This window comes from Eumetopias jubatus, unplaced genomic scaffold, assembly GCF_037043125.1.
Source record: "Eumetopias jubatus isolate StellerSeaLion01/CBP00866 unplaced genomic scaffold, mEumJub1_p1.0 scaffold_14, whole genome shotgun sequence".
NCBI classification, from domain to species: Eukaryota; Metazoa; Chordata; class Mammalia; order Carnivora; family Otariidae; genus Eumetopias; species Eumetopias jubatus.
In genome coordinates this window covers 17,552,960-17,841,317 of record NW_028274820.1, presented here as the reverse complement: position 1 = coordinate 17,841,317, position 288,358 = coordinate 17,552,960, and the positions used below count along the sequence as shown (strand labels likewise).

At 38.2% G+C, this 288,358-nt stretch overlaps 1 protein-coding gene, 2 long non-coding RNA genes and 1 gene segment (V, D, J or C); 1 reads left to right on the top strand and 3 right to left on the bottom strand.

Annotated features, from left to right (window-relative positions):
- Window positions 1-85,293: 85,293 nt before the first annotated feature.
- On the bottom strand, window positions 85,294-202,304 carry LOC148162491 (uncharacterized). The gene is made up of 3 exons (XR_015766744.1): window positions 202,143-202,304; window positions 199,842-199,965; window positions 85,294-85,464 (listed from the first exon to the last, which is right to left on the bottom strand). It is a non-coding gene; the product is annotated as an uncharacterized LOC148162491 (long non-coding RNA).
- Window positions 202,305-202,388: 84 nt separating this feature from the next.
- Window positions 202,389-260,942, top strand: STARD3NL (STARD3 N-terminal like). Of its 3 annotated transcripts, XM_028095326.2 has the most exons (11): window positions 202,389-202,470; window positions 203,166-203,220; window positions 238,913-239,180; window positions 242,956-243,009; window positions 243,841-243,918; window positions 246,725-246,802; window positions 249,145-249,198; window positions 249,312-249,429; window positions 249,637-249,732; window positions 258,943-259,018; window positions 260,186-260,942. In XM_028095326.2, the coding sequence occupies exons 3-10, from the start codon at window positions 238,956-238,958 to the stop codon at window positions 258,999-259,001; spliced, it is 762 nt and encodes a 253-aa protein (XP_027951127.1). In that variant the 5' UTR covers window positions 202,389-202,470; window positions 203,166-203,220; window positions 238,913-238,955; the 3' UTR covers window positions 259,002-259,018; window positions 260,186-260,942. The 3 variants fall into 3 exon arrangements, with proteins under 3 accessions (XP_027951127.1, XP_027951126.1, XP_027951129.1); XM_028095325.2 differs by lacking the exon at window positions 203,166-203,220; XM_028095328.2 differs by lacking the exons at window positions 203,166-203,220; window positions 242,956-243,009.
- A 3,026-nt stretch (window positions 260,943-263,968) lies between these two features.
- LOC114202229 (T-cell receptor gamma chain C region C10.5-like) lies at window positions 263,969-281,331 on the bottom strand. The segment is given in 5 exon segments: window positions 263,969-264,578; window positions 266,811-266,846; window positions 270,603-270,932; window positions 278,703-278,987; window positions 281,226-281,331. Coding segments are annotated over 5 exon segments (900 nt in total).
- Window positions 281,332-282,481: 1,150 nt separating this feature from the next.
- On the bottom strand, window positions 282,482-283,018 carry LOC148162490 (uncharacterized). Its single transcript, XR_015766743.1, has 2 exons — window positions 282,905-283,018; window positions 282,482-282,795 (listed from the first exon to the last, which is right to left on the bottom strand). It is a non-coding gene; the product is annotated as an uncharacterized LOC148162490 (long non-coding RNA).
- Window positions 283,019-288,358: the final 5,340 nt, after the last annotated feature.

Genomic DNA, 288,358 nt, shown 5'->3' with positions numbered 1-288,358 from the left:
TACAGTTTTCTCTTTTCCAGAATGTCATATAATTGGATCATACAGTCTTCCTTTGTGTGGTTTGCTTTGTTTTATTGCTGAATAATATTCCATTGTACAGATGTACCACAGTTTATTCATCCACTCACCTATTGAAGGACATCTTTCACTTTGGGGCAATTATATATAAGTATATATATATAACATATATATATATATTTATAGCAAGAGACTGCTATAAACATAAGCATGTGGGTTTTGTGTAGGCATAAGTTTTCAAATATCTAGGCGTGTGATTGCTGGACTGGATTGTAATGAAACTGCCACACTGTCTTCCAAACTGTCTTCCCATTTCCAATAGTAAAGAATGAGAATTCTTTGTGACCTGCATTCTCACCAGTATTGTCAGTGTTTGCTATTGTCCGTTTTTAAAAATTTTAGCTTCTAATGGGGTGTAGTGTTATTTCATTGTTGCCTTAATTTGCAATTCTCTCATCACATATAATGTTGAATATCTTTTCATAAGTATTTGCCATCTGTATGTCTTCTTTGGTGAGGTGTTAATTCAGATACTTTGCCCATTTCTTAATTGGGTTGTCTGTTTTTTTATTGTAGAATTTTAAGAGTTCTTTGTATATTTTGGAAACAAGTCCTTTATCAGATATGTGTTTTACAAATATTTTCTTCCAGTTTGTGGCTTGTCTTTTGATTCTCTCTTAAAAGTATCTTTCACAGAGCGGAAGTTTTAAATAAAAAAAAGACTTTTATTTATTTATTTATTTGTCAGAGAGAGAGAGAGAGAGAGAGAGCACAAGCAGGGGGAGTGGCAGGCAGAGGGAGAACCAGGCTCCTCGCTGCACAAGGAGCCAAATGTGGGACTCGATCCCAGGACCCTGGGTTAATGACCTGAACCAAAGACAGATGCTTAACCTGCTGAGCCACCCAGGCATCCCAGAAGTTTTAAATTTTAATAAAGACAACATTTTATTTCATGGATTGTGGTTTTTGTATTGTATATAAAAACTCATCATGAAACTCAAGGTCTCTGAGGTTTTCTTCTAAAATTATATAGTATTGTGCTTTATATTTAGATCTACATTTTTAGTTAATATTTTGTGAAAGGTCTGTGTCTAGATTATTTACATTTGCATATAATTATTCATTGTTTCAGCATTTTGTTGAAAACATTATCCTTTCTCCATTGAATTATTTTTGCTCTTTTGTGAAGGATCAGTTGACTTTATCCATGTAAGTCTACTCTGAGTTCTTTACATTCTACCACTGATTTATGTGTCTATTCTTTTATCGGTACAATCTGACCTAAGTAAGCTTTGTAATAAGTCTTGATATTGGGTAGTATCAGTTTTCTGACTTTGTTCATCAGTATTATCCTGGCTATTCTGGGTCTTTTAACTTTTCTATATAAACTTTAGAATCAGTTTGTCAAAATACACAAAATAGCTTGATGAGATTTTAATTGTGATTAAAATGAATATATAGACTGAGTTGGGAAGAACTGACATCTGAATAATATTGAGTCTTCTAACCCATGACTATCTTTACATTATTTAGATCTTTGATTTCTTTCAGTAGAGTTTTATAATTTTCAGCATAGAGATCTTATACATATTTTGTTAGATTTATAGCTAAGTGCTTCATTTTAGGGTGCTATTATAAATGGTATTGTTTTTAATTTCAAATTCCAATTGTTCAGTGCTGATATATAAGAAAACAATTGACTTTTGCATATTAACTTGGTACCCGGCAAACTTGCTATAACCAGCTCTTAGTTCTAGGACTTTACTTTCTTTCTTCTTCTTTTTTTTTTTTGGATTTTCTACAGAGACAATCATGTCATCTGTGAACAAAGACAGTTTTATTTCTTCCTTCTCAATAGATATACTTTTCTTTCTTTCTTTGTGTTATTGAGCTAACTAGGACTTCTAGTACTACATTGAAGTGGTGAGAGAAATTTTTTACCTCATTCCTGATTAGGGGGAAAACATCTAATTTCTCACTATTAAGTATGATATTAGCTGTAGGTGTTTTTTTTTTTTTTTTGGTAAATTGTTTTTAATTTTATTATGTTAGTCACCATACAATACATCATTAGTTTTTGATGTGGTGATCCACGATCTTGGTAAATGTTTTTTAACAAGTTGGGGATGTTCCTGTCTATTCCTACTTTGCTGACAGGTTTTATTGTTTTTGTTTTGTTTTGTTTTGTTTTACTGAATGAATGCATGTTGAATTTGGTCAAATGCTTTTTCTTCATCTATGAATATATTATATGATTCTTCTTGTCAAATCTTCATTGTGCAAAATTTGGGGAGATCCTGGAGTTAAAACTCCTGAAAGTGTGGGGGAAGCCACTAAGACTGGACTGCCAGGATTTTTTATTTTTTTTAACTCTCAAGCTAGTTCATACTCAGCCTCCAGCAATCATTAAAATTAACATTTTGATCTTGTTACTAGCATACAGCTGTAGCAGCTTCTGTTCTTAGAGAGTTGGTTTCAGCTATGATTCTTTATGTTCACCTGTCTCTCAAGATTTCTGTCTTAGAGTGGCAGTCTGCTCTGTGACCTTAGTTCTCTTGTGAGTCTAATAAAAGTCACTTTAGGGATGCCTGGGTGGCTCAGTCGGTTAAGCGTCTGCCTTCAGCTCAGGTCATGATCCTGGGGTCCTGGGATCGAGTCCCACATCAGGCTCCCTGCTCAGCAGGAGATCTGCTTCTCCCTCTGCCTGCTACTCCCCCTGCTTGTGCTCTCACTCTCTCTCTCTCTCTCTCTGGCAAATAAATAATTAAATCTTTAAAAAAAATTCACTTTGGTTTGTTTGGATTTTTTTGAATAATGTTATCACTGGTAAATCCTATCAAACATTTAAAGATTAATTCCAGTCCTTCTCAAACTCTTCCAAAAAATAGAAGAGGATGGTTCAATATTCATAAGTCAATTTGATATACCACATTAACAAAATGAAGTATAACTATCATATGATCATCTCAATAGATGCAAAAAAAGCACTTGACAAAATTCAACAGCCATTTATAATAAAAACTCTCAACAAACTGGGTATAGAGGGCACATACCTCAACATAATAAAAGCCATTTATGACAAGGCCACAGCTAATATCATACTCAACAGGGAAAAGCTGAAAACTTTTCTTCTAAAATCCAGAACAAGACAAGGATGTTCACTCTCACCACTTTTATTCAACAGAGTCCTGGAAATCCTAGCTGGAATGATTAGGTAAGAAAAAGAAATAAAAGACATCCAAATTGGAAAGGAAGAGGTAAAACTCTATTTGCAGATGACATGGTTTTATATATAGAAAACCTAAAGACTCCACAAAAGAACTGTTAGAACTAATAAATTCAGTAAAGTTGCAGGATACAAAATCAATATACAAAAATCAGTCACATGTCTATACACCAGTAACTATTAGAAAGATAAATTAAGAAAACAATCCCATTTACAATTACATTAAAAAGAATAAAATCCCTAGGAATGAATTAAACCAAGGAAATGAAAGGTCTGTACACTGAGAACAATAAGACATTGATGAAAGAAGTTAAAGAAGACACAAATAGATGGAAAGATATTCTGTGTTCATGGATTGGAGGAATTAATATTGTTAAAATGTCCATATTACCCAAAGCAATCTATAGAGTCAGTGCATTCCTATCAAAATTCCCATGGCATTTTTCATGGAAATAAAAAAACATAATCCTAAAATTTGTATGAAACCATAAAAGACCCCAAATAGCTAAAGCTATCTTGAGAAAGAACAAAGCTAGAGACATCACATGTCCTGATTTAAAACTATACTACAAAGCTGTAGTAATCACAACAGTATGATTTTGGCATAAAAATAGACACAGAGATCAATAGAACAGAATAGAGTCCAGAAATAAATGTATACAGATAGGGTCAATTAATTTATGGCAAAGGAGCCAGGAATATACAATGGGGAAAGGATAATCTCTTCCACCAGTGTTGAGAAAAGTGGACAGCCACATGCAAAAGAGTGAAATTGAGCCATGATCTTACACCTACACAAAAATCAACTCAAAATGGATTAAATACTTGAACATAAGACCTAAGCCCATAAAACTCCTAGAAGGAAACATAGGAAACTCCTTGACATTAGTCTTGGCAATGATTTTTTGTACTTAACACCAAAAGCAATAATAAACAAATGAAGCTACATCAAACTAAAAAGCTTTTGCACAGCAAAAGAAACCATCAACAAGATGAAAATGCATACTACCAAATGGGAGAAAATATTTGTAGACCACATATCTGATAAGAAGTTAATATCCAATATATGTAAGAACGCATATAACACAATAGGAAAACAAACAATCCAATTAAGAAATGGGCAGAGGAACTGAATAGACATTTTTTCCAGAGAAGATGTACAAATGGCCAACAGGTACATAAAAAGGTGCTCAACATCACTAATCATCAGGGAAATGCAAATCAAAACAATGAGACATCACCTCACTCCTGGTTGAATGGCTATCATCAAAAAAAAAAAAAAAAAAGACAAGAGGTAACAAGTGTTGGCAAGGATAGAGAGAAAAGGGAACTCTTGTACACTGTTGATGGGAATGTAAATTGATATAGCCTCTTTGGAAAGCAGTGTGGAGGTTCTTCAAAAAATTAAAAATGGAACTACCATATAATTTTGTAAGTCCGCTTCTGGATATACCTTCAAAGGAAGTAAAAACAAATTATTGAAAATATATACCATATTTATTGCAGCATTATTCACAGTAGCTAAGATGTGGAAACAACCTTAGTGTCTGTCAACAGATGAGTGGCTAAAAAAGATGTGGTATATATAATGGAATATTATTCAGCCATGATAAGAAGGAAATCTTGTCATATGTGACAACATGGTTGGACCTTGAGGGCATTATTCCAAGTGAAATAAGCCCGACATAGAAAGACAAATACTGCATGATATCAATTATATGTGGAGTCTTTTTTTAAAAGATTTTATGTATGTATGTACATATGTATGTACGTATGTATTTATTTAGAGTGTGCAAGCTGGGGGAGGACCTGAATGAGAGGGAGAGAGAAATCTCAAGAGACTCCAGACTGTGTGCAGAGCCTGACAGAGGGTTTGATCTCAGGAGCCTGAGATCATGACCTGAGCTGAAATCAAAGAGTCAGCTGCTTAACTGACTGAGCCAACCAGGTGTCCCACATGCGGAGTCTTAAAAAAAATAAAAAGATAAGTGTATGAGGTGATGGATGTATTAATTAACTAGATGGGGGAATTCTTTCCATAATGTATACATACATCACCATGATGTACACTTTAAATATCTCATAATTTTATATACAATTATACCCCAATAAAGCTGAAATTTAAAAAAGAAAGAAGAGGGGCACCTGGGTGGCTCAGGTGTTAAGTGTCTGCCTTCGGCTCAGGTCATGATCCCAGGGTCCTGGGATCGAGCCCCACATCTGGCTCCATGCTCGGTGGGAGGCCTGCTTCTCCCTCTCTCACTCCCCCTGCTTGTGTTCCCTCTCTCGCTGTGTCTCTCTCTGTCAAATAAATAAATAAAATCTTAAAAATAAATAAATAAATAAATAAATAAATAAATAAAAAAAGAAAAAAGAAAGAAGAGAAAATTAGAGAATCTGCAGTGATAATGCTTTTTAGAAGTATTTAGGAAGAGGTCCAAAAACTAGCATAAAGGATTCGTTAGATACTCAGTGTCATAAAGGAATTCTTTTAGTAGACACAATAGGGTGGTGTATCAGTTCTTTGTCTTCATTTCTAAGACCCTACTATGAATAGAGAAGGACTTCACAGTCTCTATGGGTGGCCATGATTTTTCCCATCTGGAGCTGACCAGAGCTGATCATCATGATCTAGAGATATAATTGTGATGTTTCCTGGGCTGTAGAGCAGTGAAAATTACACTGTTGTTAATGAGCAGTCAGGAAAACACCAGAGAACCAAGAAACATGTGTTTTCTCAGGCTCAAACCTCTGGAGAATCCTCCTAGATCTATAATGTAGTGATCATTCTAAACACCCCAATATGCTGAAACCTCTGCAAAAGTGGGTAGGGGCACATAATTCACATTTCTTGATAAGGCTCCTGGAAATCTAAAGTCATGATAATCTTATTTAGCTCATTCAGATGTTAAGCTTTTGTCCTGCCATACCTCTTTTATCTAAAATACTGCTGTATTGCTGCTCACTTCCTTCTTTACCTTTGTGTTACCTGGTGTGGTATCTTTTTTTCCTTAGTGTTAATCATGTAAGGAAAGTTTAAAAAGCTAAAGTAAATCTGTAGACATTGCTGCTTCCCCCAAATAAAAATCCCATACAACCCTAGACACCTCCATTATCTGGTGTCCCATCTATTCTTCCCAAGATCTTAATATATGTCATATATTGATCTCTGAAGATCTGCGTAAAGGCTCTTCCATGTGAGGTAACATTTGCAATTTGCTTGCTCATTTTACAGCTTCTACATCTTCTTGCAAAAAACTAACTCTGGAAGTTTGATGAGATAAAATTTAAGAATCCCAAATCCAATCCTGTCACATTCTTTTTTTATCATATCTAGGTAAATGCCCATTTTGGCCTATCTATAATAGAGAAGGTAGAATATTTTTCAACAAAGGTGACATTATTTCAAACCCTTTATCTTCTGTGCTGTCTTCCAAAACACCACTAAATCACCTGTTCACACACATCTCTTCTTATGGAAAGAAAGTTATGATACAGGGCAGCATTTTAAGTGACTATTGAATTATTTCCTCAGTGTTTGATATTTCAATAGTAGTTGGCTTCAATATTCACAATGCTTTATCAGTGTCTCAAGTTATGTTTGAAAAAGAACTTGTCCAAATTCTCCACTCGCCTCCACATCATGCAGCTGGTGGTGTCATGGAAATTCTCTTCCAGGTAAACATGAATAAACACTAAGGGGATAATACTTGCCCTTCAGTTGGAGTAATTACCTGGCCTTTACCAATTGTAGACCTTTGGGTGTTGAGAGGAATCATTCGACAGGTTCTTTTTAAAATAGGCAATGATCTTTAAAGGATGAAACCCCATTTCATAACATGCAATTTTGTAAACCACTCTGTTTAGAAAACCGGGCTCCCTCTGATTTCCCAGCGCCGGTAGCTTCGCTTGACGCATGAGGCTGGGGCTGCGTCGGTCATGCCACTTTAGATTACTGGATCTCACAGGATGCTACAAGGCAGACACACCCCAGGCTGACTCACTGAGTGGGAAGTTTAAAAAGATGGTTTTCCTCAGCCATCAATTAGATAAACCACATTTTCCAGGAGAAAAACAGCATCTTGAGAAGTTCTTTACAAACAAAGCTCTCTTGCTCATAATCCTTTTGGTCATGTTTTCTTGTGAAGGGAAGTATGACTTTAACCTTAATTGCACTTAAAAATTAGCAAGTAAGATATAATGCCACCCTTTCCCCTTTCCTTCCTTCCTTTTTTTTTTTTTTTTTCCCGCAGCAGGAGACACTTTCATGATTTTAGCCCTGGTAAAATTAGAGCATTCTTCCTCTTTGCCTTTCTCCTCAAAGCTGTGGTTTTGACCAACCACGTGGTGAATAAGTTATAGATGCAGGCCCGGGTTCTGTTTCTTCTGTCCTGGTTACTCTTCTTTATATGTTTTCTTTCTACACTTTATTGCAATATTCTTGAAAAGGCATGCGGAGAAGGCATTTATAGACTGTGCCTTTTTGAAAATGGTGATTTGGATTTAAGATGTATGTCAGGTAGAATCAAGAAGCAAATAGTGATTTGAATCTTCTTGTCTCCTGTTTTTCCAGTGCTGGCTGCATGTGTGGAAAGTACTGGGTAAGACTCTTCAGGTATACTATACGATTCTCAAGGATATAGGACAGACATATTTGTGGTTTCTATCTCCTGGTGTACAATGTACCTAATGCACATTGAGTGACATATTCAAAAGCAGACCTTCTTTGTCATGTAAAAGAATAAGAGAAAAACCACGCACTCAAATATTTTGCACAAAATAGGACATAGGAAGCATTGTCCTCTTGGACAATAAATGGGCAATATAGTCACCTTGCAGTGGGTGCTTACCTGAAGGGAAGGATGACCCGTGGACATCCTTAGGTCAGCTCACAAAGGACTCCATGGTGCTATATGGTGCTGATAGAGCAAAGGCTGAGCAGACTTTAGATACTGATTTTGCTCCTTTCCTCCAAGTTTTGAAGGTCCGTCATAGGCATCCATCCTACCTGCCTCCATCTTTTTCTCTCTCCCAGCTAAGATATTCTACCAAATACTTACGATTAACTGATATGCTCTTCCAGGCAGCTGTAGGAGTCTGTTTTAGAAGTCAGTGCTGAACACTGTTTTTGATGAATGTTTCATCACAACCATCCTAATATTCTCCAAGGTAATAGATGGATTGGGGAAATTCATGAACAAGGAAAAGCAAAGGAAAAAAAGAAAGTCACATTAATAGGTTCTAAAATATCACAATGTACCCACGACTTCAGAGAATCTAACATAAGCTTTTTTCCACAATACATTTGATTTTGAGTAACATGATGTTAATCTCATGTTTTCAAAAATTGTTAGCTTCCCTTAGACTCTCTCCTGACTTTTGGGCCAGCATCCATAATTGGTTAAGACATCCACTAAGAGGTAACAGGTAGGTTTTTAAAAAGTAACTAAGGTGGTTTAGCAATAAATGGCAGCATTATTGGGTCCTGGACCCCAAAACAAAGACCTATTATTTAATGTTATGTCAAAGAAACAGGTGACCTTGATGAGGGACCTAGCTAAGACCTTAAATAGCTAAGACCTCTGACTGGGTAACTTCTCTTGCTAGTCAGTTAATGGTTACCTTTTCTTCCTAAAATGTTACCACTCTGGGTCATAACCTATTTTGAGTTGTCTATAGACTAAGTTTTCATTTTTCTTCACAATAGAATTTTGAAGTGTCCTTGAAAAGCACTACTGGATAATAAAGTGGGAAGAATGAAACAACTGACTGCCCATTCCCTTCCTGGGAGTTCCCTATACAGACCCTCAACACTGCTCACTCTACCATCCCAAATCTCAGATCCATCCAGTTGTGTGCTCCTGGAAATCTACATAATCAAGACAACTTGGCCCATTTAAAGCTTGTTGTCCAACTGCAACTTGATCCTGAATACTTTTGGAAACGATGTTCTACTCCGAACTTAGCATTCCTCCTTAGCCATCCTACTTGCCTGTCATCACTGTCATTTTGTTTGTCTTTCAGAATGAAGTTATAATATGACTTCCTTATTTGTTCTGGGTAAATTGATATAGATAAGATATATTAAGCACTTACTATGTTCTAGTAGCTATCATCAAAATGATGCTTGAGATAGGAACCATTATTATCCATATTTTACAGATGTGGAAGCTAGTTTCTGAAGGTCACTAGTAAGTGGCAGCTGGAAGTGGCAGAGTTGGCTTACTAACCATGGTTGTCCCTCTCTAGGATCCCAAGCTCTAAAGCACCTATTAACTATATGTATCCTTCTTTATTCTCTTCTAATAAAAAATAGATGTATCTTGAGGGCACATGTGGTGGTGAGCACTGGGTGTTATATGCAACTAATGAATCGTTGAACACTGCACCAAAAACTAATGATGTAATATATGGTGATTAACATAACAATAAATAAAAAAAGAAGATTCAAAAAAATAAAATAAAAAAAACAAAAAAAAAACCTAATGATGTATTATATGTTGGCTAACTGAACATAATAAAAAAATAGATATATCTTCTCTGAGCCCTGTATGTTACTTATATTTTTATTATATATTTGTTATCAGAATCCTGTTCCCTGAAATTCTTAGTAATTACATTTGTCTTTCGTTATGAAGTGATTTTTTTTTTTTTAAGTAGGCTCCATGCCCAGCATATAGCCCAATGCAAGGCTTGAACTCACCATCCTGAGATCAAGACCTTAGCTGAGATTAAGAGTCGGACACTTAGTGGGCTGAGCCACCCAGGTGTCCCCTGTCAAGTAATTTCTAATAAGATGCTAGGAATTCTGCTATAGAAGCAGAAATATTCGGTAATCTCTAACCACTGTTGGTGGAAATTCAGTAAGTATATTCTCCCCCATAGATAATGATGTTGGTATAATTTGGTAAAGTAAAAGTACTATGATTCACCTGTCAGTGAATTAGTGTCTCAGAAAATACCAATTTTCCTTGAGTAAAGATGATTCAGAGTCAATAAAAATTTTTTCACAAAGAAAACATCAGACCCAGACAACTTTACAGAATAGTTCTACCACACATTCAAGGGAAAAATAATTTCAGTCTTTCACAAAACTCTTCCAAGAGAATAGAGAAAGAGAAAATACATCCCATCTCATTTTATGATGAGCATTTTGATGTTCAAGCCTGACCAGGACAGTCAAATTATACAAATGACATAAGAACTACACTTTTGAACAAAAATGCAAAATATTAGTAATTAAATAAAATATTAGCAATCTGTGTATAGTAAGATAAAGAAGTTAAAACAGGGGGGGCGGAGCAAGATGGCAGAGGAATAGGAGACCTAGATTTCGTCTGGTCTCAGGAATTCAGCTGAATAGGGATCAAACCATTCTGAACACCTACGAACTCAACAGGAGATCAAAGAGGAGAGTAGCAACAACTCTCTGAACAGAGAAGCGACCACTTACTGGAAGGTAGGACGTGCGGAGAAGTGGATCCGAGGCGATATTCGGGAGGATAGACGGCAGGGGAGGGGCCTCCGCCGGCCGCTTCTGGCAAGTGCTAGAGCCGCGGAGCACAAAATTGGACCTTTTAGAAGTCGGCTCCGCTGAGGGACGTCGCTCCAGTGGCTAAGCGGGGGTGGAACCCTCGCGGGACAGTGGGGTCTCAGGACCCTTGGGGTCACAGAAAGACCGGGGGAGCCTGAGTGCGCCAGAGCTCCCAGGTATCAGAGTGGGGAAGCCGGCTGCAGAGACGGAGCCAAGGCGCGGGCTCTCAGCTCGGGGTGGCCATAAACTGTGATCCGCGGCCCAGTCGGGCCACTGCTCCTGCAGCAGGGACCCAACAAGTGGCAGAGCCGGGGAGACTCCCCTTCCTTCCCGGGGAGGAGCGGCGCGGGAACGCACCGCAGGGATCTGCTGGGTTTGGAAACTCCACACAGGGTCGGGTGCCAGAGATAGCAACGCTCGGTCACAGGCCGGGTGAGCACGGAGTGCGGCTGGAGACCGGGGACAAGGGACTGACTGCTTTTCTCTGGGGGCGCACTGAGGAGCGGGGCCCCGAGTTCTCAGCTCCTCCGGGTGGAGATTGGGAGGCCACCATTTTTGCCCTGGTCCTCCAAGGCTGTACGGAGAGCTTGCAGGGAAAAAAAGCTCCTGAGAGCAAACCCCAGCAGCTTCCTTAGCCCGGACCAACAAGGGCGGGGCAATTCCGCCTCCGGCAAAGACATTTGGAAACCAGAGCAACAGGCCCCTCCCCCAGAAGATCAGCAAGAACAGCCAGCAAGCCAAGACCAAGTTTACCGATCAAGGAGAAAGGGAGAACTCCAGCGCTAGGGGAATACTGCACATAGAATTCATGGCTTTTTTTTACCATGATTCATTAGTTCATCAAAGTTAATTTTTGTTAACTGTTTTTTTTCTTTTTCTTTTTCCCTTTTTCAACCAACATCGTATCATCTCTTTTTTAAAAAAAAATTTTTTTATTTTTCATTTTTAGAGTCATATTTTATCCCTTCAGAGTAGTTACCCTTATTTTTGGCATATATATATAAGTTGTTCTCTCTTTAAAATTTTGAGATACAGTTTCTTCTAACAGATCAAAATATACCCTAAAACACTAGTGTATGGTTCTGTTCTAGTCTCCTGCCTGATCACATTCTCTCCCTTTTTTCTTTTTTTTTTTTAAATCTTCTTTCTTTTTTCAAACAACTTCTTATCTTATCAAGTCCTTTTATAAAATCTTTTATAATTTTCATCTTTACAGTCATCTTCTATTCCTTCATTGTATCAACCCTCATTTTGTACATATATGTCTTTCTTCCTTTAAAATTTTAGGAGGCACGTTTTTCTAACAGACCAAAATACGCCCAAAATCTAGTGTGTGGCATTGATCTATGCACTAGCCTGATCATATTTGATCACATTCTGCTTTTTTTGTATTGTTCTGTTTTTGTTTTTACCTTTTTTTTTCTTTTTTTTTGTCTTTCTTTTTTCTTTCTTTCCCTTTCTTTTCCCCTGGTTTCAGGTCTTTTTGGATTTGTATACAGTATATTTGCTGGGGACGTTGTAAACCTGTTAGCATTTTGTTCTCTCATTCATCTATTCTCCTCTGGACAAAATGACAAGACGAAAAAAATCACCTCAGCAAAAAGAACAAGAGGTAGTACCGTCAGCCAGGGACCTACTCAATACGGACATTAGTATGATGTCGGACCTAGAGTTCAGAATCATGACTTTAAAGATACTAGCTGGGCTTGAAAAAAACGTGGAAGTTATTAGAGAAACCCTTTCTGGAGAAATAAAAGAACTAAAATCTAACCAAGTGGAAATCAAAAAGGCTATTGATGAGGTGCAATCAAAAATGGGGGCACTAACGGCTAGGATAAATGAGGCAGAAGAGAGAATCAGTGATATAGAAGACCAAAGGATGGAAAGTAAAGAGGCTGAGGAAAAGAGGGAGAAACAACTACAGGATCACGAGGGCAGAATTCGAGAGATAAGTGATTCGATAAGACGAAACAACATTAGAATAATTGGGATCCCAGAAGAAGAAGAAAGAGAGAGAGGGGCAGAAGGTATATTGGAGCAAATAATAGCAGAGAACTTCCCTAATGTAAGGAAGAAAACAGGCATCAAAATCCAGGAGGCAGAGAGAACCCCTCTCAAAATCAATAAAAATAGGTCAACACTCCGACATCTAATAGTAAAACTTACGAGTCTCACAGACAAAGAGAAAATCCTGAAAGCAGCTCGGGAGAAGAGATATGTAACCTACAATGGTAAAAATATTAGATTGGCAACAGACCTATCCACAGAGACCTGGCAGGCCAGAAAGGACTGACATGATATCTTCAGAGCACTAAACGAGAAAAATATGCAGCCAAGAATACTATATCCAGCTAGGCTGTCATTGAAAATAGAAGGAGAGATAAAAAGCTTCCAGAACAAACAAAAACTAAAGGAATTTGCAAACACGAAACCAGCCCTCCAAGAAATATTGAAAGGGGTCCTCTAAGCAAAGAGAGAGCCTAAAAGCAGCAAAGATCAGAAAGGAACACAGACAACATACAGTAACAGTCACCTTACAGGCAATACAATGGCACTAAATTCATACCTTTCAATAGTTACCCTGAATGTAAATGGGCTAAGTGCCCCAATCAAAAGACACAGGCTATCAGATTGGATTAAAAAACAAGACCCATCCATATGCTGTCTGCAAGAGACTCATTTTAGACCCAAAGACACCCCCAGATTGAAAGTGAGGGGGTGGAAAACCATTTACCATGCTAATGGACACCAAAAGAAAGCTGGGGTGGCAATCCTTATATCAGACAAACTAGATTTTAAAAGCAAAGACTGTAATAAGAGATGAGGAAGGACACTATATCCTACTTAAAGGGTCTATCCAACAAGAAGATCTAACAATTGTAAATATCTATGCCCCGAACATGGGAGCAGCCAATTATATAAGGCAATTAATAACAAAAGCAAAGAAACACATTTACAACAATACAATAATAGTGGGGGACGTTAACACCCCCCTGACTGAAATGGACAGATCATCAAAGCAAAAGATCAACAAGGAAATAAAGACTTTAAATGACACACTGGACCAAATGGACTTCACAGACATATTCAGAACGTTCCATCCCAAAGCAACGGAACACACATTCTTCTCTAGTGCCCATGGAACATTCTCCAGAATTGATCACATCCTAGGTCACAAATCAGGTCTCAACCGGTACCAAAAGATTGGGATCATTCCCTGCATATTTTCAGACCACAATGCTTTGAAACTAGAACTCAATCACAAGAGGAAAGTCGGAAAGAACTCAAATACATGGAGGCTAAAGAGCATCCTACTAAAGAATGAATGGGTCAACCAGGAAATTAAAGAAGAATTAAAAAAATTCATGGAAACCAATGAAAATGAAAACACAACTGTCCAAAATCTTTGGGATACAGGAAAGGCAGTCCTGAGAGGAAAGTATATAGCAATACAAGCCTTTCTCAAGAAACAAGAAAGGTCTCTAATACACAATCTAACCGTACACCTAAAGGAGCTGGAGAAAGAACAGCAAATAAAGCCTAAACCCAGCAGGAGAAGAGAAATAATCAAGATCAGAGCAGAAATCAATGAACTAGAAACCAAAAGAACAATAGAACAGATCAACGAAACTAGGAGCTTGTTCTTTGAAAGAATTAACAAGATTGATAAACCCCTGGCCAGACTGATCAAAAAGAAAAGAGAAAGGACCCAAATCAACAAAATCATGAATGAAAGAGGAGAGATCACAACCAACACCAAAGAAATACAAACAATTATAAGAACATATTATGAGCAACTCTATGCCAGCAAATTAGATAACCTGGAAGAAATGGGTGCATTCCTAGAGATGTATCAACTACCAAAACTGAACCAGGAAGAAATAGAAAACCTGAACAGACCTATAACCACTAAGGAAATTGAAGCAGTCATCAACAATCTCCCAACAAACAAAAGCCCAGGGCCAGATGGCTTCCCAGGGGAATTCTATCAGACATTTAAAGAAGAATTAATACCTATTCTCCTGAAACTGTTCCAAAAAATAGAAATGGAAGGGAAACTTCCAAATTCATTTTATGAGGCCACCATTACCTTGATCCCAAAACCAGACAAAGGAGAATTACAGACCAATATCCTTGATGAACATGGATGCAAAAATTCTCAACAAAATACTAGCCAATAGGATCCAAGAGTATATTAAAAGGATTATTCACCACGACTAAGTGGGATTTATCCCTGGGCTGCAAGGCTGGTTCAACATCCGCAAATCAATCAACGTGATACAATACATTAACAAAAGAAAGAACAAGAATCATATGATCCTCTCAATAGATGCAGAAAAAGCATTTGACAAAGTACAGCATCCTTTCTTGATCAAAACTCTTCAGAGTATAGGGATAGAGGGTACATACCTCAATATCATAAAAGCCATCTACGAAAAACCTACAGCGAATATCATTCTCAATGGGGAAAAGCTGAGAGCTTTTCCCCTAAGGTCAGGAACGTGGCAGGGATGTCCACTATCACCACTGCTATTCAACATAGTATTAGAAGTCCTAGCCACAGCAATCAGACAACAAAAAGAAATCAAAGGCATCCAAATTGGCAAAGAGGAAGTCAAACTCTCACTCTTTGCAGATGATATGATACTGTATGTGGAAAACCCAAAAGACTCCACCCCAAAACTGCTAGAACTCATACAGGAATTCAGTCAAGTAGCAGGCTATAAAATCAATGCACAGAAATCAGTGGCATTCTTATACACCAACAACAAGACAGAAGAGAGACAAATCAAGGAGTCGATCCCATTCACAATTGCACCCAAAATCATTAGATACCTAGGAATCAATTTAACCAAAGAGGCAAAGGATCTGTACTCAGAAAACTATAAAATACTCAGGAAAGAAATTGAAGAAGACATAAAGAAATGGAAAAACATTCCATGCTCATGGATTGGAAGAACCAACATTGTGAAGATGTCAATGCTACCTAGAGCAATCTACACATTCAATGCAATCCCCATCAAAATACCATCCACTTTTTTCAAAGAAATGGAACAAATAATCCTAAAATTTGTATGGAACCAGAAGAGACCCCAAATAGCCAGAGGAATCTTGAAAAAGAAAAGCAAAGCTGGCGGCATCACAATTCCGGACTTCCAGCTCTATTACAAAGCTGTCATCATCAAGACAGTATGGTACTGGCACAAAAAAAGACACATAGATCAATGGAACAGAATCGAGAGCCCAGAAATGGACCCTGAACTCTATGGTCAACTTATCTTTGACAAAGCAGGAAAGAATGTCCAGTGGCAAAAAGACAGTCTCTTCAACAAATGGTGTTGGGAAAATTGGACAGCCACATGCAGAAGAATGAAACTGGACCATTTCCTTACACCACACACAAAAGTAGACTCCAAATCATTGAAAGACCTAAACGTGAGACAGGAGTCCATCCAATCCTAAAGGAGAACACAGGCAGCAACCTCTTCGACCTCAGCCGCAGCAACTTCTTCCTAGAAACATCACCAAAGGCACAGGAAGCCAGGGCAAAAATGAACTATTGGGATTTCATCAAGATCAAAAGCTTTTGCACAGCAAAAGAAACAGTCCACAAAACCAAAAGACAACCGACAGAATGGGAGAAAATATTTGCAAATGACATATCAGATAAAGGGCTAGTATCCAAAATCTATAAAGAACTTATCAGACTCAACACCAAAGGACAAATAATCCAATCAAGAAATGGGCAGAAGACATGAACAGACATTTTTCCAAAGAAGACATCCAAATGGCCAACAGGCACATGAAAAAGTGCTCAACATCGCTCGGCATCAGGGAAATCCAAATCAAAACCTCAACGAGATACCACCTCACACCCGTCAGAATGGCTAAAATTAACATGTCAGGGAACGACAGATGTTGGCGGGGATGTGGAGAAAGGGGAACCCTCCTACACTGTTGCTGGGAATGCAAGCTGGTGCAACCCCTCTGGAAAACAGTATGGAGGTTCCTCAAACAGTTGAAATTAGAACTACCATTCGATCCAGCAATTGCACTACTGGGTATTTACCCCAATGATACAAATGTAGGGACCCGAAGGGGTACGTGCACCCCAATGTTTATAGCAGCAATGTCCACAATAGCCAAACTGTGGAAAGAGCCAAGATGTCCATCGACAGATGAATGGGTAAAGAAGAAGTGGTATATATACACAAGGGAATATTATGCAGCCATCAAAAGGAATGAGATCTTGCCATTTGCAACGACGTGGATGGAACTGGAGGGTGTTATGCTGAGTGAAATAAGTCAATCAGAGAAAGACATGTATCATATGACCTCACTGATATGAGGAATTCTTAATCCCAGGAACAAACTGAGGGTTGCTGGAGTGGTTGGGGGTGGGAGGGATGGGGTGGCTGGGTGATGGACATTGGGGAAGATATGTGCTACGGTGAGCGCTGTGAATTGTGTAAGACTGTTGAATCACAGATCTGTACTTCTGAAACAAATAACGCAACATATGTTAAGAAAAAAGAAAAAGAAGAAGATAGCAGGAGAGGAAGAATGAAGGGGAGTAAGTCAGAGGGGGAGACGAACCAGGAGAGATGATGGACTCTGAAAAACAAACAGGTTTCTGGAGGGGAGGAGGGTGGGGGGATGGGTTAGCCTGGTGATGGGTATTGAGGAGGGCACGTTCTGCATGGAGCACTGGGTGAATGAAGCACAATGAATCATGGAACAGTACACCAAAACAAATTATGTAATATATGGTGATTAACATAACAATAAAAAAATTAAAAAAAAAGAAGTTAAAACATCATCAGTAAGGAAAGTTAATCTTTGGGTTGCAATGTTGGTTTAATAATAAATCAATTAGTATAATTTATCAAACTGTTCAAGGGAGAAAGACAGATAATTACCTTAATAGATACAGAAAAAGCATTTAAGAATTCAATATCCATAAAGACCTAAATGTGAGTGCTGATATCACAAAATTTATATAATGTAATATTAATCTGCTATAAAAAATGAGATTTTGTCATTTGTGACCAGGTGGATGGAAATAGAGGGTATTCCGTTAAGTGAAATAAGTCATACAGAGAAAGATAAATGCCGTATGATTTCACTTATATGTGGAATCCAGAAAACAAAACAAATGAACAAACAAACAAAATCCAAAAATGTTCCTAAATACAGAGAATAAACTGGTGGTTTCCAGAGGGGAGGTGGGTGGGAAGCTGAGCAAAATAGATAAAGGGGATTAAGAGGTACACACTTCCAGTCATAAAATAAATAAGTAACAGAGATGAAAATACAGCATTGGGAAAGTAGTCAATAATACTCTAATAATGTTGTATTGTGACAGATGACTACATTTATCGTGGTGAGCACTAAGTAATGTATAGAATTGTTGAATTGATATGTTGTACATCTGAAACTACTATAACATTGTATGTTAATTATACTTTGATAAAAATGTTTATTATGCATACACAATTTAAAAAATATTTTGTAGCTATAAAATAGCTATAGATGCAGTGAACTTCCAATAAATATCACAAAAATAATTGTAGACAGCACTGTGGGGCTGCAGCGCCTAGTCAGCATGTATCAGCAGGAGGTGGCAGAAGACCCATGGAACTAGACTCTGCAGGTGCTGGATCAAGTGAGTCAGATTACAAAATTTGATAAGAGAGTTTTTTTATTTGGGAACACATTTCTACCTTACACAACCTAATCCCTTAACAAGGACTCTAGGAGACAATGTTAATACACAGCTAGGATAATTCTTGGATGCCTAGAAAAACCAACAGCACCTACCAAGTGAGGTAGACGTGCCAGAATTGCCATAGCAAGAAGTGGAGAAAGTGGTCAAAAGTTCATAGAAGTAGACACTCAAAAGTGGATATAGTATAAAGACCAAAAATCCTATCAGCTGACTATTTTACAGGACGGCCTATAGGACACTCCATTTATTAGAACAATAAAGAATGTGCTAATGAGATAGACACCAGCATCACTGAGAAGCTCTTTCTCTTTAAGTTTAAAGTTGTCATTACAGACCTGGGCTCACAGATAACAATGGGGATGATCCCAAAATACTAGAGGCCAGGAGGTGCGGCTTAACCATCAGAATGGAGGTGGGCACAGTTGTCACAAACAATGGCAGTTTACAGTGACAGCCAGGAGCAGCCGCGGAGATATTTAATAGAATCCAGTCTTCCTAGGTGCCCAAGAGATGGACACTACTCTGACCCAGACATAGTGGGCTTAAGTAGAGGCTGGGTGACTAGAAGATAGGATCCTACATCACCACAGCACTCAGTAGTCATTTTTCTAGTCTTGCCTCAAAAGATGTAAAAGCCATTTACCAGTGGGGTAAGGAGAAAACCGAAACATATAGAGGAATGTTGGGCACAGGGACTGAGTTGATATGAAGTGGTAAATAGTTCTCCTCTTGGGATGAGGACATATAAAAGTTAAGTAATAAAAGGAATCCTGACCCAGGTCCAGCTCACAGAATGTCCACTGAGTCTATGGATTCAGTCAGTACCCATTTCTCTCAGTCCTGAATTTAAAATGGAAACAGTGTACTTAGTAGTTGGCATAACCTTCACTTTGTTTTTTGATCTGTAGAAGGCCAAGGTGAAACCTTTGAATGTTCTCTCCTTTCTCCCACCAAAATAGCAAGTTACAAACAATATTGTGTCTTAGAGTTGAGGGCGGATGCCAGACATGAGTGCTGCCCTTAAAGTCCTAAAGTGTGCAGAGTTGCTGGTCTCTGCCATACACTAATTTTTTAAAGATTTATTTATTTATTTTATGGGGGGAGGGTGAGAGGGAGAGAGAGAGAATCCCAAGCAGACTCCCTGCTGAGAGTGGACTCCCATACGGGGCTCAATCTCACAACCCTGAGATCATGACCTGAGCAGAAATTAAGAGTTGGACACTTAACTGGCTGAGCCTGCCAGGCATCCCTGCCATACACTCATTTAATTCACTTTTGTGGTCCTTACAAAAACTAGATCGATCCTGGTGGATGACAGTAGTCCACTGCAAACTCAACCAAGGGGTACTCCCAGTCACAGATGCTATGTCAGATGAGGCATCTTTGCCTTAGGTACATGGTATTTTTTTAAAAAAATTTATTTTATTTATCTTTTAAAGATTTTATTTATTTATCTGAGAGTGAGAGAGAGAGCACAAGCAGGGGGAGCATCAGAGAGAGAGGGAGAAGCAGACTCTCCACTGAGCAGGGAGCCCAACTTGGGGCTTGATCCCAGGACCCTGGGATCATGACCTGAGCCAAAGGCAGCCGTTTAACTGACTGAACCACCCAGGCACCCCTGTATGGTATTTTAAATTCACATGATAACACCTATCAGTGAGCATTTCCAATATAAGAAATGCTAATGGCCAACAGATGAATGGTGTAAACAACAGACCCAGCCAGACTCTGCTATTGGTCACCTCAGTGTTAGCACAATGGGCTCAAGAATGAAGTAGTTTGTGGTGGTAGGGATAGAGGCTGTGCATGGGTCCAACACCAAGTGCTCTTACTCACCAAGGCTGGGCAAGCTACTGATGCTACCAGATGTTCAACCTTCTAGCAACAGAGAGCTATCCTAAACCCCCCAATTCATGGAGAACATATCATGGAGAACAAGCAGCCACTTGGAGGCAAATTGATTACAGTGGATCTGTTGTGGCTTGAATTGTGGTTCCCAAATATATATGTTGAGGTTCTAACATGTGGTATCTGTATATGTGTCCTTGTTTGGAAATATGGTCTTTGAGGGTGTAATTAAGATGTAAGTTAAGACGAGGTGGAGTAGAGTGGGTCCTTAACCCAATACGACTGATATCCTTATAAGAAGAAACGAAGAGATACAGAGGCAGACACAGAGAGGAGAACACATGCGAAGACATAGACACATGGGGGTAAGATGGCCATGTGATGACAGAGGCAAAGATTAGGAGTTATATAGCTGTAAACTAAAGAACATGAAGGACTGCCGACAATCACAAGAAGATAGGAGAGAGACTTGCCACTGTTGTTCAACATAGTACTAGAAGTCCTAGCAACAGCAATCAGACAACAAAAAGAAATAAAAGGTATTCAAATCGGCAAAGAAGAAGTCAAACTCTCTCTTTTTGCAGATAACATGATACTTTATGTGGAAAACCCAAAACACTCTACCCCCAAATTACTAGATCTCATACAGCAATTCAGTAATGTGGCAGGATACAAAATCAATGCACAGAAATCAGTTGCTTTCTTATACATTAACAATGCAACTATAGAAAGAGAAATTGGAGAAACGATTCCATTTACAATAGCACCAAAACCCATAAGATACCTCGGAATAAACCTAACCAAAGAGGTAAAGGATCTATACTCTAGGAACTACAGAACACTCATGAAAGAAATTGAAGACACAAAAAGATGGAAAAACATTCCATGCTCATGGATTGGAAGAATAAACATTGTTAAAAATGTCTATGCTACCCAGAGCAATCTATACCTTCAATGACATCCCAATCAAAATTCCAAAGACATTTTTCAAAGTGCTGGAACAAACAATCCTAAAATTTGTATGGAATCAGAAAAGACCCCGAATCACCAAGGAAAAGTTGGAAAAAAAAAACAACATACAAACAAAGCTGGGGGCATCACGTGGCCTGATTTCAAGCTATATTACAAAGCAGTGATCACCAAGACAGCGTGGTACTGGCACAAAAACAGACATATAGACCAATGGAACAGAATAGAGAGCCCAGATATGGACCCTCAACTCTATGGTCAAATAATCTTCGACAAAGCAGGAAAAATATGCAATGGAAAAAAGACAGTCTCTTCAATAAATGGTGCTGGGAAAATTGGACAGCCACATGCAGAAGAATGAAACTCGACCATTCTCTAACACTATACACAAAGATAAACTCAAAATGGATGAAAGACCTCAATGTGAGACAGGAATCCATCAAAATCCTAGAGGAGAACATAGGCAATAACCTCTTTGACAGTGGCCACAGCAACATCTTTCAAGATACATCTCCAAAAGCTAGTGAAACAAAATCAAAAATGAACTTTTGGGACTTCCTCAAGATAAAAAGCTTCTGTACAGCAAAAGAAATGGTCAACAAAACAAGGAGGCAACCCACAGAATGGGAGAAGACATTTGCAAATGACACTACAGATAAAGGGCTGGTATCCAAGATCTATAAAGAACTTCTCAAACTCAACACCCAAAAAACAAATAATCAAGTCAAAAAATGGGCAGAAGACATGAACAGACACTTCTCTGAAGAAGACATACAAATGGCTAACAGACACATGAAAAAATGTTCATCATCATTAGCCATCAGGGAAATTCAAATTAAAACCACATTGATATACCACCTTACACCAGTTAGGATGGCAAAAATTGACAGGGCAAGAAACAATAAATGTTGGACAGGTTGTGGAGAAAGGGGAACCCTCTTACACTGTTGTTGGGAATGCAAGTTGGTACAGCCACTTTGGAGAACAGTGTGGAGGTTCCTCAAAAAATTAAAGCGAGAGCTGCTCTATGACCCAGAGGTTGCACTTCTGGGTATTTACCCCAAAGACACGGATGTAGTGAAAAGAAGGGCCATATGCACCCCAATGTTCATAGCAGCAATGTCTGCAATAGCCAAACTGTGGAAAGAGCCGAGATGCCCTTCAACAGATGAATGGATAAAGAAGATGTGGTCCATATATACAATGGAATATTACTCAGCCATCAGAAAGGATGAATACCCAACTTTTACATCAACATGGATGGGACTGGAGGAGATGATGCTAAGTGAAATAAGTCAAGCAGAGAAAGTCAATTATCATATGGTTTCACTTATTTGTGGAACATAAGGAACAGCATGGAGGACATTAGAAGGAAGGGAAAAATGAAGCAGGGGAAATCGGAGGGAGAGATGAACCATGAGAAACTATGGACTCTGAGAAACAAACTGAGGGTTTTAGAGGGGAGGGGGATGGGCTATGGGTTAGCCCGGTGATGGGTATTAAGGAGGGCACGTACTGCACGGAGCACTGGGTGTTATATGAAAACAATGAATTGCGGATCACCACATCAAAAACTAATGATGTATTGTATGGTAACTAACACAATAAAATAAAATTTAAAAAAAAAGAAGATAGGAGAGAGAGCCATGGCCCTGAAATACCTCGATTATAGACTTGTAGCCTGCAGAATTGTGAGAGAATAATTTTCTGTTGTTTTAAGCCATCCAGTTTGTGATAATTTGTTACTGTAGCCCTAGAAAACTAACACAGGATCACTTTCACCCTTGGCAGGGGCAGCAGTTTATCTCATCTAGAATTGGTATATATTATGGGTATAGTTTACCTTTCCTGCCTGCAGGACTTTCGCCAGCACAGCTGAAGGCTCATAGCGACTGACCAACACAGAACAGAGAATACTACCTAATACTGTCTTGGATCAAGGGCTTGACTTTACAGCAGTAGACACATGTCCATGGGATCCATGGGTCCTATCACAAAATACACTCTCCAGAATAGACTTGTCTAGTAGAGCAACTGAATGGCCTTTTGAAGGTGCAGCTGAGGCATGAGCTTGAAGTTGATATCTACAAATGATCGAATGCCATCTTCCATAATATATCTCTGCAACTCGTAGGTCTAGAGTTTCTGTTTCCCGGAGGAGGAGTTTCCATTACAAAACAAACAGCTAGAGTTCAATTCAACTTTAAACTATGGCTACTGCCCAGTTCCTGAAGACTTCTTGTGTCAAGACAAGAGCGGACAAGAAAAAAGCATAATCAACTTTAATCATATTCAGAAGGAGGTAGGGCTGCTGTTATACATTCAAGAAAGAACAAGTTTGCACTTAGGTAAAACACTTTTGCAACCCCCTTACCCAGTTTTGACAGTAAATGGACAAGCATAGGAGCCACGTCCTACAAAGGCCTTGATAATCACAGTCTCAAATATTTATGGATAAGGGTCTGAGTGATGCTTTCTGTAAGTCACCTAGACTAGCAGAGGTGCTAGCAGAGGAGGAGAGGAATCTAGAAAAGATGGTGGAGAAAGGGAATTATTAAGTTACATCTTCAAGTAACTTAAGTAGTTGAGTAATTAGCACAGTCTCTAGTCAATTTCATTAGTCTTCCTTTTGGGAATTCCCTCAGAAAAGGGGACAAGCAGAATCCTGAAAGGGCTCAGCTATAGTGGATGTTGAAGTATACTACCTAAAACCACAAAGGCACTCATTCTCCACGCTGCTGGAGTATTGACAGCTGACAGTTTATAACTGGATCTCTCTGTAAGAATTGCTTTTGGCTTAAGGGAACTGCCTTACCCAATGTTATATTCCCTTTGCATAAGTAGTCTACATGTAACATTTGGTAATGTGGGCATTAAAAGGCTTGATTCCTTTACCTCAATTGGGATAACTCTGAAGGACACCCTAGCTCCAGGGCTCCCCATGAGATCCACTGAGGCCTCTAACAAGCTGAACCACAATTAAACTTCTTCCTCTGCCCCATCCTGCTTGTCTTGCACCTTCTCAGGTATAGACAGCAAGGCATAAGCTCCTGCACATGAATTCCCATCTCAGAGCCTATTTCCCAAGAAAACCCAGGCAGGCCAAGATAAGATTTATTGTGTAGGAAAGATATTCCATGCTGATAGATTGGGAGAACAAATATTGTTAAAATGTCTATACTACCCAAAGCAAACTATAGATTTAATGCAATCCTTATCAAAATACCAATAACATTTTTCACAGAACTAGAAAACATAATCTTGAAATTTGTATGGAAGCACAGAAGACCCTGAATAGCCAAAATAATCTTAGAACAAAACTGGAGGTATCACAATCCCAGATTTTAAGATATATTACAAAGCTGTAGTAATCAAAATAGTATGGTACTGGCACAAAAATAGACACATAGATCAATAGAACAGAATAGAGAGTCTATAAATAAACCCATATTTATATGGTCAATCTATGACAATGGAGGCAAGAATAAGCATTGAGAAAAAGACAGTCTCTTCAATAAATGGTGCTGGGAAAACTGGACAGCTACATGTAAAGGAATGAAACTGGACCACTTTCAGGAGGAGCAAGATGGTGGAGGAGTAGGAGACCTAAATTTCGACTGGTTCCAGGAATTCAGCTAGATAGGGATCAAACCATTCTGAACACCTACGAACTCAACAGCAGATCGAAGAAAAGAAGAGCAGCAACTCTCTGAACAGAAAAGCGACCACTTTCTGGAAGGTAGGATGTAAGAAGTGAATCCAAGGCGATATTCAGGAGGAGAGACGGCGGGGGAAGGGGCCTCCTTTGGCTGCTTCTGGCAAGTGATAGAGCAGTGGAGCACAAAATCGGAACTTTTAGAAGTCGGCTCCGCTGAGGGACGTCGCGCCAGTGGCAAAGCGGGGGGTGGAACCCTCGTGGGACAGTATGGTCTCAGGACCCTCGGGGTCACAGAAAGACCGGGGGTGCCTGAGTGCGGCAGAGCTCCCAGGTATCGGAGCAGGGAAGCCGGCTGCAGAGACGGAGCCAAGGCGCTCACAGCTCGGGGTTGCCATAAACTGATCAGCGACACAGTCGGGCCACTGCTCCTCCAGCAGGGACCCAACAAGCAGGAGATCCGGGGAGACTCCCCTTCCTGCCCCAGGAGGAGCGGCGCGGGAGCGCACCGCAGGGATCTGCTGGGTTTGGAGACTCCACACGGGAGCCAGAGATAGAAATGCTTGGTCATAGGCCGGGTGAGCATGGCATGCGGCCAAAGACTGGGGAGACGGGAGTGATTGACTGCTTTTCTCTGGGGGCTCACTGAGGAGTGGGGCCTCCCAGTTCTCTGCTCCTCCGGGGCGGAGATTGGGAGGCCACCATTTTCACTCTCGTCCTCCAAACCTGTACGGAAAGCTTTCAGGGAAAAAAAGCTCCTGAGAGCCAATGCAAGGGCGGGGCAATTCCGCCTCTAGCAAAGACATTTGGGAACCACTGCAACAGGCCCCTCCCCCAGAAGGTCAGCAAGAACAGCCAGCCAAGACCAAGTTTGCTGATGATCAGTGAGAACGGGAGAACTCCAGCGGTAGGGGAATACTGCACATAGAAGCCATGGCTTTTTTCCCCCTGATTCTTTAGTCTTTCAAAGTTAATTTTTTAAATTTTCTTTTTAATTTTTCTTTTTCCGTTTTTCAACCAAAATCTGCTCAAATGCTTTTTTAAAACAATCTTTTTTACTTTTCATTTTCAGAGTCATATTCTATCCCTTCACAGTAGTTAACCTTATTTTTGGTATATATATATAAGTTGTTCTCTCCTTAAAATTTTAGGATACAGTTTTTTCTAACAGACCAGAATATACCCTAAATCTCTAGTGTATGGCTTTGTTCTAGTCTCTTGTGTGATCACATTCTCTCCCCCCCTTTTTTTAAAATCCTCTTCTTTCTTTTTCAACCAACTTCTTATCAATTCTTTCTATAAAATCTTTTATAATTTTCACCTTTATATTCATATTCCATCCCTTCATTGTATTTACCCTTATTTTTGTACATATATAAGTTTTTCTTTCTTTAAAATTTTGGGAGGCAGTTTCTTCTAAGAGACCAAAATACGCCAAAATCTAGTGCATGGCACTGATCTATTCACCAGACTGATCATATTTGATCATAATCATTTTTTAATATTTTTCTTTTTTCTTTCTTTCCCTCTCTTTCCCCCGGTTTCAGGTCTGATTTCTTTAGTGTATATTTTTCTGGGGTCGTTGTTACCCTGTTAGCATTTAGTTCTCTCATTCATCTATTCTCCTCTGGACAAAATGACAAGATGGAAAAAATCACCTCAAAACAAAGAACAAGAGGCAGTACTGTCTGCCAGGGACCTAATCAATATGGACATTAGTAAGATGTCGGAACTGAGTTCAGAATGACGATTTTAAAGATACTAGCTGGGCTTGAGAAAAGCATGAAAAGATATTAGAGAAACCCTTTCTGGAGAAATAAAAGAACTAAAATCTAACCAAGTCAAAATCTAAAAGGATATTAATCAAGTGCAATAAAAAATGGAGGCTCTAACTGTTGGATAAATGAGGCAGAAGAGAGAATTAGTAATATAGAAGACAAAATGATGGAAAATAAAGAAGCTGAGAAAAAGAGAGATAAACAACTACTGGATCACGGGGGCAGAATTTGAGAGATAAGTGATACCATAAGACAAAACAATATGAGAATAATTGGGATCCCAGAAGAAGAAGAAAGAGAGAGAAGGGCAGAAGGTATATTGGAGCAAATTATAGCAGAGAATTTCCCTAATTTGGGGAAGGAAACAGGTATCAAAATCCAGGAGGCACAGAGAACCCCCCCTCAAAAGCAATAAAAATAGGTCCACACCCCGATATCTAACAGTAAAACTTATGAGTCTCAGAGACAAATTGAAAATCCTGAAAGCAGCTCGGGACAAGAGATCTGTAACCTACAATGGTAGAAACATTAGATTGGCAACAGACCTATCCACAAGGACCTGGCAGGCCAGAAAGGACTGGCATGACATATTCAGGGCACTAAATGAGAAAAATATGCAGCCAAGAATACTATACCCAGCTAGGTTGTCATTGAAAATAGAAGGAGAGATAAAAAGGTTCCAGGAGAAACAAAAACTAAAGGAATTTGCAAACACGAAACCAGCCCTCCAAGAAATATTTAAAGAGGTCCTCTAAGCAAAGAGAGAGCTTAAAAGTAACGTAGACCAGAAAGGAACACAGACAATATACAGTCACAGTCACCTTACAGGCAATACAATGGCACTAAATTCATACCTTTCAATAGTTACCAGGAATGTAAATGGGCTAAATGCCCCAATCAAAAGACACAGGCTATCAGATTGGATAAAAAACAAGACCCATAGATATGCTGTCTTCAGAATACTCATTTTAGACCTAAATACACCCCCAGATTGAAAGTGAAGGGGTGGAAAACAATTTACCATGCTAACGGACACCAATAGAAAGCTGGGGGAGCAATCCTTATATGAGGCAAATTAGATTTTAAGCCAAAGACTGTAATAAGAGATGAGGAAGGACACTATATCCTACTTAAACAGTCTATCCAACAGGAAGATCTCACAATTGTAAATATCTATGCCCCTAACATGAGGCGAGCAGCTAATTATATAAGGCAATTAATAACAAAAGCAAAGAAACATATCGACAACAATTACAATAATTGTGGGGGAATTTAACACCCTCCTGACTGAAATGGACAGATCACCTAAGCAAATATCAACAAGGAAATAAAGACTTTAAATGGACCAAATGGACTTCACAGATATATTCAGAACATTCCATCCCAAAGCAACAGAATACACATTCTCCTCCAGTGCCCATGGAACATTCTCCAGAATAGATCACATCCTGGGTCACAAATCAGGTCTCAACTGGTACCAAAAGACTGGGATCATTCCCTGCATTTTTTCAGACCACAATGCTTTGAAACTAGAACTCAATCACAAGAGGAAATTTGGAGAGAACTCAAATACATAGAGGCTAAAGAGCATCCTACTAAAGAATGAATGGGTCAACCAGGAAATTAAAGAAGAATTAAAAAAACTCATGGAAACTAATGAAAATGAGAATACAACTGTTCAAAATATTTGGGATTCAGCAAAGGCAGTCCCTAAGAGGAAAGTGTATAGCAATACAAGCCTTTCTCAAGAAACAAGAAAGGACTCAAATACACAACCTAACCCTACACCTAAAGGAGCTGGCGAAAGAACAGCTAATAAAGCCTAAACCTAGCAGGAGAAGAAAAATAATAAAGATCACAGCAGAAATCTATGAAATAGAAACCAAAAGAACAGTAGAACAGATCAACGAAACTAGGAGCTGGTTCTTTGAAAGAATTAACAAGATTGATAAACCCCTGGCCAGACTTATCAAAAAGAAAAGAGAAATGACCTAAATCAATAAAATCATGAATGAAAGAGGAGAGATCACAACCAACACCAAAGAAATACAAACAATTATGAGAACATATTATGAGCAACTCTATGCCAGCACATTACACAATCTGGAAGAAATGGATGCATTCTTAGAGATGTATCAACTGCCAAAACTGAACCAGGAAGAAATAGAAAACCTGAACAGACCTATAACCACTAAGGAAATTGAAGCAGTCATCAAAAATCTCCCAACAAACAAAAGCCCAGGGCTAGATGGCTTCCCAAGGGAATTCTACCAAACATTTCAAGAAGAATTAATACCTCTTCTTCTGAAACTGTTCCAAAAAATAGAAATGGAAGGTAAATTTTCAAACTGGTTTTATGAGGCCACCATTACATTGATCCCCAAACCAGACAAAAACCCCATCAAGGGGCGCCTGGGTGGCTCAGTCGTTAAGCGTCTGCCTTCGGCTCAGGTCATGATCCCAGGGTCCTGGGATCGAGCCCCGCATCGGGCTCTCTGCTCCGCGGGAAGCCTGCTTCTCCCTCTCTCACTCTCCCTGCTTGTGTTCCCTCTCTCGCTGTGTCTCTCTCTGTCAAATAAATAAATAAAATCTTTAAAAAAAACATCAAAAAGGAGAATTACAGACCAATATCCTTGATGAACATGGATGCAAAAATTCTCACCAAAATACTAGCCAATAGGATCCAACAGTACATTAAAAGGAATATTCACTATGACCAAGTGGGATTTATCCCTGGGCTGCAAGGTTGGTTCAACATCCACAAATCAATCAATGTGATACAATACATTAATAAAAGAAAGAACAAGAATCATATGATCCTCTAAATAGATGCAGAAGAAGCATTTCACAAAGTACAGCATCATTTTTTGGTCAAAACTCTTCAGAGCATAGGGATAGAGGGTACATACCTCAATATCATAAAAGCCATCTATGAAAAACCCACAGCGAATATCATTCTCAATGGGGAAAAACTGAGAGCTTTCCCCCTAAGGTCAGGAACATGGCAGGATGTCCACTATCACCACTGCTATTCAACATAGTACTAGACGTCCTAGCCACAGCAATCAGAAAACAAAAAGAAATAAAAGGCTTCTGATTCGGCAAAGAAGAAGTCAAACTCTCACTCTTTGCAGATGATATGATACCTTATGTGGAAAACCCAGAAGACTCCATGCCAAAACTGCTGGAACTCACACAGGAATTCAGTAAAGTGGCAGGATATAAAATCAATGCACAGAAATCGGTGGCATTCCTATACCTCAAAAACAAGACAGAAGAAAGAGAAATGAAGGAGTCGATCCCATTTACAATTGCACCCAAAACCATAAGATACCTAGGAATAAATCTAACCAAAGAGGGAAATGATCTGTACTCAGAAAACTATAAAATACTCATGAAAGAAATTAAGGAAGACACAAAGAAATGGAAAAGCTTTCCATGCTCATGGATTGGAGGAACAAATATTGTGAAGATGTCAATGCTACCTAGAGCAATCTACACATTCAATTCAATCCCTATCCAAATACCATCCACTTTTTTCAACGAAATGGAACAAATAATCCTAAAATTTGTATGGAACCAGAAAAGACCTCGAATAGCCAGAGGAATGTTGAAAAGAAAGGAAAGGCATCACAATTCCAGACTTCAAGCTCTATTAGAAAGCTGTAATCATCAGATAGTATGGTACTGGCACAGAAATAGACATGTAGATCAATGGAACAGAATAGAGAGCCCAGAAATCGACCCTCAACACAAGGGTCAACTAATCTCCGACAAAGCAGGAAAGAATGTCCAATGGAAAAAAGACAGTCTCTTCAACAAATGGTGCTGGGAAAATTGGACAGCCACATGCAAAAGAATGAAACTCTACCATTTCCTTATATCACACACAAAAATAGACTCCAAATGAATGACAGACCTAAATGTGAAACAGGAGTCCATCAACGTCTTAAAGGAGAACACAGGCAGCAACCTCTTCGACCTCAGCCGCAGCAACTTCTTCCTAGAAACATCACTAAATGCAGAGGAAGCAAAGGCAAAAATGAACTATTGGGACTTCATCAGGATAAAAAGCTTTTGCACAAAAAAAGAAACAGTCAACTAATGCAAAAGACAACCGACAGAATGGGAGAAAATATTTGCAAATGACATATCAGATAAAGGGCTAGTATCCAAAATCTATAAGAACTTATCAAAGTCAACCCCCAAAGAACAAATAATCCAATCAAGAAATGGGCAGAAGACATGAACAGACATTTTTCCAAAGAAGACATCCAAATGGCCAACAGACACATGAAAAACTGCTCAACATCACTTGTCATCAGGGCAAGCCAAATCAAAACCTCAATGAGATACCACCTCACACCCGTCAGAATGGCTAAAATTAACAAGTCAGGAAACGACAGATGTTGGCGGGGATGTGGAGAAAGGGGACCCTTCCTACACTGTTGGTGGGAATGCAAGCTGGTGCAGCCACCCTGGAAAACAGTATGGAGGTTCCTCAAAAAGTTGAAAATATTGTTACCCTACGACCCATCAATTGCACTACGGGGTATTTACCACAAAGATACAAATGTAGGGATCCGAAGGGGTACGTGCACCCCGATGTTTACAACAGCAATGTCCATAATAGCCAAACTATGGAAAGAGCCAAGATGTCCAATGACAGATGAATGGATAAAGAAGAATTGTTATATATATATATATATATATATATATATATATACAATGGAATATTATGCAGCCTTCAACAGGGATGAAATCTTGCCATTTGCAATGACGTGGATGGGACTGGAGGGTATTATGCTAAGCGAAATAAGTCAATCAGAGAAAGACATGTATCATATGATCTCACTGACATGAGGAATTCTTAATGTCAGGGAACAAACTGAGGGTTGCTGGAGTGGTGGGGGTGGGAGGGATGAGGTGGCTGAGTGATGGACATTGGGGAGGGTATGTGCTATGGTGAGCACTGTGAATTGTGTGAGACTGTTGAATCACAGACCTGTACCTCTGAAACAAATAATACATTATATGTTAAAAAGAAAAAAGAAGAAGATAGCAGGAAGGGAAAAATGATGGGGGGAAATCAGAGGAGGAGACAACCCATGAGTGACTATGGACTCTGAGAAACAAACTGAAGGTTGTAGAGGGGAAGTGGGGTGGGGGGATGGGTTACCTGGTGATGGGTATTAAAGAGGGCACATACAGAATGGAGCACTGGGTGATATATGCACACAATGAATCATGGAAGACTACATCAAAAATTAATGATGTAATATATGGTGATTAACATAACGTAATAAAAAATAATAAAACCTTAAAAAAAAAAAAAGAAACAGGACCACTTTCTTACACCACACCAAAAATAAATTCAAAATGGATTAAGGACCTAAATGTGAGACCTGAAACCATAAAAATCCTAGAAGAGAGCACAGACAGTAATTCTCTGACAATGGCCATCGTAACATTCTTCTAGACATATATCTAGAGGTAAGGGAAACAAAAGTAAAAACAAACAAACAAAACCTCTTGGGACTACAACAAAATAAAAAGCTTCTGAACAGCAAAGAAAGCAATCAACAAAACAAAAAGACAAACTACTGAATGGGAGAATATAGTTGGAAATGACATATCGGTTAATGGGTTAGTATCCAAAATATATAAAGAACTGATACAACTCAGTACCAAAAAACCCAAACAATCCAATCGAAAAATGGACAGAAGACATGAACAGACATTTCTCCAAACAAGACATACAGATCACCAACAGACACATAAAAAGATGCTCCACATCACTAATCATCAGGAAAATGCAAATCAAAACTACAATGAGTTATCACCTCGCACCTGTCAGAATGACTAAAATCAAAAACACAAGAAACAAGTGTTGATGAGGATGTGGAGAAAAAAGAACCCTCGTGACTGTTGGTGGGAATGCAAACTGGTACAGTTCTGTGGAAAACAGTATGGAGGTTCCACAAAAAATTAAAAATAAAATTACCATATGATTCAGTAATTCCACTACTGGATATTAAGTAAAGAATATGAAAACACTAACTTAAAAAGATATATGCACCCCTATGTTTCCTGCAGCATTATTTTCAATAGCCAAATTATGAAAGGAACCCAAGTATCCATTGATAGATGGATACAGAAGATGTTGTATGTACGTTTGTATGTATATATTGAGTTTTATATATTTACATACACACACACACACACGCACGCACGCACACACTGGAATATTACTCTGCCATAAAAAAGAATGAAATCTTGCCATTTGCAACAACATGGATGAATCTAAAGGGTATAATGCTAAGGGAAATAAGTCAGTTAGGGAAAGACAAATACCATGTGATCTCACTTATATGTGGTATTTAAAAAACAAAACAGACAGACATAAAAGAGACAAACCAAAAAATGGACTTTTAATATTGAGAACAAACTGGTGGCTACCAGAGGGGGGTGGTTGGGTGCATAGGTGAAATAGGTGATTGGTATTAAAAATTACTTTATTGTGGTGAGCACTGAGAAATGTACAGAATTGTTGAATCATTATATTGTACACTTGAAACTAATGCTACTGTACATTAATTATATTGGAATTAAGTAAAAAAAGAAGAAAATATGGGACAATACATATGAATAAAAAGATTTACTGTGGAACTTGAGAAACTGATCCTAAAATTTATATTAAAGTGCAAAATCCAAGAATAATCAAGAAATTCTTAAACATAAACAAAATTGGGAAATGGGTGGTGGTGTTGAGGGGGACTGCACTATCAGATATCAAAACTTACTATAAAAATGTAGGAAATAAGACAGCTAATTTTGCTACAAATAAAATCCAAGTGGATTAATGATTTAAATGTGGAAGACAAAGCTATAAAACTTTCAGATGACAACATGGAGAATATCTTTATGAATCAGGGTATGGAAGAATTTCCTAAATAAGACACAGAAAAGCACAAACCATAAGGAAAAGATTAATAAGTTTTACTATATTAAAATTAAGAACTTCTTATCTACAAAATTCACATAAAGAAAATGAGAAATTAATTCACAAACTAGAAAAACATAGTTGAATTCATACAACCTCAAAAGATTAGTATCCAGGATATATATACATAAATAAGTGTATAAATATATAATATTATATATAATATATAGATATATTTATACCTATAAATATATATTTATATCTCTCCAGATTATATATATCTATATATAATCGTATATATAGATATATTTATATCTATATTATATATACAAGTATATAATTATATTTGTATAAATATATCTATTCATATAAATATATTATATATTACATATAAAATATTTATAAATTTATATATAAAAGCTCTACATATATACATATATACATACATATAAACTCTACATAAATATATATTATATGTAATATATATTTATACATTTAGAAATTTATATATATAAACTCTACATATATATGTATATATAACATACATATATAACTACATATATATAAACTCTACTCTCTAGAGATACATAGAGACATATAGAGATATATCTATATAGAGATAATATAGATATATCTGTCTATATTATGTATATAATATATATATATTTAGAAATTTATACATATAAACTTTATATATAAGCTTATAGACCAATAAGAAAAATGAAAACCTCTATTTTGGAAACAAAAGACACGAGGAGGTATCATTTACAGCATGAATACAAATCTTTTAAAGATAATTTACAATAGATTGATAAGCATCTAAAACTTCTTATACCACCAAGATACATACAAGTTTAGCAAGAAAAGGTGTTTGTTGGTTTTCATACTCTGAATATAGACCACCACTTACATATTTTGTTTATCTATGTACCTTTCTTTACACTTTTCCCATGATTTCAATCCTCATTAAAATAGCCATCAGGGAAATTCAAATCAAAACCACACTGAGATACCACCTTACACCAGTTAGAATGGCAAAAATGTTGGAGAGGTTGTGGAGAAAGGGGAACCCACTTACAATGTTGGTGGGAATGCAAGTTGGTACAGCCACTTTGGAAAACAGTGTGGAGGTGCCTCAGAAAATTAAAAATAGATCTACCCTATGACCCAGCATTTGCATTCCTGGGTATTTACCCCAAAGACACAGATGTAGTGAAAAGAAGGGCCATATGCACCCCAATGTTCATAGCAGCAATGTCCGCAAGGTGTGGAAAGAGCCGAGATGCCCTTCAACAGATGAATGGATAAAGAAGATGTGGTCCATATATACAATGGAATATTACTCAGCCATCAGGAAGGATGAATACCCAACTTTTACATCAACATGGATGGGACTAGAGGAGATGATGCTAAGTGAAATAAGTCAAGCAGAGAAAGTCAATTATCATATGGTTTCACTTATTTGTGGAACATAAGGAATAGCGTGGAGGACATTAGGAGAAGGGGGAGAATCAGAGGGAGAGATGAACCATGAGAGGGAGAAATTGGAGGGAGAGATGAACCATGACAGACTATGGACTCTGAAAAACAAACTGAGGGTTTTAGAGGGGAGGGGGGTGGGGGGATGGGTTAGCCTGGTGATGGGTATTAAAGAGGGCACGTACTGAATGGAGCACTGGGTGTTATATGAAAACAATGAATTGTGGATCAGTACATCAAAAACTAATGATGTATGGTGACTAACATAACAACAAAATAAAATTAAAAAATCATCTTAAAAATATTTGTAATATATTATTTAACTATTAAGCAAAATGTGGCTCCATTTCAACTAGATTTCAAGCACCATTCTTAAAAAATTAAAATGAATCAAAATTAATTTAATTACAATTCTTAGTCTTTATTGTGCTTAAGAATCATACACACACATGTGTGTGCATATAATGCGTGTATAATAGCTGTGAAAATCTATTTTATATGTTTATAGATTATAAATATTGGAATGGTTTTTAAAAATCAGCCCACAAAGAATCCTTCATTCAGTGGATTTCATGTATGGTATAAACTACCCAGAAATATCAACTAGATATGAGGTATCTGGCCATACCCCTCTCACTTCCCATTAGTCTAGAAATATCAAACATGTCACATATGTTCTGACTCTCCTCTCACACTCAGTCTGGGGCAGTTATCACGAATATTTAGCATCTTTTCTAGCAGGGTACCAACTCTCTGTCACAATTCTTTTCCACAGAGTGCTCCAGGCAGCCACTGTTAATTCCTCAGACCTGGCAAGACAAATGAAACTTGTCATCTCTACTCTAGACCAAGCAGCATGAAAAAACAGACATTTTTCATTTTGTTTTTTAGAAACTGTTCTTGCAAATAACAGAGACAAAGTATTTTTCTCTCATCCATGTGCACCCCTCTTTGTAATCTTAAGCATCAAACCTGGAATCGGAAGGACTCCGGATGAACACTGGCACACACTGCCATCTTCGAATACTAGAAGAGTCTGTTTTTGTAAAAGCCAGTCTTATTTTAGTCCTAGTCACTTTAGTCACTGTAACCAAAATTATGTAAGCTTTCTAAATAGGCTAAATATTCTAAAAATACAGTGAAACACCAGCCTCCACACCAACCAAGTCACAATATGGGTGTCCGACCTAAACCCACAAAATGAGGATGATGGGAAGGTCATTTATCAAACTGCAGTGACCATCACATGCTCCCACCACTGTGTTAAAAACAAAGGCAACCAAATGGCTGTTACTCAAAGTTATCCCATTATCTTTGGGAAAGTATTTCATCCCTGCATACCCTCAAGGCTTATCATATTAGACCTACTACTTAAGTTCCATAATTATATCAACATGTGTTTTGAACATCTCCCCATAGTTTGAAAAATGGTAGAACTATTTCTAACTTTGTTACTATGTTTTCAGACTCTCCCTTGAAGAAATATGAGTGTGTTCCATGGAACAAGAATTTGTCCAAGATATTTGTTACCACTTATAGTGCAGCCTTGAGTATTCTGAACCCTAAATGAACTGCTTTGACCATTAGGAGTTGTGAAGATAAATACGTCAAACATTACGATGCAGGCACAGTTTGTCCACATTTGCTGCCCACCTGCAAATATAGGTTTCCCAAGGCCTTTTCTCTAAGCATTAATGCTATACACACATGAGCTTATGAACATATCCACTCAGCTGCCATATTCTGGCTGCTGTCTTTCTTTCTCCTCTCCTCCTATAGTCTTGGCTAATGGAGGCCCCATGACTGACGCCTTGAAATTACTGAAGCATATTCAGGAAAATAGAAAAATGTGTTTTGCTTTTTGTTGTCACTTGCTATTGGAAAAGCAGCAACATCAAGCCGCTGCCTTATACCTGCTATACTGTATTTACTTGACAATATTCCAGTTTGGATAATATGATGTATGTGTTAAAGTTATATGTAATCTACAATCTGGAGAAGCTGGTTAACATTTGAACTTCCCTACTCCTGAATTCACACTTTATGGTGGTCAGTTAGCCTTTGAGAAACCCTATCAAGTGTCCACTCTCCAGAAGACAATAAATAAAATACTTTAAATTGTAGTCTAAATCTCCATTATTGCATTTGCTGACTAGATATGAGTTTTCATTGGTGAAATGAGTGATGATCAAGATGTGTGATCAGCAAGGAAATTAATGTGGGCTCCTTTGCCCTTTCACAAATAGGGTATAAGAATCTGGTGAGCCCAACATACTAACACTTCCACAGCAAACAGAACTTTAGGGCTATAACTATATTTCCCACCACAGCCCCACCCTTCCACCACAACCACTTAACGGAGGATTTTGTCATCTTTACTGATTGAAAAAGAACTGATCTTGTTGCCAAAGTTTTTCCTGCATCTCCCTTGAGAAAACCTGTAAAGCAAGGTGCTCTCAGAGTGTGGTAAGGACAGAGAGTAGAAATTTTAGACTGTCTAGAGGAAGAACTAAACTGTTTTGGTGACTGTTAATAAAGGCACATGTGAAAAATTCAGTTTAAGATGTTTTCATTGTAACAGATCATTGTGAGGTTTGGAGGAAGGAGTCTTAGTTCACTCCCATCTCTAGCTGTTAAAGGCCACTCATAGTTATCAAAGATTAAGAAATTGTGACAGTTCTCAACAGCTCCTATATGACTATAAAAATAGAAAATGAGTGATATCTATTATTGATGCCATGGACGTGGTGGAAATATAAACAGTTACTATTTTTTTGGAAAACAACTAAAAATATCTATTAAAATTAAAAATTTGCATACACTTCAGCCCAATAGTCTGACTTTTGGGACTCTATCTTATGGGTCTGAATGTCAGAATATAGAAAGGAAAATGTATAAAAAATTATTGCAGCATTGTTTAAAGTGGCCAGAAAAAAGGTAAAATGTAAGCCAGATGAATGCCAACCAAATGGAAAACACTTAAATAAATAATGCATGGAATGGTTATGCAACATTAGCAACTATTATTAAGGAATAATCAAGCTATGTGAACTGACCTGGGACTTAGAGGTATTCCAAAATGAGCTGAATGAGGAAAATGACCTGTAGGGAAGAGTATTTAATATTCCACTTTTGTAAAGTAAACAGGTGTATGGAATGTGCAGCTACATTAAATTACAAAAGGATACAGAATGTGAGTGTGGGAAGGGCCATGAGAGCAAAGGATAGGGTAGGGAAGTGAGGTAAGCAGAAAATCAAAGTCGATGTAGTGTTCCATGACATCAAAAACTAATGATGTAGTGTATGGTGATTAACATAACATAATAAAAAAAAATGGAAGAAAAAGTAAGAAGTTCTACCAAACATATCATTTGCTAAATGAGGGAAGAGAAGGAAAGGAGGGAAAGAATACAGCAGAGGTAATGTCTGAAGAAACAAGTCTGATATTTTTTTTAGAACTGGTGAAAGATGAATTCAGATTCAGAAAGCCTAAAGTAAGACAAAAAAAAAAAATGAAATCCAAGTTTATCCACACCATAGTGAAATTGCAGAACATCAAAGACAAATTCAAAATCATAAATGAACCCAGAAAGAAAAGAGTGATTACTTTCAAGAGGGGAACAATAAGGCTGGCAACTAACTTCTGTCAAAATGTATTAAGGAAACAACCCAAACCTGATTCAGAAAGCCATGAAGGGAGGGATGCCAAGCATGCACCACTCATCATGTCTTACACAGTCCAGCAGGAAGAAGGAAGATTTCCTCTAGGCCAGGCAAGAGCAAGCTGCCCTCACAAGCAGCCAATGAGAGGCCACCACCACTTTGATCACCTGCAGCCAATGAGAAACCACCAATACTTCAAACTCTCATTTTCCTCTAATGAACTTTTGTTCAAAATAACTCCCCAAATCTCCCCCTTTTCTCTATAAAAGGATGCTCCCCTTCTTTGTTCTCCAGACTTTCCTATCCTCATTTCTCTGCTATTGTTGAATAAATTTGATTTTACTGGCAAAAAAAAAAAAAAAGAAAATCAAAGTTGAGGAAAGACTACTAATGAAGAGTCCATAATAGGATATGATGTGTATGAAATTATATGTGTATATATATGCTTACAAAAATTAGAACAAGATGGGTCTTTACCTACTGACTTATGAGGATGTCCATTATGTATTAAACAGAAAAAAGAAAGAAGTAATGGGTACTTTCTGGTTCTGCTTCAGGATAAAGGAAATAAACCGTACCTCTATACAGATATATCTATGGCTATATGGGTTTGCCTGAGAAGAAATAAGGGTGTGGAAAGATATGCAATAAGATCTTCAGGGGCTGACCTTAGGATGGGGTGGGTTAATAGGATTTGGCTGCTCGGGTGAGTGATTGCAGCTTTGCCCACTTTTGAACTGCATTATGTTATTTCACTATTACACAAAAGTATTACTTTTGCAGTTTGAAAAGAAAACAGCCAAATGGTGGAAAGAGCCAAGATGCCCTTCAACAGATGAATGGATAATGAAGATGGGGTCCGTATATACAATGGAATATTACTCAGCCATCAGAAAGGATGAATACCCAACTTTTGCATCAACATGGTTGGGACTGGAGGAGATTATGCTAATAAGTGAAATAAGTCAAGCAGAGAAAGTCAATTATCATATGGTTTCACTTATTTGTGGAACATAAGGAACAGCATGGAGGACATTAGGAGAAGGGGGGAAATCAGAGGGAGAGATGAACCATGAGAGGGAGAAATCGGAGGGAGAGATGAACCATGACAGACTATGGACTCTGAGAAACAAACAGGGTTTTAGAGGGGAGAGGGGTGGGGGGATGGGTTAGCCTGGTGATGGGTATTAAGGAGGGCACGTGGGTGTTATACGAAAACAATGAATCATGGATCAGTACATCAAAAACTAATGATGTATTGTATGGTGACTAACATAATAAAATAAAATTAAAAAAAAGAAAATATGCAAATAATAGATTCTGGATATTTGAACAATTTTCTAACTAATTCTTGGGGAAAATAGTTCTTAAATATTTTTGAATAAATTTTTACTTAAATAATTTATTTTGAACCATTAGAGCTTCATTAAATTCACCCATGTGCTGAATCCTTATTGGAAACCCCTAAGTTCCTTATTTTGGTCAAAAGAGTTAAAGTGAATTCAAATATCGCAATGAAATTCTTAAACAATGACTTAAGCTCTCAAAGTAAATCATGTTCATTGTCATTTAATCTTATTCACTGTCATTTTTGCATAGGAGTAATAGTTCTGGCTTTTGAGAGCTATCAAAAATAGCATTTTATGGAGCTGTTAATATACGGCAGGCACTATGCTTTTTTTTGAGCTATAATTCACATACTATAAAATTCACCGGCTACTCCCCAAGAAACAGATGCCAAGATGGGAATAAGTATGCATTATATTAGCAAATGTTGTTGTTGTTTTTAATTTTAGCTCTTGTAATAGAAGTTTAGTTGCTTCCCATTGGTATCTTTTACATTCAGCTACATGAACAGCCCTATTCAGCAGGTGGGATCTGTACAGCAGATTTATGTTAAATAGCTTGCCAATGGCAACTCAAAGCTGGTTTGATCTTTCAAATGCTGCCTGTAACCACATGTGACCTATTGTCTCCAGGATCCTGAGTCTTCCTTCACTGATGGTTGGTTGTGCATGTGGTTTACTTAAAGGCTATGAGGCATGAAATATATTTCCTGGTTATTTCCTCAATTTAAGGAGGTGATCAATATCACCAAACCTTTTGAAGGCTTTTGCAGGCTTATCTTCGGGTAGTGGGATGACAGAAAATGTAGAGAAATAGAAAATAGAAGTGAAAAGTCATTCAAATCCTATTTAGTAAGCATGTAAGTTTAAACTGAGTTTGATGGAGGTTGAGGGAAAAAAATTACTGAAAAATAACATCAATAGTAAGCTGAGTGAGACTACTATAAAATGAGTTAAGTTTATCGAAATTTTCTCTTATGTGCTTCGTATGTAGTGATGACACATTAGCAAACATCCGTTTTTGTGTTTTAGGAGTATAGCATAAAATGCAGAAGAAACAAAGATGCATGAATGATGTTCAATCCTCTATCTTTATAATTCTGATTTTTGTTAAATTAGAAAAGTTCTACTGAAAACTAGCATTATTAATCATGATGTGACTTCTAAGGAATTTGTTTGATGGAAAGTGGGGTGGAAAGGAAGTTAAAACCTCTGTGGAGGTTTTCTTTGATGTCATTTCTTTTTTTGGTCTTTTGTTTTTGGCAGGGGTTAGAGTGCAGTTAGGGAAAATAAGTGGTAGAGAAATGGGACTGTGTGATTTAGGAATGAATAACCGAGTAATGTGGCCCCAGTGAGACCCAGAGGTTAGGGTTGGAGGGTGGGTGTGAAGGGATGTGAACTGAAAGCGAGTCCATTTTTACTTTGCGTATTTTTGCTTTTTTAATCTAGGGTTACATTTGAGGCTGTATTTATCTCTCTAGAAGATTATCAGTAGAATACAGAAACAAAGAATACAGAAACTAGGCTTTATTTCAGCCCTCTTGTGTGTGTGTATGTGTAAACTGGCAAGCTATAAGCTCTAATGAGCTTAGAAATGGCATACCAGCTTCTATCTCACCATAGCATCAATGTTTATCTACCTCTCCCACAATTAAAATCAGATGTCTGACCACAAGCAACGAGTGAGGCTTTGCTTACCTTAATAATGACTGCTTGTAACCTCGCTATGTGGCCACTTAAGTGCTACTGGCCCTGTGAATCAAATAAGCAGGGAGGAAGAAAAGTGTCAGTGTCAGAATCCACTTCAGCCATTTAAGCTGACTCCACAATTTACAAAAACATTCATATAAACAAATTCCAACCTCAAATATTTTTCTCCTACTTCAAGTCCATCAGATTGCAAGTTAATTACTAATTCTAGTTGACTGCATAACTCAACAGACCAAACACGTGTAATCATTTGCTTAAAGGGCAAATGATTTGGGAAATTTCACCTAGATGTTTTTATTCATGTCATGCAAAATTATGTATTATTCAGCATGTAATCATAGCCATTTTCTAAATAGTTTGAAATATCAAGTCAAATCTAAATTCTCTGTATTTTAAAGTGTTTAATTCCACTAGGAATAACAAAACAGGAAGAAATTATTCAGAGCTAATTTTGTAGACCATTGCAAGGAGAATGTAAACCGTATTTCCAATAGGTTTAAAATCAGAAGTTAATTTTATTTCTCAAGTGAACAAAACTTTTTATTAAAATGCCAATCTGTTCACAGAATCACAAACTTACTGTATGCTAGAAAAAGGCTTAAGGAATTAACACAAACAGTTAAAAGTAAATAGTTGACAAAATACAAAATGATGCATTCTAGATAAGTGATTCCATTCAATCACACATTTAAAATTTAGACACTTTGGATTCCCAAACATAAGCTTAATTTTTCCCTCCGATGTTTGGTCAACTTTGATTTAATAAGTACTGCATGCCTTATTCTACCTTTTCACCCTACTCGGATAGATATCATATTAATGTAAACTTAGTATTTGTTTTAATTCTGTAACACACCCTATCTTATAATATCTTTTGTCTTTATGCATCAAGCAAGAGAAAATTTGCAGACCTTAATTCTTGGTTAGGTGGATGGAAGCATTTCTCCAGAGATGTCTGATTTATGGTAACAAGCCCGTGACCAATTTGATAAATATTCACCAAAATACCTCAAGACATTTACCCATGTGGAAGAAAACACAGTGCATTATAGGAGAAAGAGAAAGAGAAGAAATAAAATGAAAGTAGCTCAGGGACACCTGGGTGGCTCAGTAGGTTAAGCGTCTGACTTTGGCTCAGGTCATCATCTTGGAGTCTTGGGGTCCTGAGGTGGAGGCCTGCATTGGGCTCCCTGCTCGGCAGGGATTCTGCTTCTCCCTCTCCCTCTGCCTCATCCCTCACTCATGTTCTCTCTCTCTCTATCTCAAATAAATAAATAAAATCTTAAAAAAAAAAAACAATTTAGGGGTCCCTGGGTGGCTCAGTTGGTTAAGCATCTGCCTTCAGCTCAGGTCATGATCCCAGGGTCCTGGGATTGAGCCCTGTGTCAGGGCTCCATGCTCAGTGGGGAGTCTGCTTCTCCCTTTCCTTCTGCCCCTCCCCCTGCATGTGCTCTCTCTCTCTCTCTCAAATAAATAAATAAAATCTTTAAAAAAATTAAAATTAAAATTAAAAAAATGAAACTAGCTTATATAGAAATAATTACTTTATTGAAGAAGTTTGTGTCTCAACCTATTTGGAAGACACTGGGACACTGTTTAGAATGATCGTATAGGAAGCAGCCTTCTTTCTAAAGTTACTGAACCCAATATTTGTAAAAACAGAGCTTAGTGTTTTTCTCCCTTTATTACATGATCTACACTTGTAAATGGCATCACTTCATTTTCAGTGATTGAGGTCTGTACTTAAATTCATCAGTTCATTATTAATTATATTTTGTCAAGATAAAGAAAAGCTTAGTATGATTCCAAAAGTGAATAATTCATTTTGATGTAAATCACTGAGAGTTTAAAATTAATCTAGAACAGAAGCTTCTGTTTTATTAATGAAATGATTAATAGAGGAACAATAGTTTTCACATTCTTTTTGCATCACAGATCATTTTTGGAATCAAAATCTGATGAAATGTCCAGACTTTCCCAGAAAAAAAAAAAAAAATATATATATAGAAACTAAATTTTGTATACAATTTCTCTGCAAGCTTGTCCTTTGACACCAAGGTTTAAAAACTTTTGAAGTAAAAGCTGGGGCCTAGTTCAAGAATACATGCGTGTGTTAAGGATCCTGTCATAATTATGTTTATTATTACAAGACTGAGCCACAATTTGGCTCAGATTTCCTAGCAGCCATAAGGGTTATGGTGACTATCATTAGAAAAAAGAAACATAGGTCTTAGGGAAAATAAAGCTTTGCCCAGCAATGAATTATAAATAATTTCACCTGGAACTATTTTGTAAACTTTAGTTTAGTAACTGTGCATAATCTCAAATGCAATCATAAATTTCATATAATTTCTTATTTTAGCCACTTAGGAAAATAAGAGAACATAAGATTACATGTAGTCTGTTGGTTGTCTGAATCATAGGAGAATATGCATTCGATTCACCTGGTAATCATTCTATCTTTAGACTATGTTCCTTAACATTTTACTGCTCACTTAAAGTTGGGCTTTTAATAGGTACAGTTCAGGTAGAAGCCCTCTGGAAATCTCTGATACATTCAGCCTTATGAAAGATAGGAAAAGAAGAAACAACACATGTATAATAAAAGTCCCCAAAGAAGAAAACCAAATAATAGAACAATAAAACAAGAGAGATATGCTAAAAATCTATAATGAAAAAAAACTTTCCTAAAATTAAGAATATATAGAAAGTGCACACTGTGTACCTGGGAAAAGAGAATGAGAACAGTGAAGAAAGCCTACTGAAATTATTGGTCATTAAAGAAAGTGAGTAAACTCTCTTGACATCTGGAAAAAAAGTCTAAGTCACTTATAACTGAAAGAAAATAAAATTGTGAAGAATTTTCAGTAACAACACTGTATGCCTTCTAGGGTAAACCAAAAAAATAAAATCCAAGCCATGTGTTCTATATTCAGATAAGCTGCTTTTCTTTCTTTCTTTTTTTTTTTTTAAGAATCACTGTTCTTTTTCTTTTTAAGTATTTTTTAAATTTATTTTTATAAAAGAGAGAGAGAGAGAGACCAAGCATGCACGAGTGGGGGGAAGGGGCAAAGAGAGAAGCAGGGAGCCCAGTGCGGGCCTTGATCTCAGGACCCTGGGATCATGACATGAGCCGAAGGCAGATGCTTAACTGACTGAGCCACCCAGGCACCCAATAAGCTGCTGTTCAAGTATAAAGTCAAACTCTTTTCAACATCCCATGAGTTATTCCTGGGGTATCTATTAGAGAATAACCTTCAGACAATTAAAATGACTGGAGATATGTCAATAAAGGACTGTTGGTGGGCATTAGCATATAGTTAATTATAGCACTATGGATAAATGAAGGTAATAAGGGAAGAAATATAATATGTAACAGTTATATGTGCCAATCCTAAAGCTGACATCTCTCTTAAGGGTACAGAGTGAATAAGATGAATGAACAGGGATAGAAGGTAGACTTCTTTGCATTTATCTTGCTCTATGGAATTGACTTTGAAACTATGTAAGCATTTTATATAATAAAAAAATTAAATCCCTAAAAATGGAATTAAAATGAGACAAGTGAATCTAAATAGGTAACTAGTGCTGTCATAACCACCCAGAAACTAATCCAAATACCTTTTAAAAAACAGCTTTTGATTGTACATCTCTAATAATATATGCCTTAAGGGCAAAAAAATAAAAGCTAGAAAAAAATCATAAAGTTTTCAGTAATCCATAGCATAGGTGGAAGCAATGGTTTTGTAATTCAAGAAATGTTGTATTCATGAAGTTTAATTCTGCAATATTATAATATCCAGTGTCCTTCACAAGCAAGATTCTTGGCAAGGGAGAAAGGAAAAACTGATGTTAGAAAGAAGAGATTAAGAGCTTTTAGTCCTGAATTTGAAGTATCAATATAAACTGACATTTTCTGCTTAAAAGAAACTATTTCTAATTTTTTCAACTGAAAAGTCCTAGAAACACTGATGCACCTAGTAGCAATAAGTACTTTTAGCACCCAGACTTTGGTGTTGAAATCCAATCTCCTTCTGAAAGGAACAAGAACTCCTTGGAGAAATGGTTCATTCTAGGTCCAGATCTGGGACAAGAAATATATGAGATTATCTTGGAAACTCTTGTCACATCAAATAATGAGGAAGCTATCAAAGATTAGTAACTCTGCGTCAAAGGCTTGAAAATCAACTAGCAGAGACTGCCAAAGATGAAGCAATATGAAGATCAATGAGGAAAAAACTTCAAAAGACTGAAATTCATCAAATAAGTTTAAATCCATGAGTTCACAACGATACTTAAAAAAAAAATTGGTCATCCATTGGAAGATGGTAGTGAACACATTATTTTGAAAATCTGTAAACAAAGAACCACTGGGTAGTCAAACAGTAGATAAGAGAAAGATTTTCTTTATTGTGGTATGTCAGCAAATAAATGAAAAAGAAATGATAGAATTGGGATATCATCTGTTTGTAACCCAAAATGAGTTAATGGATCTAGGCATTAAGCATCAATTATTGCTAATATCAAAGAAAGATAACCAAATATTAGATGTCTCCTGATAGAAGAAGGAGTTTTTTTTTTTCAAAAACTGAATCTGGTCAGTCCTCCAGATCCAATTACTAAATTGCAGACAAGTCACAGGAAAAAGGAACACGTAAAACTGTCCTATGGAGATGTAATCAGGACAAACAATCCTACAGGAGAAACAATCGAGTTTCTTCAGCAAATAAATTAAAAAGAGGAAAAGAAAGATGGAGGGGAAACCAATAGGTGAAAGAGACTTTAAAAGAATGTATTAAGCAATCATTACATGTAGGCCTTGTTTGGATCCTAATTCAAACTGGAAAACCTTGTGACATTAAAGATATAGTTGGAAATGTAATCACTAACCAAATATTTGATGACGTTTAGAATTATTCATTTTTAAAGATACTATCATGGTACTGTGGTTATGTAGAAAGAAAAGAGTCTTCTTTTAGAGTTACACATTGAAACATTTGTTTATAAAATTAAAAGTCTGAAATTTGCTACAGAATCATCTGGGAAGGCAAATGTGGGTGGGTAACGGTACCTATGAAATCATTTTGTTGAAGCTGTGTATTGGCACATGGGGAGTTTATTACAGTATTCTGTTTTATTTTTAAAAATAAGACATTTAAAATAAAAACATGCATTTGGTAGCTTTGCCGGCATGGCATCACTATGCCCTGAGGGCCCTTGAGAGACTTGATATTTTCTGTATCAGGAGATATCTCTTTTCCCTCTGTGTCTGTGAAAAGCAGTCCAGTGAGAGTTAAAGAGAGCTAGCAGCTGATACATCTGGGGAGCATTAACTATATTAAGGACAAGCCAGCATGAAAAGGTAACCGGAAGAAGCAGCTGAGTACTCTCTGGTCAAGCCTTGAGGTCATCTGAATTAAGGGATTGTGGTTCCCAGTCTAGCAAAGGACATGTATCATTTCAGCGCTCTGTTTTAAGCCCCAGCACAAGAGTTCCTTTGGTTTGGAGTTGGATCAAAACAGAGTTAAAGACTTGTCTATTTTCAATAAGCAAGTTTAAATGTCTTGTATCACAACACCTTTCAGGAAGGAATAGACAGGATTTACATTTAGAGTAACAAAAATTCCAGGTCTTTGGATTTTTCTGTTGCAAAATCTTCTATTAGCCATATACGTGTTAAACACTTCTTTTGACTGTCAAATCAGCCAAAAGATACCGAAGTATTTATTATGTGGTGGTACTGTAGAAAGCATAAGAATTCCTATAAAGGCATGGTAGAATTATAGGGCTATTATAGCTTCAGGAAAAGCAGGACTTTAAAACTGAACTAAAATAGTCTTAAATCTGACTCTGCCATTTCTCAGCTTGTTGGGTTAGGCCATGTCTATACTTTAGTTCTCTCACTTGCCAAATAAGACTATAATGACGTTTAAAGATAATACAGAGTACACATTCAGTATGTGGAAGAACTGTCATTTGCACACTTGTTTTCTTACGAGCCACAACTTCTGCTACTTGCCTTTGGGTAAAGGCATGTTTGAATATCAGACATCTTTCACACTCATCTAGGCTACCAGCTCAATCTCTTTTGAAGAAAAAACTCAAACAGGTAAATAATTATTACAGATTAACTTTTCTTTTATGGTAAAACAATTTTTATTAAAAGTTAAAGGTTGTTGGTATAACAATGTGTCAGAAAGACTCAAGTACTGGTTTTAATCTAATACTAATTTAACTAAAAGAGGTGCAAAAGTAAGTGTAGTAGATTATGCTATTAGAGAAAACATAGTTCTGCCTCAGTCCTAATAAACACAGAATACTGAATATGCTACACTTCAGCCATCTATAGTTTGAACTAGAAGATGATCTCTCTTCTGGGTCCCGTCTTTTACACTTAAAAACAGCACTGAATATTTTAAACTTTTAGGCCATTTTGATGTAGTATTAATGCACATAACCTCATGTCATGCTTATAACCAGCCATATCTATATTGTGAATTTCATTTTGAATATATGATAAAATGAGCCCATTTCACTGTAAAAGCTAAGGCCAACAAGAGTTTTCCATCAACTAATCTGGCATTTGATATAGGACATAAGTTTCCAAAACAAGAGAGTTGGTAGTTCAGACAACAGTAAGAAAGACCGTGAAGCCACTATGTAACACTGTGGACCTAATTCCCTTTCTACTAGTCATTTCTTTGACTAGAAGCTGGGACATTGGGAAATATACTTTCTAGTGTAGTCAGCATATTTAATATGAATCAATCCAAGTCCATTGCAGAAAAATTAGAAGTAGTAAAGAAAAACAAAATTGCCTAACGCCCTACCATTCATTATTATTACATATTGATGTATCTCTATCTAGATTTTGTATGAATATGTAAATATATTTTTATAAAAATTTGATCAAACAGGTGTGTTCCATAACTTTTTTTTCACTTGGTATTCTTTTGTAAATATTTTATGTAGTATTTAGTAAAGATCTATATTAAGAAGTGTGATAATGCAGTATTCTATTATATGGAAGACTCCTGTACTTAACCAACTTTCTGTTGCATATATGTTTTTGGTTTTTTATTTTTCTCTTATAAATGTGTCTTGAATATATATCTTTATACTAAGGAAATACCATGTATGAAAATTTCCACAAGTGAAATCTTAGTATGTTTTAAATTCCACTTCCTAATATCCCAGCTTGTGCTCCTTATAAAGATTAGTACTTTATTCACTTTCCATGGTGGACTTTCTTATTTCCATAACCGACTTTTCTATGTTAGCAACACAGCATATTAATGGGAATGGCCACAGAATTTTGATGGAAAGGGTATTTTTTTTTTGTCCATAATTCCTCTTGAACAGTTTCCTGTTAAATGAGAAAATATTTCTTCAAATCTATAGTGTGGCCACTGGTGACGAAGCTAGGGAACATACAAGAACATTGGGAGGAGATGCATGTGGTCTGGAGCTGTGGCTTCACAGGTGCATCTGAAACCATCTCTGTGCTTAAGAACGAGTCCATTTGACCAGGCATTTTAGCAAACTTTTCAGCAGCCAAAAGTTCAACTCAGATATAGCTTAGTTTTTACAAAGCCAATGAACCCTTTAGCCATCTTAAATTATATATATTAAATTTGATTTATCAAACATTGTAATTGGTACTTTGTGCATTATACATTTTTGGTTCTTATTCATAAGCTTCTAGCTTTCTATTTCTACTCTACCAAAGTCAGTCATTTCCCATGAAGAAAACCAGAATAAAATGTCTTGTTTCAATTTCAGAATCAGGTTACATTTCTGGTTTCAGTGATTATGCATAAGAAATACATTTTGGGTGACTGAAGCTCTGTAATTTTTAGTGACTAACTATAAAGAAAATATTTACAAAGAAAAGTTTTAGTGAATGTCTAAGTAGCTTATATACACTGATATCTCCCAGGATCTATTCTATGTGTGTTCTCATTTTATATTACATTATTGGCACTACCTACTTCAGGCACCAAATTCAGGAACAATCCACATGTCAAAGGAGTCAGTTTGTGGCCAAAATCAGGATGAGGCCAGATTCTCAACAGGCCACTCATGTGAGCATCTCTGCTCATGGTTTGGATTCATCTGCATTTGACAGGAGACAGTGCCAACCCTGGCAAGTGAGGAGGTAAAGTAAGAATCCCAGAGTATAGAAGAATATCAGGGTACCAGAAAATCAGGACAGGAGAGAAATGCAGAAGCACACACAAACAAGGTGGATGCCAACGTAAGTGTACTCTGGATCTGGTATCAGAACACTGCCTCGATAAAGAGTATCCTTTTTTGAAAAAGGCTTCAGGTCTGCCCTGTCTTGTTACTGCGACATGTATGCTCAGGGAAAGTTCAACCAACCATTTGCTGACCATTTGTTAGTTGTGTTAAAATTGATGACATATGTGCCTCTGGCAATACTTGGCTGGGGCACAGCAGGAAAGATGGAAGCATGACTAAAACAAAACAAAACAAAACAAAACATCAGTACTCCTGCAAAGGTCAGGCTCCTTTTCAATCCTGATTGGGCAGTGCACTGGTGAGCAGCTGGGGACATGGTTTGCTTGGCTATGGGAGTCTCCAGGGGCACTGCTGGTAGGAGTTTCACCAGGAGGAGGAGTCTCAACAAGTTAGGTGGGTACCTGAGCAGCCCTTGCAGCAGACAGCCACTGGTCACACTGTCACTGCTGCTGGCCTCACTCTACCTTGGTAGGAAAGCAGCAACTTGTGTTAAAGAAAAGGTCAGGAGAGATTTGATGTATCAGCTGGGTGGGTGTGCTTGAAGGAGGGATGCAGTCTCAAAGCAGGCAGGGCCACAGGTGCCTGAACTGAGGGCCTCGGGATCAAGCGCATGTTGAATCCATCAGTGGCATGGACCCACAGTGGGGGAAATCCCAGTTAGCTATGGGACTGGAAGCTGCAGCCCCTGAAATCTGATTGGTTAACATCATCCTAGAATTTGCTACTAGCATAGAGAATGACAGTTTCATTATTAATACACAACATCATGTTGACCCAAGAGAGGTAGTTAAGGGCCCAAAGAGGCAGAGGTAGCAACTAGGTAAAAGCATGGGTGAAGGATTTTGAAACTGACAAATAATCCAGGCAGTGCCCCTAAAATATGTAATGAACTGGTGTACCAAAACCAGTCAGGACATACTGTGCCTCCACTCAGCCCTGATGTCAATTATGGATCTGGAAAATTCCCTGGGCCCTCCAGGGAGGGAGTTTTACTGCCAAGGTAACCACCTGCTGGAATACAGAGCTCAGGCTGCACTGCAGGTCAGTCCAGGATGACCCAAGTGAAGAAGAGTGGTGGAAGCATACGACAGGGCTTTATAGAGACCAAAATCCAGGCTGCCCCATTGGATGGGAATAGATTTTGCACTGGCATCGCTGTGGTGGTGGTGAGAGGACTGAATACAGTCCAGACGAAGCCTCTGTTAAGGGCAAGCCCCTGGGAGGCCAAAACTTGTCCAAGCAGAAGAGGCAAAGTGGAGCCCACTAGTCAACCCTGAATTATAGTGGAGATGGAGGAGTTAAAGAAAGATCTATTTTTGACAATGAAAAAGTGAGGATAATCTGCCATATGACAGTGGTTACACCTCAGTGGGATGGTAGAGCCACCCAAGGACATTTTGAAAATTTTAGGAGGCTTTTTTTCCCTTTGTCACACTGATTGGGAAACACTGTGGACGTTCAGTGAGAGGGGTCAGGGATATGAGGTGTCCTGCAATCAGATAATTGTAACAGCTCCTGCACAACTTCCACTCTGTCTTTCTGGATATTTACATAGATGAAAGTATCTACCTAGAGCCTACCTTCCTTTATATTAACACAAACTATTTCTGTACAGTTTGGATATACATTGAATCTTCCAGTAATAACTGTAAATGGAGAGAAGATTGCATTTGGTTTCCCTGGAATGATTCCACAAACTGTTCATTATCTCAGAAAACCACAGCACTGACAGCAATCTTGTGCACGATTTTGAGGCCACCTACACAACACACCTGCATAGTCAAGAGTCTACAGCCTTCACATCCATGATGATTCTGCACATAGTTACAAATATCTGGATCCTGAATTACATGTTATGGTGCCATCATACCTGAGTCATTATCAATTAAAAGTAATTCAATTAAAAGAAACAAGTAGGTAAAATAAAGCCAAAAGTTAATTCTGAGAAGAGATGAGTAAAATCAATAAACTCCTAGCAGGACTGGTGAAAAACAGAGAAAATGTTCAAATTACCAATATCAGAAATGGAAAAGGAGACATCACTAGAAATCATGCAGGCATTAAGAAGGTAATAAGAGGCTATTATTTAGAACCCTTGATCAATTAATTTGAAATTTCATTTTTTAAAAAGGTCAAATTTCTAGATAATTCAAATTACCAAAGTGTCACATATAGAAAAAGAAGACACAAATAGTTCTGTATCTACTAAAATTTGAAGTTAAAACCCTTCCCACACTATAAAATAACGTTTTACTCAAGGTCTTCCAGAGAGTAGAGAAGAACCCCTCCCAACTTCTGTAAAGAGCTGAGCATTTCCTCGACCTCCATAATCTATCAAGGACTTGTCCTTTTCTAAAAAGGAAAACTAAAACCTAAGCTCTCTCTTCAAGTTACGTAACAATTCTAAACAAAATAATTGCAAACATAATCAAGTTCTGTATACCAAGGATAATGTATCATAACCAAGAGGGAGTTATTCTGAAAATATAATGTTCGGTTAACATTTGATAGTCAAGCAATATAATTTAGCAATTAACAGAAAAGGAGGAGAAAAATAATATGGTCATCTCAGTAGAGACAGAAAAAGCATTTGGTAAAACTCAACACCCTTTTAAGATAATGACTTATAGTACACAAAAAATAGAAAGGTCTTCTTTATCTGATAATCTCACAAAAAAACACAAACCACAAAATTGTACAAATACAAACCAAAAAAAGAATCTTATCAAATTTAGAGCCACAATATTGAAAGCTTTCATCATGAGATTGCGAATGAGACATGGGTGCCTGCTATCACCATTTACAATATCAGGCAATCATCACAAACCCCAATGTCTGTATGGTTCATGGCAATAGGGAGGAGTGGGGTCTACAGAATTTGAGAAAGAATCTTCTGCCAAAAGTCATTCAAATTCAATTACAAAGCAAAACCAAACAAAACCAAGACAAAACAAAACAAAAATCACTGAGCCAGCCAAATAAAATATTTGCAGTCTGCAAACTGGTGAACTTTGTTGGGGTTGTTTTGGGCCCAGCTGATAGGATAACAAACTTCATGTCCTAAGTGAAAACAGTCATCAAGTATATTACTACCTGAAGGAGACCTGGTATTTTAATAGATGTCAAACCTCAAGCTAAACTTTATGTAATTTGGAGGAGAGAGAGCTGAAAAGGCAAGTCACACAATTGTCAGGGAGAATAAACAATACTAGGGGTGTAATATGGAAAGAGAGGCTTACACTGTGGGACTTCAGGAGGAGCGATATAACAGCAAAACCACCTGGTTATGAATTATTCCAAGAAAACCCCAGGGCACCTCTGTTTGAATTTGTCACATTGTACAAATATGAAAGAAAGACAGATTAAAAAATGCATTTGTGAGATGACTGGTTTTGCTTGTTAAATCCTCTTCTATGCTTTGCTATTAGAAGTACTTTGCATATAAGAGCCGCTGGTGAAGTCTTTGAATTACGAGTTCTCTCCTGATAGCTGCTATCTTAGATGCCCAACAATGAATAGGAAAGGTCCTCCATGCCCTTAGACTGATGTCATCAGCTTGCTCCTGGACTCAGAGTTGCAAATGCAGGAAGGCAGAAGGCATGCAGGCCATTGTGCTCTGGAAGAGCCACCTCTTGGGTGGTCCATTTTGCACATGTGTTAAGAAATGGCTTGACCCAGAACTGCCTGCCTCATTTCTGCAGGGAGAGGTTTATGGAATTTTGGTGCAGTGATTTTCTGAGTCTAAACTGACCTTGGGTTTTATGTTTCCTTGGATAACTTTGTCTGAGCTTTGCAAAGCAGATGAGCCCTCTGCCTCCTTCCCAGAATGAGGTGGAGATTGGAGAAGATAACTAAAACTTTAAACCGGATCCCTCTCTGGTGCCTTTGCTGCTTGGTGTGGGTTTCCCAGGTCAGCCAGTTAGACAGCTCCAAGAGCTCATCCCAAGGAAATCTTAGCTCTGAAGAAAGACTCATGTCAGTGGAGCCTCACAGAATGGACTGTCCACACAGTGGTCAGTCTGGCTGTCACCCACATGCCCAGTGCCAAGCGTGGCACCTGGATATGCCTATTTTCAGAAATGCCAGGGTTTGGGGAGTCCTTGACTGTGTTTGTATTTATGATCACAACTCTATATTTTAGATGATGTGGCTTGGATTCTTCTTCGTAGTTGTCTTCAGGCTTTCTTGCCCTTCAGATAACTAGGAACACTGGCTGCCACCGAGAGCCTAAGCAGGGGATACCAGGAAAAAAGGGAGAGAATTAAATGCTATTTCCTACAAACTCCAACTTACCTTTGGACTCAATCCTTGTAAACCGCCTCCAATCGTCCCTAATTAAGTTGCTTTTTGCTTCTTCCTGAAAAAAAGGGATGACTGAAGAAAACATTTTTTCTTTTACTGTAAGTTGTTTCAAGAACAGCGCCTGGCAGCGCCACGTGGGTTAGAGTTTCTGACACAGGCTAGTTTTAAAGATTTTATCACATTCACTATTTTAATTAAGTGGCCGAAACCATGCCTGGGTGTCAAGAATTCCTATTCATGTTCTGTTTACTAAAACATGACTCGAAACTGCAACTTTCTTGCTCTTTGTTATGAATGGTATTACTTGTATCAGACCACGTTTACTAGTATGTACCTTCAAATATAGCTTTGTTACCATGAAATACTGAAGTTGTGTTGATGAAATTTAAATTTCCTACATGGGGGAAAATCTAAATGAGGTTAGGGAGCGAAGAAATAGACCCAAAATTGGGGAAAGTTCAGAGACTCTAATTTACTTATTAATTAACATACCCTGTACATAAATAGTTAGAGCTTAACTGGCAGGCACTTAGTAAATGGCTGTCCAATGACGTTAGTGGTGGGGATCTTTACTTTTGGAGTTAAGGTATCTCATAAAGAATACTTTTGGGGATAAAAGTAGCCCAAAACAGGGGTGCCTGTGTGGCTCAGTTGTTAAGTGTCTGACACTTGATTTTGGCTCGGGTCATGATCTCAGGGTCCTGGGATCAAGCCCTGCAAGCCCCACATCTCAGCGAGGAGTCTGCTTGAGGGTTCTCTCTCTCTCTCTCCCTCTCTGCCTTCTTACCATTGGGTTATTGTGTCTAAATCTGTCATCCTCTGGGACAAGATTGCCACACTGAGCAAAAGTAAGTGCAGAATAGCTCAACACAGCTTTCCTGGGTCCTGGAAACCCTAGTCAAGATACTGCCCATGCAAAGTGGAGTCTAGCCAGATCTGAGAGCTTTACTTTGGAGGTCTGTTTCAAACTAGCTTTATAATAAATTTTGGTATCTGAGAATTGGTCCTCTTATCTTATGTTTCTTCTTTAAGAAAGTCTTGACTCTCTTAAGTCCTTTGCATTTCCTTATAGACTTTAGATTCTCCTTGTCAAATTAAAAAAAAATCCACAAGAGTTTAGATTACCATTGATTGAGCGTTCTAATCCATTCATATTTTATAACACAATTTAGATTTAGTTTTTCTTCAATTTTTTTTAGTGCTTACAGTTTTTTTTGTATAGAAGTCTAGCACAACTTTGGTTAGATTGATTCTAGGTATATGATATCATGATGCTACTACATTTAATAAATTTTATTTCCTAGCACTTTCTAATATATAGAAAAGAACTAATTGCGAAATATTGATTTCCTATATAGCAACCTTGCAAAGCACTCTTTAAGTCTCATGATATATCTGTGAATTATTTGAAATTTTCTTCATATATAAGCATATTATCTTCATATAGAAGTTCACTTTTATTTTTTCATTTTCAAACTTTAAATCTTTCATGTCTTTTTTGTTGACTTACTGTTCTACCATGAACTTGAGCAATTGTTGAATAGAAGTGATAACATCCCTGCCTTATTCCCAATTTCCAAGGGTCTAATTTCATTATTTCATCACTATATATGTTTGCTGAAGTTTTTTTGGTAGATATTCATTATTAGATTATTAAAAGTCTGTTCTAATCTGGTTTGCTAAGAGTATTTGTATTTTTAAAATTATAAATGAATGTTAAATTTCATCATGTACATTTTCTGCATCTGTCAAGATTTTCATGATTTTGTCCTTCAATTCACTAAAGGACATGTTACTAGGAGCCAGAAACCACTCAAGTGCTAAGGGTAAAAAACTTAAAAAGTTCTGCAAAGGGGCAGGGCTCAGTTTTGTCAAGGAGATGTCATATTGTTTGTACTAATAGCAGTTATAAATAAGTGCATATAAATCAGAACATAGGTTACAAGGTACTTTTCAAACACACAAGACCTGGATATAGTTGTTGAGAAGAAAAATTACAAAAAGCAAAGGCAATGGCATTTTAAAACATCTTATGAGAGCCTTAGTATTATTATAACTATTAAGTACTTACTACATGAATTATCTGTCATATCCTTAAAACAACCCTATCATTTCCACTTAAGAGAGAGGAAACTGAAGCTCATTGTGGTTAAATAATTGCCCAATGTCACACAGCTAATATATGCTATTGATGGAATTCCAACTGGTTCCAAACCCAAACTCTTAAGTTTCTTTTGGAGGAAGCAATGTCATATAGTGGGTAAGGATTTATACGGGGTTTGGTTTTGATAAATAATGTTTTTATGTGACAGTCTTATAGATGGAAATAATCAACAAGAAGGAATTGTACTCTGAACTATTTTATAGAAATTATTCATGGAGCACTGGGTGTTATACGAAACCAATGAATTGTGGATCACTCCATCAAAAACTAATGATGTATTGTATGGTGACTAACATAACATAATAAAATAAAATTAAAAAAATTATTCAGGTGAAGAATTATAAAGTCTGAAATTCTTTTATTCTGGATATTCTCTCATAAGTTTCTTGAAATGAAAGAACTTAATTGTGTGCCTTTGGGACTGTGGGTGGAGCAAAGTTGAATGCTTGCATATCTTGTGGTGAAATGAATTCTTCACTTCTCATTCCTTCCTATGTGAAAACTCTAACTGTGCTCTCAATATTCCTTAAAATAGTGTCACTTTGGACACTGTTAACTACTCCATACTTTGATGATTCCCTGTGATAACACCACATTCTTCTATTTTTCTTCTGCACTCTGTTCCTTCTAACTTCTTTGTGGGCTGCTCCATCCATCTCTTAAATTTTGATGTATACCTTCACTTCCTGGAAACCTTGTATTTTGGAATCTCAAACCTTATCTATCTAGTAGTTCAAACCAGAAAATAAGAGTGATGAAATTTACACATCATTATACATATGTGTGTGTGTGTATGTGTGTGTGCATATCTTTTCGATCCATATGGTTGTTTATTCTAAAGCTGGAAGCTACGGTGCCTACATTTTCACCAGAATGTTTTAATAAGAACAGGAAAGGAAAAAGTTACAGATGTAAACAGTGACACAGTTACTTTAAAAAAAAAAAGGTAAACCCTTTTTACTAACCACTTCCAAGAATATTTACAGGTTATGCAAAAGCAATTTACAGTCTCCATGTGGTGTTTCTTTTTCTCATCTACTACAACAGCAGCAGATGTCTGATAATATATGTATTATATTTTACAATTACATTATTAATATTATATTACATATTGTAATACATATATAATCAGTATATATTTTTATATATAACAATACTGTTACGTACTGATATATTACATGCTGATATTATATGTATTATACTAGATGTGATCAGTACATAATATTATATATATATAACCAGTATTATAATCAGAATTTTTTTGCTAATCAGGCTTAATTTTTTGACTTAATTGTTTTAACTAAGACTTCATTTTTTAAAATTTTTTTATTGTTATGTTAATCACCATATATTACATCATTAGTTTTTGATGTAGTGTTCCATGATTCATTGTTTGTTCATAACACCCAGTGCTCCATGCAGAATGTGCCCTCTTTAATACATATCACCAGGCTAACCCATTCCCCTACCCTCCTACCCTCTAGAAACCTGTTTGTTTTTCAGAGTCCATCATCTCTCATGGTTCGTCTCCCCCTCTGACTTACTCCCCTTCATTCTTCCTCTCCTGCTATCTTCTTCTTTTTCTTTTTTCTTAAAATATGTTGCGTTATTTGTTTCAGAAGTACAGATCTGTGATTCAAGTCTTGCATGATTCACAGCGCTCACCGTAGCACATACCCTCCCCAATGTCTATCACCCAGCCACCCCATCCCTCCCACCCCCAACCACTCCAGCAACACTCAGTTTATTTCCTGAGATTAAGAATTCCTCATATCAGTGAGGTCATATGATACATGTCTTTCTCTGATTGACTTATTTCACTCAGCATAACACCCTCCAGTTCCATCCATGTCGTTGCAAATGGCAAGATCTCATTCCTTTTGATGGCTGCATAATAGTCCATTGTGTATATATAACACTTCATCTTTAGCCATTCATCTGTCGATGGACATCTTGGCTCTTTCCACAGTTCGGTTATTGTGGACATTGCTGCTATAAACATTGGGGAGCACGTACCCCTTCGGGTCCCTACATTTGTATCTTTGGGGTAAATACCCAGTAGCGCAATTGCTGGATCATATGGTAGCTCTAATTTCAACTGTTTGAGGAACCTCCATACTGTTTTCCAGAGTGGTTGCACCAGCTTGCATTCCCACCAACAGTGTAGGAGGGTTCCCCTTTCTCCACATCCCCGCCAACATCTGCCGTTCCCTGACTTGTTAATTTTAGCCATTCTGACGGGTGTGAGGTGGTATCTCATTGAGGTTTTGATTTGGATTTCCCTGATGCCGAGCGATGTTGAGCACTTTTTCATGTGCCTGTTGGCCATTTGGATGTCTTCTTTGGAAAAATGTCTGTTCATGTCTTCTGCCCATTTTTTGATTGGATTATTTGTTCTTTGGGGGTTGACTTTGATAAGTTCTTTATAGATTTTGGATTCTACCCCTTTATCTGATATGTCATTTGCAAATATTTTCTCCCATTCTGTCGGTTGTCTTTTGGTTTTGTGGACTGTTTCTTTTGCTGTGCAAAAGCTTTTGATCTTGATGAAATCCCAATAGTTCATTTTAGCCCTGGCTTCCCATGCCTTTGGCGATGTTTCTAGGAAGAAGTCGCTGTGGCTGAGGTCGAAGAGGTTGCTACCTGTGTTCTCCTTTAGGATTTTGATGGACTCCTGTCTCACATTTAGGTCTTTCAACCATTTGGAGTCTATTTTTGTGTGTGGTGTAAGGAAATGGTCCAGTTTCATTCTTCTGCATGTGGCTGTCCACTTTTCCCAACACCATTGTTGCAGAGACTGTCTTTTTGCCATTGGACATTCTTTCCTGCTTTGTCAAAGATAAGCTGACCATAGAGTTGAGGGTCCATTTCTGGGCTCTCGATTCTGTTCCATTGATCTATGTGTCTTTTTTTGTGCCAGTACCATACTGTCTTGATGATGACAGCTTTGTAATAGAGCTGGAAGTCCGGAATTGTGATGCCGCCAGCTTTGCTTTTCTTTTTCAAGATTCCTCTGGCTATTCGGGTTCTCTTCTGGTTCCATAAATATTTTAGGATTATTTGTTCCATTTCTTTGAAAAAAGTGGATGGTATGGTATTTTGATGGGGATTGCATTGAATGTGTAGATTGCTCTAGGTAGCATTGACATATTCACAATGTTGGTTCTCCCAATCCATGAGCATGGGAAGTTTTTCCATTTCTTTGTGTCTTCTTCAATTTCTTTCATGAGTATTTTATAGTTTTCTGAGTACAGATCCTTTGCCTCTTTGGTTAAATTGATTCCTAGGTATCTTATGGTTTTGGGCGCAATTGTAAATAGGATCGACTCCTTGATTTGTCTCTCTTCTGTCTTGTTGGTGTATAGGAATGCCACTGATTTCTGTGCATTGATTTTATAGCCTGCTACTTGACTGAATTCCTGTATGAGTTCTAGCAGTTTTGGGATGGAGTCTTTTGGGTTTTCCACATACAGTATCATATCATCTGCAAAGAGTGAGAGTTTGACTTCCTCTTTGCCGATTTGGATGTCTTTGATTTCTTTTTCTTGTCTGATTGCTGTGGCTAGGACTTCTAGTACTATATTGAATAGCAGTGGTGAGAGTGGACATCCCTGCCGCGTTCCTGACCTTAGGGGAAAAGCTCTCAGCTTTTCCCCATTGAGAATGATATTCACTGTAGGTTTTTCGTAGATGGCTTTTATGATATTGAGGTATGTACCCTCAATCCCTATACTCTGAAGAGTTTTGATCAAGAAAGGATGCTGTACTTTGTCAAATGCTTTTTCTGCATCTATTGACAGGATCATATGACTCTTGTTTTTCTTTTGTTAATGTATTGTATCACGTTGATTGATTTGCGGATGTTAAACCAGCCTTGCAGCCCAGGGATAAATCCCACTTGGTCGTGGTGAATAATCCTTTTAATGTACTGTTGGATTCTATTGGCTAGTATTTTGGTGAGAATTTTTGCATCCATGTTCATCAAGGATATTGGTCTGTAATTCTCCTTTTTGATGGGGTCTTTGTCTGGTTTTGGGATCAAGGTAATGGTGGCCTCATAAAATGAATTTGGAAGTTTCCCTTCCATTTCTATTTTTTGGAACAGTTTCAGGAGAATAGGTATTAATTCTTCTTAAATGTCTGATAGAATTCCCCTGGTAAGCCATCTGGCCCTGGCTTTTGTTTCTTGGGAGATTGTTGATGACTGCTTCAATTTCCTTAGTGGTTATAGGTCTGTTCAGGTTTTCTATTTCTTCCTGGTTCAGTTTTGGTAGTTGATACATCTCTAGGAATGCACCCATTTCTTCCAGGTTATCTAATTTGCTGGCATAGAGTTGCTCATAATATGTTCTTATAATTGTTTGTATTTCTTTGGTGTTGGTTGTGATCTCTCCTCTTTCATTCATGATTTTGTTGACTTGGGTCCTTTCTCTTTTCTTTTTGATCAGTCTGGCCAGGGGTTTATCAGTCTTGTTAATTCTTTCAAAGAACCAGCTCCTAGTTTCGTTGATCTGTTCTACTGTTCTTTTGGTTTCTAGTTCATTGATTTCTGCTCTGATCTTTATTATTTCTCTTCTCCTGCTGGGTTTAGGCTTAATTTGCTGTTCTTTCTCCAGCTCCTTTAGTTGTAGGGTTAGGTTGTGTATTTGAGACCTTTCTTGTTTCTTGAGAAAGGCTTGTATTGCTATATACTTTCCTCTCAGGACTGCCTTTGGTGTATCCCAAAGATTTTGGACAGTTGTGTTTTCATTTTCATTGGTTTCCATGAATTTTTTAATTCTTCTTTAATTTCCTGGTTGACCCATTCATTCTTTAGTAGGATGCTCTTTAGCCTCCATGTATTTGAGTTCTTTCCGACTTTCCTCTTGTGATTGAGTTCTAGTTTCAAAGCATTGTGGTCTGAAAATATGCAGGGAATGATCCCAATCTTTTGGTACCGGTTGAGACCTGATTTGTGACCTAGGATGTGATCAATTCTGGAGAATGTTCCATGGGCACTCGAGAAGAATGTGTATTCCGTTGCTTTGGGATGGAATGTTCTGAATATGTCTGTGAAGTCCATTTGGTCCAGTGTGTCATTTAAAGTCTTTATTTCCTTGTCGATCTTTTGCTTAGATGATCTGTCCATTTCAGTCAGGGGGGTGTTAAAGTCCCCCACTATTATTGTATTGTTGTCAATGTGTTTCTTTGCTTTTTTATTAATTGCCTTATATAATTGGCTGCTCCCATGTTCGGGGCATAGATATTTACAATTGTTAGATCTTCTTGTTGGATAGACCCTTTAAGTAGGATATAGTGTCCTTCCTCATCTCTTATTACAGTCTTTGTTTTAAAATCTAGTTTGTCTGATATAAGGATTGCCACCCCAGCTTTCTTTTGGTGTCCATTAGCATGGTAAATGGTTTTCCACCCCCTCACTTTCAATCTGGGGGTGTCTTTGGGTCTAAAATGAGTCTCTTGCAGACAGCATATGGATGGGTCTTGTTTTTTAATCCAATCTGATAGCCTGTGTCTTTTGATTGGGGCATTGAGCCCATTTACATTCAGGGTAACTATTGAAAGGTATGAATTTAGTGCCATTGTATTGCCTGTAAGGTGACTGTTACTGTATGTTGTCTGTGTTCCTTTCTGATCTTTGCTGCTTTTAGGCTCTCTCTTTGTTTAGAGGACCCCTTTCAATATTTCTTGGAGGGCTGGTTTCGTGTTTGCAAATTCCTTTAGTTTTTGTTTGTTCTGGAAGCTTTTTAGCTCTCCTTCTATTTTCAATGACAGCCTAGCTGGATATAGTATTCTTGGCTGCATATTTTTCTCGTTTAGTGCTCTGAAGATATCTTGCCAGTCCTTTCTGGCCTGCCAGGTCTCTGTGGATAGGTCTGTTGCCAATCTAATATTTTTACCATTATAGGTAACATATCTCTTCTCCCGAGCTGCTTTCAGGATTTTCTCTTTGTCTGTGAGACTCGTAAGTTTTACTATTAGATGTCGGGGTGTTGACCTATTATTATTGATTTTGAGTGGGGTTCTGTGTGCCTCCTGGATTTTGATGCCTGTTTCCTTCCTCACATTAGGGAAGTTCTCTGCTATTATTTGCTCCAATATACCTTCTGCCCCTCTCTCTCTTTCTTCTTCTTCTGGGATCCCAATTATTCTAATGTTGTTTCGTCTTATCGTATCACTTATCTCTCGAATTCTGCCCTCGTGATCCTGTAGTTGTTTCTCTTTTTCTCAGCCTCTTTATTTTCCATCATTTGGTCTTCTATATCGCTGATTCTCTCTTCTGCCTCATTTATCCTAGCCGTTAGTGACCCCATTTTTGATTGCACCTCATCAATAGCCTTTTTGATTTCGACTTGGTTAGATTTTAGTTCTTTTATTTCTCCAGAAAGGGTTTCTCTAATAACTTCCATGATTTCTTCAAGCCCAACTAGTATCTTTAAAGTCATGATTCTGAACTCTAGGTCCGACATCGTACTAATGTCCGTATTGAGTAGGTCCCTGGCTGATGGTACTACCTCTTGTTCTTTTTGCTGAGGTGATTTTTTTCGTCTTGTCATTTTGTCCAGAGGAGAATAGATGAATGAGAGAACAAAATGCTAAAAGGTTTACAACGTCCCCAGCAAATGTACTGTATACAAATCCGAAAAGACCTGAAACCAGGGGAAAAGAAAGGGAAAGAAAGAAAAAGAAAGAGAAAAAAAAAAAGAAAAAAAAAGATAAAAACAAAAACAGAACAATACAAAAAAAGCAGAATGTGATGAAATATGATCAGGCTAGTGCATAGATCAGTGCCACACACTAGATTTTGGGCGTATTTTGGTCTGTTAGAAAAAAGTGCCTCCTAAAATTTTAAAGGAAGAAAGACATATATGTACAAAATAAGGGTTGATACAATGAAGGGATAGAAGATGGCTGTAAAGATGAAAATTATAAAAGATTTTATAAAAGGACTTGATACGATAAGAAGTTGTTTGAAAAAAGAAAGAAGATTTTTAAAAAAAAAAAGAAAAAAGGGAGAGAATGTGATCAAGCAGGAGACTAGAACAGAGCCATACACTAGTGATTTAGGGTATATTTTGATCTGTTAGAAGAAACTGTATCTCAAAATTTTAAAGAGAGAACAACTTATATATATATGCCAAAAATAAGGGTAACTACTATGAAGGGATAAAATATGACTCTAAAAATGAAAAATAAAAAATGTTTTTTTTTTTAAAGAGATTGATAAGATGTTGGTTGAAAAAGGGAAAAAGAAAAAAAAACAGTTAACAAAAATTAACTTTGATGAACTAATGAATTATGGTAAAAAAAAGCCATGAATTCTATGTGCAGTATTCCCCTAGTGCTGTAGTTCTCCCGTTCTCCTTGATCGGTAAACTTGGTCTTGGCTTTCTGGCTGTTCGTGCTGATCTTCTGGGGGAGGGGCCTGTTGCTGTGGTTTCCAAATGTCTTTGCCGGAGGCTGAACTGCCCCGCCCTTTTTGGTCCAGGCTAAGGAAGCTGCTCGGGTTTGCACTCAGGAGCTTTTGTTCCCTGCAAGCTCTCAGTACAGCTTTGGAGGACCAGGGCAAAAATGGTGGCCTCCCAATCTCAACCTGGAGGAGCCGAGAACTCGGGGCCCCGCTCCTCAGTGCGCCCCCAGAGAAAAGCAGTCACTCCCGTCTCGCTGGTCTCCGGCCGCACTCCGTGCTCACCTGGCCTGTGACCGAGCATTGCTATCTCTGGCACCCGATCCTGTGTGGAGTCTCCAAACCCAGCAGATCCCTGCGGTGCGCTCCCGCGCCGCTCCTCCCCAGGGAAAAAGGGGAGTCTCCCCAGCTCTGACGCTTGTTGGGTCCCTGCTGGAGGAGGAGTGGCCCGACTGGGCCGCGGATCACAGTTTATGGCAACCTGGAGCTGAGAGCCCACGCCTCGACTCCGTCTCTGCAGCTGGCTTCCCCGCTCCGATACCTGGGAGCTCTGGCGCACTGAGGCACCCCCGGTCTTTCTGTGACCCCAAGGGTCCTGAGACCACACGGTCCCGGGAGGATTCCACCCCCTGCTTAGCCACTGCAGCGACGTCCCTCAGCAGAGCCAACTTCTAAAAGGTCCGATTTAGTGCTCCGCGGCTCTATCACTTGCCAGAAGCGGCTGGCGGAGGCCCCTCCCCCGCCATCTATCCTCCCGAATATCGCCTCGGATTCACTTCTCCGCACGTCCTACCTTCCAGTAAGTGGTCGCTTCTCTGTTCAGAGAGTTGTTGCTACTCTCCTCTTTGATCTCCTGTTGAGTTCGTAGGTGTTCAGAATGGTTTGATCCCTATTCAGCTGAATTCCTGAGACCAGACGAAATCTAGGTCTCCTACTCCTCCGCCATCTTGCTCCGCCCCCCAAGACTTCATTTCTTTAGAGCAGTTTTAGGTTCACAACAAAATTGAGGGGAAGATACACAGATTTGCCATATACCCCCATTTCCACAAATGCACAGCCTCCCCCATTATCAGCATCCCCTACCAGAGTGGTCCATCCATCAGAGTGGTCCATCTCTTACAATTGATGAACCTACACTGACACATCATAATCACCCAGAGTCCACACTCTGGTGTTTTACATTCTATAGTTTTGGACAAATGTAAAATGACATAAATTCATCATTATGGTACCTTATAGAATATTTTCACTTCCCTAAAATTCTGTGTTCTGTCTTTGAACCCCCAACCCCTGGTAACCTGTGATCTTTCTGTCTCTAGTTTTGCCTTTTCCAATATGCCATATAGTTGGAATCATATAGTATGTAGCCTTTTCAGATTGGCTTCTTTTACTTGGTAATATGCACTTAAGTTTCCTCCATGTCTTTTCATGGCTTGATAGCTCATTTCTTTTTAGCCCTGGATCATATTCCATTGTCTGGAAGGACGAAGTTTATCCATTGACCTACTAAAAGACATCTTGACTGTTTACAGTTTTTGGCAATTATAAATAAAAGTACTATAAACATTCATGTGCAGGTAAAAATCTGTGTGGACATGTTTTCGACTCCTTTGGATAAATACCAAGGAGCATGATTGTTGGATCCCATTGTAAGAATATATTTAGTTTTGTAAGAAACCACCAAACTATCTTCCAAAGTGGCTGTTCCATTTTGCATTCCCATCAGCAATGAATGAGAGTTCCTGTAGCTTTATATCCTTATTAGCATTTGTTGTTTTCAGTGTTCAGGATTTTGGCCATGCTAGTAGGTATGCAGTAGTATCTCGTTGTTTTAATTTGCATTTCCCTGATGACATACAATGTGGAGAATCTTCTCATGTGCTTATTTGCCATCTGTATATTTTCTTTGAGGAGGTGCCTGTGGCCCATTTTTTAAATTGGGTTGTTTGTTCTTTTATTGTTGACTTTTAAGAGTTCTTTGTATATTTTGGGTAATAGTCCTTTATCAGATGTGTCTTTGGCAAATATTTTCTCCTAAGTCTATGGCTAGTCTTCAGTATTATTTTTTAATTCTTCATTACACAGAATTCAGAAGTTGCAGAAAATACAAGAATTACAAATAGAAAAAAGTTTAAATGCATGAAAAATAATGTCATACACACATTTATGGATAATTAAATATGACTTAAAAGCATTAAATCATATCTGGAAATGATAAACAGCAAACTGAGAATGGTTAACTCTGAGGAGAGAGACAGAGAATCAGTCAGTGAAGAGTACATAGGGTTTTAAAATTCAGATTAAAAATTATTGAATAAAATATGGTAAAATTTTATATCAAGAATGTTGGATTATGTTCTCCATTCTTTTCTATGCATTTAAAATAATTCATAATTTAAGGAGGAAAAACTGAAATCAGAATAGTTTCTAGTGTTTTGATACTGATGACATTAGTGAATCCATTACTTCTGTCTAATCTATTTTCAGGGTCAATTTCTTTATAAGATTCCTTTCTATTCTAATATTCTGAGAACACTTTTATTATGGTATGTTTCTTTAGTTTTTTTTGGTATATCCTAATTAACAAAATATGAAACTTCAAAAGGTTTTCTTTAAGTCATACATTCGAATTATTTTATAAGAGGAATGCAAACACATTGTTACTGCAATATTTATTGTGTTGAAACAAGTGCCCTCATTGAATTTGGACTCTTCTGTTAACTTAGTAAATGAACTCTAAATATAGATGTGTTACATCATATCCAGATTGGGTCAACACTAAAAGGAGGTATGTACTAAAGAATTTTTCCCACTTGTCTTGGAAACACATATTTCCATTCGGCTCATAAGTCAGGGTTTTCCATATGTAGTGCACTTCACCCCAAGCTAAGATTTCTAGAAAATGTTTCCAAAATGATTTAGAAAATCATGACAACTACATTTCTAAATGGCCCATGGAGTGGACAAAAGAGAAAACATGGGCATCTGGGCTCTTCCTGACCGAGGCCTCCAGCCATAACCCAGGGCAGTTGGAGCAATTAACTGGGCTAGAACTTTCTTTCCCAACACTGACCCAAACTAGAACCACCTACAGCAATTGAGCCCTTTAAAATATTTCTGAAAGTGAAAGTTTACATAATGAAGCTGGGATGTGAAATGTTCTCACAGGGCCCAGATAGGAGGGACTGAAGAACTTCTGACACTGCTCAGTTTCTCAGCGAATAAGCCAGTCTCAGGGCATCCTGATTATCCTAGTCAGAACTTGCTTTCCATGGAGACATGAAGGAAATGATAAGACTCTTTTAATTGCCTACATGAAGGGAATCATTGAGGGCACTTGAGCTGATAAAAGGGAAAATGAGGGAAAAGAGAAAGACAATGGTGTGAGAGTTAGAATAAATCACTGGATGCTTTTTCTCTGTCCCCATGTTCCCACTCACTCCAATATGGATCCAAGATAGTTCATGTGTTGACCTCTATTGTTTGCTCATCGTCTCAGCAGGAACAGGTCCTTTTGAGGTTTTTCTTTGTTTGCTCTTTGTTCCGTCTGTCATCTCATCCTCTACTTCTTAAGTTCTCTAAACCCTAAAATGTTGACTCTCTTAGAAGTTTGGAGTGCCATAGCAGTTTGCATACGTTAAAAAAAAACCCAAAACACTTTAAATACAGTGACACAGTTGAGGGTCCTCAACAGATAGAGCAGGGAGAGTTTTAGTTTAAGAATAAAGCACAAGGGTTCTAAGCTACCACTTTCCATGATTTTTGCCAAGTGATGTTACTTAATTATTCCCACTTTGCCAACCTACGCTGTATACCTCATGTAGCTTTAAAGATGATAGGAAGTGAGGCCTTTAGTCAGCACTATTGTTTTATCCTTCCGTGCAAATTCAGGTTTCCCTTCACATTGGCACTCTATTCTCAATGACCTTTAGTAAATTGCTCCATTGTTTTCTTCACCGTGCTCTCCTTAAGAAACAAAAGGTTAATTCAGAATTTTTGTAAAATAGTGAAAAAATAACTTTGGGGATTTTATGAGGTGGCTTTCAAATCCAGGCACAGGATCCCAGTCTGAGTCTTTGTTTAGAGAGAAGTTTTTCACAAGCGGCACTTTGGTCCACAGACGGCACTTTGGTCACTTTATAGTGACCGGACCTCTCTCTGTGGGGAGACGATCATGTCGTGGCTCTTCCAGCCAAGCAGTTACATGGCTGTTCTTCCTGTTGATTTCAGGGAAGGAAACTCACATTACAGCTCAGTGTTTTCTTTTCAGTCTCAGCTTCCTACAGTCCCATCACGTGAAGTCTAATAACAAAGAGGGGCTGTTAGTTCTGGAATGTTAATTGTAGAAGAGCTAGAAAGCACACAAGCAAAAAGTTAATCACCCAAATTCAGCCACTGGGGTAATACTCTGTTATAGTGTTGGCGACTATGAGATAGCTTTCTATATATATATGAACTATATATATAACAATCTGAATCTCAGGCGTCCAAAGTGTATTATGTCTCTGTGAGATAGACACACACACATACATATACACATATTTGAATGTCTTGTGTGTTTTACAAATAGGAAACCCACATGACCTATCTTGTGTCTTTTTCTTTTCACTTAAGAACATGTTACATATTTCCTAGCCCAGGTGTCTGTAAAACAGGAGAATGGATGAAGAAACTGTGGTGCATTTATACAGTGGAGTAATACAGTGGAGTAGTACTCAGCAAGGAAAAGGAATAAACTACCCATATACACAAAAATATGGATGAATTTCAAAAAAATAATGCAGAGTGAAAGAAGTTTCCCCCAAGAGTATATATGTATGAGTTCATTCATATGAGTAGGGAAAGCTCATTTGTGATGAAAAAAATCAGGAAAGCGGTTGCCTTGGCAAAATGGGGCAGGGAGAGAGGAAGAGGCAAGAGTGAAATTTTGGGGTGGATATAATGCTCTATATCTTGATAGAAGTTTGGGTTACACAGTTGTATACATGTGTCAGAACTGGTCCACTTAATGGTCCACTTAAGATTTGTACATTTCATTGTATGCAAATTTTTACCTAAGGAAAAAACAACAAATATTGAACTCTGGTTAATAATATGCATGCTATCAGGGAAATCCAAATCAAAACCTCAGTGAGATACCACCTCACACCAGTCAGAATGGCTAAAATTAACAAGTCAGGAAACGACAGATGTTGGCAGGGATGCGGAGAAAGGGGAACCCTCCTACACTGTTCGTGGGAATGCAAGCTGGTGCAACCACTCTGGAAAACAGTATGGAGGTTCCTCAAACAGTTGAAAATAGAGCTACCATACAATCCAGCAATTGCGCTACTGGGTATTTACCCCAAAGATACAAATGTAGGGATCCGAAGGGGTACGTGCACCCCGATGTTTATAGCAGCAATGTCCACAATAGCCAAACTGTGGAAAGAGCCAAGATGTCCATCGACAGATGAATGGATAAAGAAGAAGTGGTATATATACACAATGGAATATTATGCAGCCATCAAAAGGAATGAGATCTTGCCATTTGCAACAATGTGGATGGAACTGGAGGGTGTTATGCTGAGTGAAATAAGTCAATCAGAGAAAGACATGTATCATATGACCTCACTGATATGAGGAATTCTTAATCTCAGGAACAAACTGAGTGTTGCTGGAGTGGTGGGGGGTGGGAGGGATGGGGTGGCTGGGTGATAGACACTGGGGAGGGTATGTGCTATGGTGAGCGCTGTGAATTGTGCAAGACTGTTGAATCACAGATCAGTAGTTCTGAAACAAATAATGCAACATATGTTAAGAAAAAAGAAAAAGAAGAAGATAGCAAGAGGGGAAGAATGAAGGGGAGTAAGTCAGAGGGGGAGACGAACCGTGAGAGACGATGGACTCTGAAAAACAAACTGAGGGTTCTAGAGGGGAGAGGGGTGGGGGAATGGGTTAGCCTGGTGATGGGTATTAAAGAGGGCACATTCTGCATGGAGCACTGAGTGTTATGCACAAACAATGAATCGTGGAACACTACATCAAAAAATAATGCTGTAATGTATGGTGATTAACATAATTAAAAAAATAAATAATATGCATGCTAAAGTACTTAAGGAAGGGGAACTGATGTCTGTATTTTACTTTGAAATACATTCTTAAAAAAGATCAATGCATACAGAGATGGATAAATATGTGATAAAGCAGTAAAGTGTAAATTACCATATTTAGGTGGTAGTTGTGTGGGTGCTCTCTAAACAGTTTGTTCAATTTTCTGTAGGTTTGTAATTTTTTCATATTAAAATGTTAGCAAGAGAAAGAACATATGACATTTTCCCATGTCAAATATGCTTCCACAATGTTTTTTTTTTAAAAGATTTTATTTATTTATTTGACAGAGAGAGACACAGCAAGAGAGGGAACACAAGCAGAGGGAGTGTGAGAGGGAGAAGCAGGCTTCCTGTGGAGCAGGGAGCCCAATGCGGGGCTCGATCCCAGGACCCTGGGATCATGACCTGAGCCAAAGGCAGACGCTTAACAACTGAGCCACCCAGGCGCCCTACTTCCACCATGTTTTAAAGGACTGATTAAATTGACATCTATAGATTGGAATATAATTCAATCACTGTTAAACATTTAGATTGTTTACATTTTTATAGTATAAACTGTATTATAATAATTATCCTTATACTTGGATATTTAGATACCTGTCTTATTAGATACTTAGGATTAATGAGCATAATTGCTAAATCAGTTAGGATTTAAGGACTTAGGTTCCTATTTTCATCCAGAAGATTTGGGACAATTTTCTCTCCCCTACTAAAGAGATGGATTCTATTTCCTTATAAGATTTCCAGTTACATAAAGATTTGGTTTTTGTTCATCTTTGCTAATCAGTTTGATATCTTTAATGGAATATTCTTATAATATATTTTCTGGTTATCTCCATCAGCACTTTAGGATCAAGGGAAAAACAGAAGAGAGAATTTTTTTCCTTAGTCAATCTAGCTGAAGTTTGTCAATATTTTTGATCTTTTTGAAGAACCATCTTTTAGTTTTTAGTTTGATTTTTTTTCTATTATTTTCCTATTTTCATTTTATTTATCTCTGCTCTAATCTTTATCATTTTCTTCCCTTTGTTATACTTGGGCTTAGTTTGTTATTTTTTTTTTCTAATTTCTTAAGTTGTAAATTTAGGTTGTTGATTTGAGGTTTTTATTTTTATTTTTTATATTTTTAAACTTATTCAGTTAATTAACATATAATGTATTATTGGTTTCAGAGGTAGAGGTCAGTGATTATATATTATCCAGTGCTCATTACATCACATGCCTCCTTAAATTTCCCTCTCAGCAGTGCTCTCACTGCATTCTATAAATTTTGGTGGGCTGTACTATTATTTTCATTTGTACTTTAGTATTTTTTTAATTTCCCTTGTGATTTCTCTTATTCACTGGTTGTTTAAGAATGTATTATATTAATTTCCACAAATTTGTGGGCTTTACAATTTTCCTTCCTAACTTCATCTCATTGTAGTTGGAGAAGATGCTGTGGAAAGAGCCAAGATGTCCATCAACAGATGAATGGATAAAGAAGTTGTGGTATATGTATACAATGGAATATTATGCAGCCATCAAAAGGAATGAAATCTTGCCATTTGCAACGATGTGGATGGAACTGGAGAGTGTTATGCTGAGCGAAATAAGTCAATCAGAGAAAGACATGTATCATATAACCTCACTGATATGAGGAATTCTTAATCTCAGGAAACCAACTGAGGGTTGCTGGAGTGGGGGTAGGATGGGAGGGATGGGGTGGCTGGGTGATAGACATGGGGGAGTGTATGTGCTATGGTGAGCTCTGTGAATTGTGCAAGACTGTTGAATCACAGATCTGTACCTCTGAAACAAATAATACATTATATGTTAAAAAAAAAAAAGAAGAAGATAGCAGGAGGGGAAGAATGAAGGGGGGAAAATTGGAGGGGGAGATGAACTATGAGAGACAATGGACTCTGAGAAACAAACTGAGGGTTCTAGAGGGGAGGGGGGTGGGAGGATGGGTTAGCCGGGTGATGAGTATTATGCTTTGTATGACATAAGTATTTCTAAACCCACTGAGATTTAATTTGTGACCTAATATGTTATCTATCTGTAAAATGTCCCATGTGCATTTGAGAAGAATGTGTATGCTGGTGTTATTGGGTAGAGAGATCTGTATGTGTCTGTTAGATCTAATTGATTTATTGTGTTGTCAAGTCCTCTGTTTCCTTATTTATTATCTCTGTCTTGTTCTATCCATTATTGAAAGTGGAGTTTTGAAGTATTCACTTGTTATTGTAGAAATGCCAATTTTTCCCTTTAATTCTGTCAATTTTTTATTTATACATTTTGATAATCTGTTTAGTAGGTGCATTAATGTTTATAATTTTTATGTCATCTTGCTGTATTGAAGATTTTATTAATACATAATATAGACTTCTATCTAGTCCCTCTCTCTGTGGACATCTGATGAATGTACACAACATACAAGAATATGGGAGGTGTTTACTCTTCATGCCATGTCACCATTATGCGTCGAAAAATTATAATTTGGAGTTGTATGTTCTAGCACCTTTGGGTTATTAGCAAGCTGTATAAAAAACCAACAAATGTCAAGGTTGAATCACTCATATTTAAATGATGATTAGAAGCCCATAACTGTGCAGCAATTTGGTATGCCAGAAGGGGCAGCACATAAACAAAACACTCAGTTGGCTGCTCTTCTCATCCTGCTTATTGTGGTGTGGATTACAGTCCTGTTTTATTCCTTTCTCTTGGCTCTTTCAGCAATAGATGAAACCACTGAAGCCACTCAGCAGATAAACATGCCAGATCACGGGCCAGAAGACAATTTCCTTTTCCCAGCAGCAGCTCGGGCCCCTTCCCTGGACTTTCCAGATGACCTTTATAGCAGCAGCTGACTTCTTGAATAGTTTTTATTTTGATGGCCTAGAGCAAAATAACAATGTGATGTTGCCCAGTGAAAAGCTTGAGATTCAAATTTTAGGTTTCTCTCTCTTATGGCTTTGATTTGAATACAAGAGACTTTAAAAAGTCAGTAACAGTAATATATATGTGTATTCACACCTTATGGAGGTTTCACCAATTGGTGAGCAACAGGTGCCTTTTACAATTTCCAAAAATGATCATCAAGTGTCAAACAAGTTCTTAGTGTCAGTTATATCAGCTTTTAAATGGGTCAGCCCATTTCATCCATTTGAAACTCAAGTTAATTGATTCTTTATAGAAGTTGGTACTGTTGACATACTGTTGGAATTTCATTTTCTGAAATCTTTTACATTGAACTTTTGAGTTTCCCAGCTACTTCTTGCAATGTGTATCTTGACTAGCTTATTTCATTTATTGCAGGACTTATAAATAGTTGCTACCCAAACTTCAGTCTTTAGTTTTATATTCTATATCTACTTTTTCCTATAACATTGGTAGAAAAAAATGTTTTTTGGATGGATTTGTAAAGGTGGAATTAAAGTTTAAAATTATGATAATATGTATCTAAATTGGTATAACTTGTTGATTTCCCACCACCTGCAGATAGTAGCAGTTTCCTTACATAGTTTTCAAACAAGTCCCTCCCATGCTCAATATTGTGTAGATTGATGGGTGAAAAAATGCTATCTCATCCAACCAGTCATATGGATGTTCAAGTTCTTTGTCCATTTTTAAATGGAAATGTTTATTTTTTTTCTCATTTATGTCTATTTTATTTATAATACAAATAAACCTTTGCCTATCATGGATATTACAAATCTTTTTTCCAGTTTCAATTACATTTTCATTTTCACTGTGTTGTTTTTGCATGTGAAGAACGTTTAATATAGTCAATTCAACTGAGTGTCAATTTCCTATGTAGTAAATGATGCGTATAGGGCCATGATGAGTAAGAAACTTGATGACAGTGATGAAGGCATAAAATAAATATTGTGAGTATGAGAAGAGTTAACTGGAGAAATATGAAAGAAATGGCAAGACAGTATTGAGAGCCCAGATGACCATGGAGACACTGAATTGGGCACTAATCTGTATGGATTATTTTTAATCAGGTAGAGCCAGGGGTCTAGGTGTGTAATTACCAATTGTAGACATTTGGGTTGATCTAGGCTTGAGTTTTTGGAGGAAAAAGGAAGGATCAGTAAGTGAAGTAAGTGAAAATGTTAGTAAGATAATTTATATAATAGGTTATAAAGGCAATAAAAGTCACAAGATGTATATACAGAAATCCATATTATCTTAGTGAAAGACATATCAAGATTTAAGCATATGGATATATTCTGGGATTGGAAGAATTGCCATCATAAAAATGTTAATTTACCAAACAATATAAAATGTACTAAGATTTCATTAGAATTCTGATAAAGTTTCTTATTGGAATTGGATTAAGTTATCCTAAATTTTATTTTATTTTTTTATTTTATTATGTTACATTAGTCACCATACAATGCAGTTTTCCTAAATTTTATATGGAAAAAAGTTCCAAGAATAGCCATGACAATTATAAAAAAATAATAGAAAAGGGGAGACTTGTTTCTGAGACTATAAGAACTTAGTACAAAGATATAAGGAAAACAAATATGATATTGGCACAGTTATGGACTGACTTATTACTCAAGGGGACAGAACACAGCCTCCAGAGATAGATCCCAGTATCCATAGTATATATGATACCTTAAATATTTGACTAAAGTCATTTTAGAAAATGACAAAAGGTGGGAAATTTAATACATAGTGCTATCACTACTAGCTATCAAAAATGAAGAATATTGGATCCCACTCTTAACCATTAAAAGAAACTTTCTGGGCATATTACATACACAAATGTAGTAGTAGTAGTAATAATAATAATAAAAATGATTTTACAATACAATCTATGACACTATGTATATAATCTAAGGAAAGGGAGATCTTAACCAGTATTGGAAACCCAGAAGCTATTAAAAATATATACATATATTTGAGCTTTCAATATTAAAATTTTATGACACTAAAACCAAAGATTAAAAAATAATGTAATGACATTTCAGTGATTAATATCTATAATTTAGAAAATGAGCTCTAACAAGTGGAAAATAAAAGATAAATAACTCAAAAGAAAAGAGTAAAATATGTAAATAGGCAATTTAAAGACGTTCAGATGACCAAGAAACATGTGAAAATATTAAATTACACAGTAATATGAAAATGCATATTAAAGTAATAATAAATCACTTTTCTCCAAACATACTGCAAAAAAAAATTGAAAGCTTTATCCTTGATGGTTAGCATAGATGTGGGGAAATGTATACTCTCAAATATTGATGATGGTAGAAAGAATTGCTGTAAATTTTTAGAAACAAACCACTGAATACTAAAATTAGTACAGGTGACCTTTGAGCAACACAGGTTTGAACAACATGAGCCCACTTACATTGCATGGATTTTTAAAAATAAATACATTACAGTACTGTAAGTGTATTTCCTCTTCCTCATGATTTCCTTAATGACATTTTCTTTTCTCTACGTTACTTTATTACAAAGAATACAGACTATAATACACATAACACACAAAACATTTGTAATCAACTTTTTATGTTATTGGTAATGCTTCTGGTCAATAGTAGGCTAGTCATAGCTGAATTTTGGGAGAAGTCAAAAGTTATATGCAGATTCTTCACTATCCAGGGAATTGGAACCCTTAACCTCTGAGTTGTTCAAAGGTCAAATATACATATATACAACTATAAATATAGATTATCTATACATATAGATACTGTATTTGTAAAGTTCAAATTGTAATTTCCTGTATAAATTATACATTTATATTTGTACTTATGCATTTTTGAATATTTATAAGGTACATGAAAAAAACCACATGCAAAGCAAAACTATTTACACGTACATTGCAAGGTAGGCACACTGATTTGGTATTCAAAATCCATGTCACTATCTTTCTAGTGTGTATTCTGGTTTGCAGAGTTTGTAAAATTAAAAACTACATTTTCACATTCCCTTACCAAAGCTAGATCTTGAATATGATTTACGTTTAGCCAATCAACTGTACTTGTATAAAAGATAGAGGGCAGAAGTGATTCTTCTCATGATGACATTGATTTTCTCTGTCTTTAAGTTTCAACAGTTTGCATGTTATATATCTAGGTGTTTTAGTTTGCTTATTTTTGGTATTTACTCTGCTTGTTGTTCTGAGATTCTTGAATCTGTGTTTTGGTATCTGTCATTAATTTTGGAAAATTCTTGGTCATTGTCTCTTCTAATATTTCTTCTGCTATGCTCTTCCCCTTGTCTCTTTTTGGAAATACAATTACACATCTTAGATCATTTGATATTTTTGCACAGCTCTTGCACATGCTGTTGTGATCTTTTGATCCTTGTTTGTCTCTTTGTGTTTTCTTTCCTTGGCTATTGTTAAGCCTATTGAAGACATTCTTTATCTCTCTTACTAAGTTATGTTTGCAGATACACAATGTACAAATATGTAATTCTACGACATCAGTAACTGAAAAGGATGAAGACTATGGTATACATGAGTCCAGTTTTTTAAGTTTTTGAAATTAAGATGCTATAAATTCAAATTAGAATGTTATAACTCTATAGGATTTTAAGTGCAATGGTCATAGTAACCACAAGGAAAATAGAAAATACTTATAGAATACACACCAAAAAATTGAGAAGAGAATTAAAACATTTTACTATAAAAAATCAACTAAATGCAAAAGAGACAATGATGCAGAAAGAGAGGAACAACAACAAAATATAATGCATATAGAAAACAAATAGCAAAACTACAGAAGTTCCTCAATATCAGTAATTACTTTAACTGTAAATGGATTAAACTCTCCATTAAACTGCCAGAGGTTGGCAAAATGTATTTTTTTAAGTTGCACCTATAAGCTATTTACAACATTCTCATTTCAGATCCAAATGGAATGAAAGTGAAAAAAATGGTAGAAGATATCCAATGCAAATAGTAACCAAAAGAGAGCATAAGTGGCTATACTAATATCAGACAAAATAGACTTTAAATCAAAGAAGTTTATAAAAGATAAAGGATATTATGTATTAATAAAATCTTCAACACAGCAAGATGACATAAAAATTATAAACATTAATGCACTACTAAACAGATTATCAAAATGTATAAATAAAAAATTGACAGAATTAAAGGGAAAAATTGGCATTTCTACAATAATAATTGAATACTTCAATACTCCACTTTCAATAATGGATAGAACAAGACAGTTAATAAATAAGGAAACAGAGGACTTGACAACACAATAAATCAATTAGATCTAACAGACACATACAGATCTCTCTACCCAATAACACCAGCATACACATTCTTCTCAAATGCACATGGGACATTTTACAGATAGATAACATATTAGGCCACAAATTAAATCTCAGTGGGTTTAGAAATACTTATGTCATACAAAGCATCTTCTCCAACCACAATGAGATGAAGTTAGGAAGGAAAATTGGAAATCCCACAAATTTGTGGAAATTAATATAATACACTCTTAAACAACCAATGAATAAGAGAAATCACAAGGGAAATTAAAAAAATACTAAAGTACAAATGAAAATAATAGTACAGCCCACCAAAATTTATAGAATGCAGTGAAAGCACTGCTGAGAGGGAAATTTAAGGAGGCATGTGATGTAATGAGCACTGGATAATATATAATCACTGACCTCTACCTCTGAAACCAATAATACATTATATGTTAATTAACTGAATAAATTTAAAAAATATAAAAAATAAAAATAAAAACCTCAAATCAACAACCTAAATTTACAACTTAAGAAATTAGGAAAAAAAATAACAAACTAAGCCCAAGTATAACAAAGGGAAGGAAATGATAAAGATTAGAGCAGAGATAAATAAAATGAAAATAGGAAAATAATAGAAAAAAATCAGTGAAACTAAAAACTAAAAGATGGTTCTTCAAAAAGATCAAAAATATTGACAAACTTCAGCTAGACTGACTAAGGAAAAAAAACTCAAAATCATACTAAAATAATAAAAGAAAGTGGTAATATTACTACAGAAATAAAAAGCATTATAAGAAGGTACTATGAACAATCATACTCCAACAAAGTGGATAACCTAGATGAAATGGACATTTTTCAAGAAACACAAATCCTACCAAGACTGAATCACACAAAAACAGAATATCTAAATTGGCCTATAACCATTTAGGACATTGAATCAATAGTTAAAAAACCTTCCAATGAAGAAAAATCCTGACCTTGATGACTTCACTGGTGAATTCTACCCTTTAAAGCAGAACTAACACCAATCCTTCTTAAACTTCTCAAGAAATGTAGAGGGAACCCTTCCTAATTTATTCTATAAGGCCAGCATTACCCTGATACGAAAGCCAAGCAAAGATGCTACAAGAAAAAGAAACTATATAGCAATATACCTTATGAATATTGTTGCCACATCCTCAAAAAAATACTAACAATCTGAATTCAACAGCATATTAAAAGGATTATAAACCATGAGCGAGTATATTGTAAGCATATGAAAAGATGCTCAACATCACTAATAATTAGGGAAATGCATATAACCATAATGAGACACCATTTCATACCCATTAGGATGGCTACTATCAAACAAAACAAAAGAAAAACAAAAACAAACCAGCGTTGGTGAGAACGTGGAGAAACAAACCCTTGTGCACTGTTGGTGGAAATGTAAAATGGAAAAGAATATGGTGTTTCTTCGAAAAAAGTAAACATGAAATTACCATATGATCTGCAATTCCATTTCTGAATATACACCCAAAAGAACTGAAAGCAGAAACTCAGATATTTATTTGTACACCTATGTTCATAGCAGCATCATTTGCAATAACTAAAATGGGAAGCAACGCAATTATACATCAACAAATGAATGGATAAACAAAACACCACATATGCATACAATGGAATGTTATTCAGCTTTGAAAAGGAAAGAAACTTTGACATGCTACAACGTGGTGAACCTTGAGGACATTAAGATAAGTGAAATAAACCAGTCACAAAAAGACAAATACTGTATGTTTCCTCTTATGTGAGATCCTAGAGTAGTCAAAAAGTCACAGAATCAGAAAGTAGAATGGTGGTTGCCAGTGGGGAGGGGAGGAGAGAATGGAGACTTAAAGTTTCAAGGGCATAGAATTTGTCTTCCAAGATGAAAAGAGTTCTAGAGATGGATGGTGGTGATGGATGCACAACAATATAAATTGTACTTATTATCAATGAACTGCACATCTTAAAAGCATTAAGATGGTAATTTTATGAGTATTTTATCACAAAAAATTGAAAAAAGTTTCACTAAGAATTGCATATTTCAGTTGCAAAGAAAAGTTTGGTTGTATTTTCTCTGAGAATAATATGGGTGGTAGAGGGATCGGGGCGAACTTAATCCCATAAAGCCAATCCCCCATTCTGAATGGAATCATTACCTAGCCCTCTAGGTCTTGGTTTCTCTAACTTTAAACTCTGCATAACAGAGTTATTTAGAAGATTAAATTAGAAAGTGAATGAACATTCTAAATACAGTGTCTGCCTAGAGAGGGTAAAGTAGCATTTTAGTAACTAGAAAAATTTTTATTTCATGTATTTAAATAGAATGCTTTCTTAAATTTTTTTTGTTTGAGGAATATCCAAATATAGAGAATAATTTTCCATAAATAGTGATTGGCTTAACATGTTAGGCACAATTTTAACTGTCATCTCTTAACTGTCATCTTCTGCAGTCCTCAGCAAGGAACAGACTACCTAACTTCTGAAAGAAAAATGTCCCTTTAGACAACTTCTTCTGGGCTACCTCAAATCTTTAAATTCCTTCAACACAGAAATATACCAGTTCATCTTCAGAACAGCACTGTTGTGAGATTAAAGGGTTAAGAACTTCATAGGATATGGTTGACCTGAGTTTGTTATTAATGGCTGGTCACATGGGCTTTGGCAGGCCAAGTGGTAACACTGGCTTCCAGGAGAGAGGATGTTTTGGAAAATGATAATGTATGTGACTATCTGTTCCAGTCCACCCTGTGTTGGCAGAGCCTCCCATCCTACTGTCTGCTTCCTTTGGTTTGGTTTAACCCAGTTTTTAGTATCGTCAGTTCAAGCTCTTTCCTGGACTCTGGGAAGGGAGTTTCACTCTTTGCTTAGGATCATATGAGATTTTATTCCAAAACCTCAAACCATATTAAATTTGATTGTTCTGAAATATGCCATTGACTTTGAGTTCGGGGGATCTGCTTAAATATTGCCTCTTGGTTAAAACTTTTCCTTAAAGGAAGTAGACAATTTTTCAGCCTCCAAAATGACAGGCCCAAGTGGATAGGTCTTCATGAAGAGGCTGTTGCTTATAGTTACTTTTGTAATTCTATGATTTCTGTTAAAGACAAGGTCTTTGGGTACAGTATTTCCTATAGTCACCAGAATGTAATCTGGAACTATAAGATAGAAACTGTAGTATTTATAAGGCCTCATAATAGTTTCTGTTTCCTAGGGGCACCTGGCTGACTTAGTTGGTGGAGCGTCTGACCCCTTGATCTCAGAGTTGTGAGTTCAAGCCTCACGTTGGGTGTAGAGATTAATTTCCATTTCCTTGTTGCCAAGGCTCATAGAAGATATGAAGAGGAATCTGTGATAGCAATATTGGACTAATCATCTGTCCAGTTTTCACTCCCCAACTTAATGACAAGCTGTACTGCTACTATCAGTATGAAGGAATGAGAAGGGCATGATTATATCTCAGCACAAGCCCCATCACTTGGAGTTAACAGTCAGGGTCCAGAAATAATTTCATTCCCTATAAGTGTCATCTAGCATCATTATTAGGAGTTTATATACTTAGTAATGACAAGGCATCTTCTATCCATGAGATGATATAAGCATATATACAGTCACCTCTAGTATGACAAAGCTTGTGGGGGATTGAGCATGACAGGCCTAAGCAGGGACTACCATACTTGGGCAAGCTTTTTATGTCTGAGGAAACTCATGTTCTTCAAATATGATGGTACCTATCATTCAAGCTTGTTAAAAGGATTTGGAATAATAAATATGTGATATGTGTGAGGGTGTGAGTATCTCAGCTTCAGTCAGAGACTGACATATATGTGGTTGTTCCTGATGAGTCTGTGGGGTAAGACCACAAGAAACCCATTGGAACAGGACCATAGTACCTTAAAAAAAGATTCTTAAAGAAAAATCCAAGAATAGTAAGCATGATCCAGTAAGGCAGCCTTAGATACTACATTTTTAAAATCACTTAGAATCATTGAGATATGGTTTTACCTAGCTCACACATTGGACTCGTATCTAAGAACCTCACTGAGCTCAAGAGAGAAAAATTTAAAAACAACAACTGTATCCACTTTGTGCACTGTATCCACCAGTTGAGTACAGTGCAGATAAGATGCAGACTATTTGTGAGTGTACCAGAGGCACTCAGGATTCTCCAAATTACCTGTCAGAGAATTTGGATAGTACTAGGATTTGTGTTAGAGAGACAAGAATATTAGTCAGTAAAATGTGGGTTATCACTGCTTAATCTTATCTAATTTTCATCCATTGGCTAAAAACCTAGAGTAAATTTTACCATATGTAAAATACATAAAACATAATACCTTGAACATAGCTCATGGTATTAATATGTCATTTCCCATTAATTAATATTTGTTTCATAGATTAAGAGTATATAACTCGGCTATGGAACACAAGAAAAACAAATGGGATGTATAAAGCTTGAAAGCCATGATAAGTATATAGATAATAAGTTAGTAGTTTTCAGACATAGGAGAGACCCATAAACTGTGTTAAATATAGGTAATAAGTAATCAAATTGCTTTTATAACCCAAGAAGTACACATAAAATGCATAGCTACTCATTAGGCTAATTGGTGAACTATAGCTGTGACCCGTATTTGTCCTTTTATCTTTTTATTAGAGCAACCGTATGTATGGTTAACTTTGGGTACCTTCCATCTGCTTAACCCCCTTGCTCAACCTTAATTATGGTCCTCTGCTTTGAGTACTTGTTTTCTTTCTTCTTCTTCTTCTTCTTTCTTTTTTAAAGATTTTATTTATTTATTTGACAGAGAGAGCGCACAAGCAGCAGGAGCGGCAGGCAGAGGAAGAGGGAGAAGCAGGCTTCCTGCTGAGCAGGGAGCCTGACGCAGGGCTCCATCCCAGGACCCCGGGATCATGACCTGAGACAAAGGCAGATGCTTAACTGACTGAGCCACCCAGGAGTCCCTGAGTACATGTTTTCAATTTGAGAGGATAAATAGCTAGGAGAGGAATTGTGAAATCATGTATTCTATGTTTAACTTTTTCAAGAAACACCAAACTACTTTCCAGTGACTGCACCATTTTTTATCCCTATCAACAATGTACAAGTGTTCCATTTTCTCTAGCTCCTTGACAACACTTATTTTCTCTTTTCTTAATTATTGTCATCCTAGTGGGTGTGAAGAGGTATTTCATGCTGGTTTTTCACTTGCATTTCCCTAATAACTAATGATGTAGAATACTTTTTTATGTGCTTTTTGGCCATTTGTGTATCTTTTCTGAAGAAATGTCATTTTAAGTCATTTGCATATTTTATTTATTTTTTATTTTTTTATTATTATGTTATGTTAATCACCATACATTACATCATTAGTTTTTGATGTAGTGTTCCATGATTCATTGTTTGAGTATAACACCCAGTGCTCCATGCAGAACGTGCCTTCTTTAATACCCATCACCAGGATAACCCATCCCCCGACCCCCCTCCCTCTAGAACCCTCAGTTTGTTTTTCAGAGTCCATAGTCTCTCATGGTTTGTCTTGCATATTTTTTTAAAGATTTTTTTATTTATTTGACAGAGATAAAGACAGCGAGAGAGGGAACACAAGCCGAGCAGGGAGCCCGATGCGGGGCTCGAACCCAGGACCCTGGGATCATGACCTAACCCGAAGGCAGACGCTTAACGACTGAGCCACCCAGGTGCCCCCGTCTTGCATATTTTTAAAATTGGGTTGCTAATCTTTTTCTTGTTGAGATGTAGGAGTTCTTTATATACTCTGGATACTAGAGCCTTATCAGATACTTATCAGATATATGATTTGTAAATATTTTCTTCTATTCTGTAAGTAGTCTTTTTACTTTCTTAATGATGTTCTTTGGTGCACAAAAGTTTTTAATTTTCTTAAGGTCCAATTTATCTATTTTTTTCTTCTGTTGTGTATGCTATTGGTATCATCTGCAAGGATCCACTGCCAAAGCCAAGGTGCTTTTTTTTTGTTCTTCTGTACTTTTTTTTTAATTAAGTTTTTAATTTTAATTCCAGTATAGTTAACGTACAGCATTATATTAGTTCCAGGTGTACAATATAGTGATTCAACAATTCCATACATTAGTCAGTGCTCATCATGATAAGTATAACTCTTAATGCCCTTCATCTATTTCACCCATCTGCCACGCCCCCTTCCCTGTAAAAGGCTAGTTTTAGTTAAGAGGCTGTTTTTTGGTTTATCTCTTTTTTTCTTTACTCATTTGTTTTGTTTCTTAAATTCCACACATGAGTGAGATCACATGGTATTTGTCTTTCTCTGACTGACTTGTTTTGTTTGGCATGATACTCTCTCTAGCTCCATCCATGTTGTTGTAAATGGCAAGATTTCATTCTTTTTTATGGTTGAAGAGTATTCCATTTATACACACACACGTGTGTGTGTGTGTGTCTGATGTAGTGTGTATAATACATATAATAAATATATAACATATATATTTTTATCTTTATCCATTCATTTACTGATGGACACTTGGGCTGTTTCCATGATTTTGGTATTTAACTAAAGCTGCAATAAACATAGGGGTGCATGTGTCCCTTTGAATTAGTGTTTTTGTATTTTTTTGTAAATATCCAGTGGAGTGATTACTGGATCATGGGGTAGTTCCATTTTTAACTTTTTGAGGAACCTCCACACTGTTTTCTACAGTGGCTGCACCAGCTTGCATTCCCACCAACATTGCACAACGGCTCCTTTTTCTCCACATCCTCTCCAACATTTGTTGTTTCTTGTGTTTTTTATTTTAGCCATTCTGACAAGGTGTGAGGTGATATCTCATTGATTTGAATTTCCTAGATGATGAGTGATGTTGAGCACCATTTCATGCATCTATTGGCCATCTGGATGTCTTCTTTGGAGAAATGTCTGTTCACATCTTCTGCTCATTTTTAAATTGGATTATTTGTTTTTTGTGTGTTGAGTTATAGTTCTTCACATATTTTGGATACTAACCCTTTCACAGAGATGTCATTTGCAAATATGTTCTTCCATTCAGTAGGCTGTCTTTTAGTTTTGCTGATGATTCCTTTGTTGTGCAGAAGCTGTTTATTTTGATGTAGTCCCAATAGTTTAGTCTTGCTTTTATTTCCCTTGTCTCAAGAGATATATCTAGAAAAAAGTTGCTGCATCGACGTTGGAGAAATTATTGTCTGTGCTCTCTTCTAGGATTTTTATAGTTTCAGGTCTCACATTTAGGTACTTAATCCATTTTGAATTTATCTTTGTGTATGGTGTAAAAAAGTGTTCCAGTTCATTCTTTTGCATGTAGCTGTCCAGTTATCTCAACACCATTTGGTGAAGAGGCTCTCTTTTTTCCCTTTGCATATTCTTGCCTCCTCTATCAAAGATTATTTGACCATATAAATGTGAGTTTATTTCTGGGCTTTTTATTCTATTCCATTGATCTATGTGCCTATTTTTGTGCTGATACCATACTGTTTTACTACAGCTTTGTGTTATAACTTGAAATCTCGAATTGTGATACCTCTAGCTTTGTTCTTTTTCAAGATTGTTTTGGCTAGCCAAATCCAAGTTTGTTTTTGTTTTTGTTTTAAGATTTTTGTTTATTTATTTGACAGAGAGAGACAGCGAGAGAGGGAACACAACAGGAGGAGTGGGGAGGGAGAAGCAGGCTTCCCGTGGAGCGGGGAGCCTGATGTGGGGCTCGATCTCAGGACCCTGGGATCATGATCTGAGCTGAAGGCAGATGCTTAACGACTGAGCTACCCAGGCACCCCTAAATCTAAAGATTTACTCTTAAGTTTTCTCTTAAGAGTTTTACAGTTTTAAATTATATATTTAAATTATATATTTACTACTTATATATATTAGGTTGTTTCATCATTTATATTTGGATTGTTTTCTGTACTCTAAATTCTATTCCACTGGTCTATATGTCCATATTTATGCCAGTAACACAGTCTTGATTATTGTAGCTTTGTAGTAGATTTTGAAATTGTGAAGTATGACCCTTAATATTGTTCTTCTTTTTCAATACTGTCTTGACTTTTGAGGGCCTCTTGAAATTACACACGAATTTGAACAACAGCTTTCCCATTTCTGAAAAAAAAAAAGATTATTGAAATTTTGATAGGCATTGTACTGAATTTATAGCTTGTGGTATTATTGTCATCTTGTGTCTTGTCACAGTGAAAAATTACCCTTCTATTCCTAGTTTTCTAAGTGTTTTTCTTTCTTTTTATCATGAAAAAGTGTTGAATTATGTCAAATACTTTTCCTGCATTGATTGAGATGATCATATAAGCTTTCCCTTTGTTATATTAATGTAATATATATTACACTGGTTGATTTTCCTATATTGAAATACCTTTGCATTCCTGGGATAAAACCCACTTGGTCTTTTTCAATATGCTGTTGGATTCAGTTCATTAGTCAGCATATTTGGGGAACTATATTTGATTTTGGCATCTATATTCATAAGAATCGTTGGTCTGCAGTTTCTATTTTGTTAATATCTTTGGCTTTGGTATTAGAATAATGTTGGCCTCACAGAACAAGTTAGGAAGTATTCCTTTCTCTTCTAGGTTTTGGAACAATTTGAGGACTGGTGTTAATTCTTTAAATGTTTTGTAGAATTCATCAGTGAAGCCATCTAATACTATGCTTTTCTTTGTTGGAAAGTCTGATTACTCATTCAATCTCTTTACTTGTTATTGGTAGGTTCATATTTTCTATTTCTTTCCTCTTGAGTCAGTTTTTGTAATTGTACATTTCTATCCATTGTTCCTGTCCATTATTGAAAGTGGGATATGGAGTCTCCGGCTAATATTGTAGAATTATTTCTGTCTTAAATTCTGCTCTTTTGTTTTACATATTTTGAGGCTGTATTGTTTGATGCATATATGTTCATAGTTATTATGTCTTCTTGATGATTTGACCTTTATCTTACTAGATAATATCCTTATTTGCCGCTTGCAACAATTTTTTTTTTAAGATTTTATTTATTTATTTGAGAGAGAGAGAGAATGAGAGATAGAGAGCACAAGAGGGAAGAGGGTCAGAGGGAGAAGCAGACTCCCTGCCGAGCAGGGAGCCCGATGTGGGACTCGATCCCGGGACTCCAGGATCATGACCTGAGCCGAAGGCAGTCGCTTAAACAACTGAGCCACCCAGGCGCCCAACAATTTTTGACTTTAAAGTCTATTTTGTCTGATATTAGCATAGCCATCCTGCTTTCTTTTGGGTACTATTTGTATGGAACATAGTTATCTCCAAGCACAAGAGATGATTTTCTCAATCCATTCTGCCAATCTTTTTTAATTGATTGGTTTAATCTATTTACACTTAAAGTGATTCCAGATAAAGACTTACTTCTGCCATTTTGCTATTTGTGTTCTATATGTCTCATATGTTTTTTGTGACTCAAATCCTCCAACACTGCCTTTTTTCATCCTAATTTTTTTAGTGTAACCTTTGATTCTCTCCTCATTTCCTTTTTTTTCCATATTTTTTAGTACATGGTTACCTTGGAGATTACAACTAACATCTAGAAGCAAGTCACTACAACATGTATTTAAGATAAATCCCTCCTTTTGGAAATATTGTTCTTTTTTGGCTTTCATGACACATTGCCTTTGGATCCATTTACTTTCATTCTTCTAAGGCAATTATTTCTTAATTAGACATTTCATTCATAGTAATACATTATCAATTAGGAATTAAGTTAGACATTAAAAGAGATCTGTCTCCAGTGACTTAAATGCACAAGGGTTTACATCTATATTTTTCTTATGTAATGAGAAGTCTAACAAGGATTGAAAATGTTTGCTGGCATGATTCAGTGATTCAAAGATATCAGAATCAAAGGTTCTGCTCTTTTGGTCTTTCCCTCATGGTCCAAGAGGGTTCCTATAGTTCCAGTCATAATATATTTATTCCATGAAAGGAAAAGGGAGAAAAAGGATAATTTTTTTTAAAGATTTTATTTATTTATTTGAGAGAAAGAGATAGAGAGCACTAGAGGGAAGAGGGTCAGAGGGAGAAGCAGACTCCCTGCCGAGCAGGGAGTCCGATGTGGGACTCGATCCTGGGACTCCAGGATCATGACCTGAGCCGAAGGCAGTCGCTTAACCAACTGAGCCACCCAGGTGCCCGGAGAAAAAGGATAATTAAAAATTATTCCAAATACCTGAATTAGCCCTCTTAAAGAAATTTCATAAGTTATACCCAACAGCTCCCTTTACAGATCATTTGTCATCCATATCTATAAGGGAGATTTGGAAATGTAGTTTTTCTTTTAATTGAGAACATTGCCACCCCTAAAAATGCAGGATTTCTGTTGCTAAAAAAGAAGGGGGAGCATGGATATCAGCAAGGCAACTGTCTTATAATTATTTGTTAACATTTATACGACAGGTATTATGTGCCAGATGTTGTTCTAAATGCCTTATATATATTAGCCCATTTAGTCATCACAGCAATCCTGGAGGATAAGTTCTTTTATTATCTCCATTGTACAGATGAGAAAACTGATTCAACAACAGGATGGTAACTTTCTTAATACCTCAGACTTAAATATTAGAGCCAGAATTACAACCTGGTTATCCTCCAGATCTCATTTTTTAAGCCCCTCTGCTATATTGTTCTGCATTAAAGAGAAAGTGAATTCAAAATGTATACACATATATTTTTTCCTTTTCCTTTCATAATCATCTGTTAATGTTTAGATGCCACCTAAGTTCAATATGATTAAAACTAGCCTTTATAGCTGGTTCCTTAACTGGCTTCCTACATCTGCAGCTTCCATTGCTATTTTCCTTTATTATCAAGGATTGCTGCTCATAATGCCTGCAAGCAACAGAAAACCCATTTTAATGGAAAAATGTGCAGGAAGTTGTGGTTCATTGGTTCTTCATTGGCTCTCTCATTTACAGTTTATCTCTAATGTCTATCCTAGTTTTTGATCACTGCAATGGCTTCCCACTCGGTACCCTCACCTCCATAATACAGATTAATTGGTGAGCAGTGGGAAGACATTGAATGCCAGTCTGAAAGTGAAAGTCTTCAACTTTCTTAACATATTTTGCAAATCCATCACATGAAATGTCTCTTTATGTCCAGTCAAAATTCCTTGGGTTGAAATTTAATGTTCTCAACTAGGCTCAACTTCTTTACAACTTTATTTTCATGTACTTCTCTATCTCCAATATGTCTCTATTTCTAATATGTTCACAGTCACCTAACCATTCCTAGCAAAAGCAAAACGGTAGAAAGGAGTAATACGTCCTCCTCTGTCTGACAACTTCCCCTTCTTACCAAGTTATTTACTGACCCTCTCAGGTCTTACCACTTCAGCTCATGGCAAAATAAATAACTGTGACAGAAATAACTAGAGATATTTGCAAATGTCTTATCAGATAAAGGGCTAGTATCTAAAAATCTATAAAGAACTTATCAAACTCAACATCCAAAGAACAAATAATCCAATCAAGAAATGGGCAGAAAGGGTGCCTGGGTGGCTCAGTTGGTTAAGCATCTGCCTTCGGTTCAGGTCATGATCTCTGGGTCCTGGGATCAAGTACCATGTTGGGCTCCCTGCTCAGCAGGGAGTCTGCTTCTCCCTCTCCTTCTGCCCCTCCACACCACTCATGTTCTGTCTCTCTCTCTCAAATAAATAAAATCTTTAAAAGAAAAAAAAAAAGAAATGGGCAGAAGACATGAGCAGACATTTCTCCAAAGAAGACATACATATGGCCAACAGACACATGAAAAAATGCTCAATATCACTCGGCATCAGGGAAATACAAATCAAAACCCAATGAGTACCTCCCCCACTGATCAGAATGCCTAAAATTAACAAGTCAGGAAATGACAGATGTTGCTGAGGATGCAGAGAAAGGGAAAATCTCTTATGCTGTTGGTGGGAATGCAAGCTGGTGCAGCCACTCTGGAAAACAGTATGGAGGTTCCTCAAAAAGCGAAAAAAGAGCTACCCTACAACCCAATGATTGCACTACTAGGTATTTACCTCAAAGATACAAATGTAGTGATCTGAAGGGGCACCTGTACCCCAATGTTTATAGCAGCAATGATAGCCAAACTATGGAAAGAGCTCAGATGTCCATATACAGATGAATGGATAAAGAAGATATACCACATCTTCTATATACACACACAATGGGATACTATTCAGCCATTAAAAATGAAATCTTGCCATTTGCAATGACGTGGCTAGAACTAGAGGGTGTTATGCTAAGCGAAGTAAGTCGATCAGAGAAAGATAATTATCATATGATCTGAGTCATGTGTGGAATTTAAGAAACAAAAGAGGATCACAGGGGAAGAGAGGGAAAAATAAAACAAGGTGGAATCAGAGAGGGAGACAAAACCTTAAGAGACTCTTAATCATAAGAAATAAACTGAGGGTTGCTGGACGGCAGGGCGTAGGGTATGGGGTAACCTGGTGATGGACATTAAGGAGGGCATGTAATGTATTGAGCGCTGGGTATTATATAAGACTGATGAACCACTGAACTCTACCTCTGAAACTAATAATATACTATATGTTAATTAATTGAATTTAAATTAAAAAAAGAAAAAACTAGAAAATCAGAAAACAGTCATTTGATGCTTTTGAAAAAGTTTTTTTTTTAATTTTTTTATTGTTATGTTAATCACCATATATTACATCATTAGTTTTTGGTGCAGTATTCCATGATTCATTGTTTGTTCATAACACCCAGTGCTCCATGCAGAACGTGCCCTCCTCAATACCCATCACCAGGCTAACCCATCCCCCTACCCCCTCCCCTCTAGAACCCTCAGTTTGTTTGAAAAAGTTTTTAACAATAAAAAGTAAAATGAATTTTTTCACAGTAAGGGAGCTTTTACTTTCTCTATATCCTAAAACAAACTGTTTCAATTGTCTACTGTTGCATATGATTATTTATTTGCTTATAATTCTGTAACTTGAGCAGTACTTGGCAGTGACAGCTCTTCTTGGTGCCATGTAATTTTGATAAGGGCAGCTCAGCTAAGGCTTAACTCACATGATTCCAACTGCCTGGAAGGGACTGGGCTGGCCATCCCTCTTTTTCTTTTTTCTCTTTCTTTTCTTTTTTCTTTTCTTTCCTTTTCTTTCTTTCTTTTTTATGAGAGTGTGTGCATGTGCCCTTAGAGGGGGAAGGGCAAAGGGAGAGGGAGAGAGAATCTTTTTTTTTTTTTAAGATTTTATTTATTTATTCATGAGAAACAGAGGGAGAGAGAGAGGGAGAGAGAGAGAGAGAGAAGCAGAGGGAGAAGCAGGCTCCCAAGGAGCAGGGAGCCCAATGCGGGACTCGATCCCAGGACCCCGGGATCATGACCTGAGCCGAAGGCAGACGCTTAATCATCTGAGCCACCCAGGCGCTCGGGAGAGAGAATCTTAAGCAGGCTCCACACTCTGCAGGGCCTGACGCAGGGCTCAATCTCACAATCCTGAGATCATGACCTGTGTGAAACCATGAGTTGGGCACTTAACCGACTGAGCCACCCAAGCACCCCATCCCTCTTTTTCTCTGTTTATAATCTCTTTTCCTCCAATGCCTCTCTCTTTTCATGTGGTTTCTCTTTCTTGCAGTGTATTTGACTTTTTTTTATATCATAGCTGGCATCCAAGAATGTAAAAATGAATGCTGCAAAGCTTCTTAAGACCTATGCCCATAAAATCATACCAAAGAATTTCTGCCACATTTGGCTGATCAAAGCAAGTCAAAGAGCCAACCTAAATTCAAGGGAAGAAAGAGGCTCCTCTTTTACCGGGATGGGAGTAATCACTGATAGCGTACTTTACAATCTACCACACAAGGTTTTGCTCTTGTTCTGCCTCAGTAAGATGTAACAAAGGTGTTTCCCAATAAAAGAATGGTGTGAAAACCATCATCATTGCTTTTTTTCTATAGCTTCATAGCAGTTTGCCTACAAATGTACATCCCACTCTGTTTCTTAAAATTCCAAATATGTGAAACTTTAGTGAACAATAAATCAGGTAGAAAGGATTCCTTCATGAGTTATGGTTTGAACATGGCCCCTAAAATTATGTGTCCAAGCCCTAACCCCAGAATCCATGTGTGTGACCTTTTTTGGAAAAAGAGTCTTTGTAAATGTAATTAGGTAAAGGATGAGGTTATCCTGGATTAACTGGGTGGGCCCTAAATCTAATGACAAGTGTACTTGTAAGAAGAGAAGACTCGGGAACACAGGGAGAAGAATGCCATGCGAAGACAGAAGCAGAGACTGGAGTTATGTTTCTACAAGCCGAGGAATGCCTGGAGCCTCCAGAAGCTAATGAGACTCAGAAGGATTCACTCTTAAAGCCTTGAGAGGTAGTATGGCCCAGCTGACATATTGATTTCAGACTTTTGGACTTCATAACTGTGAGAGAATAAATTTACATTGTTTTAAGCCAAGCAGTTTGTGGTAATTTGTTATGGCAACCCTAAGAAACTACTACATAGTTCTTTATCAAACTCTTACTGAAAATACTTTATAATATACTATATTAAAAATTTCCACTTCTAGTTCATCTGATTTCAGATGATCTTCACATTGCAGAAAAGAATGAAAGGCTGAAAAAAGTTTCGTTTACTTCAAACTTAGTAAGAGCGCTCTTAACAAAATTTAAACATTAATTCCTGAATTGTGCAGATTTCCCTCATTGGTTTTGTATCTATAGATATAGTGTCCAAATTATCTCATCATTTATATTGGCTGGATGCTTACACTGATCCATCCAGACCCTCACAACACCTTTCTTTGACCCATACAGCATTTCTGTAGTCTTTAATATTTATGGCAAGAAATTAAAAGTAAAATATTTAATCATTATCATGGCTCAAATCAGTGGCTTTCAAAGAATGGCCCCTTATCAGCAGCAGCAGCATCACTTGGGAACTTGTTGGAAATGCAACTTCTTGAATCCCTACCCCTGCCCTACTGGGGCAGAAACACAGCAATTTTCATTTGAATAAGCCTTCAAGGCAATTTTAATACCACTAATATTTGAAACTGCTGAGGATTCTGCTACTTGCTAAGTATGCCTATTATTCCAATTATGCTTTCTGGAACTGGGGAAATAATGAGAGGATGAGTTCAGGGACCTATTTGTACCCACTATGAGAGAGACTTGAGCTGAAATTCCATTGATCATCTTGATCTCCATAAGCTTCTGCTCTCACTGGTGGACCACCGTGACATTCTGAATCTCCTTGAATTGATATCAGTTCTAGAGGCAGGGTCCAGTAATCTTACAAAAATCTAATTATTTCCGGGGCGGAGCAAGATGGCGGAGGAGTAGGAGACCTAGATTTCATCTGGTCGCAGGAATTCAGCTGAATAGGGAACAAACCATTCTGAACACCTACGAACTCAACAGGAGATCGAACAGGAGAGTAGCAACAACTCTCTGAACAGAGAAGCGACCACTTACTGGAAGGTAGGGCGTGCGGAGAAGTGAATCCGAGGCGATATTCGGGAGGATAGACGGCGGGGGAGGGGCCTCCGCCAGCCGCTTCTGGCAAGTGATAGAGCCACGGAGCACAAAATCGGACCTTTTAGAAGTTGGCTCGGCGGAGGGACGTCGCTGCAGTGGCTAAGCGGGGGGTGGAATCCTCCCGAGACAGTGTGGTCTCAGGACCCTCGGGGTCACAGAAAGACCGGGGGTGCCTGAGTGCGCCAGAGCTCCCAGATATCAGAGCGGGGAAGCTGGCTGCAGAGACGGAGCAGAGTCGTGGGCTCTCAGCTCGGGGTTGCCATAAACTGTGATCTGCGGCCCAGTCAGGGCACGGCTCCCCCAGCAGGGACCCAACAAGCAGTAGATCCGGGGAGACTCCCCTTCCTTCCCGGGGAGGAGCGGTGCGGGAACACACTGCAGGGATCTGCTGGGTTTGGAGACTCCGTGCGGGGTCGGGTGCCAGAGATAGCAACGCTCGGTCACAGGCCAGGTGAGCACGGAGTGCGGCCGGAGACCGGGGACAAGGAAGTGACTGCTTTTCTCTGGGGGCACACTGAGGAGCGGGGTCCCGAGTTCTCAGCTCCTCCAGGGGGAGATTGGGAGGCCACCATTTCTGCCCTGGTCCTCCAAAGCTGTACCGAGAGCTTGCAGGGAACAAAAGCTCCTGAGAGCAAACCGGAACAGCTTCCTTAGCCCGGACCGACAAGAGCGGGGCAATTCCGACTCCGGCAAAGACATTTGGAAACCACAGCAACAGGCCCCTCCCCCAGAAGATCAGCACAAACAGCCAGCAAGCCAAGACCAAGTTGATCGATCAAGGAGAATGGGAGAACTCCAGGGCTAGGGGAATACTGCACATAAATTCATGGCTTTTTTTTTTTTTTTTAACCATGATTCATTATTTCATCAAAGTTAATTTTTGTTGACTTTTTTTTTATTTTTCTTTTTCCCTTTTTCAACCAACATCTTATCAATCCCTTTTTTTAAAAAAAAAAAAACATTTTTTATTTTTCATTTTTAGAATCATATTTTATCCCTTCATAGTAGTTACCCTTATTTTTGGCATATATATATAAGTTGTTCTCTCTTTAAAATTTTGAGGTACAGTTTCTTCTAACAGATCAAAATATACCCTAAATCACTAGTGTATGGCTTTGTTCTAGTCTCCTGCCTGATCACATTCTCTCCCTTTTTCCTTTTTTTTTCTTTTTTTTCTTAAATCTTCTTTCTTTTTTCAAACAACTTATCTTACCAAGTCCTTTTATAAAATCTTTTATACCTTTCATCTTTACAGTCATCTTCCATCCCTTCATTGTATCAACCCTTATTTTGTACATATATGTCTTTCTTCCTTTAAAATTTTAGGAGGCACTTTTTTCTAACAGACCAAAATACCCCCAAAATCTAGTGTGTGGCACTGATCTATGCACTAGCCTGATCATATTTGATCATATTCTGCTTTTTTTTGTATTGTTTTGTTTTTGTTTTTCTCTTTTTTTCTTTTTTTTTTCTTTTTCATTTCTTTTTTCTTTCTTTCCCTTTCTTTTCCCCTGGTTTCAGGTCTTTTCTGATTTGTATACAGTATATTTCCTGTAGACGTTGTAAACCTGTCAGCATTTTGTTCTCTCATTCATCTATTCTCCTCTGGACAAAATGACAAGACGAAAGAAATCACCTCCGCAAAAAGAACAAGAGGTATTACCGTCAGCCAGGGACCTACTCAATACGGACATTAGTACGATGTCGGACCTAGAGTTCAGAATCATGACTTTAAAGATACTAGCTGGGCTTGAAAAAAGCGTGGAAGTTATTAGAGAAACCCTTTCTGGAGAAATAAAAGAACTAAAATCTAACCAAGTCGAAATCACAAAGGCTATTGATGAGGTGCAATCAAAAATGGGGTCACTAACTGCTAGGATAAATGAGGCAGAAGAGGGAATCAGCGATATAGAAGACCAAATGATGGAAAATAAAGAGGCTGAGAAAAAGAGAGAGAAACAACTACAGGATCACGAGGGTAGAATTCGAGAGATAAGTGATATGATAAGACGAAACAACATTAGAATAATTGGGATCCCAGAAGAAGAAGAGAGAGAGAGAGGGGCAGAAGGTATATTGGAGCAAATTATAGCAGAGAACTTCCCTAATGTGAGGAAGGAAACAGGCATTAAAATCCAGGAGGCACAGAGAACCCCTCTCAAAATCAATAATAATAGGTCAACACCCCGACATCTAATAGTAAAACTTACGAGTCTCAGAGACAAAGAGAAAATCCTGAAAGCAGCTCGGGAGAAGAGATATGTAACCTACAATGGTAGAAACATTAGATTGGCAACAGACCTATCCACAGAGACCTGGCAGGCCAGAAAGGACTGGCAAGATATCTTCAGAGCACTAAACGAGAAAAATATGCAGCCAAGAATACTATATCCAGCTAGGCTATCACTGAAAATAGAAGGAGAGATAAAAAGCTTCCAGAACAAACAAAAACTAAAGGAATTTGCAAACACGAAACCAGCCCTCCAAGAAATATTGAAAGGGGTCCTCTAAGCAAAGAGAGAGCCTAAAAGCAGCAAAGATCAGAAAGGAACACAGACAACATACAGTAACAGTCACCTTACAGGCAATACAATGGCACTAAATTCATACCTTTCAATAGTTACCCTGAATGTAAATGGGCTAAGTGCCCCAATCAAAAGATACAGGCTATCAGATTGGATTAAAAAACAAGACCCATCCATATGCTGTCTGCAAGAGACTCATTTTAGACCCAAAGACACCTGCAGATTGAAAGTGAGGGGGTGGAAAACCATTTACCATGCTAATGGACACCAAAAGAAAGCTAGGGTGGCAATCCTTATATCAGACAAACTAGATTTTAAAACAAAGACTGTAATAAGAGATGAGGAAGGACACTATATCCTACTTAAAGGGTCTATCTAACAAGAAGATCTAACAATTGTAAATATCTATGCCCCGAACATGGGAGCAGCCAATTATATAAGGCAATTAATAACAAAAGCAAAGAAAAACATTGACAACAATACAATAAGAGTGGGTCACTTTAACACCCCCCTGACTGAAATGGACAGATCATCTAAGCAAAAGATCAACAAGGAAATAAAGACTTTAAATGACACACTGGAACAAATGGACTTCACAGACATATTCAGAACATTCCATCCCAAAGCAACGGAATACACATTCTTCTCTAGTGCCCATGGAACATTCTCCAGAATTGATCACATCCTAGGTCACAAATCAGGTCTCAATCGGTACCAAAAGATTGGGATCATTCCCTCCATATTTTCAGACCACAATGCTTTGAAACTAGAACTCAATCACAAGAGGAAAGTCGGAAAGAACTCAAATACATGGAGGCTAAAGAGCGTCCTACTAAAGAATGAATGGGTCAACCAAGAAATTAAAGAAGAATTAAAAAAATTCATGGAAACCAATGAAAATGAAAACACAACTGTTCAAAATCTTTGGGATACAGCAAAGGCAGTCCTTAGAGGAAAGTATATAGCAATACAAGCCTTTCTCAAGAAAGAAGAAAGGTCTCAAATACACAACCTAACCCTACACCTAAAGGAGCTGGAGAAGGAACAGCAAAGAAAGCCTAAACCCAGCAGGAGAAGAGAAATCATAAAGATCAGAGCAGAAATCAATGAACTAGAAACCAAAAGAACAGTAGAACAGATCAACGAAACTAGGAGCTGGTTCTTTGAAAGAATTAACAAGATTGATAAACCCCTGGCCAGACTGATCAAAAAGAAAAGAGAAATGACCCAAATCAACAAAATCATGAATGAAAGAGGAGAGATCACAACCAACACCAAAGAAATACAAACAATTATAAGAACATATTATGAGCAAATCTATGCCAGCAAATTAGATAACCTGGAAGAAATGGGTGCATTCCTAGAGATGTATCAACTACCAAAAGTGAACCAGGAAGAAATAGAAAACCTGAACAGACCTATAACCACTAAGGAAATTGAAACAGTCATCAAAAATCTCCCAAGAAACAAAAGCCCGGGGCCAGATGGCTTCCCAGGGGAATTCTATCAGACATTTCAAGAAGAATTAATACCTATTCTCCTGAAACTGTTCCAAAAAATAGAAATGGAAGGGAAACTTCTGAACTCATTTTATGAGGCCAGCACTACCTTGATCCCAAAACCAGACAAAGACCCCATCAAAAAGGAGAATTACAGACCAATATCCCTGCTGAACATGGATGCAAAAATTCTCACCAAAATACTAGCCAATAGGATCCAACAGTACATTAAAAGGATTATTCACCATGACCAAGTGGGATTTATCCCTGGGCTGCAAGGCTGGTTCAACATCCGCAAATCAATCAACGTGATACAATACATTAACAAAAGAAAGAACAAGAATCATATGATCCTCTCAATAGATGCAGAAAAAGCATTTGACAAAGTACAGCATCCTTTCTTGATCAAAACTCTTCAGAGTATAGGGATAGAGGGTACATACCTCAATATCATAAAAGCCATCTACAAAAAACCTACAGCGAATATCATTCTCAATGGGGAAAGGCTGAGAGCTTTTCCCCTAAGGTCAGGAACGCGACAGGGATGTCCACTCTCACCACTGCTATTCAACATAGTATTAGAAGTCCTAGCCACAGCAATCAGACAACAAAAAGAAATCAAAGGCATCCAAATTGGCAAAGAGGAAGTCAAACTCTCACTCTTTGCAGATGATATGATACTGTATCTGGAAAACCCAAAAGACTCCACCCCAAAACTGCTAGAACTCATACAGGAATTCAGTCAAGTAGCAGGCTATAAAATCAATGCACAGAAATCAGTGGCAGTCCTATACACCAACAACAAGACAGAAGAGAGACAAATCAAGGAGTCGATCCCATTTACAATTGCACCCAAAACCATTAGATACCTAGGAATAAATCTAACCAAAGAGGCAAAGGATCTGTACTCAGAAAACTATAAAATACTCATGAAAGAAATTGAAGAAGACACAAAGAAATGGAAAAACGTTCCATGCTCATGGATTGGGAAAATAAACATTGTGAAGATGTCAATGCTACCTGGAGCAATCTACACATTCAATGCAATCCCCATCAAAATACCATCCACTTTTTTCAAAGAAATGGAACAAATAATCCTAAAATTTGTATGGAACCAGAAGAGACCCAGAATAGCCAGAGGAATATTGAAAAAGAAAAGCAAAGCTGGCGGCATCACAATTCCGGACTTCCAGCTCTATTACAAAGCTGTCATCATCAAGACAGTATGGTACTGGCACAAAAACAGACACATCGATCAATGGAACAGAATCGAGAGCCCAGAAATGGACCCTCAACTCTATGGTCAACTTATTTTTGACAAAGCAGGAAAGAATGACCAATGGCAAAAAGACAGTCTCTTCAACAAATGGTGTTGGGAAAATTGGACAGCCACATGCAGAAGAATGAAACTGGACCATTTCCTTACACCACACACAAAAATAGACTCCAAATGGTTGAAAGACCTAAACGTGAGACAGGAGTCCATCCAAATCCTAAAGGAGAACACAGGTAGCAACCTTTTCGACCTTAGCCACAGCAACTTCTTCCTAGAAACATCGCCAAAGGCACGGGAAGCCAGGGCAAAAATGAACTATTGGGATTTCATCAAGATAAAAAGCTTTTGCACAGCAAAAGAAACAGTCCACAAAACCAAAAGACAACCGACAGAATGGGAGAAAATATTTGCAAACGACATATCAGATAAAGGGCTAGTCTCCAAAATCTATAAAGAACTTATCAAACTCAACACCCAAAGAACAAATAATCCAATCAAGAAATGGGCAGAAGACATGAACAGACATTTCTGCAAAGAAGACATCCGAATGGCCAACAGGCACATGAAAAAGTGCTCAACATCGCTCGGCATCAGGGAAATCCAAATCAAAACCTCCATGAGATACCACCTCACACCCGTCAGAATGGCTAAAATTAACAAGTCAGGGAACGACAGATGTTGGCGGGGATGTGGAGAAAGGGGAACCCTCCTACACTGTTGCTGGGAATGCAAGCTGGTGCAACCCCTCTGGAAAACAGTATGGAGGTTCCTCAAACCATTGAAATTATAGCTACCGTTCGATCCAGCAATTGCACTACTGGGTATTTACCCCAAAGATACAAATGTAGGGACCCGAAGGGGTACGTGTACCCCAATGTTTATAGCAGCAATGTCCACAATAGCCAAACTGTGGAAAGAGCCAAGATGCCCATCGACAGATGAATGGATAAAGAAGAAGTGGTATATATACACAATGGAATATTATGCAGCCATCAAAAGGAATGAGATCTTGCCATTTGCAGCGACGTGGATTGAACTGGAGGGTGTTATGCTGAGTGAAATAAGTCAATCAGAGCAAGACATGTATCACATGACCTCACTGATATGAGGAATTCTTAATCTCAGGAAAGAAACTGAGTGTTACTGGAGTGGTTGGGGGTGGGAGGGATGGGGTGGCTGGGTGATAGACATTGGGGAGGGTATGTGCTACGGTGAGCGCTGTGAATTGTGCAAGACTGTTGAATCTCAGATCTGTACTTCTGAAACAAATAACGCAACATATTTTAAGAAAAAAGAAAAAGAAGAAGATAACAGGAGAGGAAGAAAAGGGGAGTATGTCAGAGGGGGAGATGAACCATGAGAGATGATGGACTCTGAAAAACAAACTGAGGGTTCTAGAGGGGAGGGGGTAGGGGGATGGGTTAGCCTGGTGATGGGTATTGAGGAGGGCACGTTCTGCATGGAGCACTGGGTGTTATGAACAAACAATGAATCATGGAACACTGCACCAAAAACTAATGATGTAATATATGGTGATTAACATAACAATAAAAAAAATAAAAAAAATCTAATTATTTCCTTTTTTTTTTCAACGCACAGTCAACTCAGTACATGATGTCATATCGGGGTTGTATCCCTGCCGCTGGCTGACTGAGTTCTCAGCAGTGGCTGAAGCCAGGTCAGCCTTGGTAAGTGGAAATCAATGTCACTTCCAGGGATTATAGACTTCAAATTTTGAGTTATTACTATCTAGTAAATAATAAAAATTTTAATTTGTTTCTATCTGAACATAGGTTTCTCCCAATTGATATCTTCTTCAGATTTCCTTCCCTTTTTAACCTGCCTCATGCAGCAAGTGTTTTTACTAAGATGGCTGCTGTCCAACATCTGGATCTGAAAGGAAACTACAAAAATCCATCAAAACACATTTGCCTGATTCCTGTGGGTTTCTGGGTGGGGAATGAGTTTAAACTCTCTGTGAACCTAATGAGGATAAAATAAGCAAGGACAGAAGAATGAAACATTAGATTGGGACTGCAGAAAACCAACAGAAAAACTGTTAGGCTTGTGTCTGTCTATAACAGCCATGCTGCTGGGTCCAAAGGAAATGGTGTGCTCCGCATCCTATCTTGCACTGCAAATACAGGTATTCATAATGTCATAAACATCCTGTAAGCATCATTGAAATCTTTCTTTTGCCTCTCTGGATGGAAAGAGCAACATAATTAACAGACCCAATCCCATTCACGGGGTGAGTCTACAAAAATAAACTCTCTCTCTCCCTCTGAATCCATACTCATGATTTAAGGAATGAGGCATGGGGCAGAATTTAACAGAAGCTAGACTTAGAAGTGATGCATAGAAGTGTAATGAATTTACCAAAAAAGTTCCAGAATCTACTACCAATTATGTGAATTATGGAATTTTGTTATTCTTTCCACACTAGATTTTCAGTCTAGTTGCTCTGCTTCTACGAACATGTATATAGGAATCATATATCTGAAGAAATGGGAGATTGGAAATAGAGAAATTCATTTCTAAGCACTTGGTAAAATATTTATCTAGTCCCTTCCAAAGGTTAAAAGTTAATTGATGTTTTGTAATATGTGCTAATAAGCTCCAAGTCCAGAGAAAAGAAACTCTTCATATTTTTTTAAATTTTTTTATTGTTATGTTAATCACCATATATTACATCATTTGTTTTTGATGTAGTGTTCCATGATTCATTGTTTGTTCATAACACCCAGTGCTCCATGCACAATGTGCCCTCTTTAATACCCATCACCAGGGTAACCCATCCCCCAACCCTCCTCCCCTCTAGAACCCTCAGTTTGTTTTTCAGAGTCCGTCATCTCTCATGGTTCGTCTCCCCCTCTGACTTACTCTCCTTCATTCTTCCTCTCCTGCTATCTTCTTCTTTTTCTTTTTTCTTAAAATATGTTGCGTTATTTGTTTCAGAAGTACAGATCTGTGATTCAACAGTCTTGCACAATTCACAGCGCTCACCGTAGCACATACCCTCCCCAATGTCTATCACCCAGCCACCCCATCCCTCCCACCCCCAACCACTCCAGTAACACTCAGTTTGTTCCTGAGATTAAGAATTCCTCATATCAGTGAGGTCATATGATACATGTATTTCTCTGATTGACTTATTTCACTAAGCATAACACCCTCCAGTTCCATCCACGTCGTTGCAAATGGCAAGATCTCATTCCTTTTGATGGCGGCATAATATTCCATTGTGTATATATACCACCTCTTCTTTATCCATTCACCTGTCGATTGACATCTTGGCTCTTTCCACAGTTTGGCTATTGTGGACATTGCTGCTATAAACATTGGGGTGCACGTACCCCTTCGGGTCCCTACATTTGTCTCTTTGGGGTAAATACCCAGTAGTGCAATTGCGGGATCGAATGGTAGCTCTAATTTCAACTGTTTGAGGAACCTCCATACTGTTTTCCAGAGGGGTTGCACCAGCTTGCATTCCCACCAACAGTGTAGGAGGGTTCCCCTTTCTCCACATCCCCGCCAACATCTGTCGTTCCCTGACTTGTTAATTTTAGCCATTCTGACGGGTGTGAGGTGGTATCTCATGGAGGTTTTGATTTGGATTTCCCTGATGCCAAGCGATGTTGAGCACTTTTTCATGTGCCTGTTGGCCATTTGGATGTCTTCTTTGGAAAAATGTCTGTTCATGTCGTCTGCCCATTTCTTGATTGGATTATTTGTTCTTTGGGGGTTGACTTTGATAAGTTGTTTATAGATTTTGCATACTAGCCCTTTATCTGATATGTCATTTGCAAATATTTTCTCCCATTCTGTCGGTTGTCTTTTGGATTTGTGGACTGTTTCTTTTGCTGTGCAAAAGCTTTTTATCTTGATGAAATCCCAATAGTTCATTTTTGCCCTGGCTTCCCGTGCCTTTGGCGATGTTTCTAGGAAGAAGTTGCTGCGGCTGAGGTCAAAGAAGTTGCTACCTGTGTTCTCCTTTAGGATTTTGATGGACTCCTGTCTCACGTTTAGGTCTTTCAACCGTTTGGAGTCTATTTTTGTGTGTGGTGTAAGGAAATGGCCCAGTTTCATTCTTCTGCATGTGGCTGTCCAATTTTCCCAACGCCATTTGTTGAAGAGACTGTCTTTTTTCCATTGGACATTCTTTCCTGCTTTGTCAAAGATAAGTTGACCATAGAGTTGAGGGTCCATTTCTGGGCTCCCAATTCTGTTCCATTGATCTATGTGTCTGTTTTTGTGCCAGTACCATACTGTCTTGATGATGACAGCTTTGTAATAGAGCTGGAAGTCCGGAATTGTGATGCCGCCAGCTTTGCTTTTCTTTTTCAAGATTCCTCTGGCTATTCTGGGTCTCTTCTGGTTCCATACAAATTTTAGGATTATTTGTTCCATTTCTTTGAAAAAAGTGGATGGTATTTTGATGGGGATTGCATTGAATGTGTAGATTGCTCTAGGTAGCATTGACATCTTCACAATGTTGGTTCTCCCAATCCATGAGCATGGAACGTTTTTCCATTTCTTTGTGTCTTCCTCAATTTCTTTCCTGAGTATTTTATAGTTTTCTGAGTACAGATCCTTTGCCTCTTTGGTTAAATTTATTCCTAGGTATCTTATGGTTTTGGGCGCAATTGTGAATGGGATCGACTCTTTGAATGTCTCTCTTCTGTCTTGTTGTTGGTGTATAGGAAAGCCACTGATTTCTGTGCATTGATTTTATATCCTGCTACTTGACTGAATTCCTGTATGAGTTCTAGCAGTTTTGGGGTGGAGTCTTTTGGGTTTTCCAGATACAGTATCATATCATCTGCAAAGAGGGAGAGTTTGACTTCCTCTTTGCCGATTTGGATGCCTTTGATTTCTTTTTCTTGTCTGATTGCTGTGGCTAGGACTTCTAGTACTATGTTGAATAACAGTGGTGAGAGTGGACATCCCTGCCGCGTTCCTGACCTTAGGGGAAAAGCTCTCAGCCTTTCCCCATTGAGAATGATATTCGCTGTAGGTTTTTCGTAGATGGCTTTTATGATATTGAGGTATGTACCCTCTATCCCTATACTCTGAAGAGTTTTGATCAAGAAAGGATGCTGTACTTTGTCAAATGCTTTTTCTGCATCTATTGACAGGATCATATGACTCTTGTTCTTTCTTTTGTTAATGTATTGTATCACGTTGATTGATTTGCCGATGTTGGACCAGCCTTGCAGCCCAGCAATAAATCCCACTTGGTCGTGGTGAATAATCCTTTTAATGTACTGTTGGATCCTATTGGCTAGTATTTTGGTGAGAATTTTTGCATCCATGTTCATCAAGGATATTGGTCTGTAATTCTCCTTTTTGATGGGGTCTTTGTCTGGTTTTGGGATCAAGGTAATGATGGCCTCATAAAATGAATTTGGAAGTTTCCCTTCCATTTCTATTTTTTGGAACAGTTTCAGGAGAATAGGTATTAATTCTTGAAATGTCTGATAGAATTCCCCTGGGAAGCCATCTGGCCCTGGGCTTTTGTTTCTTGGGAGATTGTTGATGACTGCTTCAATTTCCTTAGTGGTTATAGGTCTGTTCAGGTTTTCTATTTCTTCCTGGTTCAGTTTTGGTAGTTGATACATCTGTAGGAATGCACCCATTTCTTCCAGGTTATCTAATTTGCTGGCACAGAGTTGCTTATAATATGTTCTTATAATTGTTTGTATTTCTTGGTGTTGGTTGTGATCTCTCCCCTTTCATTCATGATTTTGTTGATTTGGGTCATTGCTCTTTTCTTTTGGCCAGGGGTTTATCAATCTTGTTAATTCTTTCAAAGAACCAGCTCCTAGTTTCGTTGATCTGTTCTACTGTTCTTTTGGTTTCTAGTTCATTGATTTCTGCTCTGATCTTTATTATTTCTCTTCTCCTGCTGGGATTAGGCTTTATTTGCTGTTCTTTCTCTAGCTCCTTTAGGTGTACGGTTAGATTGTGTATTAGAGACCTTTCTTGTTTCTTGAGAAAGGCTTGTATTGCTATATACTTTCCTCTCAGGACTGCCTTTGGTGTATCCCAAAGATTTTGGACAGTTGTGTTTTAATTTTCATTGGTTTCCATGAATTTTTTTAATTCTTCTTTAATTTCCTGGTTGACCCATTCATTCTTTAGTAGGACGCTCTTTAGCCTCCATGTATTTGAGTTCTTTCCGACTTTCCTCTTGTGATTGAGTTCTAGTTTCAAAGCATTGTGGTCTGAAAATATGCAGGGAATGATCCCAATCTTTTGGTACCGGTTGAGACCTGATTTGTGACCTAGGATGTGATCAATTCTGGAGAATGTTCCATGGGCACTCGAGAAGAATGTGTATTCCGTTGCTTTGGGATGGAATGTTCTGAATATGTCTGTGAAGTCCATTTGGTCCAGTGTGTCATTTAAAGTCTTTATTTCCTTGTCGATCTTTTGCTTAGATGATCTGTCCATTTCAGTCAGGGGGGTGTTAAAGTCCCCCACTATTATTGTATTGTTGTCAATGTGTTTCTTTGCTTTTGTTATTAATTGCCTTATATAATTGGCTGCTCCCATGTTCGGGGCATATATATTTACAATTGTTAGATCTTCTTGTTGGATAGACCCTTTAAGTAGGATATAGTGTCCTTCCTCATCTCTTATTACAGTCTTTGTTTTAAAATCTAGTTTGTCTGATATAAGGATTGCCACCCCAGCTTTCTTTTGGTGTCCATTAGCATGGTAAATGGTTTTCCACCCCCTCACTTTCAATCTGGGGGTGTCTTTGGGTCTAAAATGAGTCTCTTGCAGACAGCATATGGATGGGTCTTGTTTTTTAATCCAATCTGATAGCCTGTGTCTTTTGATTGGGGCATTGAGCCCATTTACATTCAGAGTAACTATTGAAAGGTATGAATTTAGTGCCATTGTATTGCCTGTAAGGTGACTGTTACTGTATGTTGTCTGTGTTCCTTTCTGATCTTTGCTGCCTTTAGGCTCTCTCTTTGCTTAGAGGACCCCTTTCAATATTTCTTGGAGGGCTGGTTTCATGTTTGCAAATTCCTTTAGTTTTTGTTTGTTCTGGAAGCTTTTTATCTCTCCTTCTATTTTCAATGACAGCCTAGCTGGATATAGTATTCTTGGCTGCATATTTTTCTCGTTTAGTGCTCTGAAGATATCTTGCCAGTCCTTTCTGGCCTGCCAGGTCTCTGTGGATAGGTCTGTTGCCAATCTAATATTTTTACCATTTTAGGTTACATATCTCTTCTCCCGAGCTGCTTTCAGGATTTTCTCTTTGTCTGTGAGAGTCGTAAGTTTTACTATTAGATGTCAGGGTGTTGACCTATTATTGATTTTGAGAGGGGTTCTCTGTGCCTCCTGGATTTTGATGCCTGTTTCCTTCCTCATATTAGGGAAGTTCTCTGCTATTATTTGCTCCAGTATACTTTCTGCCCCTCTCTCTCTTTCTTCTTCTTCTGGGATCCCAATTATTCTAATGTTGTTTCGTCTTATCGTATCACTTATCTCTCGAATTCTGCCCTCGTGATCCTGTAGTTGTTTCTCTCTCTTTTTCTCAGCCTGTTTATTTTCCATCATTTGTTCTTCTATATCACTGATTCTCTCTTCTGCCTCATTTATCCTAGCAGTTAGTGACCCCATTTTTGATTGCACCTCATCAATAGCCTTTTTGATTTCCACTTGTTTAAAATTTAGTTCTTTTATTTCTCCAGAAAGGGTTTCTCTAGTAACTTCCATGCTTTTTTGAAGCCCAGCTAGTATCTTTAAAGTCATGATTCTGAACTCTAAGTCCGACATCGTACTAATGTCCGTATTGAGTAGGTCCCTGGCTGACGGTACTACATCTTGTTCTTTTTGCTGAGGTGATTTTTTTTGTCTTGTCATTTTGTCCAGAGGAGAATAGATGAATGAGAGAACAAAATGCTAAAAGGTTTACAACGTCCCCAGCAAATGTACTGTATACAAATCCGAAGAGACCTGAAACCAGGGGAAAAGAAAGGGAAAGAAAGAAAAAAGAAAGAGAAAAAAAAAGAAAAAAAAGATAAAAACAAAAACAGAACAATACAAAAAAAGCAGAATGTGATGAAATATGATCAGGCTAGTGCATAGATCAGTGCCACACACTAGATTTTGGGTGTATTTTGGTCTGTATAAAAAAAGTGCCTCCTAAAATTTTAAAGGAAGAAAGACATATATGTACAAAATAAGGGTTGATACAATGAAGGGATAGAAGATGACTGTAAAGATGAAAATTATAAAAGATTTTATAAAAGGACTTGATAAGAAGTTGTTTGAAAAAAGAAAGAAGAAGTTTTAAGAAAAAAAAAGAAAAAAGGGAGAGAATGTGATCAGGCAGGAGACTAGAACAGAGCCATACACTAGTGATTTAGGGTATATTTTGATCTGTTAGAAGAAACTGTACCTCAAAATTTTAAAGAGAGAACAACTTATATATATATGCCAAAAATAAGGGTAACTACTATGAAGGGATAAAATATGACTCTAAAAATGAAAAATAAAAAAAAATTTTTTTTTAAAAAGAGATTGATAAGATGTTGGTTGAAAAAGGGAAAAAGAAAAAAAAACAGTTAACAAAAATTAACTTTGATGAACTAATGAATCATGGTAAAAAAAAAAAGCCATGAATTCTATGTGCAGTATTCCCCTAGCGCTGGAGTTCTCCCGTTCTCCTTGATCAGTAAACTTGGTCTTGGTTTGCTGGCTGTTCGTGCTGATCTTCTCGGGGAGGGGCCTGTTGCTGTGGTTTCCAAATGTCTTTGCCGGAGGCGGAATTGCCCCGCCCTTGTCAGTCCGGGCTAAGCAAGCTGCTCGCGTTTGATGTCAGGAGCTTTTGTTCCCTGCAAGCTCTCGGTACCGACTTGTAGGGCCAGGGCAAAAATGGTGGCCTCCCAATCTCCACCCGGAGGAGCTGAGAACTCGGGGCCCCGCTCCTCAGTGCGCCAACAGAGAAAAGCAGTCACTCCCTTGTCCCCGGTCTCCGGCCGCTCTCCACGCTCACCCGGCCTGTGACCGAGCGTTGCTATCTCTGGCACCCGACCCCGTGTGGAGTCTCCAAACCCAGCAGATCCCTGCAGTGCGTTCCCGCGCTGCTCCTCCCTGGGAAGGAAGGGGAGTCTCCCTGGCTCTGCCGCTTGTTCGGTCCCTGCTGGAGGAGCAGTGGCCCAACTGGGCCGCGGATCACAGTTTATGGCAACCCCAAGCTGAGAGCCCAGGCCTCGGCTCCGTCTCTGCAGCCAGCTTCCCCGCTCCGCGATACCTGGGAGCTCTGGTGCACTCAGGCACCCCCGGTCTTTCTGTGACCCCAAGGGTCCTGAGACCACACGGTCCCGGGAGGATTCCACCCCCTGCTTAGCCAGTGCAGCGACGTCCCTCAGCGGAGCCGACTTCTAACAGTTCCGATTTTGTGCTCCGCGGCTCTATCACTTGCCAGAAGCTGCCGGCGGAGGCCCCTCCCCCGCCGTCTATCCTCCTAAATATCGCCTCGGATTCACTTCTCCACACGTCCTACCTTCCAGTAAGTGGTCGCTTCTCTGTTCAGAGAGTCGTTGCTACTCTCCTCTTCGATCTCCTGTTGAGTTCGTAGGTGTTCAGAATGGTTTGATCCCTATTCAGCTGAATTCCTGAGACCAGACAAAATCTAGGTCTCTACTCCTCCGCCATCTTGCTCCGCCCTCTTCATATTTTTTATGTCATCTCTTTATGCAGCAATTTTATGAACTACATTTCATTGAAACTATGATGCTATAAGTTATAAAATGTATCATTGTTTTATACACCATTAGAAAAAAAAAGTTGCTAATTATATCATAGATTTTTAATTTTACATTCATTTAAAGAGCTCTTTTGGACATATTTAGACCTAGATTTCTATCATATATAACTCTCATGCTTACATTGTAAGAAAAATGTTACCAAAATTAGTTGCTTACCATTCCTAAAGCTTCTTCCCCTACAGAGCCCAACTCTTCCGAATTAGAGGTGTTGATGCCTATGTTTTCTTCTATACCACCTTGGCGGCATCAGGAGATTGCTGCTACATCACATACTAAGAACAGGGTCTACTCTTGGGTCCAGGCTTTTCTTCCAGACTAGTGACATCTGCTTTTCAAGCATTAGATGCTGACATTAAAAAGTCTACCAGAAGGAATCAGTGGAAGGTTTTCAAACAATTAGGGCTCACATTATTTTTTAAATGAGCAATTAATATTTGTTGGCTAAGGTGTTCAGAGCTGCAGCTGTTTAGTCATGCCATCAGACATAGCAACAAAGTCATTGTAATTATTGTTGAGCTTTTTCCTTTTGCTTTCCCAGTGCATGTCCACAAAATTAAATAAAAAGTAGCATGCTTGATCAGTAAGGAAGGACTTCTAACCCATCAATTTCATACTTGATAGGCACCCCACTTCACTGTCCCACCCACAAACCCTAGAGGAGTCTCTTTCTGGTCAGAGAAATACCTTTCTTGTTTCATGTTCCTTTGAGGGAGGGATTCTATTCTGTTTCTTTCTCTCCCTCCACCTGGCTTTTGACTAGTAGTGTATTTGTATAACTGACATGACCAGGTGAATTGCTATGCCCAAGTTCACTCATGTGTAGGCAATGACAATGATTTCCCAACTGTATCCTGGTCCTCAGTAACTATAAGTGATGTCATCGGCTAGATGGCTGGCATAGCTCAGGGCTACCAATTTTAGATATTAAATGTCAAAATGTGGGGAAAAGTGAGACTTTTAGAATATGTGAAAAAAGTAATTGCTTGATTTTAGATTTTCTCAAGGGCAGTGATCATGACTTATGCACTTCTGTATCTCTGGCACCTAATGGTGATGTGTTTATTATTCAGAGATCAGTAATTATGTTTGTTGAATGAATAAAGTGTTCACCCATGGCCAGAAAAATGCTGATAATGCATATCAACAAAGCATGAATCCTGCTTTTGCTTTCCTAATGATAGAAAATAACAAGTATTTAAGTCAGATTTTTCCTTAAATAAGAATATTTATTCCCATAGCAGTCATGTATTAAAAGTAGAGCTTTTTCTTTTTTAAAGATTTTATTCATTTATTTGACAGAGAGAGACACAATGAGAGAGGGAACACAAGCAGGGGGAGTGGGAGAGGGAGAAGCAGGTTCCCCGCTGAGCAGGGAGCCTGATGCGGGGCTCTATCCCAGGACCCCGGGATCGTGACCTGAGCCAAAGGCAGACGCTTAACGACTGAGCCACCCAGGCACCCCTTAAAAGTAGAGCTTTAAATACTATCCTCAAAATAAGTGGTGAAAGCACCATTATGAGAAGGAGCCCCTTGTTACAATGTCCCTCCGGCACTCTCCTGACAAGGCCTAACACTGTCCAGCTGGCAAGGAGAAATGTTTACAGGGTCCAGCCCCGTATCACAAAGCAGGGCAAGTGGGAGTAGATTTGGAGCTGGCATAGCATAAAATTATATTTATTAACATATAAAAACAATCTGGCTAAATATAATTTGTCAAAACATCTCATATATCCTGTGAACTTTCAAGCAAGTTGGAAAGAGGCAAATTTCTGCAGATGTTTTGTCACTGTTAATATGGGAAGAAAATCCACGTATAACAATGTACTTTTGCAAAACTATTAGCCACAATGATGGCTCTCCAGGTCTCTTATGTGGACATTCGATAGTTCCTTTTACTTTCATTCCTAGTGAATTGGTCATCTTTATATTCAAATAAACCACTATTTGTCACTGAGTGTAGGGAGAAGTAGTTATTCAAGTTGACCAAATTTCCTGCCTCATCTTACCCTCAAATAATTTATCTCATTATTCAACCTTCTGTGAATATAGATTTTAACTTATTCAAGTTGCTATTTTTGAAGGAAACTTTCTCAATTAGTGTAATTATTCAGGATGAAGTAAGAAGGTAAAACTATACCAGTGATTACTGTGGGCAGGGCAATTTTAACATAAAAACATAGTAACAGGGGATTAACTACAAAGAGGAATAAAGAGAACTCTAAGAAATAAGCAGTGTAAGGAACAGCCACCACTCTTGGACTATGGGAAACAACTCAAGAAAGAAACGAACTCAGAAGAGCATCCCACCCCGCCCCCAAGCACTGACTAGACTTGCCAAGAAGCCACCCACTGGGGTCCAGCACATCACTGATAGAGAAGCTGCCCAAGTCCAGGAAGTGTCCTTGATAAGGAGGCCACCCTCAGCAGCTATACCTCAGGATCAAGAAGGAAACCATCAGTATAAGGAGAAGAAGCCCCTTACAGAAGGACCCCTTTTACAGTGTCCCTCCAGCACTCTCCTGACAAGGCCTAACATTGTGCCAAAGGGCTAGGAGAAATGTTTACAGGGCGCATCCCCAGTATCACAAAGCAGGTCAAGAAGGATTGATTTGGAACTGAAAGACAATAAATTGACAACTGGCATAATTAGCTTAACTTTTTTGTTCTTCTACACATGTTACAAAAACTCTAACTTTAGAGCCATTCAATACCCAGTACATAAAGACTGGTGGAGAAGGGGAGAAATTACAGCTTTATAGATCACGGTTACTGCAAATCTATAGTATCTAATTTCACCTGGGCCTTAGCTGTCCAGCAATGAGGTCATGTTCATGACCATCCCATCTCTTCCCCATTCCCTGAAAATAGCCATTTTAAAATTATTTCCTCGTGTCTCTACTCTTCAGCCTTGCCTGTTGTTTTTAATAAATGATTTTGTTGCTTATTTTAAAGAGAATTAAAGAAACTTCAGAACAAAACTCACTCATCTTTGTATGCTTACTGTAAACAGGTGCATCTATTGGAAACCTTGCTCCTAACCCTCCTGTCATAGAGAAACAAGTATATTCTTCTTTTATGCTTTTTCTACCACCTAATTCTCTAGACCCCACCCCTCCCATACCTCTATGCACTAGGTTTTATCAATTTTATTCTTGTTTACTTTCCCTCTACTGAAGTATTTCTAAAATTGTGGTCTTTCCAATCCACACCTCACATTCACCTGGCATATTTAAAAACAGATTCCAGTGCTCCACCTCAAACTCACTAAATCAGCAACTCTATGAGGCAGAACTCAAATCTCTTTTATCTGAGTGTCCTTGGCAATATATTTGCACATGCTAAATTTTGAGAACCAGTGCTATACTATCTTTTTCTTTTTTTGTTTGCATGCATGCTTACTACTTCTCACTCATTAAAAATACCCCCTGACTCTTCCCTCCCCTGATTTTTATTTTTTCTTTCGTTTCCCTTTCACAACAAAGTTCCTTTAAAAGTACTGTTCATAGTGGCTTGCAGAGTAGACTAAGAATCATTGTCCAGCCTTCACCTCTGAGATGCTAGAAATGTCCTTCCAGGTCATCATGACATTTTTGTGATAAATTCAAAAGATTTTTTTATACTTTCAACTGTTCTGTAACTAGATTTCTGCAGTGTTTGACACTGATCTTTCCTTTACATTGGCCTTTTTTTTTCTTAATTTCATCCTACTTCTTTATCTTATGCCTTTATCCTATGCCTAAGCTCTGACTTATCTGTGTATCTCTTAAATACTGATAGATCTATGGTTCTACATCTGACAGTTTCCTTCTCTTCCTACACACTTCCTAAGTAACCTCTTGATTACGTTATCTTTATCTACCACTTACATAATAATGTCAGCTAAGATCTCTTTCCTAAACTTCATATCCCTGTTAAATTCAACAAAATCCTGGATAGCTTTACCTAGATGTTCCATTTTAAACTCAGTGAGTTTCAGTTTTAGGCCTGGCTTTCTTCATTCAAGCCCCAATGTTTCTTCCTCCACCTTTGTGAATAATACTATAATCCCTCCAGATATTAGAGCAATCATGAATTCTTTCCTCTCCCTCAGCTCAAGTCCAATAGTCACACAAGCTATGAAATAGCTCTCTTTTAACTAATTTTTTTTGCATTGCCACAATTTTATATTGGACTACATCATGTGTGCTATGCAGAAGCCTACTACATTTTTTGGCCCCCCACAAGCTTGCTCCTCTTCTAATATATTTTCCAGGGGCGCCTGGGTGGCTCAGTCCTTAAGCATCTGCCTTCGGCTCAGGTCATGATCCCAGGATCCTGGGATCGAGCCCCGCATCAGGCTCCTTGCTCCGTGGGAAGACTGCTTTTCCCTCTCCCACTTCCCCCTTCTTGTGTTCCCTCTCTCGCCATGTCTCTCTCTGTCAAATAAATTAATTAAATTAAATAAAAATGATATACTCTCCACATTGTCAACAGTTTTTTCTAAATAGCAAATGTGGTTATGTCATATCCCTACTTAAAAACTGTTTCCATATACTGTACCAACAAGAAATTCAAGATAAAATTTTGCAAAACATACAATTTTGAAATATAATTAAAAATATCAAATACCTAAAAATAGTCTGAATGATGTGTAATATCTCTATAGAGACAAATATTATTTAGAGAAAAACAGATAAGACCTAAAGAAATGGAAGTATATGGATAGGAAAGTTCAATACTTTATAAACTTGTCATCTCTCCCAGAATCAATCCATACATTCATACAAACCCAATCAATACCTCAGGGTTGTTCTGTAAAAATTTACAAGCTGTTTCTAAAATTTATGAAAATGCAAAGATTCAAAAATAGTCAAAACAGTCTTAAAAAACATGTTGAGATAATTTTTTCTACTTTTATTCAAAACTTGTAAAACTAGAACAAGACAGTGGAATGTTAGTTGAAGAACAGATGGGTACACAAATATTGTTTGGTAATAAAACCATTTGCACTCTCATCATTGATATTGATAAGTTCTGCCTTTCTCTTCTTTTTTTCTTGATTACTCTTGCCAAAGCATATCAACTTTGTTAGTCTTTTTAAAGAACATACTTTTGGTTTATTTATTTCCTATTTTCTAGTTTACATTTATTTTCTAATTAATTAAAAGTGAGTTTAATTTGTTCATTTTGTATGTTCTTGAGATACTTAGATAGCTTGTTGTCAGCCTTCTTTTCTAATTTATGGATTTAAAGCTAAATATTTTCTCTAAACTCAGCTTTACCTATGTCACAAATTTTGTTATTTTCATTCATTTCATTTAGTTCCAAATACTGTCCAGTTTCCTTCTGATTTCTTCTTTTACTCAAGATTATTTAGAAATATGTTATTAAATTTCTAAATATTTGGGTAACTATATATTCTATAGTGACCTTTTGTTATTGATTCCTAGAGTACCTAAAGTGTGGTAAGGGAACATCCTCTGAATGATTTAAATCCTTTGTAATTTGTTGGAAATTGTTTTATGGCCCAGCACATGACCAATTTTGGCAATTGTTCCATATGCCCTGAAAAGAATGCGCATACTGTCATTGCTGGGTGCAGTTTTCTGCATATGTCAATTAGTCATTATGGTTAATCATGTTTTCAGATATTTATATGCTTACTACTTTTTTTAAGGTTGGTCTATCAGCTACTGAGAGAGGCATGTTTAAGTTCACCACTTGTACCTATGAATTTGTCTTTTCTCCTTTAAATTTTGCCAATTTTTGTTCTAAAGTGATTAGGTACCAGATACATACAAATTTTGAAGTGCTTTCTTTCTGGTAGATTTACATGTTTAGCAAAATCAAATGTCTCTTGTTGACTCTATAATATTTTTGGCCCTGAAGTCCACTTTATCTGATATTAGTAGAGCTATATACATAGAATACCTTTTTCTAACTACTGCAATCTTTTTATATCCTTTCATTTAAAACTTGTATCTTTTAAGTAGCATAAGTTTTGTGCTGTTTTCTTATTCAGTCTGAAAATCTGTTTTTTAATTTGAATATTTAGTACATTCATAATGCAATTATTGATAATATTGCTTTTATATCTACCAACTATTTGTTTTCTAGTTATGCAATTTGTTTTATGTTCCACTGATCAAGTACTTTATTATTCTAATTTTCCCTCTATTAACTTGTAAGATATGTAAATACATGAATATATGTATATATTTTATGTAGCTTGCTATATCTAAATATATTTACATATATAGTTATACATTTACAAAAAGATAGGTACAGTTACATTATATATTTATATCTATATATCTCTATTTATCTATACATATAGTATATATATGTATATGTACATACAGTTACCCTAGAAATTACAATATGCATCCTTCAAAACTTTAACTTATCATCTAATACTTTTTACTCTACTTAACAATGAGAAAAGTTATGATTTTTTAAACTTCTTTTAACACTCTCTGACATTTTGTTATTATGCATTTAATTCTCTATATGTAAAAATCCCAAAATATTACTATTTAATTTTTATTATAAATATTATTTTATATTTACACATGCATTTTCCAATACCAGTGATATTTTCCTTCTTGCATTTTTGGTTTTTTGTCAGGGATTATTTTACTTCTGTCTGAAGAATCCCCTGTAGTGTTTACTGTAATATTTACTGATGGTAAATCCTGTTTCTGTCCATTTGAAAACTCTTTTATTTCATTTGCAATTATTTTTTTTTCCTTTGGTAGGTACATTTTTAATTTTTTTAAAGTGTATTTTCATTTAGCAGGAATTTCTAAAGCAGTTTTTTTCTTTCATCATTAAATATGTCATTACATTGTCTTCTGGCTTCCATCATTTCTGTTAAGGAATAAGGTGTCCATCATACTGTTACTGTTTAAAAAGTAATGTATCTTTTTCAGCAGTTTGACTCTGATGTGTCAAAGTGTGGCTCTCACTGTATTTACCCTGCTTGGGCTTTATACATTTCTTGAATATAGTACTTACTATCTTTGGTCAGATTTATAAAATTCTTGAAAGATTATCTTTTGAAATATAACTTCTTCCCTATCCTTTATTTTTTCCCTCCTGGATCTCCAATTTCTCATATGATAGACCTTCACTGAAACATCTTTTAAGAGATGTGTTTCCAGGAGAAGTAAATGCAAACTAAGGGAAGAACTTCAAAGCAAGAATCAGTGGTAAATAAAGGAACTGACAAACATTGGAGTAAATATAAAGGAGAATTTATTATATAGAATATTATTATAATTATTATTTACAACCTATTTGAAGAGTATAAAAATAAGTCAAAATTAAAATAAGGAAATGTTAGATCTGGAGAATGTGGCATTTAAGTGTTCTAAGAATTTGTGCTTTTCGAGTAAGAGATAAAAATATTGATTAAGGGGGCGGAGCAAGATGGCGGAGGAGTAGGAGACCTAGATTTCATCTGGTCGCAGGAATTCAGCTGAATAGGGATCAAACCATTCTGAACACCTACGAACTCAACAGGAGATCAAAGAGGAGAGTAGCAACAACTCTCTGAACAGAGAAGCGACCACTTACTGGAAGGTAGGACGTGCGGAGAAGTGAATCCGAGGCGATATTCAGGAGGATAGACGGCGGGGGAGGGGCCTCCACCGGCCGCTTCTGGCAAGTGCTAGAGCCGCGGAGCACAAAATCGGACCTTTTAAAAGTCGGCTCCGCTGAGGGAGGTCGCTCCAGTGGCTAAGCGGGGGTGGAACACTCGCGGAACAGTGGGGTCTCAGGACCCTTGGGGTCACAGAAAGACCGGGGGAGCCTGAGTGCGCCAGAGCTCCCAGGTATCGGAGCGGGGAAGCCGGCTGCAGAGACGGAGCCAAGGCGCGGGCTCTCAGCTCGGGGTTGCCATAAACTGTGATCCGCGGCCCAGCCGGGCCACTGCTCCTGCAGCAGGGACCCAACAAGCGGCAGAGCCGGGGAGACTCCCCTTCCTTCCCAGGGAGGAGCGGCGCGGGAACACACCGCAGGGATCTGCTGGGTTTGGAGAGTCCACACGGGGTCAGGTGCCAGAGATACAAACGCTCGGCCACAGGCCGGGTGAGCACGGAGTGCGGCCGGAGACCGGGGACAAGGGAGTGACTGCTATTCTCTGGGGGCGCACTGAGGAGCAGGGCCCCGAGTTCTCAGCTCCTCCAGGTATTGATTGGGAGGCCACCATTTTTGCCCTGGTCCTCCAAGGCTGTACGGAGAGCTTGCAGGGAACAAAAGCTCCTGAGATCAAACCCGAGCAGCTTGCTTAGCCCGGAACAACAAGGGCGGGGCAATTCCGCCTCCGGCAAAGATATTTGGAAACCACAGCAACAGGCCCCTCCCCCAGAAGATCAGCACGAACAGCCAGCAAGCCAAGACCAAGTTTACCGATCAAGGAGAACGGGAGAACTCCAGCGCTAGGGGAATACTGCACATAGAATTGATGGCTTTTTTTTTTTACCATGATTCATTAGTTCATCAAAGTTAATTTTTGTTTACTGTTTTTTTTTCTTTTTCTTTTTCCCTTTTTCAACCAACATCTTATCAATCTCTTTTTAAAAAAAAAATTTTTTTTATTTTTCATTTTTAGAGTCATATTTTATCCCTTCATAGTAGTTACCCTTATTTTTGGCATATATATATAAGTTGTTCTCTCTTTAAAATTTTGAGATACAGTTTCTTCTAACAGATCAAAATATACCCTAAATCACTAGTGTATGGTTCTGTTCTAGTCTCCTGCCTGATCACATTCTCTCCCTTTTTTTTTTTTAAATCTTCTTTCTTTTTTCAAACAACTTCTTATCTTATCAAGTCCTTTTATAAAATCTTTTATAATTTTCATCTTTACAGTCATCTTCTATCCCTTCATTGTATCAACCCTTATTTTGTACTTATATGTCTTTCTTCCTTTAAAATTTTAGGAGGCACTTTTTTCTAACAGACCAAAATACGCCCAAAATCTAGTGTGTGGCACTGATCTATGCACTAGCCTGATCATATTTGATCACATTCTGCTTTTTTTGTATTGTTCTGTTTTTGTTTTCATCTTTTCTTTTCTTTTTTCTTTTTTTTTTTTCTCTTTCTTTTTTCTTTCTTTCCCTTTCTTTTCCCCTGGTTTCAGGTCTTTTCTGATTTGTATACAGTATATTTCCTGTAGACGTTGTAAACCTGTCAGCATTTTGTTCTCTCATTCATCTATTCTCCTCTGGACAAAATGACAAGACGAAAAAAATCACCTCAGCAAAAAGAACAAGAGGTAGTACCGTCAGCCAGGGACCTACTCAATATGGACATTAGTACGATGTCGGACCTAGAGTTCAGAATCATGACTTTAAAGATACTAGCTGGGCTTGAAAAAAGCGTGGAAGTTATTAGAGAAACCCTTTCTGGAGAAATAAAAGAACTAAAATCTAACCAAGTCGAAATCAAAAAGGATATTAATGAGGTGCAATCAAAAATGGGGGCACTAACGGCTAGGATAACTGAGGCAGAAGAGAGAATCAGTGCTATAGAAGACCAAATCATGGAAAGTAAAGAGGCTGAGAAAAAGAGGGAGAAACAACTACAGGATCACGAGGGCAGAATTCGAGAGATAAGTGATTCGATAAGACGAAACAACATTAGAATAATTGGGATCCCAGAAGAAGAAGAAAGAGAGACAGGGGCAGAAGGTATATTGGAGCAAATAATAGCAGAGAACTTCCCTAATGTGAGGAAGGAAACAGGCATCAAAATCCAGGAGGCAGAGAACCCCTCTCAAAATCAATAAAAATAGGTCAACACCCCGACATCTAATAGTAAAACTTACGAGTCTCACAGACAAAGAGAAAATCCTGAAAGCAGCTCGGGAGAAGAGATATGTTACCTATAATGGTAAAAATATTAGATTGGCAACAGACCTATCCACAGAGACCTGGCAGGCCAGAAAGGACTGGCAAGATATCTTCAGAGCACTAAACGAGAAAAATATGCAGCCAAGAATACTATATCCAGCTAGGCTATCATTGAAAATAGAAGGAAAGATAAAAAGCTTCCAGAACAAACAAAAACTAAAGGAATTTGCAAACACGAAACCAGCCCTCCAAGAAATATTGAAAGGGGTCCTCTAAGCAAAGAGAGAGCCTAAAAGCAGCAAAGATCAGAAAGGAACACAGACAACACACAGTAACAGTCACCTTACAGGCAATACAATGGCACTAAATTCATACCTTTCAATAGTTACTCTGAATGTAAATGGGCTCAATGCCCCAATCAAAAGACACAGGCTATCAGATTGGATTAAAAAACAAGACCCATCCATATGCTGTCTGCAAGAGACTCATTTTAGACCCAAAGACACCCCCAGATTGAAAGTGAGGGGGTGGAAAACCATTTACCATGCTAATGGACACCAAAAGAAAGCTGGGGTGGCAATCCTTATATCAGACAAACTAGATTTTAAAACAAAGACTGTAATAAGAGATGAGGAAGGACACTATATCCTACTTAAAGGGTCTATCCAACAAGAAGATCTAACAATTGTAAATATCTATGCCCCGAACATGGGAGCAGCCAATTATATAAGGCAATTAATAAAAAAGCAAAGAAACACATTGACAACAATACAATAATAGTGGGGGACTTTAACACCCCCCTGACTGAAATGGACAGATCATCTAAGCAAAAGATCGACAAGGAAATAAAGACTTTAAATGACACACTGGACCAAATGGACTTCACAGACATATTCAGAACATTCCATCCCAAAGCAACGGAATACACATTCTTCTCGAGTGCCCATGGAACATTCTCCAGAATTGATCACATCCTAGGTCACAAATCAGGTCTCAATCGGTACCAAAAGATTGGGATCATTCCCTGCATATTTTCAGACCACAATGCTTTGAAACTAGAACTCAATCACAAGAGGAAAGTCGGAAAGAACTCAAATACATGGAGGCTAAAGAGCATCCTACTAAAGAATGAATGGGTCAACCAGGAAATTAAAGAAGAATTAAAAAAATTCATGGAAACCAATGAAAATGAAAACACAACTGTCCAAAATCTTTGGGATACAGCAAAGGCAGTCCTGAGAGGAAAGTATATAGCAATAGAAGCCTTTCTCAAGAAACAAGAAAGGTCTCTAATACACAATCTAACCGTACACCTAAAGGAGCTGGAGAAAGAACAGCAAAGAAAGCCTAAACCCAGCAGGAGAAGAGAAATCATAAAGATCAGAGCAGAAATCAATGAACTAGAAACCAAAAGAATAGTAGAACAGATCAACGAAACTAGGAGCTGGTTCTTTGAAAGAATTCACAAGATTGATAAACCCCTGGCCAGACTGATCAAAAAGAAAAGAGAAATGACCCAAATCAACAAAATCATGAATGAAAGAGGAGAGATCACAACCAACACCAAAGAAATACAAACAATTATAAGAACATATTATGAGCAACTCTATGCCAGCAAATTAGATAACCTGGAAGAAATGGGTGCATTCCTACAGATGTATCAACTACCAAAACTGAACCAGGAAGAAATAGAAAACCTGAACAGACCTATAACCACTAAGGAAATTGAAGCAGTCATCAACAATCTCCCAAGAAACAAAAGCCCAGGGCCAGATGGCTTCCCAGGGGAATTCTATCAGACATTTAAAGAAGAATTAATACCTATTCTCCTGAAACTGTTCCAAAAAATAGAAATGGAAGGAAAACTTCCAAATTCATTTTATGAGGCCACCATTACCTTGATCCCAAAACCAGACAAAGATCCCATCAAAAAGGAGAATTACAGACCAATATCCTTGATGAACATGGATGCAAAAATTCTCACCAAAATACCAGCCAATAGGATCCAACAGTACATTAAATGGATTATTCACCACGAGCAAGTGGGATTTATCCCTGGGCTGCAAGGCTGGTTCAACATCCACAAATCAATCAACGTGATACAATACATTAACAAAAGAAAGAACAAGAATCATATGATCCTCTCAATAGATGCAGAAAAAGCATTTGACAAAGTACAGCATCCTTTCTTGATCAAAACTCTTCAGAGTATAGGGATAGAGGGTACATACCTCAATATCATAAAAGCCATCTACGAAAAACCTACAGCGAATATCATTCTCAATGGGGAAAAGCTGAGAGCTTTCCCCCTAAGGTCAGGAACGCGGCAGGGATGTCCACTCTCACCACTGCTATTCAACATAGTATTAGAAGTCCTAGCCACAGCAATCAGACAACAAAAAGAAATCAAAGGCATCCAAATTGGCAAAGAGGAAGTCAAACTCTCCCTCTTTGCAGATGATATGATACTGTATCTGGAAAACCCAAAAGACTCCACCCCAAAACTGCTAGAACTCATACAGGAATTCAGTCAAGTAGCAGGCTATAAAATCAATGCACAGAAATCAGTGGCATTCCTATACACCAACAAGACAGAAGAGAGACAAATCAAGGAGTCGATCCCATTCACAATTGCACCCAAAAGCATAAGATACCTAGGAATAAATTTAACCAAAGAGGCAAAGGATCTGTACTCAGAAAACTATAAAATACTCATGAAAGAAATTGAAGAAGACACAAAGAAATGGAAAAACGTTCCATGCTCATGGATTGGAAGAACCAACATTGTGAAGATGTCAATGCTACCTAGAGCAATCTACACATTCAATGCAATCCCCATCAAAATACCATCCACTTTTTTCAAAGAAATGGAACAAATAATCCTAAAATTTGTATGGAACCAGAAGAGACCCTGAATAGCCAGAGGAATACTGAAAAAGAAAAGCAAAGCTGGCGGCATCACAATTCCGGACTTCCAGCTCTATTACAAAGCTGTCATCATCAAGACAGTATGGTACTGGCACAAAAACAGACACATAGATCAATGGAACAGAATCGAGAGCCCAGAAATGGACCCTCAACTCTATGGTCAACTCATCTTTGACAAAGCAGGAAAGAATGTCCAGTGGAAAAAAGACAGTCTCTTCAAAAATGGTGTTGGGAAAATTGGACAGCCACATGCAGCAGAATGAAACTGGACCATTTCCTTACACCACACACAAAAATAGACTCCAAATGGTTGAAAGACCTAAACGTGAGACAGGAGTCCATCCAAATCCTAAAGGAGAACACAGGTAGCAACCTCTTCGACCTCAGCCGCAGCAACTTCTTCCTAGAAAATCACCAAAGGCACAGGAAGCCAGGGCAAAAATGAACTATTGGGATTTCATCAAGATAAAAAGCTTTTGCACAGCAAAAGAAACAGTCCACAAAACCAAAAGACAACAGACAGAATGGGAGAAAATATTTGCAAATGACATATCAGATAAAGGGCTAGTATCCCAAATCTATAAAGAACTTATCAAACTCAACACCCAAAGAACAAATAATCCAATCAAGAAATGGGCAGAAGACATGAACAGACATTTCTGCAAAGAAGACATCCAAATGGGCAACAGGCACATGAAAAAGTGCTCAACATCGCTCGGCATCAGGGAAATCCAAATCAAAACCTCAATGAGATACCACCTCACACCCGTCAGAATGGCTAAAATTAACAAGTCAGGGAACGACAGATGTTGGCGGGGATGTGGAGAAAGGGGAATCCTCCTACACTGTTGGTGGGAATGCAAGCTGGTGCAACCCCTCTGGAAAACAGTATGGAGGTTCCTCAAACAGTTGAAATTAGAGCTACCATTCGATCCAGCAATTGCACTACTGGGTATTTACCCCAAAGATACAAATGTAGGGACCCGAAGGGGTACGTGCATCCCAATGTTTATAGCAGCAATGTCCACAATAGCCAAACTGTGGAAAGAGCCAAGATGTCCATCGACAGATGAATGGATAAAGAAGAGGTGGTATATATACACAATGGAATATTATGCAGCCAACAAAAGGAATGAGATCTTGCCATTTGCAACGACGTGGATGGAACTGGAGGGTGTTATGCTGAGTGAAATAAGTCAATCAGAGAAAGACATGTATCATATGACCTCACTGATATGAGGAATTCTTAATCTCAGGAACAAACTGAGGGTTGCTGGTGTGGTCGGGGGTGGGAGGGATGGCGTGGCTGGGTGATGGACATTGGGGAAGATATGTGCTACGGTGAGCGCTGTGAATTGTGTAAGACTGTTGAATCACAGCTCTGTATTTCTGAAACAAATAACGCAACATATGTTAAGAAAAAAGAAAAAGAAGAAGATAGCAGGAGAGGAAGAATGAAAGGGAGTAAGTCAGAGGGGGAGACGAACCAGGAGAGATGATGGACTCTGAAAAACAAACTGAGGTTTCTGGAGGGGAGGAGGGTGGGGGGATGGGTTAGCCTGGTGATGGGTATTGAGGAGGGCACGTTCTGCATGGAGCACTGGGTGTTATGAACAAACAATGAATCATGGAACAGTACACCAAAACAAATTATGTAATATATGGTGATTAACATAACAATAAAAAATTAAAAAAATATTGATTAACATTCAACCTTTCAAAGTAACATGTGTTTAAAATGTAAGACTGTTTAAGAAGAGAAGTATAACAAAAGCTTTAAAAGTATTATTGGGTTGTTAAATAAGACAATCTACTAAAAGCCTGGAAGGAGGTAAAAATGGTGCACAGAGTAAAAACAGATAAAAAAATCACAAAATAAGATGGGAAAAATAAATGATGAATACACGTTTAATTGAATTTGACAGTTAAATGAAAAATAAGGTTGGATTAAATAAAATGAAGCAACATTCCATTTAAAAGAGACACATTTAAAATATGAGTATGCAGAAAGATTGTAAGTAAATGGATGGCGAAATATATACCACGCATTCAGTAATCAAAAAACATTTTACTGAAGGAGTCAGAAAAATTTTTCTGTAAAGAGCCAGATAAGAAATATTTTTGGCTGTATGTCACAACTGCTGAACTTTGTGATTGTAGTAAGAAAGCAATCATAGGCATTATGTAAACAAATGAGCATACATGTGTTCTAATAAAACTTTATTTACAAAAACATGTGGCAGGCCATATTTGGCCCACGGGCTATATAGTTTGCTGACCTTTGGTCTATTGAAAGGTCATCATCATGGGCCTCATAGATATATGAAGGAATATTTTAAGATACAAAGAAGTGAATTAAAATATCATGGTTTTATAAGAAAAATCCATCTCAGAAGCTGGAATAGGCATTAAGTAAAAACAGAGGAAAGGGAACTGGACAAAAATGGTAGATAGCCTGAGTTTTTACTCCCTTACCCATCATGTTAACCCATCATTTCTTTCCTTTTCCCTCACTCCCACGTCATACAAGTTCTAGACAAAGTAAAAATTAGGACAAAGGCTTAAGATAGTGATTTCAGACAGCAGAGTTTATAAAGATAGAATCCCCAAAAAGCATAGGATGGAAGGTAAGTGATCTTACAGTTAACAGTTCTGGGATAGTGCTTATGCAGCCACTTTCATATCACAGCTTGTGATAAAAAAGGTTCCCAAAACTAACTGACTCCACTAACATTCATGGATAATTATTTAGGAAAAGATTAGAGGACAACAATACCATTTATACTTAGCATTATTAATAATAAGCTATAAACAGCATGTAAGTTACTTACGGCCTCTTAATCATAATTCTTACCACTAGGTGGCACTCATCCAAAGCTGTATTTACCCAGGAAGATGACTTGGAAGTTGCAAACTGACATGGCCTGACTCTGGCCCACAAATGTGTTTTGACCGGCCCATGATGTTTTCAAAAATTTGTATTACTGGTCTATGTTTAAGATGAGAGAATTCCACATTCTAAAACTATGTCTCTTGCTTGTCCACCTGCCAACAGCCTCTACCAGGTGCTTGCAGAGTAGACTAAGAATCATGAGGCCTGCTAATTTTTCTCATCCTGTCAGCTTTAATCATTTATAGTCCCATCTGGCCCCTATAGGTGTTTAACTGTGTGATCTTTACATTACAGTTGCACTAGAAAGTCTCAAGCAGTGGCTGTTTACTCAACGAAACAAAGCAAAATCTAAGAAAAATATAATTTAATACTGAAATGTATTTCAGAAATATAGATGTAAAGTTAAAAGAGAAGAAATAAGAGAAGAAATAAGGGCACCTGGGTGACTCAGGTCATCATCCCAGTGTCCTGGGATCGAGTCCCACGTCGGGCTCCCTGCTCAGCAGAGGGCCTGCTTCTCCCTCTCCCTCTGCCTGCCGCTCTGCCTACTTTACTTGTGCTCTCTCTTTCTCTGTCAAATGAATAAAATCTTAAAGAAAAAGAGAAGAAATAAGACAGAAATTAAGATCTGGTTACTACCTTATGGAATAAATACTGAGTTAATGAAAGTAAAGGAAGCTTAGAGCCAAGTAAGCAGCAAAACAGCATAAAAAGGTAAAAAAAAGAATAGCATCCAGCAAATGTCAGTTGACTGGGTCCAGTACTCGGTTAAGCACTTGATGTAGATTCATGTATTAAATTCTCAAAATCATTCTGTGAGGTGTGTTGTTTCCTTTCCACTACACAGATAAGAAAGGTGTAGCCCAGAGTTACATAACTTCTCCAAAGTCAAACATAGTAAGTGGCAGAGGTGTGTTTAAGTCCAGTAAGTCTGAGGCAAAGCCCAAGCTCTTAGCTTCTACTCTAAGGCCCTTGCTGTAGAGAAATTATGTGGCAATTTGTCTGGCATGTAGTTTGGTTTGTTTTGCCATTCACACTGAATCTTGGTGAGCCCTAAAACTGGTTATCCTGATTTTCCCTGTTGAGTGAAGAGATAATTCTTGAAGGCAGACAGTAGATGAGTGCTCCTTTGTCTTCTCCATTTTGAAGGAGGGAGGTGAAGGCTCCCTTTCAGATAGTGCCATGGTCCATTTGGATACAATCATTCTTTTCCTTCTCTCTCAGTGTTCTCCTTCCTGTGAGAACTCCAAAACTCCCAGGGACGCTTACCCATGCTGAAAGAACCAGAAAACCTGCTCCCTCAGTGGCAGAGGCCATTCTTTTTACAGTTGCTGCCACACGGTGTCGCTATTGAAACGCAGGGAACACAGCCACCCATGTAGGGTCCCTGCTGCCCCAGGTTGTTGCTGAGTCCCAGGCAGGTGCTGTGGCTGGTGACCACTGCAAAGAAAAGCCCAGAATTACCACTCTACCCTCCTACCTTCTTTACCAACTCCGATTGTCAAAGAACTTACTCTCCATCTTTGTCCCAATGACCATCCCCTTTTTTATCCAAGGAAGAACAACATTCCTTTATGGCAACACCTGACCTTGTTACAAAAGCGTGGTCCATTTGGATTCAGTGACCTTAATGCCTGTAAATCTTTCTATTGTTCACAGAATTACTCTGCATGGATTAAATCACCTTGGTTTCCGAGATTGGATGTGGACTGACCACGTGAAGCATCCTCAGCAGTTCAGTGCCAAGTAGATGATCCCCAAATCCCTTCTTGGTAAAAAATAACTGATGTGATTATTTACCATCTAAGAGCTAGGGGAGCATGCAATGGAACAACAAATAATACTTAAATAATGTTTCCAATTCAGTAAGATATTTTTCTCTTATAATCCCACTGTATGCCAATGTTCTTTCTCATGAAAATATTTCTTTAAGTACAGATATGAGATAAAGAGTAAATATGAAGAAAATGCTGAGCATGGGTTTGAGGATAATCAAATGATTAGCCCAGAAATGATCTTGGTAAATTGTCCATTTTGTTCTGGACATATAGTAATATAGACATATATTCAACTCTCAACTAATCTGAACAGAGAGAAATTCACAAATAACCCAAAGTCACAGTTGAAATAAACCATGCACCGTCTTCTACTGCTTCCCAGCTCCCTTCTACTGACCTAGAAGCCGCCTATCCCCAAGGCTTGGCTCAAATTATCCTAAAGCCACCATCTCTGCTCTGGTTATCAGGGGAAAGGAGAGGGCACTCTAGTGAACAGCAAATGGCAACAAGTAATACATACCTATTGCCTAAATGTTGCCTACTTCTTCATTCCCTCCACCCCATCGGACCTGAGAACCATTTGCATCCTAATCTCTAAGATCCTCCAGGAAGTAGAACTGCATATCCCCTCTTGTCAATCAGTTCTAGAGGTAATTAGCCAAGGAAATCATTTTTTAAAAATTAGTACATTGATTAATTTCCTTAGGAATTAAGAAAAATAATTTCCTGACAGGTCATATTTCTTTAAAATGGAGGGTATTAAATAACTAGTACTTTTTACATCAGTGATACAACTCCTCCTAAAGCAAAAGGGAAAGTTTAGAGTTCTAGAAAGGTCTTTACCATGAAATTCAAACTTTGACTTTTTCACTTACAGACAAGGAAACTCATTGCAATCACCATTAATTTTCTCATCTGTTGAATGAAGGGCTCCAAATGATTTGACCTCAATTACAGGGTTAGTTACTAGGGTGGAAAAAAAGCTGAAATTCCTATCTAAGGCACTTTCTATTACCACCCGCTGCATTAGAACTAATCAGTCATTGTCTTCTAAAACCACTTTCCCCCCTGAAGTCAATGATATTCCACATTAGAATTCCAGAATACAGCTTTTAGAACATTTGGCTGGAGCTGAGAAGGAAAATTGCTGGCATTGTGGCTATTCTTTTGTGGTTTACAGGCAATCCAAACAGTTGTGTGCTGTTATATTTCAGTTCTCAAAGACTGGTGGGATCCCATGTTATGGTATGCTTAAAATAAAAACACAGAGACCTCCTTTCTGAGGCTGTGGGATGACAAGCAGTTTTGTGCCACTTCATCAGAACTTGGGTCTTTTGACCAGAGCGTTTATTACAAAGTGCAGTAAAGCACAACACACAACCACAAGAGAAACGTTAGAGCTCTCTCTCCCTTGTGAATTAGTCTGAGAAGATTTTCCTTCAGAAATCACGTGTCTGCATCAGTACTCACTATGCCCTGACCTCTGTCTCACTGAATTAATATCCCATAGGCTTCTGCAAAGAAGAAACCCCACTGAGTTGGTAATCTTGGAAATACACATTGGATAGCCTCTTCCATTGAATGTCCACCCTTCTTTGCAATGCAAACTATTATCAAGTTATCTTTAGGGGTGAGAGTTGGGTTGGCAGAGATGTACTCAGATTTAGTCCCAGGGAATTTGAAGTGTGGGACAGGAAGATCTCCTTTGGCGACTAGGAAAAAATTGAGCAAGTATAATATTTTGGAGTTAGAAAAACTGAAATAAAGGAATTTACTGTATGTGGAGTTAACTCATATATGCACAGAAGGCTTCTGAAAATGTCACCAGCTTCCCAATTAGTTCCTGTCCCACCCTATTGGTTTAGCTTCATGATGCTCTACTTCGCATCTCTGTTCTTTTTCTGTGATCCTGAGATGGTTAAGGACTGAAAAGGATTTCAATTTGCCTTTTTTATTTTTAATCTTTATTTTTCCCTTATTCTTAAAAAAAAAAAAAAAAGAACGTTGCACTTGGCTGAAACTTCTATTACAGAGTTGCCTGAGGCTGGGTTGGAGCTGGAAAGTTGCAAAATAAATCAAAGCAAGCTGTGCTCTTGTGTTTCTAAATTATTAAACATTTACATTTGACTGGTCAAACAATATCTTTTTTCTAAATGTATACACTCTTGATTGAGCAGCAGAGTTTGGTGTCAGTAATTTGGAGGATACCTTATTTTAGGACCAATTCAGCTAAACTTTGCTGATGGAATAGAAAATTTAAGTACAAGGGTGGACTTCTTAAAAAACTTATACCCGTAGAGTATATAAACACTCTAAACCAGCAAAGCAAAGAAAATGATGTGTTTATGATGCTAATTACTGAACTTCACCAGCTCAGTCCAAGATATATTAAAAAGTTGCTTAGACTGGCAATGTACCTTGTTCCATTGTTAAGCTTTAGCTTTATTTTCCCCAGAAAGGTCAGAGCACCAACCCTGAAAAAAGAGGCCAGAAAATCTGAATAATGTTATAAAGTGATCCAAGAATAAAAGAATGCTTAAAGGTAATTTTTACTCTTTCGGGATCCTAGGGTCATATGCTTTTTAGGTTGAAAAAAGTTCATGAAGCTTTCAAAGATGACAGATCTATAACCAAAAGAGAAATGGAGTATAGTGTACTCTAGTTCATGTGTGAGTTGTAGGTGATAATATTTAAGGGTACAATGGAAAACCAAGGTAAATGCTAATAATCTGCTCTGGAAAAAAAAATCATTTAGATTAGCTACATCCTTGCTGCCATTTTCCAAAAACTTTTTTCTTTTGTGAATATTCTACAATTTGCATACTTTGCAGATTGGGAAATACAGTGGTTATCCACAATAGTTAATGAGAACAACCCAAGATTTCCATTTTTTCCATAGTGTTTCAAAACCTCTAGGCTAAGTCATCCTCTCTTTGACGTATCTTTAAACATTACACCTAGTATCAGATTATTCCATCACATAGCATTTTGTTGAAATATATTGAAACAAGTATATAATATGATATTTCCTGTGGTACAATATTCCCACCTTGCAGATGTTCCCACTAGAGACCACTCATAATCACATTATGTCTGACTAGTGATTGAGGGAATGTCTAATAGATTAACTTTCCCATTCTCCAGCATAGTCAGCTCTTCCCAGGCTCCCATTAATGGTTGCTTTTAACCAGATTTCTCTTGAATGATTAGATAAAAGGGGCAGGAATCAGAAAAGTTGTAAATAGATAACACACTGTGCTGCTCTAGCCCCCAGTATTGATCTGGGGCATTGATGAAGAGATAGTTACATGGGATAGAAGTAATTCTTTGGGTCTTCATCTTCTGTCCTGAAACCCCAAAACCAGTCTGTCCAATTTTAGTCTGAAGAATGTGTTCAGGCCTTAGAAATCATGGATTCCAATATCCCACATGCTTACCACCACCTCCTGACCTTCTTCTTCTCAGAGGATCTCCTTGTCTTTAACCCCCAAGACCTCCCTCTCCTCAGTTCCTCATCTCACCTCACCCTACTCTGTAGCTTTCCAACCTGCCCTGAACCTCATGATCTTCTCTACCTTCTTACCAGCCCCTCAGCTTACCTACAATCTATCCTCCTGCTACCCACTCTGCATACTACCTGACCCTTGGATAAAAGACAAGGAATAATCCAATTTTTCTCCTACTCTATCTAGGGGACTGAGACCTAAATTGAACAACACTGCAAACTGATAAAACCAGACTTCTAGGCTCTGATTTCACAAGCCACTGGTGTCTCCTATCTGCACTTCTAGCTAATGTTGTTTTCCCTTCTGTTCCATGCAATGACTCTTTTCAACGTAAACCATGACTTTTCTTTTGCCATTAAATTCACAAGCTATCTTCTTGTCCTCACACATCTTCTCAATGTTACCTTCTACTCAGAGTATCCTCAAAACCATCCTTTCAGTGGTTTGAGTGCTTTTTAATTTTTTTCTCATTCTGAATTTTCCATCCTATCTACAAATTTATTTACTACCAATCCATTTTTACCTTCTTTCCTCTGGTCTAAGTTCTCCCTACTCAGGTGATGGTCAACCATCCAGCCCTTGACCTCATGCACTTCCTTTAATTATCCACTGTCTCTCTTATATGTTCGATCTCTTCTGTTCTACCCACTCCTTCACCAACCCTTCTCCCCCAAAAAAGCACCATAATTAGTGATCCACAGATCCTGAGTTCAAGGGTGAGATGTGCAATGTATTTGCCATCCAGATCTTCTGAATTCTGGCTCCTACTCTCAGCACTCCATTGAAGTTGCTCTCGTTGGGGTCCATAATAACATTGTCAGCAAATTTAATAGTCATTTTTAGTTTCTATCTTACTGGATCCCTCTATTTTATATAATACTGTTAATGTTATTCTTTTTAAAATGTGTTTATGCCCTTGTTCTCCAAGACACACTACTTTCTTATTTCTATCCCCATTTCTATGATTGAATCTCTTTCACATGTTCTTTAATTTTGGATTCTTTTCTCAGTTCTCTGCCATAATCATAGACAAAAAGTATGTAAAATTAACTCATCTTCTATCATTTTAAACTATCATCAGTATGCTTTTGGCTTCCAAATCTATACTTCCAACTCAACTTCCTCCCCCTTCTTGAGATTTTCAGTAGCTGGATGGACCCAATCATTAATTTTTGAGAAAACCTAAATCCAGCATTTTCTAAAAGTAATCTCTTCCCACAATACTCTTTCCTGAAGCACTTTTCCATAACCCAATATGCACTGGCTATACAAGTGGTCACCCTAACTCAAGCTTAAAATCTGGTGTATCTTTTAGCTCCCTACTCCCTCACTGTTTATACCATACTCTTAACTTAGTCATGGATTATATCTTAAAATATTCTGGTACTGGAACTCTCTTCTTCAGCCACACTTCTATTGCTAGGCATCAGGCTGCTATCATAACCCACTTGGATTTGCAAAAGATGCCTACATACTCTCTCTGTTACTCGTTTTGTCCCTTCATTTTCATTTTCCACAAAGTTTCTAATCACTCTTCTTAGATGAAGACTGATCACATCATTTTCATGTTTAATACCCTTCAGTGACTGCCTACAGAATAATGCCTAGGCAACTTACTGTGGTACTTCCTCATGATCTAACCCTTGCCTACCTCTTCAGCTATGAATGTCAGAAACCCCTACCTCAAACTTGCTGCTACTGCAGCGACATGCAATGGATGGTATTTTGAACACTCTCTCAAAACTGTTTCTCTCTTTGTTGCTTTCACTCACATGATATCTTTTTCCTTTTTTTGTGGAAGGTTTATAAGGAGTATATCCAGTAGAAATTGTATTGTGAAAGATTTCCATAAACAGTGGGAGTTAGAGGTAAATGTCCTCTGATAATCTTTTACCTTTTGTCCTCCAGGATTCAATTACATACCTGCCCTCTATTATTCTTTTTCTATAAAATGAAGCTATTCAGCAAAAGTTTATCATTATTTTGTGAGAATAATTTCCCCTAGTGAATACACACACACACACACACACACACACACAAATTTCAGCATGCACTGAATCTAATAATGATTGAGAAGTTATAATCCTCTTCTGAGATGTCTGCTAAAATCCAGATCCTTCAGTACTCATGGGAGAAAAGAAACTATGACAGACGTCCCAAGACAAATGTCCCTGCTACAGGTGAAGACAGCGCGTGTTACTAGTTCCTTCCCTATCCCCTAATGCTGGCCCACTTTCTCACTGCCATGTCGTGAATTTTAACAGTGTTGGACAGATCCTGAAATAAGGACATAATGCCAAAAAAATGACAATTAGAAGAGAGTTTGGGTATTGTTTTTAAAATCTTGGTCTAAAATGTATTCCTTTGAATTAGATTTAAGTGCTGTGAGGAACTGTTGTCACTTGAGGCTCATTTGGATAGGTTATTGTCTTTGTAAATGCAGGTAACAGCAAGCAGGACCTGTCTTTGCTTCTATTAAGCTTCTCTTATGTCTCATACGGACCATAACTGTGGAAGGAATCTAACATCTTTTGCCTGACTTTTCCTACCTCATTCCCTATATCAGATGCCACTTGTGCCTGCCTTACACCTTCCTAGCTTCACCCCTGATTTCAGCCATGTTATGGCAAAGAACTCCATGAACATTTTGTCTCATGACATACTAACATGACTAACACCTCAGGTGTGCATGCTCCCTGCTCAGGACTTCTCATTGTTGCAGCACAGGACATAAACGACTGCTCTGAATGAATACATTTGCAGCCCAAAAGCTCAGGAGTATTAGCAACCTGTTGAGGAACCCTCAACCAATGGGGGTCAGGAAGTGATAGATAACAAATGTTCTATGTTACTCCTCAGGAGAATAATCCTGAGAGGCATCTACACACTCCTTAGGGATCCAGCCCCAGCAACTCATGGAGATGATTTATGACAGTTGAGCACACAGCAGTAGTACCTGTGCCTGACAAAAAAGAGTGATCGGGACTTTTATTAAAAATCAGGTTGGTGCCATGTTAGCAAAACAAGAATGGTGGGAAAAATCACATAAAAGAAAACTAGCTATTAGCCATGCCATCTGTCAGTACATTGCATCCCTTCCTTATAATCAAAAGAGGAAGACTGCAGTAAAACATGTTATGTCCACAGAAATGCAACTAAAGATGAGCACACAACCAGTAATCACAATATATCTGTGGGAAAACTACTAAGTAATAGAATTAATAAAGCAAACCAAACTAAACTTTAGAAAATGTATAAATGGAGCCAGCTTCCCCCCTAGAGACATTCAGGAAGATTTTATATCCATCAAATACTCAAATAGAGATCTACACAATTAAAAAACTGATTAGTTTATGCTGGAGTGGTGGGGGGTGGGAGGGATGGGGTGGCTGGGTGATAGACATTGGGGAGGGTATTTGCTATGGTGAGCGCTGTGAATTGTGCAAGACTGTTGAATCACAGATCTGTACTTCTGAAACAAATAATGCAATATATGTTAAGAAAAAAAAAGAAGAAGATAGCAGGAGGGGAAGAATGAAGGGGAGTAAGTTGGTTGGGGAGATGAACCATGAGAGATGATGGACTCTGAAAAACAAACGGAGGGTTCTGGAGGGGAGGGGGGTAACGTTAGTCTGGGGATAGATATTAAAGAGGGCACATTCTGCGTGGAGCACTGGGTGTTATGCACAGACAATGAATCATGGAACACTACATCAAAAACTAATGATGTAATGTATGGTGATTAACATAACAATAAAAAATAAAAAAACTGATTAGTTTAAAAGAATACTCTAGAGATTGGATAAACAGAAAAATGAACAAAGCTAAAAGACAAATTAGTGAGCTAAAAATCAATCTAAGGAATTCTCTCTAAATGAATTCCAAAGGAATCAACTGACAGAAATCATGGAAGAAAGGATAAGAGACATAGCATGTACACCTCTAGAAGTTTCAGAGGCAGTTCCAGAGGAAGACAGCACAGAGAACAAAGGCAGGGGATGGTACATAAAATAAATTAAAAAAAAATAAAAGAAGAAAATGTGTGAGAACTGAAAAGCTTAGTGTAAGATTGAATGAGACTGCTTAAGTGCCAAGCAGAGTAGATTAAAAATAAATCAAATAGAAAGCTCCAACTTCTGTACACACAGAAGTAAAATATCAAAGCATCAAGGAAAAACTCTAAAACGTAAAGAGAAGAAAATATAAAAATACCTAGTTATAAAATAGTAAGTATTAATTTTCCTAGATGATAAAAGGATTGTGACTCCTAGAAGATTGTCCTTATTCTTTAGAGAAGTATGCTGAATAATTAAAGGTGAAATCCCATGATAGCTGCAACTTACTTTCAAATGGTTAAGCAAAAGAGCATACACAAATGTAGAGAGGGGATACCAAACTAATGTGGCTAAATGCTCATGTAGGTGGCAAGTACATGGGTATTCCCTATACTATTCTTTCAACTTTCCTATCTGTTTGAACAGTTTCTTACAATAAAGTTAGGGAAAAGTTCTCAAGATCTTGTTGACTGTCAATTAACCAAAAATTACCTATAAACAACCAGGTGTCAGATTGAAATCAGACATCTTATTACTAACACTCAATACAAGAGGATAATGGAATGGTATCTTCTAAGTTCTGAGAAAAATATCTTTTGACTTTCCCAGCCAGACAATCTATTATTCAAATATGAAGGCAAACTACATTCCAATAATATTAAAATTAATGAATGCAAGATGAAGTCAAATTAAGTATTAAATATATGGAGTCAGTAAACTATTCATCTAATCTCCTCCCTAAAAATCCCCTAAAAATAACATTAAATAGAAAAAACTGGGAAATACAAAGAAAACAAGGGAAGGGGGAGAGCAACAGAGGAAGAACTTCCAATCAAGTTCTAGAAAACAACATATATGGATTTAATGAGACTGAGGAAGCTATGATCACAAAGCTGGATAGTACATGCAGAGTGACAGCTCACTTACTAGGACTGGGAAGGGCTTAGAACTAGGAGAATCAAAGTACAGAGGAAAGTGATAAGAAGTCAAGGCAAAATTGAATTTCTGTAGACACTACAAAAGTTGTATACAGTTAACTCCTTCACCCTCCTTCCTGAGCTATACATTGATCTAAGCTCCTCCCATTTCCCCACCTTAGGCAAGAGATTGGCAATTTTTTCTTTGCAGAACTTAGTAGTCCTTGGGATATACCTTTACCTGTTTTTGTAGAACAAGAAAAACAGCCAATGAGCGAGCAGTCATCAAGCTAAACCACACATGGCTTTCGATTGGCTTTTCAGAGTCTCACTATGAAATATTCATGGGAATGAAATTTTATGAGGCATTTAAGAAAGGGTTCCTGTATGAAAGAAAGATAGCACAATAGGGGAAAAAAACAACCTTGGAGTTTTTTAAAGACTTTCTTCAAACTGTTAGCTTTATTTAATATCCTCAGAGCAATCAGAGAAGATAGTCTATAAAACAAGAAGAGAATGGTATGGAAAATGAAAAACTGGAGAACAAAAAGGGCTCTTAGAACTATTTAAAGGACAATCCAAGGATTGAAAGATAAAAATTAGGAAAATTGCTCGAAAAGCATGACCCAAACTCAATGATGAGTGGGAAAATGTGATAAAAAAGACAATCAATTCTCAGAGGCCTAATATCTTATTGATAACAAGTTCATAAAAAGAGAAAAATGAAAGGGATACAATTTTTTAAAGGATTTTATTTATTTATTTGCCAGAGAGAGAGAGAGTGCATGAGAGGGAACACAAGCAGGGGGACCACAGGGCAGAGGGAGAAGCAGGCTCCCCACTGAGCAGGGAGCCCCATGTGGGACTTGATCCAGGGATCCTGAGATCATGACCTGAGCCAAAGGCAAACATTTAACCGGCTGAGCCACCCAGGTGTCCCAAAAGGGATAAAATTTTAGCACAGTAATGCAATCAAATTTCCTGAAGAAATTTTCCCAAATCAAAATGGCCCACAAAGTATCTAGCATGACAGGTGGCCATTTACTTAATATTTTATATTCAATTAATATGTTAGGAGATATAAAGGAAAATATTAAGTAAATTTCTTAAAACTTATAAGTAAATTTGAATCACTTTAACAAATGTACCTTCTAAAATTGAGAATTATAGTATTTTAGTTTTTGAACATCAAAAAATTTTCAGAAAACTAATCTTTCATAGTTAACAAACTAAAACCTCTAGGCCAAAACCAATTTGCAGTCATTTTCATATAGCGTGGAGCAAAGGTTTTTACATTTTTATTTTTTTTTAATTTTTTAAAGATTTTATTTATTTATTTGACAGAGAGAGAGAGATACAGCGAGAGAGGGAACACAAGCAGGGGGAGTGAGAGAGAGAGAAGCAGGCTTCCTGCGGAGCAGGGAGCCTGATGTGGGGCTCGATCCCAGGACTCCGGGATCATGACCTGAGCCGAAGCCAGACACCTAACGACAGAGCCACCCAGGTGCACTGGGCTTTTACATTTCTAAATAGAAACAAAACAAAATGACAAAGAATATATGACAGAAACCATATATGGCCCACAAAATCAAAAATATTTGCTACCTTGGTTTGCTAACCACCTATATTAAGCATAATAATGAAGTTATATGCTGTCCCTCCATTATGCTAGTCCTCTTCCAGAACATGAAAGAGATTCTAAAAGACTCCATCACTAAGAAATTGAGAAATAGGGGTATCTTAAATTCGTGTGGATGTCTAAATAGCTTCTGCCAAGTGGTACGTTATACCACAGGAAGTCCCAGTACAAAGGATTTGGTACTGGGTTTGTTAGTTACATGAGAAACCACCTAGGGTTGTCAAATGTCCAGGAGCAGTGTAGGCGCCAGTGAGGAACTAGAGAGAACATATTTGAACTAAAGACATTCAGATTAAAAACACCAAAAATGTGCTGTGCTGACCAATCAATAGATCCTATTTGTATAAATTAGTGTGATTTGTACTAAAATCATTGTTGTAAGGATAAATGTCATGTTCTAGAATTTCTGCTTCTTCTGTAACTTTATTTTATAATTTTCATAGATAGCTAAGAACAAAATTTTTACTTATACTGAGGCAACCTCCTCTTCTCACATATTTGTGAATTTCTTGGCTTAACATGTTTCTGGTCAAACCAAAATATGCCCAAAATCCAGTGTGTGGCACTGATCTATGCACTAGCCTGATCATATTTGATCATATTCTGTTTTTTTGTTTTGTTCTGTTTTTGTTTGTTTTTATCTTTTCCTTTTTCTTTTTCTTTTTTCTCCTCTTTCTTTTATCTTTCTTTCCCTTTCTTTTCCCCTGGTTTCAGGTCTTTTCTGATTTGTATAGAGTATATTTGCTGGGGACGTTGTTAACCTGTTAGCATTTTGTTCTCTCATTCATTTCTTCTCCTCTGGACAAAATGACAAGACAAAAAAAATCACCTCAGCAAAAAGAACAAGAGGTAGCACCGTCTGCTAGGGACCTACTCAATACGGACATTAGTACGATGTCGGACCTAGAGTTCAGAATCATGATTTTAAAGATACTAGCTGGGCTTGAAAAAAAGCGTGGAAGTTATTAGAGAAACCCTTCCTGGAGAAATAAAAGAACTAAAATCTAACCAAGTCGAAATCAAAAACGCTATTAATGAGGTGCAATCAAAAAAGGGGGCACTAACTGCTAGTATAAATTAGGCAGAAGAGAGAATCAGCGATGTAGAAGACCAAATGATGGAAAATAAGGAGGCTGAGAATAAGAGAGTTAAACAACTACAGGATCACGAGGGCAGAATTTGAGAGATAAGCGATACGATAAGACGAAACAACATTAGAATAATTGGGATCCCAGAAGAAGAAGAAAGAGAGAGAGGGGCAGAAGGTATATTGGAGCAAATTATAGCAGAGAACTTCCCTAATGTGGGAAAGGAAACAGGCATCAAAATCCAGGAGGCACAGAGAAACCCTGTCAAAATCAATTAAAAATAGGGTCAACACCCCGACATCTAATAGTAAAACTTACGAGTCTCAGAGACAAAGAGAAAATCCTGAAAGCAGCTCGGGAGAAGAGATATGTAACCTACAATGGTAGAAACATTAGATTGGCAACAGACCTATCCACAGAGACCTGGCAGGCCAGAAAGGACTGGCATGATATCTTCAGAGAACTAAACGAGAAAGATATGCAGCCAAGAATACTATATCCAGCTAGGTTGTCATTGAAATTAGAAGGAGAGATAAAAAGCTTCCAGGACAAGTTAGAGTTAATAGTTACTCTGAATGTAAATGGGCTCAATGCCCCAATCAAAAGACACAGGCTATCAGATTGGATTAAAAAACAAGACCCATCCATATGCTATCTGCAAGAGACTCATTTTAGACCCAAAGACACCCCCAGATTGAAAGTGAGGGGGTGGAAAACCATTTACCATGCTAATGGACACCAAAAGAAAGCTGGGGTGGCAATCCTTATATCAGACAAATTAGATTTTAGATCAAAGATTGTAATAAGAGATGAGGAAGGACACTATATCCTACTTAAAGGGTCTATCCAACAAGAAGATCTAACAATTGTAAATATCTATGCCCCGAACATGGGAGCAGCCACTTTTATAAGGAAATTAATAACAAAAGCAAAGAAACACATTGACAACAATACAATAATAGTGGGGGACTTTAACATCCCCCTGACTGAAAGGGACAGATCATCAAAGCAAAAGATCAATAAGGAAATAAAGACTTTAAATGACACACTGGACCAAATGGACTTCACAGACATATTCAGAACATTCCATCCCAAAGCAACGGAATACACATTCTTCTCGAGTGCCCATGGAACATTCTCCAGAATTGATCACATCTTAGGTCACAAATCAGGTCTAAACCAATACCAAAAGATTGGGATTATTCCCTGCATATTTTCAGGCCACAGTGCTTTGAAACTAGAACTCAATCACAAGAGGAAAGTCGGAAAGAACTCAAATACATGGAGGCTAAAGAGCGTCCTACTAAAGAATGAATGGGTCAACCAGGAAATTAAAGAAGAATTAAAAAAATTCATGGAAACCAATGAAAATGAAAACACAACTGTCCAAAATCTTTGGGATACAGCAAAGGCAGTCCTGAGAGGAAAGAATATAGCAATACAAGCCTTTCTCAAGAAACAAGAAAGGTCTCAAATACACAACCTAACCGTACACCTAAAGGAGCTAGAGAAAAAACAGCAAATAAAGCCTAAACCCAGCAGGAGAAGAGAAATAATAAAGATCAGAGCAGAAATCAATGAAATAGAAACCAAAAGAACAGTAGAACAGATCAACGAAACTAGGAGCTGGTTCTTTGAAAGAATTAACAAGATTGATAAACCCCTGGCCAGACTGATCAAAAAGGAAAGAGAAATGACCCAAATCAACAAAATCATGAATGAAAGAGGAGAGATCACAACCAACACCAAAGAAATACAAACAATTATAAGAACATATTTATGAACAACTCTATGCCAGCAAATTAGATAACCTGGAAGAAATGGATGCATTCCTAGAAATGTATCAACTACCAAATTGAACCAGGAAGAAATAGAAAACCTGAACAGACCTATAACCACTAAGGAAATTGAAGCAGTCATCAAAAATCTCCCAAGACAAAAGCCCGGGGCCAAATGGCTTCCCAGGGGAATTCTACCAAACATTTCAAGAAGAATTAATAACTATTCTCCTGAAACTGTTCCAAAAAAATAGAAATGGGAGGAAAACTTCCAAACTCATTTTATGAGGCCACCATTACCTTGATCCCAAAACCAGACAAAGACCCCATCAAAAAGGAGAATTACAGACCAATATCCTTGATGAACATGGATGCAAAAATTCTCACCAAAATACTAGCCAATATTATCCAACAGTACATTAAAAGGATTATTCACCATGACCAAGTCGGATTTATCCCTGGGCTGCAAGGTTGGTTCAACATCCACAAATCGATCAATGTGATACAATACATTAATAAGAGAAAGAACAAGAATCATATGATCCTCTAAATAGATGCAGAAAAAGCATTTGACAAAGTACAGCATCCTTTCTTGATCAAAACTCTTCAGAGCATAGGGATAGAGGGTACAAACGTCAATATCATAAAAGCCATCTACGAAAAACCTACAGCGAATATCATTCTCAATGGGGAAAAGCTGAGAGCTTTTTCCCTAAGGTCAGGAACGCGGCAGGGATGTCCACTATCATCACTGCTATTCAACATAGTATTAGAAGTCCGAGCCACAGCAATCAGACAACAAAACGATATCAAAGGCATCCAAATCGGCAAAGAGGAAGTCAAACTCTCACTCTTTGCAGATGATATGATACTCTATGTGGAAAACCCAAAAGACTCCACCCCAAAACTGCTAGAACTCATACAGGAATTCAGTAAGGTAGCAGGATATAAAATCAGTGCACAGAAATCAGTGGCATTCCTATACACCAACAACAAGACAGTAGAGAGAAAAATTAAGGAGTCGATCCCATTTACAATTGCACCCAAAACCATAAGATACCTAGGAATAAATTTAACCAAAGAGGCAAAGGATCTGTATTCAGAAAAGTATAAAATACTCATGAAAGAAATTGAAGAAGACACAAAGAAATGGAAAAACGTTCCATGCTCATGGATTGGAAGAACCAAGATTGTGAAGATGTCAATGCTACCTAGAGCAATCTACACATTCAATGCAATCCCCATCAAAATACCATCCACTTTTTTCAAAGAAATGGAAGAAATAATCCTAAAATTTGTAGGGAACCCGAAGAGACCCCGAATAGCCAGAGGAATCTTGAAAAAGAAAAGGAAAGCTGGTGGCATCACAATTCCGGACTTCCAGCTCTATTACAAAGCTGTCATCATCAAGACAGTATGGTACTGGCACAAAAACAGACACATAGATCAATGGAACAGAATTGAGAGCCCAGAAATGGACCCTCAACTCTATGGTCAACTCATCTTTGACAAAGCAGGAAAGAATGTCCAATGGCAAAAAGACAGTCTCTTCAACAAATGGTGTTGGGAAAATTGGACAGCCACATGCAGAAGAATGAAACTGGACCATTTCCTTACACCACACACAAAAATAGACTCCAAATGGTTGAAAGACCTAAACGTGAGACAGGAGTCCATCAAAATCCTAAAGGAGAACACAGGCGGCAACCTCTTCGACCTCAGCTGCAGCAACTTCTTCCTAGAACCATCGCCAAAGGCAAGGGAAGCCAGGGCAAAAATGAACTATTGGGATTTCATCAAGATAAAAAGCTTTTGCACAGCAAAAGAAACAGTCCACAAAACCAAAAGACAACCGACAGAATGGGAGAAAATATTTGCAAATGACATATCAGATAAAGGGCTAGTATCCAAAATCTATAAAGAACTTATCAAACTCAACACCCAAAGAACAAAAAACCCAATCAAGAAATGGGCAGAAGACATGAACAGACATTTTTCCAAAGAAGACGTCCAAATGGCCAACAGACACATGAAAAAGTGCTCAACATCGCTTGTCATCAGGGAAATCCAAATCCAAACCTCAATGAGATACCACCTCACACCAGTCAGAATGGCTAAAATTAACAAGTCAGGAAACGACAGATGTTGGCGGGGATGCGGAGAAAGGGGAACCCTCCTACACTCTTCGTGGGAATGCAAGCTGGTGCAGCCACTCTGGAAAACAGTATGTTGGTTCCTCAAACAGTTAAAAATAGAGCTACCATATGATCCAGGAATTGTACTACTGGGTATTTACCCCAAAGATACAAATGTAGGGATCTAAAGGGGTACGTGCACCCCAATGTTTATAGCAGCAATGTCCACAATAACCAAACTGTGGGAAGAGTCAAGATGTCCATCGACAGATGAATGGATAAAGAAGAAGTGTTATATATACACAATGGAATATTATGCAGCCATCAAAAGGAATGAGATCTTGCCATTTGCAACGACGTGGATGGAACTGGAGGGTGTTATGCTGAGTGAAATAAGTCAATCAGAGAAAGACATGTATCATATGACCTTAGTGATAGGAGGAATTCTTAATCTCAGGAAACAAACTGAGGGTTGCTGGAGTGGGAGTGGGGTCGAGGGATGGGGTGGCTGGGTGATAGACATTGGGGAGGGTATGTGCTATGGTGAGCGCTGTGAATTGTGCAAGACTGTTGAATCACAGATCTGTACCTCTGAAACAAATAATGCAATATATGTTAAGAAAAAAAAGAAAAAGAAGATAGCAGGAGGGGAAGAATGAAGGGGAGTAAGTTGGAGGGGGAGAGGAACCATGAGAGATGATGGACTCTGAAAAACAAACAGGGTTCTAGAGGAGAGGGGGGGTGGGGGTATGTGTTAGCCTGGTGATGGGCATTAAAGAGCGCACATTCTGCGTGGAGCACTGGGTGTTATGCACAAACAATGAATCATGGAACACTACATCAAAAGCTAATGATGTAATGTATGGTGATTAACATAACAATAAAAAAATTAAAAAAAAGAAAATAAATTCAAATATATATATATTTCTGGTCAAAGATTTTCATGAGACGTGGTAGAAAAAATGCAAAAGGAAATGTGGCTTTGGGCTGAAACGTAGAATGACCTAATGCAATAGACCAACTTCCCAGATGACCCCCTATAATCCCTGCCTCCTGGTAGTCATACTCTCTATAATGCCCTCTCCTGGAATGAGGGCTGGACCTCTGACTTGTGTCTAGTGAGTAGAATACCTTTATAGATTAGGTTTCAAAAATGATGACTTCTGTCTTACTAGCAGACCCCCTTGCTGGCTTTAACATGTCTGAGAAGCCCACATGACTAGGAATGGGGGGCAACCTTTGGCCAACAGCCAGCAGTGAACTAAGGCCTTTAGTACAATAGCAAGTGAGGAATTGAAACCCACTGGCAACCACCAAAATAGCCTAAAGTGGGCCTGCCCAGATGAATGTGGAGATGGCTGCAGGCAACACCGTGGTTATAGCCTTGTGAAAATCCCTGAGCCAGAGGACCCAGCTAATCTAGACCCAGATTCTTCCTGATCAATAGAGACTGTACATTCTGTTTTAAGCCTCTACGTTTTGGTATGATTTGTTACACAGCAATAGATGACTAATATACATTATGACAGGAAGAAAATGTTTTCCGTGTTGTTCCAGGGTCAGTTTGTGGTTCTGCCAGCATCTTAAGACAGTGAATATTCTACAGTACTTATGAGGGGCCATGCCAAAACCAAGTAAATTCTGCATCCAGACATTTCTTCCTCTTTGACTTATCCATTTTTCTTATTACTATAACCCACATATCTAAGATTAAAAAAAATAAGAGTCATCTCTAGTCTCAGTAGAAATTCATTTGTTTTTTTGAGAAGTGAATTAGTACTTTGCCAGATCCCCTTACCAAATAACAGATCCTGTGATAACTAGAAATATTTATTTTAGAATACTTTGTTACTCTTTAAATAAATAAGTAGATAGTATTATCAAGTAATATTCATTCAAAACATTTTAATATTGAAAAATATTCAGTAATTTTTGTTTTTCCAATCACATATTTGAAAGCTTAATAAGAAACATCTGAGAGATAATATTATTTTATTCTTTTCTTCTGTTTTAGAAGATGAAAGCCCACAGTACAAGACTTTTCACATGTTTTTGCTTTTTAGATTATTTATGTCAGTTTCATATCATTTAAAATGATAACTTATTTAATGAGATCAAAGTTGATTAAAATTTTTATTTAATGACATGATTCTGCAATTTGCTACAAAATAATGTGTGTGGTGGAGGGAGAAGAAGAATGGCTCAGGGGCTACATTAGAAAACACTAGCCATGAGTTGATGGTTGTTGAAGCTGCTGGTGGATACATTATACTATTCTCTCCACTTTTGTACACATTTGTAACTTTTCATATGTGTGACAAACTTCTATATAAATATTTCATCTTTCCCAAGGATCCTACTGTAGTATTATGTGAAATTTTTTTCTATAAAGCCACATGCTGCTTTCAAGTTTCTTTGCTACACCAACCAGCAACACAAACATGTTTAACATTTTCTATTTCCAACAGGACTGCTCATTTTGAAGGAGACATGCTGTAGAGACATTTTTAATAATAACAACTTTTAATAATGACTAAATTTTACTGGTGACTAACAATGAAATAGACATTATGCTATGTGCTTTACATGAATTATTTCACTCGAGTCCACACAAGGATAGTTTTATCCCTGGGGTGAGAGGTTACTAGGAAATTATCTGCATAATTTACCTGAATAAGTTACTAGTAAAATGTAAATGAGAAACTCATCTCACAAGTTGAATATAAGTCAGAATCTCTATGAAAGCCAGTATACATTCTAAAGCACTGTATGCTACATTGTGGCATTATTTTCTCCGATTGTAATGCTTCTCTAAAAAGTTCTTTGATGTCCTACCAAGTTTGGTATCTTTTGTTTAAATACTTGATAAATTGTGCATCAAAATACTTCCTGACACAGATTCTGGTAGACATTTACAATTTATCTTTGAAGGGTAAAGAACATTCTCACTGAGATCCTGCTTAGGGTTGTATTAGAAAATTATAAAGCTGAATGGTTTGATTTAACATTGGTTAAATTATAGTCAACACAAGAGACCACTAGATTTCAAAATAGTTAAAAAGAAAAATCTGAAACAATAAGAAGATAGTTAATATGAGGATCTGTAGAATTCAAAGCAGTGGGCAAGGTATTGAGAGAAGCTGGAAAATATTTAAGGCCCATTATTCTGTATTCTGACATAAAATTTTGACTTTGCTTTTCCAAGAAATTTTCCTATGGTTTGCTTCTGCATAACAAAAGACCAGAAGACAAAGATGTTTGTTTTTGGGGGACACTGTATTGTCATTGTTTGTTTGCTATAGTTAAACTTACTCATTACCCTTGTAGAATTCAACCCATTGCCTATGATGTCACTGATGTTGCTATAATCAACACAACCGCCAATACAAAAGCAGTGTAGATTCTCTAGGAGTTAAAATAAGCATTGGTAAGCTTTTTCTTTCTTGCAAATATTATGGCAAATTTGTTTTTAAAATACAATATAAGTTCTCCAACTTTCATCTCCATTTAGTCACTGAGTTAGCTGTTCTAATAAATTATCTGGGTTTGGATATTGGCCCACCTTATACTCTAGGGCCTTGGGAAAGCCTCTTTGCTTTTCCCAGTCTGCTTCTCAATCAGTAAAATGCAAATCCAGGCCTTGATTTGAAGATAGTTATATGGCATATGGCATAAGAATCACAGTAAGTGCTCAAAAAAAAGATCATTTCCTCCCTTCATATAATTTTCCTTTTTTATTTCTATAGAAATTTTTCTTTTAAAAAAATAATAACAGTGTTTCATAAGGAATTACTTAAAATTCTCATTTGGTTAAAAGATGCTGGTTAGGCAATTCAATATGATTATATTCTTATTATAGAAGATGAGACAGAGGGGAAACTTTATGGGTATGAATCTGATAAATCATCATCTTCAAATTAGAAAAGATTTAAGGTATCAACTAGACATTCCTTACTTAAAAAATGTGTTTAGTCAATGGGATAGTTATTTCTAAATACACGTTATATTATTTGTAAGTTGAGTGCTCTATTATTTTTTTCTCAGAAATATTTCCCTATATCTGCTCAATGTTTCCAAATTTTTCTGATCATGAGCTCTCCTAAATTAAAAACCAATGTTCAGATCCCTGCCCCTGGAGAGGCTGATACACTGGGGCTAGGGCAGAAATCTGTACGTTCAACTATTGCCCCAGGTGGTTCATCTGCTCAGGCAAAGATAGGAAAGGGTGCATCAGTTGATCTTCCCATTTTGCTGATTGGGGGAAAGTGTGTATGTGCAAGCCAAGCACTAAAACTACATTTTTCCAAGTCATAGCATGCTTAAACTCAATCACTGATTCCTCAGTTAACAGTGGGTTAGCAGCCTGCAGGGCTGAAAACTGAATCACAGAGAAGATTGAGAAGGTGATTTTGCCTCACAGTCTTTTGGAGCCAGGGTTAGATTTCAGAGTTAAGATATATGTTTTCCAAACCATTCCCCTCCGCAGTGTTTTCTTGATGGTACACTGAGGATCTCTCTTCCTTCCTTTCCACCCTCATTTTCTCCTTCCATCTTTCCTTCCATCCATCTACCCATCCATCCACCAAACACCAAAGTAGAAATAAAGACTAAAGAAGCTGTCTTGGTCTGTCTGGGCTGCTCTAACAAAATACCATAGACTGGTTGGCTTATAAACAACAGAAATGTATTTTTCACAGATGTGGAGGCCAGGAAGTCCGAGATCGAGTCTCCAGCAGATGTGACTCTGCTGAGGGCCTGCTTCCTAACAGAGAGCTGTCCTCTCATTGTATCCTCACATGACAGAAGGGGCGAGGGAGATCCTGGAGTCTCCTTCATAAGGGGACTACTCCCATCCAGGAGGGCTCCACCTTCACGGTGTCAGACCCTCCCAAAGCCTTTACCATCACAGTGGGCATTAGGTTTCAATACGAATTTTGCGGGGACACAAATTAAATTCAGTCTGTACCAGAAGCTTCTGGCTTCAGTGTCACAGTAAGGTTGAGAGTTATGGTTGCCAAGATCAGATCAACATAGAAGGAAGAGAGAGGAAGACAGATAATAAAAGGGGATGGGGAAGGAGTGTCAGACTGAGGGAAACAGAATATATACTCTCTGTCAAGTCATTTTGTTCCTGCCCTCCATTCAATAACACATTTATGCACCAATTATCAGTCTGATTGCCCTTTATAGTAACATTTGTGTGTAAATGCCATATTTGTGTCTTGCTAAAATGCTAGAAAGCCCTAAAAGACATGGCATCCTCCATCACTGTATCTGCAGAGCTACTCAGTAGATGAACTGGCACATAAAAGATGGTCTCATGTTTTTGCAAACTTTAAAGGGCTACACAAAGTGGTTCACATCATTAAATGTGAAATAAAAATGTTAATGATTATCTCTGCCTCCCTGGCTTCCAACTTCCACAATCCCCTCTCTCACCCGGACCCCAATATTATGGCACTAGAATAATTTCTAACCTTGGCCACAATGCCTTCTCTCTTTTGCTAATAGCTGCTTTGGCAGTAAGTGATCCTTGATCTCACTTCGGTTCTGACCTTTTGTCCTAATTCTTATGACTGGACTTCTGTCTTATTCTTTGTTCTCTAGAACATTTCTAGGTAATTTGACTACTACTTCTCCAGTACCTCTAGGACTGGGCTTAGTCTTTGTTACAGGTTGAGCTGTGGTCCCCTATAAAGATATGTTGAAGTCATAACCCCCCAAACCTCAAATATATCACCTCCAAATGTGACCTTATTTGGAAATAGGGTTGTTGCAGATATAATTAGTTAAGATGAGGTATTACTGGAGTAGGATGGGCCCCTAATCCAAAATGATTAGTGCCCTGATAAGGAAAGCAAGATGCCTGAAGACAGATACATAAGGAGAGCCCATGTGATGACAGAGGCTGAGACTGGAGTGACACAGTTGTGAGCTAAGGAACACCAAGTATTGTGGCAGCCACTGGAAGCTATGAAAAGGGAAAGAAGGATATTCCCTAGAGCTGGGAGAGTGAGCAAGTTCCTGCTGACACTTTGATTTCAGATTCCTAACCTCCAGAACTGTGACATAATATATTTCTATTGTTTTAAGCCACTCAGTTTGTGGTACTTGGTTGGGGAGCCCTAAGAAACTAATGCAGTCTTGCTGCTAGTTTCTTTGTAGACATTACAGACAAGTGCTGAGCATCCTGCGTAGCAATCGCTATGCCTACCCCATGCATATACATCAGAACACCCATATAACTAAGGAAATCTGGGTGAGAAATCTATATTTGTAGGAGTACTCCTTAGATATCTGCTGGTCAAAATATCTTTTCTTCAATTTCCACAATAATTCTGTTCTTCAAGTATGTCACAAATTCCATGGGGAGTTGGTCCAATTCTAAGTCCCATAAAATATTAAAATAATGTCTCACCATGTATCAACACATGTTTTCTTTTTCCTTGCTAATCGTTATTAGTAGACTTAAAGTTAGAAGAGCAAGAAGAAAGCACACAAGAAAAAAACAACAAACAACAAATAAAAAGGATCGCCTACCTGAAAGGAAGCCTAATTAGTCAAAGATGGATTTATTTGTAATTCAATAATAGCTCTGTCCTTTAACTTTTTGAAATGTGATATGCTACATTTTCATTAATAAATGTGATTTCAAAAAAAAAGAAACACTGCATCCCTTTCTTTGAGAGAATGGAAATTATTGGAAATTTTATGGAATATATATATGTATATAAAATTTCCAATAATGGAAATTTTATATGCATTTATTGGAAATTTTATATGCAGGGAAAATGATAAATAACTGTTGCACAGATGTGAAAATCACAATGCATTTTTTTTTTATAGTAAATTGAATGTTCCTAGTGAAGTTGATAAATTGATGGCTCAGCACATCTGGGGACTTGTTTACTCTGGTCTGCAACTGTCCTTGCCACAAAGGCTAAATTTTGCTTTCTCATGGTTTGCAGGATATAAGAACATAAAATAGATTTTGTAACTCATGGGTCACAGAAATCCCCTCCTTCTTGTATATAACTATAAAACCCTTAGGACTAGGCTAATGTGGAATACACTCAATTATTTGTGTACGTGTGTGTAGATGCAGGGGGGGACACTTGTGTATGTGTATTGTAGTGGTGGTGGGATAATCTTTTTTTAAAAAGTGTTGAAATATATTGTAAACACACATACGGATGTGCACTAACACATGTACCCACCCACACATACACCCTGCTGCATGCAGCAACAGTAAAATAATTATTTAAATTTGAATATTATAGTAAATTACTTTTCACATGAAGAAGACCATGTGGTGACAAAGAAACCAAAGCAGTTGCTGGAGAACCAGTTTGTCCCACCTGTGAGAACTTTCTCACAGTTTTCAGATAAACATGCTAAGTAGAGTACATTACAAATATTTTATACTGAGGTGAAATTTTAATATGACTTAGAGATGTAAATCAAGGATTATCAAATATTTATTTATATGTCCTGATACATGAATCAAAAAAAAAAAAGAGAGAGAGAGAGATAAGTTCCTTATTTGAAGATTGACTGAAGGATACCATTCTCACTATAAAAGCTGACCACAGGGGTGCCTAGGTAGCTCAGTTGGTTAAGCATACAACTTTTGATTTCAGCTCAGGTCATGATCTCAGTGTGGTGAGATGGAGCCCTGCATTGGGCTCTGTGCTGAGCATGGAGCCTGCTTAAGATTCTCTCTCTCCTTCTACCTCCTGCTCACACTTTAAATAAATAAATAAATAAAATAAAAGCTGACCACATTCTACTCTACATTCTAGAGTTGAGAAACTGCTTGGAAACTCTTGAAAAGTGGAAGCTCGAGAAACACAGAAGCATGTATATTAAACTTCAGGCAGAGAGACTAGTAGAATATCATCCCCCATCAAGTTTTCTTGGGCGAATTATAGGTAAATTGTGGATGTAAGTCATGTTTGAGAAAAGATAGATAGGGAGAGGTAATTGAAAAAGGGAGGATAATGATATTGTGATAGGTGGATATTTGAAAGCCTGAGTCATGTCAAAAACCTGGAGGTTAAAGCAAAATGGAATAGAGAACTAGAAAGTACCTAACATATATAATGATCAAGATTTATTGGAAAAGATGGTCAAAGCATATGTATGACCTTTCTCCTTTCCAATGGCATTCTTTTAAAAGTACCCAAAAAGTGTGTGTGTGTGTGTGTGTGTGTGTGTGTGTGTGTGTAGCAAGGGGGAGAGAGTATAACCTGCATTATTAGTACAAGAAGTTGATAAGAAATGCCAGCCCCAGAGAGTAGGCATTTGCTAACAGCTATCCTTGATATAGAAATCTCAAGAATATATAATACACACAGTGCCAATCAAACCAGATTGGAACAAAGAAATAAACAGAAATGCTCCTGAGTTCCAAAAAGTTACTATAGTTATGAAGGGCAAAGGCTGGAGGCAGGGTTTGAAAGAGACACTCGGACCAACTGGCTTGGCCGTGGTGAAGGGAAATTTACTACATTTGGTAGTAAAGTCAGATGCAGCAAAGGCTTTCCTGAGTAGCAGGAAATGGGGGCAGCAGTTCTGGAGAAGTGTCCCAAGTGTCCCTAGCTGACCCACCAGCAAGTGCCTTGTTTGAAGTCAGACCCCAGGGAACAGGCATTTACTAAGAACAGCAGGCCATGGACAATGCAGCAACGACTTTGAGGTATGGTGTTCCCAGGTGATCAGGGTATATGGCTAGTATATTGAAGAGCTTCTTGGTAAGTTAAGCATGGGACTGAGTATATGTGTTGTAACACCATAAAACAGGCCATCGCCAGTGGTAGAGCAAGGACTGTCTTCCTCAAAAGACAAGGCTACTCTACACTAATAAAGAGGTCTGTGCACACTGGGCCTAGAACTGGCAAGGTAACTTGACCAAACAGGAAACGGATGGTTGGAAAAGGACAAGCACTAACAGATGCATCATTGGTCCAAGTCTCTTTCCTACCTGTCCAGGCAATGCTGGAGAACTAAGAGAATTCCTAAGATAGCATCAAAATGGAAAACGAGAATCCAGGAAGAATCCACTCATGTGAAAAAACCAGACCAAGGCAGAAAACTCATTTAAGAATAAGTGAAAAAAAGCAGGCTATGGAAGAGGTTTTGTGGCTTAAAGAGCACCTAAGAAAGGACATATAAATGACTAAAGAAAACAATTTTTTTAATATAAAAAAAGAGGTATATTTATTTTTCAATTTTTTCCAGCTGGTGGTTTAAATACAAAGTATGTAGTCTGATTTCCATAAACGGCAGTCGCAAATCAGTCTCATTGCATTAGTGCAATTATGTCATGTATAATGCAGAAATTAGAGGTTTACATAAACATGTAATCAAATACATTGCAAGAATAAAAAAAACTTTAAAAAAGTTGCTTTTCTTCTTATGTATAGGATATTTAAAAACTATTTCACCTCTCTCAGTCCTGGTTTCTTTTTTTTTTATTATGTTATGTTAATCACCATACATTACATCATTAGTTTTTGATGTAGGGTTCCATGATTCCTTATTTGCGTATAACACCAAGTGCTCTGTGCAGAAGTGCCCTCTTTAATACCCATCACCAGGCTAACCCACCCTCCCACCCCACTCCCCTGTAGAACCCTCAGTTTGTTTCTCAGAGTCCATCGTCTTTCATGGCTCATCTTCCCAGCCTAATTTTCCCCCTTCATTCTTCCCCTCCTGCTATCTTCTTCTTCTTTTTTTTTTTTAAACATATAATGTATTATTTGTTTCAGAGGTACAGATCTGTGATTCAACAGTCTTGCACAATTCACAGCGCTCATCATAGCACGTACCCTCCTAAAGGTCTATCACCCAGCTGCACCATCCCTCCCACCCCCCACCACTCCAGCAAACCTCAGTTTCTTTCCTAAGATTAGGAATTCCTCATATCAGCGAGGTCATATGATACATGTCTTTCTCCGATTGACTTAATTCGCTCAGCATAACACTCTCCAGTTCCATCCACATCGTTGCAAATGGCAAGATTTCATTTCTTTTGATGGCTGCATAATATTCCATTGTGTATATATACCACTTCTTCTTTAGCCATTCATCTGTCGATGGACATCTTGGCTTTTTCCATAGTTTGGCTATTGTGGACAATGCTGCTATAAACATCGGGGTGCCCGTTCCCCTTTGGATCCCTACATTTGTATCTTTGGGGTAAATACCCAGTAGTACAATTGCTGGGTCATATGGTAGCTCTACTTTTGACTTTTTGAGGAACCTCCATACTGTTTTCCAGAGTGGCTGCACCAGCTTGCATTCCCACGAACAGTGTAGGAGGGTTCCCCTTTCTCTGCATCCCTGCCAACATCTGTCATTTCCAGACTTGTTAATTTTAGCCATGCTGACTGGTGTGAGGTGATATCTCATTGATGTTTTGATTTGGATTTCCCTGATGACAAGCGATGTTGAGCACTTTTTCATGTGTCTGTTGGCCATTTGGATGTCTTCTTTGGAAAAATGTCTGTTCATGTCTTCTGCCCGTTTCTTGATTGGATTATTTGTTCTTTGGGTGTTGAGTTTAGGAAGTTCTTTATAGATTTTGGATACTAGCCCTTTATCTGATATGTCGTTTGCAAATATCTTCTCCCATTCTGTTGGTTGTCTTTTAGTTTTGTGGACTGTTTCTTTTGCTGTGCAAAACTTTATATCCTGATGAAGTCCCAATAGTTCACTTTTGCCCTTGCTTCACTTGCCTTGGTGATGTTTCTAGGAAGAAGTTGCTGTGGCTGAGGCTGAAGAGGTTGCTGCCTGTGTTCTCCTTTAGGATTTTGATGGACTCCTGTCTCACATTTAGGTCTTTCAACCATTTGGAGTCTATTTTTGTGTGTGGTGTAAGGAAATGGTCCAGTTTCATTCTTCTGCATGTGGCTGTCCAATTTTCCCAACACCATTTATTGAAGACACTGTCTTTTTGCCATTGGACATTCTTTCCTGCTTTGGCGAAGATTAGTTGACCATAGAGGTGAGGGTCTATTTCTGGGCTCTCTATTCTATTCCATTGATCTATGTGTCTGTTTTTGTGCCAGTACCATACTGTCTTGATGATGCCAGCTTTGTAATAGAGCTGGAAGTCTGGAATTGTGATGCCGCCAGCTTTGCTTTCCCTTTTCAACATTCCTCTGGCTATTTGGGGTCTTTTCTGGTTCTATACAAATTTTAAGATTATTTCTTCCATTTCTTTGAAAAAAGTGGATGGTATATTGATAGGCATTGCTTTGAATGTGTAGATTGCTCTAGGTAGCATTGACAACTTCACAATATTTGTTCTTCCAATTCATGAGCATGGAACATTTTTCCATTTCTTTGTGTCTTCTTCAATTTCTTTCATGAGTATTTTATAGCTTTCTGAGTACAGATTCTTTGCCTCTTTGGTTAGATTTATTCCTAGGTCTCTTATGGTTTTGGGTGCAGTTGTAAGCGGGATCGATTCCTTCATTTCTCTTTCTTCTGTCTTGTTGTTGGTATATAGGAATGCCACTGATTTCTGTGCATTGATTTTATATCCTGCCACTTTACTGAATTCCTGTATGAGTTCTAGCAGTTTTGGCATGGAGACTTCTGGGTTTTCCACATGAAGTATCATATCATCTGCAAAGAGTGAGAGTTTGACTTCTCCTTTGCCGATTCGGATGCCTTTTATTTTTGTTGTCTGAATGCTATGGCTAGGACTTCTACCAATATGTTGAATAGGAGTGGTGATACTGGACATCCCTGGCGTGTTCCTGACCTTAGAGGGAAAGCTCTCAGTTTTTCCCCATTGAGAATGATATTCGCTGTGGGTTTTTCATAGATGGCTTTTATGATATTGAAGTATGTGCCTTCTATCCCTATACTCTGAAGAGTTTTGATCAAGAAAGGATGCTGTACTTTGTCAAATGCTTTTTCTGCATCTATTGACAGGATCATATGGTTCTTGTTCTTTCTTTTATTAATGTATTGTATCACATTGATTGATTTGTGGATGTTGAACCAACCTTGCAGCCCAGGGATAAATCCCACTTGGTCGTGGTGAATGATCTTTTTAATGTACTGTTGGATCCTATTGGCTAGTATTTTGGTGAGAATTTTTGCATCCATGTTCATCAAGGATATTGGTCTGTAATTCTCCTTTTTTTGATGGGGTCTTTGTCTGGTTTCGGGATCAAGGTAATGGTGGCCTCATAAAATGAATTTGGAAGTTTCCCTTCCATTTCTATTTTTTGGAACAGTTTCAGGAGAATAGTTATTAATTCTTCTTGAAATGTTTGGTAGAATTCCCCTGGGAAGCCATCTGGCCCTGGGCTTTTGTTTCTTGGGAGATTTTTGATGACTGCTTCAATCTCCTTAGTGGTTATAGGTCTGCTCAGGTTTTCTATTTCTTCCTGGTTCAGTTTTGGTAGTTCATACATCTCTAAGAATGCATCCATTTCTTCCAGATTGTGTAATTTGCTGGCATATAGTTGCTTATACTATGTTCTTATAATTGTTTGTATTTCTTTGGTGTTGGTTGTAATCTCTCCTCTTTCATTCATGATTTTATTGATTTAGGTCATTTCTCTTTTCTTTTTGATAAGTCTGGCCAGGGGTTTATCAATCTTGTTAATTCTTTCAAAGAACCAGCTCCTAGTTTCGTTGATCTGTTCTACTGTTCTATTGGTTTCTCTTTCATTGATTTCTGCTCTGATCTTTATTATTTCTCTTCTGCTGGGTTTAGGCTTTATTTGCTGTTCTTTCTCCAGCTCCTTTAGGTGTAGGGTTAGGTTGTGTATTTGAGTTCTTTCTTGTTTCTTGAGAAAGGCTTGTATTGGTATACACTTTCCTCTTAGGGACTGCCTTTGCTGCATCCCAAAGATTTTGAACAGTTGTATTTTCATTTTCATTTGTTTCCATGAATTTTTTAATTATTCTTTAATTTCCTGGTTGACCCATTCATTCCTTAGTAGGATGCTCTTTAGCCTCCATGTATTTGAGTTCTCTCCAACTTTCCTCTTGTGATTGCATTCTAGTTTCAAAGCATTGTGGTCTGAAAATATGCAGGGAGTGATCCCAGTCTTTTGGTACCAGTTGAGACCTGATTTGTGACCCAGGATGTGATCTATTCTGGAGAATGTTCCATGGGCACTGGAGAAGAATGTGTATTCTGTGCTTTGGGATGGGATGTTCTGAATATGTCTGTGAGTCCATTTGGTCCAGTGTGTCATTTAAAGTCTTCGTTTCCTTGTTGATCTTTTGCTTAGACGATCTGTCCATTTCAGTGAGGAGGGTGTTAAAGTCCCCCACTACTATTGTAATTGTTGTTGATGTGTTTCTTTGCTTTTATTAATTGCCTTATATAATTGGCTGCTCCCATGTTAGGGGCATAGATATTTACAATTGTTAGATCTTCTTGTTGGATACACCCTTTAAGTTGGATATAGTGTCCTTCCTCATCTCTTATTACAGTCTTTGGTTTAAAACCTAAATTGTCTGATATAAGGATTGCCACCTCAGTTTTCTTTTGGTGTCCATTAGCATGGTAAATGGTTTTCCACCCCTTCACTTTCAATCCGGGGGTGTCTTTGGGTCTAAAATGAGTCTCTTGCAGACAGCATATTGATGGGTCTTGTTTTTTAATCCAATCTGATAGCCTATGTCTTTTGATTGGGGCATTTAACCCATTTACATTCAGGGTAACTATTGAAAGATATGAATTTAGAGCCATTGTATTGCCTGTAAGGTGACTGTTACTGTATATTGTCTGTTTTCCTTTATGATCTATGTTACTTTTAGACTCTCTCTTTGCATAGAGGATCCTTTTCAATGTTTCCTGTAGTGTTGGTTTCGTATTTGCAAATTCCTTTAGATATTGTTTGTCCTGGAAGCTTTTTATCTCTCCTTCTATTTTCAATGACAGCCTAGCTAGATATAGTATTCTTGGCTGCATATTTTTCTCATTTAGTGCTCTGAATATATCATGCCAGTTCTTTCTGGTCTTCCATTCTCTGTGGATAGGTCTGCTGCCAATCTAATGTTTCTACTACTGTAGATTACAGACCTCTTGTCCCGAGCTGCTTTCAGGATTTTTTCTTTATCTCTGAGACTTGTGAGTTTTACTATTAGATGTCGGGGTGTTGACCTATTTTTATTGATATTGAGGGGGGTTCTCTGTGCCTCCTGGATTTAAAATAATTTTTTTTAAAGATTTTATTTATTCATGAGAGACAGAGGAGGAGAGAGAGAGAGAGAAGCAGAGGGAGAAGCAGGCTCCCAAGGAGCAGGGAGCCCGATGTGGGAATTGATCCCAGGACCCCGGGATCATGACCTGAGCCGAAAGCAGATGCTTAACCATCTGAGCCACCCAGGCGCCCTAAAATAATTTTTCATTGTTATGTTAATCACCATACATTACATCATTAGTTTTTGATGTAGTGTTCCATGATTCATTGTGCATTAACACCCAGTGCTCCACGCAGAATGTGCCCTCTTTAAAACCCATCACCAGGCTAACCCATCCCCCCACCCTCCTCCCCTCTAGAACCCTCAGTTTGTTTTTCAGAATCCATCGTCTCTAATTGTGCCTCCTGGATTTTGATGCCTGTTTCCTTCCCCACATTAGGGAAGTTCTGTGCTCTAAATTGTTCCAATATACCTTCTGCCCCCCTCTCTCTTCTTCTTCTGGGATCCCAATTATTCTAATGTTGTTTTGCTTTATGTTATCACTTATCTCTCAAATTCTGCCCCCATGATGCACTAGTTGTTTATCTCTCTTTTTCTCAGCTTCTCTATTTTTGGTCTTCTATATCATTAATTCTCTCTTCTGCCTCATTTATCCTAGCAGTTAGAGCCTCCATTTTTGATTGCACCTCTTTAATAGCCTTTTTGATTTTGACTTGGTTAGATTTTAGTTCTTTTATTTCTCCAGAAAGGGTTTCTCTAATATCTTCCAGGCTTTTCTCAAGCCCAACTAGTATCTTTAAAATCGTCATTCTGAATTCTAGTTCCAACATCTTACTAATGTCTATATTAATTAGGTCCTTGGCAGTCAGTACTGCCTCTTGTGTTTTTGTTGAGGTGAGTTTTTCCATCTTGTCATTTTGTCCAGAGGAGAATAGATGAATGAGAGAACAAAATGCTAACAGGGTAACAACGTCCCCAGAAAATATACACTAAACAAATCAGAAAAGACCTGAAACCAGGGGAAAAGAAAGGGAAAGAAAGAGAAAAGAAAAAGAAAAAGATAAAAACAAACAAAAACAAAACAAAACAGAATATGATCAGATATGATCAGGCTGGTGCAGAGATCAGTGCCACACACTAGATTCTGGGCATATTTTGGTCTGCTAGTAGAAAGTACCTCCCAAAATTTTAAAGAAAGAAAAACATATATGTACAAAAATGTGGGTTAATACAATGTAAGGATGGAATATGACTGTAAAGATCAAAATTATAAAAGATTTCATAAAAGCAATTGATAAGATAAGAAGTTCGTTGTAAAAAGAAAGAAGAGGATTAAAAAAAAAAGAAGAGAATGTGATCAGGTAGGAGACTAGAAGAAAGCTGTACACTAGAGATTTAGGGTATATTTTGATCTGTTAGAAGAAACTGTATCCCAAATTTTAAAGAGAGAACCATTTATATACATATACCAAAAATAAGTTAACTACTACGAAGGGATAGATCATGACTCCAAAAATGAAAAATGAAAAAGATTTTTTTTAAAAAGAGATAAGATGTTGGTTGAAAAAGGGCAAAAGTAAAATTAAAGAAAAAAAAAAGAAAGTTAAAAAAATTAACTTTGAAAGACTAAAGAATCATGGGGAAAAAACCATGAATTCTACATGCAGTATTCCCCTAGGGCTGGAGGTCTGCCATTCTCATTGATCGGTAAACTTGGTCTTGGCTGGCTGTTCTTGCTGATCTTCTGGGGGAGGGGCCTGTCACAGTGGTCCTCAAATGTCTCTGCAGGAGGTGGAATTGCCCCACCCTTGCCGGGTCCAGGCTAAGTAAACGGCTCAGGTTTGCTCTTGGGAGCTTTTTGTTCCAGGAAAGCCTTCCGTACAGCTTTGGAGGACAAGCAAAAATGGTGGCCCCCAATCTCCGCCCCAGAGGAGCCGAGAACTCGGGGGCCCACTCCTCTGTGAGCCCCCAGAGAAAAGCAGTCAATCACTCCCCTCTCCCCAGTCTGCAGCCGCACTCCGTACTCACCCGGCCTGTGACTGAGCATTTCTATCTCTGGACACAACCCCGTGTGGAGTCCCCAAACCCAGCAGATCCCTGCGGTGTGCTCTGGCACCGCTCCTCCCAGGGGAGGAAGGGGAATCTCCCCAGATCTGCTGCTTGTTGGGTCCCTGCTGGAAGAGCAGTGGACTGACTATGCCACGGATCATGGTTTATGGCAACTCCGAGCTGAGAGCCCACTCCTTGGCTCCGTTTCTGCAGCTGGCTTCCCCGCTCCAATACCTGGGAGCTCGGCTGCACTCAGGCAGCCTCGGTCTTCCTGTGACCCCGAGGGTCCTGAGACCACACTGTCCCAGTGAGGGTTCCACCCCCCACTTAGCCACTGGAGCGACGTCCTTCAGTGGAGCAGACTTCTAAAAGTTCCGATTTTGTGCTCCGCTGCTCTATCACTTGCCAGAAGTTGCCAACAGAGGCCCCCTCCCCCACCATCTGTCCTCCCAAATATCGCCTCGGATTCACTTCTCTGCAGTTCTACCTTCCAGAGAGTGGTCACTTTTCTGTTCAGAGAGTTGTTGCATTCTTTTCTTCAATCTCATGTTGAGTTTGTAGGTGTTTAGAATGGTTTGATCCTTACCTGAATTCCTGGGACCAGATGAAATCCAGGACCCCTACTCCTCCGCCATCTTGCTCCAACATCATTAGTTTTTGATGTAGTGGTCCATGATTCATTGTTTGTGTATAACACCCAGTGCTCCCTGCAATATGTGCCCTCCTTAAGACCCATCACTGGGCTAACACATCCCCCGCCTCCCTCTACAACCCTCAGTTTGATTCCCAGAGTCCACAGTCTCTCATGGTTTGTCTCCCCCTCTGATTCCTCCCCCCCCATTTTCCCCTTCCTTCTTCGATTGTCCTCCATGCTATTCCTTATGTTCCACAAATATGTGAAACCATATGATAATTGTCTTTCTCTGTTTGGCTTATTTCACTTAGCACAATCTCCTCCAGTTCCATCCATGTTGATGCAAAAGTTGGGTATTCATCCTTTCTGATGGCTGAGTAATATTCCATTGTATATATGGACCACATCTTCTTTATCCATTCATTTGTTGAAGTGCATCTCGGCTCCTTCCACAGTTTGGCTATTGTGGACATTGCTGCTATGAACTTTGGGGTGCATATGGCCCTTATTTTCAATACATCTGTATCTTTCAGGTAAATACCCAGTAGTACAATTGCTGGGTCATAGTGTATCCCTATTTTTAAGTTTCTGAGGAACCTCCACACTGTTTTCCAAAGTGGCTGTACCAACTTGCATTCCCGCCAACAGTGTAAGAAGGTTCCCCTTTCTCCACAACCTCTCTAAAGTTGTTGTTTCTTGCCGTGTCAATTTCTGCCATTCTAACTGGTGTAAGTTGGTCTCTCAGTGGTTTTGATTTGAATTTCCCTGATGGCTAATGATAGTGAAAATTTTTTCATGTGTCTGTTAGCCATTTGTATGTCTTCTTTGGAGAAGTGTCTGTTCATGTCTTCTGCCCATTTTTTGACTTATTTGTTTTTTGGGTGTTGAGTTTGAGAAGTTCTTTATAGATCTTGGATACCAGCCCTTTATCTGTAGTGTCATTTGCAAATATCTCCTCCCATTCCGTGGGTTGCCTCTTTGTTTTGTTGACTGTTTCCTTTGCTGTGCAGAAGCTTTTTATCTTGATACAAGTCCCAGAAGTTCATTTTCTCTTTTGTTTCCCTTGCTTTGGTGATCTGTTTTGAAAGAAGTTGCTGTGGCCGATGTCAAAAAGGTTACTGCCTATGTTCTCCTCTAGAATTTTGATGGATTCCTGTCTCACATTGAGGTCTTTCATAAATGGATCAAATCTGCACTTAGAAGTTGTAAATTTTATGTACACTATAATTCAATAAATTTAACTATCTCCCAACACAAAACTAGTGAACCAAACTGTTCATCAATGTAAAAACAGAACTGCACAGGAAAAATATAACTGTTTCAAGTAATTTCTAATATATTACTCTGGTCACATATGTTGAGGAATAAGAATAAATCTTAAACATCATATTGAGTAAAAGAAGCAAATACAAAAATAAGCAGTTCACTTACATTGCCTTCAAAAATAGACAAAACTTACAAACATAGGGAAAAAAAGCAGTAAGAGTCAGGAAATAAGGAATTAATACAAATTCTTATACATTGATTATCACTAAAAAGGAGGGAAGGAGTATAATCCACGAGGGTCCCATAAATAGATTCTAGGGCATGATACCACTTTTCTTTTTTGGTCTGGGTATAGGTAAAGATGTGGACATTTTATAATTGTTCTTTAAACAAAATGAATATATTCTCATACACTTCATTGTTAGAATGTTATAGTTCTCTGCATTTAAAAAAACTTAATGATAGCCATTAAAGAATAGAAATACAATATATAGCTTCCAAATTAATAAAGGGGAAAAGATTATAAAAATTTAATTGATTCAAGGTCAGGGAAGATAAAATATAAAAAGACACAGCTGAGACTGAAAACAAGATAAACATCTTTCTGGATCAGAAATTGAAAAAAAATTGCAAGTGGTCAGCAGGGCTGCACCTACAGGCCTGCTGAGCTCTGGGTGTGGAAGCAAAGTCTGGGAGTTTTAGCTATGTAAGGTAACATACCAGAAAAAGATCCATTCAAGACAAGAAATTAGACAGCTAGACTCACGACTCAATGCCAGGGACTGGGGTGGAGTTGTCCTGGTCATAAAAGGGCACCAAGAAGGGAAAAAACCCAACAAACTGTGGCTGACAAACACAGCCTGTGGCTATAGCTTTTAAGAAGTTATGGCCTAAGGAAATGGGAAGACATGTAAACAGCCTCATAAACAAGAATGGAAACCAACCACCTGCTGGCTCAGATCTTGATCTGCTTTATGTCTCTGTCACAGAAGAACAGGAGCATTAACCCCTCATGATATTACACAGATCTGGTTCTAGATTGGGAAGCCATATGGTTCTACTGGAGTCAACCTCACACCTGAGACAAAGAGACTGAGGGAGAGAGAGAGAGAGACCTTTCCACTCCAAATGAAGCTGCAAACTAAATTCTAAAACATGAAATAACTGAAGACAGTCAACAAAATCATTAATCAGAATGTTTTGACAAAAGCTTTAAAATCAGTTGGTTTTGAACACACCTGAAAGTAAAAAGGAACAAAGTTCTGACACAAGCTATGATACAGATAGACCTCTAAGATGTTAGGCTACATAAAATAAACCAGATGCAAAAGGATGTACGATTCCATGTAGGTATCCAGAATAGACACATTAATGGAAACAGATAGTAGATTAGTCAGCATCAGAGCCAGGGGAGGAGGAATGGGGAGTTATTGCTTAATGGTTATGGAGTTTCTGTTTGGACTAATAAAAAGTTTTGGAAATAGCAGTGATGGTTACATAACATTGTGAATGTAATTAATGACATTGAATTGTACTCTCAGAAATTGTGAAAATTATAAATTTTATGTTATATATCTTATCACAATAAAAATAAAATATACAAGGCAAAAATGGAGCTACAGGGAAAGAGTAAACATCCACAATTATAGTGGGGAACTCTTACATGCACCTATCATAAAATGATAGAGATAGTGAACAAAAATTAGAAAGGATACAGTACACTTAAATAACAGAACTAAACTGCTTGATTTGGTTCATTTACATAAATGTGTATATAAAGATTGCTCCCCCAAAAAACATAAAATATATTATTTTAATGTGTACATGGAATATTTAGAAAAGCAGCAATGCATTGCTGGTATCTGGTCAAAGAATCATTAGCATATAAATTATGACCTTTGTAATACAATAAAATTATAAATAAATTTAAGATTGTTTAAAAGGAAAATTTCCTTTAACCCTCCATATTTGAAACCTTTAAAATGTAGAGAGGATACCATAATAGAATAATCATAAATGAACATCTATGATAGTACTATATCAAAGTTTATGAGATGTGGTTAAGTGGAGTTTAGAGGAAAATATACAATTAAATGAATATATTTAAAAAATGAGATGATTTAAAATTAATTAGCTCAACATTCAAATAGACATTAGAAAAGGAACAGAATAACACAAAGAAAATAGAATACAGAAAATAATAAACTTGAGAGCAAAAATCAATGAAATAGAAAATAAAAAAAGACGGAATTCATGTTGCCTTTGTTTTTTGTTTTTGTTTTTTGTTTCAGGTGTAGGATTTAGTGATTCATCACTTACATACAACACCCAGTGCTCATCACAAGTGCCCTTCTTAATACCCATCACCCATTTAACCCATCCCCTCATCTTCCCTCTAACAACTGTCAGTTTGTTCTCTATAGTTAAGAGTCTGTTTTATGGGGGTGCCTGGGTGGCTCAGATGGTTAAGCATCTGCCTCTGGCCCAGGTCATGATCTCCAAGTCCTGGGATCGAGCCCCACTTTGGGCTCCCAGCTCAGCGGGGAGTCTGCTTCTCCCTCTCCCTCTCCTCCTACCTGTGCGCGCTCTCTCAAATGAAAAAATAAAATCTTTAAAAAAAAAGAGTCTGTTTTATGGTTTGCCTCTTTTTCTTCCCCTTATGTTCATCTGTTTTGTGTTTTATATTCCAAATATGACTGAAATCATATGGCATTCGTCTTTCTCTAACTGACTTATTTGGCTTAGCATAATACTCTCTAGCTCCATCCATGTCATTGTGAATGGCAAGATTTCATTCTTCTTTATGGTTAATATTCCAGTGGCTGTGTGTGTGTGTGTGTGTGTGTGTGTGTGTGTGTGTGTGTGTGTGTGTATGTACCATATCTTCTTTATCCATTCATCAGTCGAAGGACGTTTGGGCTCTTTCTACAATTTGGCTATTGTTGATAATTCTGCTATAAATATCAGGGTATGTGTATCCTTCTGAATCAGTATTTTTGTATCCTTTGGGTAAATATCTAGTACTGCAATTGATGGGTCATAGGGTACTTCTATTTTTAACTTTTTGAGGAACCTCCATACTGTTTTCCAGAGTGGCTGCATCAGCTTGCATTCCACCAACAGTGTAGGAGGGTTCCCCTTTCTCCACATCCTCGCCAACATCTGTTGTTTCCTATGTTGTCAATTTTAGCCATTCTGACGGGTGTGAGGTGATATTCCATTGTAGTTTTGATTTCTATTTCCCTGATTATGAGTGATATTGAGCATCTTTTCATGTCATATTGCCTTTTAACATTATTATGCTCATTAAAACAATAAGAATAGTAAACATGTGATGCAAGAATTGAGAAATAAGAGCCAAAACTGTTTTTGTTTCAGATTCTATTATTGCCTACATAGAAAATTCAAGAATATCTACAGATAAACCCTTAGACTCAGTAAGAGTGGTTAGTGATATTGCTAGACACAAAGAAAAGAATCTATAGTATCCTCATATATGTCCAGTTATATATTAGACTATTGTCTACTACTATTAGGGTAGTAGAAAAAATATTCCACTTATAACAGTGACCAAAATTTACGGGTGCCCAGAAAGAAATCTAATGATTTTTTACAAAGTAAACCAAAAAACATTTTTGAAGATGGGAAAGAAAACCTAAATTAAGAGGAAAAAGTACCAGCTCCCAAAACTGGAAGCCTCTCCAGAAATTCTCTTCAAATAAATCTACAAATTAAATATAAGCACAAAGTCTCACCAGAATTTTCCATGGAAACTGACAAAGGACCAAAAATCTCAAAGACAAATTTGAAGAAAAGGAAGGGAAACATGTTATAAAGCCATAGTATTTAAGACTGTCTAGTATTAGTTCAGGGACAGATAAATCAAGCAAATAAAACAAGTGAGCAGTAGACTCAAAATAGCCCTTCTCTCACATATATATGGAAATCATGAATGACAAATACGTGAAAATGGATTGACCATTCAAAAAAGAGGTTGGTCCAATTGATTATGAATACAGAATAAAATTATACTACTACTTAACATAATACAGAGAATAAATCCCAGTTGAAAGAATACCTAACTACAAAAGGTAAACTAATGTTAAAAAAGATAACATCTTTATGACATTATTGATATTGATAATTTTTATTTACATTGCAAGTAAAGACTTGTGATAAACGAAGACTTTAAGATAAAATGACAGTATACTGACATCTTCTAGCTCTTCTATTATAGTGACACTTTTGAACATGTGGCCTTTGAAGTTGCCAAGAAAGGAGAGCGGAGAGACATCAAAGTTCCCCAGCTTTTAGCTGGCTTGGAAGTAACATGTAACTTCCACTTCTACTCCACTGGCCATGATTAGTCCCAACTTCACTGCAAGGGAGCATGGTAAATGTAGGGATGCACTTGGAACCTGGGTCGTAGGGGTGACTAATACCTGGCTCTCCCACAGGTTATTGATCTATGGTTTCTATTTCATTTAATCAAATGCTTATTAATTTTCTATTGTTGCTGTAACAAATTACCAAAAACTCAAAGCTTCAAAACACCCCAAATTTACTGCATTGCACTTCTGGAGGTCAGAAGTTCCAAATGGATTTCACTGGTCAGAAACCAAGATATTGGCAGGGCCATGTTCTATTGGAGAATTAATTTTTCCTTGTCTTTTTGATCTTCTAGAGGCTGCCAATATTCCTTGAACCATGGCCCTGACCAGCAATCAGATAATTTCAATTTCTGCTTCTATCATCACATCTGTTTCTCCAACTTTCATGTATTCCTCTTTCATTTATAAGGACCCTCAGGATTAATTGGACATACCCAGATAGTATAGGATAATCTCCCCATCTTGGGATACTTAACTTAATCACATCTGCAAATTCGCTTTTGCCAGGTAAGGTCACATTTACAAGCTGTGAGCATTAGGATGTGGACATATTTGTAGAGCCATTATTCTGCCTACCACACATGGTATGATCCCATTTTTGTAAAACATACAAACAACACACATGCACATACATAACTGGAAATCTATATGTGCCTATAAATGCAATTCTATATGTGTAAGCAGGATGTTAAATTTAAATATATGAGGTTATATTCTAAAAGACTTACTAAAGAATGTTCATTATTTGAAATAGGGCAAGTAAAACTGATTAAAGCTGAGAGAAGATTTTGCTAGAAAGTTCTTTAGAACAAAATATACATGTCCGTCACATATGCACCCAAGTGGAAGGGTGTAGGCTATTTTAGAGGATACTAACTTTCCCAAGAAGGAGTCCTGTAAGAGCACTCAGAGGGCATGATATAAGTTCTCTGGGAGTTGTGTGGTTGGGTGTCACAGAAAACTAATATCTGGCAAAGCCCTCAGGACTCTAATGGAGAGGGGCTGTAGCTATCATCCTGGGGTTGCAGAACTAAACTTACACTGCTGTGGTGCAAAGGATGCAAGAGTATTTCCTGTGGATCACAACACAAAGGAGAGAGAGCTAGCCTGCAACCTTTAAAAATCCTACTCATGAGATTGACCTTGAGATGGGATCCCAGAAGAACATCAGAAAGGAGTGCACACTAAAATAACAGAGTGAAGAGTATAGAGACCCAAAGATAAGAATGCATTACTAGCCTTATAGATACAGCAATTTTATATGTGTAAACAGGATGTGAAATTTGGAGATAAAATAGATGTATATTCCAAATTACTTACTAAACTATATACAGAATTTGAAATAGAGAAAGTAAAATTGTCAGTGAATGAAGAACATGTAAAGAACAACCATGCCCAGGACTGACACCAGCATGATGGTGGAATAGGAAGCCCCAGTCCTCTCCCTGTAGAGACACCAACTCAATGATGTATAGGCTAAATTGCCTTTGTGAGAACTCAAGACACCAGCTAAGAGTTTACAGCACCCCTGATGAGGGCAAAGCCAAGAAAAGCCAAAGGAAGCTGGTAAGAAAGTTTGTTGCATTGACCTGCCACAATCCCTCCCCTTCTGCAGCACAGAATAGCACACTGGTAGAAAACTTCCAACTCATGGGTTTTCCCTAGAGTGGAATGTCTATCAAACACATTGATCTTTCAGAGGGCTTTCCCAAGGGCTAGTTTTTGTTTCACTTAGCTCTGACAGGAACCAATATAGTTGGGATGCCTAGGGGCCATCTAGAACAAAGGCTAGGATGGTGGCTTGTTGCAACACCAGAGAGACTACATTACCACAGACAGGAACCAGGGAAAGCAAAATATTACAAGTTCCTGAAAAAGAAACAAGGTCAAGCTTCTTTAACATAGAAATTACATGTATAATCCCAGAGAAGTCACATACATATGAGAGAGTTGGGATGCTCCAGAATCTCTAGTCAGCTTGATTGTTGAAGATCTTCCCCTGTACAAAGCCAGTCTGTAAAGACTGGGAGAGGGTACTGTATTTTCGAAATGCCCCAATTTCAATAAAATCACAAGACATACAAAGAAACAGTTAAATACAGCAAAGTCAAGGGAATAGAATAAATCTCCAGGAACGAACCTTAAAGAATTGGGGATCTAGAATTCCCCTGAGAAGCCATGTGGCCCTGGATTCTTGTTTGTGGGGAGATTTTTGATTATTGCTTCAATTTCCTACTGGTTATGGGTCTGTTTATGTTTTCTATTTCTTCCTGTTTCAGTTTTTGTAGTTTATACATTTTTAGGAATGCATCCATTTCTTCCAGATTGCCTAATTTTTTGGTATATAGTTACATAAAATATGTTCTTTTTATTATTTATTTATTAAAATTTTGTTAAGTTCAATTTTTGATGTAGTGTTCAATGATTCATTAGTTGTGTATAACACTCAGTGCTCATCACATCATATGCCCTCCTTCATACCCATCACCCAGTTACCCTTCACCCCCCTCCCTTCTGTAACCCTCAGTTTGTTTCCTGGAGTCCAGAGTCTCTCATGGTTTATCTCCCTCTCTGATTTCTTCGCACTCAGTTTTCCCCTCCCTTCCCCTAGGGTCCTCTACCATATTCCTTATATTCCACAGATGAGTGAAACCATATGATAATTGTCTTTCCCTGCTTGACTTATTTCACTTAGCATAATCTCCCCCAGTTCCATACATGTCAGTGCAAATGGTAGGTATTCAATCTTTCTGATGACTGAGAAATATTCCATTATATATATGGACCACATCTTCTTTATCCACTCATCTGTTGAAGGACATCTCAGCTACTTCCACAGTTTGGCTATTTAGAACATTGCTGCTATTTAACATCGGGGTGCATGTGCCCCTTCTTTTCACTACATCTGTATCTTTGGAGTAAATACCTATGTTCTTATAATTGTTTGTATTTCTATGGTGTTCACTGTGATCACTCCTCTTTCATTCATAATTTTATTAATTTGGGTCCTTTCACTTTTCTTTTTGATAAGTTTGTACAGGGGTTTATCAATCATTAATTCTTTCAAAGAACCAGCTGCTAGTTTTGTTGATCTGTTCTGTTCTTTTGGTTCTATTTCATTGATTTCTGCTCTGATCTTTGTTAATTCTCTTCTGTTGCTGGGCTTAGGCTTTATTTGTTGTTCTTTCTCCAGCTCCTTCAGGTGTAAGGTTAGGTTGTGTATTTGAGACCTTTCTTGTTTCTTGAGAAAGTCTTGTATTGCTATATACTTTCCTCTTAGGACCACCTTTGCTACATCTCACAGGTTTTGAACAGTTGTGTTTTCATCTTCATTTGTTTCCATGAATATTTTTAATTCTTTTTAATTTCCTGGTTGACCCATTCATTCTTTAGTAGGATGCTCTTTAACCTCCATGTATTTTAATACTTTCCAAATTTCCTCTTGTGATTTAAAGTTTCAAAGCAGTGTGGTCTGAAAATACACAGGGAATGATCCTAATCTTTTCGTACTGGTTGAGACCTGATTTGTGACCCAGTACGTGACCTACTCTAGAGAATGTTCCATGTGTACTCAAGAAGAATGTGTATTCTGTTGCTTTAGGATACAATGCTCTGAATATATCTGTGAAGTCCATCTGGCCCAGGGTGTCATTCAAAGCCCTTGTTTCCTTGTTGATCTTCAGCCTAGATGGTCTGTCCATTACAGTGGGTGGGGCGTTAAGGTACCCTACTATTACTGTATTATTATCAATGTGTCTCTTTAATTTTGTTATTAATTAGTTTATGTAATTGGTTACTCCCAAATTGGAGCATAAATATTTACAACTGTTAAATCTTCCTGTTGAATAGACACTTTAAGTATGATATAGTGGCCATCTTCATCTCTTATTCAATCTTTGGTTTAAAATCTAATTTGTCTGATATAAGGATTCCTACCTCAGCTTTCTTTTGATGTTCATTAGCATGATAAATGATTCTCTACAACCTCACTTTCAATCTGGAGGAGTCCTTGGGTCTAAAATGAGTCTCTTATAGACAGCACATCAATGGGTCTTGCTCTTTCATCCAATCTGATACCCTGTGCCTTTTGATGGGGCATTTAGCCCATTTACATTCAGAGTAAATATTGATAGATATGAATTTAGTGTCATTGTAAAACCTGTAAAGTTACTGTTTCTGTGTATTTTCTCTGCTCCTTTCTGGTCTATGTTACTTGTGGGCTCATTCTTTTTTAATTTTATTTTATGTTATGCTAGTCACTATATATTATATCATTAGCTTTCGATGTAGTGTTCCATGATTCATTGTTTGTGTATAATACCCAGTGCTCCATTCAGTACGTGCCCTCCTTAATACCCATCACCAAGCTAACCCATTCCCCACCACCCTCCCCTCTAAAACCCTCAGTTTCTTTCTCAGAGTCCATAGTCTCTCATGGTTCATCTCCCCCTCCAATTCCCTCCCCTTCATTTTTCCCTTCCTACTATCTTCTTTGTTTTTCTTCTTTTTCTAAACATATAATGTATTGTTTGTTGAAGAGGTACAGGTCTGTGATTCATCAGTCTTACACAATTCACAGCGCTCACCATAGCACATACCCTCCCCAATGTCTATCACTCAGCCACCCCAACCCCCCACCCCCACCACCCCAGCAACCCTCAGTTTGTTTCCTGAGATTAAGAATTCCTCATATCAGTGAGATCATATGATACATGTCTTTCTCTGATTGACTTATTTCGCTTAGCATAATACCCTCTAGTTCCAACCATGTCATTGCAAATGGCATGATTTCATTCCTTTTGATGGCTGCAAAATATTCCATTGTGTGTGTGTATATATATATATATATATATATATATATATATATATATATACCATATCTTCTTTATCTACTCATCTGTTGATGGACATCTTGGCTCTTTCCATAGTTTGCTATTGTGGACATTGCTTCTATAAACACTGGGGTGCATGTACCCGTTTGGATCACTACATTTGTATCTTTGGAGTAAATACCCAGTAGTGCAATTGCTGGGTCATAGGGTAACTCTATTTTTAACTTTTTGAGGAACCTCCATACTGTTTTCCAGAGTGGCAGCACCAATTGCAATCGCACCAACAGTATAGGAGGGTTCCCCTTTCTCTGCATCCTCGCCAACAACTGTTGTTTCCCGACTTGTTAATTTTAGCCATTCCGACCAGTGTGAGATGGTATCTCATTGAGGTTTTGACATGGATTTCCCTGATGCCGAGTGATGTTAAGCACTTTTTCATGTGTCTGTTGGCCATTTGGATGTCTTCTTTGGAAAAATGTCTATTCATATATTCTGCCCATTTCTTGATTGGATTATTTGTTCTTGTTGAGTTTGATAAGTTCTTTATAGATTTTGGATACTAGCCCTTTATCTGATATGTCATTTGCAAATATCTTCTCCCATTCTGTCGGTTGTCTTTTGCTTTAGTTGACTCTTTCTTTTGATGTGCAAAAGCTTTTTATCCTGATGAAGTCCCAATAGTTCATTTTTGCCCTTGCTTCCCTTGCCTTTGGCGATGTTTCTAGGAAGAAGTTGCTGTGGCTGAGGTCGAACAGGCTTGCTGCCTGTGTTCTCCTTTAGGATTTTGATGGACTCCTGTCTCACATTTAGGTCTTTCAACGATTTTGAGCCTATTTTTGTGTGTGGTATAAGGAAATGATCCAGTTTCATTCTTCTGCATGAGGCTGTCCAATTTTTCCAACACCATTTGTTGAAGAGACTGTCTTTTTTCCATTGGACATTCTTTCCTGCTTTGTCTAGATTAGTTGACCATAGAGTTGAGGGTCCATTTCTGGGCTCTCTATTTTGTTCCACTGATCTATGTGTCTGTTTTTGTGCCAATACCATACTGTCTTGATGATTAAAGCTTTGTAATAGAGCTTGAAGTCCAGAATTGTGATGGCCGCCAGCTTTGCTTTTCTTTTTCAATATTCCTCTGGCTATTCGGGGTCTTTTCTGGTTCCATACAAATTTTAGGATTATTTGCTCCATTTCTTTGAGAAAAGTGGATGGTATTTTGATAGGGATTGCTCTGAATGTGTAGATTGCTCTAGGTAGCACTGACATCTTCACAATATTTGTTCTTCCAATCCATGAGCATGGAATGTATTTCCATTTCTTTGCGTCTTCCTCAATTTCTTTCATGAGTATTTTATAGTTTTCTGAGTACAGATTCTTTCCCTCTTTGGTTAGATTTATTCCTAGGTATCTTATGGTTTTGGGTGCAGTTGTAAATGGGATCGACTCCTTGATTTGTCTCTCTTCTGTCTTGTTGTTGGTGTATAGGAATGCCACTGATTTCTGTGCATTGATTTTATATCCTGCCTCTTTACTGAATTCCTGTATGAGTTCTAGCCGTTTTGGGGTGGAGTCTTTTGAATTTTCCACATGAAGTATTGAGTCATCTACAAAGAGTGAGAGTTTCACTTCTTCTTTGCCAATTTGGATGCCTTTTATTTGTTTTTGTTGTCTGATTGCTGTGGCTAGGACTTCTAGTACTATGTTGAATAGCAGTGGTGATAGTGGACATCCCTGGCATGTTCCTGACCTTAGGGGAAAAGCTCTGTTTTTCACTTGTGAGCTCTTTCTTTGCATAATGGATCCCCTTTAATATTTTTGGCAGGGTTGACTTAGTAATCACAAATTCTTTTAATTTTTGTTTGTCCTGGAAGCTTTTTTTCTCTCCTTCCATTCTGAATGACAGCCTTGCTGGATAAAGTACTCTTGGCTGCATATTTTTCTCATTTGGCAACCATGAATATATCATGCCAGGCCTTTCTGGCCTGCCAGGTCTCTGTGGATAGGTCTGCTGCCTGTCTAATGTTTCTACCCTTGTAGGTTATGGACTTCTTGTCCCCAGCTGCTTTCAGGATTTTCTTTTGTCTCTCAGATTTGCAAGTCTCACTATTATATGTCGATGTGTTGACCTTTTTTATTGATTTTGATGGGGTTTCTCTGTACCTCATGGACTTGAATGTCTGTTTCCTTCCCCAGATTAGGGAAGTTCTCATCTCTAATTTGCTCTCATATACCTCTGCCCCCCTTTTCCTCTTCCATGGGATCCCAATTATTCTAGTATTGTTTTGCTTAATGGTATCACTTATCTCTCAAATCCTCCCCTCATGATCCAATAGTTGTTTATCTCTCTTTTCCTCAGCTTCTTTGATCTCCATCATTTTGTCTTCTGTATCACTAATTCTCTTTTCTGCCTCATTTATCTTAGCAGCTAGTGCCTCCATTTTTTATTGCATCTCATTAATACCCATTTTATTTCGACTTGATTAGATTTTAGTTCTTTTATTTTTACAGAAAGGGATTTTCTAGTGTCTTGTATGCTTTTTAAGAAGAATTAATACCTATTCTTCTGAGGTGGTTTTAAAAAATAGAAATGGAAGGAAAACTTCCAAACTATTTCTATGAGGCCCAGCATTACCTTGATCCCAAAACTAGACAAAAACCCCTACTAAAGGGAGAATTACAGACCAGTATCTCTGATGAACATGGATGCCAAAATTCTCACCAAGATACTAGCCAATAGGATCCAACAGTACATTCAAAGGATTATTCACCAGGATTATTAACCATGACCAAGTGGGATTTATTCCTGGCCTGCAAAGGTGGTTCAACATCTGCAAATCAAGCAATGGGATATGCTATATTAATAAAAGAAAGGTCAAGAACCATATGATCCTCTCAATAGATGCAGAAAAAGCATTTGACAAAGTACAGCATTCTTTCTTGACTAAAACTCTTCACAGTGTAGGATTAGAAGGAACATAGCTCAATATCATAAAAGCCATACATGAAAAGCCCAAAGCGAATATTATTCTCAATGGGAAAAACCTGAGAGCTTTTCCCCTAAGGTCAGGGCTGTCCGCTATTACCACTGTTGCTCAACATAGTACTAGAAGTCTTAGCCTCAGTAATCAGACAACAAAAAGAAATAAATGGCATCTGAAGTGGCAAAGAAGAAGTCAACTTCTCACTCTTCACAGATGACATGTTGCTCTACGTGGAAAACCAAATAAGACTCGACCCTCAAAGGGGTGCCTGCGTGGCTCAGTCAGTTAAGCGGCTGCCTTTGGCTCAGGTCATGATCCCAGGGTCCTGGGATCAAGACCCATGTCAGGCTCCTGCTCAGTGGGTAGTCTGCTTCTCCCTCTTCCTCTGCCTCCTGCTCTGTCTACTTGTGTTCTCTCTCTATCTCTCTGTCAAATAAATAAATAAATAAATAAGTAAAATCTTAAAAAAAAAAAAAGACTCCACCCTCAAATTGCTAGAACTTGTACAAGAATTCAGCAAAGTGGCAGGATATAAATCAATGCAGAGAGATCAATTGCATTTCTATACACTAACAATGAGACAGAAAAAACAGAAATTAAGGAGTCCATCCCATTTACAAATGCACCCAAAACCATAAGATATCTAGGAAAAACCTAACCAAAGAGGCGAAGGATTTGTACTCAGAAAACTATAGAATACTCATGAAAGAAATTGAGGAAGACACAAAAAAAATGGAAAATGTTCCATGTTCATGGATTGGAAGAATAAATATTGCAAAAATTTCTATGCTACCTAGAGCAATCTATACATTCAATGCAATCACTATCAAAACATCTTCAATTTTTTTCCACAGAGCTGGAATAACGTTAAAATTTGTATGGAACCAGAAAAGACCCTGAATAGGCAGAAGAATGTTGAAAAAGAGCCAAAACTGGTATCATCACAATTTTGGACTTCACTTTCTATTACAAAGCTGTAATTATCAAGATAGTATGGTACTGGCACAAAAACAGACACATAGATAAATGAAACAGAAAAGAGAACTTAAAAATGGACCCTCAACTCTATGGTCAACTAATCTTTGACAAAGTAGGAAAGAATATCCAGTGGAAAAAAGACAGTCTCTTCAACAAATGGTGTTGGGAAAATTGGACAGCCATATGCAGAAGAATGAAACTGGACCATTCTCTTGCACCACACACAAAGATAAATTCTAAATGGATGAAAGATCTCAATGTGAGACAGGAATCCACCAAAATCCTAGAGAAGAAAACAGGTAGTAACCTCTGTGACCTTGGCCGCAGCAACTTCTCACTAGATATGTCTCCAAAGGCAAGAGAAACAAAAGCAGAAATGAACTATTGGGACTTCCTCAAGATAAAATGCTTTTTCACAGCAAAAGAAACAGTCAACAAAACCAAAAGACAACCAACAGAAAGGGAGAAGATATTTGCAAATGACATATCAGATAAAGGGATAATATGCAACATCTATAAAGAACTTATCAAACTCAACACCCAAAGAATAAATGATCCAATCAAGAAATGGGCAGAAGACATGAACAGATATTTTTCCAAAGAAGACATCCAAAGGGCCAAGAGACATATGAGAAAATGCTCCATATCACTCAGCATCAGGAAAATACAAAAAAAACAAACAAACAAGAAAACAAACAAACAAAACACCCACAATAAGATACCACCTCACACTGATCAGAATGGCTAAAATTAACAAGTCAGGAAAGACAGATGTTGGGGAAGATGTGGAGAACCCTGTTACACTGTTGATGGGAATGCAGGCTGGTGCAGCCACTCTGGAAAACAGTATGGAGGTTCCTCAAAAAGTTAAAAATAGAGGTACCCTATGACCCAGAAATTGCAATACTAAGGATTTACTCCAAATATACAAATGTAGTGATTCGAAGGGGCACCTGCACCCCAGTGTTAATAGCAGCAATGTCCACAATAGCCAAACTATGGAAATAGCTGAGATTTCCATCGACAGATGAATGGATAAAGAACATGTGGTATGTGTATATATATATATATATATATATATATATATGTATGTATATATATATACATACATACATACAATGGAATACTACTCGGCTATTAAGAAAACGAAATCTTGCCGTTTGTAATGATGTGGATGGAAGTAGAGGGTATTATGCAAAGCAAAATAAGTCAGTCAGAGAAAGACAATGATCATATGATTTCACTCATATATGGAATTTAAGAAGCAATAAAGAGGATCATAGGGGAAGGGAGGGGAAAAATAAAAGAAGGTGAAATCAGAGAGGGAGACAAACCTTTAGAGATTCTCAACCATTGGAAAAAACCGAGGGTTGCTGGAGAGGAGGGAGGTGGGGAGATGGGGTAACTGTATGATGGAAATGAAGGAGGGCACATGATATAATGAGCACTGGGTATTATGTAAGACTGATGAATCACTAAACTCTACCTCTGAAACTATTAATTTAGTATATGTCAATTAATTGAATTTAAATTAAAAAGAAAATTTAAAAAGAAAAAAAGGGATCTATAAATTATCTGAGAAGGAACCATTAAAAATAACCATTTTAAATCTGCTTGATGAGCTAAAAGAGAACACCGATGGAAAACTAAATGAAATCAGGAAAATAATGCATGAATGAAACAAGAATATCAACAAAGAAATAGAACCTATTAAAAAAGGGATCAAAGAGAAATTCTGAAGCTGAAGTATACAAAAACAGAATGAAAAATAGACTAGCAAGATTCAACAACAGTCTTGATCAAGCAGAAGAAAGAATCAATGAACATGAAGACACATCATTTGAAATTATGAGTCAGAATTTTAAGAGAAAAAAGAATAAGAGAATTGGTAGGAGCCAAGGGACTTATGGGACATGATCAAAAGAAGCAATATATGCATTATGGGAGTCACAGAAGAGACAGGAAAAAGTACAAAAGGTCTATTTGAAGACATAAAGGCCAAAAATGTCCTAAATTTGAGAAAGGAAATGGATATACAAGGTCAAGAAATAAAAAGAACTCCAATTGGGATAAACACATAAAGGGTCACGCTGAGATGCATGATAATCAAATTGTCAAAAGTCCCAAAGAGAGAAGCTTGAAAGCAGCAAGAGAAAAGTGACTCATCACATATAAGGGAGCTTCCATGAGATTATCAGTGGATTGCTCAACAGAAATCTTGCAAGCCAGGGGTGTAGGATGATATATTCAACATGGTGAAAAAAGAAAACTGCCAAACAAAAACACTGTATCTGGCAAAGCTGTCTTTCAAAAATGAAAGAGATATTAAGACTTTCCTAGACAAAGAAGGGCTTTAGAGGCTCATTGCTATAAGAACTGCCCTACAGGAAATGCTAAAAGAAGTTCTTCAAGTTGAAGCAAAAAGATATAGAAAATTACAAAGCTCTTTGATAAAGATAAATATATAGACAAACATAGAGTCTTCAAGTACTGTAATGTCATCACATAAATCACTTTTATTTCTGGTATAGAATTAAATGACACAGGCATTAAAAATAACTATAAATCTATATTAATGGATACACAGTGTAAAAAGATGTAATTTGTGACATCAAAAACATAAACTTGGGTGAAAAAAGATGTAAATGCATAGAGATTTTGTATGCAATTTAAGGTAAATTGTTATCAGTTAAGACATTGTTATGGGTGGGGGCAATGGGTGAAACAGGTAAAGGGGATTAATAGTAGGATTAAGAATACTTTTTCATGAGTCTTGAGTAATGCATAGAATTGTTGAATCACTGTATTGTACACCGGAAACAAATACAATACCATGTTAACTATACCGAAAATAAAATTAAAGAAAAATAGAAAAGTATAATAAATGGATTTTTATAACTTTAAAATGCTTTATGTAATCTCCAGGGTAACCACAAATAAAATCTTTTTAAGTATAGAAGATACATAAAAGGAAATGAGAAAAGAATCAAAGCATGTAACTACAAAAAAAGTTAATGAAACACAAAGGAAGGTAGTAAGAGAGGAAGAGGGACAAAATAGGTACAAGACATATAGGAAACCATTAACAAATGGCCATAGTAAGTTCTACCATATTATTAATCACTTTAAATGTAAATAGATTAAACCTTCCAATTAAAAGACATAGAATTATTGAATGAGCTGAAAAACACAAGACCCATCTATATGCTGTCTACAAGAAACTCACTTTAATATCTAAGGGCATACACAGGCTGAAAGCAAAAAGATAGGAAAATACATAATGTGCAAATAGTCAATAGGTGGGGTGGCCATAATTATAACATAAAATAGGTAATTCAGAAACTGTCACAAGAGATAAAGGACAATTTATAATGATAAAAGGCTCAATTCATCAGAAAGATATAAGAATTATAAATATATGCACTTAACATCAGAGCTCCCTTATATATATGAAAAAAATTGACAGAATTGAAGAAATAGACAGCAATACAATTATAGTAGGAAATTTCAACAGTCCTCTTTTAATAATGGCTAGAATAACCAGACAGAAAATCAATATGAAACAGAGGTCTTAAAAACAGTGTAGACCAATTAGACCTAACATGCATATACAAAACATTCGACCCAAGAAGAGCAGACTACACATTCTTCTCAAGTGCACATGAAACATTCTCCACAATAGACCAAATGTTGGGCCACAAAACAAGTTTTAACAAATTTAAGAAGACTTCAATCATGCCAAAGATCTTTTCCAACCACAATGAGATGAAGTAGAAATCAATAACAAAAAGAAAAACTGGACAAGATGGTGGAGGAGTAGGAGACCTAAATTTTGTCTGGTCCCAGGAATTCAGCTAGATAGGGATCAAACCATTCTGAACACCTACGAACTCAACAGCAGATCAAAGAAAAGAATAGCAGCAACTCTCTGAACAGAAAAGCGACCACTTTCTGGAAGGTAGGATGCGTGAAGTGAATCCGAGGCAATATTCAGGATAGAGGGCGGGGGGAGGGAGCCTCCATCAGCTGCTACCAGCAAGTGATAAAGAGCAGAACACAAAATCAGAACTTTTAGAAGTCTGCTCTGCTGAGGGACAGCGCTCCAGTGGCTAAGCAGAGGGTGGAATCCTCGCTGGGACAGTGTGGTCTCAGGACCCTCGGGGTCACAGAAAGACCGGGGGTGCCTGAGTGCAGCAGAGCTCCCAGATATCGGAGCACAGAAGCCGGCTGCAGAGACGGAGCCAAGGAGTGGGCTCTCAGCTTGGGGTTGCCATAAACCGTGATCCACAGCACAGTCGGTCCACTGCTCTTCCAGCAGGGACCCAACAAGTGGCAGATCCGGGGAGACTCCCCTTCTTCCCCCGGAAGGAGCAGTGCAGGAACACACCACAGGGATCTGCTGGGTTTGGAGACTCCACGCGGGGTCATGTGCCAGATATAGAAACGCTCAGTCACTGTCTGGGTGAGCACGGACTGCGGCCACAGACTGTGGAGACGGGAGTGATTGACTGCTTTTCTCTGGGGGCTCACTGAGGAGTGCAGCTCCGAGTTCTTGGCTCTTCCAGGGTGGAGATTGGGAGGCCACCATTCTCACTCTCATCCTCCAAATTGTATGAAAAGCTTGCAGGGAACAAAAGCTGCGGAGTGCAAACCCCAGTAAATTACTTAGGCTGACTCCTGGCAAGAGCGGGGCAATTCCACCTCGGGGAAAGACATTTGAGAACCACGGCAACAGGCCCCTCCTCCAGAAGATCAGCAAGAACAGCCAGCCAAGACCAAGCTTATGATCAATGAGAATGGCAGAACGCCAGCCCTAGGGGAATACTGCACATAGAAATTATGGCTTTTTTCCCCATGATTCTTTAGTCTTTCAAAGTTAATGTTTTTAATTTTCCCTTATTCTTTTTCTTTTTTTGGAATTTTTCTTTTTCCCTTCTCCAACATCTTATCAATCCCTTTTATAAAAAAACATTTTTATTTTTCATTTTTATAGTCATATTCTATCCAAGTTGTTTTCTCTTTAAAATTTTGGGATACAGTTTCTTCTAACAGACCAGAATATACCCTAAATCTCTAGTGTACGGCTTTCTTCTAGTCTCCTGCCTGATCACATTCTCTTCCGTTTTTTTTTTTTAAATCTTCTTCTTTCTTTTTTCAAACACCTTCTTATCAATTCCTTTTATAAAATCTTTTATAATTTTCATCTTTACATTCATATTCTATCCATTCATCATATTAACCCTTATTTTTGTACATATATATAAGGTTTTTTTCTTTAAAATTTTGGGAGGCACTTTCTTCTAACAGACCAAAATACGCCCCAAATCTAGTGTGTGGCACTGATCTATGCACCAGTCTGATCATATTTGATCATATTCTGTTTTTTCTTTTTGTTTTTGTATCTTTTTCTTTTTCTTTTCTCTTTCTTTCCCTTTCTTTTCCCCTGGTTTCAGGTCTTTTCTGATTTGTTTGTGTATATTTTCCTGGGGTCGTTGTTACCCTGTTAGCATTTTGTTCTCTCATTCATCTATTCTCCTCTAGACAAAATGACAAGGTGGAAAAAATCACCTGAAAAAAAGAACAAGAGGCAGTACTGACAGCCAGGGACCTAATCAATACAGACATTAGTAAGATGTCAGAACTAGAGTTCAGAATGACGATTTTAAAGATACTAGCTGGGCTTGAAAAAAGCATGGAAGATATTAGAAACACCCTTCCTGGAAAAATAAAACAACTAAAATCTAAACAAGTCGAAATCAAAAAGGCTAATAATGAGTGGGAATCAAAAATGGAGGCTCAAACTGCTAGGATAGATGAGGCAAAAGAGAGAATTAGTGATATAGAAGACCAAATGATGGAAAATAGAGAAGCTGAGAAAAAGAGAGATAAACAACTACTGGATCACGGGGGCAGAATTCAAGAGATAAATGATACCATAAGACGAAACAACATTAGAATAATTGGGATCCCAGAAGAAGAAGAAAGAGAGAGGGGGGCAGAAGGTATCTTAGAGCAAATTATAGCAGAGAACTTCCCTAATTTGGGGAAAAAATAGGCATCAAAATCCAGGAGGCACAGAGAAATCCCCTCAAAATCAATAAAAATAGGTCAACACCCCGACATCTAATGGTAAAACTTACGAGTCTCAGAGACAAAGAGAAAATCCTGAAAGCAGCTCGGGAGAAGAGATATGTAAACTACAATGGTAGAAATATTAGATTGCCAACAGACCTATCCACAGAGACCTGGCAAGCCAGAAAGGATTGGCATGATATATTCAGAGCAGTAAATGAGAAAAATATGCAGCCAAGAATACTATATCCAGCTAGGCTGTCACTGAAAACAGAAGGAGAGATAAAAAGCTTCTAGGACAAACAAAAACTAAAGGAATTTGCAAACACGAAACCAGCCCTATAAGAAATATTGAAAGGGGTCCTCTAAGCAAAGAGAGACTAAACAGGAAGAAATAGAAAACCTGAACAGACCTATAACCACTAAGGAAATTGAAGCAGTCATCAAAAATCTCCCAACAAACAAGAGCCCAGGGCCAGATGGCTTCCCAAGGAAATTCTAAAAAACATTTCAAGAAGAATTAATACTGATTCTTCTGAAACTGTTCCAAAAAATAGAAATGGAAGGAAAACTTCCAAACTCGTTTTAGGAGGCCACCATTACCTTAATCCCCAAACCAGACAAAGACCCCATCAAAAAGGAGAATTACAGACCAATATCCTTGATGAAGATGGATGCAAAAATTCTCACCAAAATACTAGCCAATAGGATCCAACAGTACATTAAAAGGATTATTCACCACAACCAAGTAGGATTTATCCCTGGGCTGCCAGGTTTGTTTAACATCTGCAAATAAATCAATGTGATACAATACATTAATAAAAGAAAGAACAAGAACCATATGATCCTCTTAATAGATGCAGAAAAAGCATTTGACAAAGTACAGCATCCTTAAAATTCTTCAGAGTGTAGGGATAGAGGGCACATACCTCAATATCATAAAAGCCATCTATGAAAAACCCACAGTGAATATGATTCTCAATGGGGGAAAAACTGAAAGCTTTCCCCGTAAGGTCAGGAACATGGCAGGGATGTCCACTCTCACCACTGCTATTCAACATAGTACTAGAAGTCCTAGCCACAGCAATCAGACAACAAAAACAAATAAAAGGCATCCAAATTGGCAAAGAAGAAGTGAAACTCTCACTCTTTGTAGATGACTCAATACTTCATGTGGAAAATTCAAAAGACTCCACCCCAAAACGGCTAGAACTCATACAGGAATTCAGTAAAGTGGCAAGATATAAAATCAATGCACAGAAATCAGTGGCATTCCTATACACCAACAACAAGACAGAAGAAAGAGAAATTAAGGAGTCGATTCCATTTATAATTGCACCCAAAACTATGAGATACCTAGAAATAAATAACCTAAGAGGCAAAGAATCTGTACTCAAAAAACTAAAAAATACTCAGGAAAGAAATTGAGGAAGACACAAAGAAATGGAAAAACGTTCCATGCTCATGGATTGGAAGAACAAATATTGTGAAGATGTCAATTCTACCTAGAGCAATCTACACATTCAATGCAATCCCTATCAAAATACCATCCACTTTTCTCAAAGAAATGTAAGAAATAATCCTAAAATTTGTATGGAACCAGAGAAGACCCCGAATAGCCAGAGGAATGTTGAAAAAGAAAAGCAAACCTGGCGCCATCACAATTCTGGACTTCCAGCTCTATTACAAAACTGTAATCATCAGACAGTATGGTATTGGCACAACAAGAGACACATACATAGATTAATGGAACAAAATAGAGAGCCCAGAAATGGACCCTCAACTCTATGGTCAACTAATCTTTGACAAGGAAAGAATGTCCAATGGAAAAAACAGTCTCTTCAACAAATGGTGTTGGGAAAACTGGACAGCCACATGCAGAAGAATGAAACTGGACCATTTCCTTACACCACACACAATAATAGACTCAAAATGGTGGAAAGATCTAAATGTGAGACAGGAGTCCATCAACGTCCTAAAGGAGAACACAGGGAGCAACCTCTTCAACCTCAGCCATAGCAACTTCTTCCTAGAAACATCGCTAAAGGCAAGGGAAGCAAAGGCAAAAATGAACTATTGGGACTTCATCAGGATAAAAAGCTTTTGCACATCAAAAGAAAGAGTCAACTAACGCAAAAGACAACCGACAGAATGGGAGAAGATATTTGCAAATGACATATCAGATAAAGAGCTAATATCCAAAATCTATAAAGGACTTATTAAACTCAACACCCAAAGAACAAAGGATCAAACCAAGAAATGGGCAGAAGACATGAACAGACATTTTTCCAAAGAAGACATCCAAATGGCCAACAGACACATGAAAAGTGCTCAACATCGCTCGGCATCAGGGAAATCCAAATCAAAACCTCAATGAGATACCACCTCACACTCGTCAGAATGGTTAAAATTAACAAGTCAGGAAACGACAGATGTTGGTGGGAATGCGAAGAAAGGGGATCCCTCCTACACTGTTGGTGGGAATGCAAGGTGGTGTACCCACTCTGGAAAACAGTAGGGATGTTCCTCAAAAAGTTGAAAATAGAGCTACCATACAACCCAGCAATTGTACTACTGGGTATTTACCCCAAAGATACAAATGTAGGGATCCGAAGGTACGTGTACCCCGGTGTTTATAGCAGCAATGTCCACAATAACCAAACTCTGGAAAGAGCCGAGATGTCCATCGACAGATGAATGGCTAAAGAAGATGTGGTATATATACACAATGGAATATTATGCAGCCATCAACAGGAATGAAATCTTGCCATGTGCAACAATGTGGATGGAACTGGAGGGTATTATGCTGGGTGAAATAAGTCAATCAGAGAAAGACATGTATCATATGACCTCACTGATATGAGGAATTCTTAATCTCAGGAAACAAACTGAGGGTTGCTGGAGTGGTGGGAGGCGGGAGGGATGGGGTGTCTGGGTGATAGACATTGGGGAGGGTATGTGCTATGGTGAGCATTGTGAATTGTGCAAGACTATTGAATCACAGACCTGTACCTCTGAAACAAATAATACATTATATGTTAAAAGAAAAAAAAGAAGAAGATAGCAGGAAGGGAAAAATGAAGGGGTGGAATTGGAGGGGGAGATGAACCATGAGAGACTATGGACTCTGAGAAAGAAACTGAGGGTTCTAGAGGGGAGGGGCGTGGTGGGATGGGTTAGCCTGGTGATGGATATTAAAGAGGGCACGTACTGAATGGAGCATTAATAAAAGAAAAGAAAAAAAAAAAGAAAAACTGGAAACTTCATAAATACATAGAACTTAACACACTCAACCATGGTCAAAAATGAATACAGTATCTTGAGGCAAAAAAAAAAAAAAAAAAGGGAATGAAAAACAGCATAGCAAAACTTATGGGATGCAGTGTAAATAGTGTTAAGAGGGCACTTTATAACAGTAAACAATTACATTAAAAAATAAGAAATACCTCAAGTCACTCAAACGCACAACCCGATCTTCTACTTTAGGAACTAAAAAGTAACAAACTTATCCAATTTAGCAGAAGGAAGAAAATAATAAAGATTAGAGAAGAAATAAATGAAATAGAGAAGAGGAAAATTGAAAAAAAAATCAACAAGACATACAGTTTTTTTATTTTATTTTTTAAATTTTTTATTGTTATGTTAATCACCATATAAATCATCATTAGTTTTTGGTGCAGTGTTCCATGATTCATTGTTTGTTCATAACACCCAGTGCTCCATGCAGAACGTGCCCTCCTCAATACCCATCACCAGGCTAACCCATCCCCCTACCCCCCTCCCCTCTAGAACCCTCAGTTTGTTTTTCAGAGTCCATCATCTCTCATGGTTCGTCTTCCCCTCTGACATACTCCCCTTTTCTTCCTCTCCTGTTATCTTCTTCTTTTTCTTTTTTCTTAAAATATGTTGCGTTATTTGTTTCAGAAGTACAGAACTGTGATTCAACAGTCTTGCACAATTCACAGCGCTCACCGTAGCACATACCCTCCCCAATGTCTATCACCCAGCCACCCCATCCCTCCCACCCCCAACCACTCCAGTAACACTCAGTTTCTTTCCTGAGATTAAGAATTCCTCATATCAGTGAGGCCATGTGATACATGTCTTTCTCTGATTGACTTATTTCACTCAGCATAACACCCTCCAGTTCCATCCACGTCGTTGCAAATGGCAAGATCTCATTCCTTTTGATGGCTGCATAATATTCCATTGTGTATATATACCACTTCTTCTTTAGCCATTCATCTGTCGATGGGCATCTTGGCTCTTTCCACAGTTTGGCTATGGTGGACATTGCTGCTATAAACATTGGGGTACACGTACCCCTTCGGGTCCCTACATTTGTATCTTTGTGGTAAATACCCAGTAGTGCAATTGCTGGATCGAACGGTAGCTCTAATTTCAACTGTTTGAGGAACCTCCATACTGTTTTCCAGAGGGGTTGCACCAGCTTGCATTCCCACCAACAGTGTAGGAGGGTTCCCCTTTCTCCACATCCTCGCCAACATCTGTCGTTCCCTGACTTGTTAATTTTAGCCATTCTGACGGGTGTGAGGTGGTATCTCATGGAGGTTTTGATTTGAATTTCCCTGATGCCGAGCGATGTTGAGCACTTTTTCATGTGCCTGTTGGCCATTTGGATGTCTTCTTTGGAGAAATGTCTGTTCATGTCTTCTGCCCATTTCTTGATTGGATTATTTGTTCTTTGGGTGTTGAGTTTGATAAGTTCTTTATCGATTTTGGATACTAGCCCTTTATCTGATATGTCATTTGCAAATATTTTCTCCCATTCTGTCGGTTGTCTTTTGGTTTTGTGGACTGTTTCTTTTGCTGTGCAAAAGCTTTTTATCTTGATGAAATCCCAATAGTTCATTTTTGCCCTGGCTTCCCGTGCCTTTGGCGATGTTTCTAGGAAGAAGTTGCTGCGGCTAAGGTCGAAAAGGTTGCTACCTGTGTTCTCCTTTAGGATTTGGATGGACTCCTGTCTCACGTTTAGGTCTTTCAACCATTTGGAGTCTATTTTTGTGTGTGGTGTAAGGAAATGGTCCAGTTTCATTCTTCTGCATGTGGCTGTCCAATTTTCCCAACACCATTTGTTGAAGAGACTGTCTCTTTTCCATTGGACATTCTTTCCTGCTTTGTCAAAGATAAGTTGACCATAGAGTTGAGGGTCCATTTCTGGGCTCTCGATTCTGTTCCATTGATCGATGTGTCTGTTTTTGTGCCAGTACCATACTGTCTTGATGATGACAGCTTTGTAATAGAGCTGGAAGTCCGGAATTGTGATGGCGCCAGCTTTGCTTTTCTTTTTCAGTATTCCTCTGGCTATTCTGGGTCTCTTCTGGTTCCATACAAATTTTAGGATTATTTGTTCCATTTCTTTGAAAAAAGTGGATGGTATTTTGATGGGGATTGCATTGAATGTGTAGATTGCTCTAGGTAGCATTGACATCTTCACAATGTTGATTCTCCCAATCCATGAGCATGGAACGTTTTTCCATTTCTTTGTGTCTTCTTCAATTTCTTTCATGAGTATTTTATAGTTTTCTGAGTACAGATCCTTTGCCTCTTTGGTTAGATTTATTCCTAGGTATCTAATGGTTTTGGGTAAGACATACAGTTTTTTTAAAGAAATCAACAAAATTGGCAAACTCAGCTAGAGTGAGAAAAAAAGAGGACCCACATAAACAAAATAAAAAATAAAAGAGGGGTGCCTGGATGGCTCAGTTGATGAAGTGTTCAACTCTTGGTTTTAGCTCAGGTTATGATCTCAGAGTCATGAGATGGAGCCCCATGTAGGGTTCCCTGTTGGGCATTGAATCTGCTTAAGATTCTCTTCTTCCTCTTCTCTTGTCCCCCCCCAATGTTCTCTTTCTCTCTAAAAAAGTTTAAAATAAAAGTAAAAATTAAATAAATAAAAGAGGAGATATTACACCTGATGCCACAGAAAGAAAAAGGATTTTAAGAGACCACAATGAATGGTTAAACACCAACAAATTGGATAATCTAAAGGAAATGGATAAATTACTAGAAAGACAGACCCTAACAAGACTGAATCATAAAGAAAAAAAATCCAAACAGACTTATAATTACTAAGGAGACCGAAGCAGTAATCAAAAATCGCCCAAAAAATAAAACCTCAGAGTCAGATGGCTTCTCTGGAGAATTCTACCAATATTCAAAGAAGAAAATATGAATACTCTTCAAACTCTTCCAAAAAATTGAGGAAGGATCACTTCCAAACTCAGTTTAGGAGGCCAGCATTACCCTGAAAACAAAGCCAGAGAAAGACACTACAAGAAAAGAAAACAAGAAGCAAGTATCTTTGATTAATATTGATATAAAAATTTTCAACAAAATACTAGCAAACTGAATTCAACAGGACATTAGAAGCATTCCACAGTGACCAAGTGGGATTTATTCCTGAAATGTCAGGATGGTTCAACACAAGAAAACCAATCAATTCAATATATAACATTAACAGAATGAAGGAAAAAAAACCCCACATGATCATCTCAATTGATGAAGAAAAATCATACAAAAAATTCAACACACTTTCATGATAAAAACACTCATAAAACCAAGAATCGAAGGAAATTACCTCATATAATTAAGGCCATATATGAAAAGCCCACAACTAACAGTATACTTAATGGAGAAAAACTGAAAGCTTTTGCTCTGATATAAGGAATGAGAGAAGGATGCCCATTCTCATCTCTTCTATTCACCATAGTACTAGAAATTCTAGCCAGAGGAATTGGTCCGGAAAAAAAAAGATGTCTAAATAGGAAAGAAAGAAATAAGATTATCTCTGTTTGCCAAGTGACATGATCTTATATGTAAAAACTAGAGAATAAACACAGACACACACAGAGGCACATGCATACAAATGCTGTTAAAATAAACAAATTCAGCAAAGTAGCAGGATATAAAAATAACATCCCCAAATCAGTTGTGTTTCTATACATTAACAATAAACAATCCAGAAAGGAAATTAAGAAAACAATCCCAACTACAATAACATTAGAAAGAACAGAATACTTAGAAATAAACTGAACAAAGATGGAAAAAGACTTGTACATTTAAAACTACAAAGCATTGTTAAAAGAAATTAAAGAAGACACAAATAAATGGGAAGACGTCACATGTTTATGAATTGGAGGACTTCATATTGTTAAAATCTCCATATTACCCAAAGCAATCTACAGATTTAATGCAATCTCTATGAAAATCCCAATGACAACTTTGTAAAAATAGAAGAAAATCCCAAAATTCATATGGGATCTCAAAGCACCCCAAATAAATCTTGAAAAACAACAAAGTTGGAGGCCTCACACTTCTTGATTTCAAAACATTTCAAAGCTACAGTAATTAAAACAGAGTAGTGCTATGCAAAGACAGACATATAGACCAATAGAACAGAATAGAGAGGCTAGAAAGAAATCTGCATGCATTTGGTCATATGACCTTGGACTAGGTTGCCAAGACTACACAATGGGATTAGAACAGTCTTCAACAAATGATGCTGGGAAAACTAGGCATCCACATGTGTTCTATATGGATAGATGTTTCTGTGATTTGTCCCGCGTACCAATCACCTGGACCTGCACGTACACAGGCAGGCTAAGAAATGTTTGTGAGACTCATGTTGTGTGAATAACCTTGGGAGCCCGGTTATTTAAAATATATTATTTGGCTTCCAGGTCAGAACTGGCTCTTCTATTTTGGATGCCAAGAACTACAAAGCTTGTCTCACATCCCCTTCTGCTCCAGGTTGGGCTGGCCCCCCAGAACGGAATCTGGGAGGGGAGGCAGACACATATAGCCCAGGCTACTTGAAAATATTAAAAACATGATAACATAGAAATGCAGCTCACTCTAAACTGCACGTAGGCAAACAAATGTTAAACTTCAAACCCTGTCATTTGCCCTATAAATATGGCCCTTATGGGGATGGTCAGTTGGAAGTCTCATTTGAGGTGAGGACACTCTGCCCAGGCCTCTCAATCAGGACTCCGGCCTGGCTGTTTCCACAGGGTTTCCCCAGCTGATGAGGTTTAAGTACCTGATCTGATGTAACTTTGCCTTATTCTCATTTATTGCCTACTATTACCTTCATCCATGTGTAGATTCCTTTCTTCTTCTCTTTCTATTAGGTTTCTATAATAATAATAATAAAGACTTCTTTTCTTTTCAAAACCAAACATGACTGTTGTGAATCTTTTGTTCAGAACAAGATGCAAAAGAATGAAGTTGGAAATTTACCTTATAGTATACATGAAAATGAACTAAAAATGTATTAAAGACCTACAGGTAAGACATAAATCTGTAAAACTGTAAAAAATATGGGAATAACTTTGTGGCAATGGATTTGGCAATAATTTCTTAGCTATGACACCAAATGCAAAGGCAACAAAAGCAAAAATAAATAAATGGGATTACACCAAACTTACAAACTTCTGTCCATCAAAGGAAGTAATTAACAGAGTGAAAAGACAACCCACAAAATAGGAGAAAACATTTGCAAATCATATATATGATAAGGGGTTACTATCTATAATATACGAGGAACTCCTATGACTCAATAGCAACAACAAAACCCTGATTTTAAAATGTGCAAAGCACTTGAACAGACATTCCCCCAAAGAAAAATATACAAATGGCCAACAAGCATATGAAAAGATGTCGACCATCACTAATTATTAGGCAAATGCAGCAAGGTATCAATAAAAAACCAGAAAATAACAAGTGTTGGTGAGGATGCAGAGAAATTGGAACCCTATGCACTGTTAATGGGAATGTAAAGTTTCTCAAAAAATTAAAAATAGAATCACCATATGACCCAACAATCCCATTTCTGGGTATTTATCCAAAAGAATCAAGACAACAATTGAAGACATTCTGCACATTCATGTTCATTGTAGCATTATTCACAATAGCCAAAAGTGGAAGCAACCCAAATGTCCACTGAAGAATGAATGGATTAAAAAAAGGGGGTATATACATACAGTGAAATATTATTCAACTGCAAAAAAGAAGGAAATCCCAATATACTCTACAACATAAATGGGCCTTAAGGACAAGGTGCTAAGTGAAATAAGTCAGTCACAAGAAGAAAAATAGTGTATGATTCCACTTACATGAAATGTCCCAAGTAGTCAAACTCATACAAACAGAAAGTAGAATGGTGGTTGCCAAGGGATGGAGGAAAGGGGACATGGGGAGCTGTTGTCAATGGGTACAGAGTTTCAGTTTTGCAAAATGGAAGAGTTCTAGAGAGCAACAGCACAACAATGTGAACACAGTTAACAGTATGGAATGGTACACTTAAAAATGGTTAAGATGGTAAATTTTATTTTTTTTTAACCACAATTAAAATAATACAAAACACCCAGGCCTAAAGACCACGGAGCCTTCTTATAAAATTCCATAAAAGTTAACACTTTCCTACCTACCTACCTCCCACACCCATCTCTTTTTCCTATTTCCCATCCCTCTAGCTCCAACTAGAGTGGGTCAAATATCACTGCCAGTAAGAGGGAAAGAAGTACTAAAAAGAGGGGAGAGGAGGGACACCCTTTCTCCAGCAGCAGGTGGTTCATTTGTAGTAAGCCCAGTCAGGGGAAGGAGGGATGGCTTGTGTTTGGGAGACCGAAGTGCTGATCAACATACAGTGTTTAGCATTCTAATTTCTAAGATAGGACTATAATTTGTAATTTAGAGTTAACTAGGAAGGAGAAGAGTCAATAGATATGCCCAGTTTTAACCTATTGGCAGAGAAAGAAATTTCCCACTGAGCCTGTTTAAAGATACAACAGGGAAACAAAAATAAAGATGTGTTCGATGTATAGCCAATGTGTTTTACCTGTCCAGTATACTGGTTTCAAATGCTAATGTATATCATGTTAATACAGAGAAAAAGTTGGGAAGGCTGTATACTAAATGATTAAGAGTAGGCATCTTTGGAGAGCATTTGAAAGATTTTTATTCTTCACTCACTCTACATCTGTAATATTTGAATTATTTGCAAGGAGTATGTATTCATATATAACTTATGTAAGTGATATGGGGTTTTTAAAGTCAGAATTTGGAATTAACATATTATGCAGGTTTATTTTATACAGGTAATGACTTTGCCTAAATACTGTCCACTTTGTTATAACCAGACAGAGAATTTCACGGGAAAGACTAACTTTCTTTGAAATTATTGGTATCCAGCATTAAAAACAAGGCCTGGTGTGAAAACTGTGTTTTCTAACTTTTTTTCCTTTTTCTGTAGCAAAAAGAGGAAGAAGGAAATAAAAAAAGTAAAGGACAGAAGGAAGGAAGGGAGCATGAGGTAATTCTAATCTTCTTTTCCCTATAAATTCTTAAACAGAAAAGAAAACAAAAAAACAATACCAAAACCCTTACTAACTCTATCAGTTTCTGTTGATAGTGAATTTCACCAAGAGTGAACATTAGCATTTTAGTTTTGTCTGTATTATTTATCTCTTTTTAAAAGCCTCTTTATGGATAACACAATTTTATGGAGAAATTTTACATCAACATGGCGCTTTTAAGAATTACTAACAATGCCTTTATTTATTTATTTTTTTAACACAGAAAGGACATCAGCTTACTGCCACTTATAAAAAGACTAAGAAAACCTCCAATAGGTCAAAAAAGCAATCTGGAAAACTTTCTTTGAAAAAAAATAATGAAAAATGGTAAACATTGCTTTCCTGGATATTCTGCCATTATTTTGGCCCTTCCTCACATGTTATCACTAGAATCTTATAGGAGCTGCTTCCTGCCAACATAAGCATTGTGTGAAAACTTTACAAACATCACTGGGAAGAATAAACCAATGACCTCTGTATGACTTCTTAGCAACTTTGCAAGACAGAGGCCTAATTTGACATGTGGATTTGGTGGTTTGCCCAGCCTTGGCTAACATCAGGTCCACATGGAAGAGGGGTGTGCAGTGGCTCCAAACCCCAGGGAACCAGCTCAGTCTCATGTGCCATGACTCACAGTGGCAGAAGAAAGCCTCCTTCCTGGCTGTCTTGACTCACTGTGGAGCAGAAGAGGACGCTCATTGGGGTTGTGGTCCTGTTACGTGAGAGACCGCGGTGAGCTAAACAACTTCACCAAGATGCAACCAAATCCCTCAAATTAGGAGAGAACAGGATGAGAAAGACCAAATTCACTGATGGTTTGAGTTGGCAAAATTCTATGAAGTTCTAACATTAGCTCTGGGCTCATAAATCATGTTTTCCTTTGTCTTCTCGACTTCTAGTAATTAAATTGCTACAACCGAGTCGTCTTTTCAATAAATTCTACAGGAATTTCCATTCTCTTTAAGAGTGAATCAACATTTAAAGCCTATCCTGAATCAGACCCAATGTCCCAACTTGCTTCCAAGCCCATGTCTCTTCGGACAGTACATCTACTGCCCTTCCCAACAGCCATCCACTGTTGCGTTCTTCTCCAGGACTAGCGTGTTGTTTTTTTAAATCGAAACCTCCAATCCCAGATTTTTAACACTTTTACTTATATGGTAGTATCATTTTATGGGAACTAAACTATACTGTATACTCATGATTTGTCAAATTCCTAAATTACTAGAAAGATTGTCCCTTTAGATAAACTCCTTAAACTGTTCTAGTTGCAAACTAATAAATAATAAAGGGAATATAAGGAAAACATTAGACAAAATGTGTTAATCCTTCTTTTCATCATATGACCAAACATAGCCTCTCTCAGAATCTAAAGTGATTTATCAGCTTAGATAATAAAGGAAGCTATAGTTTCATGTACCATTAATAGTCAAGGCTACCCTCAAGGCTGCTCACACATTGCTACCTCTGTTTCTTTTCCTAAAATGCTTGTCCTTCTCCAACTTCCACTTACTTTCTTACTGCTTTATATTACATCCTTAAGACCCAAGTTACAATTAATCTCATATATATATTAATATTTATTTATTTGAGAAAGAGAGAGAGAGACAGGGAGAGAGCATGAGTGGGGGGGTGGGGCAGAGGGAGAGAATCTTCAAGTAGACTTCCCGCCAGCAGGGAACTCATAACCCTGATGCTGAACTGGATCTCATAACCCTGAGATCATAACTTGAGTCAAAACCAAGAATCAGATAATCAACTGACTGAGCCACCCAGGGCCCCCCCAAGTTACAATTAATCTCTTTAAGTAAATATTGGCATAGGTGCCTCACTCTGCTAGGATTTCTATTCTGTATTCCCTTTTTATTATTATTTTTGAGGTATGATTAACATACAATGTTGTATTAGTTTCAGGTGTACAACACACTGGTTTGACAATTCTATACATTACTTAGGGCTCAGAGAGTCACCATATATGTTATTACAGTATTATTGACTATATTCCCTGTACTTTTCACCAACTTATTTATTTTGTAACTGGAAGTTTGTACCTCTTAATCTCCTTTATCTATTTCACCCATCCCCTCACTTACCTCCTTTCTGGCAACCACCAGTTTGTTCTCTGTATTTAAGAGTCTGTTTGTTTGTTTCTTTGCTCATTTGCTCTGTTTTTTAGATTCCACATACAAGTAAAATCATATGGTATTTGTCTTTTTCTGTCTAACTTATTTCACTTAGCATAATACCTTCTAGGTCCATCCATGTTGTCACAAATGGCAAGCTCTCATTAATTTTATGATATACAAGACATACAAATGGCCAACAGACACCTGACATGGGGCTCACATCACTAATCATCAGGAAAATGCAAATCAAAACCACAATGAGATATTACTTCACATCTGTCAGAATGGCTAGAATCAAAAAGCCAAGAGGTAACAACTGTTGAGGATGTGGATGCACTGTTGGTGGGAATGTATACTGGTGCACCTTCTGTGGAAAACAGTATGGAGATTCCTGAGAAAATTAAAACTAGAAATACCCTGTGATCTGGTAATTCCACTACTGGATAGTGCCACCCAAAAAAACAAACACTAATTTGAAAGGTATATTCTGTATTCTCTTAATCTTGCTCGCTCTGACTTAAATCTTTACCACTTCATTTTCCAAACATGGTTTTCTCTAGTCGCTCATGACTCTTTTCCTGGTACTTCTCTGATCTCTGAATTCACTGTGTCTAAGTTTCCTTTTGGTCTTTTCTGCTTTCACCTACTCCTTAACTGATGATATTCCCCAGGATTCTGCCCTGGGTTGTCCTCCCTTTTCAATCTGTACTCCTCTTGAGTGATACCATCCTGAAGTGTCTCTCCTGAACTATCTAGGTTTATTTTATTTTTTTTAAAGATTTATTTATTTGAGAAAGAAAGAGGGAGGGGGGAGAGGGAGGGAGAAAACCTTAAGCAGGCTCCCTGCTGCGTGCAGAGCATCACACAGGGCTCCATCCCAGGACCCCAAGATCATGATCTGAGCCAAAATCAAGAGTCAGACACTCAACTGAGTGAGCCACCAGGCGCCCCTGAACTCTCTAGGTTTATAATCTAGATGCCTACTAGACACAAAATTCCAAATCAACCACACCTATTTCAAACATAAAATGTTCAAAAGGGAGTTTATAACACAGACCCTATCCAATCCAGCTTTCCACCTGAATTCTTGATGAAGTTAATGGTAAAATCCCCTCTTCCCTATTCTTATTTTCCCAAATAAATAGTCAAATCTTGTCCATTTTATTTCTTTAATAGCTTACATACATAATCATTGCTTCCTTTCCAATCCATATGAATGCATTTTACTGATTTCCTTATAAACATAACTACTGCAAGCCTGCATATCCCATAGAGACTAACTAGTGGCAGCATAGAGGACAGATTAAATAGGAGCACTGTATTGCATGAACATTGTAAAATGCTTATTCGTTGTATCATCATTCAGCAAATATTTCTAAAAACCTGATCTGGGACAGAAAAAAGGTGTAGCTAGCCAAATGGAAAGTCGGACGAGGCGTGGCAGATGAGTTGGGCAGAGAGTGGTAGAATTTTCTGTATTAAGTTCTATATTTACATTTACATAGCTTTGGTAGAATGCTGTAAATATGTTTCATGTAATTTCGATAATTCTCTCATATTTAAAATAGCTATAGGTCTCTCCACTACCTCAAATCCATGGATGTTTTCTTTGGAGCAGGAATAGGTCAGTGAATTGCTATTTTTTTAAACTGAAGTGAAATTCACATAACATAAAATTAACATTTTAAGTAAACAATTCAGTGGTGTTTATTTAGTGCACTCCAAACATTGTGCAACCACCCTCTATAAAGTTCTAAAACATTTTTGTTACTCCAAAGGAAAAACTCTTATCCCTCAAGCACTTGTTCCCATTCTAGTCCCCCTTCCCTGATAAACATAAATGTACATTCTCTCTATGGATTTACCTATTCTGGATATTTCATATAAATGGCATCATACAATACATGATCTTTTGTGTTTTATTTTTTTCACTTAGCATAATGTTTTCAAGGTTCATTCACATTGTAGCATGTTTCAGTACTTCATTCCTTTTTATGGCTAAATATTCCATTGTATCTATTTACCAAATTTTGCTTACCCATTCATTTATTGATGGATGTTTTAGCTGTTTCCACCTCTTGGCTATAGTGAATAGTGCTGCTGTGAATATGTGTGTACATGTATTTATTTGACCGTTTTTTTTTTTTTATTTTGTGTATACACCTATAAGTAGAAATGTTGGGTCATACTATGTATAACTTTTGGAAGAACACCAAATATTTTTCACAAAAAATGCATCATTTTACATTCCCAGCAACCATGGACAAGGGTTCCAATTTTTCCACATCCTTGCTAATACTTTTTTTTAAAGTTTTTATTGTTATGTTAATCACCATACATTACATCATTAGTTTTTGATGTAGTGTTCCATGATTCATTGTTTGTGCATAACACCCAGTGCTCCACGCAGAATGTGCCCTCTTTAATACCCATCACCAGGCTAACCCATCCCCCCACCCCCCTCCCCTCTAGAACCCTGTTTGTTTTTCAGAGTCCATCGTCTCTCATGGTTCGTCTCCCCCTCTGACTTACTCCCCTTCATTCTTCCCCTCCTGCTATCTTCTTCTCCTTTTTTTTTCTTAACATATATTGATTATTTGTTTCAGAGGTACAGATCTTGTACAATTCACAGTGCTCACCATAGCACATACCCTCCCCAATATCTATCATCCAGCCACCCAATCCCTCCCACCCCCCACCACTCCAGCAAACCTCAGTTTGTTTCCTGAGATTAAGAATTCCTCATATCAGTGAGGTCATATGATACATGTCTTTCTCTGATTGACTTATTTCACTCAGCATAACACCCTCCAGTTCCATCCAGGTCGCTGCAAATGGCAAGATCTCATTCCTTTTGTTGGCTGCATAATATTCCATTGTGTATATATACCACTTCTTCTTTAGCCATTCATCTGTCGATGGACATCTTGACTCTTTCCACAGTTGGGCTATTGTGGATATTGCTGCTATAAACATTGCGGTGCACGTGCCCCTTCGGATCCCTACATTTGTATCTTTGGGGTAAATACCCAGTAGTGCAATTGCTGGATTGTATGGTAGCTCTATTTTCAACTGTTTGACGAACCTCCATACTGTTTTCCAGAGTGGTTGCACCAGCTTGCATTCCCACCAACAGTGTAGGAGGGTTCCCCTTTCTCCGCATCCCCACCAACATCTGTCGTTTCCTGACTTGTTAATTTTACTTTGCTAATACTTTTATTTTCCCTTTTTATTGGGGGGACTGTTTTTGTTTTGTTTTGTTTGCCATTCTAGTGGGTGTGAAGTGGTACTTCACTGGGGTTTTGATGTTCATTTCCCTAATAATTAATGATGGATATTGAGTATCTTTTCATGTCTCATTGGCCAATCGTGTATCTTCTTTGAATAAATGTCTATTCAAGTCCTTTGCCTATTTTTTTATTTGTCTTTTGTTGCTGAGTCATGGAGTTCTTTATATAATCTGGATACTAGACTCTTATCAGATACATTATTCGCAAATATTTTCTACAATTCTGAAGGTTATTTTTTCACTTTCTTTTTTTTTAAGATTTTATTTATTTATTTGACAGAGAGACAGACAGAAGAGCACAAGCAGAGGGAATGTCACGGGGAGAGGGAGAAGCAGGCTCTGCACTGAGCAGGGAGCTTGATGTGGGACTCGATCCCAGGACGCTGGGATCATGACCTGAGCCGAAGGCAGACGCTTAACCATCTGAGCCACCCAGGTACCCTCACTTTCTTGATATTGTTCTCTGACGCACAAAACTTTTTAATTTTGATGAAGTTCATTTTATTTATTTTTGTTGTTTTTCAAACTTTTGTTGTCAAATCTAAGAATCCACTGTTAAGTCCAAGGACGTAAAGATTTACCCCTATGTTTTCTTCTTAGAGTTTTATGGTTTTACCTCTTATATTTAGGTTATTGGCTCTTTCTGAGATAATTTTATATATATATGTATATGTACATATATATACACACACAAAAATATATGTATCAGTGAGTCAGGGGTCCAATTCTATTCTTTTGCATATATATGCCCAGTTGTCCCAGAATGATTTGTTGAATACACTATTCTTTACCCTATTGAATGGTGTTGGCGTCTTTGTTGAAAATCACTGTGCTACAGATGTTTGGGCTTATTTCTGGACTCTCAATTCTATTCCATTGATCTATATGTCTCTATTCCAGTATCATACTTTCTTTATTATTATAGCCTTGTTGTAAGTTTTAAAACCAAAAAGTATGAATTCCCCAAATTCATTCTTCTTTTTCAAGACTGATCTATTTGGACCCCCTTGCAATTCTATATGAATCGGAAGATCAGCTTTTCCCTTCCAAAAAAATGCTATTGACATTTTGGTAGAGATTGTACTGAATCTGTAGATGACTGAGAAGTACTGCCATCTTAATAATACTGTTTTCAATCTATGGACATGAGATGTCATTCCATTTATTTAGTTCTTAAATTTCTTTCAGAAATGTCTTATAGATTCCAGTATAGAAGCCTTTCACCTCATTGGTTAAATTCATTCCTATTTTTTTTATGCTCATGTAAATGGAATTGTTTTCTTAATTCCATTTTCTTATTGTTTATGCTAGTGTATAGAAATACCTGATCAGAAACACACCTGATTTTTTGAGGTGATGTTGTACCTGCAACTTTGCTGAAATCATTTATTAGCTCTAGTAGGATTTTTAAAAAATTCTTTGGATTTTCTATATATAGGGTTATACTGCCTGTGAATACCTATAGTTTTACTTCTTCCTTTCCAATTTGGATACCTTTTATTTCTGCTCTGTTCTTTTTCTACCCAGGGACCAGGGTCCCATACTGGGAATAGAGGCTCCCATCTTCAAGATCACTACAGAACCAGGAGGGGCCTGGTCAAGGGCAAGTAAAAACACCCGAAACTATTTTACAATTACAAAGTTGCCTTTTCCTGAATTCAACAGGTGCTTGTGTTGTAAACTTTTGTCTGTTTTCCAGACTTCTGAGAGAGTTGATTCCGACAGTTTTTGCCTAATTTTTTAATGTTTCTGTGGACGAGTAGGTTATTGGAGCTGCCTACTCCACCATTTTCACCTTTGTCATTCCAAATATTTTTCTTGTGGGGCACATCACTATTTTAGGCTATGGGACACCAAAATAATATTATTCACACCTGTCAACATACTCAATCCATTTTGAGCTATAACTGACTATTTGGTATCAGACCAACTTCCTACCAAGAATAACCACAATACTGGATTAAGTATGAAAAGAAAACAGTTGCATCAATGAGTAACCAGGAGAGACAGCATAGGTATCTCATCTTAGATAGTGTAGTAGAGATTTTTGGCACCAGCAGACATACTCCAAAACTTAGCAAAGACTGCAATAATTTCAAATGTAATCCCAAAAAAGCAAAAAGTAATAAAAGACAAAGTAAAGGAAAAATATATGGATAAATCTAAATTCCTCTATATGAAATAAAATAATATTTTGTTGAGTTCTTAAATTTAATAGAATTTAAAATACATGACAAAAATTGCCCAAAAATCAGGAGTTGGGTAAATGAAATTAATGTTCTAAAGTCCTTGAATTTTCCAGAAATTAGAAAAAGTATTAATTTGTAGTACATTCTAGTAAAATAAATATTTTATAATGATCAAGGAAGCCACAGAGTAAGAAAAATACACACAATACATATATCTGACATAGGAATCATATCTAAAATACAGAAAAACCTCCTTGAAATGACACAGGTGGTCTATTTTTTATTTATTTTATTTATTTATTTAAAGATTTTATTTATTTATTTGAGAGAGAGAGAATGAGAGATAGAGAGCAGGAGAGGGAAGAGGGTCAGAGGGAGAAGCAGACTCCCTGCTGAGCAGGGAGCCCAATGTGGGACTCGATCCCGGGACTCCAGGATCATGACCTGAGCCGAAGGCAGTCGCTTAACCAACTGAGCCACCCAGGCGCCCCAGGTGGTCTATTTTTTATTATTTTAAAATAATGTATTATACGTTTCACGGGTATGTCTGTGATTCATCAGTCTTACACAATACACAGTGCTCACCACAACACATACTAATTTTAAATTGAGCAAAAGACTTGAACAAGTGGCATATAGACATATGAAAAAGTGCTAAACTCTTTTTGTCATACAGGAAATGCAAATTAAATCTACAATGTGATGCCCCCATGTACGCATCAGAATGTTTAACATCACAAAAAGACTTCCATGCTGTTTTCCATAGTGGCTGTACCATTTTACATCCCCACAGTGTACACAAATCCTAATTTCTCCACATCCCATCAGCACTTGTTATCTTTTGTTAATATCCATCCTAACTGGTATGGGGTGTGTATCTCATAGTGATTTTGATTTGCATTTCTCTGATTAGTGATGTGAAGCACATTTTCATATATCTGTTGGCCATTTGTATGTTTTCTATCAAGAAATGTCTATTCAAGTCCTTTGCCTCTTTTTTAATTGGGCTATTTTTTTTTAATTAAAGAGTTGTAGGAGTTTTGCAGGGAGGGGGACTATATAAGGAGTTCCGTATATGTATTTTGTGGGGAGGGGAGCTAATACCTTATAAGATATGTGGCTTGCAAATATTTTCTTCCATTTTTAGGCTGCTTTTCCATTGTGCTTTTTCCCTTTGTTGTGAAAAAGCTTTCGTTTTGTTTTGTTTTTGATGTCCAGTCCATATAACTATGAAATCATGGCTAAGACTAACATCATGAAGTTCTTCCCCTGTTTTCCTCTAGAAGTTTTACAGTTTCAGGTCTTATATTTAAAGTTTTAAACCATTTTGAGTTGGTTTTTGTGTTTGTTGTGAGATAGGAGTTTATTTTCATACCTCTACATGTGGATATCTAGTTTTTCCAACCCCATTTGTTGGAGACATTATGCTTTTCCCATTGTGTATTCTTGACACCACTGTTTAAGATTAGTTGCCTATATATGTGTGGGTTTATTTCCAGGCTCTCTAGTATGTTCTATTAGTTTATGAGTCTTTTTATGCCAGTATCATATTAACTATGGCTGCTTTGTAATATATTTTGAAATCAGGAAGTGTGATGCCTCCAGCTTTGTTCTTCTTTCTCAAGGTTGCTTTGGCTATTCTGGGTCTTTTGTTGTTCTACATAAATTTTAGGATTATTTTTTCTATTTCTGTATAAAATGCCATTGGAATTTTGAGGAGACTAGCACTGAATATGTAGATTGCTTTGGTAGTATGTCATTTTAATAATATTAAGCCTTTCAGTCCATGAACGTAAAGTGTCTTTTCACTTTTTTATGTATTTTTTTAAAGATTTTATTTATTTATTTGAGAGAGAGAGAGAGAGAGAGAGAGAGAGTGTGCATGTATGAGAGAGCACAAGTGGTGGAAAGGGAGAAGGAGGCTGCCCATTGAGCAGGGAGCCCGATGCAGGGCTCCATCCCAGGACCCTGGGATCATGACCTGAGCCAAAGGCAGATGCTTAACCAACTGAGCCATCCAGGTGCCCCTGTGTTTTCTTTAATTGGTTTCATTAGTGTATTATAATTTTCAGTGTACAAATCTTTCATCTCCTAAATATTTTGTTGCTTTTGATGCTAATGTAACTGAGAACATTTACCTAATTTACTTTTTGGATAATTCATTGCTAGTGTATGGAAACGCAACTGATTTTTTTTTAAAGATTTATTTATTTACTTGAGAGAGAGAGAGGGCGCACAAGCAGGGGGAGTGGCAGAGGAAGAGGGAGAAGCAGGCTCCCTGCTGAGCAGGGAGCCCAATGCAGGGCTCAATCCCAGGACCCCAGGATCATGACCTAAGATGAAGGCAGATGCTTAACGTACTGTGCCACCCAGGTGCCCCAGCAACTGACTTTTGTATGGTGATTTTTATATCCTGCAACTATCCTAGATGCATTTATTCATTCTAACAGATATGTGTGTGTGCACGCACACGTGTGTGTAATCATTAGGGTTTTATATATATGATCATATAATCTGCAAACAGACAATTTACTTCTTTTCCAACTTGGATGCATTTTATTTCTTTTTCATGTCTAACTGCTCTGGCTAGGACTTCCAGTAGTATGTTGAATAGAAGTAGTGAGAAAGGGTACCTTTGTCTTGTTCCTGATCTTAGAGGAAAAGTCTTTAGTTTCTCACTATTAAGCAGAGGTTAGCTGTAGGCTTGTCATATATGGCCTTCATTATGTTGCAGTGTATTCTTTCTATACTTGAGAGTTTTAACATGAAGGGATATTGAATTTTGTCAAATACATTTTCTGCATCTATTGAGATGATCATATGATTTTTATCCTTCATTCTGTTAATATGTTTATTGATTTGCATTCTGGCATCCCAGGAATAAATTTTATTTGATCACAGTATATGATCCTTTTAATATGCCATTGAATTCTGTTTGCTAGAATTTTTGTCCCAAATTTTTGCATCTAGAATTTTTTTTAGATTTTTGCATCTGTGTTCATCAGATATGGACCTGCAGTTTTGTTTTCTTGCAGTGCCTTTTTCTGGTTTTGGTATCAGTGTAATGCAGGTCTCATACCATGAGTTTGGAAGTGTTGCTTCTCTTTAATTTTTTGGAAGAATTTGAGAAGGAATGGTATTAATCCTTTTATGTGTTTGATAGAATTCACCAATGATGCCATCTGGTCCTAGGCTTTTCTTTGTTGGGAGGTTTTTGATTACTGATTTAATTTCCTTACTTGTCTATTAGTCTGTTCATATTTTCTGTTTCTTCTACCATATGATCCAATAATTCCATTCCTGAGTATATATCCAAACTGAAATCAGGATCTCAAAGAGATATCTGCACTGCCATGTTTATTGCAGCATGATTCACAAGAGTCATGATTTAGAAACAATCCAAATTACCATCAACAGATGAATGAGTAAAGACAATGTGGCAGATGCATACAATACAATGTTATTCAGCCTTAAAAAAGGAAGGAAATTCTACCATTTGTGACATCATGCATAGACTAGAAAACATTATGCATTTTTCAAGCATTTAAAAATAATGCATTATCTATACCCCTACATTTTTATCAAAATTCATTTTTCATTTTAAATGTCCTTTTATCTAAGTAACAATTGCTTTGAAGCAAAAGCTAAACTGTTAATCCATGCATTTCTGGCCTTACAAATTTAACTGGGTAACAAATGATTGCATTATCTAGTTCTAATTGCTTAAAAGTCATGTGATAGGCCAGTTGCACAACCAGAGACATGTTCTTACTCTGACATTGTTTCACTTAGTTCAATCATCACTTTTTTTTACAGCATCTGTCTTGCCCAGACAATTCTTAGGGATTTCTGGAATACAAAATCCAGGGCAAGAGGGGCTGCAGACAGAAAGGAGTTGAAGGTGACCCATAGTCACTGCAGCATCTCTTACCTGCTGTGGTCCCCTCACGATGATTATCCTCAGGGCAGACACTGAAGACCAGCCCAGTTTGGGGCTTTCATGAGGTTTCGTGTGAGGAACAGGAGACATCGTATCACCATGGAAAATATTATGCCTGGAAATAAGTCAGTCACAGAACAAATCCTGCATGATTCCTCTTATATGAAAAATCTATTTTAGCACATAGTTAACAACAGGGTGCTGTGCACTTAAAAACTTGTTAAGAAGGTAGATCTCATGCTATGTGCTCTTACCAACAAGTACAACAACAAAAGCAAGGGGATACAAGAAATATTTTAGTGGTGATGGGTATGTTTATTATCTTCTTTGTGGTGACGGTATATGCATATGTCTAAGCTCCTTAAGATTTATATGTTAAATATATGAGACTTTTTGTATATTCAATTTGTCTCAACAAAATTGAAAACAAAGAAAAAAAGAGGATGAGCACAAAACAAAACTGAGAATATGCATTGGCAAAGATGTAGAGCAACTGGAATTTTCATTCATTGCTAGTGAGTTGTAAATTGGTAAACCAAAACACTATGTGGCAGGGTCTACTAACAGTGAATATATGCATATCCTGTGGCACAGTAATACTACTTCTAGGAAAATCAAATGTGTAACTATGTGCATCAACAGAGATCTACAAGAATATTCATAGTACTATCACTTGTGGCCACCCCAAACTTCAAACAACTTAACGTCAAGCAATATTAGAATAAATAGAGAAACTTTGGAAGTATATAAAACAATGAAAACAAACTACTAAATTCTTTAATATGAATCAATATTACAAACATATTATTGAGCAAAAAGAGCCACACAAGAGTACATATTACCTGTGTCCATTTACAAAGGTTCAGGCAGGCAAAACTAATTTTGGTGGTAAAATTCAGAATAGTAGCTATTTGTGTGTAGCAATGCAATGACTAAGACAAGTATGAGGAGAGATTCTATATTCCTGATAAATTTTCAAAATCTTCGTCTAGGAAATGCTTACACAAGTTCATTCATTTTCCTACCACGGCATACACTCATGATTACTGCACTTCTTTGCACACGTTATCCCTCAAAAATTTTTTCACGCTGATCAATCCAGAAATTTTTTTAAGTTATATTTTTTCTATTTTAGCAAGGGTGTAGGGAGTTGCTCATATATTAGAGGTAGGAATGTAAGTTGTAACAGCTACTTAAAGGAGCAAATGAAAGAATCTACTATGAAGATTTAGAATCTACTATGAAGAATCTACTATGAAGATTCTCTATCCAGCACGTTCACTTGCTAGTATTTCTACCCTGGAGAACACTTGGATATAGGTACCAAAAGGAGCATGCACTTAATTTTGAATGTGGCAATGCTTCTAATAGAAAAACAAAAAAGAAATGAAGTACATATCCAAGGGTAAGGAAATCATAAACTGTATCTATTGGTTCCGAGGACTACTATGCAGGATTTTAAAAGAATGAGGTAGATCTATATAGAATTAAGGAAAAATCTCAAGGATATAATGTTGATTTGAAAAAAGGTCTACACGTATGTAAATGCATAGGAACTAGGAGTCATCATATAGGGAATGGGTTTGTAATTAGTGCCTGAAAAGGATTTTAGCCTATTTCCAACGTTTACATTTATTATTATGTGTAACTTAATAGCACTTAGAAGTCTTCTTTGAAAAGACTATCTAACCAGAAAGTAATAGTGGTTCCCTTCAGCGGAATAATTTTCACTATATGACCTTCAACACCTTTAAATATTTGAACGATATAACTATAGCACCTATTGGTAAAAAGTTCAGTTAAAACTTAAAGGTAATTTGAATTAAAACATAATTAAAAAGCGCCCCACTTCGTGGGAAAACATACAAATATAATCAAATGTGACTACTATTAAGATCGGACTGTTAATTATGCGACAGGATCACAGAGAAAGGGGTCTCCTAAATAAGTCTGGGGACGTGAAGGGAATTCAAAGTGGAGGTGACGCTTGAACAGAGAAACGGAAGGTCCTACTTTTTCATTCCTGGAGAGCTCAGTGCGAGGTGCCTGGGGCCCTGAAATCCAGGCCAAGACTATTTTCCACGAACCGGAACCTAAATTCCCACCAAGAGACTGCAGGGAAGGGAAAGAAGCAGAATCCCCAACAAGGGGTAAGCGGCTGCTTAACAAAACGGTGTGGGACAACGCTCACTCAAGTCCAACCGGCTCGGGGCTTTCAGAACGAATTCCCGATTACCACCCTCCCCTCCGGCCAAACCAGCCCGCCCTCTCCCGCCTTCCCGTGTCGCTTACTGGGCAGCAAATGATCGACAGACCCATCCACCAATCGTCGGCTCTGTTAGGGGTCCTGCAGGCCCCAGCCTAGTCTTTGGTCCCTCGGGCGAGATGAGCCTCGGTGCGTCGACGTCAGCGTGTTGACGTCACGGGCCGGGTACTCGAGGAGGACAGCGGGTGGCTGGCTGACTGCGGGTGGTGGGCTGCGCGTCGGCTGCGGGGCTTGGTCCCGGGTCCCGCCCCGCCAAGCCCCGCCCCTCCGCCCGCTAGGACTCCCGCGGGCGCAACCACGGAACTGCTGTCCCCGGGCCAGCCTGGGGCGGCCGGCCCGAAACCACCCGATAAGGTAGGCTGGGTTTCTCGTCACCCTATTTGACAGATTGGAAAACTGAGTCAGCCGGGAACAGATGACTTGCCCGGGGCTCACGGGAGACCCGTGAACGCAGGCCAGAGCCCGAGCGTCGGGGTGTTTGCCGAGTGCTGCGCGGTCCTCGGGGAGGAGGAGGGGCTAGGCAGGCTGTGTTTATAAAGGATGCAAAAGTGAAGCTGTAGAATGCTGAGTCCCACCTCGTTCCAGTGCTTGGGCTGGGATGCTGGGACTGGATGCAGGTAGTGAGGTCTGCATTCCTTCGCCCTGCGGACCCCGAGGAGTTCTCCGTGGGGTCCCGCCCAGTGCTGGCGCCATGGGCCCTCCAGAGTTACCACAACGGTGACTAGGGTGATGTGTGGGTTATACAGACGAGGTCGATCATTGGCCTCTTTTATTCATTAAGAAAATCTGTGTTCAAAACAAAACAAAATTTAAAAATCAAAGTACAAGTTATGAGTGTTGTGGCCCTAGTTTCATTTCACTGCCTTGCCCACTCATGGTATCCAGCCATATTTTGAAATCTCCGTAGCATGCTTATTTTTGCTTAGGATTTTCTAGAAAGAGACTTTTTTTTCTCTTTTGTTCAAATATGGGTTAACATTGTGGAACTTTTCTGACCCTTCCGTTAATGTGCCAGTTATTCACCGTGTCATTTGTCTTCTGTTTCACAGATGGAATCACTGAATTCATCACTTGACTCAGTAATAGTTGGATAAGTTTAGCAAGGTAACGAAGTAACAGGTCTTATCTCTCAAATATACTGGAATTAGTTCAGATTGTTTACCTCAGAATCTTTGTTGAAAAGGGTTCTGAAAGATAATTCCCATCTATATACCATCTACCCATCCACCCTTTTTCTAAAAGCAGGATCTCCAAAAATAAAACTTTTACTATGCTTGCTTTATTTATAGACTCATGCCCATAAAGTGAAAATGTGCAGTGTACGATATATGCGTACATATATATTTTCATAAAAAAATTCATTCTCTTTAAATCTTGCTATCTAAAACATTGAACTTTTAAGCCTGCATGATTGCGTAAAACTGCATTGAAGAAGTGAAATTGAAGTCACTTTGGGGGACTTTTTCTTACTTATGTTCACATGATGGCAATTTTAATCATTTCAATTTATTCTTTGAACAAGTTTACCAGATGAATACCTCATATATGCCACATATTGGTTTAAGGTGTTGGAGATTGATTGTTGATTACTTAGGGTTCCTGCCCTCAAAGACCTTCCATTTTGGTGGAGACACAATAAACATGTAAACAAAATGACTATTTTAGATAATGATAAATGATAGAAAAATAGTTCAGGATAAGGGGATAGAGTGTGACTGGGATGTGGGGGAGAAGAGGGAATTTAGATATGGTGATCAGAGAAGGCTTTGAGGAAGTCACAGTTTCATGAGACCTGAATGTTTAGAATGAGTCAGCCATGGGAAGATCTGGTGGAAGTTTCCAGGCAGACACTGCAGTGCAAAGGAGCTAAAGGAAAAATGGGCTTAGCATGTTCCAGGGGTAGAAGAGAAGCCATTTGGAATGGCGTGAACCTCGGAGAGAGTGAGGTGGGGGGAGATGACACTTGAGAGGTGGGCATGAGCTGCATCATCCGAACCCGGTGCAGACAGGCAAAAGGCCTAGGATTTGTGTATTGCCAAATCCTTCTTTATTTAATGATGCTCATAGACTCTAGCCAGCTCTCTGTTTTATTTTAGTTATGAAATCATTACAGCAATTCATTATATATATTTTTTCACCAATAGTCTTCTCTCTTAATGAAAATATGTCTTCCCTCGAGCACTGTGTCCCATGCTGTTTTTTTCCTGTTCATTATTATGTGCAGGACTCTCAGCCTCTGCTTATCTTCAGCTCCCTGCTTTTATCCTTCCTTCCTATGAGTCCTCCAGGATTGTCTTTATGTGTTTGCCCTTTGGAAAGGACTGGCAGTCAATCCCTGCTCTTGTCCAAGCTGAGTTCTAGGAAACTGCATTGTCAAGTGGATTACCATTTTCCATCAGAACTTTTAACTGATCAGAGACTTAATGTCTGCCTTTATTTAGTGCCCACACTGTGCCAGGTGCATTACATACATTCTTTCCTTCCAACATATTGCAAAGGTAAATATTACTCCTTCTTGAGCAGAAAGGAAGCTTGTACTTCAGCCATCCAGCTAGTACTGAGTGAGCATAGATTTGAACACTCCAATTAGCCTGAAACCGAAGCCTAATCCATGTTACTCTACCTCACTGCTTCCCTGAATACATAGCAGCAGCTACAAATCTCTATTATTTGAAATTATATTTTTTGAAATGGCATTTTAGAGATCATGATTCAGGCCTCTCATTTTATAAAGGTGTTATTTATTTATTTATTTGAGAGGGAGGTAGAGAGAGAGAGAGAGAGTAGGGGGAGGGACAGAAGGAGAAGCAGACTTCCCACTGAGCAGGGAGCCTGATGTGGGGCCTGATTGCAGGACCCGGAGAATCACCACCCCAGCCTAAGGCAGATGCATAACGGAATGAGCCACCCACACGCCCCCAGTCCTCTCATTTTATTTTTTATTTTTTTAAATTTTTATTGTTATGTTAACCACCATACATTACATCATTAGTTTTTGATGTAGTGTTCCATGATTCATTGTTTGTGCATAACACCCAGTGCTCCACGCAGAACGTGCCCTCTTTAATACCCATCACCAGGCTCACCCATCCCCCGACCCCCCTCCCCTCTAGAACCCTCAGTTTGTTTTTCAGAGTCCATCGTCTCTCATGGTTCATTTCCCCCTCCGATTTCCCCCGCTTCATTCTTCCCCTCCTGCTATCTTCTTTTTTTTTTAACATATATTGTATTATTTGTTTCAGAGGTGCAGATCTGTGATTCAACAGTCTTGCACAATTCACAGTGCTCATCATAGCACATACCCTCCCCAGTATCACCAGTCCTCTCATTTTAAAGTTCAGGCTGTGAAAGCCCAGATTTTCAAGGCATAACTGGTACCAAATTCTCACCTTACTGATTCTCGGCCTAATATTTTTTTCTGTTATACCTCATAAAAGTTCCATCACAACGGGTTTCTACATATATGAAAATACAATATTTCTTTTTTTGAGAGAGAATGAGTGAGGGCAAAGTGGGGGGGGGGGTGGCCTGGGAGGGAGGGGCAGAGAGAGAGGGAGAGAGAATTTTAAGCAGGCTGCAAGCTCAGTGCAGAGCCTGAGGTGAGGCTTAATCTTATGACCCTGAGACATGACCTGCAAGAGTCAGATGCTTAACTGACTGAGCCACCCAGGCACCCCTGAGAATACAGTATTTCAACATGATGGATTTATTGTTCGTAAACTCATACAAGGTAGTAATATTTCTTGGGCTAATATAATCCATTGCTTTATTTTCCTTCCCTTTTCTCAGCAGGGAGCAGGTGTAAACTTTCTGGGTAACAAAAATCAAAGATTTTTGTAGACAGTGGTTTCAAAATGACTATATCTTTTAAAGATTTTATTTATTTATTTGACGGAGAGAGAGCAAGTGAGCATGCACGCAAGCAAGGGGAGCAGCAGGGAGAAGGATGCGGGGCTTGATCTCAGGACCCTGGGCTCATGGCCTGAGCTGAAGGCAGATGCTTAACCAGCTGAGCCACCCAGGCGCCCCTAATTGCACACATCTTTGAAAGGGAGTTCAAAACTTGTTACTGAATTCCTAGCTTTAGCCTTGTGCTTACAAGTATGGGAACATTGCCTAGAGTTGCTGGCTCATACTTTCTGTTAGCAGGGGGAGTTTCTTCCTAGAATTGAGGAAGCCCTTGGGTCAGCTCAGCTTTCTTGGTACTATGTAATCATTTAAAAAAAATTAAGTAAAAATCAATTCATGAATTTTATGGCTGAAAAATGGGTTACTGTGTTCCTACAATTTAAAAATGCTCATTATTTCCAAACTTTGCTTATTATGACTGGGATATGGTAGGTGAATAATAGTAAACTTACAAATAGTTTAATTTACTTTCTGGTGACTTTCTGACTCCTATAATGTAATAGGGATTGTCTTTCATTAGTTGAATTAGAATTATGTCAATGGAATTACTTTCCTACATGTTGGAAAGTCTTTAAATTTAGGCAAAAGAGAGCTTTTGATCTTTAAGCCATTCACTGGGTATTTTGACTGAGTTTCTCTGTCCTTCAGGATTGTTCGTGCAACTGATGTCCATGTTCTGAAGATCTAGGCTGTCATGATTTGGTCTCAGACTCTAGCGCCATCCTTCCACCATGAACCCAGTGCCCCAAACTGAACTGGCTATTTCAACTAAAGTGCCTTTGCTTGTGTTCTGCCTGGAATGCCTCATAGACGAACAGATCCAGCCAAAGTTCTGCCCGTTCTTCCATGTACATTTGTGCTGCTTATTTAATGAGATATTTCCTGTATCTTTACTGGAAGCCTTTTCTTTCATAGCGCTTTTGGGAGTCTTTCTCTGTGATGCAGTTTACCAATCCTGGTATCTTTGGTAATACACTCTTTTATACATGGGTGTTTAAATATATGTTTGCTTGAGCTTAAAAGACACTTAACAATTCATTTTACACATGCAAAGTTTTTTGTAGATTGTAGAGCCCTTTAGTTTTATTTATATTTTTATCATCTCATCTTTGAGAGAAGCACTGTTAATGCTTTTCTTGGCTTTGATACAACAGAACCTCTTTCCTGTTTCAGTTAAGGGTCTGACTTCTGCAGTTACCAAGGGATCCCTTAAGAGGAACTCAAATCTTTGGGGTGTAAATGGCGAAGGCACATTGTCACAAGTAAAAATCGTTGTTGCCTGTGTTTATTAGAAAAAATAAGAGCAATTCCACTTTTGAATATTAAAGATTAGAAAAGGCCCAGAGAGCCCAGCTAGGGGTGCGTGTGGTGCTGGGCTAAGAAGCCTGGCCCATATTCCTGGCTCGAGGCAGCTGGGGCTTGCACCAGCTGTCGTGGGTTCTGATGTCCTGCAGAGCTCGAGCCTTTCTGAGCTATTTCACTTCCTTTGCTTGTTCTCGATCTGGATCTGGAAGGTACCTGTTGTGGTAACTCCACATCAAAGCAGGACCTTTCACCCAGAATCCCCACCTGAGCTGGGCATCCTCAGTGTATAAAACTTGGAGTTGAGAGGAATTTGGCCTAGTACCTTCTAAGTTGTGGTAATCACTCATTCTCATGGCCCATGTTTTCCAGGACAGTATGCTTTTCATATATTGTGCATTATTGCTCACCAAGGTGTATTCTTGTTTGCTTTCTGTTTTAGGAAAATATATTCTCATGTTTTTGTTTTTGTTTTCTTTAACCACTTGCTTGTTGAGCTAATGATGTGGAACCAGAGTTTCAAGTACATTTTCCTATTTGTGTCATAGTTAAATTCATCAAGCAAGGCGCTCCTGAGCTATTAGAAATTTCTCCAGCCGAGATAGGAACACCAGCCAGTACTTGCTGTGGGCGTTATTGCCAAGAACTAACACTTAAGGAGGGCTTCCTCTGTATTAGCTGCTGTTCTGCTTGCTTTGTGTCTGGATTGCTCATCCTGTTGACATTTTGGGCTGGATATTTTGTTGTTGTTGTGGGGGCTGTCCTGCAGTATTCCTGGACTCTACCCACTAGATGTCAGGGACACCTCCCCGAGTTGTGACAACCAAAAATGTCTCACCGGCCCCAGTACCTGGAGAACCGCTGCTTTGTAGAAACTAATGTATTCCTCACAACAGCCCTCTGAAGTACAATTGCATTATTATTGTCCTCATTTTACAGAAGGAGAAGCTGGGTAAGGTTATGCAACTAGTAAGCAGAGGACTGACACCAGGCAGTGCTCTTTGTGAACCCTGTCCTCACACAGCCAGCTGAGACTGGGCCCCAACTATTGGCAATCCAAAGACCGTGTAAACTAGAAGCCCAAACAAATGCCAAGAAGGACCAGGCAGGGCTCTAAGTAAGTAAGGTGGCCGGGTGGCAAACTGGGGGGCTGGGGAGTATTGCCAGGATTGCCTATATTGGAAGAGAAACTAGAAATTTGGATTTGTGTGGGGAAACGCTCATATTTTAATATTGGCAATTAATTTGGTGTTTATAAGACATCATGCAAGACAACAGACAGATAAACACTATGTATGTATAAGGTTTGGTCCTGGGGCATCAATTTGCAGTCTTTTTTTGTGCAAACTTTGCAGCAGTGTGACATTATAGAGAAGTGTGCGTGCATTTGATGGGGGAAATGTAGTTTCTGTGTGGAGGGCGAGTTTCCCTTTGAAGGCTCTGGAAATGAGGGTGGGTGGGAAGGGGCTTCCAGACTAGAAGGGGCTGTCTTGCTGTTTTTTAAACCAAAGAGTATGAGAATTAAAGCTGGCCGTCTGATACCTTTTGAACTTTTAGTGCTCTGCTGTCCAGTGCAGACCATTTGAAAGTTCTGGACTCATGCCCTTTAGCATCATTCGTACCTCTTTCTCTCATGCCCTCTGCTTGTCCAGGTGTTAAAATACATATTTTTATAGGACATCGAGAAAACATAAATTCTGGAATCCCAGAATGGCTATATCCTGGAGAAGCAAACCACAATTAAACCTCACTTTGTTGGCAGCCAGAAACCCATTGAATCCGGTTTAATGCTTTGAAGGGCCAGCATCTCTGCCTGCATTTCAGTAGCCAATGGACGGCTGTGGCCTTCGGTGCATGTTCCTTGTCCTCAGACTCTGGCCACCTTAGTCGAGCCTTTGTGCCCTCATGCCTCTGCTCATGGTGTGAAAAGTGAGCTCACGCTCTGGTGCTGACCCTCCATGGCCCTTGTCACCTGTCCTCCTTCCTGGTCCAGCTGCTCCTTCTGACACTTGCTCACGTGGGGCCCCTCCCAGACCGTCTGTGGCTCACTGGTCTGGACGTGCTTGTGCGCCTCTGTTTTTAATTTACTCCAGTCTTCCTCTTACTCTCAGTATGTATTTCCTTTACATTTCTTGCAAAGTCATACATTTTCTCTTGGGGCAGCTTTTTCCTGAAGCCTTTTCTGGTCACCACAACCTAAAGTTCAATCTTCTCTGTATTATAATTACCTTAGGCTTTGATTTCTAATTATTTGTATAACCATTTTACCTCCTTTATAAAACTTTTCTACTTGAGGATCAGGGTCGTGTCTTTCCCATCTTAGTTTTCCTCACAGCTTCTAGCATGGTGTTTTACTTGTGGTAGATAATTACATATCTGTCTGTTTGGGTCCCCTTCATATAGTGGGGTTTCTTTCTCTTTTTCCAAATATTTGTATCAGTTTATGTAGTATGTTGTTGGAGCAACTTCAGTAAATAGCATTCAAAATAATTGGAAAAAGAGATGACCAAATTAATTTGGGTGCATTTTGATTCAGTGTTTTGTCAGTTATAGTAATTAAAGAAAGTTCAGATATTCTTGGTTCATTTAATGTAATATATTGAAACTCCAGATGTGTGTAGACTTGCCTAATTTTGATTAAAAAGCACCCAGACCCCAGACTTTTATACGGTGCTATTTGTGATTCATTAATTGAACAAAAAAATCAAATGCCTAACACATGGCCAGTCATTTCCGTAGGTGAGAAGGTTATAGACATGTCTTGTAGGAACTCTTGGTTTAACACTGAGAAAAGGACATGTTAACAATGTGTGAAAGATTAGAGGTGCCATTAAAGATATATGACGTGTGTCATCCAATGGGGTGACAGAAAGTTTCTTTGAGGAAGTGGTACTTAAGCTTCCTTAAACAATGCATTGGCTTATTATTGCTGTTGTTTAAGTGCTCCAATGAAAAGGCTCTCCAGGAAGACGGAACATTAGGGCAAAGGCATGGATGGTGAAACTTCCTCCTATACAGGGAACTAAAAATAGGGCCCTATGGCTATAGCCCTGGGTGTGAGAGAAATGGAGTTTGGAGTAGAGGGATGAAATGGTTCATTCAAGTTTTCATTTTTAAAAAAACTAGCATGATACCAGCATGGAGGATGTTTTGGAGATGAGTGAGTGTGAATTATGGGAGTAATGTGAATGAGTGATAATTGTGAAAACTGGAAAAGTCCAATAAGAGATATTAGGGAAATGACATGGTCACCAGTTCAGAAGATGGAGCTCACAGCAGAATCAAATTTAATGCATTGTCTTCATAATAAAAGCTGTACCCAAGAAATTATAGGTTATTATTTGTTAGTTTTTCCTACCTTTAACATTTTTGAAGTATTTACAGGTAGTATATATGGTATACATCAATATCTGTATTTTTAAGTCATTCTTACAATTTTCCTTTTGACTTTGTAATTGCTTATCTTTTGTTACATTATTTGAGAGCAAATAATGGAGCTGGTTTCAAGCCTTTATCGAGAACCTTGAGAGCTTAAAGAGATGCTACTACTTTTATGATGTCCTCTGCCTCTGTAACGTTCTCTGAATCCATTCTCATTATGAGGCTATAATTCCGTTTTCTGAGTATACTAGCCTATAGTTGCATTGAGTCTTATAATTAGTGGTCTTTGTTTTTGTGATTGTTTTCTTTTTCTTTTTTTTTTTTAAAGATTTTACTTATTTATTTGAGAAAGAGAGAGAGAGCATGAGCAGCGGGGGAGAGGCAGAAGGAGAGGGAGAAGCAGACTCCCTGCTGAGCAGGGAGCCTGATATGGGACTTGATCCCAGCACCCCGGGATCATGACCTGAGCCGAAGGCAGCCGCTTAACCGACTGAGCCACCCATACACCCATGATTCTGTTTTCTGAAGCATAAGCTAAATTGATAAAATCATCTGATGCTGATCTCGGGAAGGTCAGTTTCCTGTGAGACCACCTAAGAAGTCTGATGAAAAAAGAAAAGGCTGCTGTTTTGTTTTTTTTTTTTAAATCCAGGCATCAAGATTTTACTGTTGATTTCCTTATCTGTCACATGTACCAAGCCGATCTTCATCCACCATAGAGATCGGTAATTATGTTAGGAACTGTGTGCCATCTTTGTATATCAAAGTGTAGGAGATAACATATGTAACTTCTGCCTGTTGTTAGATATTCCTGGGCAAAGACGTGAATGACATTTCCTTTTATTGGTTTGCTCTGGTTTGTGAATTAGGAAGTTGGCCTTGGATAACACCATGGGCAGTTGATATTCTGTCTTTCCTGGCATTACTCTTGATGCACCACTTCTCCCAGTGTTGAAACCACTAAGGAGCAGTGAGTAGAGGATGGCTTTGTCAGCTAGAGTGACGCTTGGCAGAAATGCTTATTTCTTCTCCTTCACAGAAGGAGTCTTGTGCTGTTGAATGAAGAGAAACCCCGCTTGCTTCTGAATAGCCACCTTAGCTTTGCTGTCTACTCATCAGCTGGCTACTTGGAATTTAGCTTCAGGTCTCCCCATGTAGAGGAGATAAGTTTGGGGAGGCCTACGGAGAATGTGTGATGAAGACATTCCTAATTCTAGTCATTGAGATGAAGAGAGATGGTTACTAAAGAGAAGGGTCCACTTGTAACCACTTGCCTATGATTCCTGGGAGATCAGTGGGCTCACTGCCTTGGGATATTACTGATTTTCAGATCTAGATCAATAAGATCATAGTTCTGTCCTGAGAATCGAAAGCCTCTATTTGAAAATTGCCTGCAGTAAGCACTGAAGAAATGGCATTAACTGGTGCAGATATGTCTTCATATGCGTTGGAGAATGTTTCAGGTTTCTTAACTGAAGGATTTTGTTGGTTTACAGCTTCCTCTGGAGCTTCTGGAGTGTAATCTGAAACTGGCCCATGTGTGTGCAGGGCAGGGACAGAGTGAAGAAAGAGGCAGACCACTTCACATTGGCCGTGGTGGTTGTAAGGAACAAAGGAACTTACTTACAAGGCTTGTCTTGAGCAGCTGCAAGATGAGTAGTTTTCCTCACCCGGCCTCCAGAATCTTAAAATTTTATGTCGAGGCCTCAAGCAAGTTCAGTCAATCACATACCCAGTCCAGATGGCGTCAGCACCACAGTTCTATTTCAAGGCTCTGTCTTTGGAGCAGCTTCTGGGAGTGGGGAAGACAAGCAGAATACACATTCCAAGGACAGGAAAGGGGGTGGGGAGCCTCCAGGTGGCTAGGTCGAGCTCACAGGTTGGCTGGTGGTCATGTCTTCTTGATGATCTCCTCCAACAGACCTCATCTGTCTAGGAAGCAATATGATGGTTGACTCCATCATTGCTAAAGCTGGCAGCACATCCCTAAGAGGACGTTTTAAATATTCATGAGAATGTGTGCACTAAGGAGCAACATGGTTGCTCTGAATTACCATCTACTGATGGTTGAGAGTACTAATGAATTCAAAATTGGGAAAAATAGTGCTAACTCCATACTAACCATAATAACTGATTTCCTGTGATTTTTTAGGAAAGCTAAAAGTAGATTTTGTTCTGTGGGAAGAAGAAAAAGTTCTGGAAAATGGTGGGTAGTCAGCAACCAAAAAAATCAGCAGTCTTTTATACCTATGGAAATGACTTTGTTTGACTCATGAATGGAAATGGGGTTATGTATAGCTTCTCTGACCTAGAAGATTAAAATAAAGTTGTTTCCAGGTGAGCTGTGAAGGAAATACGTGAGTATAGAAATTAGAGCTGAAGCTGAGAAGTGGAGAAAAGCTCTAAAATCTATTTGAGCACCAGAAGAGACCTACTAGGAGGAGAATCAGAGTTTGGAGAGAGACAGTAGAAGTTGAAGGAAGGTAGCTATAAAGACTACGTTGTTCTAGTTATTCTGGGCCACCTGATAGCAGTTTCTGAAAAAGATGAATATTCTTGTTCGCCAGAGTCCATATTGAGAGAGATTTTTTTATTTGAACAGTGATGGGATATGGCTGTAACATTCTAGCCATTTGACTCAGTCAGTGCTGGGGCATAACTGGCTACCAAATTGTCAACCCCTGTGGAGGTAGTAAGCTAACAACATGAACTACCCAACATGACTGGGCCACTCCATGGCATGCTGCCATTTTGCCAACCTGTGATCTGTGGAAGAACAAATCTACATTGTCAAATGTCCTTCCTCTCTGGGTGGCTCATCTTCCCTCGGACCAGACAACACTCAGGGGCGTGATTGTTGTCAGGAGTGCACACTTGACTTCCTTCCTTCCTTTCTCTTCAGTCATTCCCTTCTATTATTTATCTATCTGTCTCCTCAACTAGATGGAAGTTCTGCCGAGAGCGGGGGGACACTTGCGTTGCTTTTTGAATCCTTTTAAATGTCCTTGGGGTTTTACATTTTGTAGGTGTTCAGTGCTTATTATTTAACAAAATGGGAACTTTTAGTGGACTGAAAGAGGGCCCCCCCCTTTACTCATCCTTTATGGAAAGAAGGGAGAACATTCAAATTTCTGTTCTATTGCATGGTTTTAACTTCTGTCCCTATGCTACCTACCAACTCTCAAATTTCTCCCTCTAGCTCAGACCTCTTCCCTGAACTCCTCACTTATTTCCAGCTACTTACTTTAATAATAGTAATTACTATCCACTTGGATATTAATAAGCATCTTACACTTTATGTGTCCAAACTAAACTGTTCTTCCTCAAAGTTGCCCCTCCACGATCTTCTCCATTTCAGTAAATAGCAACTCCATCCTTCTATTTCCCCAGGCCGTAAACCTGGAAGTTCTCCTTTTGTCCTTCCTTTATCCCATACCCAGGCCATCAAAAATGCTTTTGGCTCTGTATTTAGAACCAGTCCGTCATCACCACCTCCATGCTACCACGCTAGTCTAAGTCAACCTCTTTCCTGCATTGTTACCATATCTGCTGATTGGTCTTCCTGCTTCTATGGTTCTCTCAGCTAGAGAGCCTCTACTGAAAACCTTCCAGTGTCTTCCTGTCTCATTAAAGTTTTTACGGTGGTCTGTAAGGTCCTCCACCCCTTCTCTCTTATCCTCTCCTTCTGCTCTCCAGCTCTGTTACTTAGCTCCAGCCAAGCTGAAAGCTAGCGACGTGTCTGCACTCTTGCATGGCCAACTCCACCCCACCTCAGGACTTTGCCCTTACTCTTCCCTCTCCCTTCAATGCTCTTTGCTCCACCTTCTCAGTGAGGTCGTCCTGACCATGCAGTTTAAACATACAGTGCTTTTTTGTTTATCCTCTGCTCCCTTATTTTAGGAAGTCTGCCTTTAGCTCAGGTCATGATCTCAGGGTCCTGGGATAGAGCCCCGTGTTGGGTTCCCTGCTCATTGGGGAGCCTGCTTCTCCCTCTCCCTCTGTGATCTCTCTCACTCTTACTCTCTCTCAAATAAATAAATAAATAAAATCTTTTTTAAAAAATAAAAAAGAAAGTAAGCTCTGTGAGGTAGGAAATATTTTTGATTTTGTTCATTGCCACATCCACAGTGCTCAGGAAGACCTGACACAGCTTTTTGGTGCTTGACACATAGTTGTGGAGTAAATAAAGTAGACATGGTATATTCCTGGCAAACTTTGAATTTTCAAAAATTATCAAATGCAATTTTAAAATTTTGTAGTACACATCCAGATTCAGTTTCTCAGTATATATGTTTTAGTTTGCCTCATAAGTTATGAAAACATCAATATGCATTTAGCTGGCCATTGGTATATCTTAATATTTCTATGTTAAGGGTCAAATAAAAGTTCACTAATATTTTTATCATTGCTATAGAAATAGATTGCTTAGAAATTAAGTTTCTATAAAACCAGGTTTGGGCTTGGGAGATAAATTAGTGTTGTTAGAAGACTGACTTAAAAATACCATAACATATTTGTTCTCTGCTTTAATTTTTCCAAGTCATTGATATTAATTTCTAAATAAATCTTAGTCTTAAATTATATTGATAAAGAGTTAAATCCTGTTTATGCACACATGGTTACTTTGATTTGCTGATATAAGCAGAAATTGAGTGAGACAAGACTGCAAGAAATGACAGAGGGTTTTAATAGAAAGCCTTGAATATGTGTGTTGGCGGGGAGGAAAAGGGCAGAAAGCAGCAAAGAGTGAGCGATTTATCAGGGTGGACTAAAAGCTTTCATTACATCTCAGGTGAGTAAACAACACTAGAAAAAACCTAGAAAATAAATATTTGGAATGAAACCATGGAAACTATATAGAGAGAGATTACTACGGAGTCAGACATTCTAAATTCTTAAAGAGAAGTAAGAGAAAGAACAGAAGGAAGTGGTGTTGAAGTGTAGCAATCAGTGTAGTATAATAAATCAGCTGCATGAATAAAACAGCATCTGGTATACCCGAGCCTCAGTGGATGAGGCCTCGTAAAAAATCTCTTTCCCCAAGTGTCTGGGAAGAGTTTGGGTACTAATATACGGAACCAAATGAAGAACAGATTTGACTTGTAAAAGCTTATAGAAAAGTGATTATCTTGTGCACATTTTCACTAAACACCGGAGCAGACTTTAGAGCCCAAACTGTTGCTCAGTATACCCTCCACTGTTTCATTTAGGCCTCAGGACAACAACAAAAAAGGCCATTATTAGGGGTTTGACAGTGGCTGAACATTCAGACAGAATGAGTGCTATCTGCAGTCACAAGGACTTAGGAAGTCTTCAATCAATTTTCATTTGTGTGGGAATAATTTGATAGTTACATAAAGGGCAAAATGATTTGGATGCCTAGAGATCTTACAGAGATTTTCCTTTTAGTCTGTCACTGTCTCAAACCGTCACGTAGAAGAATTATGCAAATGTGTACAAAATCCACGTGCATTCTGTTTTATAGAATGGTTTAAGTGGTTTTCTAGGATGATTCTGGTTCCTCCGTGCTCATAAAGGTAGCTCACACTGTAGCAAAGTTAACTTAATGATTTTTTGTAATGAAAATTTGCCTTTGCTCTCTATAATATCTGTATGCTACATATGTGTATGTATTGTATATACATTACATTTAAATATATATCATATGTATGTTTATAGATAATGGATGGATAGATAAAATAGGTGACTCTATTACAAAACATCTTTCTGTCCTTCTGTTTTTCTGAACTATTCATAAGTTAAGCCATGTACTTCATGACAGTTACTACTCAGTACTTCAGCATGTGTCTCCTAAGAATAGGGGCATTCTCCTACATAACAAGAAGACTGAACTATAATCAATTACCCAATTGTCTTCTGTGCTTTTTTGTTTTCTCTTTTCTTTTCTTTTGTCTTTCCTTTCCTTTTCTTTCTTCTTTTCTTTTAAATTCAAGATTCAATCTAGGCTTGCGCATTGCATTTGATAGTTGTGTCTCTTAATGTTTTTTTAAGTTCGAAGAGTATCCACAGCACTTTTCCTTCTTTCTGTTCTTGTTTTGTTTTTAACCACATTGACTTTTTTGAACAGCCCACAATACCTATCTTGGAGAACATCCCAAAAGCTATGTTTGTCTGATTGTTTCTTTATGACTAAAATCAGGTTAAACATTTTTGCAAGGATATGTCATGATAGATAATTGGTGTTATGTACTTCTTAATGCTTCACATTGGAAGGTATATAATAATGTCAGCTTATTCCAGTATTGGTAATGCTGTTTGATTGGGTACAGATGGTGGCTGCCAGATCTCTTCACTATAAAGGTATATTATCCCCAATGGAATTATTAGATAATCTGAGGGATAATACTTTGAGACTGTGAAGATCCTATTTCTCAACAACCTCTTAATTTTTAGCATCCGTTGGAAGATTCTTTCATGGCTCAGTTACTCCAGCTGAGTTACAGTTACTAACCCTCCAGTGGGTTACAAGTTGTTGATTTTTCTAATTTTATTATCTCTTCTTCCTTTTTTATCTGACATTTTTTTTCAGAAAGGAAAAAGAGAGAACTTCTACCTCATCTCTGTCTCTCACTTTTTTTACAATACTGTGGACTTCTGTAGCTTTTATTTTTTTAAAAGATTTTATTTATTTATCAGAGAGAGAGTGAGCACAAGCAGGGGGAGCGGCAGGCAGAGGAGAAGCAGGCTTCCCGCTGAGCAGGGAGCCCAATGTGGGACTCAAATCCAGGACCCTGAGATCATGACCTGAACTGAAGGCAGACACTTAACCAACTGAGCCACCCAGGGGTCCCAGACTTCTGGAACTTTTAAATTTTTCCAGCATTACTGCTATTGCTTATTTTCATGCTCAGGTTGTCCCACATTGTCCAGTAGGAACCCGTAAGACAGCCTATACAATTTTTTTTTTTTTTTATGATTTTGGTATTTTGTGTCTTCTGTAAGAAATCTTTGCCTACAAAAATACTCTGCACATTCTTGGGACACCTGGGTGTCACAGTCAGGCGTCTGCCTTCGGTACAGGTCATGATCCCGGGGTCCTGGGATCGAGTCCTGCCTTGGCTCCTTGCTCAGCAGGGAGCCTGCTTCTCCCTCTGTCTGCTGCTGTCCCTGCTTGTGCTCTCTCTCTCTGACAAATAAATAAATAAAATCTTAAAAAAAAATTCTCCTACACATTCTTATTTTTTACATGGTGTGAGTCAGGGTTCAAAGTTCTTTTTTTTTTCCCCCTTCAGTTTTGATATCTGGTTGTCCTGGCATCATTTGTTGAAAACAAACTTTCTTTTTACCATTGGATTGCTCTGACATCTTTGTCCAAAGTCAGATGATCATATACGTGCAGTTCTATTTCTAGGCTCTCTGTTATGTTCCAATGATCTATTTGCTGATCTTTATGCTAGTACCATACTGTTTTCATTACTGAAGCTTTATAGAAAATTTTTAAGTTAGGCAGTGTGAGTCTTCCAATTTTGTTCTTCTTTCTCAAGATTGCTTTTGGTATTCTCATTTCTTTGCATTTCTATATATTTTAGAATTAGCTTGTCAATTTCTGCCAAAAAAACTTGATGGGATTGAGTTGTATCTATAGATTGATTTGGGGAGAATTGAAATATTAACACTATGATTTCTTCTAATCCATAAACATAATATATCTCTCCACTGATTTTCATCTTTATTTTCTAAGCAGTGTTTTTTAGTTTTCAGTGTTCAGATCTTGCATATATTTTGTTAAATTCATTTTAATGTTTTTGATGCAATTTTAAATAGTCTTTCTGTCTTTATTTTTTTAAAAGTTTATTTAATTTTGAGAGAGAGAAAGAGAAATAGTGCATGCAGAGGGAGGGGCAGAAGGAGCCAAGCAGACTCCCCGCTCAGTGGGGAGCTGGATGCGGGGCTCAATCCTAGGACCCTAAGATGACAGGAATCCAAATCAAGAGTCAGACGCTTAACCGACTGAGCCACCCAGGTGCCCCATGTCTGTCTGTTTTTAATTTCTTCCCATTCTCACTGTCCAGAATGAAGGGACTGGTAAATAGGTGAATCCCAACATTTTAAGCAAACTGTTGCTTTAAAAAAAAATGAAGAGCAAAAATAATCTTGTTGCAGCATAATAAATATCATTATAGAAGTCTGTTTATGCTGTTCTCTGCTCAGGGCAGAGAGGTGGGGAAGAGTGGGAAGAAGCCAAAGCTTCCCTGAGAAAGTAATCTTTGAGTTAAGGCTTACAGGATGAGCAAGCCATAGAGGTAAGGAGATTAGCACTCTGGGTAGAGAAAAATACAAGTAGAGCTTCCCAGAGAATGTGATTCCTTTAGGGAAGTGCTTATGATTTCTAGCATGAAGTGGTTCTGGAGAGGGAAGCAGAAGTGTAGACCATGTGTTAGGTTAGGCAGGATTAAAGATTTGAGGTCTGTCTACCTGAAGGTCCCAGGAAACTATTAAACTAATAAATGATCTCATGCCTCAAATTTGCTTCTCTAAAAAATTTACAGGTGTTGGATGAGAATTCTATTTTTATTAGATTATCAATAAATTTCTTTATCTTGTGTGCCTTGTCTTTGCCCATTTTTCTGATTGAATTTTAAAGTTTTCATTATGTCTTTAATCACTTGTAAGTTTCACTTCTAATGCAAGGTGGATAGGGAAGCTTTTGATTTTTATGTATTCAGATGTTTCTCTTTGTAGATGTTCTTATAAATTCCGCATCCTAAAAACATTTATTTCCTTGCAGTTTCTTCTACTGTATAACCCGTGCAAATGGTTTTGTTTCATTAACTTTTAAATGGAATCTTCAGTATATTTTGATGTGTAGATTTCTTTCTCCATGAGCCAGAATGACTAATAGTTTCATTCTTTTGCAACTGAATTTTGATGGCATCTTTATCATCTGTAGATATTTTTTGCAGGAAAGCTTAAAAGCGCAAGGCTAGATGGCTAATGAGTTTTCATTGATCTTTAGTGGTTTTATTTTTTTTTAATTGAACTAATACTTGGTATTCGGTTAATTTCCTATCACAGTTCAGATTTCTGACTTCTGATAAATCGTCATTGTGGCCTCTGTGCCCACCTACGTGGCCCCTGAAGATGGGCACACACTCCTCTCCTGTCTGCCTCTTGTTCCTTGTCTCTGGGCGCTGATTATCCCTTGCCATTTTTTTCTTTCAGTTTACAGTTGTTTTTCTTATATCACTAGGATATTTCCCTATATCTCGTTCAAAACCTGGAGAGTAAGAGACATGAAAGGGCCACATTTTAAGGAAAGTGGAAGATAACAGATGTCAATATGGAGAGGAGTCCTACAAAGTTTGAAATTATGCCAGTCCCCCCAAATTGAAAACCAGTCAAAATTTACATAATTTCAAAGCTTTTTGACCCACATGAGTCATAAGTTGTGTTCATGCATGCTTTTGAAATGCAAAGAAACATTTTATTGGGTAAACAAATATCTGCCTCCTTATTAAGGTTTAGCTTTTATTTATATGAGTTTTGACTTATTTATGCAATGTTTCAGGAATACACTCGAATATGGGAGTCTACTCATGAGAGCTGTTGTGAGGTTTAAATGACTCTAAGTTAACTACTCAGCCCTGTACCTGACTCAGTCTGCGCTAAGGAAATTACTCATTTTGCTATTAGATTAATATGTGGTATATACAGTGTTGTATAATATATAATAACATGTTCATAGGTGGGATTAGTTTATACTTGTGTTCTTTGTTCTTGTGTGTTCTTGGACAGATAATGTCAGGATTATGTTAGCTTTATTTAATGGTATGATAGCTTTTTTTTTTTAATGTTCTGCAACAGTTTGCGAGATTTTATCTTTTTTTTTTTTTTTCAAATTTTGAAATACTGAGCCAACTCTCTGACTCCAGTTCCTTTGCTAGGTAGTTCTTTGTCAACTAAAATTTTTTACTTTTCTTTTTGGGATGGTTCGTTCAGGTCAGGCCGTCTACATCTTGATAAATCAAGAATACTAAAGTATTTCCAGAGTATTAACTTTATGATTCTCAAACGTAATTAGTGTTAAGTATCACTTACAGCTTGAGAAATAACCCCCCCAAAGTGGTACTTGTACTCCTTTCTTAATCTCCCCCTCCCCAGTCTAGGTTTACCTATTTGCCTATTTCTTGGATTTATTTATATATTTTAAATTCATGGAAATATTCATCCATGTACAAAAGTAGAGAGTTTAGTACAATGAATCACATTGGACCCAATCCCCAGCTTGGAACATTTATCATTCTCCTTTAGGACTAACTTATTAATCGTACTCACTGTTTTTCTTTTTTGATATTTTTCCCTATAAGATACTTGTAGTTTTTGTAACCTTAAAATTTAAGTGCCCATTTTTAAAATTTTATTCTTTATTTAAAAAGTAATTAAAGTACTTTAAGGAAGTGAATTTGATGATAAGCACAACTTCGACAGCTTTCCACTGCTTTTACTGTCATTTTTTAAGTTATTCAATCTAATTTTTTTTTCAAGGTAAGATGTTTTACTTCCATTGGCTCTACCTCTCATCCCTGAAAGGAGAAAATGGGTATTTACATTGAATATGAGTTTGACATGTTCTTGCCTAAATGCTTCATTAGTAAGACGTTTTCAGAATTCTTTTTTTTTTTTTCAGATTTATTTATTTGAGACAGGAGAGAGCTGGCACGCACAAGCAAGGGGGTGGGAGGGGCAGAGGGAGAGAGAATCTCAAGCAGACTCTGGGCTGAGTGTGGAGACTGACCCGGGACTCGTTCCCAGGACCCTGAGATCATGACCTGACCCAAAATTAAGTCAGATGTTTAACCGACTGAGCCACCTAGGTGCCCCTTAGGATTCTTTTATAAACATCTCTCTAAACATTTTCCTAAGATCTGTCATTTTTTAAATATTATTTAAAAATTTTTAAATATATTTATCTCAATATTTTAGAAAATACTGCTATGAGTGTTTATTTTGCATTGTTTTCTCTATGTACAGTTCCTAATTGCAAGACTTTTTGAATTAGATTTTATGTAGTAGTATAGTTTTATGGTAAATTTTTTAAGCATAACATATCATATCCTCAAAATAGCATATCATTTGTGACTGAGGGGCTAAAAAAATGATTATCCATCTCTAAAAAATTATGTATTCAAATAATTTGCATGCGTATGTATGTCTTTAAAATGCCAAATAGATTTTTTTTTAAAATAAACTGTCAAGATACTTGGCAAGATGGTGGAGGAGTAGGAGACCTAGATTTCGTCTGGTCTCAGGAATTCAGCTGGATAGGGATCAAACCATTCTGAACACCTATGAACGCAACAGGAAATCGAAGAAAAGAATAGTAACAACTCTCTGAACAGAAAAGCGACCACTTTCTGGAAGGTGGGATGCGTGGAGAAGTGTTCTGAGGCGATATTCGGGAGGATAGACGGCGGGGGAGGGGGCCTCCGACGGCCGCTTCTGGCAAGTGATAGAGCCGCGGAGCACAAAATCGGACCTTTTAGAAGCCGGCTCCGCTGAGGGACGTCGCTCCAGTGGCTAAGCGGGGGGTGGAACCCTCACGGGACAGTGGGGTCTCAGGACACTCGGGGTCGCAGAAAGACCGGGGGTGCCTGAGTGCGGCAGAGCTCCCAGGTGTCGGAGCGGGGAAGCCGGCTGCAGAGACGGAGCCGAGGCGAGGACTCCCAGCTCGGGGTTGCCATAAACTGTGATCCGCGGCCCAGTCGGGCCACTGCTCCTCCAGCAGGGACCCAACAAGCGGCAGAGCCGGGGAGACTCCCTTTCCTCTCCTGAGAGGAGCGGCGCAGGAGCGTATCGCAGGGATCTGCTGGGTTTGGAGACTCCACATGGGGTTGAGTACCAGAGATAGAAATGCTCGGTCACAGGCCGGGGGAGCATGGAGTGCGGCCAGAGACCGGGGACACGGGAGTGACTGCTTTTCTCCGGGGGCGCAATGGGGAGCGTGGCCCTGAGTTCTCGGCTCAACCCAGGTGGAGATTGGGAGGCCGCCATTTTCACTCTCGTCCTCCAAAGCTGTACGGAAAGCTTGCAGGGAATAAAAGCTCCCGAGAGCAAACCTGAACAGATTACTTAGCCTGGACCGGCAAGGGCAGAGCACTTCCGCCTCCGGCAAAGACATTTGGGAACCATGGCAACAGGCCCCTCCCCCAGAAGATCAGCAAGAACAGCCAGCCAAGACCAAGTTTACCGATCAACGAGAACGAGAGAATTCCACAGTGCTAAGGGAATACTGCACATAGAATTCATGGCTTTTTTACCATGATTTTTTAGTCTTTCAAAGTTAATTTTTTTAACTTTTTTTTTAATTTTTCTTTTTCCATTTTTCAACCAACATCTTATCAATCCCTTTTTTTAAAAAATCATTTTTATTTTTCATTTTCAGAGTTATATTCTATCCCTTCATAGTACTTACCCTTATTTTTGGCACATATATATATATATATATATATATATATATATAAGTTGTTCTCTCTTTAAAATTTTGAGATACACTTTATTCTAACATACCAAACTATACCCTAAATCTCTAGTGTATGGCGTTGTTCCAATCTCCTGCCTTATCATATTCTCTCCTCTTTTTTTTCTTTCTTTCTTTCCTTATTTTTTAATCCTCTTCTTTATTTTTTTCAAAAACCTTTTTATCAATACATTCTTTAAAATTTTTTATAATTTTCATCTTTACATTCATATTCCATCCCTTCATCATATCAACCCTTATTTTGTACATATATGTCTTTCTTTCCTTAAAATTTTAGGAGGCACTTTCTCCTAACAGACCAAAACACCCAAAATCTAGTGTGTGGCACTGATCTATACACCAGCCTGATCATATTTGATCATATTCTCTTTTTGTTTTGTTTTGTTCTGTTTGTTTTTATCTTTTTATTTTTCTCTTTTCTTTCTTTCCCTTTATTTTCCCCTGGTTTCAGGTCTTTTCTGATTTGTTTAGATTATATTTTCTGAGGACGTTGTTAACCTGTTAGCATTTTCTTCTGTCATTCATCTGTTCTCCTCTGGACAAAATGACAAGACGAAAAAAATCACCTCAACAAAAAGAACAAGAGATAGCACCGTCTGTTAGGGACCTAGTCAATACAGACATTAGTGCGATGTCAGACCTAGAGTTCAGAATCATGATTTTAAAGATACTAGCTGGGCTTGAAAAAAGCATGGAAATTATTAGAGAAACCCTTTCTGGAGAAATAAAAGAACTAAAATCTAAACAACTCGAAATCAAAAAGGCTATTAATGAGGTGCAATCAAAAATGGGGGCACTAACTGCTAGGATAAACGAGGCAGAAGAGAGAATCAGCAATACAGAGGACCAAATGACGGAAAATAAGCTGAGAAAAAGAGATAAACAACTACTGGATCATGAGGGCAGAATTCGAGAGATAAGCGATATGATAAGACGAAACAATGTTAAAATAACTGGGATCCCAGAAGAAGAAGAAAGAGAGAGGGGGGCAGAAGGTATATTGGAGCAAATAATAGCAGAGAACTTCCCTAATGTGGGGAAGGAAACAGACATCAAAATCCAGGAGGCACAGAGAACCCCCTCTCAAAATCAATAAAAATAGGTCAACACCCTGACATCTAATAGTAAAACTTACGAGTCTCAGAGACAAAGAGAAAATCCTGAAAGCAGCTCGGGAGGAGATATGTAACCTACAATGGTAGAAATATTAGATTGGCAACAGACCTATCCACAGAGACCTGGCAGGCCAGAAAGGACTGGCATGATATCTTTAGAGCACTAAACGAGAAAAATATGCAGCCAAGAATACTATATCCAGCAAGGCTGTCATTGAAAATAGAAGGAGAGGTAAAAAGCTTCCAGGACAAACAAAAACTAAAGGAATTTGCAAACACGAAACCAGCCCTCCAAGAAATATTGAGAGGGATCCTCTAAGCAAAGAGAGAGCCTAAAAGCAACATAGATCAGAAAGGAACACAGACAATATACAATCACAGTCACCTTACAGGCAATACAATGGCACTAAATTCATACCTTTCAATAGTTACCCTGAATGTAAATGGGCTCAATGCCCCAATCAAAAGACACAGGCTATCAGATTGGATTAAAAAACAAGACCCATCCATATGCTGTCTGCAAGAGACTCATTTTAGACCCAAAGACACCCCCACATTGAAAGTGAAGGGGTGGAAAACCATTTACCATGCTAATGGACACCAAAAGAAAGCTGGGGTGGCAATCCTTATATCAGACAAATTAGATTTTAAAACAAAGACTGTAATAAGAGTTGGGGAAGGACGCTATATCCTATTTAAAGGGTCTATCCAACAAGAAGATCTAACAATTGTAAATATCTATGTCCCTAACATGGGAGCAGCCAGTTTTATAAGGAAATTAATAACAAAAGCAAAGAAACACATTGACAAAAATACAATAATAGTGGGGGACTTTAACACCCCCCTGACTGAAAGGGACAGATCATCTAAGCAAAAGATCAACAAGGAAATAAAGACTTTAAATGACACACTGGACCAAATGGACTTCACAGACATATTCAGAACATTCCATCCCAAAGCAACGGAATACACATTCTTCTCTAGTGTCCATGGAACCTTCTCCAGAATAGATCACATCCTTGGTCACAAATCACTTCTCAACCGGTACCAAACGATTGGGATTATTCCCTGCATATTTTCAGACCACAATGCTTTGAAACTAGAACTCAATTACAAGAGGAAAATCAGAAAGAATTCAAATACATGGAGGCTAAAGAGCATCCTACTAAAGAATGAATGGGTCCAGAAGGAAATTGAAGAATTAAAAAAATTCATGGAAACCAATGAAAATGAAAACACAACTGTTGAAAAACCTTGGGATGCAACAAAGGCACTCCTGAGAGGAAAGTATATAGCAATACAAGCCTTTCTCAAGAAACAAGAAAGGTCTCAAATACACAACCTAACCCTACACCTAAAGGAGCTAGAGAAAAAACAGCAAATAACGCCTAAACCAGCAGGAGAAGAGAAATAATAAAGATCAGAGCAGAAATCAATGAACTAGAAACCAAAAGAACAGTAGAACAGATCAATGAAACTAGGAGGTGGTTCTTTGAAAGAATTAACAAGATTGATAAACCCCTGGCCAGACTGATCAAAAAGAAAAGAGAAATGACCCAAATCAACAAAATCATGAATGAAAGAGGAGAGATCACAACCAACACCAAAGAAATACAAACAATTGTAAGAACATATTATGAGCAACTCTGTATGCCAGCAAATTAGATAACCTAGAAGAAATGGATGCATTCCTAGAGATGTATCAACTACCAAAATTGAACCAGGAAGAAATAGAAAACCTGAACAGACCTATAACCACTAAGGAAATTGAAGCAGTCATCAAAAATCTCCCAACAAATAAAAGCCCAGGGCCAGATGGCTTTCCAGGGGAATTCTACCAAACATTTAAAGAAGAATTAATACCTATTCTTCTGAAACTGTTCCAAAAAATAGAAATGGAAGGAAAACTTCCAAACTCATTTTATGAGGCCACCATTACCTTGATCCCAAAACCAGACAAAGACCCCAACAAAGAGGAGAATTACAGACCAATATCCTTGATGAACATGGATGCAAAAATTCTCAACAAAATACTAGCCAATAGGATCCAACAGTACATTAAAAGAGTTATTCACATGACCAAGTGGGATTTATCCCTGGGCTGCAAGGTTGGTTCAACATCTGCAAATCTATCAACGTGATACAACACATTAACAAAAGAACCAGAATCATATGATCCTCCCAATAGATGCAGAAAAGGCATTTGACAAAGTACAGCATCCTTTCTTGGTCAAAACTCTTCAGAGTATAGGGATAGAGGGTACATACCTCAATATCATAAAAGCCATTTGTGAAAAACCTACAGCCAATATCATTCTCAATGGAGAAAAACTGAGAGCTTTTCCCCTAAGGTCAGGAACGCGGCAGGGACGTCCACTATCACCACTGCTATTAACATAGCGTTAGAAGTCCTAGCACAGCAATCGGACAACAAAAAGAAATCAAAGACATCCAAATCGGCAAAGAGGAAGTCAAACTCTCACTCTTTGCAGATGATATGATACTGTATGTGGAAAACCCAAAAGACTCCACCCCAAAACTGCTAGAACTCATACAGGAATTCAGTAAAGTAGCAGGCTATAAAATCAATGCACAGAAATCAGTGGCATTCCTATACACCAACAACAAGACAGAAGAGAGACAAATCAAGGAGTCGATCTCATTTATAATTGCACCCAAGACCATAAGATACCTAGGAATAAATCTAACCAAAGAGGCAAAGGATCTGTACTCAGAAAACTATAAAATACTCATGAAAGAAATTGAGGAAGACACACAGAAATGGAAAAACGCTCCATGCTCATGGATTGGAAGAATCAACATTGTGAAGATGTCAATGCTACCTAGAGCAATCTACACATTCAGTGCAATCCCCATCAAAATACCATCCACTTTTTTCAAAGAAATAGAAGAAATTATCCTAAAATTTGTAGGGAACCAGAAAAGACCCCGAATAGCCAGAGGAATCTTGAAAAAGAAAAACAAAGCTGGTGGCATCACAGTTCCGGACTTCCAGCAGTATTACAAAGCTGTCATCATCAAGACAGTATGGTACTGACACAAATATAGACACATAGATCAATGGAACAGAATTGAGAGCCCAGAAATGGACCCTCAACTCTATGGTCAACTAATCTTTGAGAAAGCTGGAAAGAATGTCCAATGGAAAAAAGACAGTCTCTTCAACAAATGGTGTTGGGAAAATTGGACAGCCACATGCAGAAGAATGAAACTGGATCATTTCCCTACACCACACACAAAAATAGTCTCCAAATGGTTGAAAGACTTAAATGTGAGACAGGAGTCCATCAACATCCTAAAGGAGAACACAGGCAAAAACCTCTTCGACCTAAGCTGCAACAACTTCTTCCTAGGAACATTGCCAAAGGCAAGGGAAACAAGGGCAAAAATGAACTATTGGGATTTCATCAAGATAAAAAGCTTTTGCGCAGCAAAAGAAACAGTCCACAAAATCAAAAGGCAAACGACAGAATGGGAGAAGATATTTGCAAATGACATATCCGATAAAGGGCTAGTATCCAATATCTATAAAGAACTTTTCAAACTCAACACCCAAAGAACAAATAATCCAATCAAGAAATGGGCAGAAGACATGAACAGACATTTTTCCAAAGAAGATGTCCAAATGGCCAACAGACACATGAACAAGTGCTCAACATCGCTCAGCATCAGGGAAATCCAAATCCAAACCTCAATGAGATACCATCTCACACCAGTCAGAATGGCAAAAATTAACGAGTCAGGAAATGATAGATGTTGGCGGGGATGCGGAGAAAGGGGATCCCTCCTGCACTGTTGGTGGGAATGCAAGCTGGTGCAGCCAGTCTGGAAAACATTATGGAGGTTCCTCAAAAAGTTAAAAATAGAGCTACCATACAATCCAGCAATTGCACTACTGGGTATTTACCACAAAGATACAAATGTAGGGACCCGAAGGGGTACATGCACCCCAATGTTTATAGCAGCAATGTCCACCATAGGCAAACTGTGGAAAGAGCCAAGATGTCCATCGACAGATGAATGGCTAAAGAAGAAGTGGTATATATACACAATGGAATATTATGCAGCCATCAAAAGGAATGAGATCTTGGGGCACCTGGTTGGCTCAGTTGGTTAAGCGGCTGCCTTCAGCTCAGGTCATGATCCTGGGGTGCTGGGACTGAGCCCCACGTCTGGCTCCCTGCTCAGTGGAGAGCCTGCTTCTCCCTCTCCTTCTGCCTACCTCTCTGCCTACTTGTGCTTATTCTCTATCTGTCCAATAAATAAATAAATTCTTTAAAAAAAAAAAGGAATGAGATCTTGCCATTTGTAACGACGTGGATGGAACAGGAGAGTGTTATGCTGAGTGACATAAGTGAATCAGAGAAAGACATGTATGACCTCACTGATATGAGGAATTCTTAATCTCAGGAAACAAACTGAGGGTTGCTGGAATGGGGGTGGGGTGGAAGGGATGGGGTAGCTGGGTGATAGACATTGAGGAGGGTATGTGCTATGGTGAACGGTGTGAATTGTGTAAGACTGTTGAATCACAGATCTGTACCTCTGAAACGAATAATGCAATATATGTGAAGGAAAAAAAAAAGAAGGTAGCAGGAAGGGAAGAATGAAGGGGGGGAAGTCAGAGGGGAGACGATCCATGAGAGACGATGAACTCTGAAAAACAAACTGAGGGTTCTAGAGGGGAGGGGGTTGGGGGGATGGTTTAGATGGTGATGGCTATTAAAGAGGGCATGTTATGCATGGAGCATTGGGTGTTATGCACAAACAATGACTCATGGAACACTACATCAAAAACTAATGATGTAATGTATGGTGATTAACATAACAATAAAAAACTTAAAGTTAAAAAATAATGGAAAAAGTATACTGTCAGTGCTTCCATTTTGATTATAATCTATCATTTTCTTAGCTTTTTTTACATGTTTGATTAAAATATAAGCATTTAATAAAACTGTTACAATAGCATACAGTATATATTATAATGAAAAATATGTCAGGAAAATAATGAATTCTAGACTTAAAATTGTACTTTACAACAAGGTACTTAACACATTGAAACAGTATAGTAAATTCCTGAAAGAATGCAACAGGCTACCTCTCATACCTTGTAATGATATTTCTTTTATGAATATACTGTAACATAACCATACATTTTGCAGCATTAATCATTGCATAGGAGGTAAATTAAATTTACATTTTCTTCATTTTTAAGATGGATTTTTTCTCTGTTGTTTCTGTTAAGGCACATGTTATTGATATTGAGTGTTAAATCTTAAGCCTGATTTCAAATGTATTATACTTCTCAACTTTTAGAAATCCAAATATTAGCTATACTTGCCTAGTTTGGAGGAATGAATGTGTCAGAATCTACGTACTTATTAAGAACCGTTAGCTGAACTTCCCTACTTTTTAGTGGTTATGAATTAGTAATCATACTCAAATACTTGTAAGTCAGATTTTATAAAAAAAGCAGATGTACTGTATTACCATTACAAAGTCAAGTTCAGTTATTCTAGCTCTGTTTTGAGCCTGGTAACTGTGGTCCTCTTAATAATTTACTTACAGAAAATTATTTTTTTATTTTATTTTATTATGTTATGTTAGTCATCATACAATACATCATTAGTTTTTGATGTTACTTGTAGAAAATTATTGATAATTGTATGTAAGTCTACAAATCAATCAATGTGATACACCACATTAATAAAAGGAAGGATAACCATATGATCCTCTCAATACGATGCAGAAAAAGCAATTGACAAAATACATCATCCTTTCTTGGTAAAAACCCTCCACCATGTAGGGATTAAGGGAACATACCTCAAAATCATGAAAGCCGTATACGAAAGACCCACAGCAAATATCATCCTCAATGGGGGAAAATCTGAGAACTTTTCCCCTGGGGTCAGGAACATGACAGGGATGTCCACTGTCACCACTGTTGTTCATCATGTGAGTTTATAAAGAGGTAGTGGAAGAATACTGAAGTGAGGTGAAGTACAACTTTCTGTAATTCTCTTTTGTTTTTGGAATGTCACCACTTGCCTATGATACACAAAATATGCTAATATTTAAAGATGACTATCAGGAAGGTGGTATCTGAATGGTGTCTCTAGGAGTTCTCAAAGAGCAATGCTTTTGCGGGTCATCAGGAGACATCCACATCCACTTCCCCAAAAGTTTCTCAGTGGCATCACACTGACTTTGTTAGTGTTACAGTCCAGCCCTCTTTCCTGTTGACCAAGAAACCTGATTTGTCACCATCTGTTTCCAGAGCCCCGTGGAGAGTGGCTCTGCCTCCCGTGGGTCAACTCACATCTCAAAATCTGCAGTGAACACGGCATCCGCTATGTAGACTGAGTGTTTATTTCGAGCTGATTGGTCTCGTTTCTCTACCTACACTATGACATTTTAATAAGAAACAGAATTTTAAAAAGGTGGTGGGAGGCATGCAGGGAATTATTAAATTGTTCAGTGACAAAGGCCACTGATGATACCCTTGCGCCATTATATAATCATAGGAATAATCTGGCCCACGGACTGGAGATGCTTGAAATCCAACAGGCAAGGTCCTCCCACTTGAAGATGCCAGGCTAGGCACAGCTTCCATTTGCTGTGACACTCCTGTTCCTGTACTTTCTGGGCTGGCCCATCCCCTTTTTGGTGGGCACATTTCCTCTTCCACTCTTGAGAGCTGAACACATGTCCTGTCAATGTCCTCCTATCTTGGCCTGCTAACCATTTTGCTTCTTTAGGGACACCGTACTCTACTCTGATTCATTCTGTGTTGAATTTATAGTTGAACTCTCAGAGAGCAGTATTACTTTGTTTCACAGTTCTCCCTTCTGCTCCCTCATTGTAGCCCTGATGATATGGGCAGATCTGTAAAAAGCCTTGCAGACTTTTGTACATGCGCATGCATTGTTTTCTTTTTCTTTTTTAAATATTTCACTCAGTTGTCAAATTAATAGGGATCTACTGGCAAAATTTGACTCCTTGACTGAGGAGAGGTTTTTTTTTTTTATTTTTTTATTTGTACTGAATAATAGGGTGATGTTATTTAAATGTTTTATAGAATTTTTCACTTGTTTACAATAACTGATTTTTGGCCCCAGATTTCTCTATCTGGTAATCTCCTATTGTGTCTCTCTATCCAGTGATTTCCTCTTATTTCAACTGCTAATTTGAATGTGATAGGTATTTTGAAATTCAATCCAATATTCATCTGTTTTGTTTCTTAAATTCCACATATGCGTGAGATCATAATGGTATTTATCTTTCTCTGACTGACTTATTTCGCTCAGCATAATACTCTCTAGCTCCATCCACGTTGTTGCAAATGGCCAGATCGCATTCTTTTTGATGGTTGCATAGAATAAACTGAGGGCTGCTGGAGGGGAGGTGGGCGGGGGATGGGCTAGATGAATGATGGCATTAAGGAGGGCACTCGTGATGAGCACTGAGTGTTGTATGTAAGTGATGAAGCACTGAAACCAGTATTGCACTGTATGTTAACTAGAATTTAAGTAAAAACCTGAAACAAAAGATAGTAAAATACAATCCAATAGCCTAGATTGTAGAAATATTTTTAGACACTGTATTTAGTTTGGAGTTTATATGGCATAAAGTAAGCCAAGACTGTTTTGAAATGTGAACATAGTGGTAGTGGGCAATTTGCCCAAAAAAAGGTTGGTTTGGTCTTGGTTTTATTAAACTTCCTGTAGTGCTTTGTAATGCTGGTTCTCTAGCTCAGGAAGCTGAAGTGTTGCACAAAGGCATCAACTCCTTAACTTTGTCCCCTGCCAGTCTTTCTAAAGCCACTTTCATCAGCGTTCTACCGCGCCTTTACTTTCCAGGGTAGAATCAACAACATGAAGAAGTACAGGACAATGAATCGTACTTTTTCCTTTGTTTAGAACATCTTATCCTGGGGCACCTGGGTGGCTCAGTCATTAAGCTTCTGCCTTTGGCTCAGGTCATGATCCCAGGGTCCTGGGATCCAGCCCCGCATCGGGCTCCCTGCTCTGCGGGAAGCCTGCTTCTCCCTCTCCTCCTCCCCCTGCTTGTGTTCCCTCTCTGGCTGTCTCTCTCTCTGTCAAATAAATAAAAAATCTTAAAAAAAAAAATCTCATCTACAAACAACTTTGGAGGTTTTAAAAAATATAAGCAGCTTCATTTAAGCAACATTAAGTAGAAATTTTTATTTTATGAAAGGTTAATAATTGATTGAATTTGACATGTGGGATATTTGGCTCTTCTTAGGCGTGGCAGAACTTTGCTCATCTCATACTGATATCCTTAAAATATGAAGGTTGTTTTACTCTGTTTTTTGATACTTCAAATTAGCTATAGCTTCCTTCCCATATTCTCTCTTTCTGTGTATATTTATTTTTTAAAGCCTCTATGTTTCTTAGTTACCATGCCTCTTTCTCTTACTGGCAAGGTGTTTTTGTAAATGTGAGGTTATTTCCTCAGTATTCCCATTCGCCAGTTCTGGCTGTTTCATCTTGGAACCTTTAGGCTCTAGACAGGACTTCTACCATCGTAAACTAGGTCTTTTCCTGTGTGGGCCTTGCTAGAGGATAGCCAGCTCAGGTTGCCCCCTGCTCCCAAAGAAACCCAGTCCTAGGATAGAGTGGGCACAGCTGAGGCAGCCTGTGTCTTTAGGACTCTCAGATTCAATGCCTGCATCCCCAGGTCCATTTAAACACCTGCTGATGTCCCTTCTATTTCCTTCTAGTTACCTGGGAGGAGGCTGAGTGACGGAGAGGGAAGAAGTAGAAGACCTGAGTTTTAATCCTAAAATATATCTTAAAACATCTCTTAGATGGGCACGTCCCTATAATCCACATAGGCCTCAGATTCTTTCTTCTTTTTTTTAAATCTTTAAACATGCATTAATTTTATAGGCAAGAATAACTTTGATAACAAAGATGAAGAAAACTTTGAAGCAATATGATGAGACAGTCTTCAGGTGTTAATGCATCTCTTTGCCTTTAAAACAAGGGAGTGGAAATAGATCAGAGTGGCAAACTCACATGCCTCCAGGAAAAACTGAGGCCAAGTGGAAAGTGCATCATACCACCTCTAAAGAGGTCAGCACCTTCAGGGCTTTATTGTTATGGTAAGGAAATGCAGGCCTACTGATTCTATTTTTAACTCTTCAAGAAAAGCTGGAAGTCTGGATTTTTACATGAAAATGTTAGCAGTTAATTCAAAATCTTGAGCAATACTGTGCAAGACGAAGCAAAACATGTCTATAAGCCAACTCTGCTCCCTAGGCCTTTGGTTAAGGTGATGACTAAAGTCTGTCTGAATTAAATGGTTTTAGTGTCTGTTATCCTGACACTCTGTTCGAGGAGAACATACAATGTCCTGGCTGTTGCCAGAAGTAGTACCGAGAAGGAGGCTGGGTGGTTGGGTTGAAAGAAGTGGTTTGATGCCACCAGTGGGTGCCCAGAGCCTCTCTCTACTCCTCGTAGGAAGGTACAAGAAACTGTGGGACTCTGTATGACACTAGCAGTGGTAGCCAGCGCTCAGAGCAGCTGCTTTTACCATCTGGATAGTATCAATTCTGTGCTGAAGCAGATGGAGTTGAAGTTCTGGCTCAGCTTCGCACCCAGCCTGGGGATGAGTGCCATAGAAGAATCCCAAAGATGTAAGCCAGTCCTCTTGGAAGCAGAAAGGATCTTAGTTTCTTTTATTTTTTTATTTTTTTATTTTTTTCCACGTGGGAAGGATAGCATCATTTAAGAAGCTGTCAACAGATGGGACAGAATTCTTCTCCAATTCTGGTAGTGTGGAATTAAGGAAAGAGAATTAAGTCAAAGAGCAGCATGTTGATGCTGTAAGCACTGTTGAAGTGGCCCCAGGGGAGCCGACATACGGTGTATCCCTAACCTGTGGTGTCACCAGAGCAACCAGTGGAAAAATTAGAATGAATTATAGGTTTTTGCCAGTCATACAATCAGAGTATGCATTGGAAAAATGAATATTCATCATTAGCCTATTTTTGCTAATCTAAACAACTCTAAATCTCGCTTGGGTCTCCTTTGTGAAGCTAATGAAAGCAGTAATCTCTCTTTCTAGAAAAATGCCCATAGTAAAGTATGGTTTCTGGTGGGGCAGTTCACCTCTGCCGTCTTAGTGTGACAGCATCCATAGACCAGAAGAATGGTGGGGGTGGTGTTCTGATAAAACCTGATACTCAAAAACAGGCTATAGTTTGTCAACCCCGGGTTTAGAACATTGATAGCTATGCTAGATTGGAAAATTAATCAAATATGCACTTACGTTCTCCTTCTCTTTCAGTGGAGTGTACATGCGAGCTCTGCTGCCTTGGGCCTGGCCTTGAGCTATACTTTGGCTGATAGAATAGGACAGACATCATGTATACAGAGATTTTAAATGTATTTACATGTTCTAGCTTGTCTCCTGTGGTCTTGCCACTTGCTGTGAAAAGAACATGACCCAGATAGTCCTGGTCCAAGGAGGAAGATAAAGATCAGATCTAGATCCAACACACAGTTTGAAGCCGAGTTCTGCTGCCCCCAGGAGCAGAGTTGCCTAGCTGAGCCCCCACTGGAGCAGCTGAACTTCAGGCAACCTGTAGACCCGTGGGCTTGAGGATAAATGTAGATTGTGTTAAGCCACTGAATTTGGGGCAGTTGTTAATACAGCATAATTGTAGAAATAGCTGGCTAATTTTAGAGTACAGAGGAAGATAGTTATTCATCTAGAGAGGAAGACATGAATCTCATTTTCAAAAACTGAAATAACAAAAGGAGATTCTCATTTCCTCACACAAATCCCAGAAAAAGATAAGGAGATGTTTTTCTTTTTTTCTTAATAATTCTCTGCCCCACTCCTCATCCCCCATACTTTCCCCACGGTTGGAATAAATCTTGAATTGTAGATTTAAGTTCCTGTGCATATAGCTAATCAGTGCTTAACACGCTCTTTAGAGAGGCTTAGTCTTCCTTAAGCCAACCCCAGAGAGGTTCTCAGTACCAAGAACTGAATATTTAATACTTCCAAAATTACATCTGGAAGAATATCCACGCTCTTCCTTAGAAAAAAGTAGTTGTGGTCTCTTCAATTCAGAGAATTTTGAAAGCCAACTCTGCTGGTCTCTGTGATAGATGGTAGAATTAAATTAGTCAACCAGTTGTTTTGTTCCTGCTGTGTGCCGTATATTGTGGTGGTTCCTGGGGTACAGGAGTGTGCAAATCAAATTCAAGGCCTTCACAGAGCACACTGACTAGCTAGAGAGACAGGCGAATGAATGGATAATTAGGGCACATTGTAGTAAGCAAGAAGTGGCATATCCACAAGTCCTAGGGGAACTTGGAGGAGATGTACTTGACCCTGCCAGGGATTAGAATGTGGGGAGCATTTCAGTGAAGTCTTCCTGAAGGAATTCACACTTGAATCTTTTGGCAGGACAAGGTTAGCATGAAGTCCTATGATTGTAGAGCAGAAAGGGGCTTTATGTAGTTTCCTTCTCTTTTATACATTTAAAGGAGGCTCTCTCTCCCTTTTAAAAGTTCCTCTGTCCTAGGGAGGGATCAATCTGCTAGGAGTCCGCTCACAACAATCTGTGCTTTGGGTAACTATTGTTGAAAGTATGCAAATATCTATAAATTCTAGCTAGTTAGCAGTTCTGTGCATGCATCTGAAAAACAATGTAATGATTTTCATTTCTCAAGGCAGTTGTATACCATTGTATGATGTCATGTTTTAGTTTGAAATAGCCTCAGATTTCTATGGTTGGTGTTTTGCTTTGTTACCATTTTTTATTCATGAGGAGTGGGCTCAGGGAAGGAGGAATGGATGACACTAGAAAATGATCTAATTACCTCGGAAGCTATTTTCTTCCTAAAAACAGCCCCGAGTTTCAGTTATGAATTTGTTGGATGGTCTATACAGTTTAGTAGACTTCAGAATTTAAATTAATTTTTATATATACTTGCTAATACGATATTAGATTGGCTTAAAAACTACTTGGATTGCTTTTTCTTACTGTAGAATGCATGGTTATAGAAATATGTCTATATTTATCCAGGTTTAAATTTAGAGAGCGACTCCGGTATCTTTTTGAACTTTGAAATGTGTGTTTCATCACAGAAAACACAGTTACACTCCTTTTTACTCACTGTCCAGAATTAACTCTTAGAAGCCTGGAAGATAAATTTCATGTTTTGCAAGCTTTGTTTTTAAGAGCAGCTGTACTGGGGAATATGCCATTGGTATTCCTTCCCCTAGGATGGTAATGATCTCATTGAGAAAGAAATTGTGTAGAAATGCTTCGAGTTTTGGAATTTTATATTTTATTTTACAAAGCACTGAAGTGGGGGCGCCTGGGTGGCTCAGTCGTTAAGCGTCTGCCTTCAGCTCAGGTCATGATCCCAGGGTCCTGGGATCGAGCCCCGCATCGGGCTCCCTGCTTGGCGGGGAGTCTGCTTCTCCCTCTCCCACTCCCCCTGCTTGTATTCCCGCTCTTGCTGTCTCTTTCTCTCTCTCTGTCAAATAAATAAATAAAATCTTTAAAAAAAAACAAAACAAAAAAACAAGGCACTGAAGTGGACTCCTATTGAACTTTTCAAAATGTCCAAGATGCGGTTATCTACTGTCACCCAGATGTGTTGAGAAGGGAGGGAAGGGCCTCATAAAGTCCTGAGGCATCCGTCCAGGAATATAACAATTTTACATTTGAATTTAATCCTTCCTGTTGTAAATACTGTATGTGCAAAATAGGAAGTCTGAAAATATGGAAAAGGTAAATGCAGGAGGGCATATAATATCAGGCAGAGATAATCAGTATTAACATTTGGTATGTTTCATAGGTACATTCCTCTAAAAATTTGGTTTTATTTTTACAAAATTGTGAACATACTCTGTGTTCTGTTTAATATTCAGATTTTAGTTACTATTATAACAAGCAGTTTTCTAAGTTATACTTTCTAAGTACTTTAATGACTACTGTGGCTGTACTATGATTTATCTAATCCCTTTTTGTTAGATACTTAGATTGTTTTCTAGTTGGAACTATTATAGATATATAATGATAAAGTCTACTTCACAGAGACACATACACAATTCCTATATGTGTACATGTACCTGAGTGTACAGTATTTTGAATCTTCACAAATCACACCACTGAAACTACTACCTACATCAGTAAATTATCACTAAGTGAGCATAGCCATGCTAGCACTACTCAGGCCAAGAAATGGAATTTGACCAAACTTATGAGCTCTAGTTACTCTTCCCTCCCTCTTGCTCAAAGGTAATCACTAAGCCGACCTGTAATGACAGATCAGTTTTTGTCCTGAAGGTCTACAGTTCATTTTCTTTAGATTTGCAAAGTAGATTTACTAGCCCAAGAAGTATGAATATTTTAAAGCATCTTAGTTCACGTAACCAAATTGCTTTCCAAAATGTTATGTCATTTTATCACCACATTGTATGAAAATGTGGGAAGGACTTTTGTTCCTGAATGTGGGAAAGGAGAGAAGTTCTATTAAGGAGACAGTTCTGGACTGTGACAGGACCAAGCAGGACCACAGTGCTTTAGGGAAACCTCAGCAGTCTGTTTCCAAATTCTGTTTTACCCACCTTGAAAATGCTCTTTATCTGGCCATTGCCAGTTGCTGTGGCAAAAGCAAGAACAAGTGCATGGTTCCTAGATCTGGATGCAAGTGGCACCCAAACTTCTGCTTGTATTCCATTGGCCAAAGAAAGGCACATGAAGTCGGTAGAACCAGGGGTATAGAATCTCCCATGGGGAGAAATGCTCTAGGAGGGAAACAGGAATATTTGGCAAACAATAATATCACCGACCATACTGTTTGATGACTTTGCGTCATCCATGAGATCAGACCACTTAGATTACTAATCTTTTACTTGTAGAAGCACATCTTGGTCTTGGGGAGAGGAGTTCCTGGATCTCTAGATAGAGCTGTAACCTATTTAATTAGCACAGAGGTATTTGTATAATGCTGAACTTTGGGGGGGGGGGGAGGATATACTTTTTTCCCAAGAAGAGACCTGGAAACATGCTTATTCATTATGAGGTGATGGGGAAATGCTAAAATCAGCTTATTAGATACTTTTGGTGGAAAGCAATTCCTCTTTAGGAAACATGTTTTTCCTGTCTCATTTACACATTCTGGTTACATGCCCTCTGGGGAGCTTTCAGGAAATGGTTTCCTGGTTCAGGAGTAACAACACAGAGTTGGAGAGGTTTTCTCCGGGGCCCAGCAAAGGAACCGGCCATCTCCAGGTTATCAGTGAGACCTTTCTTGATGTGGTTAGCATCCTGTCTTCTCTCTTTAATTCTGTAAATTTGCATTCTTCTTTATTTCATTCATTTCTGTAATAGCTCTTTTGTAATATTGATTGATAACATCAAGGATTGCTTCTCTTCATTTTCTGTTTATGTCTTCATCAGAAGAAATGTCTTCAGTTAAGACACTGTTGCTCAGAGAAACAGTTGCCCTGTGGTGGGGGTAGCATGGTGGTCTTAGGTGAGCTCTAATTTAACACAAAGCTCTCTTCTCTCTAGGGATGGTGAAGTTGGAGAAAGGCTCCTTTACCCCTCCTCCAGGATGAACCCCCTGCAAGAAGACATGGAGAGCGCTCTCACAGGGAGTCAGAGCCCTCACACTTCTTTGCGCGACGTTCATTCCATCAACCCCACACACCTCATGGCCAGGATCGAGTCTTACGAAGGAAGGGAGAAGAAAGGCATATCTGATGTCAGGAGGACTTTCTGTTTGTTTGTCACCTTTGACCTCTTATTTGTAACATTACTCTGGATAATAGAGTTAAATGTAAGTGATTTTGCCCATGACTTTATATAAGAATTGTTTCCACAGACAAGAAACAGTTTTCTTATTTTTCTCATCATTTCCGTCTCATTTAGTGAATTCCGTCTTTTTTCCAGAGGCGATATTTCTCTTTTCCACCTGATTTTGACTTTTCTTGTTCTGTACTGTCATGTTTTAAAGCAAAGCTAGTTCATTTAGAACTCACTTTGAAATTTGAATTTGTGGTGTTTTGCTCTATACCAGGAGTTAGCAAACTACAGCCTGGGGGCCAAATTCAGCTGGCCTGTTTTTATAAAGCTTTATTGGAACACAGCCCTGCCCATCTGTTTACCTATTGTTTATGGCTGGCTTTTGTGCTGAGTAGTTGAGTTGAATATTGGCCCACAAAGGCAAAAGTGTTTATTTCCTGGCCCTTTTCTTGCTCCAGAAAATGTAGCATGCCTCTGGAATATGTTTTAGATGTTACATCTACTTTTCTAATCTCCATGTTGAAGATTTTTCATACATTTATTCTTTACTTTTTCACAAAGAGATTTTTCATATTTTATTGAAAAAAATGTTCTAGAACCATTTGGAGGTTCATCTCCATCTTATCAGGTCTTTGCGGTTATATTGCCAAATAATTGTCTAGGCCAGTACTGTCCAATGGAAATATAATGCAAGCCTCGCAGATAAGATTAAGTTCCCTAGTTGCTACATTAATAAAGGTAAAAATAAACAGGTGAAATATATTTTAATAACATATTTTATTTAACCCAATATGTCTGTTTCCCCCCAAAGCCGTGGTTGGCTCTATTTATATTCCTTACCAGCAAATAGGTAACTCTTCCAGAATGCTTTCCTCACAGGCAAGAATTGTTTAAACCAAACAAGCCAGTGATAGGACACAGTAATTTAGAGTATCTCTTTTTATTATTCTGCATATATACATTAAAGACAATATTTAAGTTAATATATATTTCAAAAGAGTAATGTGTTCAAAACTAAAAACTGTGTTTTCAAAACTAATACATCTTTTTTTTTCTTAAGATTTTATTTATTTATTTGAGAGAGAATGAGAGAGAGAGAGCATGAGAGGGGGGAGGGTCAGAGGGAGAAGCAGACTCCCTGCTGAGCAGGGAGCCCGATGCGGGACTCGATCCCAGGACTCCAGGATCACGACCTGAGCTGAAGGCTGTCACTCAACCAACTGAGCCACCCAGGCGCCCAAAACTAATACATCTTTTATTTTTTTTATTTTTTATTTTTTAATTTTTTTAAAGATTTTATTTATTTATTCATGAGAGACAGAGAGAGAAAGAGAGAGAAGCAGGCTCCCAGGGAGCAGGGAGCCCAGTGTGGGACTCAGCCCCAGGACCCTGGGATCATGACCTGAGCCGAAGGCAGACGCTTAACCAACTGAACCACCCAGGCGCCCCTACTAATACATCTTTTAACAGGAAAGCATAGCAGCTTAGTGACAGCGGAAAATCAAAGCATTTATTGGTTTACCGCTCATATCACTCCCTGCTTTTAAGTGAGGGAAGTCATGGGGTAGAGCTGTGGTGGGGTTCATGGATCACACTCACTTCCCTCCTTTCTTATTGCTTCAACGACATTGAAATGGAAGTGAAGTGGACTGCATGCTATTTTTGTGCATCAGGGGGGATTGGTGTTCATCAGAGGGGATCAGTTTTCATCTGTGTGCAACATGTTATAAATGAAAAATCACCAGACGTAGCAATTAAGAAATGTATTTCTGTTTAATTTTTTATTAAAGTATAATGAACACATACAGTGTTACCTTAGTTTCAGGTGTACAACATAATGAGTCAGCATTCCTGTATATTACTCAGTGCTCACAATCAGTGTAGTCTGTCACCAAGCAACCTTACTACTGTCTCACTGACTGTATTTCCTATGCTGTATGTTTCATCTCTGTGACATATATTTTGTAACTGGAAGTTTGTAACTCTTAATCCTCTCTATCTGTTTCACCTATCACCCCGCCCAACCTCCCCTCTGGCAACCATCAGTTGGTTCTCTGTATTTAAGAGTCTGTTTTTTGTTTGTTTCTTGTTTCTTTGTTCATTTGTCTTGTTTCTTAAATTCCACATGTGAGTGAGATCACTTAGTATTTGTCTTTCTCTGACTGACTTATTTCACTTAGCATTATCCCCTCTAGGTCCATCCACATTGTTGCAAATGTCAGGATTGCATTCTTTTTTATGGCTAATACTCTGGGGGGTGTGTGTGTGTGTACACCACATCTTCTTTATCTGTTCATCTGCTGATGGACACTTGAGGTGCTTCCATATCTTGGATATTGTACAATGCTGCAGTAAACACAGGGTGTATATGTCTTTTCAGATTAAGAAATGTGTTTTAAGACTCACTTTTCCACGGACTGTCAGTTGCCCCAGTTGTAAAATAAAAAGATCATACGAGAACATATGATCTTTAGGATAGCACATCTTGACTTTTTTTAGCAAGGTTTTATTTTTTTTTATTTTTAAATTTTTTTTTAACGTTCAATTTCTAGTTCTTTTTGTTTTAGATTGTCAGTCCTGACCTGGGGTTTTCACTGCACGCCATCCCTTTACTTTTGTGGTCTATCTCTGTAAATCATTAGGGACAGATTGGCTCTGAAGCTATGAAAGGAGTCCCGTGTAGGGTGATGGGAGTAGCAAGGAAAAAGCTGATCTGAGAGACATACTCAAAAATAAGTATGCTAATAGACTTATTGATAGGGTGGTTTTATCATCCTTGGTATCCAGAAACGAAGCTTAGGCTCTCTAGTGATGGAACATAGGAGATCAGGACCAGCTCCGTCAGAACAGGGAGAGGAGGCTCCATGAAAAACTAAAGATGAGTCTGTGCGGGGCACATCTTGAGACAAAGAGTTTGAAATAGGAATTTAGAGTACAAGTTTAAGCTACAGATGTAGATTTTAAATTTTTCTATTTAAATTTAGGCAACACAAAACCAGGGTCTTATTTTATTTTGTTTTGTTTTTAAGATTTTATTTCTTTATTAGAGAAAGAGAGAGAGCACACAAGCTGGGGGAGAGCCAGAGGGAGAGGGAGAGAGTATCCCAAGCAGACTCCATGCTGAGTGTGGAGCCCGATGCGGGGCTCGACTTCACAACCCTGAGATCACGATCTGAGCTGAAAACAAGAGTCGGCTACTTAACTGACTGAGCCACTCAGCCCTCCCTCCCCCAATCAGGGTCTTTTAAAGTGTGCAGATACCATGGAAAGCCTTTTTCTACTGGCTGTTTATTGAAGAACTGTATCAGCAGGTTGACTGCTGTTCTCTCAGCCAGGAGGGTAGTCTCTGCAGTAGAGAACCCCTCTTTGCTATAGGTCATTTGGAATAATCATTCTTTTAATATTTTGGACAGTGCTAAATTTCCTTAGTCTGGAGAGCCACAGTGATAAGACTACATTAGTTGGTTGGCTTTTAATAATTATTTCTCTTTGTTCCCAAGTTTTCTGTTCTATTCGCTTGTAAAGATCTATATTCAAGCAGGTCAATAGGCAATCTGCACAAATTATGCAGAAATCTAAACCTCCTTAAGGGATTTTTAAAGTACCCAATGGTGTTTTATGGCATACTTTCATTTGAATAACAAATATAAATACTTGTAAAGGTTTCCAAGCCAAGAGGATCCTTTCCTTGTGGCAACTTTAATTCCAGTTTGACCAATTCACAGGCCTTGCAAAGGTGTTCCTTATTAATTTTCTCCCCCTTTATCCAGGTCTTGGGTCCATCGCCCTTCACTTTGTCCTTTTTTCAGATCATCTCCATCAGTTTGCCAGGACAAACAATGTCTGTACTCCAAATTGGAAAGGTGAATTTACTGTTGCATGTCATGCTTCCTAATCCCTGACTGGTCTAGTGTCTGCTTGGCTGCTGCGTGAGCTGTCGGACACACATTCCATTACTTGATTTTTTTTTTTTTAATATTTTCTGTAAGTGTAATACGTAGAGTTCTGAACTTGCTCACTTAAAAGTCATCTTGATAGGAGAATTGGGAGAGGACAGAAAGTTTGTCGTCTTAGGTCTGATTTTCATCACTTACTGTAACTTCTGCACATACGATTGTAGGTCTGGTCTGTCCCTTATTTCATTATCTATCAAATTAAAAATTTTTATGAAAGTTGATGAGAGTGCAGGATTTTCAAATGCCAGGAGCAAATAAAAAAGAAAAACCAGAGAGAATATCCACACTTGTATCTCGTGTCATTGATCTTTGCTAAGATCAGAGGAGTTGTTGGCCATCCAGGAGCTGAAACTTGGAGGGTGGTCAGACAGTGAGGGCAGAGCTGGATGAATGTGAATTGTCTTCCTTAAAATTATACATTGGTTTGATTGAAGACTTTATCTTAGAAGAGAAAAAGAATCGTTTTTTTAAACATTTTAGTTTGCCAAAATAGAAACTACAAACAAAGCATTACTTTTCATTATGCATTTGTATTTGTCGAATGAATTCAGAGTTAAAGTGGGAAATGCTCTTCAGCATTTTTCTATTAGAGTTAGGAGTGTTTTGTTCCTCCTATTTCAACATTACAGGCTTCTGAGAAGGTAGGTAGAAAAGTGCTTACAAAACCTGACTTGTATGTGTTCTTGTATTGTTTTCACGGGTGAATCTCTCATTTTTACTTCTCACTCTCCTTCCCAGGTGAATGGAGGCATTGAGAACACATTAGAGAAGGAGGTGGTGCAGTATGACTACTACTCCTCTTATTTTGATATATTCGTAAGTATTTCCTGTTTTACATTTCATTTCAGATATGATGAATCTGTAACCAGCAGGTAAATTTCCTCCGAAAAGATCGCATGTTCTATGCCATTCACTTTCCCTCTCTCGAACACTGGCCTTCCTTTTCCTCAGTTTCTGGCCCAGTCCGTACACTCTTCTTTGTAAGAAACTGTCTGGTCACAGGAAGGAAGGACATGATTAGTGAGAGACAAGGAAGGGCAGCAGAAGGAGCCATTCTGCTTTTCTTGGAGGAGAGCCTTTATTCTTTTCATAGAAGCCAGCGACATACCCTAATCACTAACAGGAAAATTCCCCTTTTTATATAATAACACTATGAAAATGCCATTCCTTTTCTGCCTTGAGATAGATTTCCAAGAGTACTTTTAAATACTGTGTTTTAGTTTTTCTATAATTGGAGTTTTTGAGGAAAGTGATCTTTTGGTAATCCTGGGCAACATCAGCCAGTTGCAAAATTGCACATATGCAATTCTCTGTTGATGAGGGCTTCATTTCATTCAAAGGAATGCTTACAATCTTTCTAGGACACACTGTGACTCTCACTGGGCTTGGTACATCTCCCTGGTATCTCTTTATAGTTGATGATGTAAGTAAATCAGATCCTAACATTGTGTTAACATGCAGTGTAGGCAATATTCACAGTGAATTCCTCTAAATTCAGTTTACCTACTTTCTTCACTACCTTTAGAAGCTTTATGCAGAGTGGTTTAAGAGCAGGACCCTTAAAGTCAGAAAAACCTGGGTTTGATTCACAACACTGTCACTGTTTCTTTTAATATATTGGGTCTAAACTTCAGTTTTTTCATATGTAAAATGAGATCATCCTAGTTCTGAAAAGTAAATGAAGTAATGCATGGAAAACATTTAGCCCAGTGAGCGATATATTCTAGATGCTCAGAGAACTGTCTGCAGTCATTACCATCACCATTATTTTTGGCTGAGAATTTTAATGATTGAGTAATTACATTTTTAGTGGTTTTCGAACTACACTAGAAAGGCTTTTTGTTGCTGTTTTATTTCCGAAGGGGCCTGCAGAAGTGTGTATGGGGAAGGAGGTGGGACTCCTTTATAGAGGTTAGGGTTCCCTGTCATAAGCCCCATTCAACACAAGTAGTTCTGTTTTTATCTGTACAGTATGTTTCCAATAAGATTGTGTTGAACAAGTGTTTGGTTACTACAGAATATTTGGAAAACCACTAATATAATTTAATCCCCTCATTTTTCCAAACAAGGAAATTGAGTTTCTTTGGTTCAGTGTCTTGACCCACCCCAGGTCATTGAAGTTGGGGGCAGAGCATGTTAGATCCCAAATCCCGACATTTCTTTCTTCCTAAAACTATTGACATATAATAGCAAGATTGATTTCTCTTTTTTCTCTTCTTTGTCTTGCTGAATTTATCTTAAAATAGCCTCAGCCAAGAAACCAGGCTAATCTACCAGCCAGATCTCCGAGGGTTGTCTGTCCTTTATGCTTGGGGAGTCAGTGGTACTGGCCAGATAGGCAGGGCCCATTAGTTCAGACTGGAAGGACTGGCATGTGTGGCCTGGGAAATGGACACAGCCTCCAGGAAACCTCAGGACCTGGGAGACTTTGAGATAGAGGGCTGATGAAGACTTACCCTTTTGCCAAACCCAGAATTCAGGGATAGAGCTGGAATGAATAGAGAGGCTAAACAGTTCACAAACTGTTGGAAAACACATTTTTAATGAAAACAGCAAATTAAAAACAAAATCTAACTTGTGACCTTCATTTACGTAAAAGAATCGTAAGTGTTGGTCCTCTGGTTAATGGCCGCAAAAAGGCTGTCAGCCTCCAGCCTTTCAGCAGTTTTGATTAGTGAGGAACTTTTGGCAGAAAGAATCCTGCCTTCAGGCACTGCTCAAGAGTCACCTGACTTCTCCCTACCCACGATAGGCATGTCTTCCAAGGAAAATCGGTAAAATCTTATTCTATGTGTATTTCTTGCTAGATGAGAATTACAAGGACAGCTGTGACATAGTGGTTCAGTAGAGTCCAGCCACCGGGGTTCAAATCCCGGCTTCCTCAAACCCAGGTTTTTCTGACTTTAAGGGTCCTGCTCTTAAACCACTCTGCATAAAGCTTCTAAAGGTAGTGAAGAAAGTAGGTAAACTGAATTTAGAGGAATTCACTGTGAATATTGCCTACACTGCATGTTAACACAATGTTAGGATCTGATTTACTTACAAACAAGGAGTTGTTTGACTGTGCAATTTTTCTATCCACCTTATGTGCATAATGGGATTAATGGTAGTTGATGCATGGGATTGTTGAGGAAGGGATTACATGGGATAATAATACACATAAAAGGTTTCACAAAAGTCCCAGAGCCACCCTAAATAACTGGGTGGTAGCTACTCGGATAGAACTGTCCCAATACCCCCACAACCCAGAGCTTTATGGTAGACTTGACTAAGAACCTGGTATCTTCCAGAGGTGAGTGTTTGTACCAGGAGTGGAAAACTCAACTTTCAGAACATTTTCTCCGGTCTTAAAAGGATATCAGAAATATATGTGCACTCAAATAGAAAGGAAAAATAAAACATGTAATTATATATTCTTGTGTTGATAATGGGATGTGAATTTGAACCCTTATTTGGGCAGCATTGCACAGATTCTAAAGCAGGGATCTGAATACAGGTCTACAGCCCAGTGCCAGTCTTCAGTTAAGTCAGAATAATAAAGATGCTTTGGTGAGTTCTTCATAAAACTCAGTTATTTGTTTTTTTTTTTTTTAAACTTATCTTGTCTCTTTTTTTAATATAGCTTTTGGCAGTTTTTCGATTTAAAGTGTTAATACTTGCATATGCTGTGTGCAGACTGCGCCATTGGTGGGCCATAGCGGTGAGTATGTTTGTGTGAGTGGTTTGTCTCCTCCGATGCTGCTCACAACAGGGATAGGCTGGGAGAAAATGTGCTTTTCATCTGGGTTGAACTCTGCTAGCTTCTCCTGAGTCCCCTTCCTCCACGCTTCAGTAGGTTCAACACGCTGGGGCAGCTTTCCAGTGGTCAGTGAGTAACTAGCTTCGTCTCGGTGGATACTGAGCCAGATGAGGAACATAGAGCACCAACAGTGATTCTTGGCTAAGCACCAACACACCCTCTACCTCATTTTGCAAATGAGTGTTGAGATCAGCACCTGTGTTGCAAAGATACTTGGAAAATTTCCCCTTTGGTTGAAACTGCTTGGTAATTTTTCATGACTCGCTCTCTGCTTATTTTGATAATTGCCTTTCTTGCTATTTTATCCCCTCCCTCCAATATTAAAGGAAAAAGTTCCCATGCTCCTTTTTATTGTTGCCTTCAGGCTTCCTGAGAGCAGTGGTGTTTTTAAAGATTTATTTACTTTAGAGAGAGAGAGAGAGAGCATGCAAGGGGCGGGGGAGAGACAGAGAACCTGAAGCAGATTCCCTGCTGAGCTCCAAGCTGGATGCGGGGCTTGATCTCTCAACCCTGAGATCATGACCTGAGCCAAAACCAAGAGTCAGATGCTTAACCAACTGAGCCACCCAGGCACCCCAAGGGCGGTGGTGTTTTTGCTCATCTCTGTTTCTTTGCATCTGTCACGGAGCTTTGGCACATGCTCTTCACTGTCAGTAAATATTTACTGGTTAAAAGAATTATAAGTCTTTCTGCCTCAATTATTTTTGCCATTTCCGCAGATATCTGAACACTTGCCTTTCAGAGAGCTCTAATAAGGCAGGTGTATGGGGGGAATGTTGAGCTCCCCCAGCTGGAGAGAACTGCTCAGGAATACCTGCAGTCCTGCTTCTCGAGTGAGGCCTCGGGGTGTGTGTGGGTGCCGGCATGGCTAGCCCAGCTGAGGACAGACTCTCTCCTAAGACACAGTCCACTGGGAGCCACATCGGCCTGGGGCTTCTCTTCCAAGCATCCACAGAATCATAGGACTGACATCAGACCATCAGCTGAGCCACATGCTAATGTGTCTCAGATGTAGGCTGACAGTATTAGCCAGACTTGACTCCCTTTCCTGAATACATTTTTGCTGGTAACAAATTGCTGTGATTGTCCGTTCTGTTTTCTATAGCCGTCCCATTTGAAGCATTCTACTCCAGAGTCTCCTTAACGTACACTAGTGTTTGTCAGACCATCTGTCTCAGTATTTGTTCCAGAAGAGTGAGTGACTTTCAGTGAGTTTTTAGAAAGTATCTTCAATATCTATTTTTTAAGTTTTTAAAATTTTTTTTAAAGATTTTATTTATTTGTCAGGGAGAGAGAGGGAGAGAGAGAGCACAAGCAGGGGGAGCTGCAGGCAGAGGGAGAGGGAGAAGCAGACTCCCCACTGAGCAGGGAGCCCAATGAGGGACTCAATCCCAAGACCCTGGGATCATGACCTGAGCCGAAGGCAGATGCTCAACCGACTGAGCCACCCAGGCACCACAAGTATCTTCAATATCTTAACCAAATTATGAAGTGATGGATCATGATTAGCACATCCATTTGATTATTTTTGATTTTTCTTTTTAAAAACATTTGCAGAGAGGCATCAGCCAGCTGGAAGGAGGACTAACCTAGTACCTAAAAAGGTACTGTGAGCCTATAAAGTTAGTTAGTGTCAGAATGTAAAATGCCTCCTCTTGCAGAAAGCTCACTGGCTGCAGGGTGTGTGTGTGTGTGTGTGTGTGGTGATTTGCTAACCAATACTGACTCTGCAGCTGTGTTAATACTTACACAGCTTCACACCCGATGTCCCCTGACTCCATTCTGTCAGTCAGGCTCCTGTTGGCATCACTCTGGGCAGGTGTCATGTTGCTAGGAACCCTAGTTGGGGGATGAGGGACAAGGTCCTGTGGGATGATCTCTGGGCTCCCAACCACTAGGGGGAGCCCCGCCTCTGCATTTCAGGGGTCCCTTCTGTGGGGAGAGGGCCTTTGCAAGTTGCACCTAGTGGGGGACAAAACTTAGGTTCCCAGCACACTAGCCTGCTAGACCCTGGGAGGAGGGAGAGCATCAGGAGCCAGGGAGGGATCGGGCGCCACGGAGAAGCCCACGTTGGCCCAGTGCACGTTCAGGGGCCGGAGACAGAGTGATGTGGGCAGGAGCTGGGCCTGGCTGAGCTTTTCCAGGCATTAGGAGTTTCTGGTTCAGACAGGTGTCTTTGGGGGCAGGTGTCTTCCCCACGTAAAATGTCTAATTTGAATGGTTCTGGATTATGTGTCTTTCAGCTGACGACAGCAGTGACCAGTGCCTTTTTACTCGCAAAAGTGATCCTCTCAAAGGTACAGCCTCCCACGTTTTCTTACAATTACCATCTATAATGGCGAAGCTTCATTTTCCAGTGTGAGCTCCTGGTAACTTCATTTCCCTCTCCTGGTCACCTCTGTCCTTCCAGCTTTTCTCCCAAGGGGCTTTTGGCTACGTGCTCCCCATCATTTCATTCCTCCTTGCCTGGATTGAGACGTGGTTCCTGGATTTCAAAGTCTTACCTCAAGAGGCAGAAGAGGAAAATAGTAAGTGTCCCCCAGGTTAGGCTCCTGAGAGCGACTAGGGACTGAGCTAGAAGGAAGACCCTGGAAGTGCTGATTGGAATGGAGCTTAGCTTTTTGCTAAGACTTCTTTTCAATGTAACGTTAACAGCATTTTATTGTGGCTAACCTTGCCAAGAAGCTACCAGAATTGTGACATCAGCCCCAGCATCTGAATTTCTTCTCTTCCAGGACTCCTGATAGTTCAGGATGCTTCAGAGAGGGCGGCACTTATACCTGGTGGTCTTTCAGATGGTCAGTTTTATTCTCCACCTGAATCTGAAGCAGGTAAAAAAATGTGATTATCATTTGTGTTTTCATCCATCACTCAATAGCTCGGCCCTCCCTCCCTCTCTGCTCCCTCTGCTCTCAAAACACTGAGCAGACATTGAACGCAGCAGACACCGAGGATACGACAGTAATTGAGACGTGGTCTTGCTGTGGGACCCGTGGTGAGACCCAAAGTGTAAGGTCAATGTACCCGAGGGCCACAGACCCTGTGACGTGCGATGTGCATCTCAGAAGACAGGCAGAGCAGGGGAAGGGTCTTGATGCTCTCTTATTCCCTGCCACCCCCTCACCTGACCGTCCTCCAGGACCCCCCTGTGTGAGGAGGGATCTCAGTCCACCCAGTTGCCCATGACAGAGATCAGAGCCTCCCTGGGGACCTGCCCTTTTCAGGGCTCCCATCCCATCGCTCCCCCTGCCATTTCCACCCTCTGTATTCCTGCCTCCAGGGTCTCATGCATTGTACCACCTCCTGTCTCCTCCACATTCAGCCTTTCCTGCTGTGGTTCCTGCACCAGCCTCCTGTGTCCCTGCCTCAGTCAGCCTCTCCCAGCCCGACCAGAGAGCCATGTGACATAGAGCACTTGCATTGCTCCCTGGGTTCCTCAACCCACTCTAGGAGGTGAAAGTCTCATTATTCCTGTTTCAGAGATGAACAGATTGAGGCACAGAGGGGGGAAATAATTTGTGCAGGGTCCCTGGAAAAGTAAAAGGTAGAGATAGGATTTTAACCCTGGCTCAGTGCTGGAGTCCACGCTCACAGCTAATCCATCTGTGGACTTTCAGTATTAATGGAAATGCAGCATTGATCACATCTTCTGCCCAAAAGCCTTCACTAGCGGAAGGGATTAAGGAAGTCATGGTCCTTAGCCTGGCAGCAAGCACCAGTTTGACCTCACCAGTTGTCCGACCTCCCAGTACTGTCTCCCTGTGTTCCCTTCTTAGCTTTGCTGAAAACATTGCGTGCCCAAACCCTCAAGCCATTGCTCGGCTTGCTTTCCTATCCTTCACACTGTTGCTCTGCATTCCTACTCTCCACTCACAGGAGAGAGGGCTTCTCCCACCGCACCCCCACCTGCTGGCTGCTGGGGAGGGTGTTCTCTGCATTTCCTCAGGGACTTTCCCCCAACCCTGTCATCTCTACTGGCTGCACTGCCCTCAACCCTGACCTGGCCTGGCGTGTTTCTACCACTGGGACTGCAGACTGATTTAGAGACTGCATTATTTTATAAACACTCCCACTATAAGATAGATAGTAGAGCAGATTCCAGGCAGAAAGACTCATGTGAGTGATCAGAGGCACAGCAACGGGACAGCGAATCAGGGGATCTCCAAGTAACCTGATACTCTGAACTATTCGGGTTGGATCTAAACGCAGGGTAAAACACGAAAGCACAGAATTAGATGAAATACAGATATGAGCTAGCAGAAGATCTCTTTCTCAGCCAACAGTAGCTCAAATAAGCATTACACTTTTGCATACCTCATTATGAGAATTATTTCCTTGAGTTTTTTTTGTCATAGGACTCATTCTTTTGAATAAGGAGGTTCACTTTGTTGTTCATGCTTTTATATAGATTTTATTTTTCTAAGTAATAAAGGTTCTCAGTAGTAATGTATTTACTTGCTTAGAAGTTCAGAGCAGCAGGATAATAATACAGGAAGAATACCACTTAGACATTCTTCATCAAGCTTCAGTTCTGAATCCATTGGCTTCCTGCCTCTGCCTTTTACCCCCTCCTAGTGGTGGTTGGGAGCATTACCATTTCATTGGATCATGAAGCTGAACTAGAACTAGAACGTTGTCAGGGTGTTGTGCTGGGTACTGCTTTGTTCAAGACAAAATGCAGGTAAGTTGCAGGCAGAGAAGGAGTGTTCAAAGTGACTTACTTTATTGTATTATATTTTCACTCTCGGAACATTCATGTTAGGAAAGAATTAAAATTAAAAACTATTAATGGAATCGATGTGCCTAGAACGTAAGATTTGACTCTAAAGCACAGCTGGCTCATTCGGGCAGTGGCTACAAATGAAACAGAACAGGAGTCTGTGCTCCTGCTGCCCTGGGATGGATCCAGTGCTGATGGGCCCCTGGTGGAGGAGAGGGCGTCTGGGGGCTGCTTGCCTTCTCCTGACTTTCTCCAGCACCTAGTGCAGAGCTGTCACAGAGTAGATGTATAGCTGTGGAAGGAATGGGCGAGAAGAGAGAAAGAAAGACATCAGAGGCACCAACAATTAAAATTAAAATATTAGCATTTTTCCTTGTAAATTTCTTTGAAATTTAGTATCTTAGAGATTTGGAAAACTAGCACCTTTTGGTAGATGTAATTTTAAAGGATATAAAGGTGGTGTGTTTGCAGGTTTGCATGTTGGTCTAACTGTGTCCTGCTTCCCCGTGTATTCAATGAAGGAAGGAGGAAGCACAGTCCATTGTCAGATGATTGGGCTGAAGGTGTTATGTGTGGTCAGACAGCTGAAGTGAACCAGTCGTGATGCTGAGGAAAAGGTAGTTACCTCGTAAATCATCGAAAGACTTAATTTGAAGAATAGTTCAATTGCATCATATAATCTGTGCTAAGCAAATCTAGAGAAAAACACTATAATTCTAATTTTACACTTTCTAATAGTAACCAGCCATACATGCTAGTTTGCCCTGGACAGTTTTGGCTAACTCCTGGGGTTCCATGCAATTATTATTAGAACTTCTTTGATCTCTAGGAAATGTTCTTGTTTAGATGATCAATTCTATGGTCACCTGATGTGTAATCAACAGATATGAAACACAGTTTTTCTACTTTTTATTAAAAATTTTGAAGTGTATTAAAACATCACCACTGAGGATATTATCTAACCTTGATTTAAAAAAAAAGAATAGCTTTAATGAGTTATAATTTGCATACTATAAAATTGACCCATTGTAAATAGGTAATTGCATGATTTTTATACTTTTAAGCCAACATCACAGTATAATTTTAGAGCACTTTTATCATCCAAAAATATTTTGTATCTAATACTTACTCCTGTTTCCAGTCCTAGATAAACCACTAATCTACTTTCTGTCTTGAAAATATGCCTTTTTTGGACAATTAATACAAATATCACATAATATGTAATTTTTACATGTGGCTTCTTTTACTTAGTATAATGTTCTTGACAGCCATTCATGTTGTGACATGTGTAAGTCATTTGTTCCTTATGTGACTCAATACTATTCCATTTTATGGGCATACAGTGTTTTCTTTATTTATCAGTGGTTAGACTTGGAATTGTTGGCAATTTTTGCTATTATGACTAATCCTATGAACTTTTATGTGCATGTCTTTGTGGGGACATTTGTTTTATTTTTCTTAAATTCCTAGGAGAGGACTTGCTGGATATTACGGCAAGTTTCTGTTTAACATTTCAAGTGATTGCCAAAGTATTCTCCAAAGTTGCTGTACCATTTCACATTCCCTCCAGCAGTATGTAAGGATTTGTTTCTCCATGTACTCACCCACACTTGGCAGAGGCTTTTTGATTATAGTTATTCTGGCAGGTATGAAGTGCTATCTCCTTGTGGTTTTCACTTGCCCCTAAGGACTGGTGACCTTGCGAACTTTTCATGAGCTTATTAATTATTCATTTATCTTCTTTGGAGAAATGTCTATTTTACCACCTTTTTTCAAGTTACGTTGTTTGTCTTCTTATTGAATTTTAAAAGTTCCTTAGACGTTCTAGATAAAAGTCCTTTAAATGATGCACAAATATTTCTTCCCCAGGCTGTAGACTTTTCATTTTCTTCGTGGAGCCTTTTGAAGCACATGTTTTGAATTTTGATGAAGTCTAGTTTATCAGAATGTATTCTTTTATGGATAATGTGTTTGTGGTCATATCTAAGAGCTCCTTGCCTTAATCTTGTATCTTTCCTGTGTTTTCTTCTAGAATATTTTATAGTGTTAGCTCTTCTACTAAGTTTATGGTCCATCGTGAATTAATTTTCATGTATGGAGAAGGTAGGGAATTAAGTTTATTCTTCTGCTTTTGGATATCCAGTTGCTGCAGTACAATTTGTTGAACAGACTATCCCCTCCTGCACTGAATTTGCACATTTGTCAAAAACCATTTGACCATAAATGTAAGGGTTTATTTCTGGACTCTCACTTCTCTTCCATTGACTTGTATGCTCTCTTAGCATGAGTACCACACTGGCCTTATTACTGAAACTTAATCTTTTTGTAGCTTTGAAATCAGGTGCTGTAAGGCCTTGCTTCAAAGACCCACCCTGCTGTCCCCAGAACCTCATGTGTCAGTGATAAAGCTTTCCACACCCTCTGTGTGTGTGGCAACATCAGTCTCAACATCTAAATCAAATTTTGGGTGGGTCCCTCCCCCCACTGCTTCTGCAAGGTGACCACATCAGTTCTCCAACTTTGTTCTTTTTCAACATTGTTTTGTCTATTCTAGGTCTTTTGGGTTTTTATGTCAATTTTGGGATGAGCTTGTTAATTTTTGTGAGTAAAGCCTACTACATTGGGTTTATAGATGAATTTGGGAAGAATTGCCATCACGACAATATTGAATCTTCTAATCCATGAACATGGACCTCTCTGCATTTATTTAGATATTCTTTAATTTTTCTCTGCATTGTTTTGTAATTTTCAGCATACAAGTTTTGCTTTTCTTTTGTTGAATTAATTCCTAAGCATTTTATCCTTTTTAGATCTATAGTAAATGGAATTGTTTCCTTAATTTCATTTTCAAATTTTCCATGCTAGTATATAAAAATTCCACTACTATTTTGTGTATGGAATGTGTACCTTGTGACAGTGCTAAGCTTGTTCTTGAGTTCTAGTTTTGGTTTTGTGTGTATGTAGATTCCATGACATTATCTGCATACAGGATCATGTCATCTGCAGTTAAAGACTTTTTTACTTTTAATTTTCACTCTGTTAAATGTATTTTATTTTTTAGTTGCACTGTCTAGAACCATAATACCATGTTAAATAGAAATGTCAAGAGCACACATCCTTGGTCTTGTTCCTGGTCTTTCGGGGGATGCAGTCAGTCTTTCAACATTAAGTATGATGTTAGCTGTGGGTTTTCACAGATGCCCCTTATCAAGTTAAAGAAGTTTGCTTTTATTCTTAGTGTGAGAGTTTTTATCATGAATAAGCATTAAATTTTTTACATGCTTTTTATGCATCTATTGAGATGATAGTATGGTTTTTATCCTATATTCAATTGATATGATGATGTACATTAAGTAATATCGATATATCACATCAACTGTTTATATAGGATAAATCCCACTTGGTCATGTTGTATAATCCAGTATTATTTTTCTGGATTTGACTTGCTAATATTTTCCTGAGAATGTTTGTACATATATGTACATGTGAAATATATGCTTATGATATTTTACTTACTGGATTGTAGTTCTCTTATTATGTCCTTGCCTTTAATATCAGTAATGCTGACCTCATAGAATACATTAGGAAGTCTTTCCAAACACACTGTTTTCTGAATGAATTCTTCTTATGAATGATTAATATTATTTTTCCTTTAAATGTTTGATAAATTCATCAATGAAACCATCAGGAACAAGAATTATCTTTGTGGAAAGACTTCTAATTACTAACTAAGTTTCTTTACCTATTATATATAGATGTACTCAGATTTTTTATTTCTTGAGTTTATTTTGATAATTCGTGTCTTTCTAGGAATTCATTTCTTCTAAATTATTTGTTGATGTAAATTATTTATAATATTCCCTTATGATCATTTTTAACTTCTGCAGAATTGGTAGTGATGTTCTTTTTTTCTAGTTTCGGTAATTTGTGTCTTCTCTCATTTCCTCTTTGTAACTCTAGGTTGAGGTTTATCAAGCTTGTTGATATTTTCAAAAAACTGGCTTGTTTACATTGGTATTTCTCTCTTGTTTTTCTCTATTCTGCTTCAGTTATTTCTATTTCAGTTTTTATTTCCTTTATTCTGTTTGGGTGGGTTTAGCTTGCTCTTATTTCCCATGTTTGATTTTACATTTTTCTTTTCTGATGTGGGCATTTTTAAAGCTATAAATTTTCTTCTAGGCATTGCTTTAGCAACCTCTTATGAGATTTGATGTGTTATGTTTTTAGTTTCATGCACTCTTGGCTTTCAGCAGTTGCCTATGAGGTGAACCTAATTGTATATATCCCAATCGGTATTTCTTTACTTTATTAGATTTGTAGATTAATATTTCTCAGCAAAATTGGCCCAAACGCTTAACCATAAGGAAGTTTGGGCCATTGTTTCTTCAAACATTTTTCCTGTTCTTTTTTTTTTTTTCTTTCTGCTCTGTCTGGGAGTCCCATTCCATTAATGCTATCTCATTGGTCTCTGAGCTCTGTTCAATTTTTCTTGTTTTTTTTCTCTGTTACTCAGCTTGGATAACATACAGCGCTATTTTCAGATTCACAGATTATTTCTTCTGCCAATTTGAATATTCTCTTAAACTCCTCTACAGAATATTCCACTTAAATTATTATATTTTTCTATTCCACATTTTACTTTTAGGTATCTTTTCTTTTTTATAATTTATCACATCCTTTAGAATATCTATTTGTTCATTTATTGTTGTCAGACTTATTTAAAAATGGCTTTCTATGCTTTCTTGAACATATTTATAATAGCTGCTTTGAAGTCTTTGTCTGCTAAATAAAAAACCTGGACACACTCAGAGAGTTTCTATTGAATTGTCCAGGTTTCCCCTGCGCCTGAGAATAGTCACACTTTTTGATTCTTTGCCTTTTTTTTTAATTGAAAAATATTTTGTTGAAAAAACATGGTAGCAACTCTAGAGTCTGATTTTTACCCCAAAAGGTTGCTTTTATTGTTATTTTTTCAAAAAAAATGCTTAGGCTAAATCTGTGAAATTATGTCCCTTGTAGTATGTGGCTCTTGATGGTTCTACTCAAGGTTTTGTTTTGTTTTGTTTTTTTAATTTTAAGCCTAGCTGCCCAGGGACCACCTCTGTGTCTGCATAGTTTAGTGGTAGCCAGTGATTGGATGGAGATTGTGCTTAAGCACCTTGGTAAGACTTCCAGCCTCTGTTATGTGAAATAAATCAGAGAAAGATAAATACCATATGGAATTTAAGAAAGAAAAAAAAGACAAAGAAAAAAACAGACTCTTAAATACAGAGAACAAACTTGTTACCAGAGGGGGAGGTAGGTGGGCAGATAGGCGAAATAGGTGAAGGGGATTAAGAGTACATTTATTGGGATGAGCACTGAGTAATGTTTGGAATTGGTGAATCACTATATTGTACCCCTGAAACAGTATACATTAGTTATACTGGAAATTTAAAAAAAGACCTCCATCCTCTGACAGATAGTTACGTGTATATATTGAGTAGCATATTCAGATTTTAGGGAATTTAAGTTTTCCTCTCCTTGTACTCTTCACTGAGTCTTTTCACATCTCTGCATATATCCAAAGCCTCAGGATTGACCAGGAGGCTCTTTTGGGTGTCTGCTAAACATGCACACGGCTTCAGCCAAGCACATGCTTGCAGGAGCCACGACCCCAGCCGCAGACCAGCAGAGCCCCTGGCCTTCCTGCTTGCACCACACAGCTTGTCAGCTCACCTTCACGTCACTCCCCACCCCAGATTAACTCAGCTCCTCACACTGTGTAACTCTGTTTCCAGTCCTCATGGGCTGTCCTATCTTGGAAGAACCTTCATGCCTATTGAGCTGAGTACTGGGAGGTGGGAAAGGAATGGGACCAGCTCTAGGCAAGAGCACTACTGTTGTTTCCTACCTTCAGCTTTTCAAGCGTAAACACTTGTAGATTTTTGTATGTCTTTGGACATTTCCCAACTGCTAACATGGTTAGTTTTATTTATCTAGTCCAGTTTTATAGTTGCTTTTCAAGGAGATTTGTTAACTTCACTTGACCATAACCAGAAGGCCTTACTAGCTTATTTTTAAATTATGTAAAACATACATATTACTATGTTTTAATTAAAACTTTGGCTTTATTTAGGAGTCCCAAATAATTCCAAGACACGTCAGCTTGTTGTGGCTCAAATGCCATTAGTCTGACGGGTGGAAATAAGTCCAGAAACAGAAAGATTTGGTATGACGATCTTCCTCAGACTCATTTCCAAGTGAGAACGCATTAATCCACCCCAGGGTGATAATGATTTACGGCAATTTAGTAGGATGGAAAGTGAAGCCTTCTGATCACTATACCTTTATCTATTTATGTTACCACTAGCTTAACCTGAGCCGTGTGACGTTTATGAGGTTAAGATGTGGGGCACGATCTTAAGTTTCTCTGCTATTCATTTTCCTGCAATAATGCAGGCAGACATTCTCAGAAGAAAAAATGAGCTGTTTGAGGTGCATTATCTGACCGGGGGAAGCAGCTCTAGCTTTCAACCGGCTCCTCCTGAGGCAGGCTCCTTCCTTTGTGTGTGAGAAGGCTCTATCCCTCACCTGCTACCTTGTCTTCCCATGGATCTTGTTTTATGTCCCTTCCCTGGTTGTGAGCGTAACACTCGCCTTTTATAAAAATGTGCACAGAACAGCAAGCACAGAACCTGTCCTTCAAACTCTGTGCCACATCAGTGTTGACAGCAGTTCCTCTCCTGCTCGTTTTGTGTTTGTTTGTTTATTTTTTCATCTTTTTTATTATGTTAATCACCATACATTACATCATCGTTTTGTGTTTGTAATTCCACATAATTGTGGCTGTACTGCTAGTATTATTTATACCCTTTTTTAAAATTATAATTTAAAAATTATGAAGTCAGTTTGTTGTACATATTTTGGAACATTCAGAAATGATTCAAGTCATCTGGTTATTTTCTTGTAGGCTTTCTGATTGGCACATATGTACTTAAGTTTTTATTTTTGTAATTATCCTATGGGATATCGTTCTTTTCATTACATATTTGCTTTTACTTTATAAAATGTTCATTTTCCATGCTGTAATGAGCTATGTAAATATAAGTGGATACAAGATATTTGTGGAAATAAAATAATTTTTAAACTTTTCTTCTAGCCTCAGACATCTAGACTTTTTTTCCTGATTTTTAGCAAAATCCACTTAATGGAAAACACGTATCATTTCATCAGACGTATTTCCTAAACAGATAATTCCGGAATGAAATGGTAGGCTCAAATATACGAATAATATAAGGTTCACCTTTCTTTTTTTTCTTTCCTTTTCCCTACCTTGTAGGATCTGAAGAAGAAGCTGAAGAAAAGCAGGACAGTGAAAAACCACTTTTGGAACTATGAGTACTACTTTTGTTAAAGTAAGTGTTTGAAAGTGAAAGTGTAATAAGAAACTAGTTAAATATGGATCATTTCTTTGAGTCGATTCAAGGTCGGGTTTAATAATATGAATACAAATATATAGCCAGATTTATCCTAGTCACATGAATATATAGTTATATTTTATTCATATAAAATTTAACATTCTTTTGCATAGGTGTGAATTTGTAAAGTATGAAAAATACCTCAGAGTTCAAATTTCTCTTTTTTCCCTTGAGGTAAAATTAGCATATAACATTAGGTAAGTTTCAGGTGTACAACATTAGAATTCAGTGTTTGTGTACACTACAAATCACTACTGCAGTGTGATCACCATCATAAGTCTAGTTACCATCCACATTTCTACAGAATAAGGATGAGTTCATTATTGTTTACTTAGCCAGAACGTCTCCATGTCAGATGTTGTTCAGTTACAAACCCTCTGTGCATGAGGGTAGCGGTCCCAAGGGATGTGGGTACCAAGTGTCTCTGTCTACACCTGAACACGCAGGACTAGAATGGTGAGTGACCGTCCCAGGTGGCACAGCTAGCAGGGGGCAGAGCTAGGACTCAGGCCCCCCCAGTCTAGTACCAGGGTCCACCCTGGCCCTGCACCCAGATGTCCCCCAAGTGCTGTGGAGCTTCCATGAAGAAGCATGTGGTCCAATCAGAGCAGGAGGTGATGGGCCTCCAGGTGGGGCCTTTTGTTCAGTCACTTCAGATCATCAAAGGAAAACACTTCAGCCTCAGAAATGCCAGCAAATAAACACAAAGTGAATTGTAGTAGCAGCAGCTCTGCCTAATTATGTGAGGACAGAAGGAAAGTGGTGTTCGGCTCGGAGCTGCTGAGCAGCTGGGACAGGTGGGGACTGGCCGCAGAGCAGCCTGGACCGGTGAGTGGGCCCTGTTTCTCCACCCCCAAGGCCCCAAAACACTCCAGACCTGCTTTCTGCATCAGTGGTTGAGACGCAGTAAAGATAGGGGTCTGTGAATAGTAAAGCTCTAAAATGCCTTAAAATAAATTCTTGTGTGGCCTCACCCAGGTCCTTTTGTGTCTGTAACAGCCCATTTCAGCACACAAACTTTCTCATGAAAATATAAGGCAAAACGTAGCACTTTACTTTTTAACACTGTAGCTCAAATTTTTTTATGTTCTCTCTTTTTCTAAGTGTGAAAATCCATCATTGAAAGTCACTGGAGGGAAAAAAAAAAAGGACCAGAGCTGGGTCTTCCTCTTGAAAGTTGAAGGTGACATCCCCTGCTGACTTTAATGAATGGCTAATAAAGAATTTATTTATTGTAATACCTCATAGACATTGTACCAGATCACGTACATTTAGGACCTGCCTGTGGCTGGTAAGATAATGTGATGATCCATCCCGTGTTAGTGAGACTGAGTCTGATCTGTTTGTGAATAGTTGGAGCAAAGTCTTGTGCTGTATTCCCGATCAAAAGACTTCTGAATATATTGGAATAACACTTTTTTAGTAAGCAAAATATCTTTTTATTTGATTCGCAGTTTGGAATTTTTTGTTTCATGTCTCAGATTTCGTTTGTATTTCTTTTTTAACATCCAACATTTCCCTTGTGTTTTTTAACTCACGCTTATGCACTCTTTGTACAATTTTAAAAAGTAATAAATACCAACATATCAAAATGGTTCATTTTATTTTACTTGTTTTGCATTATGTATTTGGCTTGAAGTATTGGAATTACCAAAGGGGGGCCAGGAGGGAATGTGAGTACATGTACAGCATAACCAGACATTTTTGTATTATTTTCATTATGAAATAGCATCTTTCTCTGAGAAGTATGGTTCTGAAATGGTGTGAGACTCTTTATTTTGAACCTACAGTCTGAAATCATGGCCATCATTTCTCTTTGTGTGGCTAATTTGAATTAAAATAAACTAAATTATATTGTGAACTCTTTCTTTCCAACATGAGTATTTCCCTCAATGCTTCATGCGAAGATAGTGTGTCTCTTAGTTTTCTTTCCTTTTTCATTGTGTCTTTCAAGAAAAACTCAGTTATGAGTACTGACTGGTGCTGGTTTGGCTGGAAAGTAGCCATTTGTACAGGTCAGATCAACTCTGTTGGACCCTCAGCACACTTACCTGATGTGTATGTCTTCTGTGGATCCTTGCTCAGTCTGACTACTGCAGGGACTGAGATGACTCAGTCTATGACATTCAATGACACAGGTAAACTCAGGGCCTCCATAAGGCTATGTTCTTGTGAGGGAAGAAGCACCTGCTGTTGTGATGTCTACAGTCTACCTGTGCTAGTAGCTTCATGGGCACAGGTCTCATGTCACCCTGTCCACACTGACAAAATGAGACTGAAGATAGGAGCCTCAGTAAATCACCTGCCATGGAAAAGTGCAGATCCTGGCAGAATGTGGGGGATCACCTAGTGTTACAAGAAGTCTGCATGCTGTTTCCTTCAGAACAGTGTCATTGGAGTGGACTGAGGGAGCAGCGTCTCAACAGTCCTGGTCATATGATCCCAACTCATGTAGCAGGTGCTGGAATGAACTTGGTATAAACTAGGGGGACCCTCACCCACAGCCTCACAGTATGTTTGACAGCAGGAGCGTGAGTACACAGGTGGATATGTTCTTTCCATTAGCTGTGGCCCTCTGGAAGTGAGCAAAGTCAGCTGTGGTTTAACTGTCCTTATTTCATCTCACAACACCCGAGCCACCGCTTGCACAGCCCCAACCAGCAGGGGCTGGTTTGACTTCAAGCATTTTCCACGAATCAACCACATTGACAGAGCACATCGACAAAACAAGCCTGAGAATATAGAACGCCATCACCACACCAGCGCCTCCTGCCACCCACACTGTCCCCTGCACCACCACCCTCCCCTTCTGTGCACCTCCCAGTCCAGGGCAGCCCAGGGCCCGTTGGGGAAGGAAGGTGCTAAGGAGTTGGAAGCCACAGGAAACACTGCCTAGGAGCCCCAGCAGTGACATCAGCCCACACAGCTTTCGGTCATTTGCTAGTTCCCCTCTGTGCCTCTGTGCTTTCCACGTGCAGTAACAGTTCCAGATCACTCAGTAGAGGCTCAGGCATTTGTCCTAAGAGTTCTGATCACATTCTTGAGAATCAAGGAGTAAATCAAAATTAAATTTCCATTTTCTTGTATCTGGTGGGTCTTAGGTTGTTTCCACATGGGAACCTCTACTTGGTTTCCAACAGGACCTGTTTCACAGAAACTGAAGCTGATTCTAAGTAAACAAAAAATCCTTCCCAATTTTAAATGAGACATTGTTTTATTCTAATATATAAAAACTTCTACTTCAAAAGGATTCATTAGAAAAGAAGAAAAATAATCACTTTCTTGTTCACCTACTGACCATGCATTGAACATTTTGTTTTACACACATGTTTGTAAAGATACACATATTATTACTCAATAGAAACCATGTTCAAAGGACTGAACAAATACTGCACACAAAAAAATATAAACAGACTCAATATATGAAAAGATGGTTATCCTCATCAGTGAAAAACAAACTCAAACCTTGGTGGAATACTGTTTCACTTGTAAGATTAGCAAAATCCTGATGTTTGACAGCAGTGTCCTGACATTCACCTACATGTGGTAGAAATGCACAGTGGTACTCTCTCTCTATTGGGTAAGTTGGCAGTACCTATCAGAATGGCCAGTCCACATGTCCATAGTGACATAAAGCAATATTATAATTTCAGTGTATTTTATAATAGTAAAAGATTGGAAATAATCCAACGGTCTATCACAAGAAACTGATCTTATAAAGTATAGAGTCTCCAGTGAAATACTTTGCAGCCACCCTGTATACTGACATAAAAAAACTTAAGGATGTATAAATGAGAAGTGCGGAATAATGTATGTTGTATACTACATTTGTGTTGGAAGAAAATCTGATTTCTGCACTTATTTTTTATATGTACATCCATATTGGATACATTAAAACTGGAAGGATGCACAAGAAACAAAAGTGTGACCTGTAAGTAGGTGGGGAGGTAGAGACAGTGGTTGAAGGAAGATTTCCAATTCTGTTTTTAGAGTGTTTTCATTTCGGAACCATGTGAAGGTGTACTCTAAGAATTTTAGGGTCCTGACATGCATAGTTCTTCAACAACATTTTCTGATTAATTTTTCATTTCTTTGACAATCTACATTTTTTGTAGATGCATACTACTTCATCATATGACATCATTTAGTTTGTTTTAGTTTCTTACTGGGCAATTAATTTGGGACCTTTGTAAATGGTAGTATGGTACTGCACATAAATTTTAGTGCATGCCTTTTGTGTGTGGGTGTGTGTATGCGTGCACACACGCATGTGTGCAGGAGTGTCAGCTATTATTTCTAAAGTAGAGCTGCCAACAGTAGTTGCTAATGCTGCTGAGGACTCAACATGTGCCCCCAAAATTAACTCCTCTCATCCACATCACTCCAGGAAACAGGACACACTGTATCTCCTTATTACAGATGAGAAAATTATGGCACAGAGAGTTCAAATAGCTATAGACCCAAGATTTCAATCCAGGCACTTGGCATTCAGAGTCCAAGCACTTAAGCCCTCCCCCACCGTACCTTTCCAGTGTTAGTGGGGCTCTTACAGTGTTCTTGTGAGATCAGGAAACATGGTGCCAGTGACACACTGAGCACACCCACCAGTCATGCGACATGTTATACTGTCACCACAGAACGTCTTAAACCAAATGATCTGAATCTGCTGATCTTTGAAGGAGAAATAACCTGGGCATCTTCACTGGCTGTGGTCCCCTGGGGCCAGTGCCCCAAAGAAGACATCATAAGGAATATCTCAGGGTAAGAATTAGAAATGTGGAATTGACCATTATTACAATCACTGCTGAATTGGAAGGCTCAGTTGTCATGCTGTCCCTTACCTTGGACTCTCAGATTGCACCAAATGAAAGTACACAGAGGCCAAAGTAGACATTTAATTGTTTTTATTATGCCTATTTTGTAAAACAGTACAAAATTCAGGCAGCAAAGATTGCAGCTTCTGGATGTGCAGAATAAAAGGCTTCCAGGCAGTTATCTGGGGAAGGAGCCCCAGGGGACATGACTAGAAGTTGCATGTGGGCTATACTCAGAGGCATGGGGACTAGGTGCCTGAGGAGCTGGCGGACATTAAGGAGAGAGGTGCTGAAGCCCCTATGGATGGCCCCCTAGCCCCACCCCTGGGTCATGGCAGAATTTGTTCTTTTGGCAGAGTGAAAGTTTCTGTTTGGAAACAGTGGTTTGGAAACCTGTTCTGCAATAATGACACAAGGGAAGAAGACACATTTGAACTGAAATAACCCAAACCAAGAAAGCAAGCCCCAACTAGATTCTCAGCAGACGTTTTTAGGAACAATAGCCAATGGAGACAAGTGGACCCTTGGTGCCACCATGTGTTAGGAACTCTTCCCATTGCCATAGAGTGCTGGTCTCCCAAACAGATAGAAGGTGATGATGGTGGAGTAGATCAGGTTCTTGAAGAAGAGGAGGAGGTAGGTGTAGTAGGCAGAAGTGGTCTTGAGCTGTAGCTGCAGGGTGGCTAAAAGAGGTCATTTATTAGTTTCACCTGTTCTTTTGAAAGACTAGGTCTTATTAATGGGAGGGTGGTCATATTATACATTTTTGAATATCTAGGTTGAAGGGATACCCCCACCACAAAACAACCCAACAGTAAACATCTATCCACCCACATCATCACCGGCACCAGCACCAGCACCAGCACCACCAAGACATCTCAGAATCCAGCTTGTACGTCAAGTCAAACAACAACCTCTGGGAAATTCACTTAGAACATTTCAACGTATTAAAAAAGTAAGGTTAGGTGTTAGATGAATGAGTCAACCTGACAAAAAGCACTGGTGGTAAGTAGCTTTTACCATTTCCTCACACCTACCATGTCTGTAAGTAATAATAGCTAATGTGCTTTAACCACTAACTAAATGGCAGACATTTAATTTGAGAGGTTTGTGTGCAAAGCTTTAATCTTACTTAATTTTTCAATAACTTAGGAGATTATTATTTTCATTGTCATTTCACAAATAAATTGAGGACAGAGATGTAACTTGCCTGATGTCATACAATTTACTAAGTACCACAAGTCAGATTTTATCCCAGCAACATAATGTGAATTCAAGAACACATTCTTACCTACTCTGTATTTCTGAATCTCCATATGCAATAAATACTCCTGACAACAAACAGTTAAGCATAAATATAAAGATGAATTGCTGATTTAGAAGCATCTTAGCCATTACACATTGTGCATTAATGAGAGTCCTATCAAGGGTACAATCAGTGGAAATTTGGTTGTGTTCAATGTAGGGTGGGTGGAGGTTTTAGTAAAGAGGGCATTAGTTGTGATGAGCACTGGGTGATGTGTGGAAGTGTTGAATCTATATAGTACACCTGAAACTAATATTACACTATATGTTAACCAACTGGGATTTAAATACAAACTTTAAAAAATAATAAGGTGCAAGAAAGCGGCGAATCCAAATTCTCTGCAACTTTAGGAGGTCAAACACACTCTCTTGTCTTTCCTGAATACCCTTATTGTAGCTATGCTGTTATAGGATAATTTCATTTATTATCCTTCGAAGTTTTGTAGGAAATATATGATGTCAAGAAATAATTAATGCTAATGATGGTGGGACAAATTGGCTACTCAATGAACCATCAGGTTGAGTCTGTTCTTATGGAAATTTCTTTTATGTGTTTATCTCCAAAGAGTCAGAACTCCCAAATCATTAGCCCTTGGTGTGGAAAGGGACCTGAATGGTGCTGTGCTCATAACTTCTTAACCTTGGCCAGGTAATATGTTAGCCAAGGTCCAGAGGCCCCTTGAGATTGGACATGGAGGACAGATCAGCAGGGCTAGAGTTAATGCTCCTCGTCACATTCTTTGTACATATGAGGGGAGAAAGGGCCAGAAACCAGTACTTACAATGTATCAGCTAAATGAGATACCCTATGCTAGACATTCCACATATGTGACATTATATCTTCAGTAACCAAGTGAGGCATTATTCATGTTATTCCTCCTTGGCTCAGAAAATGTTTACTGTACCCATATTCATGCAACTAATAATTAAAAGACTGTTGTTAATGTCCAGTCTGTGGCACTTGAAGCTCTGCATTCACATCTGTTCCTGTGTGAGCACCTGTCTCAGGGCCTTAGGTTTGGGATTTCTTGCTCTATGATGACATCATAGAGGAAAAATAGAAAATTGAGTAAAGTGTATGAATTGTTGACTCAGATAGTCTTAGTTGAAGCCCCAGATCTCGCTGTGTGGCACGGTGCAAGGGACTTAGTTAATTTCAGTTTCTTGCCCTCATGTGTAAAATGAGAATAAAATCTTTCACAGTGCGTATTAAAAGAATTAAACAAAATGCATTCACAGTGCAGCATGCCTTCTGTATCAAACTCTTGGCAGTTACTAACTGCCAGCTAGAACAAAGACTTAAAAAAAAAAAAACCGCTGGAAGCAACTTGATATCATGTTTCCTTAGGAGAAACAAAGGCCACAGAAATGAAGTCCAATATTGAAAGAATTAAGATCACATCATTGCACCCCTAATTTATAGTCCTCTCACATCCAAACAGCATTTACTGTATGAAGATGACTTCACATATCACTCAGTCTATTTTGTAAGATCCAGCTCTTCTGAGGTTTCTACCTGAAGCCAGGGGAGTTCAAAAGTTAAGTTGATTAGGAGGAAAAAAATGCTCTAGCATAACATAACATAAAGGCAAACATAGACAAAAACTTACCTTCTTCAATTTCTGTAGAATCCAGAGCAGTGAGCTCTAAAAGAAATGAGAACAAGTATTATTCAAATATTCATATTCATCATTTGACAGGTATCTGTGTTGTGGATAGATAGATGATAGATAGATGATAGATGATAGATAGATGATAGATAGATAGATATAGATAGATGATAAAACAATTAGTCAACGGAGAGGAGAGCCATTACTAATATGAGCCTCACAATTCCAGAAATGGTTGCTCTGATTCTCTGTAATTCAGTAGATCAATTCATATATTGTATTTCTGCAAGTGAAGATGTTGAAGTTCATGAATGATGCATTTTTTTCCCTTCTTTTCTCACAACACGAGGGTAATGTCTTAGATTATGTTGTTTCCTTCTGTGCTCCTAGGTCCCAGCACAGAGCCTGCTGCACAGGAGGTGTTCTATAAATACTTGTTAAATGGAAAAATAACCAGGAACAGTGGCTGCTGTACTGTCCTCAGCACCCACTGTCGACATGAAGGGTTGCTACCAAAATGAATTCATCCAACCCTAGAATGCACGGCAGAATCTTAGATGTTGGAAGGAGTCTGGTTTAGGTCAATTTCCATCTAAGCTACAGAGAACAGCCCGACCTCCAATCATGCACGCCCCAGTACCCCCGGTACCCCAGCTCCTGCACATGATTTTCTGGAGTGGGGGTGCTGTTTGCAGACATGCAATAATACTAATGAAAGCCAATTCCTATTGAGTAATTATTACTGTGCAAGGCACTATGTGAAAGTTCATCATTCATCTCATCTGATCCCCCAGTAACAATGTTGTGAGATGAATTTGGAAGACTCCATGTAAGACACGAGGAAATAAGGTTTAGTGAGTAATTAACTTGCCAAGAGTCATACCAGTGACTGGTAGAGCCAGCACTCAAAGGTCAGTTGTGGAGGTTTAGATGAGCTAGAACATGTGGCAAGTACCTTGTAAAACAATCCATTGAAATCAAACATACTCCATCATTGTGGACTCTCAGACATCATCTCTTCCAAATATCTTTTTTTAAAAAAGATTTTATTCATTTATTCGACAGAGAGAGAGAGCACAAGCAGGGGGAATGGCAGGCAGAGGCAGAGGGAGAAGCAGGCTTCCTGCAGAGCAGGGGGAGCCCGATGTGGGACTCGATCCCAGGACCCCGGGATCATGACCTGAGCTGAAGGCAGTTGCCCAACCAACTGAGCCACCCAGGCACCCCTCTTCCAGATATCTTCACTGGTCTTAACAAATGACCTTTTTATTGCAGAAGCTCACTATTTTAGTTCACTTCTTTCCAGGGACAAAAGATAGAGCAATAATAATTATAGTTTTCCAAACATTTAAAATCCGAGGTAAGAGTTATATTTCTCTACAGTGTAAAAAAAAATGCCCAACATACTTACAAAGACAAAATTCCTTTAAAAGATCATTGACCATTGGATGCAGGAAGGGAGAGTTGCAAGGTTGTTTCGTTTTATACTTTTCTGCTCCATGCATCCTTATCCACACAGGCATGGTTCTGGTGTGCAATTTTATGCACTCCACACAATCTTTTTTTTTTCTTAAAGATTTTATTTTATTTATTTGAGGGAGAGAGAGTGAGAGAGAGAGAGCACAAGACGGGGTAGGGTCAGAGGGAGGAGCAGACTCCCTGCTGAGCAGGGAGCCTGATGCAGGACTCGATCCCGGGACTCCGGGATCATGACCTGAGCCGAAGGCAGTTGCCTAACCAACTGAGCCACCCAGGCACCCCACACAATCTTCTACTGGTGCACTCTTAAAAAAATGGGTTTGAGGTATAGGCTTTGGGGTAAATCCCCAAAATAAAATGTTTATATAATCATGTTTAGATGTTAAATTATGCTCAAGAACTGATTTTAAAGTGTCTTAAAAGTCCTTTTCTTTTCCATACAGTGGCTTTACTGAGAGAAATAAAAGAGAAAGAGAAGTGAAATAAAAGAGAAATAAAAATTTCTTATCACCATGCATTGATTGATTGAAAAGCATTAAGGTAACAATTTTTCCAATTAAAATCTGTGTGTGCCCTAGGTCCTCTTTCTCAATCACGTTGGTTGAAAACTTGGACCAGATTGTTTTATCTCTTCAAAATCACTTCATGGATTTGTGCTTCCATGTTCTATATATTTTTAGCTTTCATCAAAACCAAAAAGAATAAACAAAACACTTATAAGAAACAGTATTAGAAATTTGCTGTAGAAAGGCATTAACAGAAATGCCCTCAATAGCTTTGTTGCTATGAGAAGACCATGGAGGCATTTCTTTCAGAAATTAATTCCCAAGTAAAACACATCATGAATAAGAACTTCTCCCTTTTCTATAATCATTACCATGGAACGTACTATAGTATATCTTTACTTTGATCAATAAAATCAATACCTAACGCACTTCAGCCCAGTTGTTACATTAAACTTATGCTTAGCTCATTTGCCTCCTGTTTCTTAGCTGTAGAAATAAAAAATTAGGGCTGTTTGTAATCTTAATTCAGTTATTTTAGGAAAGGATATACATAAATACACTAAACATGAATAGATGCATCCATGTCATGTTTTCAGAAACAAGCATTTTCACTGACATTATTGCGCTTCTTCATCACATGCCAGGAGAAAGGAAAGATAAGTGTTCCACCCTAATTTGATTGTTGGAAACACTAAGGATCCAAGAGGATAAAGATTTACTTCAGCAATTCAGAGTGGTACACTGCAAAGGTTTTTGCATGTTTTGTTATGTGTTTGTTTCCCGCTGCTTCCCAAGGGCTTATGAACCGCAGGGAAAGTACAGATTGGTTCCTTCTCATGGTCCCTCTGGGGTCTTGGTCTGTGATGTTAATGCCAGGACTTGACTGAGTCTAGTGAGTTACTGGACCACAGCCGGGTCAGGGCACCTTCAGCTGTCTGCCCACACTGTCTAAATATGTCCAGCATAAGCCCCAATGAGGTTCATTTGGGGCACAATGCCTGAATCATGCCTGAATCACAAGTGACCCTGAGTGATTAGGAAAATTATATTCTCTCTACTGTAGTGATCCTCCTTGGGGCAGTAGTTCGTTCTGTATCTCTACCAGGCCTGGCACACACTAGGACTGCAATAATGTTTGCTGAGCAGCTTTACCAATGGTAAGGAATATATCCATTATGTAGAATGGAAGAATAATTGTACACATTAGCTTCACCCAATCTTTATTTACCAAACTTCACCTTAGAGTGGTATATAAAATTCAAATCTGAGAAATCTAAGACCATACTAAAACCATAGTGACCAAATTATTGTAGCTTCTATCTCATTGTTTATGGGTTATACTTTGTGTAGAGCAAGATTGAAGTGAGAAGGACTTTGACCGCTGAATAGAATATTCCTGAAAGATGTATAATTGTTCTTATTTCCTGATAAAGTAAGATCATCAAAAGTGGTTCTTGAGCATTTATGATTTGCGAGGTTGCTAGGTGCTTTCATGTGTATTGTTTCATTTAATTCGTACAATGATCCCCAAAAAACATCACTGTGAACTTCATAGTTTGGATGATGAAACTGAGGCAAGAAAGACTAAGTGAATTTGTCTTTTTCTTTTTCTCTGTATGTTCCAAAGTCCATTTTACTTCAATTCTATGGGAAAATAGCAGGACATTTATGCTACCATTAAAGGTAACAACATCAATGAAAGGTTTCTATTTGTTTCTTTTCATTAGTATTTGACAGAAAAGGTGGAATATTTCCTTTGGGAAGAAAAAGGTACTGGAAAGTTGCATTCATATATACACGTACATACCTTTTTTCTGTGAAGGAAATAGAATCTCTTGATCAACTCCTCCTTTATTCCGCTCGTGTTTGACAATACATTTGTGTTCTTTATCCACTGATGCTCCAGTCACGGTCAGCCAGCTGAATTTCATGTATGTGTTATTAGTCTTCATGGTGTCTCCCTGCTGTGATTTCAGAATTGTTTCGTCATCCCTTTCTTTCCAATCTATCTTAATAACATCAGGGAAAAAGTCCTCAAGGAGACAAAGATATGTTCCAGCCTTATGAAGTCTTCTTTCAGCAATTGAAGGAAGGAAAATTGTGGGCTTGGGAGAAATGTCTGCATCAAGGCTTCTATCTGTGGGTAAGTGGAATAGCAATTAGAACATTATTAGAGAAACACAAATTTTGTGTGGTTGGAACCACCCAGCACAGTGAAATGAGGAAATTTGCCATAGAATTAGTGCTTATCTCAGACCTTTCATCCACAGTGGGTTATGAGGGACTGATTGTCCTTATTTTCAGTGGGAAAACAGGTACAAGAAGTCATGTAACTTGCTCAAAGTCACAACACTTAAGTGGCGGAGTCTGGATTAAAATGCGAGATTTTTTGAAACAATACATAGTCACTTGTCTGAGAATTCACTTCCATGTGTCCTTGACAATCTATTAAGTTGACCTTTAAATCTTCAAATTGGATCCCAAATGCACTTCTGAAGTAATGGAGGTCCCCTACTTGATTCCTGATTTTACAAAACATCTCAATCTCACATCTGAACAACTCCAGGATTTTAAGTAGGATAATGTTTAAAACTGCACCTCCCAAATATTTACAATGCCTTGAATTTAGAAGCAATGGGGCAGTATTTCCAAAACTGCTATTAGAAAGCTTATTTTTTTCAGAAATGCTTTTGTATTAACTTTATCAAGTAACACACATCAGAATTTTGTTTTGCTTTGGAAAATGTTCACTGAAAGCACATTTTTGTATTGGAATTTCATTTGAGGTTTATATATGACTAAGATGACACCATATTTTGACTCTCAATGTCTCCCTTTAAAGTTGAATCTGCCCTAGAAAGCTGCTAAATGGTTTTTAGAACCCCACAATATCTGTGATTTCACCTGTTGAATAAAGTATATATATAATTGGTGTAATGTTAAAAGTATGGTTCCAGAGTTTCTTGCAGACATAATGTCAAATATATAACAAAACATCTTTGATTTTAAAGGGCATGTCACTTGAATACTGGTATGTTACTTGATTATGCATTTATTGTTAGTGATTAAAATGATAAAAGTTAGAATCCTTTTAAATTTATTTCCAACTGAAATGCAAGTGCTTTACTGATATTCTCTTAGAGCTACTTTGGAGTTAGTTTAGTAATTCAATGGGCAGTTTCTTTAGAATTCAATGAGAAATTGGATTTCTCATTCGAGAAGTAAAGGAAGAAAAATCTTTTCTGGGTGGCTCATAGTACTCTTTTTTTTTTTTAGGAAAAAAATTCTTGAGAATGTCTCCTTGTGTAGCAAAGCTCTTATTTTCATACAAAATCAGTAACAAACAATGAGCTTTTATTCATGAATAAATAGAATTAGGTCATAACGTACTTATTTTAACTTTATATATCTTGTGCATGGTGTAAATACTATTTTATTGATTATAATATTAAGACACCGTATATTTCTCCAATGATATATTTTGCTTTTAATTTGAAAAACATATTAGATAAAGAAGATTAATTTTTCAATTGTATGATATTATTTTTTCAATTATGTGATATTTACATAATTTTAGCCTCTAGTCAATATATTAAGGAATCTAATTTTCATCTTAGAAACTTTGTGTGTTTTTTTTATAGGAATACTTCTGATTCATTATAGTAAAGAAATTGAAAATCAACTGATGAACTTGAAAAATTTCTGGATGGTAACACACTGGTTTTACCTCCTGTCCCTTTTCTTTAACTAGACTCTTGATGTTTTATTCTTTTCAGCATAAAATGAATCTTGAACTTCCACAATTTTCTCAGTGGAATGTAAGTTGTGCATTAAAATAGTGTACTTGATTAAATATGGTTAGTGCCTATATTTTGGGTAATAATATTACATAGTTTTTCCTTCAACATTCTTTTTAAAACGTATTAACAGTGATTTTTATGGCCAAAATCATTTTTATGATGCATAAATTAGAAACCAGATTCCAAGAAAAATAAACCTGTCCAATACACTTACATACATTCATTTGCATAATCACAAAATACATTGGAGTTAAATTGCCGGAGTTAATTTATATTTTATTAAGATGCAGCAGTATGAATTCTATATAAATTTACCAAATGTCAACTACATTTTCAAGTGCAAGTGTAATATTTCAAACCTGCATATTGATGTTGATTTAATTATTCTCTATTTTTTCTGTTATTTTTCTTTTATTAAATACATAAAGCTGTTTCATATTTGAATATGAATTTCAAATTTATGGCATTTCTAACTTTATTTAAAATACTAACTGTATTTAAAAAGTTTAAACTTTTTTCTAATAAATGTGAGCATGAAGGCCAAACTTGTTGGCGTCTGACCATGTCTGCCGAAGGTCACCATCTGTGAAGGACATTAAGTGTCATGGGGCCCACAGTAATGATGCAGTGGGAGCATGAAATGTGCTCGTTTAAAGACCATTTCTTCCATTTTATAAAGTGGATGTGGAAGGCAATGCCCCACTCTTTCACTTCACATTCCTCCTAAAGGACTCATGCACTGAAGTCCTTTTCTCATTTTATGGTGGGAAAAACATAACAAATTTGAAAATGTAGTGTACTTCATCACATTTTCCCCCTACCTTTGAACATAAAATTTGACCTTGTGTTTCTTGATAGATAATCACAGGCCTTTTTCTTCTGCTTTCCTTAGTGCTTTTGATCTATTTTTATTTCATGGCCTAACTCTACTTGTGTATTTTATTTTAAGCCTTCTCAAATAGATTTTGGAAATAGGTAATATAACTAAGTGAGAAATATTTTGTGCATTAGAACTTGTTTCTTTTTCTGCCCCAGAGCTTGATAGTTTGGTAAGGTCTAACCCAAAGATGACATGAAAAATGGGAGATGTTTGCAAACCCTGCTCTGAGATACAGACACAAAACTTGTAGAATTCAAACACACTGAAATGCCAGAGCATAAGGTGGAAGCTTTCATTCCCAACATTATCCCTCACAAAACAGGGGCTGCTTTTTATTTTTTTATTTATTTTTTTTAACTTTTTATTTTTATTTTTATTTATTCATGAGAGACAGAGAGAATGAGAGAGAGAGAGAGGCAGAGGGAGAAGCAGGCTCCCAAGGAGCAGGGAGCCTGATGCGGGACTCGATCCCAGGACCCTGGGACCTGAGCTGAAGGAAGACGCTTAACCATCTGAGCCACCCAGGCACCCAAAACGGGTTGCTTTATGTTTACGCCTCTCATATTAAAAGAAGCTCTTTTAATACTCTACTTTGATCAAACAATACTACTTGGACAAGATAATCAGCCTGAAATAAACTCAATGTTAGTTTTAGAAGTAGAGCTGGTAAAAGACAGTGAAGAAATTTAATATGGATTTGGTAAATATTACCTGGAACAAAAGTCTCTACATGTTATGCTTACATTGCAAAATATAGAATACCAGAGCAAATAAAAAATGCTTTTTTAAAAATTTTGTAAGAGGGTAATTTTCTCTTCAGATAAACTATCCAGTGACATCATCATAAGGGGATCTCAAAACAGACACTCAGACGCTGAGACGACTCAAAAATTTGCTCTGAAGTGGATGTTTTAGATGCATGTAAAGTGAACAAAATTTTGTAATGAAATTGAAGACAAAAAAAGCAGTATTTCTCAACTGATATTTGTATTGACATAATTTTTAACTATGTAGGTATAATTTCATTAAGATATTAAATTTAGAAGTGAATATTTGAGTTTTATCCATATTATTATAAATTTACATATTCAAGTTGCAAAACCTCCTTCCTTTTTCCTTTATGTCTGGATATTTCCACTGAAACATGAGAGATCACCTTATATTCATGCTAACAATACTTGAGACAATGCTTATTACATTCTCATCATTTTTAGAATCGAGTGACAATGAGTCTTAGAAATTGAAGTATTCCACAAATTAGACCATTGGTTCTAAATTGATCTGTAGACTAGATGGTAATTATTAATATATTTTTCTGTACTCCTGATTTCATAAAGATATCCAGTAGGTGGCCATTTGAATTCTGGTGGATAGACATTCTTTATCACTGACCATGTCCCAATTTTTATGATTGCTATTTCCATATTTAATTTCATATACTCCTAGCACCATTCACTTGAGATTGTTGTTACATTGATAATATGAATGGATGGAAATCCAAGATGTTAACAGTAACAAGTGTCACCATAATATTTTAATTTTTTCTTTTCTAATTTTTTTCCATAATGAGCATATATCATTTTTATAATTTTAAGAAAGCAATAACAAGTGAATCAAAATTTATTTTCTAACAGATGATTATACAGAAAATGATAGATCCAGTTCACAGTCTGTATTTTTTTTCTGCACCACACTCTCCTAAAAAAAATTGTTTTCAGGAACTCATGAATTACGTCTATGTCACCATTATTAAACTTGATTCCTAGAATTTGCATAGATCATGTAGTCAGTTGGAGAAAAGAGGACCAGAAACTTGCTTTTCAGTTTATGATACATTTGTGCCTATGATCACAACTGCTAAGGAAAACTAAATATGTCATTTCTTTAATTTTTTCAATGTTTTATCACCTTTGTGAAATTCTTTGAAAACTTTTATTTGAGGGCACCTTGGTGGTTCAGTTGGTTAAGCATCTGACTTCTGCTCAGGTCATGATCTCAGTGTCCTGGGATCGCCCCGCATAGCGCTTTATGCTAAGCAGGGATTCTGCTTCTCCCTTTCCCTCTCCTTCTGCCCCTCTCCCAGCTCATGCTCCCTCTCTCAAATAAATAAGTAAAATCTTAAAATCAAAATTTTTATTTGACAATACCTTGTATGCTAGAAACATCCCTATGAGATAGTCTCCCTCATCCAGGCAAAATTTCATCTTTAAGGCTAATGAAGAATGGACAAATTTACCAGACTGAATTTAGGCGAAAAATAACCCCTACCTTATGACATTCTTGAATATGTTGCATAGTTAAATATTTTGATACATGATATTCATCATCCTCTGACCAAATGAAAGTTTAGCAACTTTTTGTTCATTCCTTTCCATTGATTATTTTTGGAATCAAATAAATAAGATATAGAAACTTCTTTACAAAACTTTCAACACAGAAATCTCAAATGGACCTAACATCTACACTTCTTAGGGACCCGCAGTTGCTTTAGCTAGTTAGCTAAAGGACTAGGGCGGAGTCACCAACCTCTCCAAAGATCCTGCTGCTACTTGTGACCAAACTGTGACCAATTCCTAGAATTCTGAGCCAGCACCAGCACCTAGCCTGCAGCCCCTGGATTATCTGCCTCCCCTCCCTACCTTATATGGAAGAATGTAAAGAAAATTTACCTGTAACCCTGAGCTGTGTGCCAGGACCAAACACTTTGATTCTGCTCCAGCCAAATAATCCACTGTGTGAAAAGCTTTTACAAGAAACTCCTTTGGTGCCTCTTTTAAAATTGTGCCTATATTTTTTCCAATATTTATATAAACATAGAAAAATTGACCATGGTAACATTAAACAAAGATGAAGCTCAAGCAAAATCACATTAGACATGAACATAGTCAAGAATGGGTATGAACTGGGGCACCTGGGTGGCTCAGTCATTTAAGTGTCTAACTATTGATTTCAACTCAGGTCATGATCTCAGGGTCCTGAAATCAAGCCTTGAGTCAGGCTCCTTGCTCAGTGGGGGGTCTGCTTCAGATCCTCTCTCTCTCTCCCCCTCTTCTTCTGCCCCTGCCCCTGCTCACTCTCTCTCTCAAATAAATAATAAATAAATTTTTTAAGAAAAGTATGGATATGAACTCACCCCTCTCTGCCTGGTCAGCTTGGTTCTGCCTTTCTCATCTCAAGTGTTGGAGACTATGATTTTACCTTTTCTCACCATTTTCCTGAAATTTCTAATCTCCTGCTTTAAAGGTTTTCTTCTGATGTCATTTCTTTATTAGGGTGTAACTTACAGTTATTGTATCTTTAATTTTCAGAGAGGAACAAAAATAGAAATAATATATTTGAGTATATAATATATGAGTGTTCAATATTTTTACAAGTATTATTTTATTTCTATATATTAAGGGGTGGTTTGACTGCAAAGTGAATTCTTTCCAGAATTCATTTCCCACTGATACTAGAACAGATGAGTTGTTACAGAGTCTGAAATCTTAATGATGATCTCTTAACCTATTTATTCCTGAAAAATTGCTCCTTTGGGCTTGAAAATACCTAACATTTTCTAGGGTATTGATTTACAATCCTAAACTGCCCATCAGAGGATCCTGTTTGGTTTGGTCTCTCTGCAGCTGTCCCAGCAGGAGTGCAAAGGCAGCTCTGAGTTCTGCAGCTGAGCCCTGCATGCAGTACAACTGCTCCCGTTCTTCTGCCAGCTTACATATTTCCTGAAAATTTGATGCCAATACAGAAAGAAGACTGAATGGGATGGTGTCAGAAGGACTTGTCATTTTATAGAAATACCCTGAGAATCACACTGTGAGAATTTAATAAATGTATATTCCACATGACTTACTTGATCTTGTGTGGGAAAAAGAGGCAGTTTTAAGGCCATGATTCAAAACAGAAGCATTGTTTTCCACGAGGAGTCATACAAATTATGAGCTACTACTAATAAAGCATTCAGCCAATGTGTCTACTTAAAAAGTCAGGCTACAGAAGAGTAAGTATCAGAATATGAAAATATGGCCTAACGTTTCTAATATCACATAATGGCTAGACCATGCATTTTGGAATGGACAAACTCTGTTGGATCCCACTCTTCACCATAGTAACTAGCCATGTAAATTTATGCAAATAACTGAACTTCTCCAAGCCTCAGTTTCCTTATCTGTGATATGGAATAAGAAGGTTTTCTGTATAGGGCTGTTGAGAAATAAGATAATACACTGGAACTAGTAAACATGATATCTGGACCTCAATAAATCTTAGCTAATATTATTATTCTCTTTACTGGGATGGTTTCAGGTAATTTTATCCAATTCTTCCACCAAACAAAATATATGGATTTTATAAGCAATAGCTATTACATAAATTAAGAAAACAAAAGAGCTCATGAATCCAAGATGTTCTGTGACCCTGGCACCCATAAGTCAAAAAATAGGGGGTCCAATGACCACAATCCAAAATAGTTGTTGTCTAGACTAGAAGCTTTTTGAGTGTTGAGACTGTGTCTTGTTCACCTTTTTATCTGTAGCATCAAGCACAGAAACTGTCTTTAATAAATGTTTGCAAAGACAATAAATGAACAAACGAAAATTTAAAGCCATACAGACTCTGGAGCTGAAGTGGTTTAATTAGCTCACAAATCCATCAAACTGGACCATCTCTAGGCAATATCACAACACTAACAATAGCACAAATTTTGATTAGCCTCAACCTCCCCTATAAGATGCTACAGTAATAAGAGTAAGTGGGATTATTAATATTCTATAGTCATTTACTGTAAGAGTTAATTTTTTTGCACTTCTCTTAAAGATGACACAGAAACAATCATATAAATTTCAAAAGTTATTAGAGAAAGAAACACCACTCATTAAGAAAGGAGCCTTATTAATATTAGAGGTACTTAATCAAGTGTTTCTTATGTAAGAGACTGTCTACAAGAAAAGCATGTTGAACCAATAACTCACACCAATGGTTTGTAGACACAGTTCTCAAAATAATTTTAACTTCAGTCCTGAATATATCTTTGTGTGTGTGTATTTCCTAAAAGTAGAATTACAATCTGCTTGCAAGCAGGGAAGTAAATAAACAAAGTAGTTTTCTTTCCAGATATAGTGACCAGTAACTGTAAAATTGCTGTCCATATGCTGAGGTAATCCTACATTGTTTTTTCTAAAAAGCATCTATCGGTTTTTCATTCACAAGGTTTAAACAAAACAAAGTTACTCACCTGGGGGAGTTACTATGAGCTTAGTTCCCTGTGCAAACATCAGGATCCAGACTGTTACCACACTGGTTAGAGGTCCTACAAAAACATCAGCTTTCTCCTGAGCTTCACTGCTGTGAAGGTAGAAACTACCTTCAGGTAGAAACACTGTACTGGCAATTTGATCTTCTGGGTTCCCTTGGAAATCTTGGAATATAGGCTTTATGATATCTAATATTTTATAAGTTTTTCTCAGATTAGTTGACCCAAATGTCTGTTTTCCAAAGAGGCAATAATCATTGAAAATTGCTGATAGAAAACAAAAACAGTAAGAACAAAAGAAAAAAAAAGAGATTGTGTCTTCAGAGTAAATTCCTAAAAGTATTTCTGCTAGTTTGAAAGGTAAATACATATGAACTGTTGTTAGATATTTCCAAATTCCCCCACGAAAGGGTTGTATTTTGCATCCTTACCAACAAGGTGTAAGAGTGCCTCCCACAGCTTCCCCAACAGAGTGTATTACTTTTGTTCAGTCTCGTGAATGAAAAACGGTATGTCAATGTAGTTTTTTTAATTGATATTTATCTTATTAAAAGTGAAGGTGAGCATCTATTTACCTATTTAAGATCTATGTTTTTATTTCTCTTCATGAATTGGCTTTTCATGTCTTTTGCCATTTTCCTCTAGGATATTTTAAATGATTTACTTCCATTTTTAAAAAGTATTTTTATTTTAAGGATAAGTGATCATCATGTGCTATACAACTTGCAAGTATTTCCTCATGGATTGTCATTTGCCTTTTGTTTTAACTTATGCTGCTTTTTGCCATGCAAGCTTTGTTTTCATTTTCATGGAGTAACATTTATCAAAATATTTTCTTATTGTATCTTGAATTTTAGTCATAGTTACAAACTCATTCCCTTACTCTTTTTTGTACAGAAGGGGCTGCCAACATTTTTCTGTACAGAGTCAGATAACAAATATTGTACATAGGTTGTTTGGCCCTAAGGTCTCTGTCATGATTTGTCACCTCCACCACTGTAGCTCAAAAGCCTTCAGAGGTAGTTAGGAAATGCATAGGCATGGCTGTGTTCCAGGAATGTCAGCAGCAGGTGTTCTATTAGAAATGTCTGAGAGGAAAAGTTTTCTATTTTCCCTATTCTATTATTTAAAGTTAAGAAGTAAAAAAAAATAATAAGTTATGGTTTGGGTTTTATATTTTGTTCTATTATGGTCAAATATGCCATAATAACCCATAAGCAATGTAATGCCTCAATATAGTGAGCATTGGACATGCTCCAAGCACGTGTAGGAACTTTATATGTATTCTTTAAGTTACTGCTCTCAGCAGTTCCTCCAGGTAAATATATTTATATTTTCCATTTCCAAATGAGGAAAATGAATCAAAGATATGGTAAGTGATTTATCCAGAGTAAGATAGTTAATATGGGGAGAGTGGATATGTAACAAAGGGTCATTGAGGAAACCCTGAGAAATAGGGAAACATAAAATAAAATAAATGTCACTCCACAGTATATCATTCTAGGGAAGTGATTGACAGATATCTTCTGTAGAGGGTGAAATGATCAATATTTTAGGGTTTATGGGTCTCTGTTGCAAATATTCAGCTCTGCCATTTTAAAGCAAGGGCAGCTTTCTACAATTTATAAGCATATGGTCAAGGCTGTGTTTTAATAAAACCTTATTTGCAAAACTGGGGGTTGCTGGGCTTGGATATAGTTTGTGGACCTCCTATTCCATGGTACCCACTATTGCCATAGTGGTTAGTTACAGTTTTTCAGTTTTCTTTTTTGTGGAGGTATAAGTAGTAATACTATTGGATGGAAAATATAAATATATAACCATTTGAAGTGTCATATATACAGTTTTAATTTTTTATACAGCTATATTTTAAATTGTTATGTAAACAATCTGTTATTAAATGTAAAAACCCAAAAATATTGATGGCAGGAGCGCTGAAAACTAACTCTACCTTTGCCCTCTATCTTGATCAAGTCCTCTCTTGGGGCTCCATGCTCTGGGCCCCTTTGGAGGTTAATATGCACACCTTAGTAAGGCCCGCCAAGGTCCAATCAGGGGAGACTTGGTTTGGACTTCAGTAAAGTTGTAAATTTTACTTATAGTTCTTCAAAAAACATATTTTTAACAGTTACATAGTATTCTGTCACTTCAAAGCCTCATAGATAAGGTGCCCTTTTCCCTACTGCTCATCACTGCTGTGTTTCAAGATTGTTGTGTGTTGAAAGGTCAGGGTGGCTCCATCTCTTGAGATCCATCTCCAGGTAGCCACGTTAATCGAATTCTGCACTGTTCTTTTGAGTATCAAATGAAGTAATCTGTATTTAGCACAGATAGGGTGAGAAGCTTAATTCCTCTTTTCATTCCCTTCTTTCTGGAAAAGGTTCGTGTTCTCTGACTCTATATTCCATTCAGGGGTCTTCTTACCTTTGTTTCTGTAGACTTGTTAGGGGACAGGTGAGGCCCTTTTGAGACCAGACCCTCAGGTTCCTCCTGCTGACGTCTCACCACAGTCAGGAATCACGATGGACAAGGTGTGGGACACCAGACCCTGAGTTTGCCCTTGGGAAGGGGCTGTCACTGCTGGGAGGAATTCATTCTGCTTCCATAGCATCTCTGCATTAGATAGCACCACCTGATTCTTAGAATGAGAAACAGGGAATGAAAGTGCTGTCATGATCTCAGGAACCAGAGGTAAATGGCAGGCATGGCAATTATGTGGTCAGATATCCCTGTTACCAAAGGTACCCAATTTTTGTGAAGTAAACGTTTTTACTCAAGGTTTGAAAGTGGACTCTAAGGAGGTGAGAGAGGAGATTTTGTAGTTTCACACACTACACTGTGTATTTCCCTATTTCTTGAAAACTCACAACCATCCAGTTACTAATCATAAGATTCAATTCTCAATAATTATTTTTTGTTTTATTGATTTGTGAGGGACATTGCCTTTCTTTTCTTTAGAGGTATAGGGAGCGTGTATTATCTTTCTTTTTAACCATCTGAAACTTATTCAGGATCTTTAGTTTTCTTTGCAGAACCCTGGAGAGCAAAGTCAAAGTCATATCCACCATGATGGAGGCACCTGATATGTTTAGGGGTTTGTTCCAATAGAGCACTCCTGGTTTTATCCCAGTATTGATCCCTGAATGTGGAGTGAGGTGCTGTTTCTACCTCTGGGATACAGGATTTATACAGCAGTCTCTCCTGTGTCCCCAAATAGCTGATTGTTTACTTCAGGAATTAATGGTGAGATTCCTTCAGAATGGCCTCAGACACTAATAAAAGACATATAATATTTACTTTTGAGAGATCATTGCACTTCTGAAGAATTGTAATGCCCATGAATAAAATCAGAAAATAGTAATAACAAGAAATATTTATATAAAGTATAGACCTCTTCCTTTCTTCATTCTGAACCATTCAAGTACTAAAAATCCTTTTCTCTGCAGTGAATTAACAGATAAATGGATTTTTCTCTGAGCCATCCATCCTGTATTTTCAGAGTTCCCAGACAACTGAATTTTGTGGGAAATAGCATCAAAATGCTTCTATTTGTACCATCTTTGCTGGTATCATTCAGGGTTCACTGAGTGAGCAGAATCTACAATATCTTCCTGCAGAGTTCAGGAAATACTGCCGAGCAAGAGACAGGCTTGGCACCCAGGTGTGCAGCTTCTGTGGTTGCCCATATTGAGAAGGATGGGGTGGGTCAGACCTGAAGATGGTTCTTGTGCAGCTTCTCTTGGTAACGCTGATGCTGTGGATCTACTCCAGCAGGCACAGTAGTACATGGCCTCGTCTTCTTGCTCTAAGAAATTTACATTCAAGGTTGAAGTGGAAGTATGAGCATTTTTACTTGCTTCAAGTTTGTTTTTCTTCCCACCTAAAGAAACTTGAACAGAGCTTTCCTGGATATATGTTAGATGTTCTATCTCCTGATCTGGTTTCTGCCGGTACCAATGTATTACTTTATTTTTAAAGTCCTGAGTGAACACCTTGCATGATATGTGGGCACTCTTATCTCTTGCTCTGGAAATTGATATTTCAGGTTGCTCCAATTTCACCTGCCCAAGGCCAACTGCAAGCAAAGAAGAGAAATTCCCATGAACAAATGATATGGGAAAAGGCAACAATAAAGAATTTCTTGAGTCTCTCCTATAGACTGAGGTGACTGGGGGACAACTCACAGGCCCAGAGGCAGGAGAAGATGACTGCTTTCAGGAGTGGCATCCTGTTGGCCTGGCTGGCTCCCCAGTGACAAGGTAAGAAGTGAGGTGCCTGGTAGCAGGACTTGTCATGTCAGTGGCTGGAGGGCGGGGCTGGTTTGGTTTTCTCAGAAGAAGTGGTGGCTTAGGTAGTTCCCTGGGGTTGTTCATGATCAGCCACAGGTCTGAGCAGTTTGGGGCTTCCTGTGCTAGGCAGATGGGGTGCGAGGGCTCCCAATCTGGAAATCTGGAAAGAAATTCCTGGTATGAATGTGTCCTTCTGGGGCAGGACAGGATGATTCCCACACCCATCAGCCATTTCCCCCTGGGATCCCATACTGCAGAAACATTACTCAGAAACATGAGGACAGGCCTGCAGCGTTCAGCCCTTATGTCTGTCTGTGTCTGATTTGCTATTGATCTGGGACTGGGATGCAAAACCTGACTTTAACTCTTCTGTAACTCAGCATAGCAGAACAACAGACAGTGAACTATCTTATCGATGTTATTGAATATGCCTTGTGCACAAGCATTTTTAAAGTTAACTGAGATGTCACCAGGCAGATTAAGACTCAGAGAAATCAATTTTCATTTATATTCTGGGTGCCTCCAAGAAGGGACTAAGGCTGCAATTGCTGGGGATACATGGGTCAGAGCCGTCTCTGGAAACCAGCTTTTACTCTCCTGGGGCTTACAACTGTCTCAGGATCATGATGTCTCATACAGGATCATTTTCAAAGTAATGTTATGTGTAATAAGTAATGATAAACTTTACAGTTAATATACATCCAATGTCCGTTGTGGACTTGCAATGTGTCAGGCAGTGTTCTAAATGTTTCTTGCATTATTTTATTTAATACTTTCTGCAGCCTCATGAGAGAGCTGTTTGATTAATCTCCATTTCATAAATGAGGACTGTGGCAAAGAGTAGTGACTCATGCCAAGACACAGACCCGGTACATAACAGAGTACATATAGAAACGTGCTTCCTTAAAGACAATCTGAGAGAAATGAAATATAAAAATGACAGCACAAGGCATCCATCATTTACTTTTACTTTGAATTTTCTGTACATATTTATAATTTTTTAAACATTTATTCATATATTTATTTGAAAGAGAGAGGGGAAGAGAATGGATGGGGGAGGGGCATAGGGACAGGGAGAGAGAGAATTCCAAGCATACTCCATGCTGAGCTCAGAGCTAGAGGCTGGGCTCAAGCTCAGGACCCTGATATCAAGATCTGAGCCAAAACCAAGAGTTCAACGCTTAACTGACTAAGCCACCTAAGTGCACCACTACATATTTAAAGATATAAATAGGAATGCTTGCAATTTTATATGCAAATATACATTTTTAAGTGATACTTGCATATTTGATTTTTTATTCTCTTTCTTTGGTTAACTTATTGTGATCAATACTGCAAGTCTTTAATAATCTATGAGAATATTTTTAATTGCCAGAAACAATTAAACACCCTCCTCTACCACTTAACCCATTTAGTTAACTTCATGTTTTCAAAATTTATCAGGTCCTTAAAAAATGTTTGTGAATATTAGTAATGACCTATGAAAATAGAGACCCTCCTATACTACTTACCCCTTTGGATTGTGGCTGAGTTATTTAATTTTTTCATGTCCAAGTTTCTATAATTGCCATAAAAAATATCTTTCAGAAAGTTAAATTGCATTATCACACTAAACATTATAACGAACATGAAGGACATTCTGTGCCTGGCAATAATATGTCCTTTTGAGGTTTTCTTTTTTTTTCTTTTTTTTTTTAATTTTTTTATTGTTATGTTAATCACCATATATTACATCATTAGTTTTTGGTGCAGTGTTCCATGATTCATTGTTTGTTCATAACACCCAGTGCTCCATGCAGAACGTGCCCTCCTCAATACCCATCACCAGGCTAACCCATCCCCCTACCCCCCTCCCCTCTAGAACCCTCAGTTTGTTTTTCAGAGTCCATCATCTCTCATGGTTCATCTCCCCCTCTGACATACTCCCCTTTTCTTCCTCTCCTGTTATCTTCTTCTTTTTCTTTTTTCTTAAAATATGTTGTGTTATTTGTTTCAGAACTACAGAACTGTGATTCAGCAGTCTTGCACAATGCACAACGCTCACTGTAGCACATACCCTCCCCAATGTCTATCACCCAGCCACCCCATCCCTCCCAACCCCAACCACTCCAGTAACACTCAGTTTCTTTCCTAAGATTAAGAATTCCTCATATCAGTGAGGTCATGTGATACATGTCTTTCTCTGATTGACTTATTTCACTCAGCATAACACCCTCCACTTCCATCCACGTCGTTGCAAATGGCAAGATCTCATTCCTTTTGATGGCTGCGTACTATTCCATTGTGTATATATACCACTTCTTCTTTAGCCATTCATCTGTCGATGGGCATCTTGGCTCTTTCCACAGTTTGGCTATGGTGGACATTGCTGCTATAAACATTGGGGTACACGTACCCCTTCGGGTCCCTACATTTGTATCTTTGTGGTAAATACCCAGTAGTGCAATTGCTGGATCGAACGGTAGCTCTAATTTCAACTGTTTGAGGAACCTCCATACTGTTTTCCAGAGGGGTTGCACCAGCTTGCATTCCCACCAACAGTGTAGGAGGGTTCCCCTTTCTCCACATCCCCGCCAACATCTGTCGTTCCCTGACTTGTTAATTTTAGCCATTCTAACGGGTGTGAGGTGGTATCTCATTGAGGTTTTGATTTGGATTTCCCTGATGCCGAGCGATGTTGAGCACTTTTTCATGTGCCTGTTGGCCATTTGGATGTCTTCTTTGGAGAAATGTCTGTTCATGTCTTCTGCCCATTTCTTGATTGGATTATTTGTTCTTTGGGTGTTGAGTTTGATAAGTTCTTTATCGATTTTGGATACTAGCCCTTTATCTGATATGTCATTTGCAAATATTTTCTCCCATTCTGTCGGTTGTCTTTTGGTTTTGTGGACGGTTTCTTTTGCTGTGCAAAAGCTTTTTATCTTGATGAAATCCCAATAGTTCATTTTTGCCCTGGCTTCCCGTGCCTTTGGCGATGTTTCTAGGAAGAAGTTGCTGCGGCTAAGGTCGAAAAGGTTGCTACCTGTGTTCTCCTTTAGGATTTGGATGGACTCCTGTCTCACATTGAGGTCTTTCAACCATTTGGAGTCTATTTTTGTGTGTGGTGTAAGGAAATGGTCCAGTTTCATTCTTCTGCATGTGGCTGTCCAATTTTCCCAACACCATTTGTTGAAGAGACTGTCTCTTTTCCATTGGACATTCTTTCCTGCTTTGTCAAAGATAAGTTGACCATAGAGTTGAGGGTCCATTTCTGGGCTCTCGATTCTGTTCCATTGATCGATGTGTCTGTTTTTGTGCCAGTACCATACTGTCTTGATGATGACAGCTTTGTAATAGAGCTGGAAGTCCGGAATTGTGATGCCGCCAGCTTTGCTTTTCTTTTTCAGTATTCCTCTGGCTATTCTGGGTCTCTTCTGGTTCCATACAAATTTTAGGATTATTTGTTCCATTTCTTTGAAAAAAGTGGATGGTATTTTGATAGGGATTGCATTGAATGTGTAGATTGCTCTAGGTAGCATTGACATCTTCACAATGTTGATTCTTCCAATCCATGAGCATGGAACGTTTTTCCATTTCTTTGTGTCTTCTTCAATTTCTTTCATGAGTATTTTATAATTTTCTGAGTACAGATCCTTTGCCTCTTTGGTTAGATTTATTCCTAGGTATCTTATGGTTTTGGGTGCAATTGTAAATGGGATCGACTCCTTGATTTGTCTCTCTTCTGTCTTGTTGTTGGTGTATAGGAATGCCACTGATTTCTGTGCATTGATTTTATATCCTGCTACTTGACTGAATTCCTGTATGAGTTCTAGCAGTTTTGGGGTGGAGTCTTTTGGGTTTTCCACATACAGTATCATATCATCTGCAAAGAGTGAGAGTTTGACTTCCTTTTTGCCGATTTGGATGCCTTTGATTTCTTTTTGTTTTCTAATTGCTGTGGCTAGGACTTCTAATACTATGTTGAATAGCAGTGGTGAGAGTGGACATCCCTGCTGCGTTCCTGACCTTAGGGGAAAAGCTCTCAGCCTTTCCCCATTGAGAATGATATTCGCTGTAGGTTTTTCATAGATGGCTTTTATGATATTGAGGTATGTACCCTCTATCCCTATACTCTGAAGAGTTTTGATCAAGAAAGGATGCTGTACTTTGTCAAATGCTTTTTCTGCATCTATTGAGAGGATCATATGATTCTTGTTCTTTCTTTTGTTAATGTATTGTATCACGTTGATTGATTTGCGGATGTCGAACCAGCCTTGCAGCCCAGGGATAAATCCCACTTGGTCGTGGTGAATAATCCTTTTAATGTACTGTTGGATCCTATTGGCTAGTATTTTGGTGAGAATTTTTGCATCCATGTTCATCAAGGATATTGGTCTGTAATTCTCTTTTTTGATGGGGTCTTTGTCTGTTTTGGGATCAAGGTAATGCTGGCCTCATAAAATGAGTTTGGAAGTTTCCCTTCCATTTCTATTTTTTGGAACAGTTTCAGGAGAATAGGTATTAATTCTTCTTGAAATGTCTGATAGAATTCCCCTGGGAAGCCATCTGGCCCTGGGCTTTTGTTTCTTGGGAGATTTTTGATGACTGTTTCAATTTCCTTAGTGGTTATAGGTCTGTTCAGGTTTTCTATTTCTTCCTGGTTCAATTTTGGTAGTTGATACATCTCTAGGAATGCACCCATTTCTTCCAGGTTATCTAATTTGCTGGCATAGAGTTGCTCATAATATGTTCTTATAATTGTTTGTATTTCTTTGGTGTTGCTTGTGATCTCTCCTCTTTCATTCATGATTTTGTTGATTTGGGTCATTGCTCTTTTCTTTTTGATCAGTCTGGCCAGGGGTTTATCAATCTTGTTAATTCTTTCAAAGAACCAGCTCCTAGTTTCGTTGATCTGTTCTACTGTTCTTTTGGTTTCTAGTTCATTGATTTCTGCTCTGATCTTTATGATTTCTCTTCTCCTGCTGGGTTTAGGCTTTATTTGCTGTTCTTTCTCCAGCTCCTTTCGGTGTAGGGTTAGGTTGTGTATTTGAGACCTTTCTTGTTTCTTGAGAAAGGCTTGTATTGCTATATACTTTCCTCTCAGGACTGCCTTTGCGGTATCCCAAAGATTTTGAACAGTTGTGTTTTCATTTTCATTGGTTTCCATGAATTTTTTAAATTCTTCTTTAATTTCTTGGTTGACCCATTCATTCTTTAGTAGGATGCTCTTTAGCCTCCATGTATTTGAGTTCTTTCCAACTTTCCTCTTGTGGTTGAGTTCTAGTTTCAAAGCATTGTGGTCTGAAAATATGCAGGGAATGATCCCAATCTTTTGGTACCGATTGAGACCTGATTTTTGACCTAGGATGT

What these genes read in the sequence shown, in the direction of transcription:
- STARD3NL (XM_028095325.2), top strand. Translation starts at nt 238,956, where the DNA reads ATGAACCCCCTGCAAGAAGACATGGAGAGCGCTCTCACAGGGAGTCAG. An exon ending in AGAGGCAGAAGAGGAAAATA is followed by an intron (nt 249,430 to 249,636) that starts GTAAGTGTCCCC and finishes CTTCTCTTCCAG; the next exon opens with GACTCCTGATAGTTCAGGAT. An exon ending in TCCACCTGAATCTGAAGCAG is followed by an intron (nt 249,733 to 258,942) that starts GTAAAAAAATGT and finishes CCTACCTTGTAG; the next exon opens with GATCTGAAGAAGAAGCTGAA.